This window comes from Columba livia, chromosome 14 (assembly GCF_036013475.1).
Source record: "Columba livia isolate bColLiv1 breed racing homer chromosome 14, bColLiv1.pat.W.v2, whole genome shotgun sequence".
Lineage (NCBI taxonomy): Eukaryota > Metazoa > Chordata > Aves > Columbiformes > Columbidae > Columba > Columba livia.
In genome coordinates this window covers 19,214,229-19,502,586 of record NC_088615.1, presented here as the reverse complement: position 1 = coordinate 19,502,586, position 288,358 = coordinate 19,214,229, and the positions used below count along the sequence as shown (strand labels likewise).

General features: G+C 45.5%; 2 protein-coding genes and 2 long non-coding RNA genes across 10 annotated transcripts; 1 reads left to right on the top strand and 3 right to left on the bottom strand.

The window, feature by feature from the left end:
- Positions 1-120,108: 120,108 nt before the first annotated feature.
- Positions 120,109-128,982, top strand: LOC135575389 (uncharacterized). Its single transcript, XR_010466011.1, has 4 exons — positions 120,109-120,419; positions 121,812-121,904; positions 124,677-124,779; positions 126,809-128,982. It is a non-coding gene; the product is annotated as an uncharacterized LOC135575389 (long non-coding RNA).
- Positions 128,983-144,965: 15,983 nt separating this feature from the next.
- On the bottom strand, positions 144,966-167,324 carry LOC110359649 (uncharacterized). Of its 2 annotated transcripts, XR_010466247.1 has the most exons (5): positions 162,293-167,324; positions 161,231-161,400; positions 156,224-156,363; positions 155,863-155,960; positions 144,966-146,696 (listed from the first exon to the last, which is right to left on the bottom strand). It is a non-coding gene; the product is annotated as an uncharacterized LOC110359649 (long non-coding RNA). The 2 variants fall into 2 exon arrangements; XR_010466248.1 differs by lacking the exon at positions 155,863-155,960 and having other exon boundaries at positions 162,293-167,321.
- Positions 167,325-178,165: 10,841 nt separating this feature from the next.
- On the bottom strand, positions 178,166-248,584 carry FBXW11 (F-box and WD repeat domain containing 11). Of its 5 annotated transcripts, XM_065030381.1 has the most exons (15): positions 248,469-248,584; positions 240,107-240,186; positions 237,610-237,718; positions 210,093-210,155; positions 208,823-209,048; positions 201,054-201,240; positions 199,631-199,721; positions 188,870-189,007; positions 188,500-188,618; positions 187,612-187,861; positions 186,498-186,616; positions 185,431-185,541; positions 184,383-184,461; positions 183,181-183,369; positions 179,577-180,620 (listed from the first exon to the last, which is right to left on the bottom strand). In XM_065030381.1, exons 4-14 carry the CDS (start codon positions 210,141-210,143, stop codon positions 183,208-183,210), a joined length of 1,533 nt encoding a protein of 510 aa, XP_064886453.1. In that variant the 5' UTR covers positions 210,144-210,155; positions 237,610-237,718; positions 240,107-240,186; positions 248,469-248,584; the 3' UTR covers positions 179,577-180,620; positions 183,181-183,207. The 5 variants fall into 5 exon arrangements, with proteins under 5 accessions (XP_064886452.1, XP_064886453.1, XP_064886449.1 ...); XM_065030380.1 differs by lacking the exon at positions 237,610-237,718 and having other exon boundaries at positions 178,166-180,620; XM_065030377.1 differs by lacking the exons at positions 237,610-237,718; positions 240,107-240,186 and adding an exon at positions 232,555-232,656 and having other exon boundaries at positions 248,469-248,543.
- An 8,083-nt stretch (positions 248,585-256,667) lies between these two features.
- On the bottom strand, positions 256,668-285,492 carry ETF1 (eukaryotic translation termination factor 1). Of its 2 annotated transcripts, XM_065030383.1 has the most exons (11): positions 285,364-285,492; positions 285,122-285,272; positions 268,845-269,020; positions 267,916-268,055; positions 264,727-264,865; positions 263,635-263,825; positions 262,979-263,108; positions 262,051-262,206; positions 261,118-261,182; positions 260,035-260,182; positions 256,668-258,659 (listed from the first exon to the last, which is right to left on the bottom strand). In XM_065030383.1, exons 2-11 carry the CDS (start codon positions 285,205-285,207, stop codon positions 258,577-258,579), a joined length of 1,314 nt encoding a protein of 437 aa, XP_064886455.1. In that variant the 5' UTR covers positions 285,208-285,272; positions 285,364-285,492; the 3' UTR covers positions 256,668-258,576. The 2 variants fall into 2 exon arrangements, with proteins under 2 accessions (XP_064886455.1, XP_064886456.1); XM_065030384.1 differs by lacking the exons at positions 285,122-285,272; positions 285,364-285,492 and adding an exon at positions 277,098-277,119.
- Positions 285,493-288,358: the final 2,866 nt, after the last annotated feature.

Below are 288,358 nucleotides of genomic sequence, written 5' to 3'. Positions count from 1 at the left end.
AATCCCTGCCATACGAAAGGAGAAGAGATCAGGCTGGTGATCTGTGTAACTCTTATTTATTGCGATAGTCATCTGAAATTGGAAACGTGTGGAACCTCATGCTGTAAATGTGCACTGAAAAAGATGTCTCTGCCACAAAAAACTTGTCCTCTATTTCAAAACACATTGAGAAGGAAATTGAGGAGGGAAATTCAAGGGTGAAGGGATGCAACCCAGGTAAAGAGTGGTTTCTCTAGAGCTCCCTCTGCTCCTTCCAGCCTCTCTGGCGTCTCGGCTCCAGCTCCAACCTGGGCTGACGGACCTGGAAGTTCTCTCCACGCCTTCTACCCCTCCATCCAGCTGGGCTGGAATCAGCCAAATGCTTCAAAGGTCAACGAGAGGAGGGTAAAATGACTAAAGGTACTTCCAAATGGTTGATAATTTTCAAGAATGGAGCACTCTGGTGAGCCTGTAGTTTTCATTTACAGAAAATTCCAGTTGAAAGAAACCAAAAATTTTTAGAAGCAATCCTTACAAGGTCTGAAGTACTTTAGCCCTATTAACATTTTAAAAAATGCCAAATGTTTGGCTAGAATAGGAACATTTACCAAATGGAGATTTCAGAAGTATTAAAGACCAGTATTTTTCAGAAGAGCTGTGTTAGAAACACCAGCTCTGCTCAACACTATGAAATCATGTTATATAAAAAACCAGATAGTACACAAATAACACACAGAAGATAATTCTGCAAAGCTGGATCCCAAATGACCCCACTTATTAAATGCACACTGAAAGCAGTATCTCCATACGCTTACTTCCATAGCTCATTTTGCGTGGCTTTCCAACCACAGAATCTAGCGAGTGCTATTTTCTGGAAGCTGCAGTTCCAGGAATAAATGGGCATCCAAGCAGGTGAGGGAAAGGCACCCCAGCCAGAGGCCCCAGTTGAGTCCTTTACTGAGGACACAGGCTCCGTTTCTAGGAAAGCCACGCTAACAGGAAATGTGGGGGTTAGAAACAGCGCTTGTAGAGAGGTCTTATGCTCTAAGACAGATGCATCTGTATTTTTCCATTATATCGAAAGCTTTGCCCGTATTTACTGCTTGGGGATTGTTTTTCTCACTGCTGTTGTCCTGCCAGCAATATGTACTGATGGCCAGAGCCTCTGCGGTCCATTGGCACGGCACTTTGGACTTTGTAGCTGGACCTCACCCGACGGCTGCACTTGGGCTCCTCTCTGCACCTCACGTCATCCCCAACACTCACATGCACGGCTGGCTGGGAAGCGGATGCTTGAGCACATAGGGTCTGGACCTGCCCCCATGTTGATCGTGCTTCCATCCAGCTTAGTCAGACTTTTTGGTGGGAACGGAGGAAGCCTCAGATGCCCTGTGAGCCCCAGTCCTCAAGCACTGCAGACCTTAGCACTAGGGGACTCACCATTTTGCTGGAGAACATGTAACCCCTGTGCTCATACACCAGAGGAAAAACAAAGTCTGGCTGAAAGAGCGATTTCTAGGCAGTGTGATGCAGACAGCCCACTGGAGCAGGACCTGCTGGTCCCCACCAGAGCAGAGCCTACTGGTCCCCACTGGAGTCAAAGGCTGGTACCAGGATGAGTCAGAGCTGTTCTGACATCATGAACCCAAGTCTTTCCCCCACCATTGTTCAGGGAATTGAGAAGTTTTGCCTTAGCTGCAAGCACAGTAGGTTTTTCTCAAGCAAAAGCAAAGAAATGTGCAGAAGGCCAGTGGTCCCTCGTGGCCCCCAGATGTGTGAATCAGTGAGAATCAGAAAAGCATTGTAGCACAAAAGCAAAAACTCATTAATGAAAGTGACAGAAATAGCTCTGAGACAAGGAAAGTTGCCCAAGAGCAAAATTCATTAGACTCAGGAATAGCCTCCCCCAGGAGAGCAGCACAGCCTTACTACTTGAATTGTTTTATAACTAGACTTGTTAATATTCTTAAAAAGATACTTCAGGAATAGTCCTTTGCTGGCAGGGGGGTGGACAAGATGACCTAACGGGTAACTTCCATCTCTCAATTCTGTGAGTCTTGTTCGTTTACACCAAAGAACAACTCAGCTTTGAGGCAAAAAAAAGAAAATTCAGCATTTCCCTCTGCCTCCCTGTTGAAATGTCAGATGGATGCTTCACACAACTAGCTCCCAGTGATATCTTTCTTAACACAAGAATTTTGGAAGCTGATTCTGAGCATGTCTACTGTTAATGTTTCTCATTTTTTGGTTAAATATCTGGACAGAGATGGCCACTGCTTTCCCTTGGCCAGACTGATACACTCGCCCTCAGGGGAGGAGTTGCTTTCCAACAGCAATTGCAGAGAGCACACAAGGAATAAAGTGCAGATGATGAGGGAGCAGGGACCCAAACCTGGCCCCAGCTGGTCTCAGATGAGCCACACTTTGCCCTTTGCATGGCACCCACCAAACCCATAAAGCTGTCTGATGCTCTGACACACACCAGTTCAGTTGGCTTTTACCTCTTGATCGAAACCACACTCCAGCCAAGGGAATCTGGGGAACGAGGAGGATGCTGCGCAAGGTGCAAATGCATTGAATTGCCCTCTGGAGCTTTACATACAGCAGAGATGAAGGCCAGGCTAAAACACATACGTCCTCCGCAAAGGCCCAGGTGAGGCCCAGCTCACGGCCAGGACTGAAAGAACCAGACGTGACATCCCTCTGCAGGGATGACCCCGAGGCATCCAAAGGGAGCTATGCTAGAAGCTGCCAGCACCACACTGCATGTCCCACTTGGCTGCCTTTTAGAGAAGTACATGAGCTATAAATCTAGGACTGGATTTTCAGCATTAAATTAAATACAACCAGCCCAAAGCCTCCTGGACGAATGGAGGAGGGTGCAGCCTCTCTGGGTAGCACACTTTTCATGAGAAGCATGTTCCACATGGTAGGATGCTTTGCAGTCACTTGCATCATCACTATGATTATATCACAGAATCATTTTGGTTGGAAAAGCCCATCAAGACCATCGAGTCCAACCATAACCCACCCCTTGCACTGCCCCATGTCCTGAGAACCTCATGTCCGTCTGTCCAGCCCTCCAGGGATGGTGACTCCAGCACTGCCCTGGGCAGCCTGTTCCAATGCCCCACAGCCCTTTGGGCAAGAAATTGTTCCCCACATCCAACCTCAACCTCCCCTGGCGCAACTTGAGGCCATTTCCTCTCATCTGACAATAAATGCTTCTGGCTACAATAAACACAGTGTATCACTGGACAACAGAAAACCCTACACTGCGATTCTTTGGCTTTGTTATTGGTCATTATCTGCATCCAGCAGAGTCTAAGGCCTGTCCTGATATGAGGGAAAACATTGTGCATGGCACAAACATTGTGCTGCACAAAAAGCAGCGCTGGGATCTCTGTGATTTCAGGTGAGAAGCAGCCATGGAGGGAAAAAAAACCCAAACAATCTGGAGAAGAACAATTGAAACACCATTTCACCTTTTCTCACTATGTGTCATTCTTGCCATGTCTTTTAAAAATTGTTTCTCAAGTCCGTGTTTGACACTATCTGCTATGCTCTGAAAGGATCAGTGGCATCTGTTAAGCCTCAACTTGTAGATTAACATGAAGCAGGGATGTCTTCTATGCTTGAAAATCAAGTTTACCAACCACCCAGCACTGTATCTTTCTTCAAAAACAAGTGTTTTCTCCCCCACCCCAGTGATCTGTAAAGGTTTGCACTTGCTTCTGCAATTAAACGAGTTCATAAATACAATTTTGTTGTCATTAGAGGGAAAGAGTGTGACAGTGCCAGGACACAACTGTGGTATATTTAGTCATCAACCCAGTAATTTGTTGACTAATGCAAATCCCTGCTTGGAGGCTACCAGAAAGCACAGGAAAACTTCTGATTAAATCCTTTGTGGTCATTTCTTCTACTAATGTCATTTTCTAGAGCACCAACAAGGACTCACATGGTGCAGGTTATCAAGGAAAACTATAAACCTCTGAATTAGCCTGTGCTCTCCAGCACGAGAATCAACCTTGATGATCTTTTTTTTTCTCTATTTAGAATAAGTCCTGGAATGACCCATAGGACACTTGATCTTTTTACAAGGTGTTGGCCACTCAGAAAACAAAGCAGAGGCATCTTGCACTGCTGCACATCAGCTGTTACCTCCAGTGGTTATACGGCTGTCGCCACCTGGACTGCAGGCTGAGATAAAGACAGGGAGATCCCTTCCCAATTACTGTCATGGGAAAAACAGACTCCACTTGGGGAAAATTAATTTAATTTATTGCTTGTTAAAAGAGACACTCTGTTTTTCCCTCATCCTCTGCCTGTCTGGTGGTTTTGCATCTTGAAGATGTTTTTTCAGAGGTGGCACCAGCATCACCACTGGGGTCAACTGTGCCCGGCAAAGCCAGCCGGAAAAACCCAAACGTGGACACCCCATCCTTTGCTCCACTGGTCTGCGGGGTGGTTCACAATACCAAGCGCAAACACCTTCCTTTCAACCAAACATCCCTAATACCTTTTTGGAGAAATTATAAACTCACCATGAAAAAGACCTTCAGTGTTTCACTCAGATTATAAACAACCAAACTGGTATTTTTTATGACAATAACATGACTTGAATACACTTCCATGTATTAAAAAGACCTATTAATACTTTTCTTGTCTGCAGGACTTGCAAATGTATTTCTGCTTTGCACCTTTGGCAGCAACATTTGATGGCCAAGTGTCTTCATAAAACTGGAAGTTTTCCTGACCTTTCCCGCAGCAAGAAGCCACCAACCTCCTCCTGCTGTGTATTTGCATAGGGAATGCTTTAGAGCCAGCAGCAGTCAAAGCAGAGTTTAGTAGTTGTGCCCAGGACTGTATCCTCAACTGAGAGGTTAGTCCGACAGGAGCACTCTCAGACAGGCTCTATATAATGCTTGGAGATTAAAGATACAATTTTATTAAATACTAATAAATTAGATTTACATATAGTGCTTGAAGATTAAAATTTTGTAATTTCTGCTTTTTTTGTGTGTATACTTCTTATCCTTTTGTAACAAAATTCGAAGTTGCTATCAGTTTTAAATGGCACTGGTCAGACATCAGAGACAGGACTTGCACCGTGCCAGACCTGCATGATGAAGTGTCACAACTATGGGACTCCTGCTGCTGACTTCTCTCCATAAAGCCTGACTACGGATCATCCTTTTCTCATGTCTTGCATCGCTACGAGTACCAAGACCCACACTTCAGCTGGGTTAGCGCTCCTTTGCCCCAGGGCTCTCTTCTTGCTTTCTAACTTTCCTCCAGCCGAGCTGCTGAGCAGTAATTTATTATAGCTTTTGTCATTCCTAAACGCCTATTTGCATGTTTGTTTCATTATTACAGCCTCTGAGTCACACACCAGTCTAGTCACCTCTAATCATGTCTATACTAAACATTCCACTGCCTAAAAGCAAAACCCGGCCCCGCATGAAGAATTCGCTGGTGAATGAGGCCATAAATCACCTTGGCCCAGTTCTCTGAAGCGGCTGGGCAAGGAGAAGTTTGCGAGCTGGAAATGTCCCCCCCACTACCACCCTTTTTGCAGACTCTTGTACTTTTGATAAACATGAGCAATTAGCACCTTTGCAGATATCATTTTCCTCCCCCACCGATGGAATATTGGATACCGAGAACGAAACTGTGCCTTGGGAAGAGGCTCCAGGTGGGTCCTTGGGATGGTGTGTGGGATTATGAACAGGGTCCAGCTCACCCAAGGAGTGATGTGCTAACACGCTTCTCTCACCCACACCTCCCTGCCCCTGCAGTGACATTGCTGTGACAAGCCCATTTCTGTCTGACGGGAAGAAAAACAAACATTACAGTGGATAATCAAACAAATGTGGGCTCTTCAGTTCTTGGATGGGAACTTGCTCTTAGCTAATGTCATAAAACATGGGAAGAATGCTATGTAATGAAACCCTTCTCTGGAAATATTTGACTAGGTTTGGGATGAGCTACAGGAACAACACCAAAGTCAGCAGCAGCAGTAAAGGTTGCATGAGACTGGGACTGAGGGATTTTCATCAAAATATGTACCAGGGAGAAGCTGGAGGTAAGATGTTGCTACATTAAGCAGGGAAATTTAAGCACACCCCAGCAAACCCATATTTCCTTTGGTTACATCACTGCAACCATGGGAGCTGTATCTGCAAAGAGGAGACAACTTTACACCAGAGTCACCATCACACAGTTTTCATCTTTCTGACACAGGGTTCAGCTCCTGCTTTCACGCTGTCTTCCCACAATCTATTTTCAAGAAAACCACAGACTGGTTTAAGTGATGCACAGAAAACAGAAGTTTCGTGTGATCTGCAGCAGCCATAACAACAAAAGCTGAGGTTGGAGACCTGCAGGTAACAGGACAGACATTCACAGTGCTAATTAAAACACGTGCCAATAAAAAATGCTGGCAAGAAGAGGAACAAGTCATGAATCCTAATGGGGCATGAAGATCCGGGAAGCTGAGCCCAGGAGAACGCTCAGGCTGTCGAATTCAGGATCCCAGGAAGATCTGAGCAGTGCCCAGAAGCACAAAGAGCACACACAACCACATTTTGAATTTCTACACCACCAGAGCCATGTCTCAAATGGGTAGTGCTGGTTCTGCCTGGAGATCCTGGATGTGGACTGTGACCCCCCTTTTCCCCAGCCTTTCCCGTTACATGTTTTATCACTAATTCCCTTCCTCTCTGCATCACTGACAAATAACGGGCATTCCCCATCCTTTGCCTCTACTCATCCTACTGAACATGAATCTGACCTCATGACAGCCTCAGGGGTCTGGGTTCAACCTCTGCTTGTCCAGGGCAGGCTGTACTAGGTCACTCACATCCATCAGATCCAAAAGATACCAAACTACACTCAGCTGTATGTTGGATACATCAACATATTAAGTCAAGATTTGTAGCAACAGGATGCTGAAAATAATACTCTGAAGTCTGGACTTGCGTGGACCATTTTTTAGAAAGCCCTGAAGAGCACACAACGCCCACTGAAAGCTGGGACAGGTGACTGAGAGTGCTCAGGTCCTGAAAACCATTTCAATTTTACAATTCCTTCCTATTTTCAAAGCCATTAAGCATTCACTACTGAGCTGAAAAACTGAAGAATAAACTTGACTTTTGGCAAACCTTCGGTTTCGCTGAAAAGCAATATAAATGGAAAGGGATGGACCAACCACAGATGCTGATAAGAAGTGAGAAGTACAATCTGTTAGTGAAATGGAAGTAATATGAGCACTGAGCCTCCCACGTGCTGAGCTGTCCTGAGTTACAGGTCCCGCCACCTTGAACACCACCAGCTAAGCTCACCTTTCTGTGCCTCAGTCTGTCACATGTTGAGATGGATGAGCATTAATTAAGTTTCAAAATGTGTTTCAATCTTCTGAGGAAAGATGCAAGAAATGTTAATTCTAAATTTCAAACAAGGATGTCTGGAGTCAGTGATGTGCGAGGATTCAAAGGCAGGGCAGGGTGGATGCTTCCAGCAGAGCTGCAGGAACACAAGGAGTCACAGCTCCAACCACCATCACATCCACCCAACCCCATCCAGTTCAAAACTCCTTTTAAAAAGAAGTAGTAACACAAAAAGGAACAGTCTCTGCTCACTGGAGCAATGAGAAAGCACCCAAAGGAAGGCTTAGAAAACTGGTTGCACACCTTTAGAGGTTCATCAGAAAAGACAATGCCAAATTTGGGCTACTGAAATAATTTTCCAACTGGACGGTGAAGCAGACAAAACAATAATAATATGAAAAAGCTGATGTGGTGACCAGCTCCCAGTCTACTTCCCTTGTTTTTGAAATACAAATCAAATTTGCAATCTAAGTGTCAAATACTATTGTCAAAAGACAATTCAGGACAAAACAGGAATACAGTACGTATTGGCAATACATCTCATTACGTATTTCAAAGGAAAAACTGCAACCACATTTCTAGACTGGAGGGTTGGATGAACAGAAGGACATGGGTGCACATGATGATCACTCTGCCTCCCCTCCTCTTCCTCCCGAGCCTTCCCATGCCAACCTTCCCTATTGCAGCACGGCACAACCGCTGGCATCGGCACACCCGTTTGACAGAGAATACGCTCATGTCATGAAATGGTTAAAGAGGACAATAAAGCACAGCAGGTGCAAGCACAAGAGAAAGAAATAAAGCAAAATTCTCTTCTTATGGGAGCAATAGAAATGATTGAGAGTGTGGACTCTCTAATCTGCAGAAACTGAGGTGACACCGTTGAGTCAAGTTAAATGCATAGAGTGGAAAAATCTGAGCCTGACAATATATCTGTGTCATATGTCTGCGTGTGATTTACTGCCACAGTTGGAGTCTGCCTTCCCATAGATTTGCGGGAGAGAATTAACGTGTGAGGCTTGTTTCTTTATGAGGTATGGACATGTGCGTATGTGATGAACAGGACAGTAAATTGTTTGTGCTCCCCAATCCCCCCATCCCAGTTAAGAGCTGTCTCCACCTTGTCACTCCAAGCGTTGCATTTGCTTGTCAGGAGGCAGTGAGAAAAATAAGTGGGGTGAAGACTTGTGAGACAGGTAATTGCTCAAGGCAGGAGGGGCAGAGACACCAGTGCCCCCAAAATTATGTGCCCTCCAAAGGAGCAGCCAAGGTCCTGCCCTGGGCTGCCACCAAACAGCAAGCCCGCTGGACCTGATCATTCCCCTCCCAAGCCCTTCCCTGGGGTCCTCCAGCAGCATTAGGTGCCGTCACACAACTCGCTTTGGCAAAACCATGTTCTGAAAATAAACATACAGTAACACCAGGACTCTGGGAGATGTAATGCCCTGGATGCTCACGCATGCAGCCGGAGCAGTGAGGGGATGCAGGACGTGTTGCACTGCACACCTCAGGTGAAGGCAAGTGCAACTTCCCTCCTGGCTACAGCAGCTTAGTATGACTCAAGAAAAGGATTTTTTCTCCTACAGGATGAACAAAGGATGGGAGTGACTGCAGCACCAGCAGCTCTGCATAGTCCTGCCTTTAACAAGAGTCTCAGCCAAAGCCCTCGATGTAAATAATCCAAGAAGACAGGTCCATATTACATACCAGCACACTTTTCAGAGGAATCCTTCTCCTCTACAGTGATTTTCTCTACCACCCATCAGGCTTTACTTGGCTGTCAGTGTTGGATTTCAGCTCAGAGATTTGCACTGCAGCTGGTGGCTGGGTTCAGCTCTAGGAAACCATCAGGATGAAACACGAAACTGGGGAGTTTTGGTGCCTTATCAGTGATGCTCTGGCATGACTTCTCAGTGTTTATTAATGCCAGGCAAGCTTCAAAAGTCCCAGAGCTAGCTTTGTTTGTTTTTTTTCCTAGTGGATAGCTGCAAAGCAAGAGTCACAGTTTTTCTCCTTTTTTTCTTACACACAAACCCCAGCTCACAAAACTAAGGTTAATGAGCTCAATTACCTTACCTTCGTTGAAATAAATTGTAAAGAGCATCAAAAGATGACATGGAGCGACAAGCATACAAGGGGAAAGGCTAAGCCACAGGAATTTGCAACTCGTTTTGAAATAGATAGCCTCTCAGCCCAAACCGCAGCTATACTGCCTCTGTCCTGCATCCTGTGATGCAGGTGGCATGGTCCCCTTTCTGCCACACATGTGCCGTGTCCCACCTCGGGACCCTGCCCAAAACAGAGACTTCAATCAGCAGACATGCCTTTTTTTTCTTTCTTCCCCTGCTAGTAATTATTGGATTTAGTCACCTGCCAACAGCAATCCATGCAGCGGTGGGAGAGGTAAGTAAATATTCCCTGGCTCCTTTCCAGCATCCGAGTATTATTTCATACTCTAGTTATCACACAGGAGCTAATTAGGTATCTAAATAGGCTGGGATTATTTATTCTATAATTTAATGGTCTGACAGTTGTCACAGGACATTTGTCTGATGCTGTTTAATTCATATTACGATTTTTGACAGCAAAACAGGATCTGCTGCCGTCAAGGTCAGCACGATGGAGCAGGGCAGGCAAGGACAGAGGGTTTCCCTTGGACAATTTGGGTCCCCATCACTCAGCTGAGTGTCCCCAGAGCTCAGCTGAGTGTCCCCAGAGCTCGTCTGAGTGTCCCCATTGCTAAGCTGAGAGTCCCCATTGCTCAGCTGAGTGTCCCCATTGCTCAACTGAGAGTCCCATCGCTCAGCTGAGTGTCCCCATTGCTCAGCTGAGTGTCCCCAGTGCTCAGCTGAGAATCCCAGTGCTCAGCTGAGTGTCCCCAGAGCTCGGCTGAGTGTCCCCAGAGCTCAGCTGAGTGTCCCCATTGCTCAGCTGAGAGTCCCATCGCTCAGCTGAGTGCCCCCATTGCTCAGCTGAGTGTCCCCAGAGCTCGTCTGAGTGTCCACATGGCTCAGCTGAGAGTCCCATCGCTCAGCTGAGTGTCCCCAGAGCTCAGCTGAGTGTCCCCAGAGCTCGGCTGAGTGTTCCAGTGCTCAGCTGAGTGTCCCCATTGCTCAGCTGAGTGTCCCAGTGCTCAGCTGAGTGTCCCCATTGCTCAGCTGAGTGTCCCCAGTTCTCAGCTGAGTGTCCCCAGAGCTCGGCTGAGTGTCCCAGAGCTCGGCTGAGTGTGCCCATTGCTCAGCTAAGAGTCGCCATTGCTCAGCTGAGTGTCCCCAGAGCTAACCTGAGTGTCCCCATTGCTCAGCTTAGAGTCCCATCGCTCAGCTGAGAGTCCCCAGTGCTCATCTGAGTGTCCCCAGTGCTCAGCTGAGTGTCCCCAGAGCTCGGCTGAGTGTCCCCAGAGCTCAGCTGAGTGTCCCCATTGCTCAGCTGAGAGTCCCATCGCTCAGCTGAGTGCCCCCAGAGCTCAGCTGAGTGTCCCCAGAGCTCGGCTGAGTGTTCCAGTGCTCAGCTGAGTGTCCCCATTGCTCAGCTGAGTGTCCCAGTGCTCAGCTGAGAGTCCCCAGTGCTCATCTGAGTGTCCCCAGTGCTCAGCTGAGTGTCCCCAGAGCTCGGCTGAGTGTCCCAGAGCTCGGCTGAGTGTGCCCATTGCTCAGCTAAGAGTCGCCATTGCTCAGCTGAGTGTCCCCAGAGCTAACCTGAGTGTCCCCATTGCTCAGCTTAGAGTCCCATCGCTCAGCTGAGAGTCCCCAGTGCTCATCTGAGTGTCCCCAGTGCTCAGCTGAGTGTCCCCAGAGCTCGGCTGAGTGTCCCCAGAGCTCAGCTGAGTGTCCCCATTGCTCAGCTGAGAGTCCCATCGCTCAGCTGAGTGCCCCCAGAGCTCAGCTGAGTGTCCCCAGAGCTCGTCTGAGTGTCCACATGGCTCAGCTGAGAGTCCCATCGCTCAGCTGAGTGTCCCATCGCTCGGCTGAGTGTCCCCAGAGCTCAGCTGAGTGTCCCCAGAGCTCGGCTGAGTGTCCCAGTGCTCAGCTGAGTGTCCCTATTGCTCAGCTGAGTCTCCCCATTGCTCAGCTGAGTGTCCCCATTGCTCAGCTGAGTGTCCCAGTGCTCAGCTGAGAGTCCCCAGTGCTCATCTGAGTGTCCCCAGTGCTCAGCTGAGAGTCCCCATTGCTCAGCTGAGTGTCCCAGTGCTCAGCTGAGTGTCCCCAGAGCTCTGCTGATTGTCCCCAGAGCTCGGCTGAGTATCCCCATTGCTCAGCTGAGCGTCCCATCGCTCACTGCAGCCGGGACACAGGGCGGATGGACTGAGTGTAAGAAGCCAGAATAGAAACTCGTGAAAAGACTTCAATGAAACACAAACCTGTTCATGTGTAAGGGTTTTTAAACAAAAAGATAATTCCTAAGGTCCACGCTTATATTTATCTAAGAAAACTAATCTGGAGGGAAAACTCAAATGCAATTTTATCTATATTTTTCATAGCAGCAAGAAATCACTTTGGAACCAAAGTGGTGTTTGATTTTGCTCACTGTCTCCAATATTAAAATAACATCAAACTGAATGAAGTGAGGCTTCATTAAGCAGTCTACAAAGCTCAGCAACATCTTTTAAAGGCAAAATTTTGTTTAGTAAAATAGAATTTCAAAGTATGTACGTACAGTAATCCAACACAGGAGAATTTAACTGGCTGGCTTGCATTCAGAAACAGTTGTTCAGGAAGGGAAAAATGCTGTAAAAAAATTATTATTAAAAGTATTTACAGGAATCTGGAAAATCTGAATATATACAAATCTATTTCTCCAGACAGGAGCTTCATCTTTTCAGAGGTGAGTGTCACTTCTCTCCACTCTGTCTCCCCTGAGCAGACGGGGATAGGTGGGACCCCAGCGAGAAGTTTCCATTGGCCAGAGCTACATGTTAGTGTCTTAGAAACCATAAACACGAGCGCTGCAGGGTAAGGCGCTATTTAATACATAGGATTTATGTATCTTATAGGATATACAATGCTATATAAGACACACTGCACACAAGCTAAATTCCACGTTGATAAAGCCCAGGTGATGATGATGGAATCGGGCGCACTTTATCAGGTGCAAGAAGAGCTGAAGTCTCCACACACGGGGGACTCTGTGGCTTCAGCAGCATGTTAGGGAATCCCTCTGCAGCCCATGGCAGGCAATTAGGATGTAACTAACGACCTGCTTGTCTCAACTGAAAGGCAAACAGTGGGAGAAGGCCATGACCCCAGTCAGAATGCAGAAACGGGCACTGTCCTACAAGCCGAAGTGTGCGCAGACCCAGCAGCCGTGTCAGCGGAAGGACCAGTAGCAGGATGGACGGTGTTTGCTCGGACAGAGCTCTTTGTTGGGCAGTCTATCCAGGGGTTTAGTTTCAAGCCTAAAGAGGTGTCTGATTACTCCCTTGCATAGAGATAAAGTACCTGAACGTCTTGTGCAAACACAGGGAGGCCAGGGGGAGAACAAAACTTTGTAGAAAAGGCTCTCGGTTGCGCATTGTGAAAAGGAAGAATGTTCTAAGGAAAAACCAAACAATTCCCTCTGACTTTTGTTAGCACTGATGGAAAGTGGCAACATATAAAAATGAGCTTTATGGCTTGCCAGAATGTCGCTGGGAGTGGAACAGATGGCCAATTCATCTCCACCGAACTTGGCACTTCTAACAAAAGAAACAATATGTGTTTTGCTACCCTAATTTTTCCCCCAGGTATCCCAGCAGGTGACTGGGATGTCTGATGACAAGAATGACTTGACTTGTGCTCCCCAAGAGCATGAGTTGCTTGTTTCTGTGGCCTTGCCATTGTTTTGCCCAATCACCCACCCCTCTGCAGCGCTTGGGTGAGTTTTCTCCAGACCCAGAAGACAAGAGCAAACCTGGATGACACACACATGCTCACATAAACCATCACCAACGCTTACAGGGGACTCATGTTTTTACATGGAGTTCCCTTTCAGTATCCTTACCACTAGTCTGAAAACGCCTGCTTTCTTGTACTGCAGTTGCACATAACACATCACGGGGATGCTGTACAGAACGGCTGTAAAAATTCCAAGATCAGACTGAGGGATCCAAAAAACGGTTGGCTACCCCAGTATGTTTTCACATTTAATATTAATTCCCAGGCACAACCTTGATTTCAAGATTTATATTTTTCTGTAGAAGGCACAGCTGCACCGTTTTCCCACAGCCAGAGCTCGGGGGCTCCACCAGGATGGTTTCACATCAGGACGAAGGTGCGGGACAGGGACAGATCCTTCTCACACCAATGTGAACACAAAGGTCAGTCTCTCTGAATAAAATGCCTCTTTCTCCAGCTCCCACGCTACAGTCTGACACATACTCAGATCCTTAAAATTTGCAAGTCTTGTGAAAATGAAAGGAAGCTGTGGATAACCACCAATGCCTGTAATATTCTCGAGCATGGGCAATGAATGTCCATTAGCTACCAGCATGACTCTCAGACTCGAAAATTGTACTTGGAATTTTTTTCTATCTTTGCTGTTCTTTGCAACAACAGTAGATGAAACTACCAACCAGGTCTAAAAGCCATTGGAGGGTGCCTGCCTGTTTAAGAGCACAGGTTGGGTGTTTGTATGATCTCTGCAAGACTAAATGTTTTGGAAAACACACGCGATGGCTCGACAGGTAGTCCATGGCCTAACTGGGACTTGTCTGGCCACATGAGACACCTTGTTGCATGCTACTGAAGCGGCCAGATCATTAGGATGATTTAAAAATCATAGAATCATAGAATCAGTTCAGTTGGAAGAGACCCTCAGGATCATGGAGTCCAACCACAGATCGTTGATGACAATTAAAAGTAGTTCACTGGAAAACTTCTACAGAAATACTATTAATATTTATACAATACTTTAAAGAAACTTATTTTTGTTTGTATTAGTGATGCAGTTGAAGAATCTCTAGTGGGTTAACTAAACATTTTACCCATAAGCTATTATGTTAGGAAATACAATATTATATTCCCGACAGAGCAAAATGTTGTTTTGTCTTACTGGTAAATATTGACTAAAAAACACTGATTAAATGAGTGTTTCCATCCTGCTGACTTAACCACAGAAGTTTGTTCCCTTAAGAGAGCACTACATGCACTGAATATAAGTACAGAGAAATCAATCATTAGACATATGTTTAGGATATTATCTTTTCCAACCGAAAAGGCCAGGCTTTTAGTGAGGAACCAAAATCCAAGACAAGTTGTTCGAACAGCTTATCTCACAGCAGCACAGGTTACATCCCAGCCTTACAGAAAAGCGCTGCCAGACCCATGTATTTTAAAGATTTTGTGAAAATAATCATCTCGTTATTTTTTCTTCTCATCTCATTATTTTGTTTGGTGGCTGTCTATGGGCAAATGGAATAGTCTTGCAGTTAAAAATCCAAACTTGCGTCTGCATGATTGTAGGCAAATAATCTCCAGCCTGATTTTAAAGATACTTAATGAAGCTGCAGAGCAGGGATATTTCAGAACGTGCCTCAGTGTCTCCCTGCCACTGGTTTCAAGGGAATTTAAACCTACAACCTGTCTCACTTAAGTCTCGCAGTAGTGAGTGGAACAAGGCCTAAATATCTATCGAATGCTTGAGTTGGACAGATTTTCAACTCAGCTCAGCTCAAATTTCCCCCGCTTCAGCAGGATCCGCACGCATGAGGTCAGGGTGACAGGTCCAGGGCTGGCCGAGCGGTTTTGGGAATCTCACCCCTTTCTCATGTTCCCAAGTGAAAGATGAGCTGCTTGAAAAATCTAGCTTTCCTTTCTGTAAAATAAGGGTTGCAACACACTGCTGATTCACACAGGCTTGGGAAAGCAGTAATTGTGAAGAGCTCAGACATTTAAATGGTACTTAAAGATGAAAACAAGATCAGTTGGTCTCACTACACTTCCTATTCCACCAAATCACCTTTTATACTCCTTATTTCACTAAGGCACAGTGGTTCTTACTTTTTTTACACACTGGCTTCTAAGACTGAGCAATTTAATTCAAAATATTTAAAACTACCGATGGAGAAAAGCCGCTGCAGACCTTCAAGTGCCAGACGGGGAGCAATCCAGGAGGTCACTTTCAGCAGCTCCGCGGTAAACTATTTCAGATTATTGTGAAAATAGTTGGATCCAAAAGTCCTCAGCTCTTCTCCCAGTTTTGAATAGTCTGGGGAATAACAGTTAGACGTATTCAGACAATTTTTCTAGCCTAAAATTCTCTGTGTGATCCTAATACTGTTAGTTCCCACCAGGCTTTTGAGACAGAGAAGTACTGAAAATGGATATTAACTAAGAATTATATTCTTGGTTCTGGAACACTTTATGGCCCTTATTTTTGAAGCTTGTGACAAACCAAAACTGAACTTAAAAATTGAGTGCAGGTTGATTTCACAAAAATAGATGGTCTGAAGGGTAAACCTGTTGGTGCAGCCACTAGATGTGTAACAAAAGAACAAATTATTTTATGATTCTATGAAATGCCACAGCTATAACATCCAAAAGAAATAGCGCAGCAAAGGCTGGGTGCTTCTCCAGCCCTGTGCAGTAGTCAGAACTTTGTTTAGGGTGCGATTCTCTTGCTGGAGGTGAGCATGTTGGGAAATCACCACACACAGCTCCTGTGCATGCCCTGGGAATTTTGCTATAGCTTGTGAAGAGGGGAAAGCTCATCAGCTCTTGGAGCTGCTTTCAGTCCTGTTCCTACGAATCCAAGGGATCGCCTGGAGGCCGAGTGGACTTGCGAGGATGCTCTGGCCCATAAGGTGAAGGTGAGCAGACCTTAGCCATCCTGGGACCCTTCCTTCAACACAATGTCTTGTGAAGTTGCCAGTGCAAGTCTCAAAGGCCATAAAAACTATACAGTGTGTTTTGTTAGAATGATTGTTCTGTCATCGCCCAGATGTTGTTGTTCTAGGTGATACGTGGGGTGATAAATAAAGTGAAATCAGACAGTGTCATGCAATGGTACAGGCAATCCGTGCTGGCAGCTCTCCCGGTCAGATTGTACCCAGGCTCATTAGATACAGCACGTATTGTTTCACTGATGAAAATACAACTCATCGCATATGTGCCTGTCTGCTGTTTTCACTCAGACCTAGACAGCGACCTGAGCCATCACCTGAGCTCCACACTTCTGAGCCATATCCAAATGCTCATTTCAGGTTTTATTCCCTTCTTCCTTAGGTTAGAGCTGGTAAGGACTGCACTGACAGCCCCAGACTGCCTCAAACCACTGTAAGCACAAGGAGCATCAGTCCTTGAAAGCAGGAGCGTCACAGAACCGCTCTGGGAAACACCACAAGAGCTACAGGAGCCATCCAGCCCTCGTCCTGCAGGCCAGTGGAAGGCTACTCACCCACGACCCAAAATCTGGCAACTCAGAACATCCTCTACCCTGCTCAGAGTAGGGATGTGAAAAAATTGCAGTTTGTGTGCTGCTGTTTTAGCTGCTTCAAGTCAGTTCTTGTTGGGCAAAGGGATGAATCTCCTACCCTGCAGACATCCTTCCAGAACACCCCAGCACAGTCCCAACAAACAGGAGAAAAAGCCTGAGTGCCCGTGGTCATCACCTCTGAGTGGGTGACCCTGGCCTTGGTCCCTACCACCTCTCCAGCAAAACAGACTCCTGTGTACCAGCCAGCTCATCTTCTTGTTTTTTCCTTACACGATTTTTTGTTTACCATTTGGAAGTTTGGGAATTTTCAGGTCAGTAATTTTTGTGACTACAAATACTTGAGTTCTGCTCGCAGTGAAATCAGTAGTTTTTAGACTTTGAGGGGTTTTTTTCCAATCAAATGAGAAAACACACAACTAAAAATTCCACCATATCTGGAAAAAGCATTTTTGAAAAATTACGTTCAAAATACGACAAGCATTTGACCGCATATTCCCACAATATCTTGCAGTTCCCCAGATATGGAATCATAGAATCATTTTGGCTGGAAGAAACCCTCAGGGTCATCGAATCCAAACATAACCCAACTCTAGCACTAAACCATGTCCCTAAGAACCTCGTCTAAATGCCTTTTAAACCCCTCCGGGGATGGTGACTCCACCACTGCCCTGGGCAGCCTGTTCCAATGCCCGACAATCCTTTCCCAGAATAATTTTTTCCTAATATCCAATCTAAACCTGTCCTGGTGGAACGCAAGGCCATTTCCTCTTGTCCCATCACTTGCTACTTGGGAGAAGAGACCAACACCCTCCATGCTCCAAGCTCCTTTCAGGCAGTTGTAGACAGTGATAAGTTCTCCCCTCAGCTCCTGTTCTGTAGCTAAACCCCCTGAATTTCCTCAACTGCTCCCATCACACTTGTAGCAATGGTGGCAGACTCTGGATAGCTATTTGCATCACTAACATGGAATTATGACAGGCCAACTTTTCAGCTGGTGTTGCCTGCCAGGAAAAGGAGACCGATGAAGCTGCAAGACCCGTCCTGCGCACATGGGCAGGCTGGACCGCAGCCCTGCTGCCATCGTCTGAGCTCACTGCTGCTTAAACGTGCTCGTTACTGGCCTCGTGCATAATTACAGGAACCCTGGAAACATGAAGGAAGTGACATGTACAATCCTCTGTAAAATATGTCCCAGCTGGAGCATGACATCATGGCCATAGATCAACCTGGAGTCCTGATCGAGACTCTCATTAAGAACGATCAGTAGAGGGAAACAAGTTCTTCTGCACTGAGCTGCCATAGAACTATTCCTTGATATGGGAGACTGCCACATATCTCTAGAACTTTTCTATTAAAAACAAACAAACAAACAAAACCACACACACAAAAAAAACAAAACAAAAACCAGCAAACCACCACACGCACACAAAAAACCCTGCAAGAAACCAAGCAGCTTCTCTTCAAGGATCCCAATATGCTTTATGCCCATCGGTTTGCTAAATCTCAGGAGCAGCTCTAGAAGTAGTTAACAGCTGATATACTTATTTTACAGAAACACAGAATGGCTGAAGTGTGACACTTGAAACAATCACCAACTTAGGTAATTGCCTTTATGTGTGCGTGTAATTATTAATCAAATACACTGAGCCGTGGGGTTTCCTTCTTCAATTTATCCAATATATAAGAAGTATAAGCAACAAGATGAATAAACTCATATAATGAATTATTAAGGGGAGAAAATACATAGTGGAAAGAAAATTATTAAAGCTGAACTCAGAACACTAATTGCAGCTAAACTATGTAGCTTGGAAGTTTTCAAATTCAGACAGCAAGCTGTAAAGTAAATGACATACGCAAAAAAATTGAACGTTTAAAAACTAATTTTAGACCATGGAGGTTTCCTGAGCTGAAGTGTAGCTAGAAAATACTGTAACGTGTTTGGAAGTAATTTAAAAAAATACAATACCTTGTAATAATTTTGAGATCTTTTCATACATAAGAATATTAAAAAGCGGATCTGCAATTGCAGAACTTTCTGCCCACATCAAAATCACCTCCATCATGAAGATGACCCCCAAGTTCTCATGCAGCTTTTCCTCTCTTTCGCTTTCACATTTTACCGTGCTCGATGTGTCAGCTCCGGGCAGGAGCCTGTTGTGTGCACACAGCAGGTACAAACACGACTTTCTCGTGTGTGCTCCGGGATGCGAACATCTGCATTTTCACATACACCGTTACAGTTATTTTGCATATGACATAAAATATTGTTTGCTCTCCAAACTCCTGCGGTTGTTAGCAGCCTCAGCTCCATGTTTTCACCTAAAGGTTGAGATGGGATCAGACACCAGGCCCTCAATACTTGTTCCCTCATTGCAGAGTTTTCAGCTCCCTCAACCCATCCCAGTCACGCAGGGACCAAGTTCCTTCACCTTTCAGTAACAACTTGAAAGTGAGATCCTGCTTTTTCCAAGGTCCTCACCTTCTGATCTGCCTCAGAGGGACAGCAGTTTGAGTGGTAATGGGGAGCAAGAATTGAGGCTCTTCATTAAGCAAGTTTGTTGTTCATGGTAAAACATTAGACTGTTTTGTAGGACACAAAGGTTGGAGGTACTATGAAAATTAGCTAAAATAAAACTTTGAAATGTTGCAAGCCCAAATAGGAATGAACATCTCTATAAACAAAAGCTGGGGTGTAAAAATCAAGTCCAGACTCACGGGCTGAGTTAAAGGCCTTTTACAGTTTGTCCCCTGCCGTTAGCACGTGCAGCCTCCTGCTGCATTCCAGTCAATCAGCACAAGATCCCGCACCCCCCTCCCGGCCAGGATCCTTCACGTGCTCTATTGCTTCCTGGCTCCGTGTGCTCTCATAGGCACTGACAGACAGCAGTAGATGATATAGAGGTGCAATCATATCAGACTATTGAGAGTACAAATCTATACAGCATAATGAGTCTTCTATTGCATATATCAGAGCTTTGAAACATTTTCTATTTAAATATATAGTCTGAAAACTTTCAGCGTATATCATATCATCGAAACAACAGACTTCCATTGTTCAGCTGGCATAAATCTATCATAGTCTCATAACAGCATATGATTTCCACTAGCTACAGGCTTATATATTGTCGCACGAGCAGCAAAGGTTTTGTACATGGAAATTGACTTACAGTGTAAGAACAAATTTTGCATTGTTCTGTACCTTAAACTCACACGTTTCCACGATGACCAATGAACTATTACACAGATTGCTGGTGGGGGTAAATCACGATGAATAATCACACGTGCTTTGCCCATGGGATCTGCTCGAGCAGCCAGAGATATTGTGCACGGGAGTCCCCACAGAGTGGCCCTATGTACTCCTCCCGCATGGCCCAGGCGTGGTGGCAACGCACCAGAACCGAACAACTCCACCCAAACTGGGATGCTCTGACCCCACTGACCTCACCACACAGCTGTCCCATCCCATGGTCCACGGTATGCAGGACTCCCTGCCTGTCCCCACAGAGTCCGAAGCTCACCAACCCCAAACCGGACTCACTGGTGCTCTCTCTCAACCCTGCCAGTGCCAGCAGGACACTTCCTTGGAGGAGTCAAGGATCATCTACAAATTCTGGTCCTGTATCAGGGTGAGCAGCAAGCACAGGCAGGCATTTTGGGGCTTGCTGCCAGGTGGAAGACGTCTGCTCACCTGGCAAATGTCCAGGTTTCATCTTTGCTAGCTGGGGCTCCACAGCTGGCTGGAGGACAGCTGGTGGACTGGGGTCAAAAAGAGCTCGATGTTCAGCTCTCCGAGGGAAGTGTCCCACTGCTAGGCAGCCTGCTGCTCTACCTGGTGAGTGCTCTTATCAAGGGTGCTCTTGGGGCTGAAGATCTCAGTGCTTTCCACCAAACAGGTGACGAGATGCATAAAAAGGACATGCTTCTGCATCCCAAGAGGCTGGCTGGAGGTGGCCTCCTTGTCCATGCTAGATCAAGTATTTCTGTCCTAAAATAAGGCATGTTCATCCTCAGCCCCCTTCCCTCTGCTCTGTTGTCGTTCCCATACCATCTCTGGAGATGTCTTCTCATGATGACCCCATCATGACTGACCGTACCTCCTGCAGATGCAGACAGGTATCATTTTCTCAGCTCTCAAAAGCATGCAAGAGGTAATACAGCAGATGCTAGATCGGCTGGGAAGGTTTAAAAAGCCAGCCCTGCATGAGGCCCCTCCTGGCCCAGGTACCATCTCGTTTCCTGGGCTGCCCCCCAGGAGCAGGTCCTGCTCAGCACATGCAGAAGTGGCCAGAGGTCACTGGATGGGCAGGATGCTCTCGTATTCCCCCCGAGGATGGAACAGATGGAGTCTATGCAAAAGCTCTCTGGGACACTCCTGCAGCAAGGCAGTGCAAACAATTGTCAAATTTGGCCTCAAAGGCATGCCCATGGATGAGGTGAACACAGCCACAAAGCTTGATTCACAAAAGGCAGATAAAATACATTGTTAAAATATTACCTTCCAGAACTACTTGGAGAGGGCATTAAAGTTTATCTGTGCTTACTGCTGAACCATGTCCATATGCCTTAATGACCACATATACGGATGCACAGAGTATAATTCCAAAGGACAGTAGGAAATGACTCACCAACTTGCTGTTGGAGAACATCATGAAATCCTGGCTGTGGTCTCACATCATACTACACAGGCAGGAGAATTCCTATCAGCACACAGAGGCTATAGAATTACATTTTCTCATCAAACATACAGCACAGATTACAGACTGAAAGCACTTGCAATGCGAGCTCAGGAGGAGACTGGCTCGCAGCATACGCGTCTCGTGTTCTGTTGTCACTTTGCTATAGTTCATGATATTTGAAAACAAGCAGAAGCCATGGTACAATTATCATCCTCCTAGCCCACAAGCAGTTTGGGATAAGGAGCAAACTGCAAATATATCTACCAGCAGGACTGCATGTGTGGGGTGGTCAGCAGCAGGTAATACCTTCCACATCTGGTCATACTTCGCACCAGGACTGCAGTCTGGAAACTGACACGTGATTAGTGTCGACAAATTATTATTTAGACCTAAACAGACAACGTGTGTTTCAGGTCTCACCCTGGGAATGGTCTACTGAAGATCCAGTTTATAACGATGCCAACTGGAGACTTTGGGCTCTTCCATGCAAGATGTAGCAGTACAATCCCCAAAGAGTCCAAGGCAATAGCTGGTACATTAATTACAGCTGGCTGGGATTTATTTTTCTTTTTAACTGAAACTTTTGCCTAATATTATCAGTAAATATGTTGCATGAGTTTATAATCGCCAGTGTAGTATCCCAACTCATCTGAGCAGTGTTTGCTTAATGAACAACTTCTAGCTCTAGGTTTCAGTAGATTTACACTTCAGAGAGCGGCCTTGCTGAAAATCTGGAAAACTTTAAATGGGAAAGGAAACAAATTCCTTACTTAGCACAAACACGAGAAGTTTCCATGAAAGAGTCTCAAAGAAACATGCAAAAAGCGAGAGACACTGACTGAGAAGATTCTGGTCTACACGAGCAAGACAAAAAAGCAAGCAGCAGCATTCGAAATTGGAAGACAGAAGTATTGTTGTATTACAATTTTTCACATGTAACAGTTTATTTGCCCTGGTGTTAGTCACCACTGCTGCCATCTAAACCACAGTAAAGTCGCTAATCCACACCATTATCTCGCGTCATGCTGCAGTATTTTGCCACAGTGATATTAAAATATGTGTTTTATAACATGCTTTGCCACAAATATTGTGGGTTATAGGAACGTTCCCTAATTTACAGTTCTTTGATGTGTGTAACCAGGATGTTAATACAGTTTTAGCACACAAAAGGGCAGTGAGATTAAATTCACTGTATTTGAAAGTACATTGAGATCTTTAGGAAAATGTCCTAGAGGCAGGAGGGGCAAAACATTATTACCTAGCAACCATCATAGGGTAAGGTCAACATATTTTCAGCTAATGAAATACAGACTAAATATATCTTCTGATGGATATGGAACAGGCAGGATGTCAACGTATTTTATTAGAATAATGCAAACTTGGAAATCAAGATCCGAGAGGTGATGGCCAGACCAAGCAATGCTTTGTAACTAACCCGAGAGAGATAATCTGTGCATGTAACATTTCAGCTCCATCATAACCAGTGCTGGGACACCCTCCACAGGCTTATCCACCCTGCCTTTAATTAGTAATCACTACAAACATGTTCAAAGGCTTAATAGCACTAAGTATCTCACTATATTAAACATACAATTGGCATTGCAGTGCACACATTTCCCACTTCCCCGGTCCCTGAAGCACTGATTGCACTGTTCCTTCAGCAAGCACCCAGGGGAGCCATAAGGTCTTTCACAGAGGGTTTGATCCATGTTTCCAGAACAGACCTAACTAATGCTGTGTCCTCACTTCAATTAAAAATGGAACTTTGTAAAAATTCAGATCTTTAATGCTAAACTCACGAAAAAAATGAATCTCTCATTCGGTGCATTTAAGCTCCCACTTTCCCTCTTGCTAATGGCTGGTTCTTACTGCTGTTACCTACCTATCTGTCTTTTCTTCACATTGATACTTGGGTAGCCTAATGCTACCCAGGGGCTTCCCATGAACACTGTCACTCATCATTCCCTTCTGCTATGGGTTAAACATCTCTTACACACTCTTGAGCAATTCATTTGATTTTGAGGTAGGTCCTAAGCACAACTGAGGGAAAGAAAAAGTGCAAATAGTTGAATATTTCTGTCTTCACATTTCTTTCTCCCTTGTTTCTGCTTATGTCTTGTTTCTAATATTGCCTGACTTTCCTGCTCTCGCTCTGTCCTGGGAACTACAGACACACATATTTTCCTTCATAATGTTGAAATCAAAGGTTCTTTTCCAGCATGTTTTCCCCCTGGATGTGGATATCAAAGAGCAGTGTTTGTATGCATGCTACAAACCAAACACAAAAGACCCCCAGCCTTTTTTTTTTTAATTGACTGCAAGACTATCTATTGTGTATATACTTGATTCCCAAAGAGTCTCTGTCCCCTAAGACTAAAAGACTCTCCTGAGATACCTATTTCGTCCCCACTGGTAACTGAGGGTTCTCATGCCAATACCGCAAGGCAATACAGTGATGGAGGTATTTTAGTGAGACAGAAGAAATACAGGCTGAAGTACCTGACCCAACAATTCCACATCTACAAAATACTCTTTGAATCAACTAGTCCCTTACCTGGGCTGATAGAGTCACTGTTTTTTAAAGAAAGGGAGGACATTTGGATTAACTAACTTCTTGAACCACGCAGGCCAACATCAATCTCCCAAATCCTGCTGTAGCAAACCTAAAACGTCTGTTTGAGCTTGGCTATGTTTTTATCTTTGATTCAAAGAATTCAAGGGCTTGTGAGAAAGGGGAAAATAACCTGATTAACCTGCCGAGGCTCCTCGGTGGGCAGATCCCTCATGCATTTCACATCAGCCACAAGAGCTCCCGCTGACAGTATCACCTTCCACACGGGGACATCCATCACAGACCCACTGGAACCCAGGCTCTGCTCATCCCAGCTGTGCCACGGGCATCACTCGTCACCACAGCCACCAAAGAGGGGTCCCCACCAGCCCCCGGACCAGCCCCCATCATCTGCTCAGAGAGCAAAGGCAGAACTCCATCAGGGGAAGTAATGAGATGCAAATGTATTCCTTCAGAGCTTGATCCAAAGCCCAGTGAAGTCAATTATTATTAATGTAATTAGTACTCTGTAAGCAGTGCAAGACATAATTCAAGTCAGGTCTCCATCAAGCCAGGCTGCGGGCACATGCAGGGTGGAATTACAGGGTTTACAGTCCCAACGGGTGCAACAGACAGACAGAACGAGAGGGAGGAGAACCTTTATTTGTAAATAATTTTACCTCTTCTTACATTTTCCTTAATTCTACCTTGCTTTTAGTAAGCATAAGTACACTTCTTATTTCCATAGCACTGGCTATATATTCAGGGTCATTTAAACCAATGGAATGACCCTGCAGTTACCAACACGAATGAAGACCTGAACGAAACCCATGATGAGCTTTGCTTTATTCTGCATCAGCAATTAAAAATGCCTGAGTCACCCTGTGCACCTCCCGCACTACCCCGAGGTCACTGCTCTGCTCCAGCGTTGCGGCCAGATGCCAACCCATGATCCCATCCCCACGTGCCAGCACCAGCCAAAACTCCCCTTTATTATTTAGTTTTTTCCCTAGTCTAGAACAGAGAGTTTAAGTTTGCAGAGGGAGGGGTGAGGGAGCAAGCGGTGGGGAAGGGAAGGCGGCTTGAGGCAATGCGATGCGATGCGATGTGATGCGATACGATGTGAAGCGGAGGAGCACAACACCCTCTCCCTGAGCTCCCGGCTGGCGCAGTGCGAGCACCCTCTGCTGCTCTGCTCCAGCCCTCCTGCCAACAGCCCTGGGCACTGTCACATCTGCCCCAGCACCCCAATATGTGCCACGGGATGATGCTCCAGGTACCCCAGTATGGCCCTGCACAGGCATTCAGCTTTTCAGGGAGCACAGGCTCCATCAGTAATTCCGCAAACTGTCTGAATTCTAAGCCACAGGAAAAACAAAAAAAAGGCAAGGAACTCTCTTCGCTCTGTAACGCTGGTGTCAAGGTGATACAGGCTGCACCAAAACCCTCAGCGACGGCGCAGGCTTTATCTAGAAATTCCTGCAACTGCCATTGCTATTAGACCATATGAATGCAATTATAATACTCCCATAGAAATCAGTCGAGTATGCGGTAAACTAGAGGAACATACAAAGGAATGTGTGTGTCGTGCACGCACAAGGGCACCAGGATTTCTTCCAGGATCCAGCCGTTCCCCACATCCCCCCAGACGGCAAAGGTCACTGAAGCTTTGCTGCTGGGGATGGAGGATGACCAGGTTGTCTCCAAAATGGCAAACCAGCCACGCTGGGGCAGATGAGGAAAAGCAGCAGCAGGAAGATCTTTTGTAGCTGGAAAAGGCAAGTCAACATGTAAATCCTAGTTAAAATATCTTTATTAGCAGCATTTTAATCACTTGCAAAATCTGGACCGGGATCAAATCAAACATAAGGCAGCAGCTGCCATAAACAGCTGTTGTTGAAATGGAAAAATAATTAGCGCTGAGGGAAGGATGTCAGGCATAATGAGCCCCACTGGAACACTGCTGGAGCTGAGCACTGGGCACACTGGACACACTGGGCGCACTGGGCACACTGGGGACCTTGGCATCCCGGGTCCTGCCCCAAATTTCCCGCCGGGTGCCAAGGTCCTGACACCTGCAACCCCTCTGCCTACTGGAATACCCGTCCCCTGGCCACATTTACAGCATGAAGGTGATTTTCAGCCTCTGCTCAGAGAAGGGAACAATTCCGGTGATGTAGGTGCCTCTCTCCTGCCATCACACACTGGAGCATAACACTGAAAGCCACTTAAACTACTGCCCAGTTAGAGAAGAGTAATTATCCACCCAAACCTGAACCGAATCCCAGACATGTATCAGACATATTTTGGCTCTAGCTGTGTTACACTGTCTTCCTCTCCAAAAGAAACCACATTTCAATGTGCTACCTGGTGCAACTGCAAAAGGCTGAGATTTTTTTGTGTGCTAATGAGAATAAGGTCTACAAAATAAGTTGTACTGAAATTGACCTGAATTAAGCAAATATATTTCAAAATACCGGTAAGCAAAACATAAAAATCTCAAAACTGAAAGATTATTTATACATGTATTTCAATTCACACAACTAACTTAGTAAAAATTGAAAAGTGTGCGGGCAACGTGCTCTGAATGTCAGCGGTTCTCCCATGTCTGCAGCACAGAAAACAGGCGGCAAATCTTCAGCAATGTTTTACTGTCATGAAACCATTTAATTTTTAAAAAGTAATTGACAATCATGTACAAATGCTTTTCCTCTTTCATCTCCCTTTAACTACAGACACGGCAGCACTAATGGCTGCCTGGACCTTGGGATAACCAGGTGTTCCCTAAACCCATGCTCACTTCCAGGCAGCCAAACCCAGCTCCTGCTGGTGGCCTTGGCCACTCTGAAATCACCACAGATGCACTTTTTTAAATTGTAATGGTTCCTAGTGCAAGCCAAGAAGGTTTAAACGGCTTCACCTGGGCTCAGGTGAGCACTGTGGGCTGTCACAGTTCTTGCTTCTTCAACAGTAACATGATGCAGTTTTCACTCCCTTGTCCAAGGCATTTTTGGTGCTGTACACAGGTTGATTCCTTCCCAAAGTGAAGATAAGTACACTGGGAATATTCTTTTTTACCAGGAGGGAAGAATGGAAGTGGAAGATGCAACAGTAGGATCAGAGGTGATCAGAGAGCTGGTGCTCATCGCGAACAAAATCACCATGACTATCGAGAAATGGGAATCAGGTGCTTTGGTGAGTATTTTTTATGGTATTAGTGTTTCTTTTGATATTTGGCAAGCAAAAGAGAGCTCAAGAGATGGGTGAGAAAGCTATAACACAACGCACGCAGCCAGTGTCACTGTGAAATTTTCATTGTTTTAATAAAAAACATTCAACCTGCTTCCACTGCACGTGCCCCTGTAGCCACAGAAAGGCACAAAATGAACTTTTAACTGAATTTTCAGGTTGAACTATTCTACATAACTGCATTACATAAAACACTTTCAGGTCACCCCGAAGAGAAGCTCAGATACAAGTGCTGCTCTCGAGTGTTGCAGTCTCAGCAACGTCCCTCCCGCGCCAGCAGTGCTTATCATGATGCTCTTCATTTTCATGTTGTGCTGATGCACTTTACACACTCCCTTAAAAACAACTGGTCCATCTCTCCCTGTCAGTCAGAATTCTTGAGCATCCTCCATGTCCCGTCAGTGCATCCCGGCTGTCTGGATCACCAGGAGAGGGACTATAGCGGGGCGGTCGCCAGTCCCCCTGTTCCGGTCACACACGTGCCCTGGCATTTCTGGCCACACATCTCGGCAATATTCAACCTGTGCACAAAGTCCAAAAAATGGGTAATGAGGAATGCAACGAGTTATTTTCAACCTGCCCCAGATAGCCATCAACAAATATCCTTCCTGTCCACTTCTCCAGTACAGTTTTCCCCTTCATTATCTTTATCACTAATGCTACTATTTGATATTACTAACAATATATTTTTAATAATATTTCAAATTATTTTGAGCAGTCTCCCCACTCCTACAAGATGACTGACTGAAGTCAAATGCTTAGGTCCAGTGTCAAATCCTGCAAGGTGCTGAGTGTATGTGATTTTCACTGATGTCAATGGGCCAAGTGGATCATTCAGATATTATTTGAACAAACCTTAACTGAAAACTGGTTTTGCAAGAGCAAGAATGTTTTTGTTGAGGTTCTTGCCCCAGAACAATTGACACGAGCCATCAGGGCACATTGCTGTAGCACTGAACATTGGTGGGATGACACTGATCGGCATTAACTCCAAGTGCGGCTCTTCAATACCAGGAAAGGTCTGGAAATCAGAAGAACATCCCCATGGAGTCAGTGCAAAGCCCATGTCAGCTATGGCTGGGATTCAGCTGCTAATGAGGAGTGTAAGAACAGGGTGAGCACTGAGCTGGACCTGCTCTCACAGAGCATCCAGCAGGACCTGTTAAGCGTGAAGTGACCACATAAAAATGCAAGTTTACTGACGGCACCATGTAACATTGGAGCCCACAGGCAGCATCTCTCACTCAAACAACTTGAAGCTTCTAGCTGGTATTAGCTAAGGGTGAAATTCTACCATCAGGATGCAACTCTAAATATGCATCGTAGGGTATCCTCAGAAACAGGTATAGAAAGTATTCCAAAACTAAACTGCATATTCCTACTGCAACACCCCAGCCCCTGTGGCTGCCCAAAGAGCTTCCCTCCTGTTTCCCACTGCAAGGACTCCACCAGCAGCTCCAGCCTCCAAAGCAGCTCAAACCATTTTGAGTATAAACACACGCACACGCTGTCCTCATGCGTGTCGGGGGGAGCATAAGCCAATTCCTTAAAGCATCTGCGTTTCAAACGCACAGTCTCAAAATGCTACTGCAGGTTTGAGAAGATGCTTCATAATCATCAGCTCTTAGTCCAGTTTGACTTGAGAGGAAAAAAAAAACAAAGGCATTGTTTAGTATTTTTCATTTCCATAAGGGGGAGCCTGTGCACAGAGGATTACTGCTGGTGACTCTGGCACCCAGACTTACACAATTACAGCTCATCCAGACCCACTTCTGTGCTAATTACCCTGCTCGGGAGCAGCCGAGCGAGACCAGGTCCCAGCATCCGCACACAGGAGCTGTCATCTTGAACTGGCGAGGATGGAAAACATTTCTGCATTAATCAGAAATATCTGACCCACGCTCAAGTGCAAGTTCTGTTTACATAATTATTAGTGGCAGGTTAACATTTTTATTTAGCTAATATATAATTAATACCACCAAGAATGCAAATCACTCTGCGGTTTGGAGATTGACTCTGCCCAGTAAATATTGATACGAAAAATAATGGCGAGAGTTACATGTCAAGATATGCATCAGAGTTATGTGGTAACCAGTTATCAAGTGCTAACAGTTGGGCTTGAAATGAAACATCTTGCTGGAATTGGTCTGTAGAAAACACCATCCATGTCTGAAGGGGAAGGAATCGTTTCTACCTGTTATGGTAGAGGTTGAGTAAGTACATACCTGGTCAAAATTCAAACACTTCCCACTCAGTATCCCTGAGGTGGTAAAAATGTCATATGCAAAATATCAGGTGTTATTAGTAAGTTTGCACATGCAAATCAGGTAATAAGCTACAAACATACTGAATTTCCTACGCAACATATAAAAACTTTTGTTGAATAACAATTTAGGAATGAAAATCTAACACTGCAAAGAGCTCTCAGGTGTAATTATAGAGCTCTATTTCAAGTTCCTTTGGAAAAAAAATTGGTCTTCATACGTAAACCTGTACTATTTTCAAGAAAAGAGCAACGGCTGCCATTCAGCACCAGGTACAGCATTTGCCGGGTCTCTCACCTTCATGACCTTTCAGGATTCCTGGGGTACAACCAAACTCCCTCACACAGCTCCAGGTCTCCTGTTTAAATAATTTCAGCCAGCAGCAGTTCTCCTTTCCAAAATGTTCACTTACAATCTTGTTTACACTCACACTTGCTTTCACTGCTGGTATTCTAAAAATGACTGATTTAGAGGGATGCCTCAAGAGCATCACTTCGTCACCAAATCATTGCACTGCGAAGATACATTCAAAGATGGAACAGGGAACAGAAAACACCATCCCCAGTTCCAGCTTCATCTCTTTCCAAAAGGAGTTGTTAATCTCTGTGGGAATAGGACACAATAACCCACTGATGAGACCAGTGTGGATGGTTGATGATGTTTTTTCAAAGGAGTTCAGTGCAATCAGTGTAATATGTATTTTGATTTGGTCAATTACTGTATTTCATTTGTATAACACGAATTAAGTTCTCAGCTGTTCAGTGCACACATATTCTATTTTTATTGGGACAGACACAAAGGATTTTGTTGTCTCTGTAAAGAGGAGACTAGAACCGTCTTACATTGAAGTCTGAATAAATCAGTTCATGTGCACAAAGAATCCACACGATGTGCCCTGGGTTGTGCTATGTACGGGTTGCCTTTGATAATGAGACAATACTACTGCACTACCATAGACAGATAAATTGTGTGTATATATATATATACACATATATATATAAATAAATAGACATAAGGCAGAACAACTCTCTCGCTATTTGCAATTGTAGGACACAATTCAACAGAGGGCCAATTTCAGATAAGGCCACTATGCAAATAATAATGTAAAAATACAAATAAATTCAACTCTAGTGACAGGAAGACAAAAAATGCATTCTATTAATTTTTAAAATATTTATGGAAAATGGTGAGTTTCATCTCCTGAAATCTTTCTAAAGTACATGTTCTATTCCGACAAAGATTTATAGGCTTAATACAGGAATCAAAGAGAATCAGCATGATACCTCTTGGCTTTAAACATCTCTGGATCTTAGGTGAGTAAATGAGTTGCCATGAAATAAAGTCCTTTTTCTAATTCAAAGTAAAGCACACCTCCATCTACCATCTGAGGAGAGAGATGCTGAGGGGATACGATGTCAGATCAGTTGTGTTTCCCCTGGTACAAGACTAGGGGAGATCAGTCCAAAGAAAACTACATAGCAGATTGAAGCAGTCAAAAAGAAAAAAAGTACATTTACTTGTGAATGTCTAATAGTCTCAGATGTCTACAGTACAAAGGAAAGTATTTGAACAGCTTTAAAGTTTTATGGTTAGAATAACATTCAATAAAAAATACATTTTTGCAGGACTGCTTCAGAAACCGCAGGCAGGCGGGGATTCCGGGAAAGCCCGGGGGCAGCCGGTCCCTGGAGAGCGGGGTCCCCATCCTGCCCTTGGACACCAGAGAGACAGCGGGGCTTGGGGCGTTTTTTGTTTGGTTTGGGTTTTTTCCCCTAAAATCATGTCTTTCTTTGATTAGGCAGGTGGGGTCAGTCACAGAGATGTAGCTTTGTCCTAGAAAAACCCCAAATCTGAAAGCTGGGGGCTACCTTTGCAATCTCCCCAGAAATGTGACATGTTCCATGTGTTGCTGATACCCCAAGTACCTGTGAGCAAGTTTAGGAAAAAAGCCATGAACTTCCGGAGCAACACTGGCTCTGGATAGAGAGGTTCTGGGCCCAGCTTCAAATACACCCAGCCCATGGTTTATAGATTTGTATCAAAACCAGAGCAGGAGATTTACTGTTTCTCATGATTTAAAAAGTTGAAACCAGGTGAGATCCTGTGTCTTTTAATGAGTTTGACCTAGGATTTCAAAATGCCTTTGATTCCCAAATTCAAAGTGAAAGTCAGAGAACTGAGCCCCCATGAACCAGGCCCAAGAATACATCTCCACAAAGCCCTGTGAAGTGAAAGCATAACTTTGCAACAGCTTTTGCTGATGTCTTCTAAAATAGTTAGTGACTTTGGACTGCACAAGTGCAAAACATCCTCGCTGCATTAGTTTCAAATGGGCTTAAAGAAAAAAATCTAGTTGTGGATTATAAGTGCATTAATAAAATGCATCATCTGGCACAAGCATCTTAAGGGGTTTCCAAGAGTTATTGTCTCTCTCTGTTGGTATCAACTGATGTGAACTGAAGGGGTGTTAAGGTGGAGAGGGAATCACAAAAAAGTAACAGAACAACGACGCTTGTGTAATATTTACTAGTGTTTTCTGACAGGTACCTTCCCACACCTGAGATCACCAAAAGCACCAGCACAAGGGTGCTGCACAATCGAAGTGCCATGTGAGCCGTGGTGTTGATGTGGTGTTGACCTGCTGGTCAGCAAGGCCTGTAGCAACCACAGTCCTGGGAATAAGTTCTCTGGGTTTTTCTACAGGAGAACTGGATCAAAATTATATCTATATGTATTTTTAACCTGACAATCCACAATCCTACACAGGCACAAGCATGTTTTGCACTCACGGTCCTCACTAACACAGATCCTTTAGCTTCTTGGCCCAGAGTAAAGCCTTAAGGACTTCATCTCCAGAACAGATGACAGTAGACAAACTGTGTTAGAAAATGTGACATCTCTTTGTTCTGTACAGTAAAATTATGTCCCACTTTCCATCCAAGAGCGTGCTCTGCTACCTACACAAAACGTTATTGTGATCTTTAACCCTGGGTGGGAGACCGTACTGCATGAACTACTGGGGAAAATAACAGAAAAACAGGCAAACATAGGTGGAAAGATAGTTTTGATACTCTCAGACATTGCTCCAGATGTGTCCCTTCTAATGCGCTCAGCACCGAACCTGTTTTACAATCTGGATGTCTGCTGCGCTCTCTTGCCTTTAATTCAGATTATCCTCTTGTGCCTCCTGCTTTCTTCTCTTTAGTAATATTAAAACATCCTGACAGCAGGCACTACAACAGGCAAAGAAGAAAAAGAAAAACAAAATATAGTGGTGTGGGAAGAAAACAAAATATAGTGGTGTGGGAAGCAAGTACTGTCTCTCAGTAAAGAGGTCATCCTATCATTCCATAAAATGTGATTAGATTCTCTGTTCCCTTTTAGTCCCTTTGAGCCAGCTAGACAGATGTTCTACCAGCAGGTCTGGCATCCTGGGAGGGAATAAAACATTAGTTTTAAGTGAGAGTTATCGAAGAACAAGTCCAACTGAACAAATGGGTTCATTTAAGTAATTACTTGAAGAACCACTTCTCCACAGTTTTTCTAGCTGCAAACAGCAGCTGCCAGCAGTGCTGGCTCTGGACGGCTGCTCCGCCATGCATGGGAATCTGCTCAGAAGAGGACACAGCAGTACAAAATCCCCCTTCCTAAAACATAGTATTTGTGTTACATTATCTAAGAGGGCATGAAGGAAAACTCAGGGCTCTTTGAGCTAGCTGTCGTATAGGCATTTTTTGTTTCTGACAAGTAATTTTCCCAACAGAAGATTCATTTTCTTGCTCAAAACGATTTCTCAAGTTACCTGTAAACTCCAAAATTTATATTTTATATAGTCTTAAAATTTTACTAAGTCAACATCAGGACAAGTATTCTCAGACGATCATTACTCCCAAGACCTTTTTTCTTTGGAAAGTGGAAGACGAAGCAGAAATGTCACTTTTATTGCAAGTGACAGAATATCAAGCTTAAAAGAGTGAGGCCTCATCCCAGAAATTAAGGAATATAAAACTACCGACTCCAATTAAATTTTGTTCCATTTACAGGTACACAGAATTGAGTCTTTTGAAAGAAAAGTCAAGGGGCTCAGGCAGCAGTCATGACAGGGAGACATTACATGAAAATTGCATTTATTTGTGTTCCCAAGACACCTATACTAAATTAAAGGCTATAGGTGCTGACAAGCTTCAGCACTGCAGATTAAACCAAGACAGGAAAAATTATTAACAGTAAAAAATAAACAAAGGAATATTTTAGTAATCTTAGAGATGAAAGGGTTTTCTGATTGATGTCAATAGTCTTCTAACACAACCCTTCAGCTTTGCTTGGAAGAATACAAGATTCTCTATGGGATGCCAAGTCATGAATCCATCAGAAATATCTAGTTTTGGAATATTTCTATCACACTACTAAAGGAAAAAATTGTCTTGACAGAAGCGCCCGTTGTGGCAAACATAGCCTTGCCTTGTTCGTTGTTTTAAGAACCAAGAAGGAGGTTGGGACTTGGGATTTATAAACATTAAGCAAACCCCGTCCCTTTAATCTGAAATCTGTCTCGTTTTGCCCTGAGGTTGACATTTATTGTTTCAAAAACTTGAGAAAACGTACCGAGGAATTGCTCACTGCCATCTGTTTAAGTATGAAATGTTTAAAGTGCACATATTTCATCTAGTGCCAGGTCCAGAATCACAGCCAGGTCCTGTTTGACAACCAGATGAGTAACACAAAGTAATGCAAAGTAACGCAAATGTGTGAAAACGTTTCGGTGTGTGCGTTGGCACAGGCCAGCGGATCCCAAAAGGCACACAGACAGGCACACCCTCCCATTGCCACACCGAGGCGGGGCACTCTCAGTGAACTGTCACCCTGGCAACAGGAGCATCTTCCTCTGTAGAGATGCTTAAGAGCATTAAACAGGAACAAGAGCAAAAAAAGGAGAACTGACTGCATGTTGCCTGGAGGTTAAGTAATGCTGATGTGTGAGTTTGCGATTACTCAACATGCACATCGCATGTGCTTTCAGCATGGGAGAAGGTTTTCCCTGTAAATCTCTGGACACAAAGCATTAAAAAGAGAGGAGATGAGTGGTATTTCTCCAGGGTCCTCCTTTTTCTAGTATTTCTTCTAATGCCAAGTTTTATCTTCAACTTTAAAATAATGTGTTCCAGTTAACTTCAACCAGAAGCGTTCTTACGCTGTCAGGGACTGTTAGATAAACCATGACCCAGGGATCCAGCTGCCATCCTGAAGGTGATGGGCAAGGAGAAATTGCCCAGCCACTAGATCACATCTCACCGGGTCTATGCCAGCAGACCCCACGGGTGACCACTACCCTCCATGGACAGATTCTTGGGTTTCAACCGCATACAGGATGTTATGTCTTGGACTCTACAAATGACAAAGATGGGGCCTTCTGTGTTTATGAAGGAATCTTCTGGGTTTATCTGGGGGTACTTAATAATGGTACGTATTTTCATAGGTGTACCAAACATCTCAAAATTAAAACTTATCGGGACTATGACACGCATTTTTTATGAACGTGAGGCTCATGTTTTAAATTTTGAAGTTTGAAAAGGACTAGAAATTCAGAACAGTTGCTAAAAATGCTGATACTGATCAATACCAGAGTCTAGATGAGCAATAGATGATGTTGAATGTGTTTCAAATAGATAAGTTTAGCACATTTTCAAATACTAGTAATTTTCAACTGATTTCAGAATTTTGACATTTAAGAACTAAAAATAGTGATGTTTTCAAAAGGGAGGTTTATACATTTCAAAATCAAAGTACATTGGGGAACAAAAGGTAGAAATCTGCATTACAGCAGTTCATGAGCTGGAGGTGACATGTGTTGACCACCTCATGGTCACTGAGGTAACACCTCAGCAGGCCCATGGCCTGCCAGGCAGCTACGGCTTCTCTTGAAGTCACTGGGTAATAACCACATGGTTACGGCAAATTAAACTGCAGTATTTTGCTCTCAGTAAATATTTTGCATGAAAAGAAGGTAACATGATCACAAGGAATTTCTTGGCATGGGCTACTCTCCCAATTAATATTTACCAGTCGTCTCCCTATCATTGCACCACATCACTTCCCAAATTCTCACAGCTATGCACATATGGCTCTCCAAGGACACATTTGCATGAAGAGGAATCTTCTTTTGCAGATCTTAAGAGGTCCAGCTGCTCCTACAGCACTAATCGTGGCTTTTATTTTCCCCTTTCAACACCACCTGCAGACAACGTGGGGCACTGTGCGAGTAATTCGGTGCCTCAGAACACAAAACTTCCTTACCGAAGCCAAGCATCAATTTTCCTTTTTGAGTTCCTTGCAGTAAGGTATTGCAAAGACATCGTTTAAGGTTTGGCAGGAGAAACAATACAAGATTTTAGGTGAACAAACTGATTCAAAGCCTACCCAAACCTCTCCAGACGTTGGCTCAAAGGGTGCGTCACCACTTTTGCCTACAGACTGATCCATCAGAAATTAAATTTAGAATTTCTCAAGGAGAATTCCTGGCCATCATACACTATTCTCAACACCACCAAACAAGCAGTGCGAGACTATGCTTTTGATTACCATATTCAGGAAATTTTCTACTCCTTAAGCAACTAGGAACTGATCAAAATCCAGGATACAACTGGAACCAAGAAGCTTGCTCCTTAGTCAGCTACTTCAACAAAGCAAGTTTGGATCAAGTTGTATGCATTAATTCACACAGAAACTGTCCTAAGTTGCATTTGTAGTTTACCCTCCACATCCCAAGTGACAAAGTACAATTCTGTGACAAAAACCATTGCAGCCATTATGACTACTTAGAAGTGCCCTATCAACAGAAATTTATTGGTCTCTGCTTTTCAACTATTTACTATCAATACAAGTTCCAAGGGTTTGCAATGGAAAAGGGCAATGATTAAATATTTCTCTCTCTCATTGGAGATCTTGTGAAGCATAGGTATGTACAGAGCACAGGCTACAAGGCAGAGTGGCTGGAATTAACAGACCTAATTAACAGACCTAAGACCCTCTGCTACTGGGACCACACAACTGCAGTGACATGGGGACACAATGTCCCTACCAGGGCTGAGACGCCCAAGCTTGGGACTGCATTAGTTTAAGTGGAAGGCAGGTTTGGATTTACTGTGGTGGAACCATAAAACACCCATGACATGGATGCGTACCCATGCTGAGCTCCTCTCATCTTGGTACAAGTAAGTTCATGTTGACTCAAAGGTCTTCCAACTACTCTTCCAACCAATCCCTCCATTTGAAAACAGAACCTACTGAGGAGGTCTTCACAGGACAGTTCAGGTTAGAAAGGACCTTAGGAGGTCCTCTAGTCCAACCTACTGCTCAAAGCATGAGATCAGATCAACTTGCCCAGGGCTCTAACAATTCTGGTCTTTAAAATCTCACAAGGGTGGAGGCTGAACAGCCTCTCTGGGCAATCTTATTTCATTGCCACATACTGAATTGGCACAAACCCAAGATATTTTCATGTGCCTACTTCATGGCTGCACTGAACACCACTGGACATCTGCCAGTTGCCTATGAAATTCCTGGTGAAGACAAATTTCCAAGTGCCTGTCCTATGGCCAGCCATCTCCACTGTTAAGGAATCATCGCGTCTCATCGTAATAGAGGGATTGTGTTCAGAACTGACAGCAAAATGTCTTTCTGCCTATGCACAAAAAACATGCTTTTTGCTTCTGTTTCAGAACACCTCAGATACATTTCGCTGCAGAACTACTACAATACATATCAACACTATCGTAATAGCTGACAGCAGCCAGTAATTCCTGGGACTGTGATTGCAGACGGCCTTCAGATAGCTTGGCATTCCTACAACCTTCTGAAGCACCATGGGGACCAAGGTCTGATAAAACCGCTTCCAATGACAACAGCAAATGGGGAACACATAACCAAGAGTTAAGTAATGTATGTACTTAGTTGAAGAACCTGGCAGCTTACTTCATATGCTTACAAATCAAATGAGCAAACTCAGTGTTCAATACACATCCACACGCTCTCCTTCAGTTAGTGTGGTGTAACACATTTTTCCTCTTTCATCATCATTCAGAACATGATCCTACACTGAATGCAACTGGGGCTGCTGCATTTGCTTCAATGACTTCAGCACTGAATCAAATTAACATGCAAAAATAGAACAAAGTATTTTTCCTAGTCAAAATGATGCAGTGGAACTAATCTCCACTCACAAGAGAAGAGAATTCTCTTTCCCTCCTGAAAATAAAAGTGAATAAAAATATATAAATGTGTGTTGATTTATTGGACAGAGAACTATAAATAATTTAATTTCAGAGATTTATTATAGCACTGTAAATTAAATGCAGGAGCGTTCACACCCAGGACTATACTCGAGGCATCCTTATATGGTTTGCAGGATTTACTATTATTAATCACTGTGGATTTCCAGCTTAGAGCTGTACAGATATTCTCACCTTGAGTCCCCCTCTGATCAGAGGCCACCTAGAAACAGTGAGATCCACTCGTGATTTATATCACCTGGGGATCCAAATGAGTTGTTTCTGCCTTATCTTCCCATTAACATTGCAGAAGCAGGAGGTACATTGGCGGGATTTCGGTTCTTGCGGGGTGTGAAATGCTGGGCACAGAAAAAGGCCAAGAAAAGGCTCCCCAGACATTCCTCTCTGGGATCCAGCGCCCAGCACCAGCACAACAACTGTCAAACTGGGACCTGTGTTTCTTACAGACGTTAATACACATGAAACGATCCTCTTGCCTTCATGCTGTGAACCTTCACGCATCCTAATTAAAAAAAAAAAAAAAAAAAGGTTGAAATAATAACAGTAACACATTGGATCATTAACTCCTGACGGCAAAATCTGCTATTTAAGCATTTGACCATTAGGTGGTGGAATTCAGGTTTTACCCTGTCTTACACTGCTCAATGGCACTGGTTACAAAAGATAATTGAAAGACGTTGTGACAAAGGAGTTGACTCAACAGCACCGTATTTCAATGCTGGTATCACACCTGGGAGCAAGCCGTGATATTTTTGCCTTATTTTGTGTCAATCCATCTTATTGCTGAGCTGGCTGCCAAATAAATTGGCCTTGTCAATTTAAAACATCAATTATCATCATTACATCATTGAAAACAGCAATGTGCCTGGAATTACACCAATAGGAAGATGTTCTCTGACAGTACAATTTCTTCCCGTATGTAATTAAACATATTAGTCCATAGCACGTTTACATCGATTTAAAGTCTGCATCATGCAGCTCTTAACTGATGTAATGATAACAATATTCCCAAAGCTTGGAAGGAGTAGGAGGGAGTTAGATGCTAAATAAAGCATGTTTCTTGATTTTACAGTATAGCAAATATGACATCATTTCCAAATTCAAATAATATCCTTACAGTAGCCAAGTCCAAACTCACACGCCAAGATCAAGGCACGTGTTACTTGCTCGTACGATTCAAAAAATGTCTTGTTTTCTATAATGTTCATCATCCTAAAGGATCCAAGAGCACCTTATCAAGTGTCTGACCTGAGACACGGCCAGTGTTTGGACAGAACGGTTGCCATTCAGCAGCAGACACCAATCCTTTATGCCAAGTTACCATATTCGATGCCCATGCTTTAAGAGGCTGTATTCTTTCTGCAAAATGTACACAGCTACTACCGCATCTCAGCATTATTTTAGGCATCGATCATTAACACAGAAAAATGTTTTGCTCAACTCTGGCTGACATGCATTTCCCATCCTCCTTGAAAACCTGGCTGTATTAGCACTGATTTTAGGTCCAAGTATGGTCACAAGATTGGGATAAGTACAGGAAAATAAGCAAAAAATAAAGTTGTCTTAAAACTTACACACCGCCTCTATGATTTTTTGCTCCCAATATTATATTTTGCAGCACTTAAAGACTAAGTTGTACAGATGTGTCTGCAAGAAAACTGGCATCCAAGATGTTAAATGCCTGCGTGGCACTGCAGAGAGCAGTTCATGGTCACAGGAGGTTTCCACTAACTTATTGGACAAACTGAGTAAATGTCAGTGGGAATTCTGACCCTGCGCATTACATTAATCTTCATAACTACTCGTCCAGATGTGTACATGTTTCTGGGATGGAGATGGACTTTTTTTTCTTCAAGTTAACTTTTGCAGCTCATTGCTGTTTGGAACGAGAAACAAGGGCTTGCAGCATCCCCAGCTCCGTGGGCTCATCCACCTCCACCTGCCCAGGAGGGTGAGGAGGGGACCCCAGCCCATTGCAGGAAGCCATGATCAGTGGTTCTCACAGTTTTCATACCGATTCCTGTGCTGCCCAACTTTGCCACAGCTACACAGATTTTGCTCTACAAGAACCGCTTCACATTTGGCTTCCCCACCACAGTGGCTGTGAGTCAGTAATGAAGATGTCCATGCCTCATTTTAGTGTGTTCAGAAGGATGGAGGGAAGGGGCTGTTGGTGATGCTCCCATCAGCCCAGTGACAGCCTCATTTAAACAGGCTACACCTTCCACACGATCCAGGATTTCCAACAGTCCATACATATCTGTAGTTCTCCATACCACCATAGACAGTGACAGCAAAATAAAGATAAGGCGTTACACACTGGCATAGATGAGTATGAATAACAATTGCAGCATGGCTGTAAAACCACAGACACTTAATGCTCATGGCAAACCAACCTCCAGAAGCCCGTGCTGCTGCATAGTCATGGTTCCTCACCTCCCCTGGCCTGGTGTTCCATGTGAACATGAGGAGAAACTTGTTTGCTGGGAGGTGCCAGAGCCTGGCCCAGGCTGCCCAGAGCGGGTGTGGAGTCTCCTTCTCTGAGACATTCAAACCCCCTGGACCCACCTGTGTGATCTGCTCTGTGACCCTGCGTGAGCAGGGCTGGGCTGGGGATCTGCAGAGCTCCTGCAACCCAAACAGCCTGGGATCCTGTTATGCACCCACCAGCGACTCCCACAAACCACGTCACCTTCACCAGAAACCAAAGCACCTTTGTCATCTACCCCACACCCCCCTGACAGGGTTCATGACTGAATTACAGACTTTTCCGTCTGTCAAATCGCCTCCTTAACTCTGCATAAAGGCAGGTGTGTTTGTGGTTTGCTGGGAATAATTGCTTTTCAGAAATGAGTGCTGTGCTCTTCTGTGTTCAGCTGCCTTTGCCTGGTGTAGTTCTGCAGTGGAGCTGAATAGCAGGCTCTGGTGCATTCCACACCTCCCACGATCCTTTAAACAAAGCACACAGGCATTGGGGACAGTTTTAATTTCATCAGAACAATACACTGAGCTTCTTCTGTTCCTGTTTTGTTTTGTTAGGGGTTTTTTTGAATCTCAAAGTCCCCCTCACAGCAAGTTCCCAGGACAAACTGAAGGTATTGACAAGAAATAATGTGCTAGATTATCTGGAACTAATCACCTTTTATTTCAACACATGTCCTCCAAAGGGAAGGCACACGCTCAGTTTGCTTTTCTAAAGATAATATAATTTGTTTGCACAGCCACCAGTTTACCAAACAGAGAACACAATGCTCTTCTCTCCTGCAGAAGGTGAGAGGAACTAGTGGTTTCTAGTCTGATTTTTTACAGCTTTTTTCACTAGCTGTTTTGAACAATGTTGTGCCCTTGCAAAAGATTTAAAATTTGCAGTTTAGTGTGCCTCAACCATGCCTGTCAAGTGCTCAGCACTTATTAGATGAGCTTTAGCCACTTTTACTTTTACCATAAACACACCTGCTTCTCTTCTTGGGACTCATGAGATCATCAATTTGCAGTTTGTGACTGATTAGAGGTCACATTTTCCAGAAACTGGGCTCAGAATGGGAATAAGTCACTAGATCATGTAATGTCTCTAATGATGCAGGATGGTTTCTCACATATTTCTCAGGTCAGTTCTTCACATGGTTTTAAACTGCAAAACTGGTACCTGAACCAGCTGCTTCTCCCTCCACTCTTGTTTGAAGGTCCCCCAACAGCCTCTGGTCCCAGAAGAGTTGGAGTAGAGCCTCCTCCTGAGAGATGCAACATGGGAGGAACCGGGAGGAAGAGGAACTTCTAGATACCATGCTGATACATGGAGAAGGTGATCCTCTGAAATATAGCATCATTCAATACACTTACTTTTTAATATGCAGAGTAGTTATGAGCTCTAGTTACTAGATTTTTTGCAATTATTTGCATGTGTTAGAGCTGTTGCTTTGTTTTTTCTTCCTGGTACACAGTAATCACTTGTTTTCAAAACTTACTTGCCATGAGAACACCTGATGCACGGGATGAAACAGTCCAGTCTGAGATTTGCATGCAAGACACTTTTATTTTGATGGCTGTATTGTAACAGTCAATTATTGCAAGAGCTATAGAGATCTACCGTGGGCTTCCCCCTTCACCACTCTGATAAGGTTTTCTTCCATTCAGCGGTTTTGTTGGAGCAGGTACCCCAGCCTGCTCATATTCTGTGCATGGTAATCTGTTGGTTACTACCTATAAATCAATCATAAAATCGAGTACACTGGTATTTGTTTATGACAAGGACATGAAGATGAGAAAACGTGAACCCCTAAGCGGGCTCTGAAAGTCACTGAGGGCAGGAAGGTTTTTGCCAATGGCTTTCATGGAAACTATTGGTAAAATTAAAAAAAAAAAAAAAAAAAAGGAAAAGAAAACAAACCACAAACAAACAAACCCACCAAAAAACCCTAAGCAAACAAAACAAAAAAACCCCAACAAACTACCACCACCAACAACAAAATCACCAAAAAACACCACCGCCAACACCACACTGTATTTGAGTTCCTTTTGCCAGACTAATCAACAAACGATAGCTATACCCATCTACCCACCCAACGTTTTCCATGAAGTCATGAGTCTACTTCTGACCCCTGCTCTGCAAGGGGTTCATGGATATTTCTGCTCATGCTGAGTCATTTCAAGGTGGCGATGCAGGGACAAAATGACATGTTTCTGTTGGATTCATTTTGCAACAGCTATATGTGGCAAAACCACTCAGCCCAGGCTGTGACTAATGAATCCACCAGTGACAGCTCTGGCTCATCTTCCCTCTTCCAGAGCTGGTCAGACATGTGAAAAGATAACTGGAAAAATGTAGATAAGGATGTACTTAAAACACCTCAATGAAAGAAACTGAAATTATCCAACCTGACAGAATCAATAAAGATTCATTAACTGCAGTGAAGATTAATGGGCTATGAGAAGAATTGGATATACAGCCGTTAATCTTCCCTTGTGTAAGTAACAAACATCGTAACTTCCCTTCATTAGCAAATCCACGCTGTGCAAACTGAGGTGACATGGGCAGCCTCAGCCTCATTTCTGCATTTCTCAGCTTTTGCTTGCTGCATCAGGAACACAGAACTGAAGCATCCATGAGAACAGCAGCACTCCAGATTTTCTCCAGACACCCATCTGCAAACCACTGACTCTAACTCCTTGTTCTCCTGTCAAAAAACAAGTTCAATCTACCCAACGCAGATCATGCATCTGGTTTTCTTACTGTATTGACCACTGTGTCTTTGTATAAGCTCACAGCAAACCCAGGAATTCAATGAAAACTTTTTCATCCTGGTTTTTAATCACTGCAGACCTGACTCTCCATTCTCAACAAAAGGGCTGTGAACTCCTTCCACAAGCGTAAGTCAGTAAAGAATCGTGACCAGGTAATACTTTCTGTAGACATAACAAGGCACAGAAGACACACTGCAAGGTGCAAGGTTAGATTCTGCACCACGCTTTTAATATTTCTCATCCTGTGCTGCACTAGGCCGAGGAACCATTTTTTCTTCCATAAAGTGTGGCTGGAAGATGCAGATGGATGTGAGGAGACACCGACGTGCTGCACAGCAGAGCGTGTGTGCTCAGGCCGCATCGTGCTCCCCGTTCTCCCCAACCCCACGGTATCTGGAGGAATGTGGCCCTGACACAACAGCTGGGACAGTGCCAAGGTCACTGCAGCCACCCAGACCCTTGGGCCTTGCGAGGAAGGCAGAGGGTATTAACAGAGAGGAAAACATGCCGAAAGAGAAATAGCTTTCACTCTCAGGTTGGCGTATTTGATCTTTTCTGCATTAACAACCAGTGAGAGCTCTGAGATGTCTTAACCATAACCCAGCACAGCCCTAAGAGGGGAGAAGATCCAAACTACATCACCAGGAGTAATCAAAAAAGACTCCAAGGCACCTTTTTTGACAATTTCTCCTCCTTGTTTCCAGGTTAGTAATTCACTTCTGACCTTCAGGAGTTGAAAATCGTTTCTCTCCCATACCAAACCTTACTGACTGAGCTTCTTTGGCCATGCCACCCTTGTCCCACCATGTCCCCACCTGCCCAGGGGAAGGGTGGCTTCCCTCTGTCCTGTCACAGCATTTGTGTGCAGGTCTCCAATACTCATCATTTATACTTCCACAGTACTTGCAATCACCTACAGCATATGATAAAACATAAAAAGGGATGGCTTGGCATTCCTGGATACACTCAGAGAAAGAAAAGAAGAACACACAATAAAAATTACAAATTCTACTTTTGCAGCCCAGCAAGGGAGAGGTACGTGCTACACATCCTTAGCAATAAACAGAGAGAGCCTAAGTATTATTTTTGCCAAGACCATACCTCTGCATACATTCAAAGGTTGAAAGTACTTAACACTGAATGATATCATCTGTAACGCTACATGAGGGGCTTTAAAGGCAGATCTGTACAGAAAATAATAAATCATGTGCTGAAATGGCCAGCAGCCAAAGTGACGTTACTCAAATACCATCTCCGCTGTGGCTTTTGCAGCTGAATCGGGCATTCCCCAGAGGCGTGTCTGCGCTGGGAGGAGATGCTGCTGCAGCGATACCCCGATCAGCGCCGGGCCCCCGGCCAGCGCTGGCACCCGGCCCGGGACAGCGGATCCCTCGGGGACACACAGACATTGGGAGCTTTGCCACACTACTCCAACCGGGAGGGATAAATAGCACTGAACTGGAATTACCCTTTCTTGAAGAGCTCATTGGGGGCATGAGGTAGAAACTGAACTATGCATAAACCTAGTGGTTTAGTTCTGCTGATACTCTAGTTTAGTCCCTCCAGGTACATGGGCAGAATTGAACTGCAGACCACCCTGCCAAGGAGGCTGGAGGAAGATGCTCTGCGATTTAATGCAACGAAAAAGGTCTGTGTGTCTGCAACATGACAGTCCCTCTCAGTGGATCCCTTACGCTGTATATACTTACTTTCATGCACCTCAAAATTAATATTTTGCTTTGAATTACATTCAATGTGCCACAGCAAATAAAACTTTTCATATCTGTGACTTGGGGAGAACAAATTGATGCAATTGCTTGGTTAGCAGCAAAACCCTCCTCTTTTCCAAAAGCAGTCATTCCCAGAAGGCCACCACTTACATGACGTCAGCAGCACTCCTCCATTATTACAACACTGTTTGGTTTCATTACCTCTTCACTCCTTTTTACTCATTGTCTGCATCCCATTCTGGTTGTCTCCCAAAAACACTAGTCCTGCCAACATATTTGTTTTCCAACTTGGTATTTGTATCTACAGAAATCTCTGCACACAGTATAATCCTCCCCCCAGCTCAGAAATATTAATCCCATAGATCCTCTAGCATCTTTTAGCAATTTTCCCACTTCTTCTATGACCTAAGCTGCCTTCCCTGTACAGTTATAAACTTTCACGACCAGAACACCACTTAACCAAAACCCCTTGTCATCTGCATGGCTCTGTGGTTTCCACATTTCCCAGGGACCAACTTGGCTCTGTGAAGGTCAGATGTGTTCCCTGAGGTTTTATTCCACAAAGCTCTTCATGCACTCAAGTCAGGCTTCAATGCACAGACATCTATGCACGAATTGATCCGCCTGAAGTGAGACCTCGCTGCAGAAACCTCACGTGCTGAAGTCTTGCTGGGTTGCTTGGCCTTAGAGAAGCTGCCAGGCTGAGCATTATTATGGGAACTGGCCGTCAGCTTTGAAATCTCCCTTTGGGGTAAAAAGAGCCCTAACGCTAACTGCAGGTCAAACTAGTTAAAAATTATTCAACTTAATATTTCTAACTTGGCCAACAGCTAAAATAACACACTGGTGCTCTTGGAAATTGTCTTGGTTATTAAAAAACCCAAAATGCTGCAAAACAACCTTTGGTGCTCAAAGAATTTCTACTAAAGATTTTCCCATCCCAGAAAATCCAATTTTCTTTTCAATTGTATTTTTCCCTGTGGGATAGCTTTCCTTGAAAAATCAGTCTTTGTGCTAGAAAACCAAACATCTAAAAATTGTGGACAACTCATTTAAGATTCTTTAGAAACTGAAGAGGACCATGCACGGGAGTCGCCTGTTGGTTGCAAAGGCGTCAGCCCATCCTTGGCCCTCAGCTCATCATCCCCAGTGATGCCAGATGGTGCCTCCTCCTCGCTCGCTGTCCTGGAGCCAGGACGGCTTTTCAGCCTCTTCCCACCACACAGTTTTCATCCCAGCTGGGGCCCCTCGATACTAGTGCAGTGCTACTAAGTAGTTAGCATTTAGTAGTTAGTAGTTAGTTAGCAGTTAGTAAAGAACCATTTTCAATAATAAACATAGCACCAAATTATAGTACCTGCTGTTCTTCTCATCAAAAAAAAAGGTCATTAGAAGTGCTGCATGAAGAACACTCTGCTAAAAGTGCAACTATTATTAATAAAATGAATAGAGCGCTGTGGTCATAAAGACGTTACAAATAAGAATGTCTTTATCACTGCAGCTCTCCATCTATTTTCTATGTCACGCTTCTCTGCTTTGAGTACAGGCAGCACCCAGATACAGGTCTAGCAACAACCTACCCCACAGGTCACGGGAAATGACGCTTTGGAGGACACAAAGACATTCTGGCAGCTCTTCGATATAAAAACAAAAGCAGCCTAGATTTGATGACAATTTCTGCTCTTCATCTATGAGCAGGGCTGTGCGAGCAGCCAGTTTGGGGCTGTACGTGAACTGCCTCTCACCAGCCTCCTCCTGGGACCCCAAAAACGTCACGTTCCCTCCTCCCCAGGTGCTGTGTGAGGTCATCACAGCAGCACCGACGGCTTTGCTGAGCACACGGGGTCAGGTCATGAATCATCTGCACTGAAACCATCTGCACAGGATGTTCCAGGTATGGATTAGCTTGGGGGGGCGGGGCGGCAGCTGCTGGGCAAAGGGATGAATGCAAAATAACTGTGGGAGTTCATACAAAGGAGAGATACATCTACAAGTATTTCAATAAAGAATGCATGCAAAAAAAGAATTTTAAAGGAGCATTATGTTATGGATGTAAAGCAGGGAAATGTTACACTGGCATGGAGAATGTATAACTCTCCAAGAAAATAGAAGATTTCCCTTGCCATAGGCTGGCCTGAATACCATATGGATGCAAATTAGCGAGCGGTCTGACCTCTAGAAGGGCTAGGTGTACAAAATCCCGTTGCTGGGAACATAGAAATTCATCCACAATGAAATTTGCTAGTTGCAGCTATACCAGAACCTTGGAAAAAAAGGTCTCAGGCACCTGAAATAAAGGACAGAGCAGAGCAGAATCCTCCCCACTGCCTCGGATGCTCTGGCAAGGCTCTGCCGTTATGGTTAAGCCAGACCTGCAATGGGACCAACACCCATAACCTCACAGGTGACTCCAGCCATAAACGCAGCCTTGGACACACTGTAAGAACTTAGTGTGAGATGGTAAGAAAGTATAAATGCTACATGTCTGCTTTCATCAGTTTTTTTTCTGCTTCTCTGCAAGCACTGGAAGAAGATGCATCAGCAAAATCATCGCTATATGATTACTGTCAGATAAGTCCATGTGCATTCATCACATGCATTGTTGGTATTTGGAACAGAAAGGAAAAAATCACAAATCAAATGAAAAAATCTACTGCACAAGTAGTGTCTGAACTGTAAAGATTTTTCATTTTGTTTTTTTTTTTTGTGACAACTGGTTGTCCTCTGCCTTTCTGATGGGCTTCACTGCTCCTCTCACTTCACCCCAGGAGTTTTGAAGAGCTCATCCAGCACCATTTCCCCAGATGTTTTAAGCATCTGCATCCATGTTTTTCCCCAAAATACCACTCACTCAACACAAGATGGCACCGCTGACCATCTAAGGGGCTGAACGTGCGGCCAGGTACACAGGACAGGTTTGACATTTGTTTATTCCACTCATTTTGTGACTACCGAACAACGTCCTCTTGGTGCTCTCCGCATTCCTCACTGGGATTTGCTACAGACACAGCCTATACTCTTGCTTCGCCCTCCAACAGACGCTTGGACAAAACAAGCAAAAATCTTCCCCAAACCTAATTAAACCTGGCAGTACTCTGGTTAAAAAACAAAGTGAAAGAAGGAGTCATGATAGATTAACAAATATTACTCAGCGTAGTAATGCACCTCTACTTATTTCTAAGTGCAATCAGCTTACAAGTTTTTTCTCAGTAAAGGCGAATAATGCTTCATGAACCAGAGAACCATGATGTGATCTTAAATTCGAAACTCTTAAGGCTGCGAGTGAGCTGCCAGCTTGGGCTGAATGCTCAGCGCCCACTGACCCACAGCAACCACCACATAGAACTGCTGACAGGACTGTGTTTCAGTCACTGCCAATCTGGACCCCATTACTAAAGGAGAAAAAAAAAATAGGTTGACTTGATATTAGTGTTTCTCTTGAGTCCCTGAGAAGCAGAAAGACTGGGGGAAGGGTGAATTCCTCCACCACACAACAGAGAATTACATCCTTTCTCTGGAATGCTTAAGCTAATTTGAAGAATTTAACAGATATTAACGTTCTTGCTGAGGAGACCTACACACCAGTCTATAGCTTGAGATGAATTACTTGTGAATCTGGTTCTATTTCCACAGCTCTCTCTTGAAACAAAGCAAGTTTTATAGCACTTTATACTTTTTTTTTTTTTTTCAAGTAGATTCCCCAAATCATTGCCCTTCAATGAAGTTCATGGCTTAAGCTGTTTTATATCTATATAGGTACAAATAACTATTCTCATGGTTTTTTACTTCCTGAAGATACAGAGGCAGAACTTGCCTTGTGTGTATTCACCACACTCACATTTTCCATCAACTTCCCTCCCCTTCATGCTTCAAAGTACTTCTGCGTAATTCCTAGTCCCACACACACAGCTTCCGTGGTTCTCACTAAACATCCCCCAATTACAACTAAACAACCAGTTGGCCTTCATGGTGTTAAATCTCAGCATTGATTGCAGAATAACTCCTTGGACTTCAGAGGAGGTAATCTGGATATTGTCCAGCTTTGCTACTATTTTGGTGCTGCTGAAAAAACACTCAGTGAGCACCACCCAGGGCCACACAGCTGAGGTTTGGACCTGGGTCTGCCAAGGAAGGTTCCTCCTTTTACAGTCCTCAATAAAGTAGGCTCATGTACACAGTGGTGCTTATATCCAAAATACATACAGTTGTTGTGTATTTGAGGTATAAGTAGACTAGTAGACTATCATGTATGTATGTACAACCAGTCATGTAAATTCTTGGGCACCACTGTTCAGTCACAGAGGCTCAGCCATCCCCAAAGGCTCACGTTGATAATTCAATATCCACACATCATTTCTTTACACAGACCAAGATCCACTAGAAAATCATAAAAAGAGCTGCACCACACAAAATCAATAGTCCCTTTCGCAGCTCATCTTTTCCTGATGGTATCAATATTCCCTGCCTTATAGGATGGAGTAAGTCTGGATCTGTCACTGATGCTCCACACCACAGTATCTCAAGCACCTTTGGATACTCCAGGTACATTAATTTCAGTACAACTGAAATCACACAGAACAATTCCTGTATGAATGTCTTAAGAGGCTGAAGTGTTTCCCAAAGGAGCACGTGGGGTCTCAGCAGTGCCTAGCTCATCCTGGATGTGCCTCACTGTTCTGCTCTGGGTTCTCCAAGAGAAATCCCAATGCTGTGGGAGTCACTGACAGAGCATTATGGCTTTAAGGCCAAAGACACCCTACAGCAGAGCTCCAGACAAGCCTGCCCTGCTCCTGCTGGGCTCCAACACAACGGAACCAACCACCGGGGACTGGGCAGCTCCTCTGCCGTGGGAACATACGGCAAATACCAAACCTCCATCCATACACAGCATCTGTCTGTGGGCTTGTTTTTAGTGCATGATCTTGGTTCCCTTAGGAGAAATAATCATCCCGTTATGTAAACGTTCTCATTTGCTCCAATAAAATTCCCCTCGCTGAATATTTCTGCAGTTATTCTTAGCATTTCTGATACTTCCAGTTTCTCTATGTGTAAATCACTTTCTTTCCTGCCTCCTTCCTATTTCTTTTGCTAATCTTTGTAGTTTTACTAACTGAAGAGTTGGTTTACTAGCTGATGTCTCTCTTTTTCTACCCTTGCTTTGGTTTTCCATAGGTTTACACATTTTGCCTCCCTCTCTCCACAACTTCAGTCCTGATATTTTTATATTTTTAGATTCAGGGTGAGAGAAGTCTATATTGTATACTGGGCCTAAAACTAGTGATAACAGTTCCTTCTCCTTGGTAGAAATGCATTATTACCAGAACTAATAATTATGTGCCTTAAAACTAACAAACAAACTGACCAACCAACCAACCAACCGACCAACCAACCAACCAACCAACCAGCCAACCATTCTCTTGCTGTTAGTAGGCTGTGAATAGACACTCATTAAAATTGTAATTCTGATAAAAACCCAGTGGTTTATAAAATGCAGAGCTTATCCAGTATCAATTGGTTTATTTCATTTTCTATTACATGTAACAGACTTTCAGCATTTAGGCAATTTCAGGGAAGAGAAACCTATAGTCTTAATTTTCAGTACTTCTCACATGCTGGTGCTAAAGAATGCAAAGCATTTGCAGGTCCAGAAATCCAATGTACCCTCTTGGACCTGTGAATCAGAGTACACAATGTCAGACAATATGTAGCCATATCCCTAAAAAAAGACAACTGACTTCCATCGGTAGCTAATTTGATCCATACTTCACAAATAAATGTGAAGAGTCAGAAAATAATCTGTTATAATCATTGCTTCTACTAACAAACTGCTGGAGCAACCTCATTCCTGGTACAGAAGATGCTCCATCGCTCAATGACTTCCACCAGCCTTGTCTGACTTCCTGAAACCTTTTTGAGGACATTTTTGGCAGCGCAAAATTTGGTAACCTGGGTTCTCCAGTTGCCTCTTTACACAAAGTTTTGAGTACATGATATGCAGACTGTCTGTACCTCCCAGATATTATCCATTGGTAGAAAAATGAAGATACAAATGCCTGTGTGAAAATGAAAAGTAAGGATATAAGTTGTCTGACCTAGAATTTGGCCAAGATCCTAAATGTACTCTGGCAAAAATGCCAGTTTTCTAAACTGTTTATTGTTGGAGTAGTCTATGGCCATACCTGAGATTAAATCTGGCTTGTGAATCACAGAATCATTTCAGTTGGAAAAGACCCTCAGGATCATCCAGTCCAACCGTAACCCAACTCTAGCACTAACCCCTGTCCCTGAGAACCTCATCTAAAAGCCTTTCAAACCCCTCCAGGGATGGCGTCTTCTTATTTAATTTATTAAAGTCAAACATTTTATACCAGCAGAAGGGAAGTCTTGCATGAGAATATGCTCAAAGTACAGAGGTTCATGGTTAAAACACTAGCAAAGAACTTCCAAAGAAGTGCATTTGGCCTCAAAATCTGTATTTTTCTCTTTTTTAATTAGCATTTTCATGATTCTTTCACCAGGATAGGAACCCCAAATCGACTCAAAGGTTTTTTCCTATTAAAAAAACAAACAAACAAAAATCTGTCCAAAATTCAACCTCTTTGATCTCATGTGGTTCAACTTTTCTACTTGAAGCAATAAGGGCTCATTCCCAGGCTCCGGCAGGAGTGACCCATTCCCTGGCAGGGCAAGCTGTTGTGTTTCCATCACAATTCATACACTCCACTTCCCGAGGGCAAGCAGGCAGTGGGCCAAGAGCAGAATACCTCTGCTTTGCTGTCACTCCCAAGCCAAGATATTATTTTTACTTCTCAAAAGCATGAGTGGTCAAAAAGCACCGCTTGGAAATTGAAACCATCCTCCACGCACCTCTGCTTCTCTCAAATTAAACTTGAAAAGCATTGTGGATTACATGACTCATGCAGCGTGGGGACCGCGTTTTCCCAATCAATAACACTCTCAGTTTATATTTCTCATTTGCACCTCAGTGTTTTTCCCGTCTTTATTGCTTGAAGTAAAGAGATGAGCCTGCAGATCCCTGCAAAGAGTCATAATCCATGTCAGCGAGGAGCTCGGAGGTCGGTACATCTTCATCACGCTCAGACATCTGGTTGTGATCCGTCTTCCCTCCTGAAAGGTCCTGTGCAATCGCGCTGGAAACTGTGAGGCAGGGCTTGGAGTCCGCGGAACAGCCACAGTCTATCTTCCTTTGCAGCACACGGTGCCACGCTTTGATTTGTCTGACAGTTATATAGCTATCTAGGGCTTGCTTTAATCTCAGTAGCAGGCTCAAGTATTTTTCAAGCTGTAGTGTTTCTGTTTTATGACTGTCCAAGTTCTGCTGGTATTACTATAAAAATCCAGGGGAAAAAAAACTTAAGCTGAATTAATTCTGGGCAGATTGTGATTCTCCATGGGTTAACTCAACTCCCAGTGCTGAATCCATTGAATTTGGCCCCTTCTGCCTGCAGATCTGGGTTACAGCCCCTGTTTCAAGTCCTAGGGGGTGATATGTGCAGGTATTTTGCCTGGGGGGTGACACATCTCACTCTGCTTTCGAAAATCTCCAGTTTTAAAACTTCCTGGGTGTTCATCACATTCAGGAGATACACCAGTTGAACCAGCTCTGCAGTGTGACTGGTGCTGGTTCAAAATAAGAATGTCGGTAAAACCCACGCCAGTCTGCAACGGATTTCACATCCAGGCTATAATGCCAGCCCAGGCACCAACCCTGAATGGCAATTAATTAAAGCTACTGTTTGATGTGAGAGCTGTGCAGGAAGCTGGGGTTCTCTCCTATGCTCTTACCCTCTTATCACAGCCACAAACCTTATAATCCAATCCACTAACGAGCATTTTCTTTTAATTTCTGCAGAGCGCCTTGTGTAACCTTCATGCTCTACATGTAGCATTTCCACTTTGTTTGCCCTAAAACACAGAATAAAATCATGTGGACCTTGACCAATACCAGTCAGTACATCCTGTCTCAGCAGATATTCTAAACCAGGGGTAGGACTGTATAAATGTAACTACTCCTATATTTACATAGTCCTAAAATTCCACTTGGCCCTTTGAGGGCAGCCACGAAGCTGATGTGGCCCCCGGTGAAGATGAGTTTGACAGCCCTGCTCCAAAGGAAACCAACCTAGAACAGGCTAGAAAATTCACAGAATAAGACGTGGCTACATGTAGATGTACCCAGAGCTGTTTCCGAAGCTGGAGAGACAGTATTGTTACAGCCAAGATAATTCCACAGGTTACACAAGCATTCCCGCTGCAAACTAAGGGAAATGGCATGTAAAAACCAAAGGCAAAACTAAAAATTCAAACAGGCCCAAAAGGTGTTTGCTCTGACACCTGAACCCTAAAAACCTGCTGCAGTTGGGAAAAAAGGCTGGAGGTGCCTACCTGGCAAGTTTAGACCATCTGCTCTCAAATGCATGGCCAAAACACTAAGAGCTGGGAAAAGCTCAGCCCGAGGGGTTTGTGATGTAATCTGAGAGAGGTTTTAAGCTACTTTGTGTTTTCCTAAGACAAGCGCCTTTCCATCACATTCCGGAGACTCCCCGCAAATGAATGTCCCCATTAACACATTGTAAATGCTCAAAAATCAGCTCTGAGAGAAAGGGGAATAGGCCTACAGGTTTCTACTAATGTTTACAGAGTTACATTTTATGTTAAAACCGAGCACGGGGTTACTAGTAATAGCAAAGTTTGAAAGCAGCATGCAGAGGCACTGTCTAATAGTATTTTCTGCCATATATTTCTACTTTAAGTTTCACATCGCTGGTCTGATGGCCTTTAGAAATTTGGGAAGAATAAATTAGTAAAACAAGCTCATTTTTCAGCAGATGAACATGAGAACACCAGGCCTGACTGAGCACCATCTGCCTCAGCATCTCCCCTCCCCCAGCCAGGGTTTGCTAAGGCAGGACCTATATGGGTGTGACATCTACCATTTTATCTAATTGCCCATTATTCTTACACTGCCAGACAAAGAAACTATCTTTTCTTGTTTATATTCCCCATGCTGAACAATTTTAGAGCTTCTCCTGTATCTGTCCTCCACGGTCTCTTTTGGCTGTTGCCACCAAGCGTCACCAAGTGTTCAGGGAAGACACCGGTATGTGAGAGCCTACGGTTATTTACGTACCACACACAGTGACAAACAACTCAGTGTTCCACTTAAAACATATTGGAATTAAGTGTAAAAATATACATTATTCACAGGCACTAAGAGGCACACTGATTTTGACCATTTCAAGCCATAAAGTTAAAAGGCTGAATGCACATAGTACATCCTTTTCATCCAAAGAACTTACAGTTTGGAGAGGGAAAAGAAAAGATATCTGAAGTCCTTAGGAATCTTGATTTAATACCAGGTAAATGGTGCATTAGTCCAGTACTTTTCTAACTGCCTGCATAAAATCTCAATAAATTTGATTTCAGGCATACATCGGTCTCCCGAGTTTTGAAAGATTATATTGTATTTGGAGGTAGCTTCTGAACATCTAAGGAGCCTACATGACTATGATACATACTGAGCACTGCAAAAGCTAAAAGTAAGACACAGGTACCTGCGCTGAAGAATTTATTATATAAAGAGAGTACAGCTGCAATTATACTGATAGAGGCAGAGATAAATTGGGAAAGAACATTTCCCAACTACATGGACACCATCAGACGACATAGTAACCTCAAGTTCTAATTTAGAAAATAGTAGGAAAAGACTATAAAAAATTGATAGTAACTGCTGACTAACCATTGTTTTAGGACTGAATTAGAAATAAACTACACTAGTTGACTGTGAAATGGCAGATTGCTGTATATCATTCCCTGCTGTATGAAAGGCAAAGAATGAGAGTCAGTGGAGCAGATAACCCAGAACATGGGAGAAAATACAAGAGGAACCGAACAAAGATGAGAGGAAACAGGTAAGAAAGAGGAATATTCTCTCCTGATTATTACACCTGTATTAAAAAGGTATTTTGGTACAGAAGTCCCAGACTGAAATCAATACTCACTAATGCTTTCACGTCTTAAAAATTTCCTGTCTTTCTGAGATGCCATATATAAATAATTGTATGCATGAGCTGGAATTAAAGAAGTCTCAGAGCAGAAAAATTCCTCCAATGCATCATTAGCCCTTGAGACAGACAGTTCTCTAGGGATAAAACACTGATGAGGGGATTTTGGGTTGTTCTTTTTGACTGTTCCGATTAAACTTAGGGGTTTTTTAAGCAAATGTAACACTGTGATACATCAGCCGTGATACATGATGGCTTTGGCAAGGTGGATGAATGTTTGAATGGGAAAAACTACGAATTGCAAACTATTTCCACCATTGTTGTTCATTTGGTGTCAAGCACTAAACCTTGATACATTTAATACTGATCTGGAGTTTTTGCTTTGAAAAACAGTAATAAAGAACATAGCTGGGTAGAATATGAACAACGGAAGTGACCGTGCATGTAAATAAGAGTTTGGTCTGGTTTTCTCCTAGGTGCTAAACAAACAAAGACACTCTCTGTATGTAGCAAGACTGTAAGTTGATGAACTTCTAAAGCATGCTTTCCCATATTCCATTATTTTTCTGATCCAAGTATAGAGTCCTTATAACAGGGGTAATTATCCATCTCCTACTTCCACCACACAACCTTGTTCACAGCAATTCCTTGTGAATCAGCTTTCCATGAGTGTTTGGGATGCCTGCTGTTTTCTAACTCAGATAGACATGCTCCTTTTCGCACAACATTTTTCATGGCATTCCCTCCAACTCAGAATTTGGAAACATTAAAATGCACAGCAGCTTGTAAGCAGCACTGCAGGCCAACAGGATGCAAAAAAAGGAGATGTGAAGGTGACTCTGCACCACCCTGGTGGTGACACAGATCCCAAGAACAGCTCAGGAGTCACAAGACAAGACCTGGGAGATAGACCTGCTAAACTTGGCTTCTCTAGACACTACAGACGTAGGTTCTTTAGCTTTCCCATTCCTGCTCTGCTCTAAATCCCTTTGATACAAACACTGCCACAAAACGTTTCAACTCTGCATCTGGAAAATACTAATCGTTTTGAACAACTTTGCATCTTCTCTTTCGCCAAATAATCCAACCCAAATATGCTTAGTGCCCTGTGATGCCACTCATGGTGAAACAAGACATGGTCTTTTACATTTTCACATTGCAGCTTCCCCATCAGGATTTACTAACAATTTCTATCTTCTTCATATTTATCCCCCAAGAAAGGCAGAAAAGTTTTTTTAAAAAAAATAACGAAACATTAAATCATATATTAACAATGTTAAATGCTTAAAAAAAAAGCCCCTTTAAGTTCTATATCGTGTCATTAAACAATTTTTTTATTGATTACGAAGTACCCAGTTGGCAAATATACACTATGAGGGCACACAACCACACCACAGGATGGCAGCTTCTGAACACCAGATAATTCCAGGAGTTTTAGGGACTTTCATATTCTCCAAGAGCTAGCAGCTTATTTTTCTTTAAAACAAAAAATAGTGGACAATTAATTTTCAAGGCTAACTCTTGTACTTAAAATTCTTCATCATGTGTGTTCACACTGCTCTTCACCTGCCTCTCTGTGAGTACATGCAACGCAGGAAGCATATGTTGATATACATGGTATAAGTTTACTCTTCATACAGACACATCTGCACATGTATTTTTTACATTTAGAGTCACTTAATAGAAACAACAGAGGGAGAGCATGGCTGCTAAAGGCACTGTTCTCCACCAGGTTATGCAGCTGCAGTCAAGCAGAAATGCCACCCATTTTTTTGGATGTGATTTTACGCTGGTCTGACCCTCACCAGGTCAGCTATGAAGTGGCTTTGCAAACAGCATTTTCACCAGTTCCCACAGGAGCATGAGCTGCTGGAACTGCTGTAAAATCCTGGCTGGGCACAGTGGAAGTACTGGATCCTTCCTGTCCCAGCCCGATGCTTGCCCCGGTGTGCAGCACTTGGTGGTTAGATGATCCTCAAGAAGAGCTACATGATCACAAGGCTGGTCATAGACAAATTTACATAGCTTTGAAAGTGCCTTGGCTTTGTGCAATGCTGTGTCAGACCTTCACAGTGCAGATACTGCAAAAAAAATACATATGTACTATATCTTGACTAAGCAGGCAGCATCAACATTGTCAGCGTTGCTTCAGCTGGTTTCTCCATGCCCACAAGGCACAAGCAGGTGTATGTGTAAGGAAAATACAGCTTATGCCACAAAGTACGGATTCTGCACTTACAAAGTTATTGGCTAATCACTTGTCACCATCATGTGAAACAGCACTGAAACTTCATCTGTTTTCTCTGCCGCTTTCTTTACAAATATCAAATTATGGGACATGGAAATACGGACAAAATCTTGTGCCCGGTAAATACTTTAAGGAGTATCTGTCCTTTCACTGTGGCAAAGCAAGTGGAATTGTGTAAAAACACATAGCTTGCCTTCTTAACTACCATTTGTGCAAGCATCTGTCAAGCAAAGTTGATTGCTTTGCAATAACCTCGAAGCCAGAAGTGTGGTGATCATACCCTGATCAGCACTACCATTATTGTGAAACCCTGTTATTCCAGTTGTATTAACATAATGGATCGCAACACGGAGCTGTTTATGAAAAATAGAATCCTGAGTAATAATCTGGTTATCTTCTATACAAAAGGACACTGAGGATGTGTGTGGAAAAGCCACAGAAGTTACTCTGGAGAATTAAACTATTCTGTTTTCTTTGCGCTGCCTTCCCAGGGTTACCGCTTGCTCCTGCTCCAGGCATGAGCGCTACTCACAAACATTGGACATGTGGCAGGATCTAACTGTGCCCTTACATACACACACAGTCACTGAGCAGCTGGTAGCCAAGACAAAGCCTAGGACAGAGCTTAGTGGCATAGACTCCACCTTCAGGCCTGCCTTCAGCTTGGTCCATGCCTGGTACCTGGGCCCTGTTTCAGGGCTTGGCTACGGTCACAGTTGGGGTTTCCATGGGTCAGCACCTGAATTCCCCTGTTCTTGCAGACAGATTAATCGTTCACTAGCAGGCGCTCCAAAGCAGTGCACAGTACAATGCACCGTCAGGATGTTATACCAGATTCTATTTAATTACATGATTACCTTCAGGATAGTGCAAAAGCTACGACCTTTTGCTACTTCTGCACAGCATGAGCATGGGTAAGCCTTGGCAGCTGCTTCTCTGTCCATCTACAGTCAGGAGCTGACACAAGTAGGTTAAATCCCTTATTGCTATTTGCAGATATTTATCATGACAGAGCACCAGATTTGCCTCAGGCCTGGAGGAACAGGTGCATAAACCAATTAAATGTACATTTTCATTATGCTGTTGATCTCCCTGACTCTCAAGCAGACGTGATGCTTGTTCCCTGCCACAGAGAAGTGAGACCAAAATTTAAGCTCGCTCCTCCCAAACTGAAAGGCAAGAATTATGCTATCAACAGCAGCCCATACAACAACCTTGAGATGCTCACAAGAGCTGGCAGCTGCTTTCACAAACATGTAATCAGCCCTACATGCTGCTGCTAACGAAATAATCTGAGGTCAAACCAATATTTGTATAGAACAACTGTGTTTATCTCCATACTTAGAGATAATACACACAAATATTTATCTTCCTTAAAACCATTTTAAACAGAGTGCTCCTACCAACTGGAGAGTTTTGCCAAAATATTACACAGTTGCTTTCTGGAGTATCTGACAGCTTTCAGGACAATTCGCCTCTATTTAGAGCTGCATAAATCAGAATAGCGGCCCCATTTCCCCCTGTGACAGCACAGCCCCAGTCCCATCTGCCTCAGGACCGGCTTCCCGCACATCTTGTATTGTTATTACCAAGGGTGCCAAGTCCACAGACCTGCTTTGAATTTCAGTTTCTCTGCTGCAGCGTTACAAAGGTTTCCACTGGAATGTCCCTCGGATTCCCAGGCTTTGATGATGTTTCAACAGCACAATGAAAGGCAGGTCCTCACCACAACAAAAGGCAAAATGCCGTGTTTGAATACACTGAATTCTTTGGCCCCACAGAACATGTGTCATTTGGGATGGTTTTTTTCCACAGATTCAGATCTTTCTTGGAGTCGGTTACAGTTGCGGATCAGTAAAGGCATTTGCTCTCATGCAGGGGATCACTATGTGAACCGAGCTAAAAATTACAGACTTAGTTACATAACCGAGATATAAACATAGTAAATGAGAAGCAGTAAACTCATGAGTAGCTACTGCGATTGTTTGCCACAATTACTCACTGATACCACAAAACACACATCACATTTTACAAAAACATTCAACTTCTTTTTTCTAGGGGGTTTCAGGTATTTCTAATGAAGGTCCTACAAACACCCCTCTAGTATCACAGAATCCCAGAATGTCAGGGGTTGGAAGGGCCCTGGAAAGCTCATCCAGTGCAATCCCCCCATGGAGCAGGAACACCCAGATGAGGTTACACAGGAAGGTGTCCAGGTGGGTTGGAATGTCTGCACAGAAGGAGACTCCACAACCCCCCTGGGCAGCCTGGGCCAGGCTCTGCCACCCTCACTGGGAACAAGTTTCTTCTCATATTCAAGTGGAACCTCTGGGGTTCCAGTTTGTACCCACTGCCCCTTGTCCTATCACTGGTTGTCACCAAGAAGAGCCTGGCTCCATCCTCCTGACACTCCCCCTTTATATATCTGTAAACATTAATGAGGTCACCCCTCAGGCTCCTCTTGTCCAGCTCCAGAGCCCCAGCTCCCTCAGCCTTTCCTCACACGGGAGATGCTCCACTCCCTCCAGCATCTTGGTGGCTGCGCTGGACTCTCTGCAGCAGTTCCCTGTCCTGCTGGAACTGAGGGGCCACAACTGGACACAATATTCCAGATGTGGTCTCCCCAGGGCAAAGCAGAGGGGCAGGAGAACCTCTCTGACCTACTGACCACCCCCTTCTAACCCACCCCAGGTACCATTGGCCTTCCTGGTCACAAGGGCCCAGTGCTGGCTCATGGTCATCCTGCTGTCCCCCAGGACCCCTGGGCCCCTTTCACCTACGCTGCTCTCTAACAGGTTGTTCCCCAACTTATACTGGAACCTGGGATTGTTCCTGCCCAGATTCAAGACTCCACACTTGCCCTTGTCATATTTCATTAAATTTTTCCCTGCCCAACTCTCCAGCCTGTCCAGGTCTCTGATGGCAGCACAGCTTCCAGTGTCAGCCACTCCTCCCAGCTTGGTGTCATCAGCAAACTTGCTGACAGTCACTCTATTCCCCCATCCAAGTCATTGATGAATATATTGAATAACACCGGCCCCAGCACTGCCCCTGAGGCACTGCACTGGATACAGGCCTCAACTGGACTCTGCCCATTGACCACGACTCTCTGGCTTCTTCCCTTCAGCCAGTTCACAGTCACCTCACTGCCCGCTCATCCAGACCGCACTCCCCCAGTTCAGCTGTGAGGATGCTGTGGGAGACTGTGTCAAATGCTTTACTGAAATCAAGATAGACCATATCCACTGCTTTGCTATCATCTAGCCACCTGATTATGTTTTCATAAAAGTCAATGAGGTTGGTTTAGCATGACTTTCCCTTGGTGAAGCCATGTTGACTGCCCCTAACGACCCTCTTATCCTTGATGTGCCTTGAGATGGCACCAAGGATAAGTTGTTCCATCACCTTTCCAGGGACAGAGGTGAGGCTGACTGGTCTATAGTTACCCGGGTCCTCCTTCTTGCCCTTTTTGAAGACTGGAGTGACATTTGCTTTCCTCCAGTCCTCAGGCACCTCTCCTGTTTCCTATGACTTAGCAAAGATGATGGAGAGTGGTCTGTGGTCTAGCCATGACCTCAGCCAGCTTCCTCAGCACTCGCGTGTGCATCCCATCCGGACCCATGGATTTATGGATGTCCAGATTGCTTATTTGCTCCCTAACACAGTCCTAATCAACTGAGGCAAACTCCTCCATTGTCCTGCCTTCCTCTGGGGCCTCAGTGGTACAGGGCTCCTCAGGACAGCCTCCGGCAGTGGAGACAGAGACAAAGAAAGCATTCAGTAACTCTGTCTTCTCTGTATCTTCTGCCACCAGGAATTAGGAATTAGAAGTTTGAAAATATCTATGAAATAAATGCAATCAAACTTCATTTAGAAGCAGTTGTTTCAAACTATGTAAGACTATTCCATGCACATAGGCGAATGTCTTTTTGCATATGCATATGGACTGTATACACAGTGTAGGTGCAAACACACATACATGTCTTTGCAGGGGTTCTTTTGGCCCACTCATGCTAAAATGTTTTAGATGACAAAAGCATAGAGGAGAAAAGTGTTCTCTATAATGAAAGTATTACAGTACATGGGAACTGCCACATTCAACAAAACCCTGTTGCCGAAGAAATGGCAGTGTCACAATTTTCCTTCAGACCTCCTAGACTTCATAAGATGATCTACCACCTAGAAAAATTCCCAAAGAGAGCTCCCTTCCTGGAGCTCCCTCTGAAGTGCTTGTCCATCCAATATCTCCTCAGCCTGTCCAGCAATTCCTGCCAGGAGTCAAGCTGAGTAGCCCAGCCCTTCCTAAAGCAACAGCCTGGAGAACAGGAGGCTGAGGGGAGACCTTCTTGCTGCAACTGCCTGAAATGAAGTTGGAGCATGGAGGGTGTTGGTCTCTTCTCCTGAGTAGAAAGTGATAGGATGAGAGGAAACAGCCGCAAGTTGCATCAGGGAAGGTTCAGATTGGATATTAGGAAACGTTTCTTCCCAGAAAGGGTTGTGAAGCATTGGAACAGGCTGCCCAGGGCAGTGGTGGAGTCACCATCCCTGGAGGGGTTTAAAAGACATAGAGATGAGGTTCTTAGGGACATGGTTTAGTGCTAGAGTTAGGTTATGGTTGGACTTGGTGATCTTAAGGGTCTCTTCCAACCATTCTTCTGTGAATCTATCAGGGGACTCCCTCAAGAAGGTTAACCGCATCCAAGAGCCAGCAGTTACTGCATGGGTCCGCAGGAGGGAAAGCGGGCAGACTCACGGCACCACCTTGGGCACCACACTCACCACACCTGGAAGCCGAGCAAGCTCACCAGGCACCAAGTCCTCGGTTCACCTGGGGAGACCACAGGTGAATGCCAGAGGGTCTATTACACAGCTGCATTGGGACTGAAATGTCTTGTTACACCCAGGGATGGTTCAGCACCACGGCATGAGCAGTGGTGGGCACTAAGCTACAAAGACAGAGCAATACAGCCAAACTGGAACAAGAACAACGAGCAGCTGCAAGAGAAAAGGGAGGCTTGACTATTTACCCACGTCAAACTGTATAAATATCTATGTACACTCGATTGCTCAACCTGCTGTGTGCAGGGCTCATGTATTAAACACCAGCTTGCACATTCTACAAAGGATTTGTTTGCTTTTTTGTTTCTTTTTTTCCTTCTTTCTAGACTGTCAGAAAGGATTTGGGTGAGGTCAGTCTCTGAACACAGAACATGAAGTCTTAACTCAAGGAAGGACACAAAAGCTACGGCTTCTACTGTACAGCAGGTTGGCATACTGTGCAAATCAGTCTGATTTGTTTTATTACTAACCATTACCAGCTATAGTCAGGGCAACCTGGTGAACTAGTTTTCTGACGCAGTCATTAGTCACAGTTCAACAGACATCATGATGGTAGGATGTGGAGTCCTGTAAAGCAACGGACAGTTATCAAACAGTTGAAAAACCATAGACTAAGCACAAGCAGCACTGTGGCTGCCAAGGGGGGAACAAACCTCATGAAACCTGGAATGTGTTTCTACTTACTGTCCATCCTAGTAAAATAAAATGATCTCTCATTTGAGCATATGGTTCTGCTTAGACAAGAAACTGTATATATTGGTCTAAATCCAGAATACCCTTTCTGACATATTACTCAGTATTAGAAAATCACTACAACCTGCGTGCTCCATAGCAATTCCTAACACTAAGTGCAACAAATCTGCAATGATCCTCCTCCCCCTCTCCTGTCCAGCTTTTTGTCCTGGACCCATTTCTTTCTTCTTCTCTCAGCTTCATACCTTTTTTTATAAGGCCAGTTGCCAGTGTGTTTCTCCTTTCTTTTCTCCATGCTGTTTCCATCTTGACACCCATCTCTTCAAGAAGAGATTACTACTTTTCCCCACGAAAAGACTTTTCAGATTATCGCAGGGTTCCCAGTTTGTATGGTAATCTACGGATTGCGCCCAGGTTCAGCTCTCAAATGGCAAATACCTCACGGATAATGTCCATACATATGTTGTAAGGCATTTATGTGCTTTAACAAATTGTTTAGCTTTTACTTATGCGTAGTCAGAGCAACAGATGAACCTCCAAACCTTTGGGGCTGCTCAGATGACACTGGAAACAGAGCCCTGGGTCCAGGGTGCTCCCCTTCTGCTCCCAAAAGACAGCAACGATAGCTGGAGAATGTCCAGGTCCGGCTCATGTCTCCGTGGTTTCCTGGCCAGGAGCTCAGAGCCTGCTGCACAGCACAGCAATGCCCTCGTTCTCCTGGAAGGTCCCATGAAGTGTCAAGACACAGGAGAAAGAAGTAAATTCATCTGAGAAAGGAGAAGGCTTTGCAGATCTCGGTCAATGAATGGGACCTCTCTGAAGAGAAGCTGGTTGACATTTTTCTAACTCTATTTTCCAGTTGAGATGTGATCCAAATTTTCCACAGGAACATACTGATTTTCAGAAAATGGCATTGCAAAAGAAATATCGAACCACAACATTTCTGTGAGATCAAAACATCTGAATGGGGAAAGCTTACTTTGTAAGAATGGGTATGGATGGGAAAGGAGACTTTGCCAGAAAACCTCTCAGCCAACTGGGCCTGGGTTGGATCCAGATACATCGGAGATAGATTAATTACTGCTGGGCTCCTCTTCTCCAGCTCACAGAGTCACGGTGAGGACGGAGCAGTTCCAGGGTGCCCGTGCTGAAGATTAAATGAGACCCTGGTTTCCCAGCATCTCTGAGGTGCATCCATGCAGCGCAACCTCACTGGAGTGAGCTTGGAGACAACTGCAAACACTGCCACAAAATCACAGCAGAAAGCTGTACATCAGCCAGCATAGCATAAAAATCCAACCTACATCAAGGTGACACCATACAGAAAAAAATCAGCGTCGAGGAGCTGCAGCAGTATGGGCCAGCACTCTCCTAGCGGGCTCCTGCTTCTCTTAGCTGAGCCTAGAAAAGAGAGCCTTTCCATGAAAAAACAGCTTTTTAGCTGAGTAAGATATCATTTACACACACTGCACAACAGGCAAATACAGCTGTATCAAGAAAAATGCTAAAATAATTTTTTTGAGGTCTTTTCAGCAAAGGATTGCAGAGAATGGCAAAATACCTCCCACTGCTCATAAGGAAATGATGCCTTGGGGACTATGTTCATCTCTGTGGACTATGAAGTTATGTCCTGAAATTCATCCTGGCTGCTAGTTCCCATTTAATTTGCCCATTCAAGCCAAGTTGTCTGAAGAAACGGACAGTATAATCCTCACCAGAAGGCTTAAAGCTCCTTCCATTTCAAGACACAGAGCAGAGAAGAGGAGTCTTTTGACAAAGAAGACACTGTCATGCCATGAGGTTAGCATCGCTTCTGCACAGGGGAAAACTCAGTCTGTCAACAGGACATATTCTTTTTTGCATGTAAAAGATTCTTGTGTAGCTCAGCCAAGATCGGAGTTTGTGCCAGGGATGAGGGAGCCTCGATGACTTGTATAATCACTCTAGAACAGCTTCAATTATTTGACAAGGTTGACACATGGGCTGAGGTTACAGCAAATAACTTCATAACCTCTTGAATTGGGAAAAAAAAAAGTCTATTTTGTAGAGTCTTTAACTAGGCCTGAAACACAGACCTTCTCACAGGGAGCACTGCTCATCAACTGGAATGAGATACCAAACTGGGACCAGTTACCACATGACCCCACGGGACAGGCAGGTGCTGAGCTTCACTCCCCGGGATGAAAGCAGCACCTCTGGGTAACCAAATAGGTACAGACATGGACAGAACTGTGGCAATGAGGTGGATAAGACATCTTAATTGCAGACATAAATACACAGAGATTATAAATTAAGTGTCGTATACGGAGGACAATCAAACTTCTTTGCAGAAGGCTGCATTTCACCTGAGGGGCAGGGAGTTCATTAAAGAAATGCACTGCATCAGCTGCAGTGAGAATTTGTTCCATATATTACCAGATGCTGAGCTGGACTCAACAGTCCCCAACATAACAAGAAGCTCCTTTCTCTCCAGGAGACATAAAACTAACTTTAGCGTTCATAAGACTAAGCAGCTAGCTGTTGAGAGCAATATCGTAATAACCCTATGATCCAGGCCCTTTCACCATACACCAAAACGTGTTTCTCAAAAGGAGCTTTGCAGACAACCTGCATTTCCAAACAAACAAGAAGCCCTACATATAGATAAATACACAGCCTTTGAAATTAATTACTAATACAGACTTTTTTCAAGTTGTAATGGAGAAATCTTGTTTCACAACACAAACTCCCACCTAAACCTTCTTCCCACAAAGTTATGTAAGACAGGAATGACAAAGTAGTAAAAGTGAAAGTCACTCTTCCTCCACTAACACTTTTATGTCTTATTTGCAATGCCAAGAGCACCAACTCTGCAATACACATATATTCTGCACTGAACAAAATCAGGTTAAACAGAAATCCCTTTTTTTAAAACTTGAATTGTTGGGTTTTTTAATCAACCATGCTTCTAACAAATAAAAAGTCTCATGTATGGTAAGGATAAATTCCACTTGCAGTGATAGAGCACTCAGAGGCTCAGAGAGTCTCTTTCAGAAGGCAAAGGAGCTCATCACACCCAGAATGAGGGAAAGGGACCTTTGAGACACCAGCCCTGAGGTCAGAACTTCAGCTGCAAGTCGAAATCATAGCTTAACACAGGACCTTCCTGAGGAAACGGGATGACCTGGTGTCAGCGGAGGAAAAGCCAGACAGAGCCAGTCGTTCTTCCTGTGCTTTTGAGGTAACCTGTACCTACTGGGAAAACAATACTATTAAGCACAAACTCCTTTAGACCTTGACTATGTCGGGAACATCTTAAGAAGAAAAAAATGGTTCCTTCTAGTTAGCCAAAACAAGGGATTATTTGAAAGAATACCCTCAATAGAGTAGGATTGGTTTCTTCTCCCAAGTAGCAAGTGACAGGACAAGAGGGAACGGCCTCATGTTGCACCAGGGGAGGCTGAGGTTGGATGTGGGGAACAATTTCTTCCCCAAAGGGCTGTGGGGCATTGGAACAGGCTGCCCAGGGCAGTGCTGGAGTCACCATCCCTGGAGGGGTTGAAAAGGCATTTAGGCAAGGTTCTCAGGACATGGGTTAGTGCCAGGGCTGGGTTAACAGTTGGACTCAGTTACCCTAAAGGTCTTTTCCAACCAAAACGCTTCTGCGATTCTATGATTCACAAGCTCTTGGTGATGTTCTGCTGTGCTTCCACAGCGCCTCATCCAGCAGGCACTGAACATGGCTTGTGAGGGATAATGACACTCAGATACCACACATGGAGAGGGGAAGCCTCTCATGGAGAGCAGCACGTTCACACCACACTAATAATGACTGTAACACTACCTAGACAGTTTGTTAGCACTTTTACAGGCAATGAGAACACCAACACTCATCAGCCAGAGGTGCAGTGGGAAGAGAGGATGTTTCCACGAATGTCAGTATTTTCTGCTGGTTTTCCTGAATTTCTGTTTTATTTTGGCAAGATAGTGATAATTTAGGTGAAATATACAATAAATACACAACAAATCTTTATCAGATGATGACTTCTACCAGCTAAGGCTGAGATAAGCCCATCTTTTACAGGGAAAAAGCGCAGCACAGAAGCAATACATGGTTCCCTGGCCAGAGATCTTCCTTCTCCCTTCTCTTACAGAAGTAGTGTGGGACACACTACACCACCGCTAAAAAACTCACATTGCTCTGAACCCCACCACGTGCTCCAAACTAATTTCATCCACACGCAACCCCTGTGCAGCAATGCAACACGTGTAGCAGGCCTCCGGCACTTCAAGCCTTTCCCCGACACCTGCTTGGGTTGCCGGGGTTTGTGCCCTGGCCGCTGGCCAAGCCTGAGCTCACCCGCGCAGCTGGACGCCCACAACACATCACAAATCCTGCCCGCGCTCGGGCACCTGTGGGCCCCGCCAGGTGTGCTCAGCGTTCCTGCTCCAACATCCATCATCCGGCAGGAACTGAGGCCCGAGTGGGAGGAAACAAGCCAGGTGAGAACAATGAGGAGCAGCGCAGCGTGGCAGAAGGCGTCAAGGTGGCACCAGAGGCGTATTGAACAGGATGAGGTGACAGAATAAGTGGTGACCCAGGCTGAGGGGCAGGAGAAGGAGGGGGAGGGCAGGATTCTATAAGGAATGAAGGTGACAGGGAAAGCAGCAGGGATATACAGCAAATGGTCTCTGCACAGCTCTGGTGAGAGGCAGGGGAACATCTTTGGTTCCACAGCGGAGATGTGGATCCTGGGCTGAGCATCCTCCTCCTGCCTTCCCTTGCCACAGCACGGGGATGTGGAAGCAGCACGGAAGCCACAGCACCAACAGGCACTTGCTCCTTCAGACACAGTTCCTGGAGTTATCCCTGTTTTGTGGGCTAGCAAAGAGTCAAGCCTTACTGTGACAACAGCCAGAGCTTCAACAGAATAATAGAACAGAATCACCGAATCATTTCAGTTGGAAGAGACCCTCAGGATCATCGAGTCCAACCATAACCTAACTCTGGCACTAAACCATGTCCCTAAGAACCTCATTTAAATGCCTTTTAAACCCCTCCAGGGACGGTGACTCCAGCACTGCCCTGGGCAGCCTGTTCCAATGCCCCACAGCCCTTTGGGGAAGAAATTGTTCCCACATCCAACCTCAACCTCCCCTGGCGCAACTTGAGGCCGTTTCCTCTGCTCCTGGTGCTTGTTCCTGGGGAGCAGAGCCCGACCCCCCTGGCTCCAAGCTCCTTTCAGGCAGTTCAGAGATCAGAAGGTCTCCCCTCAGCTCCTGTCCTCCAGCTGAATCCCCCAGGTCCCTCAGCCGCTCCCATCACACTTGTGCTCCAGAACAGGGACAACCAGAGGTCAATTAGATGTGGAAAAAATCCTGCAGAGAAGCCTTAGCATTTTGTAGTAAAAGCAACTAAAACTCACTGTCCACGGCAGTCCCGTCATGGATGTTAAAGCTCTTGCACCAACCATCGTGAATACTGTCCCTCTACATCTCATCATGCATGGCAAAGCTGTCTTGAATTACAGATAACTGGCTAAAACAAATACAAAGCTTAATTGCTATGGATTGGCTCTATACTTACAAAGCTGTTGTGCTAAAGGTGTTGTAATAGTAACAGCAAGAATAAAAAAAACCATCTATTGTTAGGGCAAAGTCTGATTCATTTCAGAATAATAATAAAATCTTTCTAGAAATGTTGTGATACAGATCTGTATGAATAATAAAAAGAGAGGTAGAGAAAAAAAAAAGGTGACATGCCTGGCAGGTGAACAACAGACCCAAAACCAAGCATTGTCTGTAACACACCTACCCATTCCTCACTCCTCATGAGACTCCAAACACGCCAAAATAAAGTTCTAGCTGACCTACACCATACTGAGCCCCTAAGCTGTCTTTGCATCTGTAACTTCTCTTTCTGCTTCACAAGCAAATCCTACCATAAAGACAAAAACAATATGCAAACAATGGGTGGAGTAAGTATGTAGCCAAATTAGCACGAATTCTTTCAATATGAGATAAAAACCATATGTGAGACCATACTGCCTGAATTGGAAGCACGGCGACTTTCATTTCTATGCCAAAATACTAGAAAGTGGATTTTTACCATATTTTAGAATTTCCTGTTACATAACAAGAAACTTAAGCTGTATGGGAAGCTCGGGGATGTCACCCCAACCAGCAGTCCCTTGGCTTTCTGCAAAGAAATGGAAGACAAATACCAGAGAATGATAGATTATCCATTCTTGTTGGATTTAACAGCAAGAAGAACGTGAATTACTGAAAGTCACCAGGCCTGATCTTACAAATTAGGGTCTGATGTAGTGCCTCTCATCTTGAGCAACCAGAAAGAATGAATAGAAGGGTAAAGGTTTATTCAAAGATTCAAAAAAGAAATACCTATGTATGAAGAGCACCAAGACAACTCCAGTCGAGTTCAGACACTGCTGAAAGCCCTTGCCGAAGTCTTGTCAGTCATCGCAATGCAATCAAACCTATGCTCGTTTGAAGAAAAAAAAAATAGGATAAAAAACACTCAGACAGGAAACTACATTCGAAATTTAGAAACCATTTTGCTTTTAGCAAAATGCTACTCTTTGCATTCACACGGCTTGCAAACATGAGCACGAAATGCTAAGTGCTGACCTACCTATCAAGAATTACTCACTGAAGTTATGTCAGTAATGAAAGCAGTTATGAATCTTTCCACTTGTCGAGTAATAGAAAAAGAGGTAAAAATTGAATATATATATATGCTGAATTATTCAGACTTTATTTACAAGATCCAAACTGATCTTAGACCGATGCTGCAAAGCCACAACAAATAATGCGACTGTAATTGTGTTTGTTCACTATTGTCATCGCTCCCGGCTGGGTGACTGTGCATTGGACACAGCAGAGGAGGAGGACGCGCCCACAAAATGCAGAAATTGGAGACCGTATCAAAGTGGGGGGGCTGAGGAACTCCTGTAACCCTCAGAGCCAGGCATGAGAGCATCACAACTGCTGTGCGCAGGTGTCCCAGCAAATATCACAAGGCAGGAAACTAGAAGACAAACACATTTCATAAATACAGGCATTATGTTAACTCCTTTGATTTTTTTGATTAGTTAATTCCATATTATTTTTACTTATTTTTCAATCCAGTCTACTGCAGCCCAAGGAACAGTTTCTCTATTCATCCTGATAATTGCATAACCATTATATCTTTGCCCATCCTCACGACTCGCACAAAGTTTGGGACACCTCACCTGGAGTGCGATCATTTCTTTGCCTCCGGATGTTTTCTTCCTGCATTGAACAAGGTGCTCTCTTAGCCAAACAGCATCACCAAATCCTCAGGGGCCAGGCTCAAGCTACATCACCATTTACTGCAAGTGGGATTTGTTTGCTGTTTTTCTAAGCCCAACTCTTCAGCAGATGGAAAACTCTGGTTGCGCTGGCTGTAGAAGATCAGGAGTTTGGGGTGCTGTTCGATGTGCAGTAACCCTTCCCTGCTTCAATCTAGCAGTGGTTTAATTCAATTTTATTCACTATTTTTGAAGCTGTCCAAGAGTTCCTTTGGCTAGCAATAAAGTGAAACCTAGGCAAATCTCTACCCTCAGTAGAGGCTTTCAAAGACAATGGCAGACTTCTATGTGAGAATGAGGTGACTTCTACAGCTTAATTTTAAAAAACACTATTGCGCTGTACCCCCTGAAGTAGTTAATACCCCCAGTGCCATCACCTCTTCCCCTTTCCCTGCCTGCTGTGCAATATGTCCTGGCCGACGAAAAGGAAGAGCAAAGAGGTCGAGTCCGGAGACATCGGTGCGAATGAAACAGCTCAGCTGGCCAAATGAAGACTACATGGATTTCCAAGTTGGACATGCTCTCGGAGCTGGGTAACATCACACATTCACTGTCTGAAGCAGAAGACATCCTGAATTCCCACATGGAGAAAGCTACAACTGAAAAATCCTTCAGAGTTCAATTTCACTTCACCTCCCCATTTAAATGATTTTGAAAGAGTTTCTGAAGTTGAAATTACAAGACTGTAATACTCTTCATATGTATTTGGACACTGATGACAAGTATCGGTTCCACTGAATTCCCACTGACTTTTACACCATTTGCTTTTTGAGGTGACAAGCAGGAGATAACAAAAGGCTCTATGAGACAAGAATGGCAATGAGATGACACAAACATTAAAGCAACAATTTACTCCTGTCTCTTTTTCACAAGTTCTAACACTTTTGTCTCCTCTTCCCTTCCAAAACCCTCCTCCTGCTCCAGACAGCAACAACAGGTCCTCCTGATACCCCAAACCGCTCAGCGAACGGAAATCAGAGCAACTATGGTCAACCTACAGTTTTGAAGATTTTGGTCTAGAGAAAAAGAAATTAATTCCTCAAATTACTTTTTCCAGATGTTATTATGATTAAATCTATTACCTTCATTTATTTATACATTATCTTTACTCACATCTATCAACATTTCTTGAGGTTCCTAAGGGAAAGAATATTCTTGCCTATTTCTGTTAACACTGGGTCACTCTTTTGCACTCCTCTGTCAGTGACACTACTGGCATATTCATGATGGTTTCCATCTGAAAGTCACTTGAATAGTTTCATGTGCAAGCTCAGTGCTGACATGGCTGGTTTGCAAATAGTGTAGCAGACATCCATGATGTGCTTATTCAGCGTCTTTCATTGGGATTTTTAGACACAGCAACACCTCCACTACACACTCTGCAAGGCTGATTTTGCAAAGCCTATTTTAGTATCCAAAACTGAACTGCAAAGATGTTCATATTTAAGAGATGCAACAGACTGGACCCCAGCACTAACGTCTGCGATGAATCACTTTACGGGATCTCACACCCGGAGATCTCCATGTCAGTGATCCTTCTCTTCCCTGCGTGTCAGCCAAGAGGAAATCCACGTCACAGGATTTGTATCTGCTTGTTAGACATCCAGCTTTTTAAATAGATCTCTGTATGGCAGGAAATCAACTGTTTGCTAAGAGCCAAGAACATCTCTTCTATTCCCTTCATGTGCTAAGTCAATAATTATTAATACACCGAAGGCAGCTATAGCATTTGTTCAGCACAAGCTCGTTTTTAATGAACAGCCAATTCCTTTCCAGTAGCTTTGCTCCCTCAAATGCACGTATCGACTCTCACACATGAAAGCAGCAGCGGTCTCACCAGTCTTGCGTGTCAAGAGAACAGTTCATTCCCATTTTATGCTACAAAAAGCATTGAAAAAAGGTTTAAGGGGCAACACATGCTTTGGAGGGAAAGAGATAATTGCCTTTTCCATTTCAGTATATATTTTATTGTTGTTGGTGGTTAAAAGGGTTGTTAAAGTGGAGGGTGGGTTCTTGGCTCATTTGCCTTTTCCACTCTGTGCTCACTGGCTGTTTTCACATCACCAGAATTCAGCCCACGCAAGATACAACCCACAGAACCCACTACCGATCGAATCACAGAATCAGTTTGGTTGGAAAAGACCCTCAACATCGAGTCCAACCCTGGCACTAACCCATGTCCCTGAGAACCTCACATACATCGTTTTTGCTTCATCTAGGTTATGTGACCAGCCCTCAGCTCTCTATACCAATATCCTAAAGAACTACCCAGAGGAGTTTTTGGTGTGAGAAGACTTATAATTTAAGCACTGAAGATTTCAAGCAGTTTTCCAACACTTACGAAGCCCTCACAGTACCTGAAATGTGGTTAAACTCCTGGAATATCAATAAGGTTTTGCTATAGCTGTATCCTCAATGAATAAAGTACAGCACTAGTTGTTTCTGGAGTAAAGCAGTTTGTGGGAAGAGCAGCAAACTCTGTCTCAGAGGTTCAGAAGTTCTCCCAAAGCAACACGTGCAAGCAGCGGTAGGAAGAAGAAAGCAAATCTGGGATCCCCATTTCAAGGCCACATCTCCAGCCACAGGAGCACTCTCTATGCTGGAGGCGTTTACTTAAGATAAGAAGTTGTTTTCTCTCCTTATATGGTACAGCATTTTTCCCAAAATTTTCCTTTGTTTTTTTTTCCCCCACAGTGTTTCTCCACCTTTCATAAAAAGACCAGAAAATCTGCACCAGAAAAACTGCACAGACTTAAAATGAATAAGTTTGCGTAGTCTCATGATTAGATTCATTAATTTGCTTAGTCTTTATCTCAGTCAAATTCCTGAAATACTTTGAAGAAAGAGCGTCTGTGAGCTCAGACAGCTAGAGCTGGTTTAAAGCCTTTGTCATAAAATATAGCAAGTGTCCCTAAGGAGGGAAGCGAATGCTTTACGTGTTCCAAAAGGTTCGACATCTCTGCCGGCCGCAGAGTGAGCAGACACAAAGCCTGCAGTTCAGTGGCGGAGAATGTGTTTTTCAGCCGCAGGAAACCCAGCCAGGACACATCAGTCCTTATTTAAATCATCGCACTTAAAATTATTTCTAACCAAAGGATAGAAAAAAGTCAATGGATCCACACACACAAAAATAATGTTTAAATCAACTGTGATCCAAACAAAGGAACTGAGTAACACAGAAAAAGTAAGACCTGGCCAAAACCACAGGTTGAAAACTGTGCTGAACTTTCTGGAGGGTTCACACAGTAATACCTCCCACCAACGCTGTCCTGAGTCACAAACCTTCTGCCCAACAATATTTACATTAAAGGTCCAGCAGCTTCTTTCAGCAGAACGGGCAGCATTTGCTGTGCCAGCTGCTGCTTGCAAATACTATGAGCTCTGGAGTTTCTTTACAGGGAACTGTAAGAACCCACAATGTAGTTACCGCACAGTAAAATGCAAAGTGAGATCGCAAAGTATTTCCATGTATCTTTGTGGGACTGGTGCATTAACATGTAAGACTGTAGCTTCATTTCCACAGAAAATGGGATTAGCTGCTGAAACTGCTGCTGCAAGAATCTACTCAACATGCCAGATTCTGCTCTGCTAAACCAGTGTAAATCAGAGTAACTGATGGTGAATTCATTTCAGATTTACCACCATGTTCCAAAAGGTGCAAAAAAAGCCATCATCTGTTGTCCCCACCGTTTAGCTAGCTGTAATGATATTGGCCTGGGCATTACTGCTCCCATGATTTAAAGGGTTGAGCTCTCAGAAACATTCTTCAGCTCTCTCCTAGACTAAAAGCCATAATGACAGTATTTAAATGATGCTGTTTAAAGCCCAAGAACACATTTCTGAGTGAAATTAAGAATGTCAGATCTCACTACTGTAGTAACTAGAAGAAACAGGACAACGTGCCAAATACCAGCACATAGGCCATAAACCACAACAGCTTTCAGACAGATGATGGCCACCCTTCCCTAATTTTAACTCTTTTTAAAGGGTATTTTATCTTTCACTTATCAGCACCTCTTCCATCTGAGAATACCAACCAGGCACTTCTCTGAAAGTTACTGTGCTGCTGAGGAAATGACCTCAGCCAAAGCTCTAGATGAAGAATAGAGCTGGTGGGTGAAGATGGATAAATATTGGCACTTCTGTTTTGTCCTTTCTGTCTCATAAATGATGGGATTTTAGAAGAACCCTGATGGTTTTTAGAGTACAAAACCTCTGTCACTGTGAAACTCTGCCACCGTTCAGCATCTCCCGCTAGTAATTTGTATAATATTTGCTGTAACAAGTCACATGAAGGCATTTGCCATTCTGGAATAATTATAAAATACATAGCAGAAGTACTTAAGTTTACCAAAGTATAATTAAATAGTAGGAAAAATGCAGTGGAATAATATAATGAAATTCTAGTTAGATTCTATCTACATTTATTGAAAAAGTGCTACAAAAGACATTTTCTTCCAGTTGATTTAGCATCTTTTCCTCATCCTGGAACCTCACTTAAGATGTCTCTTTAATTTTCTTAATCTTCACAATGCTGCAAAAACTCAGCCAAAGCACCTTGTCATATCAGCCAGGTCTGCATTTTGCAGATTTGTGCATCTGAAGCGTTCAGCAAAGTGCAGTATCCCATGGCAACAGCTTAAAAATTATTAACTGCTATGCAAAGCTAGTGATTCCACTTTCTAATTCCTCTAAGCAGAAAGAAGCTGCGAGTTGAGATGTGAAGATGGTTCATTTTCTGACCTCCACGTGCTGGCACCTCTTGAGCTGATCCAAACCCATCCACACAGCTCAGACCTCAAAGGGCAGAAATTGGCAACATGTTTCAAAAGGTTATGAAGAAAATTAGAGTAAAGCATTGTTTTCATGTCAGAAATGAAAGAAAACTGTGACCCTTTCTTGGATTCTTGGCACTGGTGGTTTTATGTGGAGCTGCTGGTGCTCAGATGGCAGCACTAGGCTTTTTGGGCTGCACACAAAACCTGTGTCTGGACAGAAAATGAGGGTTTTTCACCAAGATTTGCCATTCCCTGGTAAAGGTCTGAATTAACATCCCATTGGCTGGGTCTGTTGTATTAGCTACCAAAAAACTCAGCTGGCACAGCACAGCAAACACGCACATTGCTAAGAAGGAAGTGTGTGAGTAAAGCATTAGTAAGCAGAAAAAAGCATTTCTGGAGGAAAAAGGAGAGAAAGTTGTGAGGCTGAGATCTTCAAAGCCATACACAGGTGTTTGTCATCGTCTTGTTAAAGATGACGTGGATGGTGCAGCTGCAAGTAGACGAAGACCCAGGTGGAAGGCAGCGAAAGCAGCAGCAACCATGACAAAATACAGCATCAGCTGCATTACAGAATCACATGTAAAAGTGTTTGGATTTGGGTTAGCAGGAAAACTGGTGTTAGGTCCCTCCCAGGCACACAGGGTGGTCAGCAGTGATGGTTTTCCAGGGAACTTTGAGAACAAGCTACTCAATGCCAATCAATATTTCAGTGCCATTTTGGTGCCTACATCAGTGAGTATGGGAATGAGAGTTATACAGCTGGATATGTCACTAGCTGCACTGTCTCCTAACATCAAAAAAAACCCATTTTTCTCTAAGTACAACCGAAGTGTCCAACAATCGAGTCTTAAACAGTACAGTTATGAGGAAAAGCAAGTATTGACTAATGAACTGGAATCATTTTATCAAAGGATGTATTTCTAGCATAAGAAGGAAAAGCATTGAGCGATGAGAAAATTCCCCATAAAATAAATGCACCAAGCTCTCTGACCTGACACAGTAGACAAATTATGCCAATTCCTTACCACCCATACAGAGGTTTTTAATGTTGTTTGCTCTACACATTTTTCAAACTGTGAAAAATCAGCAGCAAATGTCAACAGCAAAAAAAGAACAAGCAACCCTAACTTCAGATGCGTTTCGTAAACCCAGTCAGTAAATACTTCTTTCCTGGAATGGTGTCCTCCAACTTATTTTTTTATTAAAGACACACTGAAGTAAGTATCACATTGGTCTGACTGAGAGCCCTCATACACAGATTTACCACTAATGCAAGTGAAAAGAGCAATTCTGCAAGTGCCACTTCAAGTTTAGTCCAGGGGACCAGAACATGAAGGAAGAGGGACCAAGACAACACACAGGTGTACCTGTGAACGAGGTTTTAATGTCTCCAGTCACCTCAAATGTAATCCCAAGTCTTTTAGTAATAAATCCTGCTGAGTGCCGACAAAATGGAAAAACTGTTTCTTCCTGCGCAGAGCGATATTACTGCCAATCTGACTAAAAGGCGAGCTAAATTTGAGGAAATAAACACGCTTAGCACTAATGAAGACGAGATTAAGGAAGAAAAGGATTAAGATGTTGAACCTGGTGACTGACTGAGGGCTGACAAAGCAATGCAGATGAAGGAGGGTATATGTTACCCAGGCAGGCATCAGAAGTATTTTGCACAAAGACAGAAATATTTGTGTCATTAGAAAATACAGGAGCACAACCATACCTGCAATACTGTGCAATCAAGAAAGATGTCCTAGAGTAACCCTTTTGGATGAGAAGGGATCAGGGGTTGTTCCCACCATTTCCATACCTGCATTATGTGTGTGTTTGAAATCCAGTGTTACCATGTCTGAGTCCATCCATGCTGCTTATTTATTTTTAGGTGATTTTTTTTCTTGATACTTACTTCTTTGTTTTTATTAGCTGGATAACTAGATGTTAAAATAAACTGGTCCATTACCAGAAGCTACAGCTGCAGAGGCCAACCCATTTTCAGGCCGCTGAGGACCAGCCCACGCTCACGCTGCCCGGAGTGATGCAGGTTTACAGCTGGGCTGCTGCTGCCTCTTTCAAAATCAAGACCTTTCTAGGAAGAACCCCCAGTCACAGCAGTGGGGGAGCGGGGGGGACACAGCCCAGTGCTCCCGGTCACAGCCCCATCCCTCTGCTGTGAGGGGGGTGCTCCAAAGCCCCAGCACCATGCAGGACCCAGCCCCACCTCAGCTCACCACATCCCCAACAGGTGCAGCAATGAAAATACCACTGTTATCTACCTGCATCTTCTCCACTGAACCCACATGAGACTGAACAGAAGTTAAGCTCATAGCGAAGCTGCAAAGTTACGATGTCTGCACAGCTGAACCTGCCTCCCCATAGGTATTTACATATAACCTGCAGGTATCATCAGTGGCCAGCAGCTGCTGCTATTGCCATTATTATCTATAAATAATACTATCATAACAGTATATTACATGATGTATATTATTACTTAGTACAATGGATCTGTAACAATCTCCTACAGGTTCATGTGTAAGCCTGTTTATAAGCTAGATAGATATCGTATCATATAGATACCATACTACGTGCACTATATTAACCTATATCTCAATATACATCACTATATGGTTATAACAAACAATATATAATCATATACACTACCTTGTAGTAGTTGTATAAATATTATGATATAATAATTTATATTAATAGTGATAATAATAGGCATAATACGTAATTGAATATAGATGCTTTACGGTTCCTCGTAAGGGTACACCACGTAACGGTACAGCACTAAACAGAACTAAATCCTGAGGGGCATATGTTATTTTCTGTTTGAGCAGAAACATAACCCAAGAGCAACCCCTCTGGTTCACTTCACATCCTTATTCACCAGAATATTCTTTAGCTTAACAACCTTAAATCCTTATTCTCCATTTTGCCCTTCAAATCCTCCATTTGTGTAGCAGCTTTGTCTTCACAAATCCCTCCAACAACCCCATGCTCTACTACTCCCTGCATGCTTTAGAGCTCTATTTTCACTCACAATTAACTTTAACAACTTATCACTCATTCACATTGGTTTAAAAGTTTTATGTTTAGTTTTATGTAAAGATATATTCACTTGCCCCGAGCCAACTCCAGCACCTCTTTAAAGTTCAGCCAATTTTCCTTCATAGGCCATTTTCTAATAAACAGTGCCAGTCTACTTCACTTAATATGTTCTTCATTTTATCTGATTGCAATCTTTTGAAGTTCAATTCACCTGTTTTTATATCAAATCTTCTACCATAGCTGAAACTTGAAATCCTTCTCTACCTTGAATAGGCTACACGATGTCCTTCCAATGAAATCCAAACCCTGTCCTCCATACCTTTACTTGTTGCTCTGCTGTCAACAGGAGAGACTGTCCTGCTTCTGCAAAAGACTAATCTGCGGGTGTTGGTGACAGCAGCTGAATATGAGCCAGTGTGTGCCCAAGTGGCCAAAAAGGCCACCAGCATCCTGGCTTGTGTCAGGAATAGTGTGACCACCAGGACTAGAGAAGTGATTGTGCCACTGTGCTCAGCACTGGTGAGGCCAAATCTTGAATCCTGGGGTCAGTTTTGGGCCTGTCATCATAAGAAGGGCATTGAAATACTAGAGAGAGTGCAGAGGAGGTGATAGAGCTGGTGAGGGGCTGGAGCACAAGTGTGATGGGAGCGGCTGAGGGACCTGGGGGTTCAGCTGGAGAACAGGAGCTGAGGGGAGACCTTCTGATCTCTGAACTGCCTGAAAGGAGCTTGGAGCCAGGGGGGTCGGGCTCTGCTCCCCAGGAACAAGCGCCAGGAGCAGAGGAAACAGCCTCAAGTTGCGCCAGGGGAGGTTGAGGTTGGATGTGGGAACAATTTCTTCCCCAAAGGGCTGTGGGGCATTGGAACAGGCTGCCCAGGGCAGTGCTGGAGTCACCAGCCCTGGAGGGTTGGACAGATGGAGATGAGGTTCTCAGGACATGGATCAGTGCTAGAGTTGGGTTATGGTTGGACTCGATCTTGAGGGTCTCTTCCAACTGAAATGATTCTATGATTTTCTTCTCGGCATAATGATGCCCAAGGGAGACAGGCTGGCAGGGTGGGGAGAGCAGCAAGGAAATGGGTTCTGAGCCCCACGTGAGACTCCAGTACCAGCCTTGCCTTAAATAATGCATGTAAATACAAATATAGTATGATCCTAATGTGCACATTTGACCAGAAATCCAGGTAACTAGTAAATTATATATTGTGTAACAGAAGATCTCATTATCACTTACACACGGCTGCTCTGGTGGGTTAACATCTTCACAAAATAGTTTCTTAACAGAGCTGAACACACAAATCACCTTAGTGTCTAAGCTGCCAGAAGAGTTTAATAAATAAATTGACTAGACTTATCAACTGCAGAGTTCTCCATCTTGCAAAATGAAGTAGCTAGTAAGATTGGGACTTAGGAATAAAAATCACCAAATCCTGCAATGCTTGCTTTTAAAACCAGCACATTCTGCATCTATCTGTAATAAGGGGAGAAGATTTCAGACCTGTCTCTGCTCCCATATGAGGACGTGGGTGTTAGAAAACATTAATCACTTAGTTCACTCCATTGGCATGTTATTGTTAATTGGTGCAGGCATGTCAGCCTGGACTGAGAGCCAAAATTCTGACTGGTTATAAAAACAGAAGAGCTGGAGAAAAGCATCTTGCATTTCCCAGGAGCGCGTACCCCCCTGTGCATCCTGAGGAGGGACAGTGAAGCTGTTCACGTCCAGGCCTCCTCAGCTGGCAGACAGGACATGGCATGTGGAATAGTTACGACAGCACCATTCACCAGCATACACACGGAGGCAATATTCACTTCCTAAAAATATGTATTTGTCTATGAAACTTTTTCTTTATTTTGTTTTTACTATTTTAGCTCCAATAACAGTGTCTGTAAAATAATCTACGTAATTATTATTTCAGATTCTACATCTATTTATTCAAATTATCTGTCCTGTTTTCCTAGAGTGCATAGATTATATTTTTACAGAACTAGTGAGTCAATCTGTGCCAAATAAGTGGTAATAGGTAACTCGAACAGATAAGGAGGTGATACAACTATTGAGAATGTCAGGCACAAATAAAGATACAAACGACCTTGAGCAGCAAGCTCTAGCTCTATAAGTCTAAGAAGTTATAACTCTCTCTAAATCCTAAAAGTTGAAATGATAATGCTTTCCAATTTAAGATCATGCTACTGGTATACTTGACAGTGGTACTTAGCAGTGGTGGCTTTTTTCATATTACAGCTTTATCCACACAACACTTCACCAAACTGACATATGTGCATAATGCAACTGCCTCGACCCCAGCCAGACAAGTTATCACAGCAGCTTTCATTCAAAGCCAAGGTCAAGGGAACACAATGGCCTTTCCAACATTAACATGTGGTACACAAGAGCTGTTGGCAAACACCAAGGGCCACAATGATAATGGGACTGATGCATAAGGGGATCTCTGGGGGACCCCTAGTCTAATTGCTGATGAAATAGCAAAGCTTGGCTTAACATGAGCTGAGTCCTCTGATCCCACCACCTTCCATGGATCTCATTCATACTCCACCATGTACCATGATCTTCCCTCCCACTTAAACAGAATATATCTCATGGGAAGATCAGGTCATGGTGAGTCAGTGTCAGTATGATCTGGCTGATAAACCCAGCCCACAAGAAGAGAACAGGGACTTGAGCTATCCCAGCTTCAAACCCAGAGAACTGTGGCTGCAACAGTATTAGAAGCTCATATTTCCATTAAAAAGCTTTGACACAGTTTTTCTTTTACCAAACATTTAGAAGTATTTAGAACAAGTTGTCCTGTACAAAGCAAAAATTCATCACTTCCTTTTTTACAGGTAATTAAAACCAATGACAGTGTTAAAAGGAGCTCAGTTATAAAATTATTGCTATCAGATCTATAACCTGTAATGCAATAAATAAAACGGATAATTCATAAAGAGTTCTAACAACAGCTCACTTAGAAGGACCACATTCTATGTCAGCCTGAAACCCTGGCCAAGGATTCCTCTTTTACAGCATCATAGAGAATCCGGGAGGGAACGCAGAGCTCATTAAGAGGATTTGGAAATTATCAGGCATGTGTCAAAATCACTAATCCTCCTCAACTACAAGGAGTTTTCTATACTAAATCCAATGATCGCGTACCGACATTGTCATTTCTCCCTTTTACCTTCAGTTGCAGGCTAAGGGCACTAGAAAAGATGTGGATATTTGAAGTTTGGGAAAGTAAATCCTATTTTTAGTGTCTGATTTACAATACTGATAATATTTAAGACATATGAACCCTATAGAGAGACACTGTAAGGGGAACCAGCATTAGGTGTTAAATCAGCAGACTCACCTGCATACCTTGAAACCAATGTTATTTAATGTTCCAGCTTGGCGCAGTAAATATTTGTGTATCCTTTCCTTCTGAAGAACATTTGAAGGCTTCAAGAGAAGCCAGTGAAATACCATATCTCCTCCCCATGCAACCTTGGGGACCGCAGGCACTCGCATCAGCAGCACTGAGTGCCAGGAAAGGAGAACGTCGGGTCACTATCCCTTCTGCTTTCAGACAAGAATACTCTAACTGTCAGTAATACTAACTGAAAAAAGGAATTTTCTGATTTTCTACTGTGGAAAACCTTCTCCTAGACAACATAAAAGCCCCAAAATGCATTTGGGAATGGAAAAAAAAAAACAATCTTAGCCCTAAAACTATAGTTTGCTAAGGAAGCAAATAAGCACCTTATTGAAAGTTTATGCAGGACAAACCCTAGACACACTTGAAATACACAAAGAGAGAAAAGGACCTCAGCCCACTTTTCATGGACAGAGGAGAGAAGGGAGGAAAAGATGAAGGAGAAGGAGGAGGAGGAGGAGGAGGAGAAGGGGAGAAGGAGAAGGGGAGAAGGAGAAGGGGAGAAGGAGAAGGGGAGAAGGAGAAGGGGAGAAGGGGAGAAGGAGAAGGAGAAAAGGAGAAGGAGAAAAGGAGAAGGAGAAAAGGAGAAGGAGAAAAGGAGAAGGAGAAAAGGAGAAGGAGAAGAAGGAGGAGAAGGAGGAGAAGGAGGAGAAGGAGGAGAAGGAGGAGAAGGAGGAGAAGGAGGAGAAGGAGGAGAAGGAGGAGAAGGAGGAGAAGGAGGAGAAGGAGAAAAGGAGAAAAGGAGAAAAGGAGAAGGAGAAAAGGAGAAGGAGAAAAGGAGAAGGAGAAAAGGAGAAGGAGAAAAGGAGAAGGAGAAAAGGAGAAGGAGAAAAGGAGAAGGAGGAGAAGGAGGAGAAGGAGGAGAAGGAGGAGAAGGAGGAGAAGGAGGAGAAGGAGGAGAAGGAGGAGAAGGAGGAGAAGGAGGAGAAGGAGGAGAAGGAGGAGAAGGAGAAGGAGGAGGAGAAGGAGAAGGAGGAGGAGAAGGAGAAGGAGAAGGAGAAGGAGAAGGAGAAGGAGAAGGAGAAGGAGAAGGAGAAGGAGAAGGAGAAGGAGAAGGAGAAGGAGAAGGAGGTTACAGTGTGCAACAGCGTTACAGAGATGTGATGCCCACCAGAAGACAGTTTTATGACACAATACAATTCGGCACTGGTGTGCAAGGATACGCTGTAAAAACCAGCATGAATCCCATTGTGATGTGAAGAGGAATTAAATTAGGAATAGGATCTCTCATAGAAGCCAATAACCATCAGAAGGAGCTATGGAAAGAGTTCATTACTTGAGAATATAAAAAGATGGGCTATAACATTTCCATTTGTTAAAACAGCCAAAAAGGCATCACATGAAAAGGGCCTATCATTGTGTTACAACATGCAGTAAAAACCAATATAAATTGTGTTATGATTTTAATAGGGTAGTCATTGAGTTACAACATGTAATTGAAGCCAGTAGGTTTTACATAAGGCCACAAATTTGGATTTGTTGTCTTCCTAACAACATGTACAAACTGTGAGACTCAACAATGATTTTTCACACTTAGATTGTGTTATACAATAGAAGCCAATAGAAAAATGAATTATGTTGTGTGGAAAGTGTCACTTCCTAACCCTATGCAACAGCTATGAAACAAAAATTCTTCCTAGATGGGACAGGATGGATGTAAAATTAGCAGCAGTACAAAGTCAGACCTAATAGTACAATAAGGAGGAGGATTCACTTGAGCTGTTTGTTTGTCTGAAGCCAGCATGCAGAACAGTGTGAGGTGCTGTTCAATCTACAAGGATGTTTATTTTGAGGAAAAGTTACTAGAGGAGCCTCTGAAGATAATTTTTGTAGAAACTAAGCATATTTTCCAAAACAAATGGATAAGAAACACTACATTACCCAGCAGAGAAATTCCTCATGCGGGTGTAAACTATAGTAGCCCCATTATTTTAGCAATGATACTCAAAATGCACCTGATGATAATGATCATTTGACTGTATCCCTGCACATACAGCTCCACCACCCTCAGGAACCTGAAGCAGGGAGCACACAGATGCCAGATGTGCTCCTGGACCTGCCATCACACATCTGCATCATCACCTGTCACAGACACAACCCGCATGCCCCAGTGTCACATTCCTCAGATCCCACGGCCCTTGCAAACATGTGTGTTGCTGTACCCACAGACCACACCTCACCCTTACACCTGGTTTTACTGACCCTCATGGTAAAGGGTGAGAGTAGCAGGGTCAGCGGGAACTCAGGGCGTTTTGTTGACATATAATAACTCTAGTGCTGCAGAGAGCAACACGGCAATGGGAAGCAAATTGGGACAGGCATACTGCACCCATCCCATCGCAATATAACCTGGCACTAAATTGTTCCATTTTCCTGTCCACTCTTCCCAAAGTTGGCTTCCCCCCGCACTGCTTGCAGTCTTAAATGTGGACCAGGTGTGAACACACACACACACACACACTGGCATGGACCAAACCTGCACTCCAATAATAGAATCTTTTTGGTTGAAAGAGACCCTCAGGATCATTGAGTCCAACCATAACCCACCCCTGGCACTGCCCCATGTCCTGAGAACCTCATGTCCGTCTGTCCAACCCTCCAGGGCTGGTGACTCCAGCACTGCCCTGGGCAGCCTGTTCCAATGCCCCACAGCCCTTTGGGGAAGAAATTGTTCCCCACATCCAACCTCAGCCTCCCCTGGTGCAACTTGAGGCCGTTTCCAAGGCAGCACACAAACCCAGTGGAGTCCTAGAGGAGGATGCAAAATGCGAAGCAAATTGCTGAGCAATACCGAGTGCCAAGTGGCATGAGAAGACAAGTTGTCACACAGAGAAATGAGAGATGAGTAACAGATTTTGGAAAGGAGGAGCAGGTCTCCCCAGCACAGGGCAGGGCAGCGGGTTTCTCTGCACACCTCTGTAAAGGTCCTTTATTCATATTTTGTAAGACCTGATGACCGGGGCTCCACCACACAGAGGAGGACAGGACAGCTCTGCTATCTCCTGCAGTGGGTGAAGCATGTAGTTCCCTAGCAATTATTTAAATCAATTAGCAAGCTATGTTTCCATTTAGACATCGAGCAACATCAGGAGCTTTCCAAGAGTCTGTTTCTTCTCATGGTCTTTTTTCCCCCAGCATGTTTTTAGTTACGGCCAACGCTAATTTTAACAAGTTGTCTGCCTTCAGTTCTGCGTGACTATAATGTTCTCCAGCTGATTTAAAAAAAAAAAAAAATCAGAAGGGTTTTAACTTTTCAAGCTGCCTTTTCAACAAAAACAGCCGCCTGTGAATGGGTTGGCAGACAGCCACGTGCTGCGAACTGCATCGGCGCTGCATTCCGGGCACTCCAGCCCTTTGCAGATTCCTTTGCAGATCCCTTTGCTTCCCCGGATCCACGCACCCATTGCAGAAAACCCGCTGGCAGCATTAACCCCTCCTCTGCCGGCCTTGCCACCACAAACACAGCTGCACCCCGAGAAATTTCCCACCTGCTTTTTCTTACCCGGGTTCGTTAAGCTTTGCAATATTTTCAAGCTGTAGGAAGAATTAATATATTTTCAAAGCCAAAAAGGAAAACTTATGGTCATCTAGCTAACTGCCAACACAATGCTGAATACAGAATTTTGTGTGTGATTCCCATGTCAGGCCAAATCTTTTTGATTCAGATAAGATGATATGCATTAAAAAAAAATAAAAAAGCCTCAGTCTTGATTTGAATCATCCAAGCTATTGAGAAATGGCTTAGCAGTTTTTCAGCAAGTTAGCAGTAGTTCTAATCCAATACAGGTTAATCACATGGGAAATCCCCATCTCTCCCAGGAACAGAGGAATAGCACTTACCTTGTGATTGGTTTTGTTTAGAAAAGGAGACATAAAGAGCCTCCTACACATGGTTGTGCTGGTAGGTGAGGTCAGGGGCTGGCAAGACGGATTACCTGCAACCTCGGCCATGGAGGCCTTAAATACACAGGATTTCGGTGCTGAAATATTACCTGACCGCTTGGCTTCTGGCCTGAGATCTTCACCTAAAGGTCTCACTACGATTCCAGAGCCCTCAGGAATCTAACTGTGCAACCTTGGCCCCATTATCCCCGTTGTCCCCTGGCCAGACCCTCCCACTTGTGCAATCCGTCCCGCACGTGCCATCTCACACCCGTTCTGCAGGGGAGCTCTCCCACCCTCACTGCTTTATCTTCTTTTAAAATTGTATCACTTATGTATCCCCTAATGAAACATCTGCAATTTTTCCTTTCAAGTTATGTTAGTTAACACAAAACTCAAGGTCTACAAAGTTCATTTTTCACTATAAAACAAAGTACTTTCCTGTTCTGTTCGAATCTATGCACCTGCTCTAAAATTGTGTTTTCTCTTTGCTTATTTAAAGCTTGTGCTATCCATCTGAACCTTCTGATTTTTTTCCACAGTGGAAAGTAAAATTTAATTTTTCAGAAACAAATTCAATTTTCAGGCTTTCCAGCCCTGCAGGAATGCCATAGCTCATTTCAGAAGTTCTGAAAAACTTCTGGTTTTGAAAACGATCCGTGTGTTTTTGCAATGAAGTTGATGGGAAGTCAATCATTACTGCACACACAAACAAATAAAAATGTACGTAGAAAACCACTAACAAAACAGAGCATAAGAAGTTGTGATGAAATGCAGCTGAAGAAGCACCATTAGATGTGTCTGCACACTTCCTAATGACCTGAAGTTTCAGCAAATTCCATTATCTTCTTAAAAAAAAAAAGATGTCTTTCCCAAATAATGTCTTCGCCCAAAAGACATCTTTTTGGCCCTCTAGTTTTATATCATGTACCTTAATCCTGCACTGGAAATAAAGAAAAACAATGAGATTTTTACTATTATTTTGCAACTAATAGTACCTCTTTCTCTGACCTGCAGCATCATCTCTCATGAACCTGTTTTATTTTGAATTTAAATATCAGTATATTATTTCTGTCCAGGCACATCACAGTTTTTTATGGAAGTAAGCATTTTCACTACTTCTTGCATACTAAAGGTTAATTCACCGTGAAATGCAAACGTCCAGCTCAGGTATGTTCACAAAGCACAACACACACAGCCTGTCAATGCACCAACATTCTAACAAAATCCGGATGTCATAAGAAACACTGGATATGAAAAGCAACATTTTCAAACACATTCTAGCTATTTGAGAATGGACCCAAATGACAAACAGAGCAAAGCCACCAGACAGAGCCTTTCTGAGCCACTCGTTGGGCTGAGGAGCACAAGAAACACTGATCCAAAGATATGGTAAATCTCAATTATCTTTAAAGAAAGCTTCCCCGTTTCCCACCGAGCTAACAAACTGCTCAGGTTTACGAAAAAGAAATATGTGACATAAGAGACCTGATTAATATATTCTTCTTTTCTAGCACGCAAATCAATTAAATGTGTTCCAGTGATGCTTCGGATGCAGTTCTGAACCCGTCTTTACTTGGCCACGGCATCTTCACAAAACACAGCCTTCTTCTGAAAACAGGAGACCAGAGAAAACAGACAGAGACAGAAAAGGAGCCAAAGGTGAAGCCCACTCAAATGGAAATCCGACGAATTTAACAAGAGTTGAAACAAAGCTGACACGTGTGTCTGCAGATAAATGCATTAGTCACCTAATGTACCCTTTCTGTGCCATCATTGTCTCCGACGTTGCAAGGGGAAGCGTATAACATTACAAATTAATGGCTGATTTAGGTATTTGTCATTATTCATGGCTATAAAACATTATAATCCTCTAAATAAGTAAAAACATTTTTGCAGCTGCTGCAAATGTTTCATTCCTAGCTGTAAGCTCGGCCAAGAGCCTAAATGCCAAATTCACAGTGAAGTAATTAGCACATTAAAAAAAAATATACCTAACACAGTGCACTTTAGTCAATGTTTTAACATGACCAATGCTGATAACTTACGGCAAATACAAACGTTTCCAGGCTGCTCCCTTCCAGACAGGTAACTTTATCCCCTGTCCCAAAGGTGTGGAAGAGCAAGGATGAAGTGCTACAGAACTGGAGTGACGTTCCACGTTACAGATGTGTAAAACAGCTGGGCAAATGATGTCATTAAAAATACTTTGCCACCTCTGCTACTTGCTCTTGTTATTAAAAGCAGACATTAACTTTCTGTACCTAATCGCACTGTGTAAACCTGTTGTGTCAAACCCTCAAGTACGTTCTGTTCCTAATTAGCAAAGACAAACCCGCAGCTGCTTCCTATCAACTTCTCCAAGTGGCTTTGAACTTGCCAGGCTGCAACACAGATGTGTTTTGCTTCTGAAATGCACATCTTTATCTGGCTAATAAAGCCTTCTTCTGAAGAATTTGTTTGTGCTCTGTCCCAAACCCAAGGCCCATGAAGGATGCACGGACTACAAAAGAAATGGAAATAAAGCCCTAACACTTTTTTCCCCATCTTTCCATCACAAACAGACAAAATTTCAAGTCAAATCTGCAGAACATCTCCACTTGTCTACTGATGTCAACCAAACCTCTACTGAGCTGCTTGGAACACCAAAGGCAGTTCCAAATAGCCCTAAAAAACACAAGAATATCACAGCAGCTTTCAATGGTGCCAAAATACAGCTTCTATTAAGGAAGAGGAAACAATGACCCTGAGTAACGGCACAACATGATCATCCCAACACGAAACAGTTCTCTGCTGTCCTCTGCAACCGTATACTGAATATTTTCTTTCCAGTAACAGCACAGTTCTCCTGAGTTGTTGTTCAAGAGGCAAAAAAATTACTACCTATTAGTAAAGACAGATAATGAGGCTATTGGACAATCCTACACAGTTTCAAGAGGTTTTCAATAACTCCAACTGACAGTATTACAGTTGTTTTACTCAACTGTGCAGCAGGATACCAAGCCAAACACCTACTCACTGGCTCTTTATAACAACTGGCAGTAGCCCCAAAACATGCACTCTTTTATTATTAGTAGTAGTAATAATAATAATAATCTTATTAGCCTGAGTTCCGACTACCAAAGAATAACCCGTAACTGACCTCAAATCCAAGCCTCATGAACCAAATGCGTATTAACTATTAGAAACACTTTTCTATTTTTGACATAACACATAGTGAGAATGACAGCACATACTCAGTATTATCTTCTCCATTTCCCCTTTTTCCAGAGCCTTTACATTTATCCCCCATCAGATTCATTAAGAAATGCAGGTGCATTACTTTTCTCTTGTCACTTAAAAAAAATAAGAATCAAAACAAAAGGTAAGTTATACCATTATTCTTACACCATTATTTCTTTTGGAAAAGTTCCACATGTGCAGCTCATTCTCCTAAAAAGCTGTTGTAAATAAACGTTTTTTCCTACCACGTTCAAGCTGAAAACAGAAACGCAACCAAAATAGTGTGAATGGTCCTTTTGTAAGAATTCTTGCAGAGGGTTTTTTAATCCCTCGGTGGGTTTAGCAAAAGGCCACTAATAGACAATTTCTAGAGCAAAGTCCAAAGTCCTTCAGCGTAAGAGCTGAACTCTTATTACTCCTGGTAGAGTCACGATAAAATCATTCTCCAGATTCGATCCTGACAAATAGCTGATGCATAATCAGAGGGTTTGCTGGTTCAACTTGCCAGGTTAATTTTACCTTGAAAACAGTTCCTCTGTGGAAGGAGACCTGCCACAAACACTCAGGGTGACAAGTTGTCCCGATGGATGATTTCTCATCACATCTTCTAACGTAATTCTTTTGGGTTTTGTTGCAATTGCATTATGCCTTTTGCTAAGTAATCACAATGTGCTCAGGTGGTATTTACTAGCTGAATATTACTTTACTTTTTCAACTTGTAAAAGATATTTTAAATAAAACTATCTAGAAATAAAGCAGGTTATGTTTTGGTTTGGGGGTTTGCGTTTTTTTTGGTTTCGTTTTTACTATTCTTTTTTATATCCCAAGTATTGAAACCCCTTAAATATGACAGGTCGTGTGCTTCCAGTACAAGCCAAAAAACCCGCATCTATCAAGAGTTCCTGTATCAGGTTGGTTGTTTTCTTCACATTGAGACTCATTGGGAAAAGTGGATTTACAATAATTTATTTGCTCCTTTGGTTTTACAGCCCTTTCCACTCCCCATCCCAGCTATACTTTATGTCCTGATTTCCTTAGCTCCTACCTTTGCAAGGTGTGAGAAAATACAGAAACAGTAATTTATACGCACATGTCCTGGTTTTGCTAAAAACAAGTTTCTCTTTTAGTGAATTTGCCTGTCAGCTAAAGCCTTCATATTAACTGCATTTTCCTGGAGAACCAGACACTTGTTTTGGTAAACCTAGCAATGGAATGCAAACTTATTGATAAGCACGAATGGAAATCTCGCGAGAGGGGCGACGAGAAACAAGTGACCAAGAAACTGACCAACTGTGTATAACATTCCATTCACGTGAATACTTCATATAAAAGTGGGAGATCACGAGGATCTTGTGGGCTTTTCCCTTTTCCCTTCTGCTTATGGCCGACATTAGGAGAGGACCTTGCTACTCGTCCCTGCAAACTGAGGCCTAGTGACAGACCGAATCCAGCTCCGGCTGGCTGCAGAGTCTAATCCAGGACTTTGGGTGCCGGCTCTGCAGTTGCTGAGACTTTCAAGATTGGTTTTGTATATTTTGTATTATTTTCTCTATTCTTATTAGTAGCATTAGTAAAACATCTTTAATTTTTTCCAACTCTCTTCACTCTGTGCTTCTTTTCCTTCCAATTGCCTCTCCTTAGTGAAAAAGGGGGAGAGGGAGGGGGAAGTGTGGGGGGGAGAGGGGGTTAACAATACATCTGCCAGGGTTTTATTGTCACCCCGCAATCTTAACCCTCGACAGCACACTTCTTCATGCTGCGCACAGGGGTCTGTCCTGCCAGTAACGTGCAGATCCTGTGCTGGCACAGCCAAGATTCACCCCACAGGAGCAGCCCAGGTTTGTTCAGATTAATGTTATAATCACTGGTTGTTCAGAAAACTTTCAGTCATAAACTAATTTGAGAGAAATAAACCATTAACATTCTTACCCTTACAACCAACAACATCAAAACAACTGTCTTTGCAAATGAACTTCAGTGTGCAAGCTGAAGCAACTTAAATAATGGATTTTTTGTTGTGTCTTGTAAGGTTTTTTTTTTTCCTCTAACCTGTTTCCCCAAAAATAAGACACAGTCTTATATTAATTTTTCCTCCAGAAGGTGCATTAGGTATTATTTTCAGGGGATATTGTATTTTTACATCAACAACAATCTACATTTATTCTTGAACAAGAAAACAAGATTTATTCAAACACAGTCATGTCATCACATTCTGTCACATCTGTCCTGCTGCATTCTATTGCCAATTAATTTTACTTTTTACATGTATAGCTGCCTGGACACTATTTAAATTGACTTTTTTGGGGAACTGTAACTAGGGCTTATTTTTGGAGTAAGGCTTATATTTCAAGCATCCTCAAAAATCCTGAAAAGTCATGGTAGGACTTCTTTTTGGGGTAGGTCTTCTTTTTGGAGAAACAGGGTATTAGCTCTTTTCAAGAGTGAGACTTTTTAATTTGCAGTTTGAGGTTGGCTGGACAGGAGGCTCCTTCGGTTATGGGCAACTTATTATGGTAGGTAGGTCAGGGCTGCTAATAAGCACCCAAAGACAGGAATGTCCTCAGTGACGGCGCAGCAAGGGCTGCACTCATACACCAAATAGCGAGTGCAAGTCTACAGGACTGGTTTGAATAACCTCTCAAACATTCAGATGCTTTCCCAAATCCCCTTGGCTTGGAAAACAGGCTGGCAAACTCTCCCTAGCAGTCTGGGTTTTTTTCCTCCTTTGGCAAGTTTTCTGATGGTTCCTGGTTTTGGCTGGGATGGCAATACCACAAGAATGGTCTTCCTCGTGTATTCCAGAAGTTTCGCTTCCAGTCCCACCTCAGGCCAGGGCGTGCTGGAGCACGCGGAAAAGACAAAGTATGAAACGTCGCCTCATCGCACACTAGTCTGGATCTTCTCACTGTATACACTGGCGCGAGGGTTCGGTCGCTATAGAGAACAGCTAGCCTGCCCCTCGCAACAAAACATTCTGTAACCAGCCATTCAAACAGCTCATTTATACAGCTATACATTTTTAATGTTCTTATTATTAATGTTTCTGAGACCCACTGCAAACAACAGGACTAGGTTGACTATTTATTTGGTTAGTTGGGGTTTTTTTTGTCCCCAGAGGTCTTTATTTTCCCCCTTTTCTTCCCTTCAGTACAAGTCCCACCACAACACTCAAGATACAGACAAGTTGTGCATGAGTTCCAAAGTCTTTACACCCAGAACCTCCAGAATTTAACACAGTCATCAAACAGAGCGAAACACCCAGCTGCTCCGTGCGGGCGCTTCCAGAGCATCCCAGTGCTCTGCCAGGGCTGTGAGGGTATTACTATAATAATAGTATATATATTAGTATAATAATATTATACGTGTTGTATTTGTATTGTATTTTGTATCATATTTTATATATAATAATATAGTATTTTTATTAGTATAGTAACTATGGGCTTTATAAGGTCCTATGTGCTGCAGCCGTCATACAAACAGCAAGAATTGCTCTACAGCTCACAGATGTGTCACATTTATTTGAAAAAAAACTGAATTTTGTACCTTTACATCCTTTTATTTACAGAGTCATTACACCATCAGTTATTGCACTATATATCCTCCCACAATGGCTCCACTATAGGAGTACCAGCTAAAGCTCAAATATTTTGAATAATCGCTAATGTGAATGAAGAGTCTGAGTGTCTCACATCTTCTCTGAAACCCAATCAGTGCGGAGGAGCTGGAAGCACCGGCACGCGGGACCACAGCAAACGCCTGGCACAGACAGAACTTTTTTTGCTTTTTCGAAGTTTTGATTGAAAAGCTTCTCACCACAGAACATAAATGTGTCATAGGACTTCTGTTTATAAAATAAAGTACTGAGTTTGTCCCTTTTTCTTATATTTTTCTCAGGCAGCGGAGATTATCATCTGCTATTGACTGATGTGGGCAATCTGTAACTTGTTCTTATCATATCTGCATTTATTCCCTGAGTGCTAGAGCAAAGGCATTCTTCCCAGTAACAAAAAAGCAGACCGTGTGTTTCCTTCTCTTACTGCCTTCAGTAGCATACAAGAACTTGTTAAAAAATAACTGCCCCCATTAAGGGACTGCTATTCCAGAAGTGATAAGAAGTTCTTCAAATTCCTACTCCACATTTTTCTAATTGAGGAAGAAACTCTTGTAATCATTTCACAGGTTTCCTAACTGACCCCAAAAGTTGCCTTATATCTTTCTGAATTGAAACTTTGTAATTCATGAAGTCATAATAAAAATTATACAAACTGATGAGTTACTGGAGCAGCACAAGCCAATGAGCAGTACTGATTTTAGTGGATAGTCCCAATGATCTTGGGGTAGCTGGAGCTTGAACATTTGACATCACATTTACAAACATTTTATTTCTTCTTACTGTCTAGGTTTGAATATAAAGCTAAAAGGTTAGGAAGGAATATTAATAAAATGCACACTGTTACGGATGCAAAGGACAGCGATTTAATAAGCGCTTCAACATGTGCCTTTAACTTTGAATATGTGTTTCAACCTGTCACAGAGGCACTCCAAGGTTAGTTTAAGGGACAACAGGGTCCAAAACTTCTATTAAACCGGTGAGAAACAGGGTTTTAGCGCTCCAAAAGTGACTTGAATACAGGTTCGGATATCAGTTGAGGAAATTATTAAGGGGCAGCAACTAATACAACAGGAGGTCCACAGTGTCCATACACAGGGCTTCACCAAAAATCATATCGGAGCCACCCGTGAGTCCGGGAAGAGTACACACTTGCCTGATACGGTGTGGGATTATTTTAAAGAGATACACGTACTCATATTGAGTACAGGAAGTGTACTCGTGATTCTGCGAGGGTAAATTTATAGTACACTTGTGATCCTGCAAGGAGAAATATACATGCAAATGTGCACAGAATATTACACATGCTTATGTGGAAGCACGGGAGGAAAATACAGTCACGATTGTGCGAGGAAATAATTTATACGCATGCTCATACTAAGCACGGGAAGTACGCATGCAAATGTGCATGGAAAGTAACACGTGCTTATGTGGAAGCACAGGAGGAAAATACACCTGCGATTATGTGAGTATTAATTTTACACGCGCCCACATTGAGCATGGAAAGTACGTGTGCATATGTGCACGGAAAGTAAATACACTCACAATCCTGCGAGGAGAAATTTTACTCACACAGGTGGCGGCAAGGCAAGCGGAGTCTCCATCCCAGGGGGGCCCTCGGCAGCAGCATCTCACTTGTGCTCCGAGAGACCCGCGACAACAGGCGGAGTCTTGGCGAGAGTCCCATTTTTTATTGGCTGATTAGATCTGACTGTGGGCATTCCAGAAGCTTCCCTGCACCCCCACCCTGGCTGTGGGTGCCCCTGAAGCCTCCAAACATCCCTCACACTGGCCGTGGGCGCCCAGCGGCTCCTGGTGCCTCGGCACTCCCTTTTCCTAACGGCCCTGGCCAGGGGGCTCTGAGACCAAACAAAAGAAACTGGAGCAGAGAGAGAGGGAGATGTGTCCACTCCTTCCATGATAAAGGAGGGAGGGGGAGAGAGAGGGCTTTGCATTCTGCCACAAGTCATAATAAAAGTGATACAAACTGATGAATTACTGGAGCAGCGCAAGCCAATGAGCAGTACTGATTTTAGTGGATAGTCCCAATGATCTTGGGGTAGCTGGAGCCTGAACATTTGACATCACATTTACAAACATTTTATTTCTTCTTACTGTCTAGGTTTGAATATAAAGCTAAAAGGTTAGGAAGGAATATTAATAAAATGCACACTGTTACGGATGCAAAGGACAGCGATTTAATAAGCGCTTCAACATGTGCCTTTAACTTTGAATATATGTTTCAACCCCACTGACTTCTTTGGGGCTGAAGTACATGAAGAGCTTTGCAGAGCAGGGAACAGTCACAGGATTCCACATCCATTTCCAGCTGGTGTATGAGCTTTACCCAGCATATAAAGTGTCAGACAGCTCAGACAATCAAAGTGCTTCAGTTCTGCCTTCAGAAATATTTTCCATAGTACTTGGCATTACAGAAAGGGTGTAGGTCTTAATCTGCTCCCATTTTTCCTCAGCCATCTGTTGTTTCTTCGATTTACAACTTTAAAAACAGACCGACAAGTTAAGAAAATTCTTGTCTAATTAACATGAAGGCTTTCAGCCTTATCTGAGGCTTTTCCCTCGTGTCTGCATGGAAAGGACATTCCCACTATCTAAATAAGCTCAGTTTTCTCAGCCACTGCTATGTCTTCTGAACATCCATTTCAGACCCATAAGGGCAAGGAAAAACAAACAAACAAACAGACAAACAACAACAACAACAACAAAAACTACAATGTAAAAAGTTATTTGAAAAGCTAAGGCAGAGCTTGTGTAAGAACACTGGTCATGCCATGGTGGAGTAGGTACAGTTTGCTGGTTTGGGGTTTTTTGGGGGGGGATTTCTCATGTTTTGTTTGTTTGCCTTCCTCAGGAACAGACACTTCTCTTTGCAGGAACAATTCTGAGAATCTCCTTTCTCAATCACCTCTCTGTATGAGGCGCTGTATGAAACAAATGGCCTAGAGAAAGGAGAAAACCTTACTCCTCACTGAGATGTCCCAGGCACATTACTTGACTTTGTGCTGGAACCAGGCACAGGGATAAGTCTCCATTAAGCGCTGCCATTGTCAATGGGGCTAAATCACGTGAACACGTGGAGCTGAGGGAGTCGTTCCATGAGGAACCATGGGATCTCACGGGGGTGACCATGGACATGCGTTCTGCAGCTACAAATGCAGTGTGAAGGCTGTACTACCTACAGACCCTCCGGCACACCGTGAATACACCAGCTCTGCTGGGCCACAGCACAGGGAGACAGGCTCTAATTAAAAGGGGCATGTATTTGCACGCCAACAAGCCTCCAATTCAGGTATGGCCAGCACAGAACAAGAGCAATTCTAACTTGCTTCAGAAGCTGAACTGGTCCCAAAATCAAATTAAGGTCCAGATTGGATGTGGGGAACAATTTCTTCCCCAAAGGGCTGTTGGGCATTGGAACAGGCTGCCCAGGGCAGTGATGGAGTCACCATCCCTGGAGGGTTGGACAGACGGACATGAGGTTCTCAGGACATGGGGCAGTGCCAGGGGTGGGTTATGGTTGGACTCGATGATCTTGAGGGACTTTTCCAGCCAAAATGATTCTGTGATTCTGTTATATGATTCTATCAAGCAATCGTAAAACCAGCTCAAATCAGAAGAACAACACAGCTCCTCTTCCAGCACCTGTTCCCTGGCCAGGGCTCCTCTCCATCCCCTTTTCATCAGGAAATAACAACCTCTGACACAGAACGGGGCAGACAAACAGAGTCCTCACACTCACGGCTGCTCTTTTCTTGCAATCACAGACAAGTGTTAGAATAAAACATTGTCACAATTAACAAATCTGCCTCAGCTTCTTCACAGTATTTTACTAGCAGGAATATTTAAGAGGATTAAGAAACAGGAATACCAGAGGGTACTCATGGAAAGGGAATTTCGCATTTGCAACAGTGTTTGTGTCACAGATTTGATGGAGAATTACGTTCTTATTAATAACCAAAACAAACACATTTGATCAGTTATGAATTTCAACCAAAACAAATTATTACCAAATAACTAAAAAGAAAGCAGCTCTGAAGAACTGACAGACTAAAAGCTATTACATGAGTCAGTGAGAGAATTTGTGCTTGTCTGAAAGAATTTAACTTTCCTGATGGATACAGCAAGAAAAAAAAAGAAAAATAAACAGGTGGTTTCACTGGCAGAACAATAAATATTGCACTGAAAAGCCTAATAGCAGAATTTTCAAAGGCACCTTCATGACCTTGGAATCAATTCCCTGTGATTTTTCGAGTAAAATTATACTTTCCCTATCTATGTCAAGCAAAAAATAAGACTCAGATGTTTAAACCATTTCCAAGTTACTATTTAATGTGCCTCTTTAAAAAGTCACAAGAAAGGAACTGCTCGAACGTACAAAATGCTTTCCAAACTATAAAAACGATGGCTAAATGTAAAGCAACATGATCTGGGTTTGTGTGTGTCTTCAGTCCCGGTTGGGAAGCAGGGAAAAGTGGAAGGGGTGACACCGGGACAGTGTCCAGGCAGAGAGCCTGGCCAGGAGGGGATGACCTGGCACTGGGCAAAATTTACTTCCTTTAGAGGTCAAAGTCCAAGATTAAGTGACTGCCCATGCTTTTTAATGAGACTTGATGAACTAGACAAGGCAAGAAACTTCAAACCTCAGTTATCCTCACAAAAAAAGATATGTCATTTTTTTTTAATCAACTACTTCTAAAGATTAAAAACCACAAATTTCCCCTGGACACATCTCTGCTCAGATTTCTGTCAGAAATCTGTCAGGTTGGGTCATCCTATGGTAAAACAGAATGACTAAAAAGAAAAACAAGGTGATGAAGGATCTGACATATATTAAAGGTCCTTTAGTCAATGAATGGAGCAGTAGAATATGATCAACCTGTATAGGTAACAAAAGGAAAATGTAATTTAAAGGAGGGGAGCCAAAGCTGTGCTATTTGAAAGTGCCATAAGCCTCAGAAGGTGCATTTAATACAGCAGATATTGGGAGAGGATTCTTGGCAGGGACACAAATCCCGAGCGCTGACAAGCAAGGTCAGCAAAGGGTAAAAGTCATGCAGGGAACTACCTAAGGCTGCAAAAACAAACTACCTGCTGTGGTTTGCTCTGATTAGTGCAGGAACAGTAACATTTTTTTCATTAATATTGAGAAATCTGGTTTACAAAACTAGTCCTGAATTTTGAAAGCATTCTCATGAGTGTTGGGGTGCTCTGGGTAGTTTTGGCCATTCGAGTAAGGAAACAGAGCAGGGTGAGAGCTGTCACACAACCTAGGAACAAACAGCAGGTACCAGATACTGGAAGTCATTTGCGTGCTCAAGTTTGCTGGCAGACTCTTTAGGTACAGATAATTTCAGGTCATTTTGATAACTGGTTACTAAAGAAGAAAGCGTTAGTTTTCCCACAAATACTTTTTTTCTTTTTCAGAGCGACCACTTGACCAGCGATGTGATCTGGCATTTATTATTTAAGCCAATAAATATGCCAAGGTGAGACCTCACTCCACAACACTGATGACTACTAAATTTATGATTCAAGAAACATGGCGGGGCGGGGATGGGGGATTTAGAAGAAGCAGAAAGAGAGATAAGCATGGGTACCTGGTTATATTTATTTCACACTAGTGATAGAAAAGAGTGAGATGTGAGTGCCCAAAGAGAGATAAGCCCAGGTGCATGCTGAACATCCACCTTCCCTTGTCAGCAGCATCTCACCCCATCTCACACACAGCATGTCCTTGCTCTGAATTGCCAATTGGCAAAAATAAACTAGCAAGGCAATGATGTACATGCACCTCTCATCTGCGTACACTGTGACATGGTAAAGATCTCAGCGCTGAACACCATGGGCCAGGTGCTTCACAAAGCAAAGAACCAGAAGCCACTAGAGCAGGGGTGTCAAACTCATTGTCACTGGGGGCCGCATCAGCCTCGCAATTGCCTTCAAAGGGCCTAGTGGAATTTTAGGGCTGTATAGGTGTAGGAGTAGTTACATTTATACAGGCCTAAAATTCCATTCGGCCCTTTGAAGGCAACCGTGAGGCTGATGCGGCTCCCGGTGACAATGAGTTTGACACCCTGCACTAGACCAGTGGCAGTGGAGGAACAAAGGGATTTTGAGTCCTGATGCCTGCTGACACAAAACGCACCAAGTAGCAGGTCATTTGTTCTACAGATACACAAGGATGAGATGGAGATGCTCCCGGGGCTCAGGAGGACTCGGTCACACACAGGCACCAAGCGCACATTTCAGACTGCCAAGCACACTCCTGAGAAGAAAAGCAGCTTGGCTATCTTCTATCCCATTAACAGTTTCCAGGGAAAGGTATTTTCTGACACAGCTGAACTGCAGAGTCGTGAGCAGCCACTTTGCAGTTTATTTACTACAGGAAAAGAACTGTTGAGCAGAAATCTCCCAAAAAACGAGCAGCTTTTAACCGTTAATGAGGTATCTGGATAGTCACTGGTAAGAAAATAATGAAGTTATTACTCCACTTTGTTTCAAGATTATATGTTCAAGGACTCTGGCAAGTGCTAATTCTTCACTGAAATTCAATGTACATCTGCTTTTTACCCTGTTTCTTTTCTTTTTTTTCAAAGCACCCAGCATCCTTTTAATTATACAAACTTTCACTAGATATATAGTATGAAACGCTAATTCCAGAATATGTTTTAGTAATGGCTATAGCTTAATCATATTAAGCAGATGCTATTTTCAATGTTTCACTCCCTTTTGTCTTCTGTAGCTTCCACCAAACAGTCAATTGGCTTTGACTAACAACAAAACAAACATATTTCACCTTTTGCAAAATACACATCAAGTATGTTCTAGATTCCAAGCAATTAAGAGGAGACACACAGTTCGGAGCTATTACCTCTGTATCACATTACATGACATAGTGTAAGCTTGCTTTCTACTTGCTTGGAGCGGGTCATTTTGGGAAGCACCCAAACTCACTGCGCAGTATTTCCTCTCCGTGCCAGGAGGCGCGTTGGAAGCCCTGGCCCAAGGCAGGGCTGGGGTGCAGGTGCTCGGAGTGGGACGAGCGTCGCACAGGACACGGCTCAGCCCACCGGCTCAAACTCGGGTTGGGCAAGAGATACAGGAGCGCTGCCGACATTCGAGTGGAAAATCATCTCGTGTTTCCTAGGTCTAGGATCATGGATGGATCAAATGACACCCATTCAGCTCTTGCGATCAAACAGGGCTTTATTCTTTCAGATTTTTGGCCCCTGTGTGTGAGAGCATGTTGTAACATTGTGCTTTTTAAAGTGCAATATGCATGAAATTGTATTTGAAGGGTCTGGCACATAGGGTATTTCTATGAAGTCCACTTCTCCCCTTTTGCCTTCAATCTGTTTCCTATATTTTTTGCAGCATGCTTTTCCTTCTGATTTATTGGTTTATTATTCTATTTTTAAAATGAGAAATATTTCAACTTAGGAGTTCCTAACATAACGCATGTGAAAATTAGCAACGGACAAACCTCAAGTTCTTTAGAGAGTCTGCTCGAGCTCAGAGAAGCATCCAGAAGTTCAGAGCCTTATCCAAAACTAATTGGCACATTTCCAGACCTCTTTGGTCTAGACAGAGGCATAGGAGCCCACTGGCTCAGGACTCCCACCACTGACTGGGCTTGTCTCTCACTTGGCTGCTCCAATACGGAACATCCAGGACCACAGAATCACAGAATAACAGGGATTGGAAGGGACCTTGAAAGCTCATCCAGTCCAATCCCCCTGCTGGAGCAGGAACAGCCAGATGAGGTTACACAGGAAGGTGCCCAGGCGGGTTGGAATGTCTGCAGAGAAGGAGACTCCACAACCTCCCTGGGCAGCCTGGGCCAGGCTCTGCCACCCTCACCCCCAACAAGTTTCTTCTCCTCTTTCAGTGGAACCTCCTGTGTTCCAGTTTGCACCCATTGCCCCTTGTCCTGTCACTGGTTGTCACCAGAAGAGCCTGGCTCCATCCTCCTGACACTCCCCCTTTCCATATTGAACCCCATGAATGAGTCCCCCCTCAGTCTCCTCTTGTCCAGCTCCAGAGCCCCAGCTCCCTCAGCCTTTCCTCACACGGAAGATGCTCCACTCCCTTCAGCATCTTGGTGGCTGCGCTGGACTCTCTCCAGCAGTTCCCTGTCCTGCTGGAACTGAGGGGCCACAACTGGACACAATATTCCAGGTGTGGTCTCCCCAGGGCAGAGCAGAGGGGCAGGAGAACCTCTCTGACCTACTGACCACCCCCTTCTAACCCACCCCAGGTACCATTGGCTTCCTGGCCACAAGGGCCCAGTGCTGGCTCATGGTCATCCTGCTGTCCCCAGGACCCCCAGGTCCCTTTTACCCTACACTGCTCTCTAATAGGTTATTCCCCAACTTACACTGGAACCTGGGGTTGTTCCTGCCCAGAGACAAGACTCTACACTTGCCCTTGTTCTGTTTCATTACATTTTTCCCTGCCCAGCTCTCCAGCCTGTCCAGGTCTCTGATGGCAGCACAGCTTCCAGTGTCACCACTGCTCCCAGCTTGGTGTCACCAGCAAACTTGCTGATAGTCACTCTATTCCCTCATCCAAGTCATTGATGAATATATCGAATAGTACTTGTCCCAGTACTCACCCCTGAGGGACTCCACTAGATACATGCTTCAACTGGACTCTGCCCCCATTTTAAATCAGTCCTTGCTGATGAGCACACGAGATACACAAGCAAACCCTTTTCTCTAGGCAAAAACAGGGCTCTCAGGACACTATTACACAAAAGAAACATGTTTGAGTCCTAGTGGAAATGTCAAGACTTCAAACACAAACCCAAGGGCTCTGCTTCACAGAAACACTTTGCCAAATTTAAGCTCCATGATATGATTAAAATTCACCATCCCCCCCCACCTGCCTTTGTTATGTTTTGAAGAAAATATTTAATGCCTTAACACACACTTAGATATGCAATATCTGTTTCATTCTACACATCCCAGTGGTAGTATGCCATGCATGCGAGTAGGGGAGATACTCATAGGTAACTTTCCCATGACAATATAAAAACCTGAGCCCGTAAACCATGATGTCACCTAGAACTCTATCAACTACAGCTCATGCCACTCCATGTTTTGGGGGACCAGACCCTTCATCCTGAAATATGGTCTACCTGGCACAATCACACCAGCAAGGCTCCTCTTGCAAGTTGTGGCAGTTCCTGATATTTTCTAAGGAAATGCAAACTATCAAATACCAACACTTTTCTCAATATCACGGCTCTGCTTTTCTGTCTTTGGCCAGCAGGATTAAATTCATGGCAGCACAAATTACAATTTTACAGAAGTTGATCAAGATGAAGCTGAAGAAGTTAACGCAAGTTTCTTGTGATTTGTATGTTGAAAGGAAAACAGACTGAAGAAAAACTCAATTAAGTTCATGTGCGGCAGCAAAGCAGACAAGGTGAAGGACACAGATGGATTTGCAGAACAATGCCCGTTAATGAAGAAATCATATTATACAGATCAACGAAACAGAAGTGAAGGGCAGTTGCAGGGAAAGGCCTAAGAAAATTATTTCTGTAGATGATTACAGTGCTCCTCGGGGAAGGATAAGGATGAGGAAGGACTTCATCTGCAACAGGGTACCCACTGGATGACAGAGCTCACAACTCCCATCTCACAATGATTCTGAGGTTTTACTTAAATATTCTATATTAGGCAACACAACTACTTCAAAACCCACTGATTTTATACCGATTGATATATTAATACACCTCAGTGAGCTCAACAGCTGATCATATTTTAAAACAATAAATAATTATGCCTCAAACAGCCTACCATTAATCTACAGAATTTACTGCAGCAGGCAGTCCCATGGCTGAATCCTGAAATGAGAGCGAAGCATTTTTATGAGCATTAGCAACATTTGTGGTTAGATATTAAAGCGCTAAGACCTTCTACCACCTGGATTCAGAAGATTGCAAAGCTTTATTTAGACCTTCTAGATGGAAGAGGAGGGGCTGAAATGAACATGTTTTTCTTGAGGCTTTCATGTTCTTCTAAATGTTCATTTATTAACAATCCCCACCAGTAAACTGCCAGACCTATTAGGCCAGCAAGACAAAAAGCTGCAAGTCTTTCTCCAATATAGTTCAGAGAAATGCCAGATATTTCATCATATGACAGCCAAACATCTCAAAAACACTTCAACAGATGATAAAATAAATAGAGCTACTCCTGAATGTATTTATATCCACCCAAATTCAAAGCAAATGACTGTACAATGATACACGAACCTCCTTTTTTCATAAAAAGATATAAATTAGAAGAGCAGAAGGCTGGAGTTCCAATCATTATGTGTCATATGTGTCCCTGCCCATGACCAAATTTTGTTTATCAAAGGGACTTACTCAAGCTTTCCTGGGAAAATAACTAAACCTCTAAAAGGTTTTTGTTGCCTTTAGGGAGCTTTACCCTAAGAAATTGACATTCAATGCTAGAAAAGATCCTTAGGCAGATTTAGATGTTCTGTCCACAGGAAGATAAACATATGCTGGAAATGGGAAAAGTGACTCCAGTGTTCAGTTGCTGCTGTTCTGCTCTGATTATTTAAAAAACAAAACAAAACCACCAGAGTGCACTAGCCTCCATCTTTTTTTTGTTTTCCTTTTCTCTTATAAACCTTTTTTCTGGCTATGAACTCTTACAAAACCTTGTCAGTATATTAGTTTTCCAAGACAGCTTCAGTATGAACATGAAGTCATGTTGCAAATTCTATGACACTGCTGGTTTATTCCCTCTCCCGGGAGCTCTGAACTACCTGTCCAAGTTGTCCACTGGTAAACGCAGTGAGGTTTAGAACTTGTGGAGTTTCTCTCCATGTGCAGGTGGTGCCTGATGCCATGCGCAGAATAACATGAGTGGCTGCAGAGTTCCCAGGATCGTGTCGTGATTCATTCATCCCCAGACGTTCTGGAAGAGAAACATCCAGCACTGGCCAGAAGCTGAGTGGAATGACTATTCACTGAGGGCTTGCTTTTTTTTCCCCAAAAAAAATATTTTAAACATTTTTCTCTTTTCCAAATATCAATTCAGCTTCCGCCCTCCTTTTTCTAAAGCTTTGCCTCTGAGGAGGATAACGACACTTGTGTCTGACCCCAAATTCCAAATGAAATACACCTGGTGACACAAGCTTCCCAGAACAATCACTGGAAGAGCATTTGGCCTTCTTGAAAAGAGGTGATTTGGATGTCTGGGTACGTCTCGGAGCGTGTTAAGTGGCAGCCCCACCAGAACTGCCTGCCACGCAGCAAAGTGCCTGCTTCATCACACATTATCTTTCTTTTTTCACAGCTCACTATTCAGAAATATCAGCCACACTAGTGAAAGGGTTTCTGCCATGAATGGAACCATCAGCACTTCTCTTGCAGGCAGACCAGTGGGTTGGGACCAACCCAGCGCCAGCATGAGCCACAGCCCTGTCCCTCAGGACTGAGCCTTGCCAGGCCAGGCCTTGGCAGGCCAAACCTTGGCAGGCCGAGCTGATCCTCAGCCAGGGTGTCTGCCTGGAGCTGGCTCTGCCAGCACATCCCCAACCCCACGGGGAAGGCAGGAACCACCCACCTCCCAAAACTTCAGGCTGGAAAGTCACACCGTCCCTCATCCAGGAGATTCAAGGAAAGGCAGCTTTCCCTGCCCTTGGACAATTCCTTTCCCAGTTTTGTAGTGAAATCATTAATTCAAACACTCTGAAAAATGGGGGAAAAAAATCATCCAGTATTTGCGAGGCAAACTGCAGAGATGTGCTTCCACAGCATTCAACACTTACAGAATCTCAGCCTGGTTGGGCTGCAGGAGCTCTGCAGATCCCCAGCCCAGCCCTGCTCACGCAGGGTCACAGAGCAGATCACACAGGTGGGTCCAGGCGGGTTTGAATGTCTCAGAGAAGGAGACTCCACACCCGCTCTGGGCAGCCTGGGCCAGGCTCTGGCACCTCCTAGCAAAGACGTTTCTCCTCATGTTCAGATGGACCCTCCTGTGTTTCAGTCTGTGCCTGTTGCCCCTCACCCTGGCGTTGGGCACCACTGAACAGAGTCTGGTCCATCCTCTGACACCCACCCTGAGATACAGATCCCATTGATTAGATTCCTCTCAGCTTCTCTTCTCTTTAACAGCCCCAGCTCTCTCAGTCTTTCCTCACCAGAAAGATGTTCCGGACCCCTCAGCGTCTTCATAGCCCGACCTTTTACTACAAACAAAATACACCCACATCCAGACCTCAAGAAAGCCCCGAGGTGTTCAGAAGAGCTCAGCACAAAGCACTGAAGGCTGATATAGGAAAGGCAAAACAAAAGGAGTGACCCCACAGGGCTCAAGGGCAAATCATTTTGCGTTTAAAACTGTTACAGTAGAAACATTACAAGGAAATGGTAATTGATCTTCTGCAAAGACAGTTTCTACCAAGGCACTCACAAAACATTTACACAAGCTTCCCCTCACCTGTTCCAGACCTGGTTTCCATTCAGTCAGCAGCAAAATTTTTCCTTACTTCAATTGGATAAGTCAAAGTATATATCAGAATTAGATTCCCACAAGGGGTGAAAACTTGATGCTGTTATATACAGAGGAGACTGCTGTCAGGGCCTGCAGGCCACACAGTCAGGACCATACACCGTGCAGCACACTGACACAACACGAACACTCGTAACCACAGTGGGTTCAGCAGCGATTTTGCTTTAGAAGATTTCAGGTAACCTGGTGCTGCAGCCTTGTGCAGAGATGAAGCTGTGTCAGCTCACCCCTCCCGAGGATCCGACCCGTGATGGACCCCAGACACTTCTTGGCGGCATTGCAGTGCAATCCATGTGGTTTAGGTCATATCTGAACCGAAAAACAGGAACCGTGCTTCTCTGACAAAGGCCCCAGAAAAGTGCTCAAGTCTGAAAACACTTCATTTTGGTCAGCTGGATTTGCAGAACACTGAATTTACAGAGGAAAGGACATGTATTGAAGAAAATAAACCATGAGCACATAAAATACAACTCACAGATACAGCCTGAGAAGGTAAAAAGTTGAGGGGTTTTGTTTAAAACAAGTGAAGAGAAAACGTACCGAAAAACATCACACTGTGGTCTAAGTAGAGAGTATTGCTCTGTCTTCTTTGCACTGTTATCTCAACTCCCTTTGGCTAAGCCAGGTGTCTAACCCTCTCTTCCCATCTGTCACCAATAAAACACTCCTTTTGCCTCCAAAGTACATCAAATTAATTTGCTTCCCTCTTTTGGCTTTTTTATTTCACCTGCATCCCCTTCTGAGATATCATTATTAAAAGTACGTGTAATTAAAAGCAGTTTCCACAGTAGCATTGAAATGAGGCCAAGGAGAAAAGGCACAGTACAGCTCTGCTGCCGTCTCTCTCTGACTCCCTTTTGTACTATCGCACTATCGAGCAGACAGAATCATCACCTACAATAAAGCAGTATGACTTGAAACTTAATAGGTATAAAAACAACTGTTGTAATTTTCACTACTAAGTCTAAAATTTATTATTTTAACGTAGCTACCAGCACAGAGCAAGGCAAGACTTTTCAAGCACTAGGGAACAGTGAATTACATTGGGCCACCCAATGACTTCAGGGCATTGCTCATTTAGGAGGAATAATGAAGACAGACAGACAGCATAAATCAGGCATGTGGCAAACCAAAGGAGAATGCTCTATAACTTCTGAAGCTCATTGCAATTACTAAAATAGTTACTAGTTTTTGTCTGGAGCCTTCATCTCCCGGCAACGGATGCAATCCTTACGTATTTTGCTTCCGGATCAGCAAACTCAAGTCTTGCTCCCTGCGTGGATGGTGTTGCACATACAGCTTTAGGGATCTTTCGCTGATGTTTTGGGTTTGGTTTTTGTTTTTGGGGTTTGTTTTGTTTAGTTTGTTTGTTTTGTTTTTTGTGGGACAGGACTTCTATTCAGCCCCACCTTGCAAGATCCAGACACCTCCTGCTCTAAGCACATGGGTGGTTCTGCCAAGGTCACTGGAATCATCTGTGCTTCAGTCAAACAACAGAGCTACTCAAGCACTACTTAAACTAGGCCATATGTCTAAGTTTCTGGCTTAATAGGGTCCCCCTGACATCACTTCTTTATCACACCTTTTCCTCACTACTTATACCCAGAGCCTCGAATCACAGTATCCCAGAATGTGAGGGGTTGGAAGGGCCCTGGAAAGCTCATCCAGTGCAATCCCCCCATGGAGCAGGAACACCCAGATGAGGTTACACAGGAAGGTGTCCAGGCAGGTTTGAGTGTCTGCAGAGAAGGAGACTCTACAACCTCCCTGGGCAGCCTGGGCCAGGCTCTGCCACCCTCACCAGGAACAAGTTTCTTCTCATCTTTAAGTGGAACCTCCTGTGTTCCAGTTTGTACCCATTACCCTTTGTCCTATCACTGGTTGTCACTGAGAAGAGCCTGGCTCCATCCTCCTGACACTCCCCTTTTATATATCTGTAAACATTAACGAGGTCACCCCTCAGGCTCCTCCAGCTCCAGAGCCCCAGCTCCCTCAGCCTTTCCTCACACGGGAGATGCTCCACTCCCTTCAGCATCTTGGTGGCTGCGCTGGACTCTCTCCAGCAGTTCCCTGTCCTGCTGGAACTGAGGGGACACAACTGGACACAATATTCCAGGTGTGGTCTCCCCAGGGCAGAGCAGAGGGGCAGGAGAACCTCTCTGACCTACTGACCACCCCCTTCTAACCCACCCCAGGTACCATTGGCCTTCCTGGCCACAAGGGCCCAGTGCTGGCTCATGGTCATCCTGCTGTCCCCCAGGACCCCCAGGCCCCTTTCATCTGCGGTGCTCTCTAACAGGTTATTCCCCAACTTACACTGGAACCTGGGGTTGTTCCTGCCCAGATTCAAGACTCTACACTTTCCCTTGTCATATTTCATTAAATTTTTCCCTGCCCAACTCTCCAGCCTCTCCAGGTCTCAAACTCCTTCATTGTCCTGCCTTCCTCTGTGGCCTCAGTGGTACGGGGCTCCTCAGGACAGCCTCCTGCAGAGTAGACAAAGAAAGCATTCAGTAACTCTGCCTTCTCTGTTTCTTCTGTCACCAGGGCATCTGCCTCGTTCATCAGTGGGCCTACATTGCCTCTGGTGTTAGTTTTATCTGCCATGTATTAGAAAAAGCTCTTCCTGTTGTCCTTGACCCCTCTCACCAGGTTTAATTCTAAGGAGGCCTTAGCTTTCCTAGTTGCCTCCCTACACCCTCTGACAACAGCCTTATATTCTCCCCAAGTGGCCAGCCCCTCCTTCCATGATCTAGAAACTCTCTTCTCCCACCTGAGCTTACCCAGCAGCTCCCTGTTTAACCACTCAGGTCTCCTGGCTCCCTTCCTTGACTTCCTACATGTCGGGATGCTCTGATCTAGTGCCCGGTAGAAGCAGTACCTGAACACTAATCAACTATCTTGGGCCCCTTTACCTTCAAGCAGCCTTGCCCATGGGATTTCCCCTAGCAATTGCCTGAAAAGGCCAAAGTTTGCCTTGCTGAAATCCAGGGTTGCAATTCTGCTTGCTGTTCTGTTCCTGCCGCATGAGATCCTGAACTCCACCATCTCATGGTCGCTGCAACCAAGTCAGCCCTCAACCTTTACCGCTTCAACCAGACCCTCCTTGTTAGTGAGGATGAGGTCCAGCAGTGCACCTCTTCTAGTCGGCTCCTCCACCCTTTGCATCAGAAAGTTACCATCAAGGCACTGGAGGAACCTCCTAGACTGTGGCTGGCTGGTCAAGTAGTCCTTCCAACAACCATCAGGGAAGTTAAAATCCCCCACCACAACCAGGGCCTTTGATTGTGAGGCTGCTCTCAGCTGTCTGTAGGGGCCTCATCAACTTCCTCACCCTGATCTCGTGGCCTATAACACACGCCCACAATAGTATCACCCTTGCCAGCCTGCCTCTTAACTCTCACCCATAGACTCTCAACTTGCTCCTCATCTGTGCCTGGACAACACTCAATACATTGTAGTTGCTCTCTCACATAAAGAGCGACTCCACCACCATGCAGGGCTGATCTGTCTTTCCTGAAAATGACACAGCCATCCTTGACCACATTCCAGTCGTGTGAGCTGTCCCACCATGTCTCTGTAATTGCCACTAGGTCATAGTCTCCTGCCCTAACACAGGTTTCTAACTCCTCCTGCTTATTCCCCATGCTGCACACATTGGTGTGCAGGCATTTCAGGGAGCGAGCTGAGCACACCGATTTCACCTCAGGGGTATGGGAGGCCTCCCAGCCTTCATGAACTCTAGAGTGATGCCCTACTGATCCAAGCCCAGCTACAACCCCATCCCCCAAATCAGCCCTGCTGATTCCTGTCCCAGCGTCCTTTTGCCCCTGTGAGATAAACCTTTCCCACGTATCACTGTTTGGACTGGTGTCTTGTAAAACCAGCCGTTATCAAAGAACCCAAAGCCCAGCCAGTAGCACCAGTCCTGTAGCCAATTGTTTACAGACTGAATTTTTCTATTCCCTCCCCTATCACCACCCAAAACTGGATGGAGGGAAGAGAAAATTACTTGAGCCCCAGACTCTTTTACCATCTGTCCCAAGGCCTTGAAATCTTTTTTCATTCCCTTCAGACTGCGGGATGCAGCTTCCTCCCCATCTGTCTGGAAGACCAGCAGTGGGCAGTAGTCCATTGGGTGCACCAGGTTGGGGAGCGTCCTGGTGATGTCCCTGATCTGGGCTCCAGGTAGACTGCACACTTACCTGTGATGAGGGTCAACTGCAGATTGGGCTCTCCGTCCCTCTCAGAAGTGAATTGCCCACTACAATTGCCCTTCTTTCTTTCTTATCTAAGGCGGTCTTGAGGCCTGGGGTCAACTGCCTCTTTCTATGTGACTTCATAGGTGGGCCTTGCACCACATCCTCACCTACCTCCTCTTCAAGATCCAGGGTCTCAAACCTATTATGGAGGAAGGGGAAGCAAAGCAGGTAGGGAGGGGGGTTGCTCACTGTCCCAAACTGGAACCTGCTTCCAACCCTCGTCATCTTTTCTGTCCCCTACCTCTGCCCGACAGCGACAGAGCAGGGGCTGTCTCAGGTCTTCTCCCTCTGCCTGACAGGGCAAGGGGTTCATCACCTTTTGGGGGGTATCCCCCTGGAGCCTCTCTGAGTGGCACACCAGGGAGTTACTCCACCAGTCTATTTCCTTTTCACACTCCATGATGGTCCTCAGTGTCTCGATCTCCTCCTTAAGCTTTGCAACCATGCTGAGCAGATCTTGCACCTGTTCACACCTCACACAGGTGGGATGCTGGCCATCGTCATCTGGCAGCAGCAGGCTCTGGCACTCCCTGCAGCCAGAAACCTGAGCAGCCATGGTTTGGGGCAGACAGTCTGTCTGAGTTGCTACAAAAAGCTGGGGGCTTTTTCAAGAGGAGGGGCTGGGGTGTGATTGCCCTTGCCGCGGTAACGCCCACGGCACGTCAGCTGCTCTCGCGAGGGCTGCCGGGTCTCTCGGGAACGAAAGCGCCCGATTGAAAGGAAAAAAAAAAAAAACAACCAAAAAAAGACTTCTCTGTACCTCGAAGATTTCGCTTGGTCAGGACCCGCCGAGCTGCCTCCGGTCAGCTGATCTCAGGAACTGAGAATAATTGCAAGAATAATTGCAAGAAATCATGTAGATGAATTTACTCTCAAAAGTTGCCTTACTGAAGTGAATAGTAGCATTTTTATGAATTAGCGGAGCAGGATTTGACACTTCTAATTATTTGTCTTTCTCAAGCTGGAGATTTGCCTTATAAAATTAATTTTAAAACTGCCACAACAAAGGGATTCACCCACAGAAAAGCAAAACTCCTGCTTTCCCACAATGTTTTGACCTACTCCACTGCTATGAGAGCCTTGACTAACAATTACTGTGGGTTCCCAAGCACAATCAACTGCAAATCCTCCTGACACCAGCACCGAACCAACTTCTTTTGAAAACTTCCACATGATCTACAAAATATATTGCTAGTCCATCCATCATCCACAGATTTGTTATTGACCTTGAATTTATTTATTTGTGTTGGCAACAAAAATTGTTCAATATTTTAACATCAATTGAGCTTTCAGTATTTCAAAGGCCACGCCATACTCTAACTTTTGCACTGAAAATCATCTGTATATCATTAGTATACATTAGTATATCTCAGGATGATCACAAGTCACGTTTTTCTCACCGTCTTGCCCTGTGCTCCAGGCATACAGCAGTGGGGCCAAACACTGCACAAAGAATTCAGATCCACTCCAATGTGTGGCACATCTTAAAGCTCGTTAGCATCCAAGAAAAGCCACCCAACCCCGTGAGGACTGCAATGAAAACCAGAAGAATCCAGCTAACAGTGTGGAATCTTCTCGAAGAAATATTCAATATTCAACTTCAATTAAGTGCCAAGCACCTATTAACCTATTATTTTTTCACTTAATATCCCATGAAAAATGGAAAAGCGTTCCAACAAGTTCCCATAGCCCATCGTTTAGCACAATGTGGACCTGTGGTGTGTTGTGATTCCACCAGATGCCTCTGCATGTTACACAGAATTACGGACAGCAAGCTGCTCTTGACCTAGATGATTAATGTTGTGCAGAATTAATGCTGTACAGAAACCCATCCACAGGGCTTCAGTAAACAGTTGTGTTGTTTAATATCATAAGCAAAAGCACAAATCCACATTTGAAGCATGTATTCCCAGCAGTACCAGTGAGAGCTCTGCGGGAACTGATACACCCCTACCATCCAGAAATAGACCCAGAAGGATCAGATTCACCAGCAACAGATCCAGAATGCAACTAACGCATTGTAGAGAGGTTCCAGACCTGGGGGCAGCTTCTTTCACGTCTCCATTGGATCCCCAGCTTTACGCTTGTCCTGGTTTTGTTAAAAACAAGTTTCTCTTTAAGTGAATTTTCCTTTCAGCTAAAGTCTTCTTAGTAACTGCACTTTTCTAAAGTAGGATACATGTTTTGGTAGACATAGCAAAGGAACGCAAGGTCGCAGATAAGGATTCACATCCCGCAAGAGGTGCAAACTGAACAGGTGACTAAAACTAACCAACAAAGTATTCCATCCCATTCATGTGATACATCATATAAAAGTGGGAGATCACGAGGATCTAATCCCTTTTCCCTATGGCCGACATTAGGACAGGACCTTGCGAGTCGCCCCTGTGAACTGAGGCCAAGTGACAGACTGAATCCAGTTCCGTTTGGATGTGAGTCCAGTCCAGGACTTCTGGGTGCTGGCCCTACATTTGTTGGAGCAGTTACTGGGACTTTCAAGATCAGTTTTGCGTATTTTGTACTACTTCCTCTATTTTATTAGTAGCATTAGTAAAACATTTTTAATTTTTTCCAGCTCTCTCTTTGTGTCCTTCTTTGCCTTCCAATCGCCTGGGGGGTGCAAAAAGGAGGTCTAGCGGGGAGAGGGGCTTAACAAAGCATCTGCCACAGTTTGTTGTCACCCTGCAATCGAACCTTGACAACACTGAAGTGCAGCTTTTCAACCTGCAGATACCTTGGCACTTGGTTTTAAACTGACTGCTTAAATGTAAGAGAGGAATCATTATATGGAGATTATATTGATTACTACTGAGCCTCCTTGCTCTTATCCTGAAGGGCACCACACATTGTTTAAATGTAATTTGAATTTAATAAAGAAAAGCTCGTCCCACAATCTATTCAACTGCCTGGAGTGGATCCATGCACCAGGAGAACATGATCCAGGGGATTATTTCAGCTTAAGGGTACACCAATTAAAAAAGCACTGTCATTAAGCACAGCAGCGGAGCTGCGCTGTTTCTGCTGTCTTCCATGGTACTAATCCAACACAGTTCCTGGAAAGACCTGAAAGCCCCACTTAAGTATCGTGGGTTTAGAGCTAAGGGAATAATTTCAAGGCTCTGTAAACTGAAGCAAGCACGCTGCAGGCAGAGCTGTGGGCTCCAAGGGTGCTGAACACTGACTACACGGCTTCACCTTTCCTTGCACATCTCCAGGCCTGTACCTTTCAGATCAGGATTGGAATTTCTATCACAGTTTTACAGATTGTGTGTTTTCCTTGCATTACAGAGCATTAAACATTAATCCTTCCATATCCACTGCAAAAAAATTAGAACTGACAGAACAGCCATTTGCCTAGAGAAAACCAACGAGATAGAGTTAACAACACTAGGGATATACACAATCTTAACAGGTACAAAATACCCTCATAGAATCTGTCCATTGTCTTTAAAAGCTTAACTGGTATCTGTATTGATTTATCCCAGATGGAATAAAAGCCCCACAGTAATCTACATCTGGTACAAGTATGTTCAACCAAATATTAATGAGGAAGAGTTTTTCCTCTGACTGGTGTGCACAATGAAAGTGTAGTTATAAGAAAGGAAATATGGTACATCCAAGAGAACATGTGTTGGACTTGTGATGAATTGTCTGTGACACTAATCCCTGCATACAGCAACCAGACTATTGACTAATTATTGTAATATAATAGAAAATGAAACAAGAAGAGCCTATCTGGTAAAGTGAAATCATAGGTTTTTCACATAATCTTGCAATTTGCTACCTTCTCATATTCTCCCACTCACTTGCCAAGACAAATCAGTTAAAATCAACAGAACCAGAGTAGCACAGCAGAGATCTGGTGTGTTCTTCCTTAACATGAAACTCATCGAATCTTTGGGGTTTATTTATATATACCGATTCTTGAGAACTATGAAATGGATTCTTTCCAAACTGGAATTCATTACTGTATGTCTGAAGCTTAATTCAGCTTCCCAAAAAGGTGCAGGCTATGAGGTTGCTCTCCATAAAGAAAAGACAGAAGCGTAGCACAATATCATGTGTAAAAAAGAGTCTGGTTCAAATGGACACAAAATATGGGTTTTGCAGAACTATTTTCAAAATGGTTTAACTCATCCTTTTTCTGCCGTATCCTGATAGTTTAGATTCAAATTCTGTTTTAGTATGCCTATCAAGCGCTTCAAGCAGATCCTCAGCCCTCTGCCTTGTCCTGCCCAAGCTGTTTGGACATACGATGTTATTCTGATCTGCATCAGTAGACTCATCATCATCTCCAGCCTTACATAACAGTTACACACTTTGCTATTTTTCACAATCCCCTCAAATTATTTCATGAAACTTTTAAAAAATGCAAATGACAATACATTTGGAGGAGTCCTTAAGGTACTCTCCCCACCAAGTAATTGTCATCAAACCCCATTTGGATATTCATAGTAATACAAGGAAAAAACAAGTCTCCTGGCTGCACAATGTGCATCCCCAGTTTGGCAAATCCTCCTGTACCGTGGATACCAGTCAGGGCGCTGATGCTGAATTTGGGAGCACTCTGACCTCTACGCTTTCACTACCAGTAAGCTTATTTGTTAGTGTTTCCTAGCAAAGAATTCTGCTTGACCAAGAGTTCAGCAACCAAAATGAGCCCTGCAACCTGTGACTTCCATGCATTTGATTTCCTGGATGAATCCACTTAGTTTCTAAGAAAAACAGAGGCAGACTATTTGTGTAACTATTCCAGCTGATAGTTTCTAATTTCTTTCCCTATAGTAACTATTGCACAGTATTTCAAATATTTGAGAGTAAATGATCCACACCATGCCTCAAACAGAGCAAATACAACCTCTGAGCAGGTCAGGTGATGTGTGGCAGCATCCCAGCTGTGTTTCTGCCCCTGGTTTGCAATGCAGTCTCGGGCAGACAGTTAAACCCCTGGGCGGGGACCCCAGAAGTTCATTTGAACTCCACTTGAAATCAGGGACAGTTTGTGACGTTCATGCAGTCTGAAAACTGGGACATCCACTGAGCCACACCTGAAGCGTAACTTAATGGATGTCTGCAGGAAAATTAATGCGTCAAAATGAATAGAAAATACAAGCTTTCTGTAAATAATGGCCTACATTTATGACAAGCATTCCAATAGCTTTTCACCTGAAGCAGCAAATAATAAGGTCACTATTAACATGGAAACAAAGAGAATAATAGAAGGATATTTTTTGTATGTGTGTTTTTCTTTCACCTGAAAGCAGCAGCTCAGTTAAATCCTGGGGTGCACCTGACAGACATCCAAACAATTGCAAAAATAACAAGGATAGACACATTTCCTGTGAAAATCAGGCAACTCAGATCATCCACGTGCAAAGAAACCTGGGTTTGCTTTTCTTAGCATCCTCTTCTGAAATGCGATACAGAGAGACAGTGATGACAGAAGGTGTGAGTGACACAGAATGTCAGCGCAATGTCAGACTGCACCAAGTCAGTGAATAACCACACAGGTCCTCGGTCAGAGAAACCCTACCAAGGTTATGAGATTCACAGTGTAGCAAAGTATACGCTTCCAAGCATGTTGATTGAAAAATACTGGTTTTATTCTATTACCTCAGAAGTACAACGGTGTTTCTCATACTGCAAAAAGCCACTCCTCCTCGTTGGTACTGTATGGTATCAGAAGAAAGAATTCAAACCTGACTGCAACATTAGGAACCATTCATGGTTAACACAGCTGGAAGAATCCCAGCGGACTCCACAGGCGTACTCGTAACAGTTAATTTTTCTAGATACAGGCTCAAGCCTAAAGTCACGTCTGGATCTGGATACTGCACACCCCATAACTCGAACCATTTGGGCTTCAGCCAGCTCCTACTGATGAGCCACCGCTACCCTAAGCTCAGGACGTACAAGTCCACACGCAGAATATACATTACGCTGAACAATCACAGCCCACGTGTTTAAACAGCTCAAAGGCACACACCTCAAAGACAAAGTTGTGACAGGTTTCCTCCTGTGATTGCTTTCCATAAACATCTCAAAGTGCACAAAGTGTTTTCCCCAAGTCCCAGACTAACGGGTTTAAAACAAAACCACTGCCAGCCCTAAACCCTGCGATGCCAAGTCTCAATGACCCACCAAACACAGGCCAGTTGCCCTTGTTTCTAGAAAGCAGAGGTTTTCTCCCAAATAGCCTCATTTTTGGAGTGCACTTTCAGCTCTCTTTGCTCCACTCTCCACACAAGACAAAGCTCTGTCAACACAGACATTTCACTGGAGGAAAGGCCCAAACCCCACACTTCTCCAAAATCGGTGTTTGCAGTACCTGCCAGGCTAGAGATGCAGTTAACTCAGGTATCTGAACTCTTAAATGCTCCATAAAACATGGATGACTGGATACGTACGTGGCCTAAGTGGGAGCAGAATTTATGGCAGTCACAAACTAGCAAGGCACGTGCAGGAGCTCAGCAAGGAAAGAAATGGGTGCAAAGGTGTTTTTCACTGCAGAAAATGGCAAGAAAAAAACTCTTCTCTCCAAGATCGAGGAAAAGAATAATACTAAAAGAATGGTTTTATTTAAAATCTCTTCCATTTAGTTAGATTTACTAAAGTTTGTGGGTTTTTTTCATTTTAAAGTGAGGATTAATAGCTGGCTACATGCTTTCTGGGTAGAAGCTGATCAACTCTGTCCTTCCGCATCAAGCATCAGACATTTTCTGCTGTGTTTGTACAGGGAAGTTTAAACCCGAGCCTGTGGGAACTGAAAGCACCTTCCCACTTTTCTAATGGGCAAAACCAATAGGAAACAGACTTTCTGGCCCACAAAGGGTTAAGATGACAAAACAGATTCTGCCTTGAACATTGATATATAAAAATTAGTTAAAAAAAAAAAAGACAAAATACTTTGCTAAATAATAATCAGGAGACAATTCAGATCATCAGAATAATTTCTCAGTAATAGTTTCAAATTCCTTGAAATTATATTTATTCTAAAATTTTCAAGAACTACAATTCTTTAAGATGTCTTCTAAAATAATTTTGAAATTGTCAAGTTGCTCCATTGTGGAAGCATCTGTAGCAGTACTGAAGTACTTATAGAACCAATTTTAAATTATTTCATCAAAAGTTTCCATTTCATAACATGGATTTTTTTAATTAACCACAAAAACCTGAACAGTTTCCAGCTCAAACTGTACGATATCTAAAATTATAAATAATAAGCAAACTGACACTGGCCAAAAGCTGAAACCCCAGATCCAGCCCATTTGGGGAGCAGTTTTCCTATGACGAAACCCTGCTCTAGAGAAGCTGCGGCTCCATGGCCACCGCAGCAGAAGATGCTACAGTCCCCACCGCATCTCTCGACAAATCAACCAGTAAAAATAACAAAGCAAACTGCCTCACTATTTACAAAAGAAAGGGAAGTGGAGGCACTAGAGCCTTTCTCAGCTGGGGATTTTTTTATCGTTTCATTTTTATTTCCCTCTGTCTCTGCCATGCAGTGGTTCATCTTTGCCCAGAGGCCTCTGCACCTGAATATTGAGGAAACCAGGATGAAGCTCAACCCCAAAGCAAATCCCGCTGTACATCCATGACTGAAAATTCAAACACATACCTTAGACTTCTGACATCTCTCCCTGGGTTTTAAGGCTAATATAATAGAGTTTATGTTGCTGTGTTTTTTAGGTTGCCATAGAAACCTTTAAAAAAAACACCCTGACCTCTTTACAGAAAGGACCCAATCCAGAGCCCCTAGAAATCCCTGGGAAGGCTGCCCCTGGCTTTAGACCAGGCTTATTTTCTAAGAACATGCTGTAGGAACTAAACTCCGCTGAGCATCACACCAGCACAAGTCCCGTTCCTCTCCTCCATCAGGGCTGTACCAAAGCAGACATTTTGCATTGAATTCTAATTCTATTTTACAAACTACAAAGCATACCAGAGCACTGGTGAAGCACATCCACTTAATATTTGAAATAAAGCATACTGGCTCTCTCCCGTATTTCTTTGGGTGGAAAGGGAAACTCAGTGGGTCATAGCAGGGTAATCTCTTTTTAATGTACTGCTCTGTGCAAAATCCACATGAAGCCAGCCAAAGGAAGACAGATATTAATGATGTTATCTTGCCCACATACAAAAATAAAACATCAACCGCGTTATTAATCTGCCTTGATGGCTTTCTCAACACTGAAATATTCCAAATTACCAGGTCTGGTAAAAGGGACAGAAAGAGTATTGCTAGAAATAAAAATGCATTTTCCAATACATATTTATACGGTCTCCACTACCTTGGTATCTGGACTTTGTACATTTTTTACATGATTTTTCTATGTGGTAGGAAAATATTTATCCCCATTTTGCAGATGGGGAATTAAAAGAAAGCAACTCACCCAGCAATGGCAACCAGAATTATTTAATTAACATCAGGTTTCAAAATAGCAAAAAATTGCCTTTACAGTCATGAGTTTCAAAGAAACAATAATTGTACTTTCTGTTCTTGTCCTTTGTTTGCTGACCCGAAAACACTTATTGGCTTTTGTTCTCAAGCATCTCTGAGGAATAAAAATTTATCTTAAGCACGGGCGGGCAGGCATGTGATTTTTCTATACAAGACCCTCAAAGAACAGGAGAAAACTCTGGATCTCATGAAATCAGAAACAATTGCTCCACTTTGACCCAAACCTGCCTTCTTTACACCAGAGCCCTGGAAAACCAGGCTGGTTACTGCTGATTGCTGCTTAAAGCTGCATCTCAAGGGTTCATTCCTCCTGAATGAGTGGATCCTCGTGTTTCCTTGTGTCAGCTGCTGGGACCACAGGAGGGATTTATTTTCCTTGCCTCTTGGCTAACAAAACATGTATTTACACACGGAAATATATGTTTGCATTTTGCCCACATGGTTTGTTGTTTCTTTATACAACGTTGTTTTCCACTCATGTGAAAACACCTACGAAAACGTCAGAGCTGTTAAACAAAAACCACTTGAGCTTCTGTGCACTCACACAACAGGTCTGGTAACCACAACAAGTTATTAAACGTGTGCATCAGCTTCATCCTGCCAGCCCCAAGCATTCAGAGTATGTTTAGGATTTATTTGTCCTTGCTTTTTGTTTTCTAGACACTACTGCTACTCTCATGCCACATTTTCCCTCAACAAATGAAAGACCAAGAATACCTTCTGTCTTAATAAAGGTTTTGGTCAAATTTATTGCTTTATCAGCTCTAAGAAGTGGAAGATTTGCAGGTGAGAGTGCTGGCATTGCTGCAGCAGTTATCTTAGTGCAGTAAATCGCAATAAGCCAGTCTAACCACATCTGAGAAAGAGAAAACACACCCAGGGTTCAGAAGCAGCACCTGAATTGGGCAGCGCTTCCCGCAGAGGCGTAGGAACCCTCCCCCGGCCACCACCCTCCCCACACTCACTCTCCTGAGCTATTCAATTATCTCCTCCAGACTGTGCCAAGACAAAGAATGCTGCCCAGTTCATGCTCCCAGCTTTGTGTGTTCCCAAAAACCGTGTATGACTTTTCCCTTGAGATACTGCAGTCCCTAATCAAGCAGAATCTAAAATTTAAGAACAGCTTTACTTCTGTTTTACAAATGAAGCTATTAGATTAAATCTATAAATGAAATACTAAGGCTGCCCCGCAATCATCAAAACCGTCAAAGGCTAAATGCACGTCACCTGAGCCACATAGGAGTATTTTGCTGACATGAGGGTCGTTTTAGTTGAACACAAGGAAAGCTAATGTTTCAGATGGCTCTGAACCCCCATTTCAAGACTATTCGAACAGCTGAAGTTTCAGACCAGATCACAGACAGCAACTCAAACTTTTCATCTATCGCTCATCATTCCTCAAAGTATGTTATAGAGATAAACCTTTCCCTAAGAACTTCTACAGTATTTACCAAGAGCAGGAACTTCTCTTTTACCAAGCAATAGCCAGCATGTTCTAAGCATATGGTATCCAAATGCCCGTTTGGAAACAGCATTTGCTCTCCTGGGGCAGGCACACACATACACCTCATAAAAACAGATTTACAAGTCAAAATCAGCTATGGTTTGGAATGCAGGGCCTTTTCTGTGGACACTGCAGAGCACGAGGTGCTCTCCAGATGTGCCTATTGTAATAAAACGCACGCTTGCAGGAACAACCACCAGCTAATTCATTATGGCTTCCCACTTATGCAATCATATTAAAGAGCATAAAATCATTACGGCTTATTCAAAAGGAATGCAGTGGGGGCACTGCTTGCTGTTCGCTCATTATTCCGCCTAATTAGCACTACCACAGCAATCCTGGAGCAATGGTCACACGAAAATAGTTGTTACACACCACACAATGTCACTGAAATACAAAGCAAGTGTAAACTCTCATTGCAACCCCTTTGTAAACTCTCCATTCAATTAACTAATGCAACACAAATATGTCTTTCATTTGGGCACACACTGAGCTGGCAGAACTATTCTTCCGGAAATAATGGGTATTCTTCCTTCCCCACGCATCACATTTGCAAATTATTTTGTCTGGCTTGTTTCAGTCTGTGGGTCCTGCCTCAAATTTCAACCTCAGCTTGGACATGTTCACGAGTCCTGACTCCTCCAGTCACCTGTTTGACCTCTGATTAACACTTTGCACTGGAAAATAATGAATTGCAACTGCCCTTTTTTGTAAACACAGATACTTACACCAAGAGCGGCCATCCCTGAAATGTTAGTGCAAACAAAACACGCTCACATAAATTACCTCAGTGGGTAAATGAGGAAGAGACAGGAGTTGTCAAAACAGAAAATGAGTTGTAGTAGATTTAAGTTTTTCTGCTGTTTAACCAACTCTGCCCTTAGTGTACAGGGGGATATTTTTGGAAAGTCTTATAAAATCCATTCAGCTGTTTCTGAGGTAAACGAATGTGGAAAGAAAACCTCACAGCTGTCAGCTTTATTTTTCAGATCCTTTTTTATTTTTTTGGTGCTTGGATAAATCAAAAATGGCTTTGATTTAAAACTCCAGCCTTTGCCAGGGCAAATGGTAGTCCTGACTGAAAAACGAGAGCTGCACTTTAAGTTCTGAAGAAATCACCTTATGGACATTTAAAACTGACAACTGAACCTGACACAATACCAATGGGAAATGCTCGGAACCTCGGCAGCTGCCAGGACTGTATTAGCATTTGCCAATTTGAACTTGGAGCAATTGGAAGCAACACGAGCGACAAAGTCCCGAAGGATCTACTGCAAGCTGCTCTCCCAGCTAAATGTCAGAACCAAGCTTCACCTAAACCAGCACCTCCTTGAAACGGCACACATCATTTTATTCATCCTTTTGTCTCTACTGAAATAAAGTCTTAACAGCACACATGCCAATAAAGTTAACGAATATACTAACCAAACTGGGAATACATATTCACTGGCACGACAAAGCAGCACCTGGCAACTGATGGCTGCACTGGCTGCTCATTATGAGTCATTGTTGGCGGGGGATTGTTTGTTTTTGTTGGGGTTTTTTTTGTTTGGTTTGGTTTTTTCCATCTTAAATGGGCGTGCATGTTGCTACTACAACAGCATTGTGTGTTGCACATCATCTTCAAGTCAGCATCCCAGATGGTTTTCTACTTCTCTAAAGGACAATCTGCTCCAAAAGTACAACCTTTGGTCCAGTACAACTACTTAACTCCGTAGTTCCGATGATGAGCTCTGACACTGCAGGATCTTTTTCCTGAGGTAAACCCACTCTAATTCATAAATTTACATTGCAAGGGGGTGGGGAAGAAAAAGGTAAACGGAAGCAAAGCCTCAGTAAAACAGAGGGCTTTCAGTAACCTCCATTCAGTAGCCAAGAATTAGCAAGGAAAACACCATTTCCCTTTTTTTAATTGATGCTTATGCCAAAATGCCTCAGGTATGTACAATCCTAAACAAAAGTCTTTGGGGAATTTCAGCCTCAGGAAACATTCTCTCCCCGGCAAAATGCGGTTTCCTGGAGTCGGTAGTTCTATTGCAGAATACTGCATGTTAACTTTGTTAATAAGAAAATATTTTTCAAATGAAAAATGACTTGTTAAACCACTTTTATGTCACTTTTTCAGTAACACATTAAAGTAAACAAACCTAAGATGTTAAATAAAATAAAAAACCCACTACACCTGCAGAGTTTTACCAGCTCACATTACAAAGTCCTCTCTGAAGTGGTTGGTGAGCTATTTCCATTACAAACAGCAAGTGTTCTTGAAAGTAATTCAAAGAGTCAAATTAGGCAGATTACATCAGAGTATATTTCCCTGCAGCATAAGGACTTTTGAAACACCTGCCTGACATATTTCAACCACTGCGGAGAAACATGGCACGGGCTGGTCTCAGGAACCGCTAGAGCCCTGAAAGAAAGGTGATTTTATATTTATATTCTACAAAACAATTTTTAATGAACAAAACCATTTTGCTTGCTATTTGTACCATTGGTTTTAAATGAAAAATAAAAAATAACACACAACAATACACAGTCAAAAGAAGCTATGAGCTGCACTAAAATTATAGTGAGTTTTGTACACTTCATATTAAACGCTAAATGTCTATTAATCTCAGTATTTTGCTGGAGACTTTGTTGTCTGGAATACACTTTAGCTAATTAGATATATTACCCACAAAGTCAAGTGACAAGTGTGAGAAAGCAGCAATGTCAGAGTGGGACAACCAGCGGCACAAAGAGGTTCAGTTCGTCAGCCCTGGGAAAGCAGAACTGGGGTATTTATTACGAACGAAGCTGCTGTTCCAGCCGAGCTGCCCCAGATGCATCTCAGTTCTGAACATTTCAGAGACCGCTGCAATCGCCTTTTCACTTCGCTTCCTGGAAAAATACTGGAAAAAACATTACACAAACATTTGAAGCGAGAGACAGATGACTGATGGCAAACATGGGTTTCTCGAGAGCAAATCCCGTCAAAGCGTTTTATTTCCTTCAACAGCAGACAGACAGGTTACGTAGCTTGGGGAAAAGCAGCAGATGCAGTTCATGCCCTAAATTATCAAAAGCAGCAGACAGGGCAATGAGGGCAGGAGTAACTTGATGTGCCCATGTTTTGATGCTGCCTTTCTGGACATTTCTTCGTCTATTAATAGATGTACATGCAAAGCTGGATGGAAAAACTAAAATGACCAAGCTGGTATTGCTGTGGCCTGCACTGAGCCAGACTCTGCTTCATTCTGCCCTAGGTACGGTTTATTCATGATTTGCTTTAATAATTCAGAATGATGGATAGGTAGCGTGCTCCTTGGACACACAGCTAAGCCAGGTAGGGCTGCAAAGGGAGTGCAAAGGCTTACAATAAAAAGTGCAGAGATGAATTATGGAAGTAGTTTTGCGGAGAAAAATATTAATATGGAAAAAAGCATTATTTAAACCTAGTAAAGAATAATCAATTGCATAAATCAGAAACTGGGAATATCCTGTGTGTCTGATTCCACACATACAGGAAAATGGTGGAATTATAACTGAAAAACATCAGGCAGCAACATCATGGTTAGAAAACAAAAAGCACTTATCAACCAAAAACCAGCCTGTGAGATATGTACTGTGTTCAGTTTGAGATGGATCTCAGCTCAGATAATACATGCTGGTTTGAAAATTCCTCCTCAAAAATGTAAATCAAGACTACACAACAGAGCAAATGAACAGATGTGTCAGAAACAGAATAACCAAAGAAAGACCAGAAAAACAGAAGTTGTTGCAAACAAAAAGGACTAAGAGACACTGTGTTAGTTTTCAAGTATTTATGGGATGAAGCAGAGAAACTATCTACTGTGTTCCAACTTTGGATTTTCAAGCAGCAGGCAGAATGTGGAAATATAGTGGAACCACCTCAATAAAAGCAGAAATATTTGTCTGATAAATGTTAAAATCAGTTTCTTTAAAACAGATTGCTGACTCCTAAAAAGAAGTTTCCACTTTGTGGCGATGCACTCAACACCCCCCAGCCAAACCAGAGCAGTTTGGTCCAGGCTCCAGAGGAGGGAAGGGCCTGAGCCATAACCAGGCCAAGAACTCCTGCCAGGAGACCCATGGGGAAGCAAAACGGGAGTTGAACCCCAGTAACTTGTGGGCACAGGGAGTCTCGTGCAGACCTTTCCCACTGTGTGCAGTTTGACTATGTGTCATCCACTTCATTCTATAAATACGACAGCCTGCATGAGCCACTTTGAGCTCTCCCTGCTAAATAAGTGAGCTGTATGGCAATGGTTTTGCTACTCACAGGTCAGTGGACGAGCCCAGTTCAAGTTCAATATTAATCATTGAGCTTAAGCAGGTGCACATCAAATGTAATGGATTATTTAGAGATACAAGGTTGTATGATTTTTAATATATTCTTTGCCTCATGTTACCTGGTAGACTGAATTTGCTAAAATTTTAAGCTCATATTTACCAAAAGCAACTGCAGACTACACTAAACACATGCAAGATAAAGTCTAGCTTGGATTTTGCTGGGAAAAATGGAACTGACTGGGAAAACAGCAATCCAAGGCCAATACAGAGACATCACAGACATCTGTAGAGAAGAAAGGGTTTATCCAGACAAAACGGCACCTTCAAGGCTATGGACCAAAAACAATGTCAACAGCTGAACAAAACAAAGGCCCAAGTGGAGTCAGAGAAAAAGGCTCCAATGGGGAGCAAAGGACCTGGTGGTGAAATTTTGCTGTTGGACTGAATTCTGGTGTGAATAGTCTGTAAAGATATAAAAGTTTGTAGTTTCTTGTGCTCGGTGGGACCTCTGTGCAGGTACCCAGCTTGAGCCAGCCCTTCTGCTATTCTACTCCATTAATTTTTTTTATTTTTTAAAAATTTTTTGAGAATTTTGTTTCCTGGAAGTCTGCTTTGCATGAGGCTACGGGCCTCCCCGAAAGCTTGCCTCCAGAGCTCTAAGTACAGGCTCTGGAGTGAACGGTTATCAGGGAGAGACTCCTGAACATTTGCCCTGTGGTGGACACAGAACTCGCCTGAGAGTTTGTCTCTGGAGCCCCAGGACACAGTGAACAGTTATCAGGGAGGGAAGATGCCTGAATGTTAGCTTCATAAACAGGTACAGGCACCTGGAGAGAAGGTCACAGCATTCAGCTTGGTACATCTCCCCCATGCAGTAAATAATAGAGTGAACCTGCCACCGAACTCTTTAAGGTTGTGCTTCTCTTTAAGAAATCTAAACATTGTTCTGCAGTGAGCAGAACATTAAATTACTCCCCCGCAACACACATTACAGTTTTCCTCAAAACAACAAGATAAAGCTACTAAGAATCATGAAGAAGGTGTAAATACTAGAAAAAGCTTTTCAACTGCACACAGTGTAGTGTTGCAAACACTCCAGGATGCAAGTGAGCAGCCACTTGGATGTAGATGAAATAATGGGAGCAGCACAGAATCACACACAGAAATCCCAGAATGTCAGGGGTTGAAGGGCCCTGGAAAGCTCATGCAGTGCAATCCCCCCATGGAGCAGGAACACCCAGATGAGGTTACACAGGAAGGTGTCCAGGCGGGTTGGAATGTCTGCACAGAAGGAGACTCCACAACCCCCTGGGCAGCCTGGGCCAGGCTCTGCCACCCTCACCGGGAACAAGTTTCTTCTCATCTTTAAGTGGAACCTCCTGTGTTCCAGTTTGCGCCCATTGCCCCTTGTCCTAGCAGTTTCAACAATGAGCACCTATAAGGAAACACAAAAGCAAGGGCCTTTTGCATCATTTTATGTTAAGCGTCTGCCTTAAGAACATCTCAAGTTGAGCTGAAAAATATTTTCTAGCACAGATTTCTTACTCTTATGAGATTGCTCTTCTTCAGTCTTTGCATTTTTATTTTTCTTTCTAAAATATATATTAAAAAATCCTCTTCTAAATCTAAACTAACGGTCAGCATCAGTTTTGTAGTTTAAGCTTCTTTATAATGAATAAAATCTCCTTATTTCAACCATGTAAGCTGATGTAATATATTTCTAGGAATATTTTTAAAACTCTGCAATTGAAATGTTGAGCCCGTTCCTCCCATCACCCGCCCTAGAAGTTCGTCAAGATGCCTATGTCTTCAATCCATCAATTCCAGGTACTATTTCTCCTTTTTTAGAAGCCAGGTTTCAACCAAAACTGCAAAATGATGGTCTCTGGGGAAACAGCTGCCATTCTGCACCCATCTGGTATAATTAAAGTAATTAGTTAAACCTGATGTATTCTAAAGCTGAAGCTTTATAGGTAACAGCAGAAGTAAAGTTTGTAGGGAGACATGCATGTCTTTTGTTGGGCTACTTCATGCAGCAGCATTGATTCAGAACTTTACACCCGTTTCCTACTGAGTATTTTGAGCTAGAAATTAGTTTAAAGCTTTCCAAAGTGAGTTTTACACCTCTTATTGTATCTAGCAATGCCTAGATATTTACCTTAATTCTTTCACAAGTATGAGCTGGGGATTGTTTCTCTCTGAAGGAACCTTGCAGTTTTGCTATGGAAGGCATTGCTGCTCACGGATCATGAGGATGTCATGGGAAAAATGTCTTATTTGTTTAGAGCACAAGCTCTAAAACTGTAAACCCAGTACCTTGTAAGTCAAGTCCTAGTTTTATGGAGTTAAGAAGCATAGTTCATAAACCAACTAAAGCAGCTCTTGGGAGTAAAATAAATTGGTGCATCAGAGCAAGACCTTGTAGCACACTCTGAACTGGGATCCAAGAAACCAGGACAGGGCATGAGAAGCAAAAAGGGAGGACACTGCATTTTTAAACCTAATTACACAGCTCGTGCCCCTGGCACAACCAATCTGTTTTGAGTCCATACAAACTGGAGTATTAAATGGTTCCAACAACAGTGAGTACAAGACTGAGAAAAGTTAAATTAGTGCAGTCAAGAGTTATCACCACAACTCTGTTCTCACTTTTTCTCCCACAATAAAATATTAAGTATTGTGAAGTAATTTGTGCTATACTTCAATCGATATATTTTACATCCGAAACATTACTTCTCACTTGCAAAAGAAATTAAGGATCCGAGGTACCTTCTGACCCTTGTGGTTTCCTATGGAGACAGAACCATGGCACGGCAGGCTGGGGTTTAGACAAATCTTCATCACCTGCACATCTAAAGTACATGACTTGTGGGTGAAATCCATTCCTCAAGCATCAATTAAAATGTACTTGCTATGATCTGTACCCAAGAAATCACTAGCCTAAAAATGTGTCTACAAAAAAGCTGAAAAGTCAGGCCCCAGCATTTGCAAAGTAAGTTTCAGAAGCTTTCACTCCAGAACAACAACAACACGAAGTTATCCTGAAAGCTACTGTACACTTGTTTTGCTCTTTTTCAAGAATTTAAGAATGAAGTTATGATATTGAAAACACATCTTTACATACAACTAAAGAAACATTAGAGAACAAAATGGTATCTCCCACTTGCAGAAAAAAAGAAGACTGACACAGGACCACGGCACATCCCCAGTAGATGCTCCCCGAAAACTTCAGAACAAGTTTCCATTATCAGACACACATGTGTAATTTGCATTCACCTTGACGAGACACCTTGGTTTCTTAAAGCAGACCAGAGCTGGAACGCTGGATTTCGGAATAGTGCTGCCTCTCCCCAAGTTAGATATTTCTGTCTGTATGTAATGGAAATCTTGTTTCACATTAGCACCTTCTGCTGTACTGTGGCATATCTTGAAGCCCGATGAACCCACCCTAGTCAGCACACCCAGAAAGATGAAGATCTCTGAAGGTTTCACAGACTCACTGAGTACCAGTCAGCTGTGAGATGAGCACAAAAATTATATTTTGGGTGGCCATAGCCACAGCATATGTGGCTGGGTATTGAATAATAGCTATTAAAATTAAAAAAAAAGGGCAGTTTTGCTGCTCTCCTACTTGACTCAAGTCTCATATCCCTTTCCTGCTTACTGGAGTGACAACTTATACCTCTAGGCTCAATGTGACTAAAGTCACCATTGGTATCCTTACATATTAAAATAGCTATTTATGTTTTTATATAAAAAGGGTCAGAAGTGTCTATAATTGCTGTACAAGCTCTGTAAGGCACAGAAGTTATTTACACATAACTAAGAGCACATGGTGTTTCTCTCTGTCACCCAGGTGAACAGTGCAGAGTGTACAGCAGAAACACTGAACGCTCGCAGGGAGCATAACTTCAGCCGGGACCGCACCACATTTGGCACTGTGCAAACCCATGGCAATAGAAACCATCCTCCAAAGGTCTTCAGAGTCCCTCATGCATATGGAAAAGAAGTGGGGCACAAAGAGCTGAAGCAATTTAATCAAGGTTGCAGAAAACACACAGTTCATTTTACAGATCCTAACAGCAAGTTGAATATTTAAATTTAAAGGGCAGTTAATCCTTTTGAAAACAGTGTGACACACCAATTCAGGGATTAATTAAAAGTAATTCAGCTTTACCGAAAGGGGAAAAAAATCCCCTACCTAGAGAGAACGTCCCTACAGACATAACAAGCTTTGCAGACATTTTGTACCAACCCCATCACTGGTATAATCCCACACAAGTAACCTCAGGGAGTCTGCAATAGCATCAGAAATACTGTGAAGATGGCCAGCACACCACACAACTCCTCAGGTGAGCACATCAGTAACATCCCAAAGCATTTAGTGGTGTTATTAAACACAGAGAACCACTTGACAGAGGATGTCACTATCGTGGGATTGGTCTACATCACAACATCAGCTCACGCCTGGCAAGCACCAACAATCTCATGGGAATTCTGGTAATAGGTGGTTGGAGTAATGAAGCAGACAGGGACTGTCCCAGAAAACACAGTTTTCTGAGACCAACTGGTGCAAGTTTGTGAGAAACTGAGAAGAGAAACTGAAGGCGTCAGGAAAGAAAGGTACTGACCTCGAAAAGCAGCCCAGATCCCACCAGCGCAGCCTTTCAAAACCAGTGGTGGTATCTTCACACCCGAAGAAACCCTGAAGTTCACAACACTATCAGATCACAGCAGCAGCAAAGACTTTCATCAAAACCTTTATAACGTAATGTCTGGGCTGTATCATGTCAAATAAGCAGAATAATCTTATTTATTGATTCATATTTTTCTTTTTTTTCTGGTTTAGATCCCAATACTTTTTTCCTTCATGCACTTTGATTCGGGCTTTTTTCCCCAGGCAGCATGGTCAAAACCAATGTAACAAAGTATAAACTGAATGAAGTGAAAAAAATACTCAGTAATTATGTCACAATGAAAACACATGAATGTTGAAATTACTTCTCCACATGCTGAAGGAAAATCAGCATATGGTGCCCAACTTTGACACATCTTCACCTTCCGCAGTGCCTTCTTCCTTGTGTTATTTTTGTGATGGTGCTCATGAAAAAGATCACAGCAGCACTTAACACAATATAAAACTCAAAACATGATATGACTTTAAATTTTAATAAAGGAACACTTTTTATTTAGAGCTAACTCATTGCCTTGATATATTGTGAATTCCCCTATTAGTAAACTCGTGGTGGCCACTTTCCCAAAAGGATGTTGTGTGACCAACAGAGACAGTCCCAGAAAGATTCAGCTGCAGACTCAGGACGTTAATTGGAAGCCCATCAAGATTATGGATATCACATTATGGCAGTATTCCAGTCTTAGATGATCATAGAAATAAGAGTGAAGGGTCGTTCTTGTGCTGAACCTACAAAGTATGTAAAAATAGACCCCACTGAGCATCTGGAACAGGAAAGCAAGGACTGCAACACATGCACACCACTGGTACATACCAGTGTAATTAATATGAAGCTCACTTTCCTGTCATACTTACTCCAAGAAATATTCTTGAAGAAAGCCTAATTTCTTAAGGCTCTTCTTCAGTAAAACAGGTTTTTAGTTAAATGGTTGAGCTTCAATAACTAAAGGTATAGAATTGCTTCAGTATTTTGTCGAATTGAGAACGAAGTTGTATGATGGGTCCCGATGGCGCTAACAGATACACACTGGACATGTAACCCCATGTACACAACAAAGTATTAATAATACTTTTCCAGGTCACCTGGTGTCCTCTGTACACTTGGTCCTGAGCTACCCCAGCGGTTTTAGGCTGGCTGGAGCTATTTCAGCCCCTCCAAAGGGCACCCATCCCTGGGGCAGCACAAAGCAGCTGTTCGATAGCACGTCAACACCTCTCTGGGAGAGGGAACGAAGGAAAATACCACATCCATTGATATTTAATTGGAAAAAATGCACACGTGGTTTAGGAACAGAGCAAGGCGGAGACGACGTTTCAACAGAAATGCTGTGCAAACAACTCCCTGTTGGGTGTACAGCACCCCTCCCAGCTCCAGGGGACCGAGTTCAGAGACACAACGGGGCCAAGCTCGTTAGGGGCTGAATCCAGCCCTCGCACAGGAGCGCGCTCAAAACAGGAGCCTAATCCAAGTCCGCTCAAAAGCCTTTGAAGTGGGTATGCAGTTTATAGTCCTCTGGTAATTCCTTCCTTGATAGGCTGGAGCCTTTTTCTTCCTTCTTTTAAGAGGAAACGGCAGCCACTGTAAGAGGGAGGACTACACCAGTCCTGTCCCAGGACAGCCCTTATTAGCCCCAGGCAGGAGTTAAGGTAATTTACAGCGATGAATGTGCTTCTGATCAAACTACATTTATTTCGAGTTCATTTTACTCCGAGCTAGGTACACAAGAAGCTGTGAAAGGAAGGAGGTCTCGCCTTGGGCCTGCAGCACAGAGACAGAAGATTATTTCCTTGTTGTCACTGCTCTTGCCAGTAATGCAGAAAAGTGTATCGAGCTGGCACAATTTTTTTTCCTCAAAAGAATTTCCTGGGCAGTGCAACTAAAAACCCCTGGCAATAATAATGTTAGCACAACAAATGGTACAATTTACACACCTGTCTGATTCCCCAGCAACTCTCCTCCTCAAAAAAAAAAAAAATCCATCTTGATTACTTTTACTTCACAAATACTTCAACCAGAACATTTTTTTTTTTCTATAAAAAATTTCTATCCAGTAATTAAAGCCAAATATGCAACAAAAATATAGGTTACTTGGAGGGTACCACTAAAATAACTGTGTGCAAACATAACTAGATCATCCATCATATCAGGGCCCAAAGACCAGTCCCAATGTCAGTCCCTGTGCAGTTTCCAGAACAGCACCCAGGAGCCCCAGCTTCTCATTGCTCAGTGTGAAGCCACACACACACATACACCTACATTCTCCAAACTGTTTTTTGTTTTCCTCTGTTGTTAGTGAAACTGTGGCTTTGTTCAGATTTATTCAATAAATTTGAAATTTCCTACAGACACGCTCTGTGTACCAGCCAGGTCTGTTCAGTTCACACCATGACCCATTAACACAGTGTTGAACGGGACTTTTCGCTTCTGGGTCTCACTATCTTCACCCTTTGCGTCCCTCCCTAAACCGTAAGAACTTCCAAGCCTCTTCTTTCCTAGTCCAGGCTCATGGAAACAGTCCCAGAAGTCTGCTGTGGTTCCTAGGAGCCAGGACACAAAATACTACCGGGATTTTTGCCATTTCCTGAATGCAAGCCAGCAAAACTCTCAATTTAACGTATGAAGGAATCCAATGAAGCCTCAGCTACAAACTTTGCTTTGGCAAAAGACACAATTCACTGAAATATTTTGGATAAGTGAACAATGATAAATAACAAATGAGCATCTACGATACAAGCCAGGAAACATGAAGATATCCTAAAGTTTCCATCACCAGTAGCTGTCTGTCTAAATAACCTGCGTACAGGACAGCAGTTCTGGAGGACTCTGGTACCACATGGCAATTTCTAACACTTTTGATGCAGGCAGTATTTCCGAACAGCATTCTGCTTTCCAGATAGATACCAACATACTTTCCCTCAGATCTCATGTACCAGCCTGGATCTCTCCCTGGAACCAACCTACACATAGAGAAGAGCTGTAAACGGAATATAGTCCAGTCCCTCTTGTGTGCTCCCTTGTCTTATTCAGCTCACAGACAACTACTCACATGTTTGTAGTTCCCCAAGTATCTTCTCTATGGGCTCGCATCCTCTTTCGTTACTCTACAGCCACTCAGGAAGTGATGTGATCCAGTCGTGCTAAACTGGCTTTGTAACACCAGCCTGGCTCAGACCAAGGAGAGACAATTTAAAGCCTTGCAAAGATAAAGCGATGTTTCCACTCATCTGAATGGCCTCTAACACGCAGCAGTAGGTGCCCACTTCTACTCTACTGTTGACCAAAGGCTCACAGACCTGTCCAAGCCGCTTCCCATCCCTCTCCCACCCATCAAGCCTTGTATCTTGAACTTTAGGCGGTGACTATGTTGCTTTTTATGTTTGTGTAGTGCCCACTCTGGTAGGGATGTTGTGGATAACCAAAACATGGGTAAAGTCAGAGCTGGACCACAAGCCTATGCTGCTAAACGCCCTAAACCACAACATCTCTTGGAGGCCAATTCCCAGCAGACACACTCCCCGAGCAGGAGCTGGGACTGAAAAACACAGCTACATGGAACAGCTTAATGCAGGGGCAGCACAAGCAAAATAAATAATTCTGCATGATAACGAGAAACAACAGCTAAGCTGCTTTCCAAAACCAGGAGAATTCATCCCTCCTTCTTTAAGGAGTTTGCAGCCAGCATGACAACACTGCACTATTGTACATGCAGTAATGTTGGCTGACATCTCACTTCTCCTCTTTTTTTCCTATATATCTAGAAAAAACAATATTTTCCCAAAGCATTTTGAGTGCCTATTACAGTTTGGTATTCCTTCCCATTTTATTATGTCCAAGCTTTGGGGTATTGCTTTAACTTCTTTCTCTGGAGGAGCAAGACTCTTAGAGAATAGCAAGCCAAATTCTGGCTACTAGAAAGAAGAGATCCAACCAAAATCAGGTCTCTGGATGGTCTCAGTATCTGGATACACACGAGGTAGTACAGAAGACAACCTCACTTTAAACGGCTAAAGATCAAGCCTGCTACTGAAATAGATTTGGGTGATTCTGGGGTGTGCTCCAAAAAAACTTTAATCAAAATGTCCTGTAAACTTGAATTCAGCCTGGTAGCAAACTGTGGAGGAGGAGAGCACTGGCCATACTTCACATCAAAGAACTGAAGTAAAAGTTAGATTAGTAGACCAATATTAAACCTAATCTATAGTCCAGGCCCTTACAAAAGATGGGCCTACTGAAATCAGGCCTCAAGCAATTTGCCCAAGGATAAACAATCAATGTAATTAGATTGTTTCCAACGTAAGTAAATTATTTACAGTTTTTGTGTTAAGTTAAAAGTTCTCTAGCTATCCAAATATATCCATGCAGGCATTATTTTACAAACTTTCCTTTTCTGAAGGAAACGTAAACATATATATGCACAAAAACAAAGGTTACAGACCCAAGCACTCAAAACTTAGGAAATGCCAGAATTAAGTTTGCATGGGCAAAAGAAAATATTTTTCTCTTAATTTCATTCCCAGAAACGGTGAAACCATTTTTTTCTTGGAGCTTTCCAAACAATCCATCTGAGGCAGACATTCAGCATGGAAAGTTTCAGCCCAAACAGTTAAAATTTGGCAAAGTTACACGCCGCTGCAAGCAGGGTCTTATAATGGGAAATGTGAGGCAAGCTTAATTACAGGCAGCAATACCAGCAGCGCTTGTAATATATTTAGGACTAAAATTTCATACTGGCTTTGCTAGGTCTGTTCTTCTAGGAATAATGTACAGAAGTATTTGAACCTTCTTACATACGTTGAACCTTCATACTGTTTGTAAATCTGGGGTCTTTCACAAACTCGTCCAAACCTACAATACAGATATTTGCATTTGCCATCAGACATAAAAGTCATTACTTAAAAACATAAATTATTTCACTTGTACGATACGAAGTAGCTACAGGTTTTCAAAAGAGCCCAATACTCAGAAAAGTTTCAAGTTTACACAGCTTTTCACATGCATATTTTTTAGTTTGCATATTTCAATCAACTCTAGAGTTGGTCAAATGGTGATGCTTTTTCTGGGAGAGGCTGGTCTCAAGCTAAAAGCAAATTATATAATACAGAATTTTCAGCAGATGATGAGTACCTGGAACTAAGTTCAAAATAGGTATGCTGGTGTCAAAGGAGCCGGCTGGCACCACTGCAGTGCTCAGTTCTCACTGGCTCATCTTTCCCCACAGGCTTCTGCAGTGGATTCTCCATTCATCTCCTATTTGCGATGAAATCCACAAATTGCAATGTTACCTTGCAACACTGGATTCATTCTTTGTCAGGTAATAAATCACAATATTCAGTATTTGTGTGGTTATAAATTAACATGTACCTATATCAAAGAATTCTCAGGGTCCAAACACGCAGTGGGGATTACAAAGAAACAATAACGATAGCAGTATATCTTAAAATACTTTTTCTTTTGGGGTTGATCCACGGGGGGAGGCAGCAGCATACTATATATTATATAACAAGCTTCTTGTCTAACGCTAAACTGCTCACCAGTGTTATTGATTTAGAGTTTCATTGTTTTCTTTGTGAATGTAAAACTACCCCCAAAGTAGAAACTCGACATCCTGAAGTTGGTGATAGGATTCCACCTCCCTTCTGCTGACCACCTGTTCAAAGAGTAATTTACAGGAACTCAAAACTGAATATCCTAGTGAGGGAGTTGAAGGAAATTTTTGCAGAAGCACTGAATGAATTTCTGTACTCTCAGTATTAAATTCTGGTTTATTCGAATCCTAAAATAGTGAAAATACATCTTATGTCAACGTCAAGTTCTGGTTTGTTCTACAAGCAATCCAAATGCATTCGTCAAGAGGGAGAATGAGCTTTTGGCCAAAGCCTTGTCTGAGATGCAGATCTGCTTCCAGGTCTCTCGCTGACCGCAAGCTTTCTGTTTAACTCTGGCTAATTCATTTACCTCTTCCAGGCCTTGCCTTCCTATTTTTGAAGTGCAAATGCCACCACTGACGTTCTCATGCTGTTCTCTGGTTAGATGGTGGGTTCTCCCAAGCCAGTGCTCTTCCACCCATACATTGTGTATTACCCCCGCACAACAGCAGCACAAATCACTACAATACAAATAAATCCCAGCTCTCTATGCCTTCAGTTGACCAAACGCATTCTTTCCAAACTTTACACGCCCATTCATTTTAATTAAACACTCATCTTTTATTTGGTGCTTCTTCAGTTTGCCTCTTTTGAGGCAAACCTCCCCAAAACTGTGTCTAATATTCTACACAGCTAAGTGTACAGTGACTTCTTTATTTCCTTCAATAATACATGACATAAAGGAAGCCTGTGAGGCAAGGCATCTATGGTAGGAAAAATAAAGGCGACCTGTAAAGTACTTCTCCAACTTTCCTAAAGACTTAATATTCGTAACTTATAAATCACGGAGGTTTGTTCCATGGTGTCCTTGCCAATTATGCTGCATTGCAATGAACATCTTCAAGAGCCCAGGGTGACACCATGGCTTCTTGATTGAGTGTATTTACACAAAATTTCCTACATCAATCCTGCAGCACCAATGGAGGTGATGTAGGAAAGCAGTGAAACAACTATAACTCTAAAAAAGGAAAGGTGGCCCTCAGCAGCTAAGCACCACGGATTATTTTTTCAAAATGGATGCTGAGATTTTAACCTTTGCATGCAACACCATCCTTATAAAAGGAACTGTGGAAGAACTTTATTTATAGCAGCAAATTTCATGTTGTTCCTGCTCAAACCAGAGTGCATCACTGTGACTTGAAGCGTCTCCTGAAGTTTACAATTCAACCATAAAGTTTGTTTCAGACTTGTATTTAACACTGAGGGGCTCAGCTTCAGCAGCTGAAGAAGATACACTGCTCTACATAGTAAGGAAAATCCTCCATTTTGTATGAAAAATTACAGAATACACCTGTATTTGTTTGGGCTGTTTGCATCACCACAGGCCAACGTGACAGAGATGCAGGCAGGTCCTCCCAGAAAAGCTGGGCTTTCAGAGCCAGTCTGATACATTGCTATGCTGACAAAAGCTTAATCCAATTTATCTCTAAACTGAGAGTCTTTCATTTAATCTCTAACACAAACACATTCAAGCAAGTTCTTCTTACTACTCTTCCAGTTTGCATATTTACATACGAGATTGACATATATAGCTCTTTCCTTGAGTGATGCAGATATCCACTACCATCTCTCCTTAAGAAAAAAATCTGTGCTCTTAATCCATATACTCTTGTTTTCACTGCAGAACCCCAGAGCACATTTTTTGCTCAAGGCTGGTCTGAAAGTTCAAACGGTGATCACTTCTCTCTACCTATATCCCAGGGAAGGTTTCAAAGGAAGAAAACTCAACCCAGCTGTGACACAACCACATCTGAGGAAGCTGCAGACTGAGTGGGAGAGATTCCACAGCTGGGTCACAGAACATCATGTCACTTGTGAAATCACAGTATTTTAGGGTACTTTCACCAGCTGTCTTAGAGGTGAAGCAGCAGTGGTTATATATTGACTTCACATGGACTCAGCATGACAAGAATCCTTCACCCTCAAAACTAGACTCGTGATACAGTTTGGCCTCTGTATTACCTAGGAGCTCAGGTTTAAATTGAGGTCTCAAATCATGGAATCACTTTGTTTGGAAAAGACCTTTAAGATCATGAAGCCTCACCGTTCCCCCACCCCTGGCACTGATCCATGTCCCTGAGAACCTCATCTCCGTCTGTCCAGCCCTCCAGGGATGGTGACTCCAGCACTGCCCTGGGCAGCCTGTTCCAATGCCCCACAGCCCTTTGGGGAAGAAATTGTTCCCAGATCCAACCTCAACCTCCCCTGGTGCAACTTGAGGCCATTTCCTCTGGTCCTAAAGAACTGGAGATTTTTTTGTCCAGGGATATAGGCTGTTCTGTGGCACTGTGTGCATTTCAGGAAAGGGTTAAGCTATCTTACTAACGTTAAGTTCTCATTTTCAGTGTTTGTAATCTAGCATCCCCAATTATGCACCCACCAACAGCTGGAAGGCTCAGGGGGAATGAAAGGTGTTTGAGCAGTTTTAGACAGGCAAAAACTATAGCATCAGAGAGGTCTGATAGTATTCAGCTCATGTTTACACTACTTATCCTAGCATATAAAAACACACAGATTTCTTCCGACTTTTCCTGTATCGAATACCTGGTGGGGGAACAATATCTTTACTCAAGCCAATAAATCAGATCTCTTTCCAGGCAGTGTTCTAATGACAATGAAAAGATTTTCTTACAGCCATACTTTAATGTAAGATGCAACATCAGTGAAAAGGAAAGGGTTTGTGGAACAACAGAATGGCAGGCTATATATTTCACTGTAATCCCAAACTGCTGAAACTACACCAGCACAGCATCCAGGATAAACCAGGCTAACATCTGGAAGACCAAGTCATAGAAAAACTGTCAAAGCTGCATTTTTACATACGAAACACCACGGGTGCCTGCCAGCATTGTGAAGCATCAGTTGTGAAGCATCACTGGCCTTTCCAGGGAGAAGTCTCAGTTCTGCCGCCTGTTTGTATCACAGCGGAGCAGGCTTCACCCTCCTGTTGCTGAACCAGAGGTTTGTGCTGCAGCACAGTTTCAGGGCAGCTCTGTACAGGGTGGGCAATTTGGGAAGGCTAACCTAAAACTCACATCTGCCAGCAATTATGCTCGTTCACTGAAGCACAAAAGAATTCTGCTTATTTGTATTAAGCTGTAAATGCAACATGGCATTGGCTTCCAAGTATGGAGGAAAGTCTGTCATTACCTGAGACAAGCACTGTACATGATCAAAAAAGACAGGCATGCCAGCAATTATGTTCTTATTACCAAACTCTCATCTGGTTGCACATAAATCAGCATTGTTTGCTATCTCTTTAAGATTTATTAGTGCAGCAAAAAAGATCCATTCTCAAAAGCTACTATGCTTTCTCATCACCATATTCTTACACATGTAACACCTGGGAATTCTCCCAAGCCTAATGGGCAGAGTCCTCAAGTTCAAAGCCATCAACTGCTAAAGGACAAAGTGCTAATTATATAAGAAAATAAATTCATCCTATCAGGTCCATCCATCCTGCTCTCATGAGCTTTACTGGGACAGCATTGCACGGGGGACTCTTAATACCTTGGAATGCTGAAGAAAGCTAGGGTAGCTGCCACCTTCTTCTATACTGTAAGCTACAGAAATGTGCATTATTAATGTGCTATTGCTCACGCAGAACACACTAACTGGCTCTCTAGAATTTACCCAGTATGTTTTATGGCTTTCACGGTCAGGTTCTGTAGCCCCTGATTTACTCTGCTCAGTTTTTGGTTCATGCAGACTGGAGTGACCTCAGGAAAGCTGTTACTGAAGCCATCAGCAGGCACACCGACTGAACTCTCCGATGTATTTGGCCTCTGCTGTCCAGGGGTGTTGCCTAAAGCTCAGAAGTCAAGAGAGGCTTCCAGAGCCGGGATCATTGGAGCTGTCAAGGATGGGTAACACTGTGTGAGTTAAACCTGCGCTCCACATCAGCCAGGGCAGCAGCACTGGCCACAAACACCAGCCAGAATGCCACAGAGCTGGTGCTTACAGAAGAGCCTTTAAAATGGTTTTGAGAGACACAGAAAATGCCACAATTAGGGAACTGCAGATTCCTTATGCAAATGTTTTTCGTATGTCCTCTCTCACCAGCAGGCCTTTGATTTTAGGTTTGTTTTCTTCAGGAAACAAGACTTAAGCAGCCACAAAGTCTGCTTGCTCCACCCAGCAACCTGTGTCATTCATCACTACATCTCTATCAAATTTATTTGAAACTGGTTGTCCTGCAAAAGTCATAAAAACACATGGCCAGATAGAAGAGAGATTATTTTCATGATGGAGAGGGATGAACTCGCACTGCAGGCTTTATTACAAACCGCTCGCAGCTCAGTCCTGCATACCAGAGATCCCAGTGACTGGAAACAAATCCTTAAAAAACTGGTTTTGCCAGCTCTGCTACACGTGGAACAACTTGCGCTAAGAACAAGGGCAGGAGAGGCAGACTCGCTTCTCGGTCTCTCCTTCCCTTCATGGAAAAGCAGTTTACAGCAGTCGTATGGCACAGGCAGCTGTTTTGTAGCAGCCGGCTGGTACAAACAGAATAGAACACTGTAAGTAATGGCAGAATTCAGCACTGAAAGACTACAATCTTCAATTTAGGATGATGTTTTTGCACCCAAATGAGGGCAAGAAAGGATTGGACCGTAAACATGATCCACAGCAACGTTTGGCTTTGGTATGTGACAATATAGTGAATTAGAAGCACATGTGCTAAGGGAGAAGTGTAATGTAATTGGCACGCTCAAGGCACGAGTAAAGCAAGACATTGACTGGGAGATTAAATTACGAAGGTGTCAAATTCGTAGAAGGGATGAAGGCAATGAAGCAGAAATAGTTGGCAAGATGGGGAAAAGAAACATTACATCAGAAAATATTTTAAAAAATAGCAGGTTTTGTTGACACCTCAGAAGCCACTGAGAATAAATAAAGAAGGAAAAAAGAAATTGAAGAGGTGGGAGTTGAAAGTGGCTGAAACACTTTTAAGTCCAGAAGGGGAATTCTTTTATATGTAAAACATGTCACCAAAGGCGAGAAGCAGAAGAAGAACCAAGGTAGGCCTTATATCTGCTTATTCCTTAAGCAGAAGCCTGGAGAGCATTATTGGCGTCCTTCTTGAAAACAAGGCAAACACAGCCAGCAACAAGGACTATTGTGAACATACAAACATCAGGACAGGATAAACACAAAGGACTGACATCAGGAGAAGGAAATAGCAGCTGCTATAAAATAAGAACAGAAAACACTTCTGTCTGAGCGGAAACAAATAAAAAAGGAAGGGATATGCCATGTCTATAGAACAGGATCCGTGTCAGGTCTATCCAGGCATATGCTGTTACCCATAAATTGGGTAATGATACTAAATGTTCATACACTACTAATTTACTATCAATCAGAACAAGATAACACAACCTGACAACCTCCACTGCATAGAGAGAACAGTGATTTCTGGTGTTACAGACACTTAAGCAGATGTGATCAGAAAGAATTTACAGTCTAAAACCTAGTCTAGAAAATCGCATGCCCATAAAAATGTACATCCCCAAATTTATTAGGATTATACGCAGCACACAACTCTTGTTTGTTTGGTTTTGGTACAAGTTTTAGATGAGAGTTTTAGATATTTACAAAGACCTAAGTTCCAAGCTTTGTGCTCCAGGAAGACTGCAAAAAAGAACCAACCCCTAAATGCATTCAGTCATGTCATGTCTCTCTCCCGCTTTCTTTGTCACCTAAAAACATACCACCTTAAATTAAATATCTTCAATGAAAAATCCAAGGCAGAAGCAACACTGAACTTCCAGACATATTTGAAAACTGAAAAGTATTTTGAATATACTGAAACTTTCTCATTTAGATTGTGCTTCTCCTCCAGTGAGAGTCACATGCATTAACTATAGAGTTCACAACTTCACCTCCTCATTTAATGCCCCACAAAAGCTGTTTATTGCCTCATACCATTTTCTGCTGGGAACATTATCTTTTTACTTACACCATGAATCACAGCAGATCTTTTTTTGTTCCTGCCAGAAAACACGTTTTTGACGTATACTCAGACTTGTAGTTTATAGCAGCATTACAAATCATTTTTCTACTACTGTATGTCAAGCTCATGTTGTTTATTAATGTTATGCTATAACACACTATTATAAAATTATTTCCTTGTCAAATCACTTCCCTAAGCATTAACTGGTCTTCAGCTGGAACTATCAATCACCATTGAAATCCACTCCCCCATGAACACTGGGCTTCCCATTCTGATCAGACTGGAGAGACAACTCATTTGATTACTATGTAGTGACACCAACTCCTGATCTGACAGTTTCTCACTACCCGAGGACACTGTTTCAAAAGCACAGGGTGATGAGTAAACTTGCTTTCAGAAATTCAGACCTAGACAAGAAGCCACTCTGAAGAACTACAGCAATGGTGACATTCGAGGAGTAAAATGTGAGCAAGACTAACTAGATTCTTTATTAATGTTTTCCATGTATAGTCAAATAAAATAATTAGAGCCCATTAGCACCTGAACATTTTTTCACAAAATTCAGAAGATAAATAGAAATGGGGAGCAGGGGGCATTAGGAAAACACAAGCAGCAAATAAAGAAATTGAGGAGAAAACTCAATATCTTGTTTCGTTTTCACGGTATTCCATTGCAACAACAAATGTAGACAATCGCTACCCTACATATACACTCAGGGGGCTTTTTTTGGTAATATATGTTGCAGGAAGCTGCCTTCTGACCTGGTGAACTTTCCATCTGGGACCCTCAAATCCCAGCAACAGCCACAGCATCTCCTGTGCTGTAACCCCCCAGCCTCTGTCCCACAGGGGGACTGGCTGGGTGGAGACCTCAAATGACATTTCTTACCCCAGGTGTGTCTTGGGAAGCATCTCCATTTCCCATAAATAAGACCCACAGGCTAACTTGGGAAGAACCAAGGATCAAAAAAAAATGAAAAAAACAAAGTAAGGGCCACAACATGTGGCAACACCTCCTCACCTGGCAAAAGAATACTTTCTGCATCAGAACAGAATTCAGCCTGTACATCACTGCAAGGTCTGGCTTGAGTCAGTAGCACAACTGACATGATCTTATGTAAATGTTTTAACCAACATTTCCTCCCGCCTCACAAAGGTGTTCTCCCCATGCCTCCAGTGCCCTGGGCTCAGGAAGCACCAGCTGCTCCAGCACAGGAAAGGAATGGATCATTCAGGTCACCTGGGAAGGCTCATTCAGGTCACCTGCTGCAGGAAACCACGGACAACTGGTGTAATAAGGTACCCCCAAGAGCCGTGGTACCACACAGCACTTCATGCTCTATAATAAGTTTCCTGTATGAAGCCACAGCAAGTATTCTTGTAGTCCAGGACATGGGCAGATGAGACTTTACCCACACAGCCCGCTCGCTCCTGCTGTAAGGTGAGGGTGGGTAAGGCAGTTGCACTTCCCCCTTCTGAGAACTGGAGCCTTCAGTGGGGTGGCTAATGGCTCTTTTGTGGGACCCAAAGTTGGTTGACAGGGTCGTTAGCAGAGGAGGGGCCCAGAGAAGCTGAGAAGCTTCTGGAATGCCCACAGCCAGATCTGATCAGACTATAAAACAGGGTTCCCGCCAAAGATTCCCTTGGTTTGATCTTCTTGGAGCGGTGGGTCTGCTGAGCTGGAGTCCTCCCTTTAGATGGGAATACCACCTAAGGAAACCTTCTGGCCCTGGGAGCACCTCATCTACTCATTTGGGTGAGTGATAATTTACTGGATATATCCCTGAATAAGCCATTGCCTAACCCAGGTGAGTGATAGTTTACCCTGGAGTCAGAGGGCTCTGGTTTGTTTCTTGTGCGTGCATGCACGCTGTGGATCATCATTATTCTCATTTTGCTGCACCCCAATAATCTCCTCAACTGATATCCGAACCTTTATGTTATGTTGTTGGAGTGTTGACTAATTGTATAAACCCTATTTCTAGTCTGTTTATTGGCTGCACTTTTCCAGCCAGAATAAAGTCAGTTTCAGGACTTGTTGTCTTCCTAAAACTGGCTTTGGGGTGCCCGCGTGACAGCAGGTCCTGCATTTCACACAGCACCAGACACAGGAAAAACCCACTCGGAGCCTCCCAGGGAGGAACCCCACACTCAGCTGGCAAGCAGGGGCGGCGAAGCACAGCCTGTGCTCGGCACCGCGGAGCCACCGCTCCCGGAGCGGCCGCCGCTCCCGACACCCAGCGCTGCCGCCCACACGGCTCCATGTGCGCTCTCCAGAGGGTTCTGGGCACCTGTGCCCACTGCTTCTGTTCTCCTCGAGCCCATTTGTTTCTCTGCAGACCCTCCCTGGCTTTGCTGTTGAATAGAACATACAGCAAAACAACCTGTTGTGCAAAGAAGGGCAAAGATATTTTATCATCCATAAGACTTGTTTATTTTCCTTTTTTTCCCTGCTCTTATCTCACAATACTTTTTAATTCCCCAGGGAAGGACAGAGCATTGCCTGCTTCCCCAGCACCCATCTGTTCTGCAGGAAGGAAGCAGGAAAGGTCTCCAACCCAAACTGGGTTTTCCCCCAGGCAAGCAAGAACAGAGTGTGACAACTAACATGTTTCATCTTAATGCAAATTCAACACCAGCAGATTTATGATTAAACTGCAAAAATTGGCAACAATGGAATGAATTATAGAAGATCTTCTAGTCAGAAGAGTTTTGGACTAGTTACTAGGGAGATAAGGATGAGGAGCTTCACCAAAAGACAAATTCATCCTGGTTGCACAGTGCTCTTGCTGTTGTCAACTGGGAGTGATTTTCAGTGGGCAGTCACTGAAACACGAAGTACATCTGGTTTACCCTGGTGTAACATGAGACTGAACCCTGAATTTTTATGAACACAGAGAAGCAGCTGCAGAAGTTAAAACTCACAATAATCCCCTCAGTGAAGCATTTGGCCCAAAAAGGAGTATATAAACTCACAGCCTTTGTGCATCATTTCTCATATCTGCTACTCAGGTCTGTTGCTTCTCAATACACACAGTACGATGGTACATTTGGCCACATATGTAACAGTAGATTTAACAAAATGATAAAACTTGCAAGTACTTCAGATGTTTACATCAGTCCCACCTGACACAGCAGGTGGCCCTTCAAAGCACCTGCAGTTTATTTGTCATCAGGATAACCCAGGAGGTCCGAAATAGCAAATCAGGGTAGCATTGTAGCATAGACTCACATTAGGGAGGAAAATAGACCTCAACCATGAAAAAGGACTTGCTGCCAGTCTTAACATCCATGGCTGCCGTTGTACTTCTCAGGCTGGCAGTGAGCTCTGCAAACAGGGTCCAGGCTAGGAGGAGAGACTGTCCACAGCACGAGCCAATGGGATAACCCTCACCGGAGCTGTGAACAAGCCGAGAGGATGATACAAGCTGTTGAAAGTGCCCTCTTGAAGCTAACTACTGCCAGGAAAGCAGTTGCTTCTTGGCTCAGTGAAAAAGCACATTTTCTAAATGGGAGACTGGGCCTAGAAGAGCAGAAAATGTGTCTGATTTCATTTTGAGAGAGAGCAGAGCACTTGATTTGTAGCCTGCATCATGCTTTAAGATCCTACATGATGAAAGCTTTTATTATATTTTCGGAGTCCAGTGCTGGCAATCCTTAATTACACAGAGCAACACTTCATTACTTGAATAAAACGATGGGGTTCAGCAGGTCCTGTTTGTGTGAAGTACTATTCAGACAGAGAGTTGCAGTTCAGCTTCAGTGCTAATTGCCTCTCCTGTTTCTTCATATAACATGAGAGCTCCTAAACGCTTTTCCAAAGAAGCCAGAGAGAACATTGCGTATCTGTTCCTTTCTCAGCTAAGAGAAATGTATCACTGCACTTTATGGTGATTATCAAGGTTTGTAGTTAAGCTCTGAGACTGGCACAGTGGTTTTTACTCTTTAATGTGTTGGGGGCTACTTTCATTTTGTCTAATATCGCACAGTAGTTGGTTTATTGTGTCCTCTCCTCTCATGACAGATACTGTGCAGTAGAGCCAGTCACTGAGTCTTTTACGGAATACTTGGTTCAAGATATTTGCTTTTTAGGTGTTGGAAAAAATCAAAAGAACAGCTCCAGATGGCAGATTTACTAGGCCAGAGCTCTGACAGTGTTATGTAGACCTCCTGACACAGAAAGAGTTCTGGGCAGCTAGGAACAGGCTTAATTTCAGCAATTGAGTTTGACACGGCTGTAACTGAACATGATCGAAATACAGTTCAGAGCCCCTAGAACAAGAAGTCAAATCTACCACTTGAAAATGATATATTTAATTTCTTTTATTGGCAATACTGGGACTTTTTAATTAATGGTGTACCAGCTGCAAAATGCCCAGATCACAGCTACAATTTGGGGAAACAAGCAGAAGTTTAATTTGTTACTCCAACAGCCTGGGGCTCTGGGATGTGGTTCGATTTGTCAGCGTGTCCCTGCCATCAAAAATTCTCCAGAAGCGCGTGGGAAGGACTGTCGCTGCTGGAGCTGGCTGATAATGCCAGGGTGACGGGGCTGTGTGAGGGGCTGGGATGAGTGGAGCATCTCCCGTGTGAGGAAAGGCTGAGGGAGCTGGGGCTCTGGAGCTGGACAAGAGGAGACTGAGGGGGGACTCATTCATGGGGATCAATATGGAAAGGGGGAGTGTCAGGAGGATGGAACCAGGCTCTTCTGGTGACAACCAGGGACAGGACAAGGGGCAATGGGTGCAAACTGGAACACAGGAGGTTCCACTTAAATTTGAGAAGCAACTTGTTGGAGGTGAGGGTGGCAGAGCCTGGCCCAGGCTGCCCAGGGGGTTGTGGAGTCTCCTTCTGTGCAGACATTCCAACCTGCCTGGACACCTTCCTGTGTAACCTCATCTGGGTGTTCCTGCTCCATGGGGGGATTGCACTGGATGAGCTTTCCAGGGCCCTTCAACCCCTCACATTCTGTGATGGGAAATGAGACAAACTGCTTTCAGCAAGCTCAGCAAGTTTCAGCAAGGCTGCAAAGGGACATTTTTCAAGGCACCCAGAAGAAGCCGGGCATCACAGTTCTGTTGAAAGACCACAAGTATTTAAGTAATGAACTCCCCCTTTGCACTTTGGAGGAGCAGAAAGGATCACTAAATTCCCCTCGTAAGGCATTTAGCTGAAAAGACCAAAGCTATTTTAAGTGAACACCAGCATGCTTTCAGAGTCATCAATGAGAGCTCTCCATCCTGGCCAGTCAGCTGAAAATATTCACAGCTGCAGACAAAAATCTTCAAAGTCTCATCTTTATAGCTGGAGAGAAAAAGCCGAGGTGCTGGCTTTCCTCAGAGGGCACTCATTCCTGCTGGACCATAATCCAGGCGTGTTCCAGCTCCCGGGGAAGTTGTCTCCTGCAGGACCCGTGGAAATGTTTCTGCAGTCATGAGACCAGCCTGCAGGAAGTTAATCCTTGTCATCACCTTTGTGACTCACCTTGCAGTTTCAATTGGACAAATTATTCCTCACATCTCCTCTTCAGAAAAACCAACCGCTGTGTTGAGTTGTTAGTGCAGAATGGCTGCCACGTTCCAGCTCGGCCAGATGGATTACAGCAGTGAGTCATCAAATTGAGTTTACAGGCACAACAGCTAAGATTTGCAAAGAAGCCTAAGCCTTATTTATTTCACTGGAGTTAAATATCTAAAATGTTTCTATTCTGCTAAAACCCCTCAGCAGCATACCTGTTACCTGTGGTAGTGGTAGCTGCATGTTACGTGCTGCAGGAGTTTCACAATAGATCAGTTGTTGAGCAATAATGCTAACTCCACACCATTTGCAATGCCAATGTGGTCTGGAACAGGGGAAGAATCATTATAGATATAAAACCTTGAACTCATCTCAAAACAAAGAATGACAATGTTCAGACCAAATAAATCAAAGTTTCATTCTTTTTATTTTAGTGTTCTCAAAAACTGCTTCCTCGAGGACTCTGACACTTAAAGCAATCTGGGACAGGGACAACAACTTTTATTGGTGGTGGTTTTGTTTGTTGACAAACCAGAAACTCCAGGAAATAAAAAGTAATTACTTTGAACAATAGCCACACAAGCTGTCTTATTGTCTTCAACTGAGATATTTGTATAAATAAATACATTTGTATAAATATTTATACAAATTTCTCTGAGTATTGTAACCTAAGCAGTAGTAGAGCCGAGATGCACATTGTCTGCCATGATGAAGACCAGATTATATCCTGTTGTATTTTTCATATCTTCTGTCTTCCCTCTTCAGCACTTTTAAAAATTATTTATTCAGTTATGGTCCCTAAACAGCATAATGAGCAAAGACCTGAAGCCATTACGTCAAAAAATGCGAACATAATAACCGAAGAATATAGGCAGATGAGAAAAGAGAACAGCTGGCAAAATAAATAAGAAAATGAACTTTCTCAATGTAAAATAACTGATTTTGGCATCAGAATTGAAAATCACAACATGTCGGAGACCAGGAGAAATCTTTATAATGCAGGTCGAACTTTCAGTTAAATTACTTCCTTGATGAACAACCCTATTTAGATGGCTTCATATTGCTGAAATAATTTAGATTTTTTTTTTTAACTGTAAATTATCTTATCCAGCCCCTCTCATATCTCTTTTAGAACATGTTTCACCAGTGATTTCAGATCTGCAAGGCCATTCCAAGTATTTCCTGTGGTGTGTTGATAAATAAGGAATAAACCCAAACCTCCTGCACTCAAAGTCAGGCGACCCGGAGATTCTGCCCATGATGGTTCTTCAGAGGCCCGATGCAGATGCCTCTCTGTAACACATCACATCAAGACCATCACCTGCTCACAATGCTCCTTCGTTACACGAGCTCACTCTGAGGTAGAGACTTTAGCCCTTTAGCCATCAAGGATTTGGAAGTTATTAATACTGCTCCATCAGACACACCGAACAGCCCCTGGAAGGGCCTCGTTCACTACGCATCTCATTGCCAGGAAACCGTATAAAACATTAAAATTATAAAATGGATATAAAATCAATTAATTGTAAGAAGGTGGTGTTATTACAGCCACATTTGAGATTATAACGCACTTTGACATTAAAACCCAATAAGATTTCAGTTTATCTAATCCAAAAAGACTTTCTATGGGAGATGCCAAGTTGTCCCCACACATACATTTTTTTATTGGCAAGGAAACTAAGGATTAAATTATATTTCATCAGAGCAAGATCTGTCCTTATGCTCTGAAGCTGCAAGGTTTCATTACATCACACGTCTCCTACATCCTTGGAGGCCACTAACAGCTCCAGCATCTCTCCATTTAGTTACAAATTGCCTTCACTTATACCAAAAAGTCATCATGAATTGGATGAAGACCGTCTCACAGAACTGTTTTGCTATTTTCTATGCCCTCTTCTCAAGCAGCAATGGTCTCCTCTTCATCTTTTCCAGGACCCTGAGTGAAGCAAGATGTTCAAATTACTTTCTCTAGACCCAGTTCAGCAGTTTTACTAGCAGAACAGCCACCTGATTTGGTGGAGAAAGGGCACAACCCAACTCTTCACCAGTTCCAATGCGTGCAGCCCTGCACCTTGGAGAACACCTTTTCTGAGAAAGATCATTCGCTGTATAAAGTGGCGTTAGATCTGCTATTGCGTATGTGCCAGGAGGGCATGCAGATTTATTAGAACACAAATGTCAGCTCGTTTGACTGATCAGGCTCTTATTCTGCAGGCTCTCACGCTTGTGATCAGAAAAGTCGTCTTCAACATTGTTCACATAATATTCTACCCAAGCTGATGGACATACGGTAGATATAAAGAAAGCAAAAAGATTTAGTCTGCTTTGTCAGTGTGAGGCTGAAAGTTTTGTGCTTGTTTGTTGCTATATTAATAATTAAGTGGTTTAATTCAGTTTTCATTCTAAGTAAGGAAATGTGATTGAAAGATTATAAGAGTGCAAGACATCAAGCCTGAGAGCCTCCTGTAGATACTAAACTTTGGCAGAAGGACGCCAAGGAAACTGCTCATCAGGAGAAAACTGAACCCATTCCATAATGTTCTGTCAACGGTGCCGTTTGGTTCCTTACCCTCCAGAAAGCAAACCTGCCCCTGTGCTGGAGAACGACAGAGCCTCTGCCACCACAGCAAGTGACGGGACGCACTGTACCGTTCACAACTTCAAAATTAACCTCCTCTCAGACCTCCTCTGCATCCATGTCAGGAACTAACAAGGTAAAACCCTGTGCTGCTTGTTTAACACTAAAGAGTTTTAATTTTTAATGTTAACAGTTATACCAGCCCAAACATGTATATTGAGATTTTTTTATTAAATGGAGAGGAGTGTGTGGAAAATTAACACTGAGAAAGGATCAGAAGCAAATTCATAACAACCAAAAAGCCAAGGTAGATGTTAAGTTGACTGGACAAGATTCTGGGCTAAGTTTATATGACTGGTTCCTTCTTCCACTTGCTTACCTCTCTCTAAGGCTGTCTCTCCAGATTTGCATCTGGAAGGGGCATCTTGAAGCAAAAAAAAAACAGAAAAAAAGTAGAAAGAACATGGAAAAATGACCAATACTAAAATTTAAATGAAATTTTCAAACAGTGGACAGATATAGAAAGGAGAATGAAGGATTAGGTCTGCTGTAAGAGAACACTAAGAAAAAGGTGGGACACAGGCATGAAGGAGGTGTATGAGGAAGCAGGAAGGATTGGCTGTAGTTGAGCAAGACTCAAAATAAGCAGGCCTAATGGGCTAGATCCTCAGCCTGTTTGCACTGGCCTTGCTTTTTTGATTCAACAGAGCAGTACAATTTACACCGGCTGACGATCTGGCCCAAGAGCTGCAAGTTTGAGGATAGACCATATTCGTTGCAAGGCTGCAAACCTTCCCCACCCTAGGAAAACAAGAAGCGTAATCTGGTCCCTGAGCTTGCTGTAGCCAAGTGGAAAAGGTGCCAAACACCTGAATATCCCATATGTGAGGCTCTTTATTTGGGGAGGAGGGGAAAAAAAAGAGACAATAAAAACAAATTTACTGCCAAATAGAAGTGACCCTAATGCTTTCCTATAGAGAAACAATGACATCCAGTGGTGAGTTACATTAATCACAGGGCTTAACATTAACCGTATCAGAAGAAATCACAGCTCATACCTGTTCCAGGGATGGGATCAGTTGCTGTACCCGTTACCCTCGTCCAGAGCTACTCCAGCCCTTGGAGACTTTAAAACTTTTAAAACTCATAAACCCCTACTTCTTACCCTTAGGGTGATCTGATTCTTGCACAAAATTCTCCTCCTGCTGTCCGTGAAGAGGTCAGTACAGATCTGGACCATGATGAACAGTCCCAGGCTATAGGTATCACAAAATTGCCTGCTTACACTGCTTTGTTTTGTCCACCACCAAAGTGGAGACAGAAGACCTTTGGTTTGTTGCTTTTATTCAGATTCAGCTTTTCTCCTTCAGGGACTAACCCCTCAACCCCAGCCTATTCAGCTTGATTTGTATTTTCAGCTCCTTTTTGGATTTGTACTATATGCTGTCACCTATGTTTCACATTTTAAAAATTTACATTGAATTGATCATACATTCCCTTCCTATCATTTAAGTGCATCATGAGCTTTCTGAAGAGAACAGAAGGGGGATTTAGATAAATTGACAGGTGACGCACTCAGCAGCATACTCTATCAAGAAATGTTCTTGAAGTAAACTCTCACGTCACCACTAGTCTGAAGGCTCTGGATGAAGAGCCACTCTCCAGAACTGGGATGATTTCTTTCCTAAGTTTGCCAAGAATCCAGTCTTTCTAAGCTTTACTTTCTCCTATGCATTTCAAAGACTGACGTATCTACCACCACAAGGTGCCCTTAAGGGGAGGTGACACTGATACACTTGTATTATGGGCAGGCGCAGTGGAAGATGAGCAGAATTTTTTGTGTGCAAGATGAAAACACCTACCTGGTAGACTTTTGAGAAGAAGCTTGGATACTGGATTCCTAACAGGATTTTGTCATGTAGGTACTTTCAAAAATCCCATCAGACACCCAACATCATCAAACAATCCAATCTCAAACAATCCAAAGACTCCTCCAACTGTTTCTATCAAAGCTACACGAAAACCTGTGCTAGATCAGATAGTGAGGAAGAAACAAGTGCCCCACCAGGATAAAGCCCTGTTGAGTGAACTGCTTTAAAAGCACACCATTAAGAGCTGTTCTCCACTCTATTTCTAACCTTCACAGGCAAAACACACAGAGGAGACAGAGAGGCACATAGAGGAGAGAAAATTTGCTTAGAAGCACACAGCAAAGTCACAAAATCAATGCCAGTTCTGCTACATCCTGCTGTTTGTACCAGTTGCTTGTCTGCAGCCTGTAGGGATCAGGACTTCTAAATACTCGAGTTAAACGGTCCATGGTAAAACATTTACCTGGTTTCATTTTTGCTAACTGACCCCTAGCTCTCATATTAAGGAGCAATGTTAATGTGAGGAGCGGATTAGTTTTCATGGTACCTTTCTTAAACACCTCACTCACATATTCTCCATCCCTTTCTTCTTCCAAGCTAAACAATTCTCACTTTTGCACTCTATCCTCAGATGTAAACCCCACCCAGCCTTCTAACCATCTCATGACATGCTTTTGGTGGACTTCCAAACCAAAGAGGTTTCCAAACTGAACCTCCAAAATGTTTGAGGTTTCCCCATCTCTGTCTAGTACTTTCCAAGAGCACACTCCCATTGATTCTGGAGGCAGCCTTGAATCCAAACTAACCATAATGCAGTCAGGAACAAGTCTGGCTACTTTTTAATGAGGAAATATGCTCCTGGGAAGTATCACGCAGTGATGGGCAAACCTCAAACACATTGGAGGTTCTGCTCATAAACCTCTTTGATCTAGAAGTCTCACCCAGTGTCAAAGAATTGCCGGTGGTGCATGCAGAGCAGCGTGCCAGCCGTGACATGAGAGAGTTATTGTATCGGCGGGCAGGCAGCGCAGTCACCGCTACACACCCATGCTGCTGACTGGAGCAGTCCAGCGCTTTAACAAGAAAAGAACATTTCATTACCAGGAACGAAAGAAAAAATAACCCAGAAATACGCAATTCAAGTTAACAATCACCCCTCCCCACCCCATAAACTCCCACTGCAGTCGTATCTAGTAGAGCCAGTTCTAACGTTGCTCTCAAATCTGCAGCTGCAGAGAGCCCCAGCCAAGCCAGGTTCAGATGATAATGTGGCTTTAACTGCTCGTTGTTCCACAGTGACCCAGAAATCAAGCTCTGCTTGGATGCACCGCCCTTTTTTTTATTAATCTAAACTAAAAGACTTGAACTCTGGAAGAACAAATCTGGTTTTGGTGCATGTCACAGTTCTCCCACTGGGACAAGTCCATCTACAACACAAAGTCATTACAGGCTAAGCTGTAAGGCTGGCTGCTTATTTCAAGCTGCAGAGCCTCACAATTTCTGCATCAAAGACCTGTCATGTTAGGTAGGTGGTAACCAATGCTAGAGAAACAAAGAACTCTGAAACCGAGGTTGAGCGAGAAAATGAACCAAGGCACCAGGTGCCCTCTGGGTTTGTGCCTGTCCGTCTGTCTGACATTTCTCCAACTCCTGCACGTGAGGACAGAGGTGATTTTCAGTCACACAGAGAACTTTTTTCATTGTGCTGATAAGAGTTATGGAAGAGGGACCCTTTTTGTGCTACAAACAATATTAAACTTCAGGACTTATTCTTCTCCAAGTGGTTTATTTGTTTGTTATGCTAAACATCTGCACAGGACACCAGGCTGATTGGTTTGCCCCAGGCTCCTTATCCTCTTTCTTTACATCCCAGTCCTCAAACAGATATTAATAACAGACCAAACTACCTTAAGGTTGAGTGTGTCATCAAAACACTGTTAACGGCTTTTAAGTAAAAAGAAAATTACCTCTTGTTTTTTACAAAGTCCAAGAAAACGTGGTACTGCTGTTTCCTAGCGACAGACTGCGCACTGTGCAGCACTACAGTGACTGCATGAGGAGAGAGTCGTCACAGGGCAGAACAGGGTCACGTACCTGCAGCCTCCAGAAAGGAGGGCAGCTACTCCTGAGGCTCCCGAGCAACTGCTATTATTGTGATGTCCAACTGAGCAATATCTTATTTCTAATTTTAACATTCAAGAGGAACTTTTTGTTTGGCCTGGCTTGGCTGGAGAGCCATTGGCAGTTGCCTATGGCTGCAATGCTAATATGTGAGGAATTTAGGTTGGCATCCTGCTCCTTGACACACCGACGAGGAGCTGTTGTTTCTCAGTGAACTCCGACTTCCCGTCTGCTTCGCTGTCAGCCTGTACAAAAGCCACCAAACAGGAGACTTGCAGGTCATCTGGCCCAGTTCCCGTGCACTGTAGCCTCTTGAAAACTTTTGGTTGTTGTCTGCGGCTCCTACTCAGGTGAAACAAAGGTCACAACAAACCAGAAAACTTCTCAAGCTACAGAAATAGGCTGGAGAAAATAAGAAGTGAACCAATGCGAACCTTTCACTGTAAGGTCTGAAAAGATTCTGCTAACTTTTTATTATCAATAGTATGTAACTTTTGATTGTCTTTTCATCTCTGTTATGTAACCAGAGCCAAAACAGAAGAAACACTGTGCTCATATTTGTAACTGCCCGTTACAGTTTTGCCCGGGTTAACTAAAACCGACAACCGTAACTCAGTACCAGCAACAGCCCTGAGGGAATAGTTCTGAGCTGCCTAAGACTGGAAGGACTGATGAGAAGAGGAGCCTATACCCCCTGTTTCAAACTTCTGAGTAAATCGGAAGCTTTCCAGAGATAACCACCCCTTATCTGCCCCGACTGGAAAGTTCACAGCACTTCCGTGAGACAACTCAGATTAGCCTTGCTAAACTCAACCCAACCGCTTGATCCACTGAACTTCAGACAAGATAACCCCGAAGTACATTAATGAGATGAGACTGAATCAGCCCTAAAATGAGAGATGCAGAAGATTGACCCAATTTTTCCTTTTTCATCCCTTCTTCCCATTCCTGCCCAAAATTACTCAAGTTGTTTAGTCTAACATTTCCTAGTACTTTAATATATTTATTTAAAATAAAATGAAATTACGGGATAGCCATTATGAATCCTCAGTGGTTCCATACTCTTCTCTTGCCAGTCAACCCAAAATTTTCTTTTCTCTTTTTCTTTTTTTTTTTTTTTAATTCTCTTCAGATCCCATCTCGTGTTTCATTGTGCGCTTCCTCTTCCCAGTTAGGGCTTTCGTATATTTTAACTCCTTCACCCTTCCTTGTGCCATCACTTAGTCAAACTCTCAATATTTGCTTGTTTTTGAATTATTTCCCCTACATTTTTTTGTCTCACTCACCTGATTATTTTTATGGCTTCTTAATCCCCATGTAATCACTCATATCTTCCATCCAGTTGGGACACACACAACTGAACGCAATATCCGAAATCCCCTGATGCCAGTGCCATCTCAGCAAAAAGCGTCATTATCTATTTAATATCTGGTTTGCTGTCTCCCTGTAACTCACAGGTCGTGTCCAATAATCCTGCTTCCCAAATTTCTCTGTCTGATTAAGTACTTGCAGTTTCCTTTAGACATATTAGCTACATTTTTCTAAACTGAATCATGTTTGTTTTCATCTTATTATAGTACTAATCTCTTGAGCCTTCTTTTGTACAAGTGGATGGAAATAGTTTTTTCCCCTTATTATTGCACAAGAGGGTTTTATGTCTTTGGATGTGTCATAATAAAATGGTTTTGGTAGCAGCAAACCTAATTCCTGTTGTTATTAAACCATAACACATTTCAGGACAAGTTAGTCATTGTGGAATAAAACTGTCTTGTGAGCAGCACTTATACCTGGCAGGAAGTGCTGAGGAGGAGGAAGTGGGCTGGAGATGGACAAAGAGGAAGGATTTATAGGCTGAGTAAGAAATTAAATCAAGCTACTCTTAAGAAGTTAAAAAAAAGACTAATCACTAATGGGAAAATTTTTATGTTACTCAAAAGATTATGCACCGACCACCCTTTTCATATGATAGAAGGAAAGCCAAAGCAAGGTAGGAAAACCTTGATTCTATGTGTATTTGTGGTGAAAAAATATGTAATCCAAACTTTGTCTCAGCTGAGGTACTTGGTCTATAAAGAGGCCGCTCTCCTCTTGACTTACGTGGAGTCAGTGTGTTTTATATGTAGAGATGAGCTTTGAGGGATTTACAGCCAGTTATGGACCATTTGGGAAAGGTATTTTCTTCACATTCGAAGCTGGCTTTTCTTCCCAGCCATCCAGTCCTCCTGCTACTATATTTCAAATAACTGCTTGCCAGATCAGAGGTGGTAGTGACGGGAACAGCGCACTCTGCTTTGAGAGAGCAGGGCCACTCATGCACAGCCAGCCTTGGCTTGTCCCAGGCCCCACGATTTCCTGGGACTTAAAATTTTATCTGGCATCTGAATTCAAATATGTATATACTACTAGGTTTCTGTAGTGGCTGGTCTACTACACATGTCCGTCCAGACTTGCCAGACAACCTTATTTGACCTAGACCGTCTGAATTTCCAGTGTAAGCTGGTCTGCAAAAGACCAACTTGATGGCCTGACAGTACAGAAAGAAGAGCTCTCTACAGCGTATTTTCAAGACTGGAAGGTTGTTGCAAATCCAGTACCATCTGACAAAGATGAAAGGTAGGATATGGCAGAAAGAGAATTCATGTGTGAAAAAGAATTTGGGTGATGAGTTAGCGCAGATGCATTACATGTCTTTCATTCAGGAGCCCTGGTCAAATCACACAGCTCAACTGAAGAAGATGGCAATGTCCCATTTTATACCACTTGATACCTACAAACTTACATGATCTTCTGGCAGCTATACGTATTTATGCACCAGCTGGATGTATTTATATACAGAACCTAGTTTAAAGACTCTGATTACGGGAGGCACCTTTCAGAAGAATACCCGTGAAGAGATGGTGTGGAAGTGACAGTGAAGGAGTAACAGGGGAGGGAAGCAAGTAGAAATAAGAGTGGGGGGAATTAGCTGGTCCCAGAGAAATGAAGTGGACCAGGAGCAAACACTGAAGTCAACAAACAGAGGGAGGAAACAAAGAAGAGAGAGACAAAAATCCTCACTTAGCAGTTTATAGTAACAAGTCTTTGGAGAACTCTCTGAGTTTGCAGCCCTTGGAAACGAAGCCCTCACTAATGCAATCCTGGAGAAGCATCCCCACTCCAAGTCTCAAACAGTATAGATCCAGGAAATATTAAATCCATCTGCTGCAGCGAAAATGTTTTATCAACAACAAAAAACCCACTTGATTTATTCTCTAGACACTGAGCCCAGACTCAGTCACTAAGCTGTGCTATCTAATGTGGTTAGACAACTTCTAGGGAACTAACCTCTTGTTGCCGTTACTCACAGTATTTGCTTTTCCCCTGTTGCCTTACTCATCTGATTCCTCCCTTCTTATTATGACTCTGGTTGAGCTGATAGGTCATAATTTATACAACAGGCTGAGGCTTTCGTTCCTTTGTTGGTAACCCAAGCCAGGGAAGTGAGTTATTCTTGCCTTTGCCGTGTTTCTCTGTCTCATTCCTTTTCTGTCTGGAAGCTTACCTAGACCTAGAATATACAACCTCCATAGTAGTACCCATCCAGAGAGAGGCCAATTAGCTTTCCCTCCAGTTTTAGTTACAGCATGTGCTTGTGAGTGTCTTTGGATGAGTTTTTCACTTGATACCAGGTATTTAATTGAAACCTGCAGTGACACAGCACCATCAGTCCCAAAGTGCTTTCCAAACCAGAGATTTTTCCACCTAAGTTCTCCTAACATTAAAACAGAGGCAGCACTGGGTACGATAAGGCACACAGGAGGCACTTTGCCTGCAAGGTCAATGTGTAGTGGACTTTTTCTCAGGCTTTGTGTCCAGTCCAGCTCCAGACTCTTCAAAAAATACCTCGCCTACCTTTGATGCTGGTTCCAGGTCAGTTAATTAGCTCCTCCCATGTGGGTGAAAGCCAGGGCATGGTTTACACTTGTTTATACCATGACCCACTTGTGTTACGTAGTGGACACAGAATGAAACTCCTCAAGTCCTGAAAGGGAACCTAATTGCTCAATGGTCACACATACCCAGTAGTACAGAATGGTTCTTCCCCATCTTTCTGGGACAGCAGCTACAGTTCCTGGGAGTGAAAGGCCCGTGACAGCCCAATACTTTGTGCACTGTGACCCACCAGGACACAGACATGGGGCTGCACTCCGGGCTGCAGCTGCACTGAGGTTCCTCACAGTGTAAAATGCTCCTCTGTAAAATACCAGCAACTTCAGCTAATTCTACTGTGACAGCAAAATCGAGACTTGAGTGGAGACAGGATCCTATGTTGCCAAAACTGGCTGCCCTCCTAATATGTGCTCTCACATCCGTCCTAAAATGCTGGCTACCAAATTGCATGAGGATGACCAGATCACTTAGTGATAGACAAAAGGCAAAGGATTCACACAGGGCAAAAATACTCCTCCCCTTCCACCCTACCCCATCCTATTCCATCTCATCTCCAAGGAACCTCGCATTCTTCATCTTCAAAAAGAGAAGGGAGGACCTACATCAAGTTGAGCATTTTCTTGTTAGAATTTAGGACATTATCTGCATCTTCCACCTTCATTCCCTGTGGCAGTGTGAGTCAAATCTGGCTGGTTCTTCCCTAAGCAATATCAAAAGAAAAATGTAAGGATTCAGTTAGGTAACGATAAGGTATAATCATGTGGCTACTTGAGACACATTAAATTTCTTCCCAGGAAGGGCTGAAAAGTTGAGCTCACCTGCCAATTTTTCAATAACCCAAGCCTTAAACCAAACCAAACAAAGCCAAAATACCCTCCCCTCCAGCAGAAACAGATGAGAGAACTTGAAGTAGCGCCAGCAATAGAGACAAATGTGGAGCTGGTCCATTCAAATACACTTCACCTGGTTCAGAAACGCGCTCCCGGCGGCTGGCGCGGGAGCAGCGGGTCCTGCCGTGCGGTGTGTCGGCTGCCGCAGCCGCGCCAAGGGTGGGTCCGGTGATTATTGCATCTGCCGTCAGTGAGACACTGCAGCCTGGAAACCTGGGAGATGAAAGGCAACGTATAAATATACAATATTATTGCTGCTATTACTATTATTTCACTGGCCTTTTGCCTCGCTTTCTGGTTGAGCGAGAGAATATGAGTACTCTTGAATGTCCCCAGCCCTACATTTAGTCAAGCCTCGTCTTTAGCACTGTAGACCTTCAGATATAATTTTTTCCCATCATCTCAGTTCACAGAGCCACAGACTGTGTTTCTTTTCTTGGTATTAACTTCAAAGTATTTTTCCTTTTAAAATACAAGTCAACGTTATTTGTTAAATGACTGTTTTGAACTCGGATCCAATATTTTTAGTAAAAAAAAAAAAAAAAAGAAGTTTTGTTTTGTTTTTTAACTGGAAGGAATCCAAACTATCCGCGGCTTTTATAACCCAACTTCCTTATGAGTCAGGACATTTATTGCCAGAAAAATATTATTTTAACTTTATTAGTGCAATATAGCAGTGACATCTAGTGGCTTTCATCAGCGTCCTGATGGGCGAGGGAGAGGCGACTGGGAACACATCCAGCTCAGGGCTGCATTAAACCATTGTTGAGAGCCAGTGGAAGGTGAGTGAGCCCTTCTAAGACATATATAGAGTTCATTAAAATTATAAAATTCTAATAATATAATAATGAAAATAAACTCTAAGTTAGGTAATTCTAATGGTATAACACCCATGTGTGATTTCTTCAGCTCACATTTATAACAAGAAAGGTAAAATTTATGGTTTCCTTTATCCAGGCTAAAATATTTCATTGTTCGCACTAGGGAGCTCCTTCACTGTGAACTAAAGAATCAAGATTTTCAAATTTCTAAATCAATGTTCAGTCCAAGGCAATTTACAGACCATTTAGCTGAAGTGCCGTGGGCAGAGCCCAGCTCCTATTGAAAGAAGCAGGAGTTGTGCCGCAGTTTTCTGTAAAGATTATGTCTTAAACATTATTTTTCCAAAGCTGAAGCTCCCTCTCAGCTATTCAGCTAGGATGTGCTTGCACGCAGACTTAATTTTACACTCAGGAATACCAAAAACCTGTCAAACTGGCCTTTTGGTACCAGGGTTGAGGCAGAGCAATCACCAAGCTGGCAGACAGGGAAAGCTCTCATCTTCTAAGTAAAACTGACACCAGGGTTCAGGAGAAATGTAACACTTATAGTGCTGGCAGGAGAGTTTAACATCAGCTTTGTAGCTTAAAATATTTTTCTTTAACTGTGGAACAGCATTCATTTTACAACCAACTTGTGGGATCCTTTTCTTCCTCTTTGAGTTTCCCTGCAAAATTTAGCTGGGCACAACAACTGCTAGATGTTCTTTGAAGACAAAGTCGATGATGCTTGTCTGACAATGCTCAACTGGCTTTAGAGCTTCAGGCTATTAAACATTTCTGTGATTTCAAATTCTACTTACACTTATTCTACTCATTCAAATTTTACTTATTCTATCTTACACTTCCTTCTGTCCCTTTGGCTCAAAATGTTTTTCTTTACTTTGTCAAACTTTCCACACAGAAGCCTTGTTTAACTAATAAGTTAACTGATGAAAAGCTACTAATGATTATTTTATGCAGTTGTGGACATTCAATCTGCATACAGAGAAGGAGACGAAATATTGGAAAACTTATTTTGTACAAGCTTATCAGTCTGTGCTGGCTGGCTGCAGCCTAGATAAGCCACGGGATTGCTCTGTAGCGGACAGAGATCCCGGCGGAGCTCTGCGGTGCGGCCGGCGGGCGACGGCTCCGCAGGTGCGTGCCTGGGCGCGCGTGTGGACGTGTGTGCTCAGGAGTTTTATTACGAGAGGATTTACTTTTCCATACGCAGCAGTGACAGCACCCCAGAGGAAGTCATAGCTGGGAAGTATCTAATATAATATTTGCACTGCGTCTGCAGTTTGTGTCAGTGTGCCAATGCTGTTGCTCCACTCTCCCTCCTCCTCGGGATTATTAGGGGGTTTGTAACATTAAATATAATGACTGTCTTTGAAGTTTAGACTTGAGAACTGAGACGGTTTTTCCATGTTGGCAGTTAAGTTGCAGCGTTCTTCCACGGATGGCAGGCCAAGGAAACAAGCGGTCAGCTCCACGGCCGCCTCAAGCACCTCCACAGAGTCAACCTCCTGCTCCCAGCCTGGGTGAAGCTTCCACCCCAACCTTCGCTTGCTGCTCGGCCCCAGCTCCGTCATGCTGCTACAGCCGGGATGAGGTCAGACCGGGGGTGTCCTCCTGTGTTCCTCGGGCAAAACCCCCTTGGGCCAACGCAGCCCCGGCCCCTGAGTCGCAGCTGATGGTGTCTCCAGGATCTACAGCCACAAGGCAGCATTCCCCACACGCCGGAAAGTGGTGAGTCAGAGCAGCGGCTTGGGGGAGACTTCAAATACTCCAACAGGTCTGGCAGAAATATTTATACACCTGCATTTTCAAATATGCTCTACTTTTCTCACTTTATAAATACATAGGATCCAGTAGAACACTTGGCCTGGCAGATCCAAGCATGCCCCTTTTTATTTGATGAACCAGCTGTTTTTCTGGCCTGTTCACATAAACATATTTGTGTGTGTTGATTTTGTAGTTCATTGGGAAAAAGAAACAGATGACAGGTTGTATGTCCATTTTTGTTATGTATATAACTGCCACATAGAAAATTCCCCTCCTGTCCATTTACTTGTTTACTTTGCATGAGGAAAGCAGCACATAAAACACCCAGAGAAGGCATGGAAGGTAGACTGCTCATGCTTTTTTAACCAAACAGATGCAAAACCAGTTCATACAGGTGAGATGTTGCAGTGGCTCTGTTTACAGGTCACCATGGGCTGCAATATCATGTTGATATGAGTCCACAAATGGGACAACTGATGTAACCTGGACAGCGAGCTCCTGCTCACATATTCATTCCTTTGGTTTTGGCTTCCACACCCATGTTTCTACGTGTGGACTGGCACTGCACTTCAAAATTCAGACCGGGTGTTTCAAAGGATCTGAGACAGTCCCTTGTGGCACTAAAATACCACACCAGATGGGCAGTTTGTAGGTTGCTTCGACGACCTACTTCCTCGCAGGTAGATGAGTCAAACACCTACCTGTTTAACTCCAGCATTGCAGGTAGGTGGACAGCAGACCCAAGCTGCATAGAGGCTGGTCAGGAGCTAATGGAATACAGCAGTCTCTACCAGCTCATTAAATTACAACAGGATGTCAAGGAATTTATTGCCAAGACTGAAAAAGAATATCCTATTATGGCCTCTCCCCAGCCCTATAACCTGCTGAGAACTAGACTTTAAAATGCTGTACTAGCCAATCCCTGTGAACTTTGACTTCTATTTGGAGGCATTGTTTTTTATTCAGCTATAAATAAGCTGAATTATGGGCCTTTTCAGGGGGGACACGCATCTGGAACATTACATGGAAAACCTCAGGTTAATGCTCTGATAGTTTGTCTAGGCAGTAAAAGGTAATTGCATGTAACACCACGAAAGTTGTGCAATCCCCAACATAAGGACCCTTGCTTCATGCAGATCACTGGAATCAGACAGAGGATAGGATATACTCCCTGGAGGGGCCAGATTTCATCTTGCCAGTTTTATTCTTTATACTAACCCTAAGAATATATTCATAATTTAATATTTTGGTTTTTTTCTGGTTGTCTTTGGGGGCAAACTGAAGAAGCTAAACCTCTATAAAATGGTTCATCCTGGTAAACATTCACATTTCACCAGCTGCTTAAAATAGTCACAATAAATTTCACAGCCCTCTGCCCCTTCTATTTCAGCAGGAATATCACTGAACTCCTCATTTTGTGCAGCAAATGAAATTTTAAAGAGCTTTTTTTGCGCATGTGATTTTATTTTATGACTTCACAGCCAAGCCAAAAGGGAGAAGACAAGTTAACAAAGCAACCCCATTTCCCCAAAGGAAGGCTTGTATTCTTGACAACGTCACATTAACAACAGCAGCGGATATGCATAAGCCAACGTGATAAAGCGATGGAGCAGGACTAGCCAAAAAGATATGGGTAAGCGATTACATTTGATTTCATTTTCAAGAAATAGTGATACTTTCTCCTTTCTTTGGAATTTTACACGACTTTCCACTTCCAGGTAAAATTCTGAAAGCAGATTTGAAAGCTCCCAAGGGGATGTGCTACTGGGACAGGACACTTGTGTAACGTGCACATGCTCCTTACAAGCAAGTGGCTTCACTGGGGAGAGAGGAGAGGTGCTTGGTCTGCCAAAACACAGCTATTCCTTTCAAGTGTGATGGGCACAGAGGGACCCCTTCGCTCTCTTTGTCAGCAAGACAACCTCAGTTGGACCGGCCCCAAAAATAAGTGAGGAGAACGACCTACTCAATTGACAGCTGAGCCAGGTGGCTGAATATATGGGAGAGAAATTATTTCCAAGCTGCATGCCAAGCTCATGTTCTCTGCAGTGGGGCCCCGTTTGGTGCTGGGGAAGAGTTAGGACTCCAAATCGCAGTGTCATGGGATGCTTTGGGCAGAGAATCGACCGCTGTTGGCTAGAGGTGCTGAGAGACAGTGCTGATCTTGCTGGAGCTCTGAAAATAGATCTGCACCTGCTATTAGCATCAGCTTTGCCATCAAAATCCTGTCCAAGGGTGTAAATAATTTACGAATAAGAGGGATTTTGGAAACAGACTCCACTCTTCCTCCCTATCAAGGAAACCACCCAGACAAGTAGTCCAAATCTTTCTGACCACTCAAAAGCCAAGCAGAGCATTACAAGCGTTAGAAGGAAGGAAGCATTAAAAAAAAAAGCCCACACAATTCAGAACTGTGCAATGGAAGAGTGCAACAAACAAACTTAGATTTAAAAAGTGGTCAAAGACCCAGGTATAAATTGACGTGAATGTACCTGAAGAACTGCCAGGGCCATTAAACGAATTTGCATGTGTCAGTGTCTCTGCTCCTTTTCTTACTCTGTCTCTGGGTTCCAGGCTTATCAAAGCACTCACAGTCTCTTTCTGTCTTCTGGTTTGTACCTGCTGCCCAGGCTCACAGCTGCAGTTGAACATGGGTTTTATTCTGTTAATAACAGTATAAAGAGGTAATAGAAGATATCATAAGTAAAATATTTCAAAAACAACTAATCATTTTAAACATTTTTATCTTGTGGTCCGGCTTGAGCTGCTTGAAATTCAATATCTGGGTTGCAAAGTAGTTCAACAATGACTCTAAATTAATCTTCAACCACTGTGATTTACTAAATCATATGACATTTTTCAAAACCTTTCCCTGTGAGTTTAAAACAAGGACAAAAAAATCCCCATGTCTGCTCCAAGAGGCAGGGAATCTTTATCCCCAGGCCAAGTTGGAGCATACACATTCGGAAGAGGTTGGTTTTGAAGGTGCTCATGGACTTTCTATAAGCAATAGGCTTGGGAATGCTGCTAAGAAGGAGCTAGGTAATAAAAACTGATTATATATGGAATATAAATCCAAAGAGAGCAAGAGCAACTTCAGCTATGTATGTCTGCTATTTTTACCCATCTGTGGGCTCTCGGTCACTGCACCACATGCTTTAAGTCAGTTGTTTTCATACTGTATGCACAAGTAACATTTCAGTTCAAACTAGTCCCCAGATTGTCCAGTTTGACAAGCCAGTTTGCTCACTCCGCAGTCAGCCAAAGCAGAGCATCCCCGTCCTGTCAGTGATCTGGACAGCCAGAGGGGCTCCACTGAGAAGAATTCCCATGCTGGCAGCCCATATGACAACATATACACTTCCTAATCAACATGTTCTTGCTCCCACAGGGGATTTTATTATTGGGAATTGGGTTGAATTTGTGTTGAACTCTCCTCAAAGACGGAGAATTAAAACCACTGGTTTGGTGCAGGTGACAGTTGTAAAAACCTTTAACTACGTCAGGATAACAAGGTAAAACAAAACTTGCCTTAGAGTTGTGTCCCCATTTACCTTGAACCCTGCCGGCCCTGTTGTTCACATGGATGCTGATGCTCTTCTCACACTACACCGCAGCACTGGCTGAGCAGAAAGGACACGTATCCATTCCATTAAGTTCTTGCACAAAAAAGTATTGATTTTCCTTAAAGAGGAATATCATCTGGAAGGCTGTTGTATCACTGCAGTAACTGAGAGGGAGCATGGCCCAGCCTGTTTGGATTGTGTCACATGGGACAAGTTAAAAGCTCGGCAATGGGCTCAGGAATTGCCAAAATGTCATAGCGGTAGTGGAAGAAGTAAAAAGTCTCGCCAGCTCTCACATGAATGCGTGTTGGCTCTAGTGCTCGCGCTGGAAGGCTTGATGTGGCAACTTGAATTTCCTCATTTTGCTCCTCTTGTTTCAGTTATCCAGCTGTGGAGTTAAAAAGCAAAACAAAACAAAAGCACCCAACCTGCATGATTAATCACTTGCTCTGCATAATTCGCAGTAAATAGCCAAAGGCTCGTCATGGCAAATAGTTCACTGATGCTCTGCAAGCTGACACACCTTGGTATGGGGTGTTCAGCCAGTTCTGACAAGCAGAGTCTTAGAAACGGGCCTTTGCAGGAAACCCATCAACAGAAAAAAAATACGGTATTTGTTACTGGCATATTTGCCAGTTCTGTTATTTGCCTAATATGGCAAAATGTGGTAAGAAAGAAGCAGAGGGTGCAAACAAACTACAATACGCTCTCCAGAAAACCACTGGGTACAGGGGTCCCATACCACCTGGAAGGACACGTGCAGTATTCAGACCCCTCAGCAACCACAGGTGGGGCACAATTTGCTTAAATTCAGCCCTGTACACAGCTCTGATTTCCAAAAGCGTGTGACACCAGACGTACAGAGCCCCTTTGAAAACCCAGCCATCCAACTGGGTCCCTAAATGAGTGCTGAGCTCTGTTGGAAGTAACCCCTGGAAGCTCATAACCTGGCTGCAGGTTTGCTGTTGTCTCACAGTGCTCGTCAGATGCAGGAGAAAAAACGAAACCTTGAGGGTGAAAGATCTCACCCAAGATCATCAGTGGGAACGTGTTGCTCTGGAACCTTGTTTTCCAGCTGGGCTCCCCTCCCAGTGTTCCCCAAGTGGCACCTGGCCTGAAGCACAGATGGATCAGCACCAGCACGTATACAGCTCTAAATAGGTCATATAGAATGGTGTTTCATTTTGGATCCCCAGCTTGCCAACAGATATTAGGCCACGTGTCTTGTCGTGAGAGAGAGAACTTAAGCCCGGCAATAACAGCTACAAAATTCTCCTCTGTGTATGGTTGTGGAATAAGGGCCCCTAAGCAAGAACCTTTGCCTCAGCTCCAGCGCTTCCTCACCCGCACTGTGGCTGCATCTCAAACGCTGTCACAGCGGAGTTCACACTGAGGAAATAACCCAACAAAGCCAAATTCAGTACAAGTCTTCCACCTTCCACAAGCTGTTAAAGAAGAGTTGCTTGCCACCACTGAAACGCGAATGCATTATCTCCGATTGTGAATCAAGGAGGCAGAAGAAGACAGGTTTTAAACTGCAATGGATAAAAACAGGGTTAAATGTTAAGATCAGGATTTATGGAGTCCTAAATAACGCGGTGAACTATTGGGGAAATTTATACTAACACTGGAATTAGGAATAAAGAAAAAATTATGACGTTTCAGGCTACCTCTGTTTCTATCGGGTTCTGCTCACAGCACATCACTTCCTTTCTTTATCTCCTGCTACTGCTGCTACTGACACAGGTACATTTCAGATTAACAGCAACCACAGAACAGGCAAAAAAGGAACGTGTGTAAAAGCAGAAGTTCTGTTCTAACCCATTGTTCCCTAAGAAACAAGGCTGCTCTAAGGTTTCTTAGCCACATGCAGTATCTATATGGGCTTTCCCTCTTTCAGGCACACAAAATTACTATGCACTCCAAATGAAATGCAGGAAAAATACCAAACAACCCGCACAGATGATGGGTCTTTGTTGTACTTTTTTGGTGGTATTGCTTGCCATTGCAACCAAACATAACCAGGAGATTTAGGGCAGTTTGTCCACAGCTTTACATCCTGCAGTTGCGTTAAACAGGGCCACATCATACCTAAAATGCAACATTTCTACTGCAAAACACCTGCAGGCTTAATATTTTCCCCAGGGTTCATACAAAGTAAGAAGACCTCAGATATGTAAATATTCAGAAGGGGCAGTAGCGAAAACACAAATACAGTACAAGCAAGAAATCTGTTCATATATGTGGACACAAAACTGTGAATAGCTGTGTTTTGGAGTTGCATGCACCCCAGCAAATACACCAAGAGGACACTCAAGAGGGCATCTTGTCTGTTTTCTTGCCCACTAATGGTACCAAGAGCATTTCTCTCACAGAAATAAACCACGATGCAGATTTCCTCTGCTCCCCCTGTTCTGGAAAGCCCACGTTCTGCTCACCGAAATCTTCCAAAGTAGCTCGAAAGCGCAATGTGCTGTGAGGAGACAGGTGAGTGCGTCCCCGCACAGGGCGGCACGACCGGGCGAGTTGCGGTGAGGAAACGAGCTCAGCAGCTGCTCACCCCACAGGTGCCGCAGCCCGACGCGCAGCAAACCCGGCCCAGTAAGCCCAGCTTTGAAGGAAAAGTTAATTCACTCTTCAGCAGTGCTATTTGCCTTGCTGCTCATGCAGGGCTAACTTTGGTATTGCTTCCATTGCCGCTCTTGCCCTGAATATATGATTTTGCTCCCTCCATTCCAATTTTCTTTCCAACCCCTGTCAAGGCAATCAGTGCAGTCATTTATGGCCTTTCCGTCTGCTGAAATGTGATCTTCAGCATAGCAAAGCTTGACCTCTCTTGCTTTTCAGGCCAGTACAGCTTTCTTCTAAGGCATCACTGGCAGTGGGCACACAGTACCTTTTTCACAGAGCAGTAAGGATGCTGCTAGTAAAAAGAAAATGTTGTTTTCAAGGTGAACAACGCATACTCATGCACACCCAAACCTGTGCCTTTGTCACATTTCCAGAAATGTGACCTGAGATCAGAGCTGGGAAGAAGTGAGGACCAGTGCATCTGCAGCAAGAGATCCAATCTGCAGTGCAGATTGTTTTTTAAACGAATAAATACACAGATACCTCGGTACCAGGATCCAGCCTGGCGCTCTGCTTAACCACATGCTTGCCTAAAACATAAAACAAACCTCCTGTGGGAACACAACCACTTCCACACCAACGCTTTTCCAAGTCCTCCTTGTGATTAAACTCCCTGGCACAGCATCACCCACCTTTGAAGGTCCTTTCCCAGCATCTTAGTCCCGCAGCTGCCCCCATGAATTTGGCAAGTGCGTGCGATGGTGAAGTGAATCAACTTGCAGCTGCCTGCCCCGCTCTTTGAGCTGCTCCGCATTTCCACCCCGTCTTTCGATGCTTGAGAAGATGCTCCACGGCCGCCTGGTCCTCTCCATCTCTCTCTTCTCCCCCAGAGTTGGGCGGTTTATCCTTCCTCAGCGCTACTAGAAAACTGAAAAGGTGTGTTGAGTGTGGGACCAGGGAGCACGTCTGTGCGGCAGCGCCCACTGCGTCATTATGCCTGCAGGCTCTCCCCACCAATTCTTACTTGCTTTTGGGCCTTCCATTTGCAAATTGGTGTCATTTTTTTGACACCAGCAGCACGAAGAGACAAAACCAGATGGAGATAACATGGGGGTACTTGTAGAGTGCATTGGCTTTGCTATAAATGTACAATCACAACACCCAGTAAGTCCAGCCTAAGCTGATCCCATCCGGGAGAGCTGCAGACAGTGCTGGCACAGGGGTTAACACAACGCACTGAGCCGGCCACACACTTTATCCACCATGTAAACTGCTCTTTTCCTCCACGCTGCAATGAACAGGGGTGGCACCTCCTTTCTCCGTCCTATTTTGGCCTTATCTGCTCAGAAAAATCTCGCCATTCAGGTACACACATTTTTTTAAAAAAAAAAACCTGTGTTTCTACAGCACATACAAACTCATAATTTGCTCCGTTTTCAAGATACCACATCGTTTTTCCTAAGGTGAAAGATTTGTAGCGCACAGCTTTGCTGAGATCAGAAGATCAAGCTAAACCCAGGCTGGAACGAGCTCCCCAGCCGGAGCTGTGCAAGCCAACACACCAGGGCAGCAGGAAGGCTTGGGAGGGTGGTAAAATCAGATTTTTCCCAAGCAAAACATTTTTATTGATTTGATAACCACCAGCATTTCATTCTGACATTAACTAAGATTCCAAACTAGATAATGGGAAATGGCAGCTTTCTGTTCAAAGCTGAGGGATTTACTCTTGTTTTTTTTCAACAACATTCGAATAGCTCAGAAGCATTTGCCCCATTTCTGATGGAGAGTTTCACCTATAAGCAGCATACCCTGGTATGTGTTTTCAAAAATATTTCCATATGCTAAAGGAATGCAAATGGTTGCCAAAGAAAGTGGCTGTTACAGCAGCAGGCTGGGGCTGTTTTTAAAGGAAAAACTGCTGCAGAAATGAGGTATCCACAGAGGTGCACTAAAGCAACACTAACTGCAGTGACCTTGAGATGACCTAGACCTCCTCATATTACAAAAATGAAAAGGGAGGTAGAAAATCTGAGGCCAATTAGGTGCTTTTTTTTTTTTCCTGGAGACATGATGAAATTTCCTGAAACAAAAACTTTAGCAAATTCTATAAAATACTTCTAGCTTTGGTGGAAAAATAAATTATTGCCTTTTTATCTCCTCATTCCTGAGGCACAGAACTGGCCCACTTCTGTTTGTGCAGATGGATTGGAGGGAAAACACCCAAAGAAGGGCCAAGTGGTGAGATTCTTGGCACGAGCAATTAAGTGTGAAGTTATTCTCAGGGCTGCCTATTTGTTATTGCAGCAGGAATCATTAAGATTATATGGAAAGATATTGTCTGGGAAGAAGTGTGAAGTAAGGATTATATGTCCCGAAATGTGATTAGTGAGCAAAGCATCGTCTGTCCTGCGCAGGGCGTCTCTGGACGAGCGATACGGAGGCGGCTCCCCAGGGGCTCGGCTTCTGCTCTGACGCACGTCCAGCGACAGGAGCCACCGCTGACCTGAAGGTTGTCTCCTCGCTGCCCTCTCGCACTTCGCAGCCGCTCGGATCCATCCCAGGGTGCTGACGGCAGTTTGCAGTTTCGCGGTGCGGTGGAGCATCCCTCCCTTCACGCGCGGGCAGAAGCTGATCCCGGAGGAGGGTTCGGTGTTCAGTGTGGCCCGGCAGAGCGGGGGGTGACGGCTCAGTCCCCAGCTGAACACATCCCCGCCGGCTCTTTGGGGATAGGCTGCTGCCCACAGTGTCTGCACAGCCAGGAGAGCTCCCTCCTGGCAGAGCTGTCCTTGGCTTGCAGTGGAGACAGCTCATCTGTGCCAGCGTCACCTCCTCGCATGGGACGTACACCAGAGAGCGCAGCCCTGGGTGGGCTCCCCAGCCAACAGCTACCAGGTCCTAGAGCCAAAATGGCAGAGGAGGGCAAAAGGGTCCCTTCCCTCTCTGCTGCTGTCCTTCCACCAACTCCTTCTCACTTCCCTTTCCCAAATAAGATGTGAGCAGAGGGGGGCGGCCAGGAGCGCTGGCTCAGCTCCACGCAGCCCAGAGCACAAGCTCTAATGCTGAGCCCAGCAACAGCATTTTCATTTCTTCACTGTCACTTCTGTCACCAGTGGCGCCATTCCAGGAGGAGGTAGCTTTCTCCAGCCTTCCCTTGCTAAGCACAATGGCTCACTTCTTTGCACCTCTGCAAAGCAAACTTCCGCTGCCACCAGCACTTGTGGCAGACCAGAGAGCTGCTGCTGTGCTGCTCTTCCCATCCTTGTGCCCGCTCTGAACCCCTCTTTTGTCTGCAGGCTGGGCCTAGGCCAGGATTAAATGGACAGGGGCTGCAAAGAGGGACGAGGTACCACACTGAGAAGCAGCAGGATGGGGATCAGGGAGTACTAAGGTCCTTGGCAGCTCACAGCCAGAGTGTGCACCAAGGGCTCCCTGCCCATCTACAAGGGCTCATGAGCCAGCCAGGAGCACGTGCCGAGATAAACGCATGCCTACGAGCACTGAGGAGGAGCCGACGGGATGTCTTTGCCCGTTGCTTGCCAAGCCAGCCCGGAGGATTTGGAGCCAACGGCACGTGTGTCGAGTTCTCCAAGCGCCTTTTCTCAATCAATTCTCCCCCCGCCACCTCCGAGGAGGCGCCGCAGTGTGGGGTGGGGTGTGCGCGGGGTGAGGAGTGCAGGCTGCGGCGATGCACTCAACCCCCCAGCCAAACCAGAGCAGTTTGGTCCGGGCTCTGGAGGCGGGAAGGGCCTGAGCCACAGCCAGGCCAAGAACTCCTGCCAGGAGACCCATGGGGAAGCAGAATGGCCACTGAACACCGGTAACATGTGGGCACAGGGAGTCTCGTGCAGACCTTTCCCACTGTGTGCAGTTTGACTACGTGTCATCCACTTCATTCTATAAATACAACAGCCTGCATGAGCCACTTTGTGCTCTCCCTGCTAAATAAGTGAGCTGTATGGCAACGGTTTTACTACTTACAGGTCAGTGGATGAGCCCAGTTCAAGTTCAATATTAATCATTTAGCTTAAGTAGATGCATAATGAATGTAATTAATTATTTAGAGATACAAGGTTGTATGATTTTTAGTATACTCTTTGCTTCATGTTACCTGGTAGACTGAATTTGCTAAAATTTTAAGCTGTAAAGTTCTGCTCGTATTTACTAAAAGCAACTGCAAACTACATTGAACACTTAAAAGATAAGGCATATTTTGCACTTCGCTGGGAAGGAAGGATTTATTCATACAAAACAGTATCTGCAAGGCTATGGACCAAAGCCAGTGTCTATAACTGAACAAAACAAAGGCCCACACGGAAACAGAGAGAGAGGATCCAATGAGGAGCAAGAGGACCTAGAGGTGAAACGTTGCTGTTGGACTGAATCATGGCGTGAATGGTCTGTAAAGACAGAAAAGTTTGTAGTTTTCTATGCTCGGTAGGACCTCTGCGCAGGTACCCAGCTCGAGCCAGCCCTTCTGCTATTCTACTCCATTAAATCTGTTATTTTCTAAGAAATTTGTCTCCTGAAAGTCTGCTCTGCATACGGTTATCAGGCCTCACTTGAAAGTTTGCTGACAGACTTCTAAAATACAGACTCGGGAGTGAACAGTTATCAAAGAGAAAAGAACCCTGAACGTTGGCACCATGAGGGTACGGCCTCAGTCTCCAGAGCCCCAGGACACAGTGAGCAGTGATCAGGGAGGGAATGAATGTTCGCCTCATGAACAGGTACACGCACCTGGGGAGAAGGTCACAGCATTCGGCTTGGTACATCTCCCCCATGCAGTAAATAACAGAGTGAACCTGCCACCGAACTCTTTTAAGTCACACTTCTCTTTAAGAAATCTAAACATGGTTCTGCAGTGAGCAGAACCCTAAACGACTCTCCCACGACACAGACACATGCAAAACTCATCAGAACTGGCATGTTTAGACAGGAAAAACCTGCAAGATCATCAGGTTCATCTGCTGGTGAGAAGCTTCATTGTGCCGATACCAGAAATCCCACAGACAAGAACCTGAATTCCTGGATTACCCGACCACGAGGGCTGCTCCAGCTTCACAGCCGCAATCAGACACAAGGAAAGATGATCCCGGAGAGAGGGCGGTCGGACTACAAACCTTTCCAGATGCAGCCGTAACTAAACCCTGTCCCCACAGCGCTGATGGTGCCTGGGCAGCGGAGCACCATTAAGTCATTATCAGAGGCAGAAGGCGGTCATTTCTAATGCCTAATTGGATACATCCAATTACGTGGTGCAGAGATGCATAAACCACATTGAAAATGCCATGGAATCTCTCCTTGTTTCAGTTGTGATTTTGCCATGTTAAATTACTGGTTAGAATGTTTTCTGAAAAAAATCTAAATGCTAAGGATTATCTAAGGATAAAAATTAACTATTTCAGCCAGTGCTGACAGTTTTTAGTGGGCACACACCACATATTTAATGATAGCAGAAACACCCAAGGAAAGTGAGTTCAAACAAATCAAGAGAGATCTAGATTCAAATAAATCCTTCATCCTGTTATAGTAGCTGGACTCAGCCCCAACCAGGTGTGCAAAGAGGATGTCAGCTATAGATAGGGGTAATTACTGCTCATTTTTGTCATTTGATGTCTCAGATTCTAACTTCTTGTAAACAAAAATCTTCACTTGAAAATAAAAAGCGTTTCTGTAGAAGGCATACAGCACTCCCTGGAGACGCTGTCTCTCCTAGCAGTACTTTTTCCCAGTATGTAAATGATTAACATTGAAGCCGTGTCCTGTTTCAGTACCACAGAACACAGCACAAATGCTTTTAAAGTATCCAGGGAAGAGCTGGAGCTTAGAAGAGTCACCAAGCAGCCTGCGCCGGGATCACAACAAAAACCCATCGAGCCACGAAGAGCAGGCAAAAGGCAGTTTTAGCATCCCCAAGGGCGCGTTTTAAACTGCACTGATGCTCACAGCCCGTGTGGACGGTGCGCTAAGCAATGCAGCTTGTGTCTGGCACACGGTGCTGTTCTCCCTGCGGAGCGGCACGCTCGGGGCAGCGCTGTGCTCCTGCAGGCCGGGTCTGGCCTGGGACCTGCAGGAAAAGCACTGCGGGGTGGGCTGGAGAAGTGGATCTTTCCTGAATTTATTGTTCACATCATACCCATGTTCTTTCTTTAGGAGAAGTGGGTCCCGTGGCTCCCTGTGGCTGGGATGGGCGGAACAGAGCCCGTGACACCGCACTGCTCCGGGGCAGAGGAACGTCCGTGTCCTGCACAAACACGCTCCACGATCCCACTGCCGGCAATGCTGTGTTGTTTAATTCAGCCTGGAAGCTTCTGGCTGTCAGAAATCCAGAGTCCAGACCAGTACACACCTTGAAAAATAAGGACTGAGGCCTTGATCTTCATCCAATGGGATATTGTGGTTGGTGCTGTAAAAACACGGATGTCGAGGGCATGAATCTGGACTCTGCTCTCGGAAAACCGCTGAGAACGCAGCCCTGTAATTCGCTTTCCACGTGAAGCAGGTGGCTCCCGTGGGAAAATCAAGCTCTCTCAGGACTCAAACGCGCAGCTCAGGGAGTTGCGTGAAGGCACCAGCCCTACCGCCCTCAGGATTTCCTTCCACCTGAGCCACTGCCTGAAGTCTCTCTACAACTTTTCTTTTTTTTTAAACAAAATATACGGGAATTCCACCAACCATATTAGAGAAACACCTTTCCCATGAGTTAACTTCCTTAGCAACAGATTCATTTCAGTAAAGCTATTAAAAAACAAGAAAAAAACATAGAAGACATCACTTTGAATTCTTTTGTGACCTTTTGTCTCTACGACTCTTTGCCTGCAGAAAACAACGAGCACTGCACGAGCAGGGTCAGGCATCGGCTGGAGGAGCATCTCTCCACAGGTAAGATGGGGCCCAGGCCAGCAGATCAGCTTCTCCACCTGAGAGGTGTTCAGTACCGCAAGTGCGGTCAAAAACTAAAAATGGGCATCCTGGCGGACAGCAGGGTGACCATGAGCCAGCACTGGGCCCTTGTGGCCAGGAAGCCAATGGTACCTGGGGTGGGTTAGAAGGGGGTGGTCAGTAGGTCAGAGAGGTTCTCCTGCCCCTCTGCTCTGCCCTGGGGAGACCACACCTGGAATATTGTGTCCAGCTGTGGCCCCTCAGTTCCAGCAGGACAGCGAACTGCTGGAGAGAGTCCAGCGCAGCCACCAAGATGCTGAAGGGAGTGGAGCATCTCCCGTGTGAGGAAAGGCTGAGGGAGCTGGGGCTCTGGAGCTGGACAAGAGGAGACTGAGGGGGGACTCATTCCTGGGGATCAATATGGAAAGGGGGAGTGTCAGGAGGATGGAGCCAGGCTCTTCTGGTGACAACCAGTGACAGGACAAGGGGCAATGGGTGCAAACTGGAACACAGGAGGTTCCACTTGAATATGAGAAGAAACTTCTTCCTGGTGAGGGTGGCAGAGCCTGGCCCAGGCTGCCCAGGGGGGTTGTGGAGTCTCCTGCTGTGCAGACATTCCAACCCGCCTGGACACCTTCCTGTGTAACCTCATCTGGGTGTTCCTGCTCCATGGGGGGATTGCACTGGATGAGCTTTCCAGGGCCCTTCCAACCCCTCACATTCTGGGATTCTGGGACTCTGTGATGTCAGTATGGGCAGGGTGTGCATGGGCCCTTTCCCAGCCCAGAGACAAACCCCTTCACATCTCCAGACTCAGTCCCCGCAGGCGCTCACTTGGGAGCCAGGGAGGACAACAACACTGCGCTGCTCCCCACAGCCATCCACAAAGAAACCGCGTCACCAAAGGTACAGCCGTGTGGGACAGCTTACACACACTGCTCTGTCGTCAAAAAAACAACCAAATGAAAAACAACAACAAAACATCCAAAGCATAAGCATTCACAGCAGCTTCATTCTTGCTGCTTGAGAATACCAACTCAATCATTCAAAAAATAAAGAAGTACACAGGTTCCTGAAACCCTAAGACACTGAATCGCTCATGAAACCCCAAAGGACTACATGACTCTAGCCTTTATTTCTTATCATGAACACACCCATCCTTCAAAAACTTTCCCATTTGCAAGATGTAATGAACTGGCACAAGACTGCACGCTGACTCCCAAGTGAGAGCAGCTGTGCCTTGGTCCCAAGAGCTGGGGCAGCCCCGACTGACACCGACAGAGCTCCCGCTGTTTCCAAGCGCTGCGGCCCAGAGCATCCCCTAAACCTCCTGTCTGAGGAGACGCCACCAGACCAGGGCTGAGCACCCCCAGAAAAACCGCCGGGGCGCTTGGCTGAGCCCTGTGCATCCCACAGCTCAACACGTGCTTTCCAGAGAAGCCCACTTTTCTAACAAGAAACCAACCCAAGGATTCAAGGTGGAAAAATACACTTAACTGAACATAAATTAGGGCAATCTGACAGCAGCAGGAGAGAGAACCCGGGAGCAGCCTTTGCTGCCGAGGTGGCTCCCTGGGCACCCCATGGTCAGATGGAACTGGCACCACCAGCAAAGCCCGGGTCCCCGCTCACCTGCTCCTCCAACATGGGAACGCCAGCCTGCACAGAAAAAAACGAAACACGAACTTTCTTCTGAGCATGATGTGTTCAGAAATAAAAATAAAACCTTCAAAGAGCTCCTTCAAAGAAAAAAAAGAAAACAAAATACAAATTTTTTTACAGTAGAAAAAAAATAGGCAAGAGATACAAATGCATCTCAGCTTATTTGCACTGGTTTGTGACAAAGAAAAGATGAAATGGCGATCCTTTCAATCGTTGGGACAAGGAAAGCTGCTTGTCCTTCAGCACCAGACCCGTCCCAGGTGAGAAGGGCGTCCGGGCCTGTTCCTGCAGCGTGGGGCACGGGGCCGCCCACACTGCCCGGTGCGGGGAAACCATTCCCACACCGACACCTCGTGCGAGGCTGAGCAAACACGCCGTGGGAACGTTTCACAGCTTGTTCTCCTCATCCCGAGGGGAAACAGCTCCCCAGAGCGGGCGCTCGCCCCCTCCATCATCTGCTCCTGTTGGCACGCACAGCCCCTGCTGTTTGTGGAGCCCCTCCAGTGAGTGCCAAGGATAAAGCTCCACAAATAAACTCCTCGCGCTTCTCTGCAAGGGAAAGTTGCCATTCCCGATCCTCCTGGAGGCTTTTGAGTGGTGCTGGCGGCGGCTCCGCGGGGCAGCGGCGGGCAGGGCAGAGCCGTGCCGCCATCCCCAGCGGGCCCGGCAGAGATCGGCCCCAAAATTGTGTTGTTTAGAGGCGGAAGAGGGGGCCAGGGAGGAGGTGGCACTGTGCTGGGGATGAGGGCTCGGCGTGGTGGGTGTTGGTGGTGAAGGAGCTCAGAAAGACAGTGGAAAACTCTGATCTATGGGGACAAAAGGGACAACTCTTGGTGGGAAAGCTCCTGCCATGGAGGTGGGGAAAGAGGCCAGGATGATGTGGTTCCTGACATGACTAACAGCCCCATGCAGCTGACAGGAAGCAGCCATGCTTGGAAACCAGCTCAAAGGACAGGGACACCAAAACTTTGGCTGGACTGTCACAGGTCCCCATTTCATCACCTCCTGAGCCCTCAGAGCACGTCATGGGTGTGCAAGGACCCAGCACCAGCCTTTCTGTTGCCTCCCTCTGGTCTGTTCAGGTCCGAGTTAGCAGCCAACAGCGACACACAGCCTCAGTCATTAAGAAGTTGAGGGTAAAGCCAAGTTTTACCCCTGGCAGCTCTGGTTTGTGGGGCTGGGTGTGAGGGGACATGTGCTGCCGCCTCCTCCCCAGTACGCTGCTGGCCGAGCTCCTCCGTGGCTGCTCCCACCTGAGCCCCAGAGCTATCCCTAAAGCTGTGACCGGTGATCTGAGATTCCTCCGAGGGGCTGGGCCGAGCTGAGCCGCGGGTTTGAGGACGCCCGCTGCACCCCCGCTGCTCCGCCGGCCCCCCGGGCCGCGCTGGGCTTTCAGCGCCGCGTCCCCGCTGCACCCACCTGCGGGAGGTACCTGGTTTGCTGAGGTAAATGGAGACCAGGCACTGGGGAAGTAAAAACCCACTGCAGCAGAGGTCCTGTTCGGCAAAGTCAAGCAAAAACTCAGCTCCGCACCACTGAGGAGAAAGCTCCAGGCTGGGCAGTGCTAACAACCGGCCCAAACATCTGCTCAGCCCACACACACCCATCTCGCTGCTCTCCCTCCCACCCCTCTTTCAGTCACACCTGCCATTGATTCGTTTGACTAATGAGAATTTCTCTCCAATTAAGCTCACCAACACAGCTCTGCCCTGGACGGCCAGCCCAGGCTGAGCTGCAGGGGTGGATCAGGAGCCTTTCTCCAGGAGCAGCTCTGCCGTGAAGCTGCGACCTCACGGTGCTGACGCAGCAGAAAAGCCAAGAGTGACTTCCCTGCGTGCACGAAACACGAGAGCAACCGGTGCGAGCAATGACAGACGGACACGCAGCCGCCTCCTCGGGGTGACAGACGAGGCCGGAGAACCGCGCTCTGCTGGGAAAACCAGAGCCGGGGGAGCCACCAACACCAACCCTTCTTGCCAGCGTCACGGCCCAGCCTCTGCAGCCTATCTTCAGGCACGGGTTTTAAAAGTATCTCATAAAGATGATTTGTAGTTCTCTGTTAAGCACTCGTCCCCTCCAATCATCTTGAGAAGGGATGCTGTGCCGAAGCCAGCAAGCGCGCTGCTGCTCAGAACAAACCAGCGCGCAGCACAGACCGGGGCAGCTGGCTGGTAAAACCTTGCTCCCCAGCACAGGGCACTGCGGGATTCGCACACCCCATCACCTTATTTCCAAGCACAAACCCTTTCCCATCGCCCGGTTACCAGATGCGATCAGCAGACAGGAGCGACAGCAGCCCAGAGCTCCTCAGGTAACACCACAAAGCGAAGTCCCGAGCTCTGGCAACGCGCCGGGTAAACCCCAACCCACCGCAGGTTCAGCTCGTACCTGCAACCCAAGAATGCTCCTCGGCCTCTCCCAAACTGGCACCAGGCGGTCCCTGATCCGCCCTCCCCACCACGGGGGGTTTCACAGCACAGGGACATCCACGCTGGGCAGGACCTCCCAACCTTCCGTGAGAGGGAAGGGAGCAGAAGGGCCCCAGACCACCCCGGGATGGGTGGGGGCACCCGGCAGAGGTGCCTCCACAGCCCCTCTGTGAAGTTCTCCGCCGGGAATTAACAGATGGCTGTTAAATAGCTTATAACTGCAAGGAAAAAAACCACCAAAACAACCAAAACCAAAGGCCACCCAGGTAAGGTGGAATTTTAAAGTTTGACCTCAAAGTTTATACTCCAGATTTTCACAGATATATCACAGAGCTCTTATGGCTTATTTGGATAACGATACTCAGCAAGACATTCACGACCCCTTTAAAGAGTTCACCAGGCTTCACTTTTCACAGGACACTGTTAGCAGAGATCAGATTTTACTTGATTTCTGCTCACTGAAGTGCTGCTACAATCTGAGCAGCACTGCTTTCAAAATTATCATCCAGTGTCAGCGTGGGAAAAGAAGAATGAAAAGTAATCCACATTTGAGAGATATTTTCAAGACTGAATTTACCAATACTTAGCTAGAACTTTATTCATATTCTCACCATGGAGTTTATAGCACCTTTAAAAACATTTCGGACTAGTGCCTCCAACATACGCCATACCAAAAATGACAGTGTCAAGAGAAGGGGGTGGATGAGCCCCATGGCCAGCGCACAAACCACCCGACCACAGAATCCCAGAATGTCAGGGCTTGAAGGGCCCTGGAAAGCTCATCCAGTGCAATCCCCCCATGGAGCAGGAACACCCAGATGAGGTTACACAGGAAGGTGTCCAGGCGGGTTGGAATGTCTGCACAGAAGGAGACTCCACAACCCCCTGGGCAGCCTGGGCCAGGCTCTGACACCCTCACCCCAACAAGTTTCTTCTCAAATTCAAGTGGAACCTCCTGTGTTCCAGTTTGTGCCCATTGCCCCTTGTCCTGTCACTGGTTGTCACCAGAAGAGCCTGGCTCCATCCTCCTGACACTCCCCCTTTCCATATTGATCCCCAGGAATGAGTCCCCCCTCAGTCTCCTCTTGTCCAGCTCCAGAGCCCCAGCTCCCTCAGCCTTTCCTCACACGGGAGATGCTCCACTCCCTTCAGCATCTTGGTGGCTGCGCTGGACTCTCTCCAGCAGTTCCCTGTCCTGCTGGAACTGAGGGGCCACAGCTGGACACAATATTCCAGGTGTGGTCTCCCCAGGGCAGAGCAGAGGGGCAGGAGAACCTCTCTGACCTACTGACCACCCCCTTCTAACCCACCCCAGGTACCATTGGCCTTCCTGGCCACAAGGGCCCAGTGCTGGCTCGTGGTCACCCTGCTGTCCCCAGGACCCCCAGGTCCCTTTCCCCTACACTGCTCTCTAGAGGTGGCCGAGGCCCTGTGATTTAACGGGATGTTTTCAGCCCTGTACCTGCCCAGGCCTGCGCTGACGAGGTGGCAGCACTGGAGCTGCTCCATCCGCTGCTTCTTGGCCCATCGGTCCAAAATGAGCCGGAGCAACTCGTGAACCGCACAGCAGCGACCTCTCCGGTTGCTTATAAGAGAACCGAACTCACAAATAAAACTGCTGACAGAAGACCGGGGGATAGAGGGCAAAGATGAGAGCTTTGAGTCACTCCCACTGGTCTGCACATTAGCTAAAGAAAAACTAAATTTTAAAAAATATATACATTAAAAAAAAAAAAATTAATTTAAGTAATTTTAATTTAAATAAATACTATTTTAATAATTATTCAATATAATTGTAATAATTATAAATAATAACGATTTTAAATAATTTTAAAAATTAATTTTAAAAACTAATTTTCAATTAAAAAAAAAACTAAAGTAAAAACTAAATTAGCTAAAACCCAGTTTCTCTCAATACATTACCTGGCATTGCAAGAGCCTTCCTCTGCGCAGTGCTCGGGGCACGAATGCGTTGCTGTAGTAGCCGAGGAAATGGGTAACACTGAAAAAACTCCATCTGCTTTCTTGATAAAATAGGAACAAACTTGTTGTGACGGTTGTGACACGGAAGCGCTGCAGCAAACGGAGCCTCGGGGCAGGGGAACCAGACCAGCTCCGTTCTCACCACGGCCTCCCAAAGCTGTGACACCCGGGGAGCCCCCACGAAGCCCCCGGGGAGGAGCTGGGCCAGCACGGCTGCCCCTGGACTCACCACACTTGTGCCCAGCGGCGAGTTGATGGAACCGCGTCCTGAACTCGTAGTAACACCCAATACCAACTTGCTCAGGTGACATTACTCATCCATTTATATAACAAATTAAGTTCAAACTTTTTTTTTTATTAAGCACATTCCACAGTACAAAGCTTTAGATCATGAACGATATCTGTACAATTTAACAGTTTCAAGAAGCTGTTCATACATCAACTTTCCAAACAGATAATTGGCAAACATAATTACAAGTTAGAATTAGACTATCCCAGTGCTTTGAAACATTAATATAGCAGTAATGTACAGTTGCTCAATTATGGTCAGCAAAACAAAGTCCAGAGTGCAGCCAGGATCACTACTATTCATCCCAGGAGCCAAGTTCCTTGGGTGCCAGTCACAAAAGTCCACTGCTATGGTACACAAAGCACAAAAGTTCCGACTGCATGTTCAAATACCATTATCTCCCAAGGAAAAACAGGAATTTAAATCTCACATGCATTTTAAAAAAGGACTCCGTTCTTCGGAAACAAATACCTTTTTCTTCAGGGCTGCGACAGATTTTTCTTTCTCAACAGTTGAATATTAAAGCTATTAGATGAGAGGGGTAAAGTAAGACACTTTCACAAACTACCGTCAAGCTCACCAAAAAGCGATCGTATGGGCGCTTAGGAGCGCGGTTTTAACCTTCTGTAATTCATCACATTCGGTCATCTCGATGAAATAAATATTGTTGTAGTAACACGTACATGGGAGTTTAATTTAAACACTGATCCCGACACCTCTCTCAGCACGAAGGGGAAGGGCGGACAGCCCGCAGCCGCGCTGGCTCTCGCCCGCTGGGTTCGCTGCCCGCCGGCTCTGAGCTGTCAACGCCCGGCCCCTCTGAGCCCCAGCGCACAGAACACGAGCCCCAGAAAGCGCTGCCAGCACAGAAGCCACGCGATGCGCGCGGGCTCAGGGGACGGCAGGTACGGCAGGACGTCGCTGTGCCAGCACGCGGCTGCCCGGGAGAACAGGCGCATTTCACACCCAGCTCGACCCGAGCAGGAAGGAAAAGCCACCGACAGGCGGAGTCACACACGGCTAACGCAGACAAAACACTCACGGCTGCATCTCTCCACGTCTTACTCTGACATGAGAAAAATGCAGTAGCGTTTATATGACCACAGAAATTAGAGGGGACACTATGACAAAAGAAAAAGCAGCAAGTTGCTGACAAAGCGTGCTAACGAAGAGGAGCCGTGAGCAGGACAGCGCGGCGGTCACAGCTGTGGAAAAGAAAACCAGCACAGTAATTAGCAAGGTAACCAGCACGGTAAGCAGCGCACGGACTCGAGGGCACCTCCGCTCCACCGTATTACAAATCACACAGAAATTAACTGAACTTTGGCCCTTGGCGTCTTCTCCACTGAGCAGCCGAGCTACCGCTAAGGACGGACAGCAGGGGCTGCGGGACCCGCTGGCGCCGAACGGAGACACAGCTGCAAATACTGCGGCACAAAACGTAAGATACAGAACATAAATTAAACACTTCTTTTTAATTTTTAAAAAGTTTAGAAATTACATTTTAAAATATGTAGTTCCCATTAAAAAACAAAACAAAACGAAAAAACGGAAAACAAAAAACCAAACAACTAATGAATACTGAAAACCTCCTTTTGCAGAGAAACTGTCTCGGAAACTCACATTAACCCCTGCAGTGCCAGTAGTTTGAACATCCCGCCGCCAAGTGCTACCACATTCCGCATTAGTGTGTAGTGTCAGGACATCCCGCCTGCGGCACCCGGGGTCACGCTGCTATGTACATTATATCTACATGCTTGTACAGTATCGGGAATGAGGCAAGCACACATGGAAAGGTTTTACTATACCAAACACGGGGAAGCGCAGGACGGCTGTAGTACAGAGCACAGGGAAAAGGAAAAGACGGTGCTATACAACTAGTTTAGATAACCTAGCCTGAATTACAGGTAATCTTTAATTTAAAAGAAATTATTGGTGCGGAAACAAGTAAACTGTAATCCAAAAATATTACTGAGCAATTCAGAAATATTTCTACGAGTCCAACGTACACTCCTACCAAACAAAACAGGCTCTGGGTCTGTCATGAGTAAAGTCTAAAGGACAACGGTGACTTCGAAAGCAAAGCTCTGTACATTCTGGGTATGTGTTTGGCACACAAATTTCATTGGAGAATGTTTCTTCTTTAAAGTCAGACAAAAGTGCAAAGCAATATAAATTAGGCCAAGTCCTTTCTTGTCTTCTGATATATTTCTGAAAAACAAGCCACCAGAGTTCAGTTTCTACGGACAATTTACATGTGAAGCTTTGGATTTCTCACTGCAGGGAAGGATGGGCTTCTGAAATTCGTCTACTCCAAGTCAGTGAATTTGCAGTAAATTCAAAGACGACCACTGAGAGCAGGAAAGATTAAGGAATTTAGATATAGAATTGTGCTGCTTTGCATCTACACAGCATCTAGAACCAATTCTGACTTTAGCTGTCAATCAACATCTTCAGGCATGTAGTAGCCAAAAATCCAGTAGTTCAAGACTGTGAAACCCTGGAAAAGACAAAACACAAACTGAACGGCCAGAAGATACAAATCAAAAATCAACCTCTGGAGACATCTGGGGGCGAGGCCCACACCACCCTCAGCGCTCCGGGGTGAAAATGAAAGGGCAGAACTCCTCGAGTGGTTTTACGTGTCTGCCTTTTCCAGCCACAGGACCTCACTACTAGCGAGTTCTCAGTGTAATTAAATCGGAACTTTGATTTTACCTGCAACTTCCCAAAACCATTACAGACTAGACAGAACTACCCTCTTCTGATGGGCAATTCCCACAAAGGTTAAAACACCTTTAGGCGCTTCCCCCTGACCTCCCCTCCCCCAGCCCCATGCCTAGCGCATCATATAAGAATATTGGACTAGCATACGGTAACAATTTTTATCATGTTACAATAAGCTACAGGAATTCAACAGAAAGCAGTAAAAGCCCAGCAGCCAACCGCCAGGACTGTCACAAATTATCCGCTTCGAAGAGGCGGAACGTTGTAAACAAGCGCACAGGGCTGCTTCGAAATTCAGAGAACTATAATGTTTAACAGTATAGAAAACTGTTTCATTAAGTGTCATAATGAAACATGAGCTGTTTGATCACGGTTTTACGTAGGTTCATATTTCTGGATTCTCAAGTCAGACCAACCTGTCACAGAGTGATACTGCAGCATCTCTCCTGTATGGGAGACAGTGATAAGGGGACCGTGGTCCCCGCCCCACGGAGCCCCGGCTGGTTCACGCTCCGTGCAGGGCACCGGGCAGACACGAGCTGTGCACAGAACACGCCGCCAAAGGCGTTTCATGTTTCCCTGACAGATCCCGGTGACGCTGGGTCGCGTGGGCAGCAGACACCAGCATATTGCTGGTCAAGCCAATTGATATCAATTTTGTTCAACTCCTAATTTCTTGTGCACTTAAGACATGCTATGTATAGCTTTTCCATTAATCAAAACTAGTAAAAGAAGCCTGCCAAATATACTTATGTATTTTTTTTTTAGAAAAACAAAACAAACAAACAAAAGAATGTCAATCTCCAATTGCAAGTTAACAGAAGAAAACACTGGTGTATGACAGAAAGGGATGTTCCCAAAACTATTGTCTTCTCATGCAGCCTATTCGAAATGCCTGAAAAAGCAAGGAAAACCAAAAATATTCAGAAAGGAGGAAGAAAAGTTTCCAAAGAGAAGGGAAACCATTTGACTTCAACCCGCCCTGCAGCTCCCGCGGCCAGGGGCAGGATCGGGGCTCAGGACACAACCCGCGGGCTCCTGTCGTCCTCCAACACGCGCGAGTTGCACTGAGCTACCCTTGCAGCAGTGCTCTTAAAACGTGGGTTTAAGGTTTCCATTAGCTGCTGGTTGCGCACACTACCTCATCATTGTAGCATAACGCTTCTTCCTTAATCACGGTGTAATTATATTAATTAAGGTTCGGAAAGACGGGAAACTCAGCCGAGCAATGGGCAGGTTAGTGCTTTGACCCTCTGAAAGGTAACGAGTGTCACATTCAGAGAGGATGTTGTCTTGGCTTGGGAGCTCAGGCAGTGTGAAAGGCAGGCAACGCCTTCCCGAGGAATGCTGCCAGGTGGGGGAAAACGGATTCTGAAGAACCAGCATCTTCACAAGGTATTCCCTAGCCAGGAGTGGGAAAACCCGAGGAACTCCCTGCCGCAGCAGGGGGACGATACACAGGTAATGAAATCTGTGCTCATACGAAGGCAGGGAAAGCTTTTCCCACAGTGTTTAAACAAACTACTAATTATCTACTTTAAATAAAATTACTCCTTCCTGTTGGGGCAATGCGAGGCCTCTCGCCTCGGGAGCTGCTGGCACCGGTACAGCCGGTGGGCAACGGGGCGACCGCTCCGCTTCGGTGAAGCCATTTCTGTGCCCAAGCCCTGGCATCCGCAGCTGTTTAGAGTCTGAAGTGCAATCGTTGGCAATAATACAGATGACACAAGGCAAAGAATCCACTGTTCCAACCAACAGCAGAGCTTTTACCCACTGTGCTGTGAGAACTAAATGAAGCTGACTTGCAGAAAAATGGAAACAAAACGTGCAAAGTTGACGTGCGCTGTTCGTGACACCTCTGAGCTGTCGCGCTGCCTGACGTCATGCGAATTTGAGTTCTGAATGCTCTCCCTGCTCTTTGAGGTTATCACAGAACCGCTCGTTTCTGACGAGCATTTGCCCAAAGATGTCACGCACGTTCGGTTTATGGAGATGCACCACAGCGCTCGTTACACAGAGTGAGCAGACGTATCAAGAATTCTCAGCGTATCTGGAACAGCTGTGCAATACACCAAGTCTCCTCCAGTTCCGAGACGGTTGTGAACAGATAACAACCTTCCATGAAATAGCTGATGTACCTGGTTCTAAACAGGAGGGATTATAGAAGGGGCTAAGAAAACATTACGAGTTTCATAAGCTGAAACATGACTGGCATAAACAGGTTTTATTTTCTTAAGGAAAACATCAGCTGCTTGTTTTGACTAAGCCAACCTGCAGGCAGAGAGATAATCTCAGATATTTATAATACAGCCAATAAAACAAGAGAGACTTACCTTCCGAGGGTAGGAAAGTGCAGACTGTTATCTGGAGATGTATGTGTATGTTCTAGATGGAGAGCGGGTCTCGTTCTGGGCACTGGGTGGCACGTTTAAGAAATCCCAAATCAGAATTGTATCGTCGTGGGAACTACTAATGATCTGAAACTCATCAAACTGGAGCCTGAAGACACGTCCTGAATGTTCCTGCAAGTAACAGGGAGTCCGTGAGCCAGGCAAGGAGAGGACAACACTCCATCCCATCACAGCACAACCGCTGGTGGGCTGGTCGGGAAACCCTTTGCTGTCACGACACTCGAGGTGAAGAAATGCTCATTTGTGTGCAAGCTTGTTCAGCAAAACACGTGGTTTCCAAACCTAGCACCTGTAAAGCCTGAGCCTCCCCTGGAGAGGCCGGCATAGAGGTTATTAAAGGCAAAAGCAGCCTATCGAAAAGAAAAAGCAGCCTATTTTCAGTAAAACTAAATATACCGCATTCAAAGAACAGTTAAACCTCATCTCTGTGCCAGGACTTGTGAATAGAAACTAAAATGAGGAGCATTTCTGGCCATGTCAGCACTTCTTTAGGGGCTGGGAAGGCCGAGCACGTGCTGAAGGAGCCCGTTACCACTTCGGGTTCCTACAGCTCGTCAAACCGACTCCCGAAGGAAAATGTCATCCACGCATCCAGGGAAAGAGCAAAGAACTCATTTCCCTAATTTAGTTTTAATTAAGTCTACCGTCATAAACTAAAACCCTCATTACAAAGAAAAATATAACTTAAGCAACAGCCTTAAATCTTCTGAAGTGATTCAATCCTTCCAGCCCATCTCCCTTCCCTCTGCACATCTCTTCCTTACAAACCCAAGGGCTGGGAGGTTTTGGGAAAGGCTCCCAAGGTTCCTTCCCCCTTTCCAATTAGAGGAAATACAAAGCCAGCACTACAATGATATTAGAGAAACACACCGATAACTAGAATTGTTCAATACAGTGTCATGCTGGTTTGTTTTGGTTTTTTTTTTTTTAGAATACACAAGAATTTTAAACTAGAAATCATTCAGGATATAACAATATATATATTTTTCCTTATTCTTAGAATAAGCAGTAGTTTAGGCTTTATAAAACATCCTGAGTTTTTCACCTATCCCACCATACTGTAATAAAATGCCTCTCACAAATAAAAGATTCCAGATAACCCCAAATGAATTAATTTTACATACCACTAATGTACGCAAGCATAATGTACTTGCTGGGGCACGAGGGTCAAGAGCAGCTTGCAAGTCCCAAACTTTAATTTTGCTATAATGCAAAACAAGAAGATGGTTAGGAAAGCGTTGTTTCAAGTTTAAGCATAGAAGCAACATCTAAAGTGATGGAAAAGTCTGTCATTCCCCCTACAGCTCGTTTATCAGAATCAAGCAGAATGGTTGAACCTTCACTAAAGTATTTCCGCTAAATCTCGTACAACACAAATAGCTTTGTATTTCTTTCTAGCAGCAAATACAGTGACGTTGTTGTGACGGCCCTGGCGGGTCGGTGATGTGAAAGACACGTTCACTGTGTGTGCACGAGCCCCTTGGGACCGCGGGGCATCGGGAGCTCCCAGTGCTGCTGATAAGCTGCAATGTGCCCAGGGAATCAGGCCGGGGCGGCTCTAAACCCAAATAAAAGGTTAGAGACATACACAGTTCCAGAATTGTTTTCCATAACTCTACTGTTCACTTGAAGCATAAATCAGGCAGACACAGACCCGGAGGATCTGGACACGGATGTAAGCCGCAAGTGCCAACAGGCTCCTGCCTCCCGCCCACCAGAGTTGGTCACCGAGGGGTTCCGAGAGCCCTGTGAGACACATTTACTCTTGCAACAAGGATGTTCAGTGCTGCTCTCTTATAAAAATAGGAAGCCTAAACTACTCTAAACACACAGGACCTGGCAAGGAGCAATTCCTGAGGGAAGAAACAAAGCAATGCACTTAGGGGTGGCTGTCACTTCAGCCAAACTAAAGATTCCTTTCTATGGAAAATCAAACTTGAGTGATAACACAATTCAGGAGTGCGCTAAAGAGCAGCAGAAAACCAGCTTCTTGGGTACTTAAAAGTGCAGCCTGCTGTGCTGAAATGCTCAAGCAGAAGCCACTCGGTCAAATGTTGATCCATTAGTCAAATCAGATGAGAGCCCTTCCACAGGGAACAAAGGCTCAACGGTTTGCAGAGGATGCCTTGCTAGACACAGCACATTTTTTTTAAATTGCTTTCAAAAACATACCCATCATAGGCTCCACTAACAATCCTCTTATTGTCGAACCTGATGCACCGAACCAGTTCTTCGTGGCCTTCTAGTACTCTTAAACAGGCACCGCATTCAATGTCCCATAGCCTGCAGAGAGCAGAGGAAAGACACTGTGAGTCCCTCAGGGCCAGCACCGGCCCGTGGCCCCACATGCAGGGATTTAAGCAGGGTACCGAAGGGGTTTCTGTGGAAGATAGCACATAATTGACTAAGAAGAGGCAGCTAGTAGGACCATGAGATGCTCCTTGCACACAATTCAGAGATAAGTTTGTGTTGCAGCATCAGCACATCAAAATTCATCTGATCATTCAAAATTACATTCAAGTAAATGTTGGATACTTTTTAAATTATCTTGGGAAACTTTAATATACTTTCTTCCATTCTGCATAAACCAGCGATTAGAGGTTAAGAAAGTAATTAAGAAAATCAGTGACCCACATTTTCCTCATGCCTCCAAAGAGACAGCACGGTCATAAACTACAGAAACAGAAAAGAAGCTTTGTTTACCTGTGACATAAACCTCAGTGTCCCACTTTTCCCCCTGCTCCAAAAGCCAGACATAGCAAAGGTGTCTCTGGCTGAGAGAACTGGGGTGCTCAGCCTGGTGAGGGCTCTGGGGAGACCTTATTGTGGCCTTTCAGTACCTAGAGGGGACCTAAAGAAACCTGGACAGGGATGTAGTGATAGGATGAGGGGTGATGGCTTTAAACTAAAAAGGGGGAGATTTAGATTAGATATAAGGAAGAAACTCTTCACTGTAAGGGTGGCAAGGGACTGGAACAGGCTGGAGAAGCTGTGGATGCCCCATGCCTGTGGACACCCCAGGCCAGGCTGGACAGGGCTCTGAGCAACCTGATCCAGTGAAGATGTCCCTGCCCATGGCAGGGGGCACTGGGGGAGCCTTAAGGTCCCTTCAACCCAAACCGTTCAATGGTTTTGTGTTTTGTGTGTGCAGCACTGCAGGACCGCCTTAAAAATGACAAGAAACCCTATTTTCATGAATGCACGTTGTTCCATACTGCCAGCAGCCCCGTGGCACCCACCGAATGGTATTGTCGGAAGACCCACTGACGACGAGCCGGTCCCGGTACTGCAGGCACGCGATGCCGCGCTTGTGCCCATTCAGAGTACGAACGAACTCGCACGTACTTGTACTCCAGACCTGTGAAACATGAGGTGAACACTCCTCTGAGAATTACACCCAAACAAGGGGTTTGAATTTCAACAGAAGCCATTACCAACTCATAAACAGGACAGTGGGAATGAAAATCACATTTTTACAGGCAAAATGTACCTGATGTTAATGGGAGACTGCGGCCATGGGGAACTGCTGTTGTACATCGAGTCAACAAGAAAAGCTGGTGCAGGGTTGTCTATAAAATAGTTATCCCATATGCAAAAACCCCACATTTTTCAACCAAAGAAACTGCTAGCAATCTGCTAGGAAGAGAAGGAAAAAATGTGGCCTGTAAAAGTTTGGTGGCTGCTTCTTTCTTAACGTTAAATGATTCAACCAACTTTGCCCATTTTTCATGAGCTGTAATTGAAGTTGTAATGCAGAGTATCCAGTGGCTCATTTTCCAACACAGAGCACAGCAGGATCTCTGACAGGTATTTGGACATTAAACTGCAAAGAGCTTTTTGGCACAGCCTAAGGTAGCTCTTGTTCTAGAGAGTGAAGGGTGCAAACGCCTTCGTGATATTAACACGCTCTGGGTAACTCAAATCTTCTGGTATGTAATAGTCTTCATACACATTAATTCTTCAAACATGGCAAAGTCTGGTTGAGCTGCCGGGAAGACGTGGCGAGGAAAGGCAACTGCTGATAAATCTCATGTCTGGAATGGGATCACCAACGGATATAAAAATGACACTTGGAAAAAGTCACAAAATGTGCCACATTTAACAAACCAACCAATCTTGAGACTGGAGTTCAAACAGGCTTCACGTTTTTGCAGTTGTACGACAGAAATGTTCCAAGCCTAGTTATGCACATGAAACCATGAACAGCCAGCAAGAGGCAGCAGCTCGTTGAACCATAAAGAAAAAGGCAAAGAACCGCTTAGGAACACTTGGGATACTCAGAGCCAAGTAACACTCGGAAGCTTTTCTGGCTGGGTAGACACGTGGACCTTGACTGGAGCTTCGCCAACTTACTTTAATGGTCCTGTCACCCGACGCTGACACAATATACTTGTCATCGAAGTCGACTACGTTGACGGCAGCACGATGGCCAACCAAGACACGGCGCAGGGTGATGTCGGTGGGCGACGCCATGTCCCAAACAGCGATCGATCTGTCCTTGGAGCACGTCACCATTAAGCCGTTACTGAACCTCAAATGAAGCACTGCCTCGTTGTGGTGAATCAACGTGTTCAGAACTTCACCTGTATTTACATCCCAAACTCTGCAACAGAAAGTAATTTTATCCCAACTGAAGGATGATGGTATAGAGCATAAACAGGCACATCTGCTCAAGGGCTACCTACTAGCTTACGTGAAGTGAAAAATCGCTAAATACCTGAAGGGTGTTCTGACCAGTTCTTAACTTTTTACAACTTCTGCAGAGATTTGCATGGGTGAACCATGGAGACAAGGCCCTTCCACTGAACCAGGCCTGAGCGTCTCTGTATTGGACATCTACTGACTGTTGAATTCATACAAGAATTTAAACTCAGTATCGTCAAAACTGCAGTCGAACAAGTGCTCCATATATACCAAGTACCCCTTCATTAAGAGTCATAATTAAGAGGTGTCAGAAGGTGGTATAAGAAACCCTACATAAGGTTGTATAGTGAGCCACCAGCCATTCTACAGCTTCAGGATATATCTTGAATCATACAGGTCATATAATAATAAATAAGATGGATAATAATAAATGCGATGGAAATTTGGCAAAAAAAGAACTACTGAATGTGATGCTTTGCCAACTGTAAGCAACAGTATGACATTAATATTCGGCATGTTTTCTGATATTTGGATATTACTCTAAGTATTCCCAGCCCTAATACTCATATAATATTTGTGCAAAAACTTAACACTCGCCTCACTGTAGAATCTGAAGATCCAGTTACGATGACCCTCTCGTCGTACTGCAGACAAAGAACCGAGCCAGTATGTCCTGTTAATACCTTCAAACATTCCAAGCTTGTCTTGTCCCAAATCTGTTTAAAAACAAGAAGTAGAAATGGCTTACCATCCATTTATATCCAAGACTTGAACACTGTGACAACAGAGAAGGAAGGAAGAAAACCGGCGCTAGCAGGGAGAATACACAAGTAATTCACCTGTCCTCCCTTTTAGCTTTGACAGAACAGTGAAGTAACCAACCATCACAGAAGGACACAAGCAGCTGCCATTCCAAGGCAGAATCGCCCACCTACCTTTAAGGGAAAGGCGGAACAAAAGCATTTACCTTGATGGAGTTATCTCGTAGGCCACTGATAATCTTTTCATCATCATACTGTAAACAGTAGACACCTTTGCTGTTTTCGGAGCGGCACTGGATCCTTTGCAAGTTGTGTCGTCCGCATCGCCAGTTGGATTCTATAGTCTGAGAGGGGAAACAATGGGGAGCCAGGCACGACTGCTCCAGCACACACAGCAACCCTTCCACTGCTACACACGTCATCCTCAAAGTATGTCAAACTTGATCATGTATTTTCTCCCCACCCTAATAAAAACGCACAAAGCAATGAATTGGAATTGGGAGGTTGTTTGTTTTTTTTTATGACAAATGCTGTGTTTAGTGGTGAAAATCACAGTCAACTAACCTTAATGAGAATTTCCAAAGGAGCCGTTAGAGAGAGAAATTTTGTAACGATTCAGTTATCCCCCATGATTCCAGGACCATCTGACATAAGCAGCACAGATTAAAGCAGGAGCTCGTGTAACTAATAATGTCGCATCCCTGCTGAGCCCAAGGCAGAGCCTGCGGGAGTGCTGGGGCCTTTCCTTTCTTAACCCCTTAAACACTCAACATCTTCATTGTGAGAGACGTTTTAAGAGCCCTGACACACCTTAAAATCCACAAAATATTCCACAGCAGAACCAGAATGACGTCCTTGTTTTAATCAGCTTTATGACTCGTAACAACAACCAGGAGAGGATGCAGGCACAGAGCGGCACCTGCAGCACCTACACAGCCTGGGATGTTCCCGTCTTCCAGCACAGGCACTCAAACACAGCATTTATTTACTTATTTTCCTGGGTTCCCGCCCCAAATGCTGCATGGAAGCCTGGGAAGGAGCTGATCAACTGTCAGGTTGATTGGAAAAGCACATTGATAACTTTCAAAGCAATAGCAGGCACCTCTGCAGCCCCCCCAAGCCTGGAAAACTACTGAAATGCTTACTAAAGACAAAAGTGCAGTGCAGCTGTGACACCCCAATTCCAAGAAAACGTCTGCTCTGAGGGAAAACCAACCGATTGCTTTGTCCTCTCCACACATTTGCTCCTTCAATTGTCTCCCGTTATGCAATTTGGACAGGATTATACACAGTCGTAATACAAACCCGATGTGCCACAGGAATTTCTCTAAATCCTAAGTACTAAGTGATGCTCCTAGAGGAACATGTGGATAAGTTCCTTATCCCCTGTTGTTCTCTTCCAGTTTGGTGGGGAAGTTAATGAAATTAAGATAGCAAATCATCCACCAGTTTGGGATCCCCTTTTCTGGCCAGCTAGTGTGCTGCTGATCGTCAGGCTGGGAACTGGGCTTAAAACGTTCAAACCTGATGCTTGAGCTCAGCCTTGGACTCCTGCCCTGAAGGCAGCGGCTGCTCGCTGTGCTCAGCACGGGACGGAGGCGCAAGAGGAAGGACAGACGCTGCTAAACCTGAGCTCAACATTCATCATCTGCGCTAGGAGGGCAGAACCGCAACTCCTTAATTCCTTTGCCGCTACAGGCGCGACTCTCGGAAACTGGAGAGGACTGTAGACGTTAACAGCATGAACCAACGCAACTGTAGATCTGAAGGGAAGATATTGGAAAATGCAATACTGACGCTGAAGACACAGGAGATAAAGCATCACAGATTGGAGTTAGTGACAGTGACCACCGATAGCTACAGAAGGCACTAAGAACACCACAAATCAGAAACGTTGCTTGTAGGAGTTTCCCAGAGAAAGAGTCAGTAAAAGTTTGCTCACCAGACACGTGGGACACAAGCTGGCTTAACTCGTAGCTCATTATAGGAAGCTACTCAATAAGCTCGCCAGGAGGAAATATTGGCTTTAAATAAAAGAAACTCAAGTGTTATTTGTATCTGTGTGAAGGCACAATAAAGCAGTAAGTCATATGCAGGTGCACACTTGAATTCTGAGAATAGATGTCATTTCACTCAGACGGTATACGGCGCGGCTACTGTGGGAAAATACTTCATGTTTTTCAAGAACTTGTAAAATCCCCTTACGCTGCGTAAATTTTCAATATGCTGGGAAAGTAGCCACGATACACAGAGAATATACAGCAGCGGTTCAATTGGCAAGAGAGTGAAAACAGATGTGGACATACAGAGAAATAACATTATTTTAGATGACTGAATACGGCTGAGTGGGTGGGCAAACTGGAGGACCCTTGGAGAAGGAACATGTTTGATACGATACTGGCAACCGCATTAAAGCTTCTGGCTGTAGGAAATGTCTGGTGGTTACCGAATAGCGCAGCTCGTAAAGGTCTTCATCTGCAACCCCTTTCCAGGAGATATCTTAATAAACTGTATGTGCCGAGTAGGTGGGCATGTGGGTACAAGGGGGCTTATGGGCTGTGACAAGCACCAGGGAGTCAATGCTGATGACACCCATGGTTTATCTGCACATTTACAGTACCAAACCTAATACCGATATATGCAACACCCACCACTCTATTTTCTACAGATCCCCTCAAAGTCTCCAAGATGACTGCCTGTAAACCTGGGTTTCACAATGAAAAGCACGATGTTGCAGAACTATATCTCCTCAGTTCACACACACAGAAACACCGTCTCTGGCGCTTTGCTAAAAGCTGACGAGAGCAATAGCTGACATGAGCTGCACCACCAACACGGTCTGGCCTTACAAGGGATAAAGACCAAGAATGAGGCCAAAGCATCTGCCACATCAGGAGAGCCATTTGGCAGCTGAAGAAATGCATAAATGGATAAAAAAAAGACATGTAGAGAGAAAAGTACACGCAGATAATAGCCCAAGACGCAGAGGTATAGCCAAGCCTTGACCATGCCAGAATGTGTTCACTGGTACAAAGATGCACAGCAAAAAAGAGATGCAGTTCATCTGGATTAACACTTGGAACATTTGCTATACTTTGGAAGCGCTAAGGATAATGTACTAGGAACAGGATTTTTTTCCCATTTGATATTGTACACTGTGTTCAGTTCCTTGGCTTAACGTTGCATTTTTATTCTTGTGAATGTTACTGCAGAGCAGGAGGGTTTTTCTTAATCCCCAGAATCAAGGAGCTTCTGTTCCCTCTGAACACACACTCCTCCTGCGGCATGAATGGGGCAGGAGAAAAAGGGACCTACGCATTTGTTATGTTCATTAGGACTTCTCCTGAAGCATTAAGTATGTACACCAGGGGCAGTCAGAATCTAAATCCCTCTCCTTCACACGCTTTCTTTTAAAAGAAGGAAGAAATCCCTTCCTGACTCTGGCAGAAGAAAGGAAATGAACTTATGTCATGGAGGCGGAGTGGGCTTAATATTTCATTCATTATGAAGTTAAGAGGGTTCGATAAGTAAGGACAAAATGACAGCTTGGCCACAGCACCAGGCTCCCTGCAGCTTTGAGGTCTTTCCTCTCTAAGAGCTTTTGAAGATGCCAAAACCATTAGAGGGGGTAAAGAAAAAGCCTCAAGCTCTGGAAGAAGGATATGGGTTGCCTAGATCCGGGCTTGGATCTGGACTTCACCGCTGGGTCTCCAAGCTGCTGTCAGGCAGTAACGGCCAAAGAGCTTCGCTGTCTCTCTCTTGGCCTTCAGAAGAAGGGCTACGTGATGCTTATTGCTGAGATAATGTGATATAATAATAATATTGCTGAGATAATAACTGGACCCCAGGAGGCACCTGCAGTGAGCCAGCTGTCCTGGCATTGCCCAGCGGCAGGAACCGCTCTGAGCACGCGGGATCAGTGCAACGCAGCACAAAACGCGCCTGCAGCAGAGCCTGTGCCCAGAGCAGCCCGGGGACAGAACCTGGAGGTCAAGAGCATCAGCACGTTTCTGGTGAGGATCATCACTTCTGTAAACCGCTGGGAAGGAGCTGCTGGTGGGCAGGCAGCAGCAAACACAGCTAAAAACCCACAGAGCACAGGGGCTGGATGAGCGCTGGCGTGGGTGTTGTACAGGGACAGCGATGAAACCCCTGTGCCAAAGCAGCGCAGCTGAAAACCTACCTGCACCGCATCCAGCATCCCTCAAACGCCCCGGACTCAGACCGGCCGCATCACCCAAGTGACGAACAAGAAAACGGGGCGGTCGTACGTTCGATGGGGTTTACATCTCAAGGGATAGTGAAGAGTTTTGGCGGCGGGTGCGACGTACCCAAGGCCATGTTCACCAGGAGACGAGCACGCTGTCACCTCTGGCAGCAGCATAGTTTCATTGCCAACAGAACAGGCACAGGAGACAATTACAATTAAATATTGATTTTTTTTGGCAGAATTTGAGACCTAAAAGTTAAGTTCCTAATGTTTACAGCTGCTTAGATAAGATCCAAATGTGGACAATATAAACTGATGAAGTGTTGTCTCTTTCTGCATGCGATTGATTCAACATGTATAAAGCTGCTTAAAGGTCCACCAAGTAAAACTAGTCCTGAGTCACACTGTAACTTTGCCGGACCCTTTTAAAAATAACAGAGCAACCTTATGATGCTGAACAAGACAAATCTGGACAACGGAATCCACGCATCGCTTCAAGAGGAAAAGGAGACTTCAGGAGGTGCATTAAAGGCCAGGGACATACAAGGAATATAGGAAATCCCTTCGGAAGAAAGCTGGCAGTATAATACTGACCGTTTTATTAAGCATAAAGAACAGTGTTTTCTCTAAGTGCCAAAATGGTGTTATACACCAGAGAGCTTAGGTAAAAAAAGAGACAACATAAACGGAAGTTTCATACCTAGAGAAGAGTAATTGAGCGTTAGGACAGTCTCACTGCCCAGGAGGGCAATGCCTGACTTGCTGGAGGAGATGGAACACACCGCAGGGGCAGGACATGAGAAACTCGGGTGACTCCCATGTAAATCAAGCGTAAAAGCTGTTCTGGGGCCGTGCTGGGCCATCGCCGACCGCACCGGTACAGCTGCTCCCCTTCCCCAGGGAGGGGATGAAGGATCCTGGTGCGTCCTGCTCAGAACTGCGGACAGCAGGATGCGGATGGACAGAGCCGTCCATCCGCCCTGGGAGCGCTCTCTTCTCTGTCAAGCACCTCTGCAAACACAGCCACGAAGCACCACATCCCAAAAGAGATTCGAGGGCAGCATCTGATAAAAACCTTTCCATCTCTGCAGCTGCACGCCGTGATGATCACGGGGACATCCATCCATGTCTGGCTGGTCTTTCCTCCCATTTCCACCAACCAGGTAAAACACACTTCAGAGGCCACCGAATTTCAAGCTTTTGGGTTACAGATGCAACATCAAAATAAACTAACTTTGAACGGGCAAAGCAGTAGAGAAGTACTGCTGTAACTTCCAGATCTGGAGAGGAAATCTTAAAACTACAAGGCAACAGCAATGAAAACAGAGAGAGGTCCCTGGAGGTGCTTCACTGACACCTGGGCTCTGCACAACACCTGGCGAAGAACAATGCTGCTGACAACACTACTGCACCGTTTAGTTTCCACTGGAGACAATAACTGTGTTTATGCATAACACCGTAAAAATACAAAGTCATATTTAAACAGGTACTTATCAGGCCCTGTCAGGGCACAGGGGCATTCAAAGTACCCAAACAGGATCAATTATTCCCATTTTCAAACCTGCAGAAGAAAACCAGTAGTCTTTTATGCCTGTTTGTGAAAAAAAGCAGCTGCGATGTGGGCAAAGTGAATTAAAAACCATCCAAGTCGAGGATGCGCCCTGTGCAAGGGGTGTCTGCGAGGAGCCGTGTGCCCGGCGGCACGCGAGAGCACAGCCTGGGGCGCACAGCACGGAGTGCAGCCCCTGCCCCGTCCTGTCCCTGCCCCGTCCTGCCCCTGCCCCGTCCTGCCCCTGCCCCGTCCTGCCCCTGCCCAGCCTTGTAGGTCAGAAACGTCATCAGCAAAGCGCCTGTGGAGCAGAGATTTCAATCACAGAATCCCAGTGTGTCAGGGGTTGAAGGGCCCTGGAAAGCTCATCCAGTGCAATCCCCCCATGGAGCAGGAACACCCAGATGAGGTTACACAGGAAGGTGTCCAGGCGGGTTGGAATGTCTGCAGAGAAGGAGACTCCACAACCTCCCTGGGCAGCCTGGGCCAGGCTCTGCCACCCTCACCCCAACAAGTTTCTTCTCAACTTTCAGTGGAACCTCCTGTGTTCCAGTTTGCACCCATTGCCCCTTGTCCTGTCACCGGTTGTCACCAGAAGAGCCTGGCTCCATCCTCCTGACACTCCCCCTTTCCATATTGATCCCCAGGAATGAGTCCCCCCTCAGTCTCCTCTTGTCCAGCTCCAGAGCCCCAGCTCCCTCAGCCTTTCCTCACACGGGAGATGCTCCACTCCCTTCAGCATCTTGGTGGCTGGCTGAAAAAATTTGCTGACCAAATTCTCCACACGCAGGCGCACAGAATTCCTCCAGCATCATCATTACAACAGCACCAAACAAACCCATTCCCTCAGCAATCATACACTGCAATGCTCATAAACAAAGCTCTCTCAATGCCAGCAGTGAGAGCTGATTTTTTTCCCCCTTTCAAATTTCAATTCTAGATGTAAAATTGGAACTTTTTCAAAATTCAGAAGAACGCATAGTGCTGATCTGATGGCCTGGCACATTTTCCTAGAGTCTGCAGCAAAATCACATTGTAATTCCCATCTTCATTAGGTGGGCCTAAGTCTCTATGGAAACAAGATGAGGGCACTTGCCATGCGCCTAAAGATATGGGAACATGGATGAACTGAGTCTTCTCAGCTCATCAGAAGATATAGATACTTGTGCTAATCCTGAGAGGAAAACAGAACAGTTGGCCAAGTTTCACAAATAATATGGAAAAAATCCAGGGACATGGGGCTCTGGAATGAGCAGCATTCAGCTTCCCATCCCAGCAACGTGCCAATTAACACACGCCCAATTAAAACAGCTGCCGTGCACCAGGACACCCTGGGGCTGCACCCGGGCACGAGACGCTCTGCACCCGCCAGATCAGCTCCACGAACAAGGGCTTGAAAACAGCTCCAGCTTTTTAAAATGAGCCCCAAACAGGTTTTTGCCTTAAGAAAAAAAAGCTCCTAAGGGAGCCTGGCAGTTCAACATCTGCCTCGGAGACACGTACAATTACTGGAGCACCTCTCGTGAAATGGAACCTAATTAAATATTTGGCTTCACAGAGGAGGTGCAGAGTAACCACCTCTTTCCAAGAATTTGGTCTCAGATCTCTAAATGTCCTCTTGTTTTCAGATCCAGTGATTTCAGAAGTGCATTATGTTCCTAAAATGTGTTTGGCATGAAATAAACAGATATTGGCACTAATACATTTTCAGAGAGACCCGGGAACCTCACTCTGCCAAGTCCCTGCCCGTATCACCTTGCGGCTGCACGGACTGTTGACCCAACATGTAAATAGGACCCAAGGGAAACAATTCAAATTTGCTATTTATCCTTTTTCCTTCCGATTGTTAATTCAGGTTTTGGATTACTTCTCAAATTCTGACAGTCGATCCAAAGGACAGAGCGCGTTCTCCTTTGAACTCATCTCTACTCGCAACCCAATTTAGGGCCAGCCGCAGCAGCAGAATTTGGTTAATCTTTGTACTCCACTGAATGACAAGATTTTTGTGTTACATCAAATATATTTTACTGCATTCAAAAATCAAGTTCTTTGGACATAAACAGAAATGTTTTCTAAAAATATAATGATAGAAATGCTAATGTGGTAGCCTTTGGCTCATCGCTGCTCCCTAAACCCTGACCCTCTGACAGAAACACACAGATCTTATTAAAAGTCCACGCAAATATTTGAAGAAAAAACATTTTGGTATTCAAGAGATACAAAATTCTTCATCACAGCTGAGATGAAAGTCTTATTTAAGAGCTTCTGCATGTTGCTTTGAAAAAGGATGACCAGGAAAAGCAGGAAACTGAGGGAAAACATGACTTTAGAACTGCTGGAGAGAGTCCAGCGCAGCCACCAAGATGCTGAAGGGAGTGGAGCATCTCCCGTGTGAGGAAAGGCTGAGGGAGCTGGGGCTCTGGAGCTGGACAAGAGGAGACTGAGGGGGGACTCATTCCTGGGGATCAATATGGAAAGGGGGAGTGTCAGGAGGATGGAGCCAGGCTCTTCTGGTGACAACCAGTGACAGGACAAGGGGCAATGGGTGCAAACTGGAACACAGGAGGTTCCAGTGCAAGAGGAGAAGAAACTTGTTGGGGGTGAGGGTGTCAGAGCCTGGCCCAGGCTGCCCAGGGGGGTTGTGGAGTCTCCTTCTGTGCAGACATTCCAACCCGCCTGGACACCTTCCTGTGTAACCTCATCTGGGTGTTCCCTGACATTCTGGGATTCTGTGATTTAGGCTTAAAAACAGAATAAGGGGAGGAAAAGTCAAGAAGAATTTATAGCTACATTTTGTTGTTATTGTTACTCACCATCTACATTTTTACACAGTGTTAAAAGCTTCTTTTGACAGTCCTTTAGGGAAGCAATTTGTGAAAAACGTGTTAAAGAGTGACTTACTAGAAAATGTATAATTGACTTTTGGAAGCAGAAGAATGACTTGGCCCTTGACCATTACCAGAAACACGAACGCCTCTCTAGGCTGGAAACGTGGAAAACACCAATATGTCAGGAGACTTGAAGGAAACACATAAACACTGGTTCTTCCCCTGAATTTGGGCAAACAGGCTCACAATTACTTGTGCTAAAGTGGATTCAGAGGCAAAACCTCAGAGCTGACAGGTCAGGCTCCTTCCCGCGTCCCTGCTCTACCAACGGGCCATGGACAGTGTTGAGGTTACTTGTCGGTACCTTAAATTCTACCCAAGTGATGGACAACCAGTGAAGACCAAAGGTTTTTCACAGGTCTATAAACACAGGCACGAAGTGGAAAGCAGAGAACTAGAGGAGGTTTCCCCTGAACTGCCGTGTTTGACAGCAGATAACCCGACTCCGCACGTTCACCTTTATCACATCACCCGCCTGAGCACCAGAGAACGAGAAACCAGAACTTATGAGCTCAAACTCTGAAAGGAAGATAGCATTGAAAAGAGTACTATCAACCTGTTTTTCTTGACTTGCAAGCACTGATGTGCCTTCTCTCCATATTGAATACCTGAGCCCTTTTCAGGCAGTGAAGTGCAATTTTTTCCTCTTAATTGGATGGTTTAATAGATTCGCTGTTCTCTTAATGAAATTTAGATTTTCAAGAAACATATTCATCACTATGATATATTTTGGTGGTGCACTTATTCCCCACTCCCAGGTATTGAGAGACTGAAAATGCTGACATTTAACGCATTAGCGACAAGCAAAGCCCAAGGGTTTGGGCTTTTTCCTGCTTATTTCACCCTGTGAAAACCTGTCCACTTGAGGAGCTTCCTTCCCCTGCACTGTACCAGCACATCTACAGCAAAGACGTATTAAACAGCAGATGGTGACAGTTCAAAGGCTGAACGGCCTCACAACGTCTCTAAGGGACATTCCCATCTCTAACACTAAGAATTCCTATACAAATATTCCATTTACACCTAAACAAATGAGTTTCAGCAAAAATAACTTTTAAAAGCCGAGTTACAATAACGCTGAGCTCCCGCGGTGTTCCACAGCTCACAGGTCAGCTTTTCACACCGCTTTCTGCCCATTTTCTTTACTCAACAGTGCCAGAAACTTGCAGAAAGCACGAAAACATCACATAAAGAGTTCTCCTTAATCCCATGGGCCTCTATCATTGCAAAATCACTGTCGCTCCTTACAGAGAGGACACATCTCCCTTCAAATAATAAAATGCGTATCATTTAGCTCACAAGGAAATATCAAGTTTGATCTTATTCTGCCTGGGCTACATTTCATGCTTAGTTCTTTATCAGGAAATGTTTATAAATTGTGTAGCAAGGGTTATAAAAAAATACCTGAAAACTGGCTGTTTCCCAGCAGATACATTTTAGAGATAGGTTAAGAGTTGCGAATAGTTTTGTTTACTGAGTGCCGAGCGACACAAACTCTCATTTCCCATAGCAGAACGATTCCATTAGTTCACATCTGTCTTAAACATCAAAACACCCGTTTCCCCCACTCATGAATTTCAGAGCAATCATTTCACATCCATCACGTGGTTGAAATAAATCCACCACAGTCTGTAGTACAACCAAAGAGTTTTGCGGTGCGTACACAGCAAACTGAGCAAGGCATCTTCTGCTCGTAGCCAGAATACCAAGGTGATCCTGATTTACCCTTTTAAACCAAGTGAGCGAGCCCAACTTTGTAACTCAAACTACATAAGGAAAATTTTATGTCAAAGAATAGTAATTTCTACAGTGCATCAAGGTCCTTCCTGCGTTTATGTATCAGTGTAGGACTGATTGTTCTCATCAAACCACTGGAGGGGGAAAAATAACTCCACACCCTGGAGAAAGCTGCACGTGCAACACTGAGTGCTTGGGAAGTAACGACTTACAACATTTTACGTGATTGCTGTTTCAGGCATTAACCCTCAGATCACTTCTTATTAGAACGTTCAGCCATATGTGGAATAGTCTTGGAGCAGCAAGTTTCCCAAACCAGCTATCTTATTAAAATCCAGAGTCCCAGGAGAGTTCAAAATAGTTTTGAATGCAAAGAAGAGGGTGTTAAGCAACACGTCAGTGCGTGGCGTGCAGCAGGAAGTTGCTGAGGGTATTTTTTACGTTGTCTGAAGACCCAGAGCTCACAGAGCAGTGGTGATACAGATACAATGATACGCTTCATTGCTCCAACATGCACCAGCTTTGAAATGCTGACAACGTGCAACGTTATTTCTCTGCGGATATTATATATCAGAAAACGTACCTCTATATCCTGTATTATCTTTGGGTATAAGGACCTGTAAAATGAATTTGGGGGGCCGTCTGTTGGTCTGTTTTTAAACAGGTACTGATCCCTAGAAAGAAGCAGAAATATTGTTCAACTTACCACAAAGAATCCAAACTTTAAAGGAATCCAAAGTCTGCACAGAACAAAACCTCATGACATATTCTCATGCAATACCTGTAAGAATTTTTATTATTGCCGTTAAGACCCTTGTGACTTTACAATCTGACAGCTTCATTTAAAAATGTCCAAGACTAAAAGGATAGCAGGGCTTTTCCTTATGGTTTTCCATGTTAGGGTTGGCTGCTTTGTGAGGCTTTCAGCCAGCAGGGTGCCGTCCTCTTGCATTTTCCTGGGCACACCACTAGAGAGCACAGAATGGCAGGTTTCTACAGCAGAACACACATCTCTTCACCTACCGCACAGGACCACAAACATCAACGGTTTCCCTTTGAGAGGTGCCTGTGGCCCAAACAACTATTTTACATTTTAAGCAAAAAAATAGTTCAATTGGAGATAAAGCCCCACAAAACATTATTTTGCCAGTTTTTGTGAGTTGATTCTAATTGTTAGTTCTCCCTGAGAAACAGAAATTACAGATTTCCAAGAAGGCAAATGTATCCTGTCCTGTATCCAAACCAGCGTGGTGAGCAGGACAAGGGCAGTGATCCTTCCCCTGTGCTCTGCATTGGGGAGGCCACACCTGGAGTGTTGTGTTCAGTTCTGGGCCCCTCAGCTCAGGAAAGAGATTGAAGTGCTGGAGCGGGTCCAGAGAAGAGCAACAAGACTGGGGAAGGGACTGGAACACAAGCCCTATGGGGAGAGGCTGAGGGAGCTGGGCTTGTTTAGTCTGGAGAAGAGGAGGCTTAGAGCTGAGCTCAGCACTCTCTAGAACTACCTGAAGGGCAGTTCTAGCCAGGTGGGGATTGGTCTCTTCTCCCAGGCATCAGCAATAGGACAAGGGGGCATGGGCTTCAACTCTGCCAGGGGAAATTGAGGCTGGAGATGAGAAAGCAATTCTTTGCAGAGAGAGTGGTCAGGCATTGGAATGGCTGCCCAGGTTGGTGCTGGACTCACCGGCCCTGGAGGTTTTTAAACTGAGACTGGACATGGCACTTAGTGCCATGATCTAGTAAACGGACTGGAGTTGGACCAAGGGTTGGACTGGATGATCTCTGAGGGCTTTTCCAACCCAGTCCATTCTGTGATTTGCAGACAGACTTACTGCAAGAAAGCAAGTGGCGCACAGCAGGACAGGGGACAAAGCCAAAGGGCAGGTGACAGTTTTTGCCCACAGCAGAGATCAGGGTGACAATACCCACCCACTACGAGTTCACCGTTAGGGAAATGTGCAAAGGAGAACGCTATAAAAGGTGAATATATTTCTCAGCAAGGCACTTACCAACCCCTTCTCTCCGACAGCCCCTTCCAGAGCGGATCTGTGCGTACCATCCTCTCAATCAGCTTTTTCCAGAGCATCCCCTCCGAGATGACTCTCTGCCACTCCTTGCACACCAGCTCTGCTGCGCAGAGCGACCTGGCGTCCAGATAGGAAAGGATGTTTTCTGCTATGTGATCTAAGCCTTGCTCTGCAAAGAAATAAAGGCAATCGAAACGTCAATTGCTGCGCAGGAAACTACTAAACAAGTTTTGCAAGACATTCATAGAAAGCCAACACAGCTTTAAGGCACTGGAGCAACGTGATAACTTAATCACTACACACAGAAGCACTGGGTACAAATTAATCCAAACAGGCACAGCAAAAGCTCTCTCTTTACTCCCTTCCCAGCACAGTCTGCCTGCTGGACGGTCCCATTTCCAGAGTGAGAATGAGCACAAACCCAAATCCAGCACAGTGTGCAAGCAGCAGAAAGCGTTTTGCTTCTCCTGGACACACAATCCTGGACTTTTTGAGCATGTAACGCACTGGGCTACGTGATCCAAAACCGAGATTATCTTCAAGCAGACGCTTTACTAAGCAGCTGTAGGAAAGAATTAAAATATTGGTTCTTTCACTGTTCCCTTACATGTAACAATAGATAATTTAACTCAGAAAAAGACGCGTCTAAGACTCCACAGGAACAAACACACACATAACCAGCAGAAGCACAAGCAAAGCTTGTGCAAAAACTTCCTTTTATCAAATGCAAGGACATCCTTTCTATTTAATCTCCTTCTATAACGTGCAGGTGCAGTGTCGCCGTGTCCTGCAGCCTGGGGTGGGAAGGGCAAATCAGCGAGTTCAACAGCAATTCATTAATGGCAAATGGTGCTTTAACATCAGAGGCAGTTATCCCGGTTCATGGTTTACTGTTGCTAGACTCCACACTTGGAGAAATTATTACTGAATGACTTATACAGAGGCTGGGGGCTTTGAGGCTTCTCTTCAGCTAGAGGAAAATTAAAGAGCAGTAAGTTTTTGGGAACAATTTTGAGTAAATCAGACCATAATATTCAACGCAGCATCTATTTCAGGGCCAGTGGATGCAAGCAAAATAACATTATTGCAAATGAAAGCTCTTTGGCATCACAGACATCCCAGAAACACTCTCCTCTGCTCTGATTTCACCTGCAGCACACGGGATGTTGGCAACAAGCCGTAGTTATCAGTGGACTGAGGAAACACTGATTTTCCTCACAAAGATCCCAGCTTCCAGCAGCAGCTTATTAACCCCCGTGAGCCTTTTCTATCACGGTAGGGTTAGATTTACATATTAAATGCACTCAACACGCCAGCAGAAGTTCAAATCGACCACCCTGGGGTCCTGTCCATTGACCCAGGTCTATGTAAGGTAACGTGCTGCTATATGTTATTTCATAAATAGCAGTTAATAGTTCTCCAAAAGCACCGGGTAGCCAAGCTGAAGCTGGTGGAAAGAATAAGCACACCAACAAAGAGGACAAATACAGTAAGCTGCCAGCATAAATCTTCAAGACACGCTGCACGCTGCACACACCTGCTTTTGGTCTTTACCTAAATCTTCTCTCCAGCTGAGGGTGTTACATTTAAAAATGTGATTGCAGTTGAGTAAAGGTACACACATAGAACCCGCTTAGGTAATGGTAATACACTTGCACTGAATTTAAAACAGAAATCAAGCTTTTTGTGTTCGTATTCCAACTACAGCATCACTGGTCACAGCAAAATCACCGGTAAGCCTGGTCCTTATTTCAAAGCACCTGCAATTCTGCTTTCCAAAAAACTCCACTAAACCAGAGATCTAGAGTAACTTAATTTCCATGAATGGCAGTTGGCCAAGCTGCCTAGTGCATCGCTACAATCACATACTGTCCTCTATGTATTTTTGCAGCACATGGCATATTATATTTGGAAGAGGAGGGGTTTTCTGCACAAAGCGCTGCAGTTCCCAAAGCAAACGGTGCTGAGATACGGCAACGAACCACGGGAACCGCAGACCCTGCGGCAGAGGGCGCGCCGAGGTTCCTGCGCGACGTGCGCAGCACCCGTTCTCTTTCAATGGCCATTTTACACCATCTGAGCGACCTCTGCCCCCCCTCCGGACGGCAGTCGGTGTGTTCAGGATCCTCCCAGCACAGGCGCTGTCGTCCGGGGATAAAGGGGTATTAATATTCACCTCACACAGGGACACCTGGTCAGTCAATAAGAGAGCGTAGTGCTAAGAAATGACCGAAATTATCATTCAGTCCAACTAACATCAGGCTATGCTTCAAGGTTATTAATTAAATCTAAAAAGGAATGACTACAAAGTTTTAAACTTAAAAACTAAGAGTAAATATAAAAGTATTATACGGTCAAACCAGCAGACCCAGAAATTATTAAAAAGACACGTTGACACTGACGGCTCCGTTGTTTCTGGAAAGTGTGACAGAAGGACAAGGCACCGACTTGCAGGTTCCAGCTCCACGGAGACCTGAGGGTGCCGTCCTGTCCTCCCCACAACGGCGCCTTCAACCAGCGCTGGCACAGAGAGGAGCGGGGACACAAACCACCTCTCCAGGTCACCTTGGCGCCTCTTGTTAGAAGGCAAAGAAGCTCCAGCTATGTCTGGGTTGCAAAGGAGCGTGAGACACCCTGAGGACAGGTGAATCTTTCAGTGTCTGCACTTTTAAGGTCTAAAATTCTTTACTCATGCACCCGAAGGATTGCAGGTGAATGAGCAAACGAACGATGCAAAGTTCATGCAATAGACTGCACGGCCAAAGGCACGGCTGTCCCTAGGCACATCTTGCTCAAAATGCCACTATTTATCTCTAGTAAAGGTGGGAGAGCAGGATCCATGCTGAACAGATGCACCAGATGCTGTTCTTATTCCAAAACTGAGAAGTGTAATTTTGCCTAATTGGCATAATTTCGTAAAACAATCACCACACACATACACTAACGTTCTTAGATGAAGGAAACCTAATCGCTTTTAGTCAAACAGCAGTAAACAAACCACGTATTTCAACCATGTACTTAAAGAGAGGTTACGGTATCAAGTAGCCAGGCTGGCGTTTGAATACATTGCTAACACCTTGCTTATGGTTTTGAGCCATTTTTGAAATGTAAAGATCACAAACAGGCCACGTGTGAAACGAACAATTCCCAAGGGAGAAAGCGCCAGACAAACAGAAGATGTTCCAATGATGTTCACCCATGGAATAACATTTTCAAAGTTTATCTGTTACTGCCATCTCCTGGCAACACACTAAATAATTATCCTCCCCAGAGATGAGAACTCCAAGGAGCTATAAAACTACCAGTAACCAACTTAATAAAAAGGCTACACTGCAAAGCATCCTTTGAACTCAACAAGTGTGTGGTTCTGTGGTTTTCTGATGATGGGGGTTTGGGTTGTTTTCCCTGTTCTAGCAAACCTGTACCATCTTTCAGAGCCACTGAGTGGGTCAGTGTGGAAGTGGAGCTCGAAATGCCCTTCAGAGCCAGGACTCCTGCTGCACTTTGGTTTTCAATAGCAGGCAAGTGTTTCTGAATCAGGTACAAACACTTGAGGAGTTTCATATGCAGCACAGAGCACATTCCACAATCAGAAATGCAGCTGTTGGAGTTTAAATCCTTTGTGCCAGTAAGGATGGACATGCCATTTAGGTAGTTGCAGGAGAATTTGATTTCAATTACAATTTCGAGACCCTGAAGAAAGTATGTGGGTCCTGGTGGGGACGGTGGACAGCACAAGCAGGGCTCGGTTCCGATCCTCACGCCCTGCAGCGCGAGGCTACCGCAGCACCGAAGCCCACGGTTTTCTTTTCCCTTGTGAAATCCTCTCTTTCAAATGGAAGGTTTTCCAGATTAAATGCAGTTGCACAGAACCGCTTCAGAAAAATGACACATGACAAAGCAGGGACATTTTGTAATTGTTCGGCCTTTCACACAGCTGCGTTTGAAAGAGCAATGACGACCCTCTTAGAAACAGCTGTGAGAATCTGGATCCGAACCTGCCTCTCATGCGTCAAGTCTGGAAATGCAGCTCAGCAGTATCAGGGTAAGACCAGGTCCTTCTCAAAACACAACTGGAAAAAGAAATCATCTCGCTAATGTATGCACCAAGCATTTAGAGACACGGCTAGAAAACTGTTCCTAAAGAGAATAACTCCCCAAATTAACTCAAAGTACGTGAAAAATCTTCCTTCCTAAGGCGGCTTCTGTTTTATCCAGGTTAGGAACTGTCCTGGTTTTGTTAAAAAACAAGTTTCTCTTTCAGTGAATTTGCCTGTCAGCTAAAGCTTCATATTAGCTGCATTTTCCTGGAGAAGCAGATACATGTTTTGGTAAACATAGCAATGGAATGTGAAGTTATTGATAAGGACAGATTCACATCTCAGGAGAGGGACCACGAGAAACAGGCGACCAAGAAACTGACCAACTGTGTATAACATTCCATTCACGTGAATACTTCATATAAAAGTGGGAGATCACGAGGATCTCACCCCGTTTCCTTCTGGCCGACATTAGGAAAGGACCTGGCAAGTTGTCCCTGCAAACTGAGGCCTAGTGACAGACCGAATCCAGCTCCGGTTGGCTGCAGAGTCCAGTCCAGGACTTTGGGTGCCGGCTCTGCAGTTGCTGAGACTTTCAAGATTGGTTTTGTATATTTTGTATTATTTTCTCTATTCTTATTAGCAGCATTAGTAAAACAGTTTTAATTTTTCCAACTCTCTTCTCTCGGTCCTTCTTTCCCTCCCGATCACCTGTCCTGAGTGGGAAGGGGGGAGCGGGAGGGGCAAAAGGGGGAAGCGGGGGTGGGGAAAAGGGGGTTAACAATACATCTGCCGGGGTTTATTGTCACCCCGCAATCAAAACCCTCGGCAGGAACGCTTGAGAAGACTTAGACTTTAGTGTCTACCTGCAGAAGGATGTTTTATGGAACTATCCGAGCAAGTGTTCGCAGAGACAAACCCCAAGTGCCGAGGGCTCAGCTGGTTCGCACCCCCTTCACTAACCCAAGGCTTTTCCAGACTCTTGCCTGTGGTGTCATCCCGGCCCCAAATGCTCATTCATGTTTAACAGATCTAACCTGAGGTGTTCAACAACATAACTCCCCAGCTGCCACATCCCCACAGCAGCGATAACGGACACACCCGCCTGGGACTGGGCACCTTGAACACACACAACTGTTCAACAGGAAGCAAATATTTCATGGAGTTTTAAGGACCAGATGCAAACCACAAGGCAGGAGCCTTTATTAAGATGTGTAATTTTCACTATTCTGTGTCACACTGGCCACAGATAAAAATCAGATTTTTAAAACATCTGAAACTCGAGTGTTTCCTGATGTTAAAACACAACCATCTTGTGTTCTATCAATATGCTGAGCCCTGGCAGTTACATACTGAGCACAAACACACAAGCGCTTTGCCACCAAATCCACAGACTTTGCTTGCAAAAGTTCACAGATTTCAATTTTTCGCATTAAAAGAGAAGTAAAATATTTACTCTAATTAATACAGTAGAAAAGGTCCAAGGCACAGATACGTAGATACCCAAATGTGGGATGTCAGCCCTATAAAACTGACTAACATTAGATACGAAACAGTCACTTAGATCATGTAACTGCACAGGCTTTTATTATTCTGGCAACAAATCTCCAAAGAAGCCCGGCAGGGTACAGTTCTCTGTTCTAACACACTAAACTGATATAGAAGGGTTACATCAAGGGTTACAGAGTCGTGCTTAAGGGTCAGCGTTGTCATTAATTTAAGGAAGGGGCACGAGCTGGATGAGACCACGCAAGGAATATTAAGATTAAAATCTTAAGGATAATTAAGAGAATCAAAGGCACGGAGGCGGTATAAGTTACACTCGCAATTATGTTGTCCGTTATGGGCCGCTGTCTTTTGAGGGTTATTTTTGATGCTGGCAGAAGGGAACACCGGTGGGTGCGGGCGGCCTATGGCAGAGCTGGGCCGGGCTCAGCCAGGCCCAGGCCCAGGATTAGAGCCCAAGCCCAGCCCAGCCTGTGAGAACAGACCTGCAGACTCCACATTCTGCCGCCACGTACAGGAAAACACACCAGAATTAGCACTTTTTTCCCACTGAAGGAAAACCAGATTTCACAAACTTCTTCCGTTTTCCCTGCGTTCTCACAGGTGTAAAATCAGCAGGGCCAGAGGAAGCGAAACCTATTTCCATTTAAAACAAAGGAGTTTCACTTATCAGAAAGAAGTAAAATTATCTTTTAAAAGGTAGTACTTGCCTGTTATCTTTTATAGTCCAACACAGGACTGATTTCAACTAAGTCGGATTAAGTTATTGGGTAAATTTATACAGATGTTCTTCAACTAGCATGTTACCTTTAAGAAAGGCTCAGCATGGGAACAGTTCCCAGTATTTACATCTTCAAAACCCATAAAAATGTGGTGTAAACAAGTGCCAGTTTCCACAGCCATCCAATTCCTTAGGAATAAATATATAGTATGTAAGAACTGCGTATCACCGTAGTATCAGCCCTGAGGTATAAAAACAAGTAAAATAAAATGATAATTGAAGCTCATACTTGCACGTTATGACCATGAGTGTCTGGTTCGCTTTATTTGTTAGTTAATCCCAGATATTCCCTGGAGAAACCAAAATTCAAGATGTTGAAAAGAAGCAGGAAGAATCATCCCCAGCAGCTCAGGGCGCCAGCTCTCCAGGCAAAACGAGGAGCGTGGTTTTGTGTGCGTGGCCAAAGCGTTCTGTAAAATAACCTCTGCGAAACGGAGGCGTAGGGGAAAAAGACACCCGCTTTCATGTCCCTTTGGCACATTTTTAGCCTGTTTTTTAGGAAAACAGAGCACGTGTGTTCCACATCACTTCTGTGTCCTATCCCGTGTTCTTCGTTCCCCTTTAACTACTAAGTTGGTTCCAACCACGCTTGGCACATAAGCCAAAACTCCCCCATCACCTCCAAAAGCGGAATTCCTCCCGGTCGTGTGAAAATGCATCAACAGCAGCACTGCAGAGCCCAGAAAGCTGTCACGTCCCGGCAGCATCGCCCCAGGTCCCCACAGGCAGCATCCAAGCACACCAGTGCCTACAGAAGCTTCAGAGCTTGTCATACGAACAACTGTTAAATGACTTTGTTTAGTGGTCCCTGTGCTCAAAAGAATTACCAGTTTCTGATTCCTCTTGTGATTTCTGTCACTGCCATGTCTTGGCGTTCTTGGGATGCCACTCACCGGTACTACACAGATTTCATATCAGAACTAGTGTTACAGATTTACATCAACCAGCAGCAAAAGGGGTTTCTGAGCAACTGAAGGAAGGAATCACAGCCGGACTATACAATGAAAACCCACAATAACTTGTGCTCAAGTCAGTAACAAGACCAGACACACGAGATTCACTTGTCTAAGGACGCAGGACACTTAGAGCGAAACTAAAATGTAATAAAAGACTTGACGAACAGAACCACCTCTTTAGTATTTTCTACAGCTATGGGGTTCATATGAAAAGGAACTCAGACCAGAGTTGCAGAGATACAACTTTTACAACAACTCGGTTCCAGTGAAACACAAACTACTCGTCAGGAGATGCTACTCAAAGTACTTTTACACGGAACAACACTGGCATCCAGTGGCCAATTCAATTAATCACAGAAGAGAATGACTTCCGGAACCACCACCTTATACAAGACAATCTACATCTGGAGGATGTTCCAAAAAGTAATATTTATAAATGCACCTCTTGTAAAAGAAACATTAATTTACCTGGTAACGCAGTGATGAAGTCCCGTTGTAACATGGGCTTCAAGTAAGAGTTAATATGTCCATGCTGATAGTGACACATTCGTGAAATAAGGTGTTCCACAAATTCAACTTGATCTGATTCAGACCACTGGTCAAAATATTTAATACACAAGTCTTTTTCTTTTTCGTAATTTCCTTCCGATGGTCTTTTTCTTGAGACAATCACAGATGAAGTTCCATTACTTATCTGTTTTCAGAAAAGGAATATCAGTATTTCAGTATAAGCAAGAACAGAAACAGCTTTATAAGAACTCTCGAGGAAGAAAATGTGAGAAGACACAAAGAAATAATCAACAGCATTAAATTTTAAAATACATTAAGGCTGGGAATTATGCCACGTGAACTTCACATCTCATAAATAAAGATGAATGAAAAGACCTTGCTCATAATAGTAAGTTACTTCTTATGGCGAAACACTTCGGTTCCCTTACACCTGTTACAATTTGCACAGCGAGGAACTTAACTCTTCTGAGAACAAACTGCTCCAGATTAAAGCAGTGGTTTGTGCTGCGCACTGCAGTTTGGCCCTTCTGCCCCCACCAACCATTCACAGAGGTTCCAACAGTTAGAATAACACACGCTTAGCGACATCCCAAAGCCAGGTATTCATTCTCTAATTGAATCTTTGTATTAACACCCTCATGTCAGTTTTGAATCGCTTGCCCACAAATGAACACTGAGAATTACACGATCTCAAGGGCTTCGTTCTGTTCTTGACAAGCAGCTCATGTCAATGTTTGGGCCATAATTAAAATCTGGGAGCTTTAGCTACAAACAAGGACGCTCCAGAGCACCCCAGGACTCGCTGCTCATCGGTCAACAGAACCAGAGACGGACGCCAGGCTGCTCTGAGCCCCTGGGGACACCGAGGGGCTGCTGGGGAACAACTGCTGGCTTGCAGAAATATTCCCAAACTTCTCCCAAGCAAACCGGTTGCAACTCCTTGACATGTGAAAGTGTGGAATTTTCCTCTGAAACGAGTCGCGTGCTCAGCAAGGTTGACCTGTACTCCCAAGTATCCTTTGCTGCAGAATTGGCCTTTCAAGGTCGGCACAAACTACAAAACCTAGTAACTTCTCGAGTATTATTCGTCGGCGTCATCCTTCACTTGAAGGCACAGCTAATTTTAGTATGACACAGTCAACTCCGTACAAGGATGATTACGCAGATGCAAGATTTGGGACCACAGAAAATCAAGGCAACTCTCCTTCTCCCCAAATGTTAGTCCTACCTGCCATAGGGTATTTTTCTTTGGAGACTCATCTTCATTCTGATCCTCCATTACTGACGTGTTCTATGAAAAAAGAAAAGGCATTACTTCAATTTTGATTCTATTTCAATTCCTCGCTCTACAAGCATTACGAAAAAGCAAATCAAGTGAACAGATAAAATTCATTTTCCCAGTGAACGGAATTATCAAAGATTTCTGGCCACAAAACCTGGGTATTATAAATAAATTCCTCTTTTAACTGACATGTTTATCAACTCCATTTACTGTAAAGATAACTCCCCAACCCCTCTTCAATTTCCTTTGACAGGTTTTCATGCAGCCTTTCAACGCTCTCCTCACTGGGAAATAAATTCACTTGCATCCTACTCAAGCCAAAGTAATTAAACCTGTCAAAGTAATCAACCAGCACTTTCTGTCAAAGTTAAGATGCATACATCTAGTGAAAAAACAAAAAAGAAAGAAAAATAGCACTATACACCACTTGCATGCAACAGAATATGCATTTTTCCAGCGCTGGCTTAGCACAAGGAGCTGCTCTGCGTCCCCGTCACCCCGCGCAGCCACCACCCTTCCTCACCCCGACTCCACCTCAGTGCTCCCCCCGCACCACAACTGCCCCTCCTCGCTGTTTTCTCCCCTGTTGTTCCAGAACAAGAGATAGAAGGGTTTCTATAAGCGTTCAGCTGCGGATGTTACTCTGAGAGCTTAACTCAGCTTTCCAAATCTTTCACTCACTTCTTCCTTTTTTGCTTTCACACACAGAATCACAGAATGGACTGGGTTGGAAAAGCCCTCAGAGATCATCCAGTCCAACCCTTGGTCCAACTCTAGTCCGTTTACTAGATCATGGCACTAAGTGCCATGTCCAATCTCAGTTTGAAAACCTCCATGGCCAGTGAGTCCAGCACCTCCCTGGGCAGCCATTCCAGTGCCTGACCACTCTCTCTGCAAAGAATTGCTTTCTAATCTCCAGCCTCAATTTCCCCTGGCAGAGTTGAAGCCCATGGCCCCTTGTCCTATTGCTGATGCCTGGGAGAAGAGCCCAATCCCCACCTGGCTAGAACTGCCCTTCAGGTAGTTCTAGAGAGTGCTGAGCTCAGCTCTAAGCCTCCTCTTCTCCAGACTAAACAAGCCCAGCTCCCTCAGCCTCTCCCCATAGGGCTTGTGTTCAAGTCCCTTCCCCAGTCTTGTTGCTCTTCTCTGGACCCGCTCCAGCACTTCAATCTCTTTCCTGAGCTGAGGGGCCCAGAACTGAACACAACACTCCAGGTGTGGCCTCCCCAATGCAGAGCACAGGGGAAGGATCACTGCCCTTGTCCTGCTCACCACGCTGGTTTTCATGATCTGCTCCGTTTTGCCATCTGGACCACAGTTCCCATCGATTGCCCCCTGCTCACTGGTACCGACCCCATGGCAATTCCCACTCCTGTGGCCTCCCAGCACCCCTGTCCTGCCCATCACGGTGTCCAGGAGACACGTGCTGACTGGCACAGGCCTGACACGAAAAACTCAATGTCTTAAAACATGATCTGTACTTATTTCAGCCCGCTCCCCCTCCACCGGCTGCCTCAGCAGAAAGAGGAACAAGACACTCAAGTAAAACACACGATGGAATAAGTAATGTAATTCCTTTACTCCTGCCATCATGTATTACGAATTAACCCCTTAATAGCTACATCCACCCCCATTTAAAACACAATTCCATCTCAAAGCATTCATCACTTCTTCTTCTCCTCTTTCCTGCATTAGGAATGTACTGCACTAAAACCAGAAAACCTGAAAAATTAAGGATATTACGCCTACAGGTCAGCCTTCCCCCCGCCGGCCTACCCTGCTCTGTCTGAAGTTCACCTGGAACCCTTTTCTTCCCTGCAGTTTGGTATAAAAAAAAGCCAAACCACCACCCATGCATCACACAGACAAAAGATGACACTATAAAACCTATGCCCACCGAGTGATGGGAAAACTCAAGTGTCTCTGGTTATGACACATGTGACAAACACAAGCCCAGGAGGTGGCTGGTGGAGAGTCCAAAAATGGACAAAGGCAGTAACAGATAAGTTTATTTTAGTGTTTCTGGACGTCATAGGACAGTAACACTGGAAAAGTAAACCGCACTTTCCACATTTTCCACACGCTAGTCTGGTGAGGGCCACTGCAGCTGTTGAGAAGCACACACTGTTCAGAACCAGCACTGTCGCCCACGTGCAAATGATCCGTGACCGACGCTCCGGTCCCTCACAAACCGGTACCCAATTGCCCCACACCCCCAAACGTAGCTCCACAGAATTACACACAGGTTTTCTTGTTTTATCTGAAATTTGAATGTGTAGAAATACTCATTACAGTGATTATATGTTGTTAACGGTGTTTTCAACTAGTATGTGCTTAAATGAGTAAGGAATAGCTCATCCCCTTTTGCAGCTCGAAGATAAATATATGCATGGATCCTGTGTGCTAGAGCAAGGAACAGGAATTCTCATTGGGTGTGGGATCAGCATATTAGAGCCACCAAGATGCTGGAGGGAGTGGAGCATCTCCCGTGTGAGGAAAGGCTGAGGGAGCTGGGGCTCTGGAGCTGGACAAGAGGAGACTGAGGGGGGGACTCATTCCTGGGGATCAAGATGGAAAGGGGCAGTGTCAGGAGGATGGAGCCAGGCTCTTCTGGTGACAACCAGTGACAGGACAAGGGGCAATGGGTGCAAACTGGAACACAGGAGGTTCCACTTGAATTTGAGAAGAAACTTGTTCCTGGTGAGGGTGGCAGAGCCTGGCCCAGGCTGCCCAGGGGGGTTGTGGAGTCTCCTTCTGTGCAGACATTCCAACCCGCCTGGACACCTTCCTGTGTAACCTCATCTGGGTGTTCCTGCTCCATGGGGGGATTGCACTGCATGAGCTTTCCAGGGCCCTTCCAGTCCCTGACATTCTGTGATTCTGTGATATTCAGCAGAAAACCCACATGGTATCAATTTAGCCCCAAACTAACTTCCCTTCAGCAGCTCGCAGTCAGGCTCTGCCATTGCTTTCTTCTGCTCCTTTACTGGGAAACATCTCAGCAATCACATAGGCTGGGGAGGTTGGCTAAGAGCTGTCTCCTAAACGTTACATCTTTTCATTCTAGGAATAGATAATAAACCTATAGCAGGGCAGCACCGTAACGCACAGCATGGGAGGACACAACACCAAAATGATCAGACTTCCACACAAGGCTCCTGCCTGCAGAGCAGGCGCTTGTGCTCAGTGCTGCGGTGTGCCTGCTGCTGTCCAGGTAAGGCAGACCGGGTACCGGGCTGTGGGGAGATGCGCCATCCCCACTGTGTCCCCGGGTCCTCTCCGCTTGTCCCTCCAGAGCCCAGCGGTGACGCAGGGGACAGTGCTGGATCCAGCAGCGGGTCACCTGGCACACGCAGTTCTGCTGCTGACAAGTGTCTCTGGGACCATGAACGTGAGGGCAGACTACATGGGCTGAGTTTCAGGCTGGAAATTTAACAGTGTATTTATGTATTTAGCAGAAGCGGGTAGATGTATTAATTTAACGGTACCTACTACAGCGTTTATTATGTTTCCTCTCCTTCCACATGCTAAACTCACTCTGTTTTTTCTTAGTATATATGAGAGCTTGATAGTTTTAATCCTTCATTCTGATCCTTTCTGCTCCCAAACATATAGCTTATTTCCCTTGTTTTATCTTCCTAATAAATTCACTCTACTTCTGTGTTAAACACTTCATTTGGGGGGTCATTCCCCAGCTCACATACATCCTAACTCACGACTCCAATGTGTCTCTAAATCACTTCGCCTATGAACTGAAGACTAAAAGACGACGGGGCGGATCCTGCGCTGTCGTCTGGAAGAAGCAATCAGACAACTCTCGCCCGTCCCGTACACCCACAGCACTCAGCAGAAGAACAGTTTCAAAATTCCTCGCAGCTGGTGCCACCAGCCCTTGCCCCAGCTCTTGTGCAAGCAGGACGATAGACATCTACACGGCCAGCTCTTCCCTCCCCTCAGCCCGAACCCTGTTATTAGTATTTCCCCAGCCGCCCTCTGCAGAAAGCTCCCGTCCCGCCTGCCTCCGCCGCTCTCAACAGTAGCTTTAAAGTGGATTTATCACTGATTTAACTCCATTTCTCCGCAGCTCAGCTGCCAAACAGCATCAAGCGTTGATGCAATGATCTCTCGTCCACTTCCCCACAACACAACTGACCTGCACCTGCAGACTGTGGGAGAACAGGTGGGATTTTCACCCCCACAACAGCCTGGCAGATTCTCACAGTGGAACTGATCCTGTTGATAAGTTCATTTTTTTTCCAGAAATTCTTGCTAAGTTGCTCAGAGCTCTTGCAAAAGTAGAATGCTATTTCCAAGCAGCTGTCGTTCCTTAATTAGCCAGCCTGGAATAAGCGCTTTCCACCCCTACTGGGAATGGCAGCAAAGTGATAATGATGGGGCTGAGCAGAGCTGGTTTCCCTTGCCTTATACTTGTTATAACCCAACTGAATAAAGTTGCACTGAGAAAAGCCTGTCCTTATTTTCACTAATAAGCTGTAGAATTTAAAAGCTTGTTTCCTGAAGATTTGCATCCCGTATTCCACGGCCAGTTCTGCAGTAACCTCCAGCTTGCTTTAGTCCTTCTCTCCACAATACCTCACGTCTTTGGGATTTCTATTAAATGCAGAAGAACATGGCAAACAGGTTCAAAAGTTGCTTGGGGAGAAAGAGGTACTGACAAGCATCACTACACAAAGCTCATTTCCTTTGGAGATTATTAAATCTTCCAAAATAAAAACAGCCACGAATGATCCCCAAAGGCAAAAACTTTCTAGGTATCATAAAATTTCATCAATCACAGTTTCAATTAAGATCTTTAGCTACCTGATAGCAACTAAGTCTCAAGCCTAATAGTTCCACATGCGTATGGTCCTACGACATCAGGTGCAAAAGCACCAGAGTTTTTCAGTAGATGAACAACAATCAGCCCGCAAGGCTCATCTCACAAGATATATTAAAAAAGCTGCATCTTTTCTAGCAGAAATCTCCCAAACCTGTAGGGCTAACCAGATTTCTACTGTATTTTTCTTAGCTATAGGCTTGGGTCTGCACGGCGCTTGAGCACTCGGGAGTGCCTGCAGTCCCTGAACAGCCGCTGAGGAGGATCAGCGCCCCGCTTTGTTCTTTAACCCGCTCGGAGCTCCGGTATCGAGGGAGCAATTACAGAGGTGGCGGCAGCAATCCTGGGAACCGGGACAAGACACACCGGGAGCGGCGCAGCCCCTGCGAGGCAGACAGCACCGCCAGGCTCCTTCAGCGGGGATCTTCCCTACCCAAGGGTGCACCCGCAGCACACACAGGATAGACACAGTTAGACAAGAGCTGTGCTACCTCAAAAAACCAAAACGATCTTCAATTATTATATTTCCAGCTATAATGGAAGGGGAAGTGATAGAAAAGGAACTTCTATTTCCCACTGCCCTTGAGACTACACCAGTACTGCTGATCAGCATCAAAGACCAAGCTGAGCCTTAAAAACATAATTTCTGAGAAAATTCCCACTCACCGGAAAAAATACCAGGAAATTTCGGTTGAAATTACAAAATAAGCAAAACTAATCAAAAGAGTTCAGCTCTGATCTTTAGCAAACCACATCTACATCTGCCTTTAGAGAAGGTGAAGGAAACAATACAAAATAACTAATACATACTTGGATATCGTGAAGTCAAACATAGCTCGAGCTCTGTGTGCTCCAACTGCCTCCCGAAACCGGCTCTGCCAGCAAGGACTGCCCAAGGTATTAATGACACGTTGAGCAGAGGAGGAATCCAGCGCCCCATGGGACAGCTGGACCACAGCAGCGGAGCCATCAGCACGTGTGCCTCGTGGCTCCCTGCTCAGAAACAGCCAGAAAGCCCCAAACGCCTTAAAGCGTTTCAAAATGAACGCAGGCCTCTCCTCAGGAGGGCATGGTTACTGTTCGCTAAACCAGGTGTTTATTAACAACATCTTGATACTTGCTCAGGGATAGGAGGGATTTTCTTCTTTTAGCTGCTAGCACAAACACTCCGTGGAGCTGGAGAACCACTAAAACTGCACAAGACATGAATCAAATCTTCCCACAGCAAGGGCCAAATCCCTTCCTTATCACACCCCTCCGAATCTGTACACGCCAGGCTGCAAAGAAATGCAAAAATCCTACAGTGCTTCCAAATGCCAGGTCAGAATAGGCAGTCACAGACAAAGTTTGCTTGTCCTAAGCACTGCAAAGATTTAGCACTTCCAAACAAACTCTTCAGAAGCACCACCACAGGCTCTGTATGGAGCAACGACATCAAAGATTCCCGTATCAAAGGAGTAGGAACAAAAAGGTACGGAGGGTTATTCCGATCCGGGCAGTGCAGACGTTTGGTTCAGAGGTGACAGCAACAGCGCATCGCCAGCCACGGCTCAACCTCACTGCAGCTGCCTATACAAAACAGCCATTAATGATGTAATTTGGTGAGGGAATCAAGTCCTACCCTTACTGAACAAAATCACTTGAGAAAAGTAGGAAATGCAGCCCAGAGCCAAATCATTTTCCAAACAAAGAGTTTCTGAAAATGGCAGATAAACTCGATCCACTGCCCACAGTCACTAAAAAGCACCATGAAAACAGAGCTCTAAGGCTCATTGAGCTCAACTCGACTCAGTTTTAATTAGTCCTGCAAGGAACAGAGCTGGACTTGAACCTTCTGGGTACCTTCCAACTCGAGATATTCCACGATTCCAGCTTCAGCGGTAACTCTGCTGACCATGGACATGTCTATATTTGACACCTGTACCAGTAACTGCTTGTTTCAGCTCAAACTATTTATGCAATCGCTGGGGATCGGCTCAAATTAAGCTCAATGTGCTTCATTTCTTACCTAGCTAGCTGTTCTCCCAGCTGCCAGGTTTTATTTTAGTGGAGTTATTGCTGGAAGTTCAAGCAAAAATACACTTGAAACACTAAAAGAGTCTCCCAAGATTCAACAGCTGAAGGCAAAATTAGGAGAAAAACCCACCCTCATACCTAAAATAAGGTGTCGTTTTTATTTGGCTCCTGACTAACCACAGGAAAGTCTGCAGGCAGACAGGGTGAATTGAGCACCGGCAGTTCCCAGTCTGTGTTTAAAGTCACTAAAACAACCGTTGCCATTTGGCCACAAGCTGTAGATGGGATGTGTTTAAGAGACAGCTGATGCTCCTGCACAGCCCACTGGACCTCTCTCTAGGACCCACTTACCAGTAAACCCCCAAAACCCAGCAGTCGCCTGCTCAGAGAAAGAAAATCTCAACTCATTCTTCACCTAAACATTCCAGAACAGTTATTTTTGCAGGTTAAAAGACTACAAGCAGCTACTAAACACACTGTAGCTTGTTTAATCACTAACGCTATGATGGTTGGTAATTAGTAGAGCATTTTAACTGTTTCTAAGTATCAGTCTTCACCTTAACCTCATTACAAAACTAATTTGCTGCTCTTCTGTAAACACGTAACTGCATATCTCTTAATAATCATTATGTCTGGCTTAATGTGAAGTTAATCTCAGAAGTCAGCCCAGTGTGGCCGGTGTCCACTGAGGACTAAACTACCCAACGTGTTTTTGAAATGAAGTTACACACAAAAACGACAAGCAGTTCAGAATTACTGTCCTGATCCAGCTCTGCCACACAGGCTCTGACTGCACCGCGAAAACATGTGCTGCTTTTGTCCAAGTTCCCAGCTATTTTCAAGCACACCTGGATTTCCATTCAGCAAACAGACATCACTAGAAAAACAAAATCCAATGACTGCAATCCCAAGACATTCAGCGCTTTCAGCAGGAGGTGTAGTTTCTAACACGAGACGGGGAGGATGCTTCGGATCTGCCAGCCAGTTCAAGTCATCCATGGTTTGGGGTGGTTTATTTTGTATATTTATGTTCACAAATAAGTTGCAAATAAATAAATTTTTAAATAAAATTACTACTCTTCATCAATATATTCATCAAAGATTTGGACGAGGGAATAGATTCACTGTCAGCAAGTTTGCTGATGACACCAAGCTGGGAGGAGTGGTGACACTGGAAGCTATGCTGCCATCAGAGACCTGGACAGGCTGGAGAACTGGGCAGGGAGAAATGTAATGAAATATAACAAGGGCAAGTGTGGAGTCTTGAATCTGGGCAGGAACAACCCCAGGTTCCAGTGTAAGTTGGGAATGACCTATTAGAGAGCAGCGTAGGGGAAAGGGACCGGGGGGTCCTGGGGACAGCAGGGTGACCATGAGCCAGCACTGGGCCCTTGTGGCCAGGAAGGCCAATGGTACCTGGGGTGGGTTAGAAGGGGGTGGTCAGTAGGTCAGAGAGGTTCTCCTGCCCCTCTGCTCTGCCCTGGGGAGACCACACCTGGAATATTGTGTCCAGCTGTGGCCCCTCAGTTCCAGCAGGACAGGGAACTGCTGGAGAGAGTCCAGCGCAGCCACCAAGATGCTGAAGGGAGTGGAGCATCTCCCGTGTGAGGAAAGGCTGAGGGAGCTGGGGCTCTGGAGCTGGACAAGAGGAGACTGAGGGGGGACTCATTCCTGGGGATCAATATGGAAAGGGGGAGTGTCAGGAGGATGGAGCCAGGCTCTTCTGGTGACAACCAGTGACAGGACAAGGGGCAATGGGTGCAAACTGGAACACAGGAGGTTCCACTGAAAGATGAGAAGAAACTTGTTGGGGTGAGGGTGTCAGAGCCTGGCCCAGGCTGCCCAGGGGGTTGTGGAGTCTCCTTCTGTGCAGACATTCCAACCCGCCTGGACACCTTCCTGTGTAACCTCATCTGGGTGTTCCTGCTCCATGGGGGGATTGCACTGGATGAGCTTTCCAGGGCCCTTCAACCCCTCACATTCTGGGATTCTGTGATTCTTAGAGGCGGGTTTATCTGAACAGGTACTGCGGGATCACGGCTCACATGTTTCGTGCGGAACTGTTTCAAACACACCCGCACTCTCATTTAACAGCATTTCTGTGTGTCTGGAGTACAGGGTCAGTCATCACCACCCACTGCATCCAGCCCAGATTCATACATTGTATTTACAAGGACAATAAGCACTGAATTGTGGAGTTGTACAAGCAGCTGACTCACCCCTGCATCGAACCACGACTTGCAAAACTTGCATGTCATGCAAAATATTTCGCTGAATATAAATACGCCAAGCCCCATGTATATCTATATTGCATCACTTTCTCTACACTTGCCCCTCAAAACAGAAAGTATGAGTTTTGTGCAGAATCAGCCTACTAAAAAAAAAATGACAAATGCGGTTTTCAATGGAGACAGGCAAGGTCTGGGGGCTGTGTTGAGCCTCGCTGCTTTCCACAATGTCCCCTTGCTCCAGCTGGGATTTCAAAAAAATGCAATCAATAACTATAATAACAATAATTAACAAACGGGAGGCTGTGGAGGAGCAGGCACAAGTCCCGCCGCGACGCCTCACCCGAGCTTTACCGAGGTTGGTTGTCTAAGCAGCCCTTTGCCAGCCTAGCGCTGGTTTAATTCTGTCTCCAGTGGTGCTTGTTCCTCAGCGGTCTCAGCTCATGCCTTTCTATAAGGCCCCTCAGCCTTCCTTGGCAGACTGGGGACGTGTACGGTACGTTCACAAGTCATATTCTTGCCCAGAGCAGAAAAATCTCAGCACCTCACTAGGATATTAAAGCAGTTATTGGGCTCATCGCTGGCATCACTACAACATCTCTAATTACCTTTCACAACTCTAGAGTATGAACACTCCAAAAGAGAAACCCTTTCCGCTCGCAAACCATCGTTTGAGCAGTAAAATATTTACATCAGAAACACGGCTATGACAGACTGGCTGCCGAAAGGTAAAGAGACACCAGGAACAAGATACTGTTGTGGGGTTTTTTGGTTTTGTGGGGTTTTTTGGTTCGGTTTGGTTTGGTTTTTAATTAAGAAAAGTTACCACAAGTTCTCAGCTACAATTACTATTACTGGTTTTGCACTAATAGTGCTAATGGTTCATCTAATTAATTTTCCGCATAAAATTCTTTAGGTAGAATCTATTTGCACTTCTAATCTTAATGCATCGCAAAGTAAAACAGTGTTTCCTCCACACATTTAAGACTCAAGGGGAACTTCAAATTGTGTTACCTGCACAGTGAATTCGCTGAAACTACTACATTAAATGCAGCAAATGCTCAGAGCTTCCACTGCATCACGGGCACTCGCCCTATCAGACCATTTGCACCTACAACTATACCAAAAGCCACCCGAAATAACTGGATTTTGCTGGGCTGTTAGGAGGATTGGACATGTCAAGCTCCTTTGGTATAATGGAAACTTTAAGCAGTATATACTACCTGAGAAACTGTCTCAATACCTTGTAAAGAGCCCCTTTAGTTTTTATTTCCCATATTAACAAAAAAAAATCACAAATTAACTTCAGAGGAAAATACCGCCTAACGATTATAGTAACTTTCCCTCCTTCCAGAGCAGAACATTCTCTCCTACACAATTAATAGGCCCGTTTGCAGTATTTCAAATTAAAGGTAGGATAAGTAACATCCCAGAAGAAAACTTCAGGCTAAGCTGGTAATTAGCTGACTTTGGATTCATCAAAAATAAATTAGGCTATGTTAAGATTAACTACAATTGCAACTTGGCTGCTCGGTGCAAAGTTAAATTACTCCGAGGGTTATTCCCAGATTGTTCCCGGAGGGAACGGGGTTCAGCGTGAAGCTGGATGAAGTACGGGACACTAACGAGCACAGACACTGCAGCCCCGTGAAGATCCACATCATTAAGCCATTTCTTCCAAACCCAGTCAATTTGGTTTTCATATCCACTACCACTTAACACATGCACTGGTGCTTATTACCTTCGTCTTGCCCTAAGATCCAAAAAAAGATTTGCAACCCTTTAACCCCAAACTAAAACAATGAAACAGAACAGTAGCAAGAGAAGCCATGGACATGCATTTTCCTTCATTTTTCTAAGAGCAGATTCTGGTTCTTCTTCCTCCATCCCTCCTTGCTTTCCCTGGCCACCAGAACCACATCACAATTTCTTCTCTTTCTTTGGTTTTTGCTCTTCCCCAAGGATCAGCAAAACTTTAACCAGATTTTGAAGAGGCTTCTATACAAACTTTTCTGTAAAAGTTATTAAAAGGTTACTCAAAAACACTGAGGGGTCTGAAATAATGAAATTGCAGTAACCCTCAGTTATTTGTCTTTGGCAAAATAGAAGGCATTTGCACACAAAAGAAACAGAGAAAAAGAAGCCAACACAATGAAATATTCAACAAAACTAAAGCCTAAACCCAGCCAGCTACTCCAAGAAAGAATCTCGTGCTGTTCTAAGCCCAGTTTTTCCTCCAAAGACGTATGGCAATGTATTCCAGATCGGGCAACTCATGAGGCTGTATCAATCCATCATAACCATCCCTCTTTAATTGTCTGGAACACACTCTTTTGCTTATACACAATTTCAGTGTGTTTTTGTAATTGCTGATATCCAAGAAACCAAAAACCCAGAGCAAACATCTCAAAACAGACTAACTCCGGCTCAAGAAAAAGCCTTTGGTAGTGCAAGGTGTAAAATACACCCAGATCAGTTTTTCCACTAGCCACCCAGCCTTGCCTGGGGTGAGCCGCACACCGCATTCCAGCGCTCACCTCACCCGCGTGTTCACAGCAACGTGCAACAGCGCGATCTAGACTTCACATGATTTACACAACACATGTCCAAATGCTGCCCTAAAACTCCAAGATACAGCTGATTAATACAAAACGTGCATCACGATCAGACTCCACAGAGCAGGATTTGAGAATGGAACAGTCGCCAATGCCTCAGGTTCCTCTTGCTGCCAGATTATGTTCAATCTCTGTCACACCAGTGACTGACTTGACGTGACAGCAAACGTCTTGGAGCAGCGTAAATGCCCCTGACAAGCTGCACTGAGGGCTCAGAAAGAACTTCATACGTCCTGCTGGACGATAGAAAAGTCTCTAGAGCAGAATGATGCCAACCCCTGGCACGCTGCACCTCTACCATTCGGGTAGCAAACTCAAAGGCATCTGGCCTAATTCTTATAATTTTTCCCAAAACACATCTGTACATCAAAGCTTGAGACTTGCAGATGACTTTTGCTCTAACAACCTGGGCTAAGTGTACAGAATTCAGGTGGGGCTTGGTCTCTTCTCCCAGGCATCAGCAATAGGACAAGGGGCCATGGGCTTCAACTCTGCCAGGGGAAATTGAGGCTGGAGATGAGAAAGCAATTCTTTGCAGAGAGAGTGGTCAGGATTGGAATGGCTGCCCAGGGAGGTGCTGGACTCACCGGCCATGGAGGTTTTTAAACTGAGACTGGACATGGCACTTAGTGCCATGATCTAGTCAATGGACTGGAGTTGGACCAAGGGTTGGACTGGATGATCTCTGAGGGCTTTTCCAACCCAGTCCATTCTGTGATTCTGTGAATTACACTTGGGTCCTTGTAACAGTGCAACAAATATTTCTACGCTATTATACGCCTTGAATAAATTCTCTAGTTCAAGTATCTTCAGGAGCAGACAAAAGTACCATGATTAGCAAACTGTGCGTTCAAATTCTGCAATTGTATATACAACTTCAAAGATATCTTCACTTGATCCTTGTTTAAGTGATTTTTTCAAGCAGGGCATTTAATTACTAGCTGTGGAATAACTACGAGAACTTTCACTCGTTAGTAATTTTTAAGTCCACTATCATTCATTAGGATTTTTTTTAAAATTCCTTTTTTTTTAATTTTCTCTCAAATTTAAACTCTTGACAGCCCTAATCCATTTAGTACAATGACATTCAACATTTATCAGTTACAACGGGCATGGGAAAACAACTGAAGCATCCACAGACGTGCCAAAAGATGTTTCATTCATACAATTTATAGTAAATATTTAGCTGCTTATTTATTCAAAATAATATATAATTAGAATAGAGGGAGGAAAATAAAAAAGGCACAAACCACAACAGGTTAGAAGTGCAGATTGGATCATCCCTGAAGTCTGGCTTCATAACTGCATCAAAAATTGTGTGCAAACATGGTAAATGCAAAAAACAAGTAAGAATTAAAGAGTTCAAGAGCTGAGAGCTGCTGCAAACACCAGCGCGATGCCACCAAGCAGAACTCGATCCTCACAATGCAAAAGGCTTGGGATGAACACGACCTAAATTATTTCTCTAAGGGTAACAAAGTCAACTCAAACTTCTGAAGTATCCGCAAAATCCACCTGTCCAAAGCACCACGAGAAGCAACACCTCCGCGTGGCGGGGCTTTGCAAACAGGACTATTTTGCCATAGAAATATCACAGTATCCCAGAATGTCAGGGGTTGGAAGGGCCCTAGAAATCTCATCCAGTGCAATCCCCCCATGGAGCAGGAACACCCAGATGAGGTTACACAGGAAGGTGTCCAGGCGGGTTGGAATGTCTGCACAGAAGGAGACTCCACAACCCCCTGGGCAGCCTGGGCCAGGCTCTGCCACCCTCACCCCAAACAAGTTTCTTCTCATCTTTCAGTGGAACCTCCTGTGTTCCAGTTTGCACCCATTGCCCCTTGTCCTGTCACTGGTTGTCACCAGAAGAGCCTGGCTCCATCCTCCTGACACTCCCCCTTTCCATATTGATCCCCAGGAATGAGTCACCCCTCAGTCTCCTCTTGTCCAGCTCCAGAGCCCCAGCTCCCTCAGCCTTTCCTCACACGGGAGATGCTCCACTCCCTCCAGCATCTTGGTGGCTGCGCTGGACTCTCTCCAGCAGTTCCCTGTCCTGCTGGAACTGAGGGGCCACAGCTGGACACAATATTCCAGGTGTGGTCTCCCCAGGGCAGAGCAGAGGGGCAGGAGAACCTCTCTGACCTACTGACCACCCCCTTCTAACCCACCCCAGGTACCATTGGCTTCCTGGCCACAAGGGCCCAGTGCTGGCTCATGGTCACCCTGCTGTCCCCAGGACCCCCAGGTCCCTTTCCCCTACACTGCTCTCTAATAGGTCATTCCCCAACTTACGCTGGAACCTGGTGTTGTTCCTGCCCAGATGTAAGACTCTACACTTTCCCTACTTGTCATGCAAAGTAGTAAAAAGTGTCGGTTGCAGTTCCTTTTTTTGCTGCTGTGCCCCTTGTCCTGCACTCGACAGACGCGAGTCAGCAGCGCGTGCTCAGTCCTGTGGTGGGTTTGCAGCCAGCTGTCCTTCCCTTGACTCTGACACCGCCTCTGATTCATTTGGATTCCATCACCATTTCAAAGGATCACGCAAACCAAACCACTTACATGAAGACTCATATGTCACAGCCTTGAAGACCTATAGAATAATTCATGCAATGAAAATACAGGAGGGCCCAGGGAAATCCAGGCTGCTCAGCACACCAGGAACTCAGACGGTGACTCGGGGTGGAACTACTAATATTGGCAAAATCGTTATTAAGACCAGTATCAAGGCTGCTGCTTAATACCCCACAAGCAAAGGATCTGATCCTGCTGCCTGTGCCGTTGCTGGTAAGAAGCCCGCCGGTGCTGGGTGAGGACGCTGCACACACCATTTCAACCTTAGTGGGAAATATTTGATTTTTCTCTTTCCTTGAAAATTCCTCCCGGGGAAACAGGTGCGAGGAGGAGGAGTATCTGAACTCCAGCTGGCCCAGGCGCTCTTGCCTTTCCTTCTCCTCTCCCAAGAAAGCCGCCGTTCCGTCCCAGCGCAACGCGGCACTACTGGAGGGCAGGCAGGCAGCAGGGCACGTTACTTCACTAATTTCTTTGCACCCAAACAGGATCAGACAGCAAAAAAAATCTCTTTTTCAAAGGAGGTTGAGAAAGCACAAACACGAAGGTGTAGCTGACAACACCTCTCCCGTCAGAGACACAGTCACGTGCGGATGCGTTGCAAGAGGCACCAGGAACAACACCTCCTGCCCATCACTTGTGACATACATTAAGCGTGGTATTAATGCATTAACTTTTTTGAGGGACATAAATTTATATTTGAAATGATGCTTATCTGTAGCAGCTACAAAGAACAGCTCTGGATTTACTGAGGCAAGGACTAGCATCTTGTGTTGATAGATGAAACCATCACCAAAAAATGTACTTGCCTCCTCAGGGACATATCCTTCCCAGTCAGAGACGACTGATTGTGATCTCTAAATGGCACAAGAGCGAAACACGAGCAAAAGGCAGGCGAGCAAGTGACCCAGAGGAATAAGGAGCGGATCTCTAAGCTCATGTTACTTTTTCTACATTTGGAAGTCCCTTCTGCAGCCAACGGCAGCTTAGTGAAAGAGGGAGTCACATCACCACTTCCTCCCAACCTCTATCATAAAGATTATTAAGTGAATTTGCAACTTTTTAATACTGGCAACTTCTAAAGAAGAAAATGTGAAAGAATTGCCCACTGACTAACAGCCACACGTGAAATCACTTGAGAAGCTGCTCGGAAAGAGAAGCAGGTTCCTAAAAGGGGTCACTCCACTGTTAGAGCAAGTTTGCTGCTTGGGGATGAAATGTATGCGGCTTAGTGCTCCCTAAAAGCGGCTGAAAACAAAGGCCAAAACAAAAGAAAGCACTCGTATTTATTAAGAGGGTCAGCGCCACCCAGCAGGGACTGACGGACAGGAACCACAACTCACAGAGACTGACTTCATTTGATAGTCTCCTGACGTCAGGCGTAAGGACGTTTACCGAAGAACGGGTGGTTTCACATCACTGAGGAGCTGGTGGCCGAGCCCAGCACGGGGAAGGAAGAGACTGTGGGTCCTTCATGTAAAACACAGTCTCTTCCCGGAATATATACTGACACCTGTATACATACTGACGCCTGTATTTACAAGTTAATTTAGGGGGAAGTGTAGCCAAAGTACCAGGAATCCATATCTTAAATAGATTGATAAGGGGAAGGGCATTGTATGCATCGGGTGGTCTGTAAACCCTGCAGTACCAACCAATGGGGAACAGGGAGGGAAACTGCGGCCGGGATTTTGGGGGGATATAAGCAGGGGCTTTTTGCCCTGTTATATGTGCCGACCTTTAGGTAGAACACCCAGTCTTGCAAAATGGTTATTAAAACATGCTTTGCTGAGAGATCCTGCCTGGGCCTATTATATTTTCGAAATAATTGTTTCCTACATCAGGGAATGCAGTTCTGCTCCTCAGCGAAGGAAACTGCAGAGAAGAGCTCTGGCTTGCAGCTCAGTGCTATCTCACTGGCAAAGTTTAAAGTCATCGGTAAGCAACCACTCTCTCCTACTTAAAAATAAACAGTATGAATTGACCCAATAAAGAGAAGGTCTCTGTTCCTGCCCATAAGTAAGAACAGGCTTAGTTAATAATTAAAGTCATAAAGCTGAAAGCACTCAGATACACAAAGGACGACTGAAAAAAGTGCTTATCATACCACTTTCCCTCAGACAATAAACCACTCTTAGAAAAACAGCAATCCCTGCACTTTACATTTCGCTATCCAGTGTGGGCCCAGGCCAAGCAGGGAGGCAGGGCCGCCACGCCGGGGAGCTCAGCACCAAGCGGCGGGCACCGGGGGACCCGCGGCCCCCGCCCGGGGCGCTCCAGGGCCAGAGACGCGCTGGGACACTGGGTGTGCTCTGCTGGGGACAACCGAGGTGCGGGGACTGGGGCACAAGAAGAAACTTAAAAAGGAGGGGTAAAACGCAACGCTACCCTTTGCAAAATGCCGGGAATATAGCAATATATGCAACTAATAGCAAACTGAGCTGTCGCATCGGCCCTCAGAGTCTGCAACACAAATATACCGAGAACTGAACAAAAAAGACAATATGAGAAACTGCTGAAAACAAAACCCAAACTGCTATTAATTTGAGAGGAGACTCCGGCTTCGGCCAGGAGAACGAACAATACTGGGAAGCACTGCTGCTGATTAACACAGGAACGGGAGATTCTTACCCCGCAAACTGGGGAATTCAGGCCATATCGCTGCACAAAATGGTCCCAGGCCTAGCGCACGGACATCTTAACTGCTTCTGTAATACCAGGCTTAGTTTTAAAGCTTTCTGTCTCAGAAAGAAGTCTATTTAAAACAGAGGGACAAGCACAGATATTTCAGATATTGGAGAGACATTCTGTTTCTTTAAAGAAAAGGAATCGAATATGCACTTCTTTCTAATGGACCTGTTGGACTGTTCCCAAAAAGAAATGGTAACAGTCACACTGTTTTGAGGCAAAATACCAGAAAACATGTCAAAGAAGTATTTGTAAATGACTGCAAACCTAGCAGAAGAAGCAAAGCAGTTGTCTGGCTGTGGCAACTCATTCGAACAGCTGCACAGAATAACGTTGTCCAAAGGACGCAGACTACACAGCGGCAGGCTATTCATCACTTTCTGATTTGCGATTTCATGCACCGTAGGAAAAGGTTTTAGCAGAATGCATTGACTGCATTCATTGTCATTTTAAGAACGCTGCATCATGTCCGTGTCTGAGTTTGTACCGTGAAAAAAGGATGATGAAGTTTCCGTGTCAATAATTCACAATTCTTTGTTTTCAAATACAATTTTTTCCAACTATAGTTTCTGTTGTTGTACTTTCTTCTGATATCTGAATAGAAACACCAACCAACAGAAGCTCAAAATTAGTAGAGTAACAAATAGAAGCTTAAGCAAGTTAAGCCTAAAAGGTATCCTAACAATAAATAGCAAGCTGAACGTCCTTCTGTCCCAGCTCAGCTGTGCTGACACCGAGATCCCTTCTTGCTAACAAACCATTTCCCGTGCAGGGAACGCTGTTGTAAGGAATGAATACTAAAACCCTAACGCTCCAGAACTCCACTTGCCACCGACAAACAGCAAGTTCTTCTGAACAGTAATAAATTATCAATCGGTCAATTCAAAAGGCTTTTAAGATCACGTTTTTGTGAAGACAGGTTCCAGTTAGGGAATATAAACCAATACAACCCTGTCTTAATATATAAGCAGGGATGAGAGCGGCAAGAACTAAGCCAACGGCACCTTCCTGCTGCTCGTCCATCAGCGGGACACGTGCAAGAACAGAACACGGGCAGGGCTGGTCCTGCCGTGCAGCAGCGACGGGGACGGACACCGCAGAACCGGCCCGAGGGACTGGGGGACCTCAGGTCCCACAGAGGCACTTCAGGAGCTGTCAGATCTGGCCTCAGGAGGAACAAGGTGACCCGGAATCACAGAATCATTTCTGCTGGAAGAGGCCCTCAGGATCATGGAGCCCCACCATAACACAACTCCAGCACTAAACTGCATCCCTGAGAATCTCATCTAGATGACTTTTACCCCCCTCCAGGGACGGTGACCCCACCATAGCCTGTTCCAGCGCCCAACAACCCTCTCCGTGAAGAATTTCTTCCTAATATTCAATCTAAACTTCTCACACTGGAAGCGAGTTTATTGTTGCGGTAGCGGCCGAGTGCTCTGTTAGAGCTTCCAAGCTGCATCCCCATGTGTGAACATCAAGGGAAGAGCAGGACACTACATAAAAGCAACCTGAAAATATTAAGGACAATAAGTGGAAAAGTATAGAAAAAAAAAAATCGAACATGTTGTGGGGAGGGGGGTCTAAATAAGCAAGAAAAAACTAAGCATAGTTTTCAAAGAGAGATACAATGATCCCTCTAAAAAAAAGTCAGGGAAAAGTGTAACTGAATACAAGTAAACAAGTTGGTTGAGCAGTATCTGTTTACCAGGTTAATTTCATTACATCTATCTAATAATTTACTCCCCAAGCCTTATTTCATCACAGCCGACATTACGCAATAACTCCAGGCGCTGTTTGAGTGCTTATGTCCCGTTCCCTAATGGTGAGTGTTGAGTTCGCTGGGAGGCGTCTCCAGACAGAACCGAGGGCCCGGACACTGTGCGCGACAGCCCCGCTGGAGCTACTGCCCAGCTCAGCGGGGCAAAACGTGCTCCACGCCACAGCAGCGCTGCACGAGGACGAAGCTGCCGAAGGTGATGGGTCCATACGGTTCCATTACACAACTGGTAATAGAGCCAGTTTCCCTAAACACCTAATTAAGAGACCAACTTTTGCTCTTGCAGTCAAATCCATGTCAAACAAGATGAAAACAGTAGCTATTGGAATCCAAGTGCGCTCATAATGGTAAGCTCCTTGGTACAAAAACATTACGGATAATTAAGGAGTTAAAAATAAAGCCTCAGAATCTATAACAGCTTCAAGTATTACAAACTGGCATTTAATATATGCTTTTCAATATAATAATACCAAGTAATAGGTGCCAAGGACTTTCTTTCCAAATAATATTAATTACGCTGAAAATCAGAATAGATGAGAACAAACTTCAAGGGCTACAAACCCGAATAGATATTTTTCTAATAAATCACTTATCTCGCTTCTCCGTTCACTAACAGCTCACAGAACACACAAATCCAGTCTCTCTCCAGTGAGCTACAGGGACCAGGCGGGTACTGCACCGCGTGAGGAAACGCAGGGAGCACAGCGCCCGGCAGGGCCGCAGGACTGGACGCCCCCCGGCATCAGGGGGATTTGCTTTGTGCTCCAGCTTCACTTCGGAAGAGCCTAGTTGTGTTTCATCATTGCTAACAACGTCATGGGAAGGCTAAACCTAACCTCTGCTCGCTTCTTTTAGACTGGTGGTAGGCTACTCTTGCAGCCTAAATGGCTGAAAAAGCACTAAGACTGTATAAGAGCTTCCTAAAGAAATTCTACAAAGCTCTTGATTTAAGACTGGGGTTGTATTTTGTTTCCCATCTTCCTGGTCCATTCACTAATTACCTGTACAACACAGATAACAGATAAAACTCCCGGATAATTTCTGTAAATCACTGAAGGGCTTCTGTATTTCCCTTCTTAAACTTCCTAATCATCATCATTACGCTAATGGAATGTGCGCTACAGAACAAACATCTCCTGGTATATATGCCCTGCCCATCTGTACACGTGGGCTTATAGCTCAGGAAACAACAAAGGGCAAGTCACGGTATAAACACTTTTTAAAAGGGAACAAGCAGCTGGTGCCACTTTCACTTCCAAGTCCCCTTTGGGCATCACTGAGTCACACGCCCAAAAGGAGAAGCTTTTTCTTAAAAAAATAAAACAAGCTCCCACAGATACCTCTGAGAGCTTCAGAAAATGTAACTCCTGCTTGCAGTTCTGCAAAAATCAGAGTTAAGAAAACAAAAATCCCACCAGCTTAACCAGTGTGGTTGTCCTTGCAGTGACGTGCTGTATGACTGACAGTTGTTAGTCCTGTCAGCTGTTTCTATCATGCAGTTTAAAACGTTCTGGGATTGCTAAATTCCTATAGGCAAACAGAGCAAAAAGCCCACACAAATTAACTGCTGCTTCAAATGTGGTTCTCATGAAATCTAACAGATCTGTAACAACTCCTGAAAACAATACAGGTTTGAGAGAGTTTTCAAAGTGACACATCCTGACATAACAGCTGCATTAATTAATTAACTGAGACTGGACATGGCACTTAGTGCCATGATCTATTCAATGGGCTGGAGTTGGACCAAGGGTTGGACTGGATGATCTCTGAGGGCTTTTCCAACCCAGTCCATTCTGTGATTAGCTATGGCTTTTAATTAGATATGTCACCACATCTGGGTGATAACAGGTTTCCAAAAATCTCATGCATCAAGTAGTGCATTCAAGAACTGCTTTGTATTTTATCCTGTAATCAATATCATCAACAGAAGTTTGTAACACAATGTATTCTGCATCAATTAAGCTACCACCCAGCCTGTTCAACTTATAGTTAACTACTATGTACCTATCGATAGGTACTGTAACAGAGAGAGAACAGTTTTCATAATAAATAGATTTACTATTATTTCAACTGAATATATAGATTCTTTTCTATGTGTAATATTGTTTTAATAAACAGTTCCGTTGGGCAAACCAGATACCCCAGTTCATTTGCCACGATGCGCTAACTGATGAGAAATTTCCAAAGAGCTGCTTTCTAAGAAATCTGGGGCGGTTCTAAAGTTCTCAGAGTGATCATCATCAGCCCTTGCAGTTCCCGGGATCTGCGGACACGCAGCGGGGACCTAAAATTGGGAAAGGTCCCCCGGTCTGATGAGTCTTTTTGCAATTTGTTGCCAGTGTATCGAGCAGCCAACCCTCCCCACGCCTCGTAGGCCATGAACCAAGCTCCACACCGACCATTTAAACACCAGTTACTAACAGCAAAGCTGCTCCTACCCCAAAATACTTCTCAAGCTGTTAAATACATTCACAAATTCAAAAGTCAGGTGGAGAGGGGGCAAAAAACTGAAGCGTGAAAGCGCAGGATCGCAACGCCAGGTCTGCAGCCACAACAACCCAGCGGCTGCGGATTCCAGCCCGAGGGTTCAGCAACAAACCTTGAAACCGTCAGCCCCGCATGTCTGCATTTTGAAGGGATTTTTAGTTCTAAAACTGAAATTAGCTGGAACTCCCGTGGCCACACTTTGCAGGCAAGAGGAGAGGTTCGACTCTCTAAGGCAAGACATTCACGTTACCCAGTGCCTGAACTCAAACAGAACTCAATTTGTTCACGTTTTCATTCGCAAAAGCCATTTCTTTTAAGTATTTGATTTTTACACGTGAAAGACTGAACCAATGAGTGATGCTATTATGTTATAGAATATGCTAATATTAAATAAGGTATGTTCTGGTATGAAGGTTACATTCAGAAACACTTTAGCAAGTGCCACACAGTTACTATGTGTTCTTTCCAAGGTCAGTATCCTGGGAGTTCAAGATTCTTAACTGGTATCAAAATCTCCCCGTTTATCATTCTCAATCCCTCCCAAACCGGTGAAGAAACAGCAGCAATTCCCCCATCCATAAATTAGGCAGATTCAGCTTCAACAGTTACTAGAAGAAAAACAACATAGAACCTGAGATTGAGCGGCCTCCTGTGCACAGTGAGCCCAGCCCCCGGTCTGCACAGCTACCTTAACAGGGAACCCCAAAGAGCCCCAGGACTCCATGCTCACTGCTCTCCGTTCACACATGTGCAAGGACTGTAAGGTAAGGCTATAACCAGGATCACGCTTAGTAGGAAATAAAAGCTCATCCTTTCTAAATGAAATCACACAATTATTAACAGGCTAGTCAGTTCATTGCAAGCTAAGAGAAATGGCAAAGCTCATTATGTTATTTTTTTTTTGTAAATTAAATGAGAAAGCAAAACGTAGCAGGCAACATGCACAACTATGCTACTTATATCACAAGGTCAGTAAACAGGCAATAAAACACAAAGGTGACCCCCCCACCCACAAGAGCCTCCTGTACAGAACCCCTCGGCTGCACTCGGCAATGCAGCTCCGTAGAAGATTTCAGCAAAAGGATGCACAACAAACATTTAGCAGACTTAACAGTTGGATTAAACAGAGTCCGGAGAGTTTTAACACAATGTTCAACAGCATAACATTTACAACAAGAAAGAAGAAAGGCACCTGGAGACATCTGACACTGGGCATGCTCTGCAGGCATCTCAGTGCGCACATGCTCTCTACCAGGTTGGAGCAGCCTAGCCACAAAGACCTGGGCACAGAACACTGCAGGGTGACAAAAAGGAAGGAAGAGAAGAAGCAGTTAGATGCCACAACAAATCACTCAAGGCAGGCAACTCATTAGTACGTTAACGTGGGTACGGATCTATGTTATCACTACATTAAGCACAAGGTTAGCGGCCAAGGGTAAAATAACGACTGAAGATCCTTTTCAGAAAATAAGCCATCCCTCTGTCCTATAACGAACTGATTTTCCTCGTCTGCAACTGCTTGGCTTGAGGGCCCAGGTGAACATTTTATCTGACTCCCGGTAGCTGCTGGGGTGGGCGCGTCGCTCAGCGATGCCCAGCAGAGCTTGTGCCGGGGGGACGGGGCCTCACCCCGAAACCCCCGGCCAGGGATCGGCGCCGGGGGGTATCTGTATTAACACCTTTGCGGTCACCCGTGGGGAACACAACTGCGGGAGCTTTCCACCACTGTCTCCACTCTCTCAAATCGCTTGTGCTTGTTTATTTTGACAGCCAAGTCGACACTGACTTCTCAAATTCCAGTCTGTATAGCGGGACACTGACACAACCAAAACAATGTATTTTTTTTTAGGGACGAACAATGCCTTGCTCAGTTCGAATCGCAAGAGCAAGTTCTGCTTAGTCCAGGCGTGTGGTATCCTGATTAAATGGGTTACTGGGGAAAAATCTCTGTATGATCAGCTGAAGCTAAATTATACCCTCACTACATTTATTAATCGTACCACCACCCAAGCCAGAAAGAACCCAGCTTGACCAGCAGGCTCCGCATCACTGACACTACCAGTCAGGAACAATTGAGGAATCTTTTTTGTCCCTTTTCTGAAGAAATTTGGTGCAGACAGACTCCCCAAACCTCTTCTAGCTCCATGATATTATTTCCCAGCTCCTTTTAAGGACAGAACGGCACACACACTCCACAAGCATCAGATAAAGTTGGGGAAGGATTCCATTCCTCACTATCGAGCGGCGCACAAACCCAGCTCGGGGATTTGGCACAGACCGCGCTTTCGATAGTTTTCACACAGGCTGCCTGTTTAGTTCTAACAAACACTGAATCTTTGAAAGAAAAAATCCCATGAAGCTTAAAGTCGAAAGTGGAGGTGAAGACTCGGAGAAAGTGGTGACTGGGCCAGTAATGAGGGGAGGGAGCCCAGAGCAACCCAAGGGGTTAAAAACTTTACTCTTTTCATTTTAGATCTTAAAAATTAAAGAAAAGAAAGCCTAATATTTTCATTTCTGTGCTGAGGAGAGGAATCAGAGCAAAACCAGAAAAGAACCAGCACCAAACCACAGGGGATTCTCTGTCCTGTCCTGGGCGGGAAGGTCGCAGGCCCAGCCAGGGCCACATTTACCTCACGTACAGGGGTGAAAACCAACACATTCATGCTACGTTGTGTTATTCTTTCAATATCAAAATAAATCAGGTTTCTGTTAAACATTTCTTATTTAGAGTTTAGAGAAATGTGGTTTTTGATTTAGCTATCAAGTAATTAATCCAGTGTGTCTTTAATTACATTGCAATAATTTACTTTGACATGCCCTCATACAAACACTTGAAATTTAGTTCCCAGAATTGTCAACCAGTGACATCAGGGAAACTCCCTTAATTTCAATAAGACATCAAAAAACCAAAATATATATTTTTAAAGAAAGATGGGATATACTGTTCAAACCCACTGATGAGGATATAGAAAATGCCAGACCTTATATAGACAGTTTACAGCCCAACTTCAAAACAAGCATATATCGTTCAAGAAACTTCCTTTCTAATCTGGTTCACTATTTAATCCTATTTGGCACAATATCTGGTGTTCCAGTAACACCGAACTATCAACATTCAGTGCGTTGCTGCAGCTATTTATTAAAGCCCAAATAAATGTTTGCATTTTTAAACATACAGGCGCAGTACGAATTTCAGTTCTGCTCACATCTCTTAGTAAAAGCCATTGATCGAGAAACACAACTGATTTCTCCAAGATTTTCACGTAAGATCTACAAAACTGTGTGCAATGTGTAGATTGAGTCCACAAATTACAAGCAAAAAAATCACTGGTTTAGGTTGTTAGAGTGTGTTTTATTTTAGGAATTACTCTAGCTAACTAAGCCGAATATTAATACTTAAGAGAAATATGGGTAACTTGACGACTACTTTTTAATTCAATTCAAAATACATTAGACACAGAGGCCATTTCCATGCCCAGCTTAAGCCATACAAAAAACTTTCCACAGTATTATAAAAGCCTGAACAAAAATACTTAAAAAAATCACTTAGCTGTAGCAATGATATCGCACAATATTACAAATTAAATATTGCATTCTACTTCATCAGGAATGTGCAAATACTTGTGTGCCTCACTGCCTTGTTATTTCTTAGCCCTGCTCACATAGGAACTGTCAGAAAGAAAAGCATAACAGTGGATTCAAGATTTAATTTCTGCGTAACAGGAACGCCAGCTTAGGCCTTTGCGGCTTTGCTGGCCCACCCTCAGGAATCACTTGCGACGTTCCGGGTTCAATCTTAAATCTCAAATTGAAGAAATCTATGCATATGCTGGCATTGGCGTTCAAAACTAGAAATTGTCAGCAGTATCAGTACAACAGAAATATGCTTCAGTGTCTATAAAGCTCAGATGCTAAGAACTCCTTATGTTAAAGCAAGCAGGGGCGTTCTTACAATGTACCTGATAACTTTTGGGATAGAGGCAGCATACTGTTAATTAAAAAAACCCTCGGCACCCGAACAATCCAAAATTAGTATTCACCTTGTACTTCTTATAGGTGCTGTTTTGTTAAAGCACTAGAAAATGTCCAGAAACCTTTCATTTCAGTGCATTTGAAATGAAGAGTTACATCCAAAGAGAAATCACACTTTCTTACCCCTTCAAACAAACAAACCCAAAACAACACGTCAAACAGAAAACCTACAAAGCCCAATAAATTGCTCAAGAAATAAACAGGGATTATCCCCCGTGTTTCCTGATGGAACTAACACACGTTTGCCATATGGAAATACTGCAATGTCCTAATTGCAGTGACAGAATTTCCATAACCAAACCTCACTGCTGGAGGTTTTAGAAAGTACTAATAAAACTTGGAATTTTTCACCGCAGTGTTTTTTTTCATATAAGATCAATTTAAGGGATCAAAATTTATTGGTGTGTTTACAGTTTGGGAAACTCTGTTCTTAAGGCAAAAATATCCTTGCTTTTGAACATCACTTTCTAAACACAGCCCATGAAGAGACTGGCGAGGGGAAGCAGTTTGGAATTTCAAAGAAAAATACAGTAAAACAAATGAAGGAGCTAATTTACTCCATTTCATTAAGGAGCATTCCACTAATTATATTCATTAATTCCTCCTGCAACTTTTTCTTATGCAGTTTATTACAAAACAAAATTGAACATTAGAACCTAACGAATCATTCAGGTTTCCAAAGTCTGAAATGCTTTTCCCAACTTTCTTACACCAAAGAACCAGCTCCTGGGGAAGGTGGGTCCAGAGATACAGTTCGGCACACAAGGCACGGCCAAAACACTTCAACCTCCATTCGGAATTCCCTTCGTGTTTTTAGCTGTAAGAAACTTGAACACTATTCAACATTGGTAATCTAACACCTGGTTTAGTTTGCTGTGATTTAGGCCTGGGCCAACAGAACTGATACTTTATTTCCATTAGCACTCAATACTAATAAATTCCTGGAGTAACTAACTGCAGTCGGTAAAATCCCTTTCTATGGGTGGGAGCGACAGGCTCATCCCCCCATAGCTCAGATTTAGTGCTGCAAAAAGGGGTATTTTGAAAAGCGAGCTTAGACCTAAGGACAGTATGACAACTGATGCTCCCAACTCAAATTTAACATCTACCTCAGATCTTAAATTTCTCAAGAAACAGCATTAAACACAATGCGACAGAGAGAAACAGAAAGCGGTAACAGTGTTCAAAGGCCTTCAGTATTATTTTACACTCGGCAGGGAAGAGGTGCCAGCGGCTCAAACCTTTTGCTCGCCCGACCTTACCTGGTGTTTGACCTGAAGTGACTCATTCAAACTAGTGACAAGCAGAGCAGTGCTGGACCAACTAGCTATGGGGACAAGGAGGTTGGGTATTTGCAAGAGGTGGAAAAGTGAAAAAGGCAAATCACACTCTTCAATGTGAATATTTAATTGGAAATGAAGCGTGGGGCATGCAGGTAACACAAATCCGCGTGTTCCACAAGTGACAGCCTGACTTGGCACCGCAACGCGTTCATTACGCCGCACGTTTTGGCACCGCGTTGAGTGTCTCTACTGAGGCGTTCGAAAACAAAGCCACAATTTGCGTGAGACCAACAGTAGTACTTTGTGCTCCTCCTCTTTTCATCTCAAACCCACGCTGTCCCTCCAGAGGTGCCGTGTGCTCACATGCTCCACGCAGTTTGCTGCAGTCGGTGCCACCACACCACTACCTTTCCCATGGTCGAAATGCAACCTCACGGCCAGTCCCAGTGCCTGCTCCGGAAGGCTGTTTGAGTACCACTCGTACAATGTATCTCCAAAATCCATGGAGTTCTACATAAGCATTCAAGTGTTCTGCTTCGATTTAGAAACAGCTGCTTTCTCGGGTCAAGAAACTTGTCTTGGGTATAATTTACTCTTGCATTTTTGTCCTTCAACAAACTACAAATGCAAAAGTGAATTTCTCAAAAAAAGGTATCCAAATTCATTTTAACTTGTGAAATGTTTTTGATTATTCCTTTATTGTTATCGAATCATTCTAAGAAAATAGGTAGGCAATTTCCCGTCAGAAAAATCCGTTTAGCTGAATGATTGCCATTCAAAATAAAAATCACTCAATGCTGACAACCTTCCAAAGGCCATTCGAGTTCTGCACGTGAGCTCCTTGCATTTGGGGAAAAACACTAAGTGAGGAATCAGGGCATTTAAAGCAAGACAAAGGGAAAACAGTTTATCAGAGAAATTCTCCTCATTACCACAGCGTTCTTCTAGATAGGACACTGAATTCACAGAAGGGTGATCGACAAGGCGGTCCCACTCTGCTCCTGGAGATCAAAGTACGCGCTTGCTACGACAAAACGAATGCTACAAAAGGAATATGGGTTCAGTGGAGAAAAGATTAGATGCTTTCTTTGAATATAACAACAACATTACTCCATTATCATTAATTCATCAGGATAAGACTCATGCGATGCAGTATCTCGTTTTCAGTAAGACATAGAAAAATGGAAAGAAAATCCTGAGACATTTATGTAAGTCACTCTGAATGGTTAATGAAATAATGTAAATTTTCCAAAATACACAGGATTTAGCTTAGCGCTTGACTTCTTCATGTACATACATCCCAGTGCCCACAGTTTCAAAACTCCAGAAGTGTGATATCCCTTTCTGCATTAAAATATCCTAGGTTTTTCAAAAGAAAAATGGTTTGTCTGTGCTGTTAGGTAGCAGGACCAGAGGCGTTCCAGACACCTACAGACTGCAGCACACCCGCTCGGAACAGACCAGAACCGGGGCAAAGAGAGAAACTCAGACAAGGGAGCTAACACTGCACATTCAAACAGCAGAAATTTTGAGTGAATAAGTTAAATGCTTAGAAAAACGTGGCTGAAACTTGCCTAGGATGTTAAAGTTGTCTCACACTCTTTCTGCACTAAGTTTTTAAGGATGAGGCCTAACACAATGTAAAAAATAATATTAAGCCCATCTAAAAATCTAGTCTAGACAAGGCAGTGTGCAGTTGAACTTGACAGGGACAAATGCACATGAAGTCTGGGCTCGGTGCACAATAAAATGCTCGCTTCACTGCAGAGGAATATTTACATGGCCTTTCACAGCTGACTTACATTGTACTTCTTGAAATTCAAAACCTGGGCAAGAACTAAAGCTCCGACCCACATAAACTCGCACTCAAGTTCAACTCAGCTTTACTACTGACTTTGATAGGACTGTTTCACATTTTTAAAAGTCGAGTGATATTAAATATGATAACATCAGGGATCTCAATCAGCAGCAGTACACGCTCCTGCTTCCTCTTGCCCCTTCCCTCGGTGTATTTTAAACTATTTCCTCTTTTCAGTTTTCATCATCAAAGACACCAAGTTTGCTTCTGCCTCCCCAGCCTCTCATTTTAGAAACAGGCACACCCTGAACAGCAAATATTCCATGGGAAGACATTACTTTGCAGTGTTAACTCCAAAGCAAGCGGGACAAGATTTAATCTGATATTAGATGAGACTGCAAGAAACGTGTAGGACTAAGATTAATGAGTATTTCCCTTAGGTTTGCCCTCAGCTTTTTTTAAAGAGTTATACTATAAAGCATGGCCAAGACACATCCACCCTAAGCAAATAAAATTCAAGTACTCAAAAAATCAAACCAGGAAACAACAGTACCCTGTGCACAAATAATTCATTACACCTGCATTCATCCATCAAATTCAAGTGTAATTTTTGCACAAAATACCAGGCCAGCAAAACACAGAGCTAAAGCATGAGACCAACAGCACCTACAAGAGTTTCTTCTACAGTAGATTAAATAGCGAGGCCTTAACATTGGCTTTAGTAGCTATCTACAAAAGGGAACACTCAAGCGGCTCAGTGTTATTGCTATTAATGTCAGGAGGAATTGAGGCATACTGCTTCGTACTAACTTTAGAAATAAGTTGCCAAGTTCATTAAAGCACTAAGTTACAACGAAGCTGGACACTGGGAGAGGTGCAGGTCACCTGTCCACACCAGATATTTAACTCGCATAACTTTATTTGCCTATCAGCCATAGACCTGGCTTTCCTTCCTAATGCACCTGTCTTTAAGATAACATGTTGTGTAGCCTCTCACAGTCGTTCCAAAATCTCAGATGAATGTGACTCAAGATACAACCAGACTCCCCTCCTCTGAAAACCCGCTACAACTTTAAAGCTCCTCCTAAAACCCGTGCTTTGAGAACAACCAGGACCAGAGCTTTACGTTGAACCTCAGGAAGGATTTAAAAGGCTGACTCAAAGTGCTGCCCACGACAGGATTTCACAAAGCATTTCAGCAGGATGAAGCTAGTGAAATTTATACTACAAACAATTAGACAAGTTCTCTAAATTTCTGATGAGAATCAGAGCAGACAGCTGCTACCTTCCTGAACTTGACCAAGAAGTTCCAAATTACTGGTAAACCTGCTTTCTCCTTCCAGAAGCAGGATTTGGAAGCTGTTTGCTTGACGCCCTCATACCTGCTTCCCAGCTCTGCAGAAGGCAAGTCTACCTTACGTTCCCAGCTCCGTTTTTCACAGTAGATCTGCAATTTCCTAATAAACTGCATGTGCATTTACTGAATATGCCCCTTCTTACCCTAAGCTCGGCAGGTCACTCGCTGTGTTCTAATGCCTCGGGGACATTAAGCAGACAAAGCAAGATACTGACTTTGCGGACAAACTCATCTAAGCAGAAGCAGCAAGATATAGTACAGGGTGACTTCTTACCTGAAACTTTGTTTCTGGGCTTCAGATCCACCAATCCAGAATGAAAGGGGATTCGAATGGGTTTTCCTTCTCAGACTTTTCTGTTAAAAGAGAGCAGCCAATCATCTTCAGCTTGGGGTACCTACTTCTTTCTTGAACGAAACCCCAATTACGTACTCCTAACGCTGTTAGAGAGACAAGGCAGCCAAGGCACCTTACCAGGCCGGGAACGGCTACGTTAGTGGGGTCATCGGATTGGTGGATCTAAGACAAAGAAACAGATTTATGGACAAGAAATTGCTCTTTCCCCTGCCCTGAATCACCCAGCGCACACCAAGTGTTTTGGGGCTGCAGCTCGCTCTGCAAAGATGAAGGAAGATGAGAAGCAACTACAGTGCAAATAATGAAGCAAATGCTACAGCTTCGGCCATCAGCTTATGCCTCGCAAGCCATGAACTGCCAGAACAGTAACACGTGGGTTTTCCAAACAGACCAATATATAGTTCTCCTAATCTGCCGTTAACATGCTCGAAAGCATTCTACTGCAAGGATTACGTCCCTGTTTCCAGACTCCAAATGTTCTGACTCGCCTTTTGTATCTGCAGCACAAAGACGGGGTCTTCCAGACACTTAGGATCTGAACGACAGCACTGAATTTCAGTAGATTTGCAGTATTACTGTGTCTCTGGAAAGCAATCTAGAACTAGAAGGGAGTGAGGCATGCTAATGCTGCTCCTGAGGCAAGAAACAGTCACCTCTTACTGAGCAAGATGATAAGAGGCCTTTATTCAGTACACCTAGAAAATAAATGACTAATTGAAAGCAGTTTAACAGTAACACCTAAGAGAAGATGGAGTCTGCAGAAAGTCCCTGCTATGTGTGTAACAGAAAATGTGTCCTAGACAGACCAGCCTGGGCACCTTCCAGTCAGATCTTCAACCAGTCTGAGACACGGCCTGCAAAATAATTTCCCCTAACAGCAGCGAGGAGCAACAGCGCCGTTTTTCAGATCGTAAGGCTGCGACGTCCCCAGAAGAACAGGCCCCGCGGTGCCACCCTTCCCTGCGCCCAGCCCCCCGCAGAGCCCACCAGACCTTCCCCAGCCTCCACAACGGGCCCCGCAGCCCCAAGCAGCAGCAGCCTGGGGAAGGGCGGGAGAAGCTGCTGCTGCTCGCAGCTCTGCCGTGGAACCTTCTCCATGAGTACAGTCGTGTCCCTGAGCGCCCGGAGAAAGGAGCATCTTCATGGTGGGGCGACGTTCTGCTTTCCTGGTAAAGCAAGAGTCGGCTATAGGGCGACATTTCAAGGACAGAGCAGCGCTGCAAGCCTGACACCATGTCCAATCTGGGATTTTTAAGGCTGCCAAGTAAAGTGCTAAGATGTCAAGGCATATGACTCAGAATTTCAAGAGTACAATATAGCTCAGGAAGAAGCCAGCTATCAACGTTACATAAATGTTCTGATTTGCTAAGTTCCAGCAGAGCCAGCGGGGTGTTGGAGGGAGAGGCTTTCCTTAGAAGTATTTGCCGGTGTTACAGCACCCGTCTGATTTTTGTCAGCAGAAGTCCTGGCGTGATGGAGACAGCCTGAATATCAAGTTTCCCTGGTTAGTCCTTCGCTGCCCGAATAGAATTGCCTAAAAGATTGTCTATCAAATGCAAGCTGTAATTGTCACTGAAGTTGTGCAGACAGACTGTTAGCAGAGATTCTCCAAGAGCTGTATGTATTTTGGACTGAAATCTTTAAAGGATGGGAGATCTGAATACAGCACCGTCGAGCTGAAACACAAAGCCATCCTGAAACACAAACGTGCCTCACGAAAAGGCGAACAGTGCGACTTATCCCAACTTCTTTGGTATCGAAACTTCATATCCAAGAACTCATCGACAGCATGAAACTCAGAATGCAGCCCCACAACTTGTAACACTGAATATATAGTTGCGTTTCTCCTCTAGGTCAATAAGCAAAATATTTTGGAGCTTTGCCACAATGAAAAGTTGACCCCAAAAGCCTTTTTTACCAGTTTAGCCAGAAAGCACATCAGTCTCTGTACCTATCAAGCGCGTAGCTACCCACAACTTACAAATTTCTGCCTGTATTCACACAAAAAACGGGCAAGGGAAGCTGAGCTCTCCGATCCCCAATAAAAACGTTCAGTTCCTGGGGTAGAAGTACAGGGATGCAACTCCTGAGAGAACCTGAATTCACAAAGCAATGAAGAAACAACATGCCTTCGAACATTCCCGTTGTTAATTCAGCCTGCGCAAGAAGCAAATTAAGTTTCCAAAAAGAGTCAGCATTTTTTTGTTGTTAAAACAGAAAGGGCATTGCGTTATTTTTGCATTATCTGGTCTTGGTCGTGCACTACTCGCATTGGGAAATGTGTGTAAATGGGACAGGAAAACAGAGCAGGCTGTCAGATGTCACACCACTGAGCTCGTGGATACATCCATAAAGTGGGAAGGGAAGGGATTTTCCAGAAGAAAAGCGGATTTTCTGTGGATAATTAAGTACTACCAACAACACGAAAATCAAATGGAGAAATCAGATTATATAACAACATAAACAGTGGCATTAGTATAAAGAAGACATCACCAGAGAAAAAAGCTGGAACATAAGTATTGTTATTAATCAGCATTAAACAACTCAGTAAATATTCTCAATTTCCCTTGATTTTATTTTCTCCGTTCCAACAAAGTATTACTTGTCGCAGAGCAGCCCTCGCATAACCATGGGCTCTTATTCTCCCCCAGACATCACCCTTCCCGCGTTGGCATGTTTGCTGCAACATCCGTTTCATTTGAAAGCCACCAGCATCCCCCGTCGCCCGCTGCCGCACAAGCGCTCGCGGCAGCGCAGGAACGTGACACTGGAAGTGCCAAAGCAACGTGACCTCTCAACTCCGCAGCAGTAAAACGTAACACATCCAAAGACACACATCAAGTCGATTAAACAAGTAACGAAAGCGTTTTAGAAAACGCATATGAAATTAAAAGGCACATCCATCCTTCAGGGAATGCTCCCAAGTCTCTCTAAGGGTTAAACTTGCAACACGGTGGTTTGTTTTGCAGAGATGCTGCTGCAACGCTTGTGGGTGACCCAAATTTTTAGCAGCGTTCAACAACTCTGCCTAAAGGATACAGTCAGCATGGTCCAAAATGCAGGAACGGCACATATGTGCTTTACAGCTTTGAAAGGAGCAACCCAATAGCACTTCAGCGAGAGCAGCTGGGCGCAGCCCGGCGTGCCGTGGACACGGGATCTCCTTCCACAGCCACACCTGGGCACGATCTGGGACCTCCTGGCCCCAAACGCGAGCTCGCAGGCGACTCGCCGCCCTCAGGACTGGCCGGCGGTGCTGCCGCAGGCAGGAACCCGCACACGCGTTTCGGGCTGCAAGGGAACGCTCTCTGCTGGGTCTCATTTGCTCAGCGTTGCTGCAAAGGTCGGGAAATTTAGTAGTGTTAGAAAATTGAACTGTATTGTGAGGCAAAAAAAAAAAGTGTCCAAATCTCAAATGAGACTTAGAACGCCTCTGATGAAACACTAACATTTAGTCTGCCCAAGCAGCTGTAAGCTTCCGCTATTAAGAACTAAAAGCAACTTAATTTCAGAATTTGCCCTACAAATGGAGCGCCTGCAGTTTTCCGTCACCTGTGTAAACCCGTCTGCTCCCGTAACCACCACAAACTTCAGGTAACTTTTTTCTTTGTAACCTCTGCTCCGCATCTTTGTATTCTCCTCCTTCCCTCGGCCGCTCCATTTCCCCGCTCAGGCTATTGTTTCACCCAACCCTTCCCAGAAGATCCAGCTTTCCAGCCCTTCTTTGTCCACTTCCCTCATTTCATCATCACTCTGCTGGCTCTGAACTCAGCTGCCTGGCTCTAATTCATTTTCTTAAGCTCTTCCTTCCCATTTTCTGCACCGCTGCCAAAGTCACAGCAATCTATTCTCTCTATATTCGTGCCCTTCCTCTTCCAGGAGCTCTCTGCAGTGTGACGGTGGCTCGGACATCCCCTGCCCGCAGGCTCAGCTGTACCTTCCCAGCTGCTCTGCCCCTTCCCTCTCTCCCTGGGTACAAAACCACCCAGCACTCCATCCGCCACGCTCTTAAATGTCTGACACACAGCTTTCAACTCTAATGTAGCTACTGGAGATTAAAAAAAGATAACTGCAAAGCAAATAGATTGTTATCGTACCAAAGAAAGCACAACTAGTTTACAGACAGGTTTACAAACATCTTACTAACTCTCCATCTACTTCCAGCCTGTGATTAAGGACCAGTCACATCTGAGCTAGAACAGCACCTCCTTTGTTCCAGATGCAAAGATGATGGATGCCTAGTCCATCTGTATCTCTATTGCTACAAAACCAAACCCTTTGAAGGATTCCTCTAAGAACACGCGGAAAAACACGCACAAAAACGTAACCGCCTGCTTGGCTTGCAACGATGGAGCCAGGAAAGAAAAAAGCCAGAACGTTACAGCCCCACTGAGATACATACAGCAGCTGTAGTTTAGTTTCCAAACAGAATGCTAAGGTTTCTTTTCCACTGTAAAGCTGTAACTAGCGTGGGGCGCAGTGTCAGTAACCCCAGTACCGCCGGCAGGGACAACAGGAGCTGCCACCGCGGGAAATACCGCGCGGCCACACCGGTACCTCTGGAACTCGAAGACCTTGGGCTCACGTCAAAGTTCCGCCAGGAGAAACTGAAAGACTTTTGGCACGGTATTCAGTTGTAGTTTTTAATTGATTATTTACAGAGGCACTTAAACGCTGGATGCTTTTGAGAGAGACGTTCTAAACAGTAAAAGTAGTGTACTAGGAAGAATATTTTCCATATATATAAAACTTCCAAGATACAAATGATAACAGTTTTATTCCCAGGCATGGTCTCTCCACAACCCTTTCATGCTAGTGCCGCGGAGCAGCGTTACATTGAATTTAACCTGCCAGCTCTGCAGCAGCGGGATCTGTGTTTGGAGAACAGCAGGCGCAGCACGGGCATCGGGAAAAGAACGATGATCATAAGCTCAGCAAGTGAGAGAATTTACACACAGCTGGATTCCCGCTTCAGCAACCATGTCCCATTGGTGTCTGGTGGGTACAGGAGCTTGAGAGCAACAGCTTTTTTTTAAATACTATCCACATCTCATTCTGCACCCCGTAAATGCATAACTTGTATTAAAAACAAAAGGATTTGCCATACTTATGTATTCTTTTACAACCACTTTAATACAAAGAAGCTAACTACACCCTACTTTGAAAGTCTGCTGGTGAAACAAAACTATGGTTCAATGAAGCCTTCTGAAAAAAATGAAAAACACGAGGCTTTTAGCAGGTATTGAAGACCAAATGCATGTAACAGCTTTGATACAACTGAATAATACAGATTACGTCACACACAACTCGGAATCTGTAGGTAAAAAACCCCTGTTTCATAAAGCATTGCTGATGGTACTTCACCTTAAGAAAACCATTCGATTCTTTCAAAGAGCAAAAAGGTTACAATTATCTAATTACAGAGAAAATCAAAACCAGGGGGAAAATAAGAGCCCTTTCAATGGCTTTGGCTGGCCCTCCATCTGTTCCGGATTACCTCCCCACTCCTCATTTTCTAAGTGTTTGCCCACTCACACAAAGCGTTGAACTGAGACAGCCCAAGAACAGAGGGATCTGAACTAAACCCAACCCCGTCAGAGCCCGAGCCTGGAGCTGCAGCCGCGGGCACGTGCCGCGGGCACGGGAGAGCCGGGAGCCGGCAGCACTGAACGCATCGCTCAGCACCGTCACAACGGCCCGGTGACACGACTTACAAAACCAGAACGAGACGAGGAAAACCTTCAGCTGTCCTAAACAATACGGTGACTCCAGCACACTCGCTACGACTTCATAGGGCAAATGGAAGTTGTCACTCTGAAACCGTTATTTCTATTAGATCCCAGCTTTAAAAATAGACTGGTATTATTTCCGTGACTGATTTTTCTTTAAATAAATGCAAATGATGTATCCAGTGAAGGCACAGTTGAGGGCTAGAACATCACGTTCTGAAACTTCTGTGCAATTAACATGTTGCCACATTATCTCTTGTTTATCAGCCACTCAGGATTATATTGTATCTGCTCCTCAGAACTTTTGCACCATATACTCACTCCTGCATTTACTACAGATCCATCCTTGGCCGTGGAGGGAAGGGATGGAGAACCCAAAGTGCACCAAAACCAACCTTCTGTATAAACCATCCTGCTTTTAGTAAACAGTAACATTCTAAAGAAGAAAAGCACCCCACTAAGGCTGAGATGACCCCTGGTTTGGGGCTGTTTGTCACCAGCATCAACAACTGATGCAAGAGTCTGTAAATAAGACTGAAATCTCTGTCAATACAGCTTCTGCTTCCTGTATTTAAACAAATCTTCCACGGAATCTTATCTTCTACAACACACAAGAAGGCAACACCTGCAAGCCACATCTTCATTTGGGAAGGACTTTCAATGATTTTTGTGAAACGTTTACCCTCAAACACAAGTGCTCCCATGCGAATTTTCACTAAGGTTGAAATTAAATTCGACCGTTGGCTACATTTTACAGAGTACCATCCTCTGTTGGAAACTACTGAATTAATCATTCATCTTATTGAACGTTTATGTTTATTAATTTCTTGTGAAAGAGAGAAATGTGTTTCTTAAAGCTCCTACTACGTAATAGAAATCTTAACAAGCCCATCGATATTTGCGCCAATTAGCACATTTCCCAGGTCCCACTGTAAACAGAAGGTACAACAGGCATTAGCAAAAGTGACATTTTCTTCTGCCTGCCAGCAACTTGGCCGCAAACAGAAGAGACTTCTAAAACAGGAGAGCATTTACCAAGAGACAAGCAAGAAAGCTGAGTGGGGCAAACGTACCTTCCGGCCTCAAACACTATTGAAGCACCTCCCGCAACCCCAGGCTGAGGAGTATTAGCAACCCTCCAGCCCAGGGAGGGCAAAAAGCCACTAGAACTCACTTCACACGTGGGAAATGTGGCTGTCGTTGCTTGTGGAAGGCACCGGTGCTGTGAGGAGCCCGCACACGCCGGCCCCAGCCTCTGTCCTCCGTGCCGCAGCCCCTAACGCGGAAACGCTTCTGGCGGCAGAGCTGCAAGATCACGGAATCGACAGGGCTGGGGAAAAGGAGGTTTGCTAAGAACAGCTTTGGAGCTCCTGGCCTCAGCGATCAGAAGCAAAGGCGGAACGCATCACAATGGGTTTCTGGCTTCTCCCCATCACTTTTTTGGTCGTTTTTTTTTTTATTTCTTCTTCTTGAGAGCAGACAGCACTCAAGAAAAGGTCATATTTTTCCATACCGGGTCATTTATCAATAACTTTACCGGCTCAAAAAAGCCATTTAATGTCTGCACTGAACCCAGCTCACCTTCAGAGTGCCTCACAAACAACCGTTTGCATTGACCACCCAGTGCTGCAGGATCACAGGAAATTTGGCATATGAAAGTAAATAACGCTTATGACAAATAAATCAGAAGATATTTAGTTATTATCACTCTACCTGCACACCTAAACATTTTGCTCACCCTTAAAGGCTGTAAAATTGGGGCTCCCTAATATTTGCCTACAGATAACCACGGCTTGTATTAAAAAAAACCAACAGCTTTCACTTCCATCCGGCCGCCTCCCCGCTAACCAGAATTTAGCGGCGTACGTGTTAATTAGGGGCTATAACAAATACCCCAATTAGGCCTAGTTAAGAACCCCGTGTCAGCCGGAGCGCCGCTGCCCCGGCCGACGGGACGCGGCCCCGCACCGACCCGCGGGACCCGGCGGCCGCAGGGCCCCGAATACCCCCGCTGCCCGCTGAAACCCGCCCCCCGGGCCCCTCGCATCATCAGCCCCTCGCAAGCGCGGCCGGGCCGGGCGCGGGGGCTCCGGGCAGGCCCCGCCGGGAACGCGGCGCCGCAGCCCGGGGGCCCGCGCCCCGCACGGCCGGGGCGTCCCGGGGCCACTCCGGTTTCGGTTCTTGCAGCGTGTCCGCATCACCTGTGCACCGGGGCCGTTGTTCCGCGCCCGCCAGGCCGGCTCCGCCTTCCGGGGCGGTTTCGTTAATTTTATGTGGGTTTTCTAAATTAAATTAAGGCGCTCCTCGCGGCCCGGCCTGCGCCGGGAGCACCGACCGGCGGCCGCGGGGGAGGAGCGGAGCGCAGCGGGCCGGGCCGGGGGCCCTGCCGGGCTTAAGCAAGGGCCGCGGGCGGCCCAACCGGAGTCACCTTCGCGGCGGGACGGCGGGGCCGGACCCCGCAGGCCCGAGCGCGGCGGCGGGGCCTGGCGGGGAGCGGAGGGAGGCGGAGGGGGGCGGCGGGGAGGGGCAGCGCGGGCGGCGGGGGGACTCACCATCAGCTCGATGGTCTTGTCCTCGATCACCGAGTCCGGCTCCATCGCGGCGGCGGCCGCTCCGCGCCCCGCCCGCCCCCGCGCCCCGCGCCCGCCAGGCCCCGCCGCGCGCCCGCCCCCCGCGCCGCGCTCACGCACGCATGCGCCGACGCACGCACGTTGCGTCCTCCGCAGCGTCAAAGCGCCCGGAAGAGCAGCGGAGAGGCACCGCCCGCCGCGGCGCCGCCGGCCACGGACTACAACTCCCGGCGGCCCCCGCGGCCCCGCGCCGCCATTGGCTGCGGGCCGGCCCCGGTGTGCCCCGCGGGGTCACGTGCCGCCGCGGCGCGAGCGGCGCTGCCGTGTCCATCGGGCCCAGCGGGTCCCGCAGCGCCCGCCGGTCCGCACCGCTGCCCCCGCGTGCCCGTCGCTGGCGGCAGCGGCGCCGCCGGGCGGCCCCGGCCGATCCGCGCCCTGCAGAACCGAACACACCGCGCGGAGCGGCCGCTCGGCCCCCGGGCTGTGGGGGGAAACCAGCCGCTGGGGCGTTCAGCAGCTCGGTGAGCGATACGTTCGTTCTACCCGAGGCGGGGTTGCCGCGCTAGTGCCGAACCAGGAGCCGGTTTAGTGGCGTTGTCGTGCTTCTGCGCCCAGCGCAAGGAGGGGAGCGCGACCAGCCCGTCCCGGGGGCTCCCCCGGCACCTGCCGGGAAGCGGCTCCGAAATCCTTTGAGCTCCTCGGCGGCGGAAGTTGTGCCCTGGCGGTGCCACGGCCGGGGACAGCGGAGTTCTCTTCGGAAACCTCTGGGGAGGAAGGAGGACCACCCGAAACGAGTTGCGGAGTCAGGGACACCCTGGGGCCGTTGTCACTGTCACAGCAGCGACTCTGTCAGGGCTGCTGGAGAGCCGCGCTTTCACAAGAACAGCGCTTTGCGCTGGGAGCCGGTTGCTGCCAGTCACAGCACCCCTGGCCCGGCTTCTCCCGGATGGCTGAAGACCCAGGAGAAGCTGAAGCAGCTGCCGGTACCCCGGGAAACAAGAAGCGTCCCGGTGCCACCCGGCACTGCGGCACTGCCGGGACCCGCGCTTGCGGGCTGCAGCTCTGCTCGTCCACCGAAGCACAAACGGGGTTTGGGTTTTACGTTTTCCCTCGTAGAACAGTGGTCACACAGAAACTCGTTAGATTTTTAGAACAACCAGACTTAAGTGGTGCAAGTTTTCTCCCAGAAATGAAAACAGACCCCTTGAAAAATACCACCTGTTGTAAACTGTGCTTAATTAGGAAAGCATTATGAGATGCGGAATCACATGTGGTGCTGTTTATTTAATAGTTCTGTTTAATAGATCCCACTCTGCCCAGCCACGTGCCCCAGGACCGGCCTCGCTCGCTCAGGGGATCGTGTCCGTGCTTTAAGCAGAGAACCTGTTTCTCCATCGCTGTGCTGCTCCAGCTGCTGGGGAGATCCGGCCCATCGCGCATGTGCTGAGACGGGATTATTTACCAAATGCCGATTGACAGCACTTGGAAAACAAACAGATGGGCCTCGCCAGAGGAGCTCAAAATAGTTTGGGTTGGAAGGGACCTTCCCAGTGCCCCCCCTGCCATGACAGGGACATCTTCACCAGCTCAGGTTGCTCAGAGCCCCGTCCAGCCTGGCCTGGGATGTCTCCAGGGATGGTTCATCCACCACCTCTCTGGCCAACCTGGGACAGGCTCTCACCACCCTCAGGGCAACAATTCCTTCCTCTTGTCCAGCCTGAATCTCCCTCCTTTAGTTTAAACCATCACCCCTTGTCCTGTCACAACAGGCCCTGTTAAAGTCTGTCCCCATCTCTCTTATTGGCCCCTATTAAGCACGGAAAGGCCACTGGAGCCAGCGCCGGGGGGGTCACAGATCAGCAGCACCATGAGCTCAGGTGCTCTGGGTGACCAAGGACACGCGGGCTGGGACCTGGTGACACAGCAGGGACCGAGCGCCTCGTGGGCATTGGGAACTGGAAGCAAAAATGTCGTGGGCAGCTCTTACCTGGTGTAAGAGCGCAGCAGCAGCAGCAGCAGCAGCGACGCGCTCCTCATGAAATGGACTCGGCAGCTTCAGCCTAAGCACTTTTTTCCGTTACCTGTTAAACCCTCTGCCAAACGGTTGAGAAACGGAATATGAGCAAATGGAGATGGTGCAAAATCCTTTCTTGTTGACAACACACCTGCTTTACAGGACAGGTCAGCAGAAATGTAGGTTTTTCATTTAAAATGCTAAAAAAAAAAACACCTTACCGTGAGGTTTAAATTATTTTGATAGAATTTAGAAAGGTGACCCGAGAGCAGCGAGTCTCTCCCCATCAAACAACTGCTGCTACGCAGGGTCTGGGGGTGAAACTTGGCTGTGCCCCCAAAGCTGCCCCGTGTAGGTTCTTCTGGACAAAATGAACACCAAACACCGCTGCCTCAAAGTGCCTCTGACCGAGACTACAGACCCAAGTTCACACACCAGACGCTCTATTTCTACGTGAAAAAACATCCGGGGGCTTTTTCTGCCAGAGCTGGGCAGCCAGGCCAACAGCAGGGCCACATCCTTCCCAGCCTCACATCACGACCCAGAACACGGTTGACATGGTGCTTTCCAAAGCACAGCGGTACCGGCAGGTGAGTTTTCTGACTATGGAAAGAGGTGCCCAGGACAAAGGAAAAGAGAAAAAAATAAATGCAAAAGAGAAAAAAGGGCAACAGTTCCTCTGTTTATTTGAAGAAAGAGTAGATCTGTGGTCTCATTCTCGGTGTGAATGGTTAAAGCGTCGTAATGATGGACGTCACAGAAGCAGGTGAAACTTTGACACTGCAGCATGAGCTGCCAGGTGGGATGGGACTTGCTGTCACCTGCTTTGAACTGCACAAAAGGGACCTGGGGAAAGGGGCCTGGGGGTCCTGGGGACAGCAGGGTGACCATGAGCCAGCACTGGGCCCTTGTGGCCAGGAAGCCAATGGTACCTGGGGTGGGTTAGAAGGGGGTGGTCAGTAGGTCAGAGAGGTTCTCCTGCCCCTCTGCTCTGCCCTGGGGAGACCACACCTGGAATATTGTGTCCAGCTGTGGCCCCTCAGTTCCAGCAGGACAGGGAACTGCTGGAGAGAGTCCAGCGCAGCCACCAAGATGCTGAAGGGAGTGGAGCATCTCCCGTGTGAGGAAAGGCTGAGGGAGCTGGGGCTCTGGAGCTGGACAAGAGGAGACTGAGGGGGGACTCATTCCTGGGGATCAATATGGAAAGGGGGAGTGTCAGGAGGATGGAGCCAGGCTCTTCTGGTGACAACCAGGGACAGGACAAGGGGCAATGGGTGCAAACTGGAACACAGGAGGTTCCACTTAAATATGAGAAGAAACTTGTTGGGGTGAGGGTGGCAGAGCCTGGCCCAGGCTGCCCAGGGGGTTGTGGAGTCTCCTTCTGTGCAGACATTCCAACCCACCTGGACACCTTCCTGTGTAACCTCATCTGGGTGTTCCTGCTCCATGGGGGGATTGCACTGCATGAGCTTTCCAGGGCCCTTCCAACCCCTGATGTTCTGGGATTCTGTGAATAAAGCCGTTTCTAGGAAAGAAGAAGAGCCAGGCAGTGGCACAACGAGCCAGTCTCTGGGTTTGCTGTGGAGCTGCCGGCTCAGGCCCCCCCAGTTCCCTGCGTATCCAGTTCCCAAACTTGGGATGCCTTCCCCAAAGCCCCAGCCTAACAACATCTGCTCACTAAAACCTTCATCTTAGGCTCTTTACAATGGTTTATTTGGCTGTTTGGATGGGGATCAGAGGTTACTCAACGGCCAGTAACAAGTTACAGTGTGAGAAAAGGGCAGATACATTTCAAATGCTCCTGCTGGAAGAATAATTATTGAACTTCCAGCTGACAGGATTAAGATATAAATAAACATTCTTGTTAGTGCAGGGATGACTGCACTGGAGTCCGAAGGAGTTTATTCTTCCTTCAAATAAACACTTTGTAGCCAAAAGGGGGTGACACTGGGTTTGATGGTTTATTTTCTTTAAAGAGCTGGAAAACATGAGCAGATTCAGAGGGATTCCCCAGGACGGATCCCGCCCCCCAAGTCCTGCAGCATCCCCCGAGCCCCTGCCGGGGCAGGAACGGGTCCGCGGGACAGTCCCCGTGCCCCGCTCTGCGCTCGGGAACCGCCTGACATGGGCACCCCCGGGATGCTCACAGGGGACAGTTCCAGTTCATTCAGCCGCAGGTGCAACCCAACTCCATCCCGGCATAATAAAACAAGGTTAAGTGGAGTCTGGAAGTCCGTGTGGGGGAAGGCAGAGTGGCAGGGAAGGGACAGGACATGTCGATGTGAGAAAACCCAGGGGGTGACGGCAGAAACCCCATCACGGAGGTGGGCAAGGTGGCCACAGCCGCCCGCCACCGTGACGTGGGTTTAAAGCACCGTCCTGCCCTCCCCGCCCTGCAGAAATAGGATCTTGGCGCCGAGCGAAGGCGGCGACCTCAGCTCCTGACACCGCCGGCTCCACCCGACACGGGAAAGTCCCGGCGCGTTATCTGGGATGCAAAGTGCGAAATCCGCCCCGTTGGCTGGTTACCTGCCCCGTTCTGCATGGTTACCTGCATGGTTACCTGCATGGTTACCTGCCCCATTCTGCAGGCGCTGACTCAGCAGGAGCTCCCTTGGGCCGTCCTCGTGGGGTGTGGAGAAATGGAGCTGCTCCTTACCAAAAACTGTCTCCAGGAACAGGAGATGGTCCCTCTGCCCGTCCCCATCGCCTGCCCCGCAGTGGGCCCTGCAAACAACTCCAAAAGACCTCTGTGTAAGTAAAGCACTGAGCAAACTTTGCAAAACACTATTTAAATAGACATAAAACCCCTTTCTTTAAACAGAGATGATCTCTAAGTAAACTTTTCCCTTCTTGTTCTCTGATCCAAGTGGCTTCAATCCATCAGTGTCAACCAAACTGCAGGGATGCGATGTCCTGCAGAGCGAAGGGTGACAATGGCAGTGGGAAGAGCTGCAGAGCATGGATCCCTGGGCAGCTGGTTTGCAGTGGCTCCAAATTTCGGGAGCAGCATTTCAAAGCTCACAGTACATTCCAATATCCAGACGTGCTCAGGGGGATGGCTGCATGGGGCTGGTGTAGGTGGGTTTGGGTCTATCCTGGCCAAATGGTCCAAGTGCAGCGTCACTCCCCTCCGCCCTGGCAGCAGCGTTGAGTTGGTGACCTGTAGGATGACAGTTGTTTAGTAAAATGCTTTTTGTCTAAGGTAACCATGCGTGTTTCCAGGCCTCCCAACAGCTCTGGTTTCCCTGAGCACCTCCCAGATCCCAGCCCAGAGGAGCAATTTGGGAGCCACGTGCTGTGCGGAAGGAACTCCTGCCCTGGCATTAAACAGAAGCTGTGGGTCAGAGGGTGCTGTTGCCTCTCAGCTGCGGGGGTGGTTGTGGTTGAAGGGAACAGGCCAACACATGACAGCTTGATGTTTGCCCACCCATACGGACACACAGCACACAGCGTCATCCTCAGGAGCTCCTGGTCTGGCTTTTGGAGAGTTCCCCTCTGCTCTGCCCTGCCCTGGGGAGACCACACCTGGAATATTGTGTCCAGCTGTGGCCCCTCAGTTCCAGCAGGACAGGGAACTGCTGGAGAGAGTCCAGCGCAGCCACCAAGATGCTGGAGGGAGTGGAGCATCTCCCGTGTGAGGAAAGGCTGAGGGAGCTGGGGCTCTGGAGCTGGACAAGAGGAGACTGAGGGGGGACTCATTCATGGGGATCAATATGGAAAGGGGGAGTGTCAGGAGGATGGAGCCAGGCTCTTCTGGTGACAACCCGCACAGCTGGAGCTGCTGCAGCAGAGGGGGAGACCTGGGGAGGCAGAGAGAACTGGGGGGACCCACCCTGAAAGGGATTCAGGGGGAAGAGCAAGGAGCCCAGAGCCGCCCCAGCATCACCGGCCATGGCCCAGCCCCTCGCAGCCCCTTCCCCACGCACACGTCACCACTTCACCAGCAGCTTAAGGTCACCTCCTCGTCCCGCTCGTTAGCGAGAAGGCAGGATTCACCCTTTGATTTATTTAAGCACCGACAAAGGCTCTAAAGCGTTGAAAGTGCAATTTTTTCACCACTGGCTAAAAATAACCGAGTGAAATTCCAGAGCTGCCTCCGGGCGTCCCAGGACAATGGCATTTGTAGCCTGCACAGGCCGGGCTCCAGCTCCCGAAATAACACGTTAGAAAGGGCAAATTCTGTCTTTAATTACAGCTATACAAAAAGTAGCGTCTCAAGAGACCATTATCAGAATATCTGAGCACACAGCACCAAATTCAAAGGGAACCAGGGAATGCAGTAAGAGCCGTATGGACCTACTGCACATAAAATAAAAACTCAGTGGGTATTACCGAGGGCGGAAGACACACGCAGTTGAAGCGTTTAGAAGAGCTCCAGCCCTTTGGCACAAGAAAAGACATGCATTGAGACAGCAAGCGGCAGCTGAGGATCCGCTACATCCCACCGCCACCAAGTTCAAGGGTGAAACGGCGCAGGGACGGGACCCCCAGGAAGCACTTTAAACCTCAGCGATGCACAGGAGCAGCTCCACGTGACAGACTGGAAATGACCCCGTGTTCATCCTCGTGATTCCGGCTAACGAAGATGGGATCCCTCCCGGGGAGATGGTTATTGAAGAGCCCGCGGTGGAGCAGGCGCGTGGCGAGCCGTCCTGCCCGGCTTCAGATACCAACCTGCAGGTACCGACGGCTCGTGTCCGACAGCGCGCGGCCGCGGCCCCGCCGAGCTCCCTCCCGAGCTCCGTGTCGCGTCGATCCCGTGTGGTCAGGTCTCCGGATCGGGGCTGCGAGGGCCCACCCGACACGACCCCGCGGGCTCTGCAACACCTGAGGCAAAAAAGAAGACTGTAAATCAGCATTTTCATAGATGAGACAATCCCCCCAAACACACGAAGGTTTTCTCACCAAAACGCAAAGGGGAAGCAGCCGTGGTGGTGAGGATGGGAGGAAGCAGCAGCTGCCCGGCACGTCTGGTGCGCAGCATTGGCGACACCGAGCAGGACAGTTCTCGGCCATCCCTCGTGCTTCGCTGCTCCTCGCTGTCCCTCGGAATGCAAAACTGAGTCGCAGAAACCAGGTTTGCTGTTGCTGCCAGGAAAGGGGCAACTGGGCAATGGTTTTTAATTCTGTCCATCTAGGTGCCTGGTTCGGACAGCTGCTGAGAGTACCTGGGTGGGTTTCTGGGCGCAAGAGCTGCTCCTGGCACACGTACCGACTGATGGGATTATTTTTTGTTAATAGATTGTGCTGATCTCAGCTTGGTGCTGTTATCCGCACCATGAGCTGACTGGGGATGGGTTTTCTGCAGCAAGGTCATAGCATGAGATACATGCAGCAAAGCGGTTTTGTGCATCATTTTTATTTCTGTCCCAGCAGAAACATCTCATATCTGAAAGCTCCGTTATCCGGAGACACGAGGACCGTGAGTGGTGCTCTCCTGTCCGATACAACTGCGGATCAAAGCGAGCGAGGCAGCGAGTACAAAACCTGAGGTTTTTCTGAGCCCGCAACAGGCAAACAGCTCCACGGCCCCGATGCTGCTGTGCGCCGGTGCTGTGCGCCGGTGGAGGCTCCGCTCCAGCTGGCAGGTGATTAGAACATCCTGTAAGATTCCCCGTGCCCATCACGTCTTGCACCCCTGGCCCGCCCAGCTGCGCTCTCTGGGGCAGTCACTGGTGCGTGCAGCTCGGACACAGGGACCAGAGGCACCGCCCCACCCAGCAACTGTTGTTAATACAAGTATTATTAATAATTCAAGTATTATCAATGCTTCTGATGCGGATCTGTCCCACACCAAGGCAGGGGGGCAAAGGCTTCTTCGAAAGAAAGCACACACCCAGGTGTTCCACGAGTGCAGTACTATTGTTGTTATTATTATTAGTGTACCTGCAGGGTGTTTTTCAGCTGCCTCAGTTCTTCCCAAGAGAACCTCAGGTAACACTCCCAGCGCAACTTGCTTGGAACTTGGGTCATTGGTGGGTTTCTCCCCTCTCCTGAAGTGAGATTTCTGCTGCAGCTTAAAAGAACAACTCAGTACGATGAAGAAATAAGACGTTCACAAAGCCCAACTATGAAACTTTCACCTCAAAGCTCAGGTGCTGACCTGACGCTGAGCGCAAAGCGGGTGCTTCCTGGACTGAAGAAAACAAATCAGGAGTCCGTACTATATTCTTAAATATGGTTTAATACTCTTCTCCATTTCTGTACATCACAACACCAAGATATCACTGCTTGGGATCTCTCTGCAGAGGCTATATAGTATGCGAAGGCTAGGAATTTTCACCCCCGTTTAATGTGTTTGTATGTGTAAGTGTAATACATATCAGTATATATTGATATACACATCAATATATAATGCAATATATATCACTGAAGAGAACACATTGATTAAAGAAATACAAAAATTTGGCATCATTTCCAAACTTAAATAGTAAAAATAAAAACTACAAAAAGGAGCTGCATACCCTAATGTATGTGAAACGACAAGCAGTATATTCAAAAAAAAAAAAAAAAAAAAAGTAAATTTACATCCAATTTTTCTGGTCTTATCATGTCACGTCAGACCCATTTACAATGGCAAAATCCAGAACATACCGCTAATGTGCTCCCCGCGGGTTCGCGCAACTGTGCGGCGGACCCAGCGACCCCTCCCGTGAGATCCCAAAGGCATCGCCGGGTGCTCCGCCAGGATTCTATTGCTCACAAGGAATTTTGGACCTCGGAAAAAAACCCACAAGGTGGCAGAAGGTTGAAGACAAGCTCTCCCCGCCCTGTTCAATGAGACGGGATTACGGGGACAACAGGCAGGCGGGCAGCGTGGAACAGACGCTGCGGGAGGCACCGGCGCGACCGCGGCAGCGCCCAGAGCCCCAAAACCAGCGAGACCGGTGCGTTACCGCGTGCCAGCCGTCACTGCGCCCTCCGCCTGCGCGACACCCAAAGCCCTTCGCTCCTAGCCGGCTGAAGTGCATTCTATATAGCAGGCGGGACAAAAAGCTCGTCTGGAACGCTGAGGCGTTAACCCGTGAAGGGCGCGTTGGAGCTCAGCATCAGGTTTCCAGGAGAGACTGGCCTAGTGCTGGGACACGGGCGAACCAGGGCCGTGCGAACGTTCAACAGCTTCGAATCAACTACTCCAAATGCACCAGCACTAAGGTTTCAGTCAAAGGCTCCACTGACTAATTATCCCTGTAAAACGCCCGCTTCCATTAAAGAACTGTGGGTTGAAATTCACACAATCAAGGAAACCTCATGCAGTCCTAAAGCAAAAAAAAGAAAAGCTTACTGAGGAACAAAACCAAGCAAAGTGTACCTTACTTCACTTAAATCATGTTTATTTTCGTCAAGACTGGAAAAAAAAATATCCTGAAGGCTGCACTGCTCCAATCCAAATTAAGCCCAGTTCAGCAGCATTTCCATTGCAATCAATGAAGTGCATTTCCTAGTTTGCACGAGCGGTGCTTCTGCAAATAGATTAAAGCACGTTTGGCTGGTAAGCCTCCCCAAACCCTCTCAATTTGCAAGCCACACGTTATAAGCCAGCACTCCAGGTAAGTGCCTTCTCATTCCTTTCAAGAGAATGAATGGCTCCAATCTCATTCCATTGCTTCTTCTGCAGTCTAAGCTGAGAATGCCATGTAAATGGGTCACGGTGCTGCAAAGTGCAGCAACTGATTTCTCCAATCAAGTATAAAGAAACGAACCAGTAGGATCTTACTTCTATTAATTTTTGAAGGAAGAGGTTTACAGCAGTTAATGTATCATGAAGGTTAAAAAAATCATTTTCATAAAATACAAGAGCAACCAATTTCACCATTGAGTAAAAGTAAAAACTGGGATTCTTTTTAAATTAGTCCAAAGTGGCATACAGGAACTTAGTAGTTTGCTGCTGTACTGACACTATGACAAACCAAAGTGTAGGGTTTTGCTTTTTTCAATCCAATGCTTGTGGATCAAGTTCTGGAAATGTTCCAATTCTAAGGCAGGGATCTGTTGTGTTTTCCACCATGAGTTTGCTCCTTGGGTTGGATGCTGGAGGGGCGAGGCACGTTTTGCCGGACCCAGGTCGACTACCTAGTAGTCATCGAGGTCAAAAAATTCATCGTCTCCTCCTTGGTATTCCATTCCCTGGAAGTCCACTCGGTACCGCAAGATACCTGTGAAAAACAACACCTTTTAGCTCCTTCAGGATCTTAAAGAGCATTTTAAGCAGTTTGCTGAGCCCTGCCTGCACGTAAATTTAATTTTCAGAAGCTGGCTTGGCACTTGTGTTGCAAATTAGGCTCAAACCGATGACTGACAGCAGACATGAGCTAAAATGCCACATCCATGTTCCACTTATTGCCAGAAGGAAGAAACACCTACCGATCCGGTACAGCCCAGCTTTCTGCAGGAAAAGCTGAGCCTGTTCTAGGGGACTCACTCTCCAGGAGAACACCAGTACCAGATCACTTGTCCCAGTACAACTGCCCAGCTCAGGGCCTGGCCATTAAACTCAGAAGGCAGATGGCACTGAGGTGACTTCTACAATGGGGCAAAAGCAGCATTTAGTGGCTGTTGTCCTTCCCACCTGGGTTTCTAGGAAGCCTTTATGCCTGGAAACATGTACTAAGGTGAAGGGTATTCTCCCTTCAAGCCCCCAGTGAAACCCACCATGCAAAGAGTCCGGATCCACCAGGACAGCAGGGACTCCTGGAATTACAAACTCTGAGAACTTGGAAGCCTGTTGCTCTTTATGCAGCCAAACAATTCAAGATTGTTTCCTCTGCCTGGTGTTCTCTGGCCCCTAAAAATCCCTCTTTACAAGACGCTCACCTCTATTTTACATGCATCAACCTAAGCACAGATGAGTGGTAACAGCTGGCTAATCAGCAAATAAGCAACAGCCTTGTCCTGGGATCCGGGTCTGGGGAGAACAAGGTGCACAGCAGACAGGTTTGCTCTACCCTACTCATGATTTATCAGCCTGAAGCACACGTGCTATCTGCACCCCTGCCAGACAGCTAAAACTGGCCAGCAAGCCCAAGAGAAGGATGTCAGAAGCTTCGTTTCTCCATTGACTTGGCCTAAAAATATTTTTATTTGGAAAAGAAGTGGAAGACCAGGGAGCAAAGCACAGGGAAGTTGTGAGAGATGAGTAACAGACACCCGGCTGCTTCAGAAATAGGGCTGGTGTTTGTCCTCCCGCTCTGGTACACAGCAGGGCGCGCTCTGCCGCAAACAGCAACAGTGCAGGGACACGGAGCAGCTGTTCACGGCCCTTCCGATACCCAGGAGCTGGAAAGAAGGACAGTCGGAGCACACTGAAGGACACGGGGACCCGAGGAACACAGCCCGCACTGACAGCTGCGCCACTCGCACAGCATCTTGCTGAATGTGGAGCAAACTCACCCGCAGATCCCTGACGAACGTGATAGTTTCTTAAACTGGTAGGAGTAAGGTTAACCTGTTAAGCTTTCCACTTGTATTGGCCCCAGGTTATCAAATCAAACATTAAAAATAGACAAAACGCATTTTTCCCTTGCAGTTTACCTCCAATTCCTCCAAATCCTTTCACAAATTGAGATCCTTCCTGTGATTTGTCTGTAACAATTTCCAACGTTGCTCCAAATTTCTTGTAGTTGTTCGCAAACCACTCCAGAAGGGGCATGCTTTCTATCAGCTCGTGTTCCTGGCCAGTCTACGTGCACATTTGAGGGACAAATAAAGAAAAGAGAAGTTAGTGGAGAAGTGGGAGAGAAAACGCCTTGTTTATTCTTCTGCACAACTGTCACCTCATGCAACACTCGCAGTTTTCACAGTTCCTTTGTATTTGCTTTATACCCCGCAAAGTCCAGCACCACTTATTTAACCAGGCACTGTTTACTCTAGGAAATACTGATCTAGGTAAATACAGAGGCAAAAAGCATAGTTTTGTAAGTAGAAGGTTGAGTGATTATTGGCATAGAAACCCTACATCACCGCAGATAACGCTGTAAAACTTCTGCGCACCCAAGGAATCAGCAATTACCCCACCAGGAGGGAAAGCAGCTGGGAACGGCCACCCTGGCAGCCTAATACGGGACAGACAACCGCTCTTTTTGCGAGGGACTGACTCATTTGCCCAGTTTACTCTGCGAAGTAACATAACATAGCCCCGTCAGGGTTTTCTGACCTGTACAGGTAAGAAACTCCCAGGCAGTGAATGACAGATCCACATTTCAAGGACATGTAGAAGCAAACACTGCCTTGCACTTAAATCCATGTCATCATTTCTAGTTGTTCTGTTCTGATCAAATCAGTGCACAATAAATAAGCCAGGAATAACGGTTTGGGACCTTCACCTCCATGGTGGCTACCAAACTCTTCTAGTGGATGGTTTGGTGTGGTCAAACCCCCCGTATTGCCTGTCAACAACTCATTTACACAAAGCCTGGGAACTGGCGGCAGGAAGGATTGAAGAAAGGCAAGTCTAGAATCCAGGAGCTACATTGAAGGTGAACAGGAAGAACCACAGCCTGAAGTCTCATCTGAGTGCCAGGAAGGTCACCGTGCTCAAAACAAACTAAGCTCAGATATCCAGAGTGCTGCACCAGTACACACAGAATAAATCTAGAAGCCTCAAAGCTGAAATACCTCTTTGTCTGTGAAGTGGGATTTATCCTTCTCTTGCTCTGGTGTCAAATACAGGATCTTCTCCTCTGAGAATGGAGAGGAAAAAACAACACATCAGGTCAGGTAAGACTCCGGGTTAAAGACAGCGAGACAGACCGCAGCCAGCGATGGCACCACGGAGGGTCTGGACACTCACGCTGCCACTCTTTCTAGCTGAAGCTCTGTGGGGAACTCAACAGGGCACAACCAGCGGAGAACAACTGTAGTGCCAACACCAAAGGCGGCAGAGGTCCCGCTGCGGGCGCACGGTTGGTTTGTAGTCAGTAAGAATTGTGTTTCTGGCCATAGGGTCAGGCCAGTCTCCGCTCTGTAGTGCATTAGTACCACATTTATCCTTAACCCACGGGATGGAGGATTCATGCCAGTGCAAACTGCCGGCCCAGCACTGCGATCCTTTCTCGCCAGGAGAAGCTTGCTACTCTCAGATTTTTCCCCCAGAGCAGCTGCTTATAAGCCATTCCCTTGATCAAGCCCTTAAAGATTTACATGAGTACTTAAAAGGAGCCTGTAAGGATGGAGACAGACTTTTTAGAAGGGTGTGTTATGACAGGACAAAGGGTGATGGTTTAAACTAAAAGAGGGAGATTCAGGCTGGACATGAGGAAGGAATTGTTGCCCTGAGGGTGGTGAGAGCCTGGCCCAGGTTGACCAGAGAGGTGGTGGATGAACCATCCCTGGAGACATCCCAGGCCAGGCTGGACGGGGCTCTGAGCACCCTGAGCTGGTGAAGATGTCCCTGTCATGGCAGGGGGGGCACTGGGGGAGCTGGGAAGGCCCTTCAACACAAACCATCTGTGGTTCTACCTCTGGTGTTCCTCCAGCATCATCTACCCAAGTGCGATGGCTCATGTCAAACCCTCACAGACCTTTCGGTCTCACAGGAGCGCTACCTACCCTCTGTGCCTTGGCAGTGCAGAACGTATCTCATTATATCCAGATTTTCATAGACTATCAGTATCTCTACTGCTCCCATTTCCAAAGCTTTTAGTGTATCTTCAACGCCAAAACAGTACTTCCCCGTGTCCTGACTGATTTCATCGAAGTATCGTCCTGCAGCAAGGACACAAAGAGCGAGATTGTCACAAACACTGGTCACGCCACACGGATTTTTAAACAAGCCTGATTTGAATGCAAGAAACTGGAAAACACGACTGCAGTGCTGCTGAAGGAAGCAAGTGATGTGATAACACGTCAAAGCACCTAACTTAGGACATTCAGCAGCAGAAAGTCAACTCCATCAAACTCTGTCCTGTCAGGACTCTCACTCCCTTGGAAGTCTTACCTTCACTACTGAACAATTAGCTGGACTAATCCACCAGCGGGCACTACTGAACTCCGCTCTTCTGTGCAGAATAGCTACTGCCACTATTGTGCTCTTGGGGTTTCCAATTAGCAATGTGTCTGCTCAGAGTCCAAGGAGCATTTCCACTGCCATCTTAAGCCTAAAGAAACCGTAACTCTCATCCTTCTGAAGTCGCAAACAATCTGAGATTTTTTTTTTCCCCTCCCACCCAAATGTCACCAGAAGGCCCGAAAATAAGGCAATCTCTGAAAACAAAGAGAAGATCTGACAAGTTGAGTGTGTAAAAAGAAAAACCACACACATAAAAACCGCCTCACGTCTTGAAGTCTCATTTAGTCCTGCAGCATTTGACAGGGTGTCCAGGTAGCAGAAAGAGTCACTACGAGTGGTGCTGTGCCCAGCTCAGGACACACAGCGGGCCTGAGGCAGCACACAAGGCATCACCAGGAGGTCTGAAGCAAAACCTGCAGATTCAGTCAAGCACATTTGGCTCAGAAGGCTGAGCATGTAGCCACATACCTATTAGTTTCTTCTCTTGAATGAATTTCACATTGGAGAGGACCTCAGTTGACAACTCAATTGCTTGATTGAATCCATTTTCTCCTCCGTATGAAATGTCAACTAGTTTGAGCACTTTGGATTGCAACCGCTAAAAGAGAAAAGGAGGACACGAGAAAGAGTCTATTACACACAACTGCCACAAGACAACTTCCTAATGCCACAAGAAGTCAGTATTTAGTAAGAGTCACGGCACTAATCTATTTTTGCTTCACTTGCAAGCAGAGGTTCTGAGTCAGTGGAACCTCTGAGTGCTCGCTTTGAAGCACAATTTTCAGGCAAGAGGGACACAGGATTAGGTTTAGTGGAGTTTAATTCCAATAAAGCTTCTACTTGAGATTTGGGAAACACAAAGAATGTGAATGCCAGTTCCAAGCCCAGGAGGACAGATTTCTCACTAGCACTGTTATTAGGAAAAGGAGATCTTACCTAATTGTAGGAGGTATTAAGAAAGGGAGATCTCTCTAGGGTGTATGAGCTTAGTTTTGATCAAATCACTTAAGACACTAAAGTTACGTTCCTCCCGAGATGCACCATACACCAGAACTACCACCAATATCACCATGTCACTACTGACGGCTTAAACATTCGGGCTTTGCTCAGAAAAGGCCACTCACCTGATCAAACATGTCAGATTGACTTAATTCAGTTTTGAAGTCAGCTGATCCAGCTAAAACGAGACCAGCCACGTTCACCTTGTCGCCGGAAATGAACAGTTGCACAGCCGTCTCTGCTACCTTCCTTACGTAGTTGTGTCGTTTCTCCATTCTCAAACGAGCGAAACGCAAGGCAGACTGACCTCCTCTACCTTTAGGAGAGAACAGATGCGAGGCAGCAATTTGGAAGCCATTTCATTTCAGGCAGGTTATTAGTACACTGTCCCAACTGGGCCCTGGATCGCTGAAGCCAAGGGCAGCTGCAATTTGCCACAAGCAGAGCCGGGGCACTCATTGAAACAGCCAGCAAATAAAGAGGCTTCATTCACAGCAAGACATTTTTCTCCACATATCCCACAGGGGGAAATATGTTTGGATAGGTTTATTTTCTTTTCATATAGACTCTCAGCTCTATAGAAATTCTGAACACCTGTGCACATTCGCTGTGTCCTATGCCTTCACTAAAAGCTTTTCCTTTGTTACCCTACCTCACATGCTCTCCTCCCGATGCGATGCCTCCCAGCAGCCTCTGCTGCAGAAACTCGGTTCTATTTCATTTTGTCCCACCCTAATCTCCAGAGAAGGGCAGTAAACCAGGAGTAGCTAACAGATCACTTGCTCAGTTCATCAGTAGCTCGCTACAGTACAGCATTGTATAATGGAACTATAATTTTGCTTGCTCTATTAGGCTTCTGTGCTTCCTGCTTCTCACTGTGGTTTGCACGCACCACTATCAGATGCAAACTTTGAAGACGCTACCAAGCGGTGTTACTACTTGTGCTAGTAACATTTAGTTATGACTGTCCCAAAACCAAGTAAAGGGTCAAATCCACCACGAAATAAAAAGCGTCACTTTAAGAAGATCAACAGCAGATTAGAGTGATTCATTAATTTTGACAGAAGGCTCAGACTAGAGGCTTTGCTGTCAGATTTCAAGGGAGCAAAGAACTGAGTGGAGCTAAACACCTACAGGCCACGTTCCCCGCTTCTGCGCTCACATCCCACCCTGCGATATTCTGCTGCAAACAGTCTAGAGAGAGCCCAGTGCGTTACCATGCTTCTTTGGAAGATCCACAGTGAATTTGTGCAGGACTTCTCTCGTGTTTCCTTGAAGGGTTCCAAAGAGTGCACCGCTACCATCTATTACGATAAAGCCAAACTTGCTGTCGTCGGAAAGCAGTGCTGTGAGAGCCTGGAACAGAAAACCATGGTGTCAGCAGCAAGCACCAGTTTATTAAGGATTCTAGTCCAGAGAGGCTACCAGAAACAATACAGCTCAATAAATCTCAGTTCCACAGGTGCTCATTGCTGTTTTTTCACAAATAAACTAGAGGAAGAGCAGCAGATTCAGGAATTGTGATGACCCCTGCTTACTGTCTCACACAACGCCACCAAGAGCAGAAGGAAAACTGATGTTTAAGCTTGATAACTATTTCCACAGCATTATCAGATCATCAGGTGACGTCCCAGGCAGGTGTAAGAGCAAAACCCTAAAGATCAGCTCTGGAAAGTATTAAGTGAAACAGATGACACCTCTGTGAGGCTGCATCTCCTCTGGCTGGCAAAACGGGAAGAGTAATTTTCCTGGTATTCCAGCCAGGAGAGCAGAACCCGGTTCACAATCAGGCAGTTTTATACTACAGAGGACCAATACAGACCAGTTTTCTACTTGCCAGCTACCACAAATACTGGTTTTGCTGCACCTGCTCTCTTCAAAAAGTCCTAGAGGTAGGATGACGAAATCCACAGTGGCTATGACAAATTCAGCCTTACAAAGCAGGATTAAGTAACAGCAGCAATAATTGTCTTGTGCATAATCTGCCATAGAGAAGACAGCCATAACATCTTCAGGAAAAAGAAGTTATCCTTCAATTTTCTTCCCTTTAAAGAAAGCAGCTAAACTCATCCTCATATAAGTTGACTAACAACCAAAGCACTGCTTGGTGTCGAGATTTTTGAGTTACTTTTGTGCCATCTCCCATCCAGCCCTGGTTCTGGTGCTGTGGGATGGAGAACTTGTCAAATTCCAGATTGTTTTAAGCCACTATTTTAATACTGAAAGAGCGATGGTGTTGGTTTACAGCACAGGACCTTTAACAGCCTGCACGCCTGCCAGCTTGATTATTGGACTGAATGGAAAGAATGAAAACCATCAGTCATCTTTGTCCAAAATCCACACAACCAAGTCTACGGCATTCAAACTTAAAAGAAACAGACACTAAGGTTTAATGGAATCTACTGGCCAAAATAAATATTCTGTATTCATTCCTCAGCGGTGGGATGAATGAGAGGAGGAAGTGGCATATGACATTGCAATCTACGTAACTGGGACAGAGCCAAGCAAATCGTGTGACTGGAATGAATGCTCCAGCCAAGGTATCAGAATCAGTCATTGTAAATCCTACCCTTCAGACACATCAGGGTTCATTTCTCTCTTGGGAAGTCGCTTCACTTTCACACAGGCAATAAAATATCTAGGAGAAACCTTATCAGACAGCCTTGCCAGGCAGCAGATGACCACACCTGTGATCTTGTTGATTCCCTCTTATTTTCACAAAGTATCCAATGATTCCCCTTCATTAGTTCTACGTCAGTAATTCCACTCTTTGTCCTATCAAGCACATAAAAGGGGCTATTGCTTTTATTCTGTTCCTTCAGCCTGGGCTGAGATTCCTCTTCGCAGCTTCAGCCTAAAACTGAAGATCAGATCCCTTTTCTATTCCTTGACATGTCCTCACTTCCACAGGACATTTCTTGATGTAGCGAGCCAGGTGCCCCATCTGTTGAGTTGTAGTTGTGTGTTGGGGGCAGTCACCGGGTTAAAAACACAGCTCTCCAACCAAATGAGACAGACCGGGGCTTCAGAGCTAACATCACCTCACAGCTCAGGACAGCTTCTACAGCTGGATTTGGTTCTGCAGTGTAGATAATACCACGTCAAATAATCCCATACTCAAAAGACACAGGAGAGCAAACGGCCCGTGGAGGAAGGTGCTGGCAGCAGTCACATCGGCAGTAGTTGCAGTTACCACAAATTCCTCTCGAGTTATGGCTGTTCTCTCACTGAGCAGCGCTACGCACCAGCAGGGGTGTATTTACAGCTGCCTCCCGGGACAGCCCACCGGGCCGCAGCTACTCCTTGTGCACTGGATCAGTGCCCTGAAGCGGCACCTGCAGCCAAGACCAAATTAATCCCTTTCCTAACAGCAAAAGGCAACTCGCTGCCAACAACGGCAGGGACACATATCTCCCCTGGCTTTGCACCTCTGTCTCTCTCCCAAATTCTCTTATTTACCTCTTGCTTTCAGTTGCCTGTGGATGTGCAGGCTCAGCAGAACTCAAGAGCTGTACCTGTGTGCAGTTTTGCTATTCCTGGTAGGTCAAAGATGTATTGGGATTTCATCCTTGGTGGGGAGACAATAGGGGTGTACCTCACCTGTGCAACAAGCACACCTTTCCCTTCTGTACTCATACCCTTTGAAACCCAATCGTGCTCTCCAAAACCCAAGGAAACAAGCAGAGCTACATCACTGAAGGGCCTGTCAAGCCCACATCATAGGGGTTTGGTGACAGGCAATCTAGTCTCAGTCCACACATTTATCATGTTGGACATCACGGATGTGAAAGGCAGTCAGTCATCTGCTGCAACCATTGGAACTTCTGCAACTGCCAACAGAACCAAAACAGACTTAGAGGCAATAAACTGACTTCATGCAGTCAGGACTAGTGTAATCCACATTAATTTAAATATGCCTCAAACCATTCATTTAACTAAGATAAGTAGATGTGGGATGAAAATAATTCCACTTTACTCCAGACAGATTAGACACACGCCAGCTCTCCATCAAGGCTCTCGGTTAATGCCTCTGATATCAAGACTGGCAGCACTAATGTTATTGTGGCATTACTTGAAGGCCTGGCTTGGAATACGATCTATGAGCCTTTAAGGTTAAGAAAAAAACCACACCTGCCTCCAGTTACAGCGAAAAGCTCATGCCTGTGGGATACGCAAACTCAACAGCTGCTCGCTGGGCCATAAACTCAGCTGGAGCAGGAGCTGGACTATATCTCTGGTCCTCTCCCAAATATCACACATTTCTGAATACCGGCCAGCCACCAGCGGCTTCACCAGCAGGATGTCTCCATTGACATGGACTGTGGACTCAAGTACACCAAGGATTGTTTCAGCGAGCCTAGCAAAGCAATCTGACTTGGACCAGCAGGCAATAGGGGATTTCTTACCTCTGTGTGGAATTTGTTGTCACACAAATACAACGACGTATTGATTGGTTTGAAAGGTTCAAAGTCAATGTTTACTTTCTTCTCTTTTCCTTCTTCTGTCACAATTGTTCCACAGTAGACAACCAGACCATTTGGAGGTACTGTAAAGGACACAATGCGATTTGAGATCACTAACAAATATTGCAAGCTGCACCCATCAAAAACCAGCGACAAGGCCACGAGACTTAAGGCAGAGATGAAAATGAAGTTCCCAAGTGTTTTTTTTCACTTTCCATTTCCCCCACCTCATTCCCTCCCAGATCTCTACGATGGAAAACACACAAATGTGGTGAATCGATACTGAACAGCCTAGAGCAGGAAGCTAAAGGTAACACTGATGGAAAGACTTTAAAAGAGCTGCGAGGACATGTACCTGTCTGTTAAACCCATGAGCCTGCAAGCTCATAGAATCCAGAAAAAGGCTGAACATCCCCATAAAGTTTTCCTGGTTCTTCAACAGCCACTTGCCAACGTAAAGACTAATTTGTAGTATCATTTTAGATGGTGTGGGTCTGTTTCCTCCCGAAATGACGGTAGCTGCACAGTGGCATGCATAAGGCATACAGAAGTTTCTGCCTGATGAAAACTCACTAGTTCAATGCAAATGAACTCTTGTGGAACAGCTCTTCAGGCTGGCCTGGTCTAGAATAGCCCGCAATGCTAAGGACAGGACCACGAGCCCATTTATTAAAGACAAGGATCATCCCACTATTCTAGTCCCAAACTCTGACCCTGAAGTAGTTCATCCATGGGCAACATACCTGGAACATCAGCGCAAAACAGCAGTACAGGCCAACAGATTTGATTAGCAGAAAACTGCATAATGCAGGAACTTAAGGCTGCTTCCAAGTAAGGGAAGTTTGCCAGCATCCATACAAGCTACAAGTTACCTTTGTTATAGAGTTTCAGTCTTTGCTGTACAGATGTAATGGCTCCCAGTACTGAAAGGCGATTCACTCGAGACTTAATGTTGGAGGCGGTGCCGAACTCATCCGCTAACATTTTTGCCACTCGCGAAATCTGGTCTTTGGGGGGAATGATCAAGGATATCATGCTGGTACCATTGCTGAGAAAGGAAAAAAAGAAAAAGGGGTTGTGAGCAGCCACCAGCCAAAGCAACAAGTGTATTCATACCGTATTCCATGTGCACCGCTGTGTCTCCTCCCTCCCCACAAGGATGCTCCACTGTTATTCCCCTTCTGCTGGACAATAGTTGAGAGAAAATGTAACAAAATAGTCTCTTCAGAATATTTGACTCCGTAACAAAGTGTTCACGTATTCCAAAAGCTGCTTGTTTAACCTGGGATACTCGTCTGGAAAAAAGAACACACACACAGGCTAAGAGCTGCAAGCTAAAGGCATGTGCGGAGTTCCCAGCAGAAATCATTTAAAACAATGCGGTCACATACTTCAAGGACATTTTTAAACCCGTTCCATTTGTTCCCAGGCAGCTGGAGCACTACGCAGCCCAAGTGCTGTTTTAACACTTGGTTCTCCTCAGATTAAGACAGAAAACGGAACTGGAAGGATCCTTTTGTAGTAGTTGGTCTTTTCTACCTTCCTGCCAGTACTTTGTTTTATAGAGAAGCTCACCAGCTCCAGCAGTTGCTTTAAATAAAGCAGGCTTAAGTCCAGGACTGCTAGCTCAGAAGTGCCAGCCCCAGGCATGGAACAGGAGATAAGACCCCGCAAATCACAGAACTGGCTTAAATTCAATGGAAAAAAGTAAGTCTAATATTCATTTTTCCTACAGCTTTGGGGTGGATCCTACAGAGGTCTTAATCCCCAGAGCAGCCTCATGGTTCAAATGCACCCAAAGCCAAAATGAAAATCAGGGAAGTTTCCATCTGCTTTCCAGCAGGTACCTCCTGTTTGCCATTGAAGCATCCCAGACATCTCAAGTGCTGCTTCTGCAGCATTTCAAATCGAACCGAGACCTCATACTTCACATCAGAGTAAGGGCATAAAAATCAAATGCCTCATCAAGTCCTCTAGTCCAAGGACAAACCAGCTCAGCTCTGTGAAAGAAGCTCTACTCAGGGTTATGAGTCAGAGAACCAAGAAAGTGGTTTTCAGCCATAAAAAAAAAAAAAAGGGGGGGGGATTTTGCTCTTTTACACTTCTTACAGTAGGAGAAGACTCAGGCAGTACCTGCCTGCTGCTGTTTCAGATTGTCATGCTCTAGTGTCCTGCCTGAAGTGTTTGGGCTACAGGGCCAGCAGGGAAGTGCTTTAAAAAGCATCACTTCATTAGCCTCTTTACAGAAGCTGTACGGCGCTCTTGCAAAGATCTTCAATTCAGGCCAAGTTGAAACGGGTGGCGGTGGGTCAAACAAGTCCCTGACCTTGAAGACAACTAATTGGGTTTAATATCCAAGATCCCCCTACACACTAATCAAGAAAGTCACAAAGAGACACTTGCAGGCATTATTCCCAGAAGGAGCTCTGAGCCATGCTGACAGTGATCAGACTCGCAGGTCACGCCAGCCAAGAATACTCCATATACCACTCAATTAAAGCAGTCGGCTACCCCGGCGAACGGCACAAGCCCTGGGGGAGATCTAACAGCCCACCGTTCCCAGCAGGATCCTTTGAGGAACAGGCTGATCAGCATGAAAGCAACTCTTCCCACTTTTCTGAAAGCAGCACTCTCGAGGCAAGCTCGCGTGGTTTGCTTCTTCCTCTGAAAGATGAGATTCTCAGCCTTCCCAGAGATCAGAAAGCTCTGCACATCGCACCTGACTTGCTGAACAAACTAAGGGCATCCCAACGCGGGGGTGCGAGGTGGGAGTTCCGCCCCTTGGACACTTCCTGGCTCTCCTGCTACATCGAGACTTCAACTTCTCCTGTTTTGAGGACAGATGTGGGGTAGCAGGTGAGAATAGCAAAGAGGAAGACTGGGTGCGCCCTCCCAAGACTGATTCTTCAGTGAAAAGCACTTGTGAAGCCACCATCAGTTTTCAGGTGCAAACTAGCCCCCAGATCCCAGGCCTTGGCCTTGCTGCACTAGCAGAGCCCTGCGTGCCCTGAGCGGCTGGGTCACGCCAGACCTGCACCTGGAAGGGGCCACCGTGACCCGTGATTATTTATATTTCACACCACGTCTTATCTACGAGACAGAGTCACATGTGTCCACACCCTTCCCAAAGCACCCTAACCCCAGGTAATATACCTGACTTCATAAGCCCTCGTGACTCATAACTGCAAACAAATAAATGGAAAGGGTCTCTTAGGTGATGCGTTCTCCCTCATTTAAGTCTCAAACTAGTTTAACACAGCACTCTACTTGGTTCAACCCTTCAGCAAATTCCAGCCTGGATTTATATCCAAAAGCACCTTCTATTACCAACATCAAGTGCATTTCTCAGGTTTGAGGTGCTCATGCTACTATTTACTCAGCCAAAGCTACTCCAGGCACTAACCAGTTCCTACAGAACGCAGTAAAACCGCGGGTGAGCAGCTTGCACGGGAGCAGCAGCAGATCTGTACACAGGTGATCGGGGTGGGCACAGACAACCACGCACCACTGAGATCCTACCACAAAAGGGCAGTTTTCACCTCTCAAAGCAAGCTTGTACCTGTACATTAAATTCACCTCAAGGAGGCAAAATGGAGTAAAGAGTTTCCAAGAAAACTGCAGTTCAAACACACTTATAAAAGAATAAAATAGGTTACTCTGCACAGCAATACAGTCTCCAGGTTTCCTACCCGTCTCTGCAGCCGCTGTGCCTGAACACGACAGGTATTTCTGCAAAATCCCATGGCTCTTCCTCCCCCGCAGCTGCTAGATGAGCTGTGTGCTGGGTTCTAGAGCACTTCTGCTTTGGTAATGACACCTGGGAAATCTGCTGGCTACAGCCTCCCTTTGACACCGTATCCCGCAGCATGTCCCGGAGAAGCTGCAGCTCATGGTCTGGTTGGTGTGTCTGCGATGGGTAAAGAACTGGCTGGAGTTGTGAGTGGAGACAAACCCAGTTGGCGGCCGGTCACCAGCGGTGTCCCCGGGGCTCAGTGCTGGGGACAGTTCTGTTTAATCTCTTCATCAATGATCTGGATGAGGGGATCGAGCGTACCCTTAGTAAGCCTGCAGATGACACCCAGTTGGGTGGAGTGTTGATCTGCTGGAGGGTGGGAAAGCTGTACAGCGGGGTCTGGACCAGCTGGATGGATGGGCTGAGGCCAATTGTCTGAGGCTCAACATGGCCAAGTGCCAGGTCCTGCACTTGGGTCACAACAACCCCATGAACTGGGGGAGGAAAGAGCAACTGAAAAAGGATCTGGGGGTGCTGATGACAGCAGCTGAACATGAGCCAGCATGTGCCCATGTGGCCAAAATGGCCACCAGCATCCTGGCTTGTGTCAGGAATAGTGTGGCCAACAGGACTAGAGAAGTGATTGTGCCACTGTGCTTAGCACTGGTGAGGCCAAACCTTGAATCCTGGGGTCAGTTTTGGGCCCCTCATCATAGGAGCATTGAAATACTAAAGAGTGCGCAGAGGAGGGAACGGAGCTGGTGAGGGGCTGGAGCACAAGTGTGATGGAGCGGCTGAGGGACCTGGGGGGTTCAGCTGGAGAACAGGAGCTGAGGGGAGACCTTCTGATCTCTGAACTGCCTGAAAGGAGCTTGGAGCCAGGGGGGTCGGGCTCTGCTCCCCAGGAACAAGCGCCAGGAGCAGAGGAAACGGCCTCAAGTTGCACCAGGGGAGGTTGAGGTTGGATGTGGGGAACAATTTCTTCCCCAAAGGGCTGTGGGGCATTGGAACAGGCTGCCCAGGGCAGTGCTGGAGTCACCAGCCCTGGAGGGGTCTAAAAGGCGTTTAGACGAGGTTCTCAGGGACATGGGTTAGTGCCAGAGTTATGGTTGGACTCAACGACCCTGAGGGTCTCTTCCAACTGAAACGATTCTATTCTATCTAAACCCAACAGGCTCTGCCATGTGTGAAGCACACGGGACATTAGCTGCCTGGCAGGCCGTTGCCAACCCCGAATCCTCCAGCCCAGCGAGCACACTGCCAGACAGAACTCCATTAGAGAACTGTTACAGTGAACAATTAAGTAATCAATCCAGGCACTGCTCACCCTGGCAGCTCGGGATCAAACAGGCAACGAGCTGGTTCTTGCCTGCAGCATCCCCAGCGCTCCTGCACGAAGATGGACCTGGAACACTCCAGATTATATTCTGCTCAGCAGGATCCCAATTTCAAGATGCAGCATTGCTAAGAGTTTCCCCCTCCTGCTTTTAGTGCACCCAAGACGAATTATACTAGATCAGCTGGAAGCTAATGCTTTCAGACTGAACTGAGCCAGGGAGTTTCAAGCAGCTAGAGACAGTTGCTGTCCCCATTCTGGGCTCAGGAGTGTCTGCACAGCAGCCAAAGAGCTGCCACTGTGATGCAAGTACACACATCAAGAACCAAAACGCTCTGGGAGGTTTGATTTGTAAGAACCCGGCATCCCAGACCACAAGACAGCACAACATGTGCCACCGCACAAGGAACCGAAGAGGAGAGAACCATTAAAAACTTTGAGGGCACCTGTCCACAACTACGAAGAAACAAGGGAGCAATTAAGTGCCAACCTCTGGAAAGGCCAAAGCACTTCACTGTCTGACTACTATGGTTACTGCTCACGCTGTGCCAGCCCTGCCAGTAATTGGCAATTAGCTCCAATTTAGTGTGGCCTGGAAGGCACCAGCATTAGGTATCTGCAGGACAGAAGATGACCAGGATTACAACTTTCGTTCTAAATCACTGTGGGTGCGCTCCAACTTTGCGCCTACAACCTGCCAGAGAGCTGTTTGTGGGAAAGGGGGAAGGAAAAACAACCAGGATTTGCTCTTTTGAGACAGCAAGTTCATTAGGAAATTGAGGTTTGTGGACAGGACAGCCTGTTCTGCTACTAAAACTTCAATGTTACTACAGTTTGAATGTCAGACAAGCGTACCACAAAGTAAACAGCTTTCCCAGTCACAGACAGACATAGGAGCAAATGTTAACAAGTTGTCACAGCAAGTGGCAGCATGTGCAGCACTGAATCATCGCTAACCTCGCCCCAAAAAGCTGCGCGGAAAAGTTTCACCAATATTCCTGCGAGCAGGTACTACGGCCTCAACACAGCTCCTTTGGCCAGCACTGCCTGAGAGATGCCACCCGCCAGCCGTGGTACCACAGACCGAGACCCATCAGGGATCCCACAGCGGACACCCGCACCGGCTGCATCCCGAGTCCCACGCCGTGTTCGGCACCAGGAGCGGTGCCCACCGCGTAGGCAACTCATGGTTCAACAGAAGCCACCACAAGAGAAGGCAAGCGCACAAAGCGAGCAGCGCATCGTGTTCCGAAGAAGCTGCTGAGTGTACCCAGTGGATGGGTTTCATTACAGCTGGGTGACCATCTTCATCTATATGGATTCAGTTTCTAGTCTTCCACCTGTTAGAAGGAACAGCTGAGCAGATCCTTAGACCTTCAACTTCCAGCTGAAACTAGAAACTGGTCTAGTGGTTTTCTAAAAGATTCCCACCACTATACATAGCGTTCTGTCAATAAAACAGCTACCTGCATGGCCACAGTACCAAACGCAGCAACCACCAACTGTAGCCGCCCTCGATGTGGCAGACGAGCCGTCCCAACCAGAGTCTGAGGAGGAACAGGCACTCTACCTGTCTCCTGGAATCTGAGGTATGCACTGGCAAGGGAGAACATTCACTTAACAGATGTGCTATATTAACCGCAGCTACTGGCCCATCCTGTGGTATCAGAGGAGACCTGACACACGGCAGCTGGGCTGTAATTGTTCCACAACGAAACATTTTACACTAATAGCACGCTGTGTAACATGCAGATACAGAGGCAAAGAAGGTCAGTCCTTGTGACTCAAAATGAGCTGATTTTCACAGGGCACTTGCTGTGTGAGCAGCTTGCTTTCCCCAGGAACCAAGGGCAGCACGAGGCTTCTGTGCGACTGCCAGAGACTGGAGCAAACAGCTCTCAGATCATCTGACCTTAACCACACACCACAGCTAGGAAGCGTTCTATGAAATAACTGTTGCCACGCGGTGCTTCAAGCCACTTTACCTGCCCCAGGTAACATCTGTTGGTCTCCATCCAAAAGTACCGTGGATTACTGGGCAGGCATCGCATGCACCGAGGAGCACAAGCTGCCCGGACAGCCAAACCCGCTCCAGTTATACTATGGTAGACCAGCTCCATCACCGACACCTCCACAGCCAGCTACAATGTCAGCAATATCCGAGTAATCCAAGGCAGAACTTCGCCAGGCACACACCACAGGTCCAAGACAAGAGCACTTCTGAACAAACACCTACAGAGCGCTCCGGGCTCACGACACTTGAGCGAAGGCCTGAACTGAAAGCACAGTCCACACAAGCAGTGATGTAAGTAAGGAATACTTGAGGGCCTTTTGGTCCTGTATCTGAGCAGAGATGTTGAATGAAATGCCATAGAAAGTGTCCTCTAGTATAGACAAGTGCAAAATTGCTGGTTTGGATTCTTTTATGAAACATCGGTTATTACACACTCCCTGCTCATATAAGCCCTGTACGCAGTGGCGCTGACCTTGCCATAGGGAAGTTCTACACATATGCTCTTACAACTTAAGAATTATGGCTCTGAAGCACATAAACAGCTCATAGCTGTGGCCTTTAAAGACTTAATGTCTTTTAATAAGACAAAGCCTTCATCATAGGAAGTGGCTCAAGTCCACTTGAGACAGCAAATCTTGAGAGACGACAGCAGATGCAAAAGCTACACAATTTTTCCTGGAAATCCTGTCAGTCTGCTAGGAAAGAGCAATCTTAAGAGTCTAGGATTCCTCCAGTGCTACAGAAGCAACGTCATCTTACCCAAAGAGAACACGGGTTGAACGCTTTGCAACAAACACAGCCAACATGCTTCAATCTAGTTGCTGCTCTAGAAGCAACAGCGTTTTGTGACGTTTCCATCAGAAACAGACGAAATCCCACTCTCTGTTCAGGTGCTTGGCTCAGAGCACAGCTCATGCAGGAGATGAGTGCAGCAGATATCCAGACAGAGCACACAGCACCCGCCAGCTGACAACGGGACTACCATCAGCTCCTTCGAAGTTTAATGTGAAGCTGAGCTGAAAGCCATGCTGTTGGCAGTACTTTTTACAGCATCTCTTCAGCAAGAACCTCACAACTGCCACCTCAGAGGCGTTCTGCATTTCGCCACAGCATACATCAGAACTCTAGATCATCTACTAAGAGGGGATATCAACACAAGTTGTTCCTCGAGGGCTTCCTAGTCATCCAGAGAAGGGCATGAAGATGTGGAGGAGAGCAGTTCCCAAGCAAAAGTAAGGCAGAGGTGACCTCTCTGGATCCAGCGCCACCTCATCAGCACAGACAAAGCACAAGATGAGGGCAGGCTGGATGTGAAGGGGACTGCAGAGCCACAAGACCAAGCCATTCTTTCCTCAAGAGTACTTTTCAGCACAAGCACTAATTGGAGAAAGTGAGTTCCACTCCCCTGAGACAGCTAATTCCTCCATCGGTCTTTGAATGCCACCTCTACCCTGGACAAAAGAGAATCACTTAGCTGCACAGCATGAGGCCACACAGCTATTGCCACCACGGCTCACACAGCACCAGGCTCCGGTGCTGTAGTTCTGAGCCCCACACAGGAATCTTCTCTCTCATCTGCCAGCATTACAGGAAGATGATCTACAAAAAGCACTCCCTGTAACCAGAAACAACTCGAATGTGGACATTAAGACTGCCCTGAAAATGTATCCGTCCCTCTCACCCTAACCCACTGACCTTCCCAAAGAGGAAAAGCCCCCAGATGCCAAGCAAGCTTGGGAGCAAAGTGCCAAGGCAGAACCCACCCTGGCAAGGAGAGGCGCGCCCGGCGCAGCCCCTGCTCGGGCAGCAGGGAGGCAGCAGCCGGCTCGCATGTCCCCAGGGGTCAGGCAAGGTAGCACGTCCCCCCAGCAGCACTGGCCCACAGCCAGGACCTGCCTCCTGAGCTCTGCAGGCACCGCTCCCCAGGGATGGCAAGGAGGAGAAAGAAGAATCAGGTCACAGACCTCTACTTCTCCACATCGTGGGGAATTTGGCCAGGTATCGCGTGTCCGAAGGATGCACAGGTAACAGCGAGCCCTTACCTGCTGGTTCACCATGCGCTACCTGCCCAGAGGTCAATGTTGGCAGGTCTGTGCTCCAACCTTCCTCTTGTTCCCAACGGGAGCCGCTCCGACACTGCAGCTGCTGCTCAGGCAACCGCCAGCGCCCAGATCCCAAATGGGTTCAACCTTCCTCTTGTTCCCAACGGGAGCCGCTCCAACACTGCAGCTGCTGCTCAGGCAACCGCCAGCACCCAGATCCCAAATGGGTTCAACCTTCCTCTTGTTCCCAACAGGAGCCGCTCCGACACTGCAGCAGCTGCTCAGGCAACCGCCAGCACCCAGATCCCAAATGGGTTCAACCTTCCTCTTGTTCCCAACGGGAGCCGCTCCAACACTGCAGCTGCTGCTCAGGCAACCGCCAGCGCCCAGATCCCAAATGGGTTCTGCAGCTCCGGGAGCAGATCCCAACTTCATCCTGTATGGATGGAAGCAGCACAAGTGGATCCTGCCCACCCCACAGGGAAGGTGAATCAGTGCCACCCTGAAATCCTTGGATCAAAGGCAACCCATGACAAAACATAATTGCGTAGGCATGTTTTGAATAGGCCTTATTGGCTGCATCTGACCTCATGCAGAAAGCCCGGATGTCCAATTACTGGTAAATGGAACAGACATTTCTGCACTTCAGACATTTGTGACTCACTGGGAGGCTCAGTTTTGCCACAGCTCCCCTGCTCTCCCTCCTCCCTCTCCAATTATTAATGCTCCAAGTTTAAAAGACTTGTTGCATTATGCTAATGGGCCAGTTGGGTACAAGATGTACACCGAGGGACTAAAGCAACAAATCCAGATTTGCTTGTTAAGATGTTAATGCCTCAGAACTTCATGGGAATAGGGAGTTAACAGGGGAGAAAAAAAAATGCAGTTGCCAAAAAGCCAAAAAAGCCTGTTCTCTTTTGAGGTGCTCATTCCCATCTTCTGCCATGTCATTTGTCTTCAGCAGTCAGGGTCTCATTCATTAGCTCTATGTGAATGATGATCTTGTGCATGAATCACACTGTTCACTAATGATTCACGCAGTTGTAAAAGAGGGTATCAGGCTGCTGAACTACCAAAGGCTATAAAACACGTACTGGAGTTCTCGTCTGACACATAACCAGATCAGGTCATTTCTGCTGCTAGCTAGCGTGTGCTCTCAAAACAGTGCTTCCTAATTGTTGCTATAATTCAAAAGGAACAGGTAGAGCAGGCAGATGAGAAAGCCCAGGAAATGTTTTACAACAATTAGACACAGGCAACCAGCAGAGAGTCACCAACCCTCTGGACCTTGTCCCTGGTTCTGGCTGCCTTCTGCCCAGCACAGAGCGCAGCCGCCCTCAACACCAGCAACACACGAGCTCTGAAGAGACGCTGCCTTAGTCCTGAGCGCTCTCAACAGCCCTGCTCATGGGAAATCCACACTCAGCTTGTGCAGCCCGGCAGCTGGAACAGACTCCAACAGAACAGAGGAACAGCGTGAGCAGCTGCAGCACGTCCTACGTGATTATCTGCCACCGAGCCCTCAGGTACCACTTCTGCTGTGGACTATTTCTATTCCAGCCTCTCTGCAAACATCTCCTTCTCCTCATACTACTGGAAGCAAAAGGCAGTATTAATATCATAGCCTTTACCTCCACAACAGAAACATGACTCCTTCAGAAACTACCTTTAAGACAAGCAGGCTGAGAAAGCGCTACTTTGAGGAAGCAGTTCAGCTTCAGTAAGGACTTACCTCTTCCCTAAGCACTCCACCCTTCAGTGATGTATCATAAAGCCAAAGGAGAAAAGTCACTGTCAGTAAAGATAAATTCCAGGTGCCACCCCACAGATACTACTCTTCCCATCCTTGCCCCACTCACGCCTCTCGCGCTCCCCACAGAGCACAAGACAGCCGTTTACACCAAGGATGGTCCAGCCCAGGCTCCAGCAGGAGCAAAAGGCTTTTAGCAAAGGCAGGTCCACTGGAGACATCAGCTTGCTGCAGAGACATCCTCAAGACTATCCCAAGACTGGCACTAGCATGACATATCAGCCCTGAAACCTAATTAACACAGCACAAGTTGGAAAGCCAAGTTGTACCTTGTAACACCACTGCCCTTCCCAGACTGACCAGCTCATCCCAGCCCAGTGCATGGTCTCCATCACACTCCACATCCTAAGGTGAAAGCTTCAGCTCTGCAGAAACAGATCCTGTATCAACAGTTAAACTGTTCCCTGGACCCAAGGCATAGACACAACAAACAGATCCCAATAAAGAAGGCAGAGAAAGAGATCTGCCTGCCCGGGAGCAGGGAGGGAGCCCCTAAACCCACACATGTCTGGCAGCGTTGCCAGAAGCCAGTCACAGCGATGACAGACCACAGCAAACCCTCCTCCTGACATCTGACATCACTTAGAGATGAGACAGTTATACTGGTACTTGCCTAGACCTGATGGTATGGTTACACACTATACATGGTATGCAGTATCTTTATGTGTATGTGGTGCAGTAGAGGAATTCACACAGGAGTTGAGAATCAGCTATTCTAACACATTCAACAGTTATTCCAGCACAGTCCCAAGAAGCTGCACAGCACCTGCCACCAGCAGAACAAGTCATGTACAGCCGAGTGCTGCAGGTGCTCCCAGGAGCGACTGAGGATTTGCACTAATTCAGGAGGGAGATACACCTCACCGGTGCAGCATAATATAACCCCAGCACTCTGCTCCAAAGAACTGAGGAACAAGGCAAACCCAGACAGGACTTCTCTTTGTGACTAAGCCCTGTTACTCCTCAAATGCATCCCAGCAGCAAGCGCTGCTGCAGCATTAACTCACGAGAAGGTGTCTTCCAGGTCACTTTTGGAAAGGCCCACAACACTAACAGCAGAGCAGGTCAAGACTACCTTGTTCTCCAGAACCACCAGGTTGTCCAAACAGGTCTCGGCCTCGCCAGCTTGCCTGGTCATCAAAGCAGCTTCATCCCAGAACAGCCCAGAACAAGGTGTGGAGACGCACAGCCAACCACCCACCTTCTCGCAATCAGCTTCAGTCCCTGTAGCACAAGGCTGGGAAGCAGGAACAGCCTGAGGCTAATTCCAAAGCTGTGCCCTTCCATCAGGACCAGGAAGGCTCCAGATGAACTGCAGGAGAACCCAGCTGCAAACAACGCTTTCTGCAACACAAGCTGGGTAAATTATTTGTCTAAGCAACAGGTCAGCTTCTCCACACTTAAGCAGAACTAGTATGTGTTTCACTTTGCAGGAATTCCCACAGATTTTCAGGCCTCTGTCCTTCCCAGTGGCTTCTGATGTGCCTCACATTTGATTTCCCCCATATAGCAGATTGAAGTCTCATCCTCACAGAATCCCAGAATGTCAGGGGTTGAAGGGCCCTGGAAAGCTCATCCAGTGCAATCCCCCCATGGAGCAGGAACACCCAGATGAGGTTACACAGGAAGGTGTCCAGGCGGGTTGGAATGTCTGCACAGAAGGAGACTCCACAACCTCCCTGGGCAGCCTGGGCCAGGCTCTGCCACCCTCACCAGGAACAAGTTGCTTCTCATCTTTCAGTGGAACCTCCTGTGTTCCAGTTTGTACCCATTGCCCCTTGTCCTGTCACTGGTTGTCACCAAGAAGAGCCTGGCTCCATCCTCCTGACACTCCCCCTTTATATATCTGTAAACATTAATGAGGTGACCCCTCAGTCTCCTCTTCTCCAAGCTAAAGAGACTCAGCTCCCTCAGCCTTTCCTCACACGGGAGATGCTCCACTCCCTCAATCCTGGCAGAATCCAAGCCCTAGCAGGAAACCACATCGCTTGGCTTTCCCATGGCTCTGGAGACATCAAGACTTCCCCTTCTCTTGCCATTTCTCCATTATCCTGCCTTGATACATTTCTTCCCATTACAAGCAGAATAAGTTACTTGTTCAGATGTAGTTTCTGCATTTGCTCAGAAGATTGCACATGCCTTGTTTCCCCCCCACTTCTAAAATACTTAATTTGGAAAAACTTTCTCTGACACACTGTTTGTCAACCTTAGTTATGCCTGCAGACACAGCCTTCAAAGACATTCTCTTTGCTGCCTCTTTCAGTAAAATACAGGCTACTGCTCTGAAGACAGCAAGTTCACGGCAGGAGAGATGTCTCAAGGGAGCAGGTTCCTGATACATAACGCAGCACCACACCCTGCAGCAGCACCTGCTGCGCTCTCACTCGGGGTCAGAAAATCCAGCTGCTCAGCAGAGGTGTTAGTAAATCATTCCTGAGCACAGCCATTCGCAGGATGAAAGCCCAGGTTTCAAACATGATTCAGATGTGACATCTCAGGCCTAAGCCCACAAGGAGACTGGTGGTTGTTGCTGATACTTGATTTTGCCAAGTATTTACAGCTTAGATTAGCAGAAAAACACTGACCATGGCCCTGCTAACTATTCAGAACTGCAAAGACCAAAGGAACAAAGAGCGATTGTCAGTTGAACACTGACACTGGAAAACTGCATGAAGCAACAGCAGAACAGCCCTGAGAGAGAGGATAAGAGAAAAACACAGAGGTAAATACAGCTTCTGCTTGAGCTGCTGCAACATCCACGTGCAAAGACAGCTGCAGCTTCTGGGGGGCACAGTCTGTCACCAAATCTGATTTCGTCAAAAACTGTGGACTGCAAGCAGAATCCCCCTGTAGGGGAGAAGCAGAGATGCTCAATGAAAAGTCTGAGTGCTCCAAGCTACCAGAGATGACTGACAAGGTGGGATTTCTCACAAGGGCTTAACTTGCTCATCACCAGCTTTTTACCCTCATCTTCTTTTGGCTAGAAAGGTTAATTGCTTGTAGTGCAGAACTCAGACCCCATTTGCTCTCACTTGTACATACTCCACAGATACTAGCTACTCCCCCTTCCCTTCACATCAAATCAGGAAGATCAACTCATTAACTTTGTCCAATATCAGACAGTTTGCAACTCAACTTTGGAAGAGCTAGGAGGAGATAACAGACACTTCTGGTTTAGGAAGCAAGATACAGAGAAAAGCTCCCTGCCAGCAGAGAAAGGGGTTTGGGGTGTGTTTGATGATTTTGAAAATGGTTTGTCATTGCTTTGATATTCCAGGTTCTTGCTATCCAGACACCTGTGAGAAAGCCAGCTTTCCTAAGCAGGGCTGGAAAGATAACACAGGACATTCTTACTACGACGTTTCCTTAAAGTTCAAGGAGCGGTTGTACCCTCACACCGGCCTCTAGCTCAGGGGAGTCAAACTCATCGTCACCAGGGGCCACATCAGGCTCGCCGTTACCTTCAAAGGGCCAAATGTCATTTTAGGACTGTATGAATCTAACAACTCCTACATTTATACATTCCTAAAATGACATTCGGCCCTTTGAACTCAACTGCGAGACTGATGTGGCCCCCTGTGACCATGAGTTTGAGAACCCTGCTCTGGCTGATCAGCTGCTGGTAAAGCTGAAGCTCTCATCTTCCCCCTCGGTTTTCTGACCAAATACTGCCACTTACCTCATCTGTCTCACACACCTTAAAAGCATTTATTCTGCTCTCATGCTCACTTAACATTTTGATAACATTCTGCAGACTTCACTGAAATTTTACCAAAATAGCCGGATAACAAGAGAGGTGCCCCAGCTGCCACGTGTGAGTTGAACATCAAGCTCCAGCTGCCTCCATTTCCCATCCCTTTGATCCACCGCAGGAACAACCAGCACATGAAATTGGGACACGGCTGCTGGGTCACTATTAGGAGGACATGAGTAAGGGAAGGTGGAGACGCCGAGGAGTCCCTGGCCAGCCACATTTGAAAGCTTTGCCCCCTAATCCACCCCAGAACAGGTCTTCCTACTTGGCAGGAAGAGGAAGCGACGCTCCTGAAGGCCGGAAAAGCCTGTTCCGCTGCCTCACACCTCTTGTGCCGGGGAGCCCAACGCTTCTGCTGGCAAAACTTGCAGCATCTCTTCCCCTTGCTAGACCCAAACAGACCAGGATAATTTTAGCTAGACTCGGTGAAAGCACAACACGCATTTACAGATAACCTGCATAACCTTGCTTAGGGAAGGATTGCTGGCATCAGCAGCCTTCGTCGGGTGGCGGGTTAGCAGCTAGCACAGATGTTAAAGTAAGGAACAGCACTGTCATGACATCTAAGAGATATGCTGGATGCACAGGGATCATCTAAACCTCCTACATGCATTTTGTACCGCTTGTGGTATCTTTACGATGAAGTAGAGATGTGCCAGGGATTACTGATGGGGGAGAGGGAAGACTCCTGGGCTGTGGCCCCAGGAAACTGTTCAACTCCCACACTAGCCCTTTGGCCTCACCTCTCCCAGGAGCTCCCCAACACCAGTTTCAATCTTGTTCTGCCCAATATTCATGTGTTCCAAACAGCACGAGAGCTGCCACTAAAGGCAGACATGCTTATGTACCACATTTTGAATCAGGGACAGCCAAAATGGTAACGGTGCGCTTCCAAAACACCTCCCAGCTGTTACAGGGACCGATAGCTGCTTTCACAAGCTGCAGCGGATGCCTGTGGCTCCCCAAGCCCTTTCAGCTGCACGGCAGAAGTCATTTACACGCTCCCCTGCTTGCTGGGCCCTCCCCACGATCCCCGCTTGCTGTCAACACCACACGAAGGCACAGCTGAGTGACCGGCGGGGGCAAAGTCCACTCCGACGGGGAAGGAAAGCCCTGCCCTCCCACTCCCTTTGCCCACACCCCCAGCCTTTACACAGATACATTAGAAATCTGACTAAAATAATATAGGGAGACCTGTGACGTGCATCCTCCCCCCTTTTCCTCCTGCCTGGGTTAGTTTTCAGCTTAGTGATTCCCTGGCCTACTTGACACACAAGAACAAACACCAGCACCAAGGGAAAGACAAGACAGCACCTCGGCTGACACGAGCTGTCCAAAGGCACCTTCGGGGCGGCCACAGGACGGTGCCACCAGTGCCCCAGCCAGGGGGACACCCATGCAGAGGAGCCTGTGGAAACTGGAGGCGTGAGGGTGGCTAAGGAGTCTCCCTTCATTTTTATTTTATTGCATTACAACACAAATACCAAGACACACGCTTTCTTTGCTCCGGTACCTATAGCTCTTACAGTGACTCAAGACTAAGTGGTTTCCTGACCCACAACACGCGCCACTGCTGAGCTACCCGCAGAAACGGGCACCGCGTCACCTCTGCCACGGGCCGGGCTGTAACAACACCCAGCAATTTTACTTCTGGTGGTAGAAAAGAAATCAGAGTGCAAGGATGACATAAGGGGGAATAAAGACTTTAAATTTAACACTATCCCAACTTCAGCACAGCTGGTTTTTTGGGAAATGGAGCCAAGCGCTTTCACTGGAAGGTGAAAGGGTGAGAGAGATCAAGTAAGTATCAATAAGAAAAGCAATAAAGTAACCAGTGCCTCGGCCCCCGCTCCCCGTGCTCGCTCTGCTCCCTGCCGAGCCCGCGGTGCCTCGGGGGGGCCAGAGGAGCCGCTGGTGCAGCTGGAATCCGCCGCTCCGGTGCCAGCTGGCACGGGCACGGGGACCCGGCCAGGCCGGACGCGACGTGGAGCCGCACAGGGAGCGGGGACCGCGTCCCCTCCGCTCCGCCCGGGACAGGACACCTGTGCCGCCCCCGCAGGGACTGAGCCACTCCGGGGAGCAGCTGACGGGCCGGGGCGGCGGGCGCCCGGCGGCAGCGCTGCCTTTGCCCGGCTGCGCTTCCCCTCCGCCGCGGCGGCGCCGAGGCCACTCGGCCCAACGGGCCGGGCCCCGAACCCGCTTTTCTCCCCGAGCCGCGGAGCGGCCGCGGCGGCCCGGCCGCTTCACCACGCGGCGAGACAAAAGGGCAGCGGGAAGGGGCGCCGGGCCGGGGCTGCGCCTCGGCCGGACACCGGCGGGCCCAGCGCCGGGCGCGCCGCTCCGCAGCCCCTCGCTCCGCTCCCCGCTCCGCTCCCCGGCCCGGCCCGGACCCCTCGGGCGCCCCCGGCCCGGCCGCCCCCGCCGCCGCCCCCCGCCCGCCGCCGAGGCCCCGGCGCTCACCCGCGGGCCGCCTCCAGGCTCTTGATGAGCTTCTTGATCTTCCAGATCTCCACGTTGCGGTCGGCAGCGCTGGGATCGTCCGCCATCTTCTCCCTCCTCCTCCTCCTCCTCCTCCTCCTCCTCCTCCTGCTGCGGCGGCGGCTGCGGCGGCCTGCGGCGGGCGGGCGGCACAGACGCGGCGGTTAGACCCGGCCCGACGCGGTTCCGCCCGGCCCCACCAGGCGCGGCCCGGCCGGTCTCACCTCAGGCGCGGCTCCCCCCGGCGCGCGGCTCGCGGCGGCGCTGACGTCGGACACCGGCTGCTCGCGCTCCCCCTCTCCGCGCTGCATGTGTTGCAATCGGCTCACATGGGGCCTGTGACATCACTTCCGGGAGCCCGAGACGGGACTCCACCCCACCCGCGCGAGAGCGGGGCGCCACGCCATAGGTCGTCGGCCTTCGCGCCCCGTCCCCCGCCCGCGCCGCGATTGGTCTCTTCCCCGCGCGGGGCACTGTGGGGCGTGTAGTCCGCAGCCCGCCCGGCGGGGCGGGGCGCAACGCCGGCTCTCGCGAGAGCGGCGCGGCCGAGCCCGGGCGGCCTTAAAGGGCCCGCGGCGGGAGCGCGTGGCTGGGGGCGCGGCCCGCGTGCGGCTCCCCGGCCCCGCCCCCGCCCTGTGCCCCCGCCACCCCACAGCCCACTCGTGTCCCCGCTTCCCGGCCCAAAGCAGCGCCCGATGTCGCTGTTTAGGGGCCGGGGGCACGGCCGGAGCCCCCAGCCCGTGTTCAGAAACACCTGGTCCTCCGGGGCCGTCACAGCCCACGGGAAGCCCAGGAGACGGGGACTCGGGTGCCGGCGCTGCCCGGCTCTGCCCGCGGCAGCTCCCGCAGGGCTCCGGTGCTGCCCTACGGGGCAGAGGAGGCTGCAGGGGCCCGGGCTGTGGCAGCGCTGCGGTCCTGGGAGCGACACCCCGCAGCACGGGCCGGGCTGTCCTGGGCACCTCACCAGTGAACCACAGGGCGGGCTGGGTTGAAGGGACCTTCCCAGCCCCCCCAGTCCCCCTGCCATGACAGGGACATCTTCACCAGCTCGGGGTGCTCAGAGCCCCGTCCAGCCCGGCCTGGGATGTCTCAGGGATGGTTCATCCACCGCGTGTGCTGGTGTGGTATTTCATGGAGCCACAGGGCAGCCACATTTCTCCTTTCCGTGGAAACGTCACCTTTCTCCATCCCTGTTGGTGACGGGGTGGCAGCGGGCAGAACAACACGCGATGCCCACCAGGGCCTGGCCGTGAGCTCAGGCTGCTGCCGCGACGGTGGCAGAGAAACGGTGAATGGCCAGAGCAGGGCAGCAAGACCGGCCTGAGACTTGGGAGACGCCGAGGACACCGCCCAGAGAGCCGGGGGGAGGTGGAGGTGGCCGCTGTGCCCCCGCAGCCCTGTCCTGCGTGGGGAAGATAACCCGACATGGGACCGGCTGGAAACGCCATGGCGAAATGATGCTGAAGTCAACTAATTGTTCTATTCAGCAGCAGTAGAGAGGCTGCTCCCCGCTGCCCCGCTGGAGGTGCCGCTGTCCTGGCGCTGCCAAACACCACCAGCAGCTGGGTGCTGGGGGTTCGTGGCTGTGCTGTCTCTCCAGCCCCAACTTGTCGCCTCCCTGTCCCGCCCAGGACAGCCCGGCCCGTGCTGCGGGGTGTCGCTCCCAGGACCGCAGCGCTGCCACAGCCCGGGCCCCTGCAGCCCCCTCTGCCCCGTAGGGCAGCACCGGAGCCCTGCGGGAGCTGCCGCGGGCAGAGCCGGGCAGCGCCGGCACCCGAGCAGAGACTGGGCTGGGACTCCGCTGGAGCTGCGTTTTGCTATCCACAGGGGCACGGCGGGGAGATGCTGTGAATTTCAGAACTACCTGACTGGATGTCAAGTCCTGTTTCTCTTCTGGGACTGAGCAAGTATCAATTTCAACCCTCACAGATACTTTTTCCCATGTGCATCCTGTCCCACACAGCCCTTTATAATCCTCCTCAAAACAGGAGGATTACGCCTGGCTTTAGGAGATGATCTGCTGAGATGGAGGTTTCGGTGCCTGATACGACAGGGAGGGTGTACACAGATGGACAGGCGGACAACACCTCGACAGGGAGGGTGTACGCAGATGGACAGGCGGACAACACCTCGACAGGGAGGGTGTACGCAGATGGACAGGCGGACAACACCTCGACAGGGAGGGTGTACGCAGATGGACAGGCGGACAACACCTTGCCCCGCGCTTCCCTGGTGATCCCACTCTTCAATCCAGCATTTCTACGCCAAAAAGCACCTAGTTACCGAATCGCAGCCCGACGCACCCGCTTTGCTGTGACACTCGTGCCTTCACAGCGCACTGGCAGCCGCTGTCTTGTGGAGAATGGGGAGACACTCCCTCTTATTTTCCGAGCACCTCCCACCCACACTGGCAACCAGCGGGTCCCCGTCCTCGCTGGGTGTGCACCCCAAAATCAGCACCCTGCAGCTGTCCCGAGCCCAGAGAGCCTCGGAGCTCCACCGCTCCACGCGCAGATACCCTGCACTCCACTGAAATCTCAGCCCCCCCCCGCCGTTCGGGTCAGGCAGGAGCTGTGCCGCTGCAATTTGCTGGTTTTGCTGTTATTTTAGGGCAGTCGGACCCGCAGAGCCCTGGGTGCCCTGTGCTGAGCTGCTCCCACCCGCAGAGGATGCGCACGGCTGGAAGCACAGACATCGCTCCGTCGACTTTTCTCCTCAAAGGACACGTGCATAATTTTCCTAAACTACCAGTTATTTCAGAGCTGCAGCACTTCTGGGGCTACAGGCTCCTGAGTATCAGCCCACATGGAAAACGACAGCGGGCAGCAAAGCCCAAACCCCCTTTCACCCCACACTGACGACACCTTCCCCGCAGCGGCACCGCAGCAGTTAAACTCCTCGGGACATGAGTTAACAGCCCAGTTTCTGTACCTCCCGCCCTCCTGGCAGTTTTTCCCAGCACAACACTGTTCTCAGTGTGACACACATCACCTGATTTCACTTCTCCCTCCCCGGTTTAATAATTTAGCTTATAAAGGAGGAGCTAAGAACAGCGCATTAAAAAATAAAGAACATATATGAAAGATGGCTTTAAACAGTGACAGTGAAAATAATTCATTCAAGAAATAAAGGCCAACCCCGATCAATGATTCAAGAGCCCGGGGGCTGTGAGATGACCCGGCGGCTTTGCCACAGACCTGGAGCAGAGGCAGGAGCGTG

Excerpts from the sequence above, each read along its gene's own strand:
- ETF1 (XM_065030383.1), bottom strand. The coding sequence starts at position 285,207 with ATGGCGGACGATCCCAGCGCTGCCGACCGCAACGTGGAGATCTGGAAG. Across the intron at positions 269,021-285,121 it reads AGCCTGGAGGCGGCCCGCGG|CAATGGTACCAGCATGATAT; the intron begins GTGAGCGCCGGG and ends TTCCTTTCTCAG. Across the intron at positions 263,109-263,634 it reads AATCTGACATGTTTGATCAG|CGGTTGCAATCCAAAGTGCT; the intron begins GTGAGTGGCCTT and ends TTTCTCTTTTAG.
- FBXW11 (XM_065030377.1), bottom strand. The coding sequence starts at position 248,513 with ATGGAGCCGGACTCGGTGATCGAGGACAAGACCATCGAGCTGATG. Across the intron at positions 199,722-201,053 it reads CTGTCGGAGAGAAGGGGTTG|GGATCAGTACCTGTTTAAAA; the intron begins GTAAGTGCCTTG and ends GCTTCTTTCTAG. Across the intron at positions 184,462-185,430 it reads GTTAGTGGAGCCTATGATGG|CAAAATTAAAGTTTGGGACT; the intron begins GTATGTTTTTGA and ends TTTGCATTATAG.